General features: G+C 39.6%; 7 protein-coding genes and 1 pseudogene across 8 annotated transcripts in view; 3 read left to right on the forward strand and 5 right to left on the reverse strand.

Moving 5' to 3' along the window:
* epas1b (endothelial PAS domain protein 1b) overlaps positions 1–47,370 on the forward strand; it is a 50,553-nt gene extending 3,183 nt beyond the window's left edge. The window contains exons 2-16 of the mRNA XM_047603117.1: positions 19,811–20,001; positions 23,613–23,755; positions 24,969–25,056; positions 27,627–27,745; positions 28,183–28,376; positions 31,996–32,102; positions 37,019–37,166; positions 37,279–37,487; positions 37,639–37,877; positions 38,202–38,315; positions 38,787–39,325; positions 39,485–39,581; positions 40,489–40,576; positions 40,659–40,829; positions 41,358–47,370. Coding sequence (XP_047459073.1) covers positions 19,811–20,001; positions 23,613–23,755; positions 24,969–25,056; positions 27,627–27,745; positions 28,183–28,376; positions 31,996–32,102; positions 37,019–37,166; positions 37,279–37,487; positions 37,639–37,877; positions 38,202–38,315; positions 38,787–39,325; positions 39,485–39,581; positions 40,489–40,576; positions 40,659–40,829; positions 41,358–41,509 — 2,599 coding nt within the window. The 3' untranslated portion in view covers positions 41,510–47,370. The remainder of the gene's footprint in view (positions 1–19,810; positions 20,002–23,612; positions 23,756–24,968; positions 25,057–27,626; positions 27,746–28,182; positions 28,377–31,995; positions 32,103–37,018; positions 37,167–37,278; positions 37,488–37,638; positions 37,878–38,201; positions 38,316–38,786; positions 39,326–39,484; positions 39,582–40,488; positions 40,577–40,658; positions 40,830–41,357) is intronic.
* A 17,835-nt stretch (positions 47,371–65,205) lies between these two features.
* LOC125019091 lies at positions 65,206–66,692 on the forward strand (annotated as a pseudogene).
* Positions 66,693–97,329: 30,637 nt separating this feature from the next.
* On the reverse strand, positions 97,330–108,233 carry tk2 (thymidine kinase 2). The gene is made up of 10 exons (XM_047603826.1): positions 107,983–108,233; positions 106,257–106,294; positions 105,945–106,019; positions 105,753–105,806; positions 103,713–103,802; positions 103,488–103,561; positions 99,494–99,582; positions 98,430–98,509; positions 98,246–98,326; positions 97,330–98,018 (listed from the first exon to the last, which is right to left on the reverse strand). The coding sequence occupies exons 1-10, from the start codon at positions 108,143–108,145 to the stop codon at positions 97,920–97,922; spliced, it is 843 nt and encodes a 280-aa protein (XP_047459782.1). The 5' UTR covers positions 108,146–108,233; the 3' UTR covers positions 97,330–97,919.
* A 7,509-nt stretch (positions 108,234–115,742) lies between these two features.
* On the reverse strand, positions 115,743–194,191 carry piezo1 (piezo-type mechanosensitive ion channel component 1). 2 transcript variants are annotated; one of them, XM_047602789.1, is made up of 55 exons: positions 193,473–194,191; positions 185,302–185,397; positions 178,452–178,617; positions 176,452–176,593; positions 175,778–176,015; positions 174,399–174,612; positions 170,243–170,414; positions 169,707–169,811; positions 169,479–169,586; positions 156,141–156,213; positions 151,741–151,844; positions 151,464–151,543; positions 151,016–151,196; positions 150,598–150,703; positions 148,104–148,282; positions 147,817–147,965; positions 145,088–145,246; positions 144,452–144,558; positions 143,173–143,339; positions 142,741–142,917; positions 141,786–141,911; positions 141,038–141,238; positions 140,613–140,817; positions 139,965–140,069; positions 139,355–139,511; positions 138,601–138,844; positions 137,207–137,303; positions 136,681–136,846; positions 135,247–135,336; positions 134,425–134,507; positions 133,731–133,799; positions 133,089–133,189; positions 132,852–132,981; positions 132,263–132,307; positions 131,381–131,553; positions 131,171–131,280; positions 130,375–130,554; positions 129,917–130,175; positions 128,752–128,940; positions 127,648–127,839; positions 127,337–127,565; positions 126,515–126,650; positions 125,820–125,967; positions 125,355–125,507; positions 125,053–125,114; positions 123,862–124,020; positions 123,504–123,651; positions 122,813–123,001; positions 122,375–122,467; positions 121,928–122,100; positions 121,420–121,542; positions 121,237–121,316; positions 120,150–120,336; positions 119,438–119,579; positions 115,743–119,237 (listed from the first exon to the last, which is right to left on the reverse strand). In XM_047602789.1, exons 1-55 carry the CDS (start codon positions 193,534–193,536, stop codon positions 119,109–119,111), a joined length of 7,860 nt encoding a protein of 2,619 aa, XP_047458745.1. In that variant the 5' UTR covers positions 193,537–194,191; the 3' UTR covers positions 115,743–119,108. The 2 variants fall into 2 exon arrangements, with proteins under 2 accessions (XP_047458745.1, XP_047458744.1); XM_047602788.1 differs by having other exon boundaries at positions 169,707–169,814.
* Positions 194,192–194,743: 552 nt separating this feature from the next.
* On the forward strand, positions 194,744–201,444 carry cdt1 (chromatin licensing and DNA replication factor 1). The gene is made up of 9 exons (XM_047602222.1): positions 194,744–195,395; positions 196,343–196,608; positions 196,704–196,898; positions 197,599–197,744; positions 197,879–197,979; positions 199,130–199,318; positions 199,419–199,592; positions 199,932–200,133; positions 200,884–201,444. Exons 1-9 carry the CDS (start codon positions 194,889–194,891, stop codon positions 201,045–201,047), a joined length of 1,944 nt encoding a protein of 647 aa, XP_047458178.1. The 5' UTR covers positions 194,744–194,888; the 3' UTR covers positions 201,048–201,444.
* Positions 201,445–202,639: 1,195 nt separating this feature from the next.
* Positions 202,640–208,873, reverse strand: aprt (adenine phosphoribosyltransferase). The gene is made up of 5 exons (XM_047603951.1): positions 208,716–208,873; positions 207,804–207,907; positions 205,734–205,867; positions 204,650–204,728; positions 202,640–204,082 (listed from the first exon to the last, which is right to left on the reverse strand). The coding sequence occupies exons 1-5, from the start codon at positions 208,802–208,804 to the stop codon at positions 203,943–203,945; spliced, it is 546 nt and encodes a 181-aa protein (XP_047459907.1). The 5' UTR covers positions 208,805–208,873; the 3' UTR covers positions 202,640–203,942.
* Positions 208,874–210,986: 2,113 nt separating this feature from the next.
* pcca (propionyl-CoA carboxylase subunit alpha) lies at positions 210,987–226,474 on the reverse strand. The gene is made up of 23 exons (XM_047603598.1): positions 226,357–226,474; positions 224,424–224,501; positions 224,205–224,252; positions 223,795–223,863; positions 222,691–222,804; positions 222,435–222,488; positions 220,738–220,869; positions 220,102–220,138; positions 219,729–219,807; positions 219,104–219,206; positions 218,369–218,463; positions 217,507–217,657; positions 216,166–216,309; positions 215,517–215,591; positions 215,330–215,398; positions 215,119–215,194; positions 214,803–215,016; positions 213,471–213,573; positions 213,122–213,220; positions 212,911–212,964; positions 212,064–212,204; positions 211,870–211,947; positions 210,987–211,632 (listed from the first exon to the last, which is right to left on the reverse strand). Exons 1-23 carry the CDS (start codon positions 226,408–226,410, stop codon positions 211,564–211,566), a joined length of 2,136 nt encoding a protein of 711 aa, XP_047459554.1. The 5' UTR covers positions 226,411–226,474; the 3' UTR covers positions 210,987–211,563.
* Positions 226,475–230,538: 4,064 nt separating this feature from the next.
* On the reverse strand, positions 230,539–240,610 carry zic2b (zic family member 2 (odd-paired homolog, Drosophila) b). The gene is made up of 2 exons (XM_047603854.1): positions 239,154–240,610; positions 230,539–236,386 (listed from the first exon to the last, which is right to left on the reverse strand). The coding sequence occupies exons 1-2, from the start codon at positions 239,677–239,679 to the stop codon at positions 235,752–235,754; spliced, it is 1,161 nt and encodes a 386-aa protein (XP_047459810.1). The 5' UTR covers positions 239,680–240,610; the 3' UTR covers positions 230,539–235,751.
* Between the last annotated feature and the right edge of the window lie 3,183 nt (positions 240,611–243,793).

A 243,793-nucleotide genomic window follows, 5' to 3' on the forward strand; every position in this document is an offset into this window, starting at 1 on the left:
TGGTCTTACAACACTTAATGCGTGAAACCAGTTGCTGCTTATATTTTATAAAGCGTGAACGTGCTGTTTTAAGCACCTTATGAACAAAAGTGTGTATTTGTATTGTCTCATTATCCCAAGAAGCTAAAGCCACAGATGACGTCTTCAAGTTATTGGTGTTATCGCAAAAAAAATATTATTATTATTATTGAAGTTAAAGGAAATGCTGAAATATGTTTTTTTTTTTTTTAGATTTTTGTTTCAGCATCGTCACAGAAATATTTTTAATTAGTTAATTAGTTAATCCGTGTATTATAGAATGTGTGATATATGTATATTTTTGAATGCCCATATTTCAAACATATTTTAAAATGTGTAGTAAATGTATATATAAAATAGTAAAATTGCCTTAAGAATTAAAAATGTAGGTAAGTAAATAATAGACTTTCTGATATTACGCAATATGGGCCTTAAAAAAAGACGAAACAAACCCTGAGAGTTGAGACTGGACGTGTTCAAGGTGATTAAAGACAAAAAAAGTCAACCTTAAATTTTTTAATCTTTTTAACAGTAACTGGGATCTTTGCTGAACTACGACCAGTTGACTTTAGTTTTCGGTCCAAAAACCACTCCCCCTCAGATGCAGACTAGTGTCTGCTAAGCTCAGAATGTCCTCCCCAGCTTTCTGCTGACGTTTTGAAACTTTGTTTCTCAACTGAGAACGCCCAAACGGGTTTGTTGTGTTTCAACATTTTCTGTCTATTCAAATAATTAGATAGAGATAATATTTTTGCTGGACTCTTATTTGCTGAGATGAGAGCAGCATTCAGAAAAAGTGATCGGACAGGTTTCTTTTGCTGGAGGCTGACTGCAGTGACAGATTTCAGCAGACATTTTGTCACCTGGAGTCACCTAGGATCTCAGGTTTTGCTTGGCTACAGACATTAAAACTAATCTGACTGTTAATCTGTTTGCATCCATGACTGCTGGCTGACTTTTGGATCGGTCTAACTCTATTAAACAAACCATAGTTTGTGTTGTTGTCACAGCTTTATGACTTGCTAACCAATTACTTCCCCCTCCCCTGCATTAAATAGCTTTATTTTTACATGCAGCTCGACTGACACCACAAATAAGTTGCAGGCTTGCGAGAAACCCCTCTCACGCCTGTCACCATGTGAGTCCACTGGAAACAATGTTCAAAGGTCAGAGTCCAGTGCAGCTGCCAGGCAGATATACATTTCATGAGTGTGGAGGAGGAAGTGGGGCCTGTACAATATAAAAAGTCAAATATCTGATAGTTTGGCGTTTGACTGTTTCATTCGAATGGCCGAGCCTCTGTGTTTATTCCTCAGGTTGTTTCGGTTCCGTGCATATAGAGTAGATTTGGGTTAGTTTGGGTCAAGATATGATCATTTTAAAGCGATCTCGCTCACTTGTGAGCTGATCTTGTGAGATGTTGAGCATGAAAGCAGCCTCAGCGAGATTTCTAATGAAACGATGCAGGAAATGGCGTGTATTTAAAAAATGAAAAATTAAAATGAAACCTTGATTATTTATTTAGGTATTTATTTATGAATTTCTATATTTTTAACCCAGGCTTAAGAGCTTTGGACTGCTCCTCAGAAGAATTTTAACTCAAGGTTCAGGCGCCGATATGTTTCTAGCTACAATCTTATCATCTGGGGTCCTAAACAGCACTTCTTGCATCTCTTTTGATCCAAAAACTGAAACTTGTGTTAAAACTATGTGAGACACTCTTGTCAACAGTTGTTGTACATGTTCTAATTGAGTTGTAGTGTTCGTTTTGTTTGTTTGTTTGTTTTTTTTGTGGTGGGTTGTGGCTCCTGTTACATCTTTGTGTCCCGCTCTGTTGTGCTAACTCATGGGAGGTGAGGGGAGGGAAAGTGAGAGGAGCCCAAGTTGCCAAAAACAAGACAGAGAGCCCTGAAGGGGAGGACAGAAAGTAGTTAAACAAGAGCAAAGATACTGTAGGCTGTGCAGATGCACATAAAGCATTTCAGATTTGAAATACTGATGAGCCAAGTGCAGAAGGAGCAGCTCGGTCCCTGCGTCAGGCTGCTGTGGAGCGGTTCCCATCCTCGCACTGATCCGAGGCCTGGTTGGCACATTGCCGTCATGCCTCTTTTGTGAGCTAACCTCAGCCAACCCGGCCCCCGAGCACTACCCAAACATCACACCACTTCCAGCAGCCGATCAACCTGCCCTCTGCAACACAGAGGAATGCACGGAGAGAGGCTGAAGTAGAACCCCTGCTGTACCCCGAATATACAAGTTACTTATTGTTTTCAGAGAGGAGAAGAGATTGAGTGCATCATATTCAGTACGTGTGAAGTTCTACTTCTCAGTTTTGTTCATTGCAAATATACTGATGTATCAGCTGTACTGTACGTGGTCACAAAGCATTTCTAGTATCTTTATTTTTAGTTTACAGTTCCTTAAATACGTTTTTGGCATACTTTATTCAAGTTTTTCTGTGCCAGTCCAAATCAAATCAAAGTTGGCAAATGGTTTTTAATGATAAATCCGTGTCATTTTCCCACTGATTTTGTTATTGATTATTTAGGATTATCAGGAAATTTTCTTTCATTGTCTCAGATCATGCAGTGACATATTCAGGTGCCCTCACATCACTTTCTAATGCCATTATACAAAGACAAGTGGAAAAAATGTTTGCAACTATTTAAATTACAGAAATGTGTGTTAAATGTCAAATACACAGTAAAAAAATAAAAAAGTTTAGACCATACGATGAAGTTCTTGCTTTGCAACTTTATTGAAACAATATATACACACTAAACTCATCTACTGTTGTTGTGAGGCACTACTGCAATGGTGAAATTTGCGAGGAATCAGGAGGAATTGTTGGAATTGAAGTCACTTTGGTCTGTGGTGAGGAGATTTCTGCATTTCAACACCTTGATGTTAGGTCAGCTGCTGCGCACTCAAAACTGAAAACAAAGTGTTGGTGGTGGAGTTGCGTTGTTGTTAATGTAGGCAAGACAAACACATCCAGCAATACAAAATGAGTGCAACACAGTATAAAGACTTGAAGAAAGTAGATGAACCGTTGAGTTAGGTCTCATCTCTTCTTTGATTGTAATCTTAACTGAGAAGATGGCATGAATTTACAAATTTCCAAAAATGGCAGGATTATGACAAAGAATGAAACTGGACACTGAACAACACTAACATTGTTCTTTCGGTTTGATAAGTGAACTGAACTTTGCCATAGTACAACCTCAAGAACATTAACTCCTCTTACATAAATGTATTGGGCTCATTTTTGCCCTTTTATTTATTTATTTATTTATTGCTTCAATCTGATAACGAATGTCCGCTTTATATCAGCAGCTAAAGTCACTTCACTGTGATTGGCAGTTTAGAGTCTCTGTGGTTTAGAATCTGTATTTTGAGACTCTGTTGTTTGTGTTTTGAGGTTTAAGTCTCTTGTTCTGGGTTTTTGCTCTGTGTAAACACGTGAAGGCAGAAAAGCCCGGAAACAATAGACAGAGCAAAAGAGTTTAAAGGGCAGAGAAATAAAAGCTTTCAGTTATTATGTAAGGATGTGATACAGAAAGTGTCCCGGCTGTGTCACTCTTGTAGTTGGCTGGTTGTGACAGTGAATGAACGCCCGTGGCTGTTAGGAGGCCATGAGAGCAACTTTAACCGGGCCAGAGCTGCTGCTTGTAAACAGTTCTGGACTTTACACTTTTAGAGGCCGACAGATACATCAGAGCTCAAAGGCCTATTAAAGTCAACTTTTTTGTCAACTCTGACAAAAACTATTGGTAAAACAAATAAAAGTACTGGAAGACTACATGTATGTACAAGTAATTCACATAGGGTATGGCTTATATAAGACCTGTGCTTAAATTAAAAAAGAAGTTCCGTTCTGTGGTCTGTTTTAGTGCCAATGTCTGCTCAGTGATTACGCAAATACTACACTACAAATCAGTTATGTAAAGCCTTCACAATATATCACACCTGCTCTCATAATGGTGACGTAGAGGGCTGTGTTTACAGGCCTCCAGGTAAAACTAGCCCTCACACGGGCTAGTTTTACCTGGAGACCCACTGTAATTTGTAATAGTAGCGGAGGTTGTCTGTGATCTCAATCCTGTACGAATCGTCTGTGTCCGTAATTTGTAAAGTAAAAATTACGCGCCACATTACCTACCCTGTTTCTCCTAACACACAAATCTCTCTGTGATTTAGGAGTGAGTTTTTAGGTTTTTGAGACTTTTGTTTGAGTTGTGTCTTTTTTTTGTCTCTTGTCACTTGTTAAGAAGAATGTGCCGTAAAATCAAAGTCTACAAGACGTTAGGATGCAAACCGAGATGTCGCTAACCCATTCACCAATTTGATGGATGAAATCATTAAATCAAGCATTAACATGTTCTTCTGTAAAGGTGGGTCTGATTTAAATACTGACAGGTCGTTCATTATTTCTTCCCAGGATCAATAGTCTCATCACATCATTTTTCATTTTTTTTTTTTTTGTCAGCTTCAGTTTTTCTCTTTTATGTTATTATTAATTACAATTTGCAAAGTAACTAAAGCTTTTTTTAAACCTGTGAAATGTCCCCAGGTAAAACTTATCCGTTGCAAATAGGGCTTCAGACATGAAAGAGAACAAAAAAAAACACTTGAGTGTGAGAGTCAAATCACTGTTAAACAAACGGGTGTCAAACATGAGGGCCCTTCTCCTTTGTACGTAAGGGCCAGCATCCTACTGGGCCCTGAGGCCTCCGCGCTGTGAGGGGAAACAGCAGGGGTGGAGATGAGGTGGTCTGGGAAACCTCTCTGCATCTTTCCATTGTTATTTTTGTCTCATTCATTCTCACCCGCCCACACCGCCCTCCGCTCTTCAGCCTCATGCTTTCCATCTTTGTTTTATTTATTTATTTATTTTTAAATGATTTACATATTAGTTTTTTACCTTATTTTTTTCATGTATCTCTAATATTTATTGCGGATGCCTAGCTGTGCGGTTTGCCCCGCTCGCTTTGTTGTTGACTCCCCTGCCCTCCAGACATGAGATTGTTTGACGAGACCTATACGTTCTCCTCCTCCTCTAGAACTCTGTCTCCATGCCATTTCCTTTTCCCATCCGTCAGCTCCCCGTCTTCCTCTTCCTCCGCTACCAAATTGGCTAGCCTCCATGAACCTCTGTGTGTCACCTGGCTGAGCTCCATCTCCCTTCAGACTTCCCCTCTTTTCCATGTCAGGGTGACTATAGAAGGTTATCTCTATGGAGTTTAGTCTAGTCATTTGTGTACAACAACTTCTTCCTAACCATAAATGTTCCCTCTGAGGTTTTCTGGTAGATACTGGTATAGTGAGGTTCTTGGGGTGGATAGATGGGTCTTGAAAACATCAGTTTACAAAATAACACCGCTGTCTGCAAACTAGAAGTTTGTTTTGTTTGGCTTTTGGTCTTTGCGTGGACCTGTGGTTATTTACCAATCAACACTGTCTGGTATTATAACTATTAAGTGGTCATTTCAGCTCAAACCGACATATTTCCCTGTAGCCAAAAGAGCAGTTATTGTGCCATGAGCTAACTTAACCTTAATCACAGCAGAATACATTTACAGATTTTTATTTACGTACATAAATGATGTGTGAGTTAAGGAGAATAAATCCACCAGCAGTCTCCAGGAATACTTGAGTGTCTCATTAGTATGGCCGTTCTTGCCATTTTCATTCTAGGTCATCTAAGGTCTGTTTGTGTTGAAAGGAAGTCTAAAGAGATTACAGTTTCCCTTTCTGTTTGTCCTGTGTGTGTGTGTGTGTGAGTGTGTGTGTGTGTGTGTGTGTGTGTGTGTGTTTTAAGAGCTTTTTTCCTCCATTTTAGACAATTTCACTCCTCAAAGTGAATTTGTTGCCTTTAACAGCAAGTGAAATCAGAGCAGAGCAGAGAGGAGCTGAAAGCCAGACCCTGTGACCAGAACAGAAGATAGTATCAGGCCTCGGTCTCTGCATTTTGCTTCCAGAGAAACACTTGAAAAATGTCCCAAGAGACGGCAGATTATCTGTCGGAGAAAATAACTAAGGGTGCTCCACTCATTTGTATTAATTTAATCACAGTTACAATATTTTATATGTATCATTGAAGTTTGAAATCCAATGCCTTGTTTTACAATGCAAAAGCAAAAACTGTTAAACTAATAAAACTGGTACAAGACCGGCATTCCTTTCTCTTTTAAATCTCTGTAATCCCGTTCTGAAGACTGCCCGTAGTCATTCCAGTTTTCAGTTTGCATTTCAGGACATGCGAACTAATGAAAGATGCTATCTCCTTCTCCCCTGTTTTTACCTTTAGCGTCACATCTATTAAGCACTCCACAAAAAAGAAGCATGCAGTCAATGTTAAACCGACACTGAGTGCTTCAATGTACCTACAAACTGGATATTACAGCTATACAGGAACAAAACACCTAATATAACCAAGGATTCCTTTGAATACTGCGGATTAAAAATGTCAGGTTTATTGAACTTAAATTTTTTGCATTAACAAAATTAAAAAAAAAAAAAAAAAGACAAACAGAAACAAGTAGACGATTTAACATAAAATATATACTGTATATAGGTATAGTGCAGGCTGGGATGCAAATATTCCACGTCATATCCACAATATCTTAATAGGATCTAACTGAGTCCTCTTAACATAAATCTACTGAAACTGTCCCATTGATCATTAGCCAGCCCACAGTTGAGGGTCCCTCCCAACATAATTACTTGTGCACAAGTTATTAGGCCAGTTTTTAAAATTCTAAAATAGATTTATTTAAGTGGGGTACCATAGTTCTGTCCCCAAGGAAACATAATCTTGGTTATGTTGGAATTTCTGGGAAATTCAACAATTAAAGTGTTTCAATCTCAATCGTGCAGCTCATCTGGTATTCTGATGGAGGGATCCAGTCTGGTCAGCTGACCCCCTTCACACCACCTGTGGTCCCTCTCGCTCTCTCCCTCTCTCTCTCGTCCCCTCTGTGCCTCTCTCAATCAGCCAGTCTATCCCGACCATCAGCGTGGCGTGGGCGGGTTTGTTTGTTTGTGCCAGAATCTGTGTGTGTGTGTGTGTGTGTGTGTGTGTACCTCTCTTTCATGAACTATCAGAATCATCAGCAATCTCCTGCATCGTTCTTCCCCTGATTGAGCCCAAGTCGGGGCCCCTGTCTGGGATAGCTGTTTGTTCGTCCGTGTGTGTGTGTGTGTGTGTGTGTGTGTGTGTGTGTGTGTGTGTGTTTGGCTGTGTTTCCAGAACTCTATGTTCCTCAGGATCACAGATTAGCCAGTACTGTATTGTTGCTCTGTGTTTGTGTTCGACCAGGCGCCACAACTACAGGAAGACCCACTATAAGCAAGGAAAGGTGTGTGTGTGTGTGTCTATTGTGGGTGTGGGTAGACTGTAGAGTGTTTTTTGACGCTAAGCTGCCTTTTATAGTAAGAAGTAACTAAGTAAATTTTTTGCCATAAAAATAACCTGAATATCTGCAAAATGTTAATGGGAAATGATGTAAAGGAGCAGACCAACATTTTTGGACGGTGCATTTATTTTCTTAGATCCAGAAATATACCATTATAGCGACATATCTATTTGTTCCAATGTTACTTTTAGGAGTCCTTTACCTAACCTTTTACCTTTACCTTTTTTCCTTATGAGGAAAAATTTGAAATATAAAACTCGTTGGAAAATGTAGTTTTGTCAGCATGCCAAACTAATTTGGACCAAGACCTACCTTTCTGAGTTTCCCACACATTGTTTGACTGTAGCAAATTGAGCTCAAATGTTTGCTGTGAGCAGTTGCTACAAACCACCAAGACACCAATCTGATTACGAGCAGTTTGAAGGCTTATGTTTGACGGAGCAAGGCCAACAAGTCCTCGCTGCTTTCACCTCGGTTATAACACATTCTAGATGTCTCACTGACACGTAAGAGATACCGATCTGCAAAAGAAAGAAAGGAAGAAAGAAAGAGTACTGTTCCTTTAAGAGGGGGTGAAGGTTCGGTCAAATGTTCAGGCTTCAACCAAATCTGTGAATCTGTCCTCGGTGAGAGTGATCCAAAGAACAAGAAACTGATTAGGACATTTTTAGATACCGAGCAGAAGAGCAAATGATCCATGGAGAGCGGTTATGAAACGCTGACCCACATACACACACACACACACACACACACACACACACACACACACACACACACACACACACACACACACACTTGCACACACACAGCCTTACACCTGCTCTGGTTATAGGATCTGTTTCCTATAAGCACCATACAGCTTGTTATCACAACAGTCATGTGTACGTTAGGAGCCATGCCTTGTTTTCTGTCCATTTGCCTGCGTGTGTTTGTGTGGAACACCCTGGGTGGAAAGAGGAAAAGTTGTAGCACCACTTTTTGCTACCAACTTTCAACTCTTCTGTACAGCAGCATAATTCACTCTCTGGTGAGTATCCTTTAAGCTTCCATGTTGGTGGTGCTCATGTTGTTCATAGATTGGATAGTATTTTTTTGGATAGTGCTTTTTCAATTGGTTTCAGAAGACGACTTCTTAGATGCAGCTAGATTCATCCTAGAACTGATGTTGTTCTGCTTTAATTCATTAGCACATTTTAATGCTGATGATGAAACCTATGAGAAAAGCAACCTAAGCCAGGGATATCCTACACTCACACAAACATTGCTTGAGTAGCTCGAGGAATATCGGCAGACAACCTGCAGTCACGAATGTGGTCAAGGAATGAAGACTAAAATGGACGTAGTCATGCACATCATCTAATTAGTTTACAACAAAATGGCTCTGATTGGTTGGAGGCCTATCCAGTCGCGGGCAGAGGTATTTTTCCCCCGTTGGTTTAAAAATGACCCACTGGACAATCACTGGAAATAGTCAAACTCTTTTCAAATGCATTGACTCATTTAGACATCTGATTACATTCATCACATAAATGAATACATATAAAGATATAAAGCAAATTTTCATATAAGAGTAATGATAGATTCTCAGATATTGCTTACATTTGCATGCAGCGCTGCAGGGGAAAACTCTGTTCACAGTGTGCCAACAGTGAAAGCAACACAATCTGAGTGAAAGCAGCAGCACTGCTGTCTCTTTATTGTCTTGCGTACGTTTCAGGCTGATTAGTTTGTAACCTTGCATCTGTGTAGCATGCGAGCCCACGTGCACATGTATCCCCCTCAGCCTCCAGTCATTGTCGTTGACCTACACGTTAATCACACCCAGAGAAAAAGTGAAAGAAAATAAAGTGATTGAAAAAGCTTTAGGGTGTCTGGTAAAAATAAAATGAATGAGTGATGAGGGTGTGGAAGAAAAGGCTGGCTTACTTCTGCCAGGAGCCCTGCTTCAAGGGAAAAAAAACACATTGCACATTGTGTGGCCTGGTAACTGATTGATTGATGGTTACTGAAGCCAGCTAATAAACCTCAGTCAGCTGCACCTTATAATTAGAACCACAAAATGGTAATTCACAAAACACCAATTGAAAGTGTGTCTTTATGCAGACAAATCTGTGGAAACATTACTGTGGCAACCTCAGACAAAGCAACACAGAAATTTCCACTTTAAAATACAAATTGTCACTTGTACCAAATAATGTGTAGTTATATTTTGGTTTTTGTAAAAAGTCAACTGGTTTCTGCATTAAGGGTGTTTTGCTCAGACAGCCACCAGTCATCCTCAGCTAATGTTCCACCTTTATAATGGCCGCTCAGAGAAGGAGAACATATGATACTGGGTAATTTCCCGGCACACACCCAAAATGTCTCCAGCCTCAAATGCATGCTCCGCTTCGTGACGTCCTGACCGCTGGACTGGAGCAGGAGGCCCTGGCGTCAGCACGCAAGCATCATCAGAGATGAACATCTTCCTATCGGAGCCAGACTTTTTTTTTCTTTTTTTTTTATCGAGACAACAATAGGTCCAAGCAGTAAGGGTCTATATCTGAGCATCTACACATGTAGTGTAGACTATTTTTGGTTTCTTCTATCAGCTACTGGAATTTAATGAAGGAGTTGATAGAGAAACCATATTTCTGTTCCTTGTAGCCTACTGGAATTTATGTTGGTGATGTAATACTTGGTGTTCTGTGCACGTTTTACTTTTTTCAAGTTTTTTAAATTATATGAAACATATTTTATCTCACAGGAAAGCAGGGTAATTGAAAAAGCATATAGCATTTATTTATTGGAAGTACTGAATAGAATGGAGTCAAGAACATTTTGAAGTGGTTTCAGACAGACCCTGAGAGTGGTCACACTTCCAAGAATTGGACAGCAAAAATGCTGACTTATGCATTATATAGTTATATATAGATTATTTTTTTACTAAAATTAAAAAAATAACAGCAACTGTACTGCTGCTGAAGGATTTAGCTCTCTGTCATCTCACCACGGTTCATACCATGGCTCCACATTCACCGTGAGTCAACCCGTGGTGTGTGAATGTGTGACCTCTTGCCTGATGTGTGCATGAACGTGTGACTCGTTGAGGTTTAGAGTGACAGCTTGACTTCTAACACCCGGGTTTCAGAATGCCGGGTATGTATTTTCTACCTGCCTCACACGCTATTTATTTCTGCCTCTGTCTAATACTTGAATTTCACCATAGCATCCTCTTAGAGAGCCACAATAACAAAACAAAATCTTAGTTATGGGTCGAAACAGTCCGTGCAGGCTGCAGGTTGTCTGCAGATATCCTTTTAGGGCTGACTTAAGCAATGTTTGCGTGAGTGCAGGATGATGAAAATAGCTGGCAGCCCGCATGGCCCCGGGCTTAGGTTGCTATTCTCATAGGTTTCACGGCAGCGTCAACATGTGCCAATGAATCAAAGCAGAACAAAGAATGTTATCTCTGCTTTTACATCATTTTGTGGCGAGAACAGAAGTCAGAGCGGTGACTCTTGTGATGTTTCCCTCACAGATGCTTCGTGTTTTCCTGTTTTTGGTTTAAAGTGTGAAAAGGCTGGAGTTCACTGAGTGCTAGTTGGATTTTTATTTGAGGAAACGTTCTTTTCTTATCTGTCAAATAGTTAGGTACGATAACTCAAAGCCCTTATGAAGTAAGCTTGCTATAATTTACCTGTAGGGATTAAGTTTTTCTTATTCTGGTGTAATTTTGTGACGCGATGTCAAGCTTTTATTATTTGTCCTTAGTGCATTCGCTCGTATCTCCGGGGCAGAGAATGAAACCAGTGGCAGCTGAGTGGACACGAGGGACAACCTGACTCCTTCAGCGTGCGCAACCTTTGCAAAGTCTTTTTAATCATCACAAGACTCTGTTGTGACAGCCGCGATGTTTACTGGTCACGTATATCTAATTGGTTGCAGCTGAAATGCCGTGTCGGAGCTTGTGTGATCATTATTGGAAGTGCTATTCATGAATGTTTTTGGCTATTTCATAGCGTTACACAGTTTCCCCAATGTGCAGAAAAACAGAATGTAACACCCTAATAGTGGTTAAAAACTTTGAATATGAAAGTAATGTATTTAAAACATGCTGTTCATTTCACCCACTGTGAAATACCTTCAGTGATATTAAAGAACCAGTCGAACATTCTGGCTAGTTATTTCAAATTTGCTTTGTTATAACAGTTGGTGTCCTATCTGTTTTAAATCATTTTTTTCAGTAACTCCAACATACAACAACAGAAGCAGGTGTAGCACGGTGAAATTTTTCAGGTTAAATGTGGTAAAATATGAAGTTTTAAACAGCTATACTTACAATGATGCACCTCAGTGCAGACTGTGTTTTTCAGTCTTACGTTGGTATTTTAAAGTTTATTAAAAAATAATGGACATACACATACAGTACACATATCTAAATACCTGCTAAAGGTCGTCGTCGACAAATAAGAGATGTTGTACAATTGAAACTCCATGCAAAAGCTTCAGGCATGTTGGAAATTATTCTTATCCAGTGCATCATAACCTCTGCAGAGGTGTCTGATCTCTTCACAATTTGTTCTGCAGCAGGACAGTGAGCAAAAAACATCCAACCTGAATCATGAGCGCTGTCTTCAGCCACAAGAACAAGAAAGAGTCCCGTAGCAGAGCCCTGATCGCAAAATAATGGAATCAGTCTGGATTTCACAAAGAAACATAACACACTGAGAACTGAACAAGTTCTTTGTTGTTTAATCCGCGACCCAAAAAACTGGAGAAAAAGTTTATGAATATTGTGTTAAGTTAGATAGCAAATGCACAATATTCATTGGGTTAATTTTAAAAGCAGCTGCTTTTAAAATTGAGCAGTAATTGAGCATTGAGCATGACTTTTTTCAAAAAATGCAAATAAAAATAAAGTAGAAGTAGAATTCTTAGTTCTTAGTTTTCTCCCTTTTAAGGGTTTCTTTGCAGAAAACAATAATTAGTTATCTTATATTGTAGAACATGGTTTGATCAGTTAACATGTACTTCAATTGAACTGTTATTATAGTACAATTATAGCAGCATAATAATAGTATGAATAATAATGACATCCTTCACCGATCACTGCATCTTTTCATATCACATCATTTCTCACTTGCCTGACTCTCTGCTGCTGCCTGGAAAAAGTAAGATCCATCAAAATGCTGGGGAAAAAAAAATAAAAAAATTAAAAATATAATGTAAAAAAGCCTTCCAAGTGTTTCTCAGGATAATTGATGAGTGTCCAGCGAGTACTGGGCTGAGTGGAGTGTCTGAGCGGCTGAACTCAGAGAGTGGAGTATTTTTCACATGGTTTGATCACATGAACCCAATTCCCTCTGCAGCTGTGTTTGCAGTGCAAAGGCTGATTGATGACTTTAAAATGTCTGTATGTCTAATGTCTGTACCTAAATGCTTGTATATCTCATGCAAATTGGACTGTGTATTACTTTCTGTAATTTTTACTACCTCATTCATATTCTTATTTTATTTTTAAGATCTTTGTTATCTTAAGACGCTTGGACGAAAAAAAAAAAAAGACCTGTGGGGATCAATAAAGTGATCTTGAATCTTGAATGAAACCTGCACAAAATAGGAAAATGTGAGTGAGTAGGTTATCAACTGCTAATTTAATGAATGGATTCAATACCACAAAGATTTGGTTCCTCAATGCACTCCAATGGATTCAGAAATGTGTGGACGTTCTCCAAATCATTTTCCTCTAGTTGTCTCAGGGATGTGGATGATTATGGTTTTGTATATGGCTTTGTTTGTTTGGTCCAGCTCCTCTTTGTCATCAGCTTTCAGCCCAGACTGTGCTCTCAGTGTCAGAGCTTCTGTCACGTCTAATCTCGTTTTGAGGTCATGTGAGACTAGTCATGCGAACCCAGTCGCACCAGACTACAGTGGGTACAGTACATTTAAAAATTTAGAAATCCAAAGATTTGATGAATTAATATTGAATCAATGGAAAATAACTATTGTACAGAGAGCAATAGACTTGAGGGTGATTCATGCATCAGTTTAATTATAGATGTCCTGCTCAGAAAAATGAGGCCTATTTTATTGAAAATGCAGAAAAAGATACAAAAATGACCGCAGGAGAAATGTCCTGATGGCTTAAAAAAAAAAGAAAGAAAAAAAGAAACTGATGAGAAATCTTTTTTAATGTTATTATAATTACGCAAAATGTTTATTCTATTATCAGTGTTGCTGGATCTTCTTTGCATCGACTCGCCATGTCAGATGGTGCCTCAGTGATCTTCGCAGGATGAAACGATGCAAGTCTAGTGAACAACCCTTTGTCATGAAAAATGTCCTAGTGCATTTTAGGTTAGAATTCATCATATTTATGTCAAATTTAGCTTTTCTGGACAGTCATTCTTTAGACTTTTAATTCCTCTGGCCTGGAAAAAACCAAAAGACAATTTTATTCAAATTTAAATGATCAAACCCATTAACTATAAATCAATAGTATCTGTTCTGTGCACCACTCAATGATGGTCCATAAAGTGTCTGAAGCATCATTTAAAAAGTTATGAAGAGGAGGGAAGACTTCCAAAAGAGTGTTTCGTATTTGTTGAGGAAGGCGAGGAAAGATAAAAAAGTGTGAAAGGGAATTGATTAAAAAGAAGAGGAGTAATTTATCTGGCTAGTTTAACTAGTTTAACCCTAACCCTAGTCCTGACCGCCTAACCTTGATTAAATGTACTCGACTACCTCTGACCTTTGGTCAGTGTGTGTCTGTGTGCGCGTCCATCTGTGTAAACGTGAGCAAAGGGTCAGTGAGTACACCAGAAGGCTCAGTGCTCTGGTGAAGCGCTGTGACTCCCATTGTTCCCTGTCCTGAAACAGTCTGCTGGGACCTACAGCAACAATGGCCCCAGACAATCAAAGAGTGGCACACACACACCAGAACACACACATCCATCCAGTAGCTGGTTGAAGTTAGGTCTTCCAGTTGACTTGATTGAGTGGAAGCAGTCAGTAGTGGTCTGCTCTGCTGTCTGCTGGCTCATCAGTAATGAGGGTTTGTTTGATTGTCAGCCACGGTTAATGAGTTTAAACCTCTGAGAGACAGGCAGGGAGACGCGCTGATGGGACATAGACTTGATGAGATAAGATAATGGTGCTTCTGTGTTCTCTGCCTTTCCAGTTAATTGTACGCAATCTTCTCCTTAATGTGCGTTTGTATGTTGGATTGTCTGGGTTATGTGTTTCTGTGCAGTCCTGATTCTAGCCAGAAGGGAAAATTTTAAATAAATAAATCAGACTAATTGTGTTGATGATGCGATGAAACAGATGATTTTAGCCAGTTTCATTCAATCCCAGTAAAAACGCCGCAGCAACATTTTCTACATATATCAAGTTATTTTAATTTGTGCAGTTTTGTGGTCAAGTCAACATATGGAAGAAGAATATATGCATATGTCAAATGCAGATCAACTTGTGTGAAGTTTTCCAAAAATTAATTTTTCTTGGTTTTAGGAGTCTTGATTTTATACAATTCTGAAGGCAGATGGATTTAGCTTCTTTTATTTGTGTAACACATTTTTTTCTTGATATAAATACACTCGATACGATTTAATGATGAACAGAAGAGACATGATAATCATTTGATTTTTAGAGTCGGACGTGTTGCTGTCTGGGTTTTTCTGTGTTTTATTATAGGAACAAGGAAAAATGTTAAAAAAATGTAAGGATAGACAAGATAAGATGACATTAACACCTACATGACATACATGACAGTCCTTAAAACCTCCTCCTTGTGACACATGGTCAAAACCGTGTGTTAATTTGTTTGAACAGCAAAATGTTCAATTTGGATTTGATACATATTGTTATCTTTATGCAAATAAAATACATTCAATCATAGAACCTGGAGAGAAAGTACTTGTGTTCTGTAAACTGGAGAACACATGCACCTACTGAGGGAAATACAGAGGCCCCTCATGCTAAATAGGAAACTGGAGTAGTTTGCAAACACAAATAAATGTCTTCAACTTTAGTGGAATATTTTGTCCATGTGTAGGATCACTATGCTGCTTTATGAGTCCATTTAAACAATTCGGAGTAAAATCTCAAGTTAGATGAAAAGGCTTTGGGGCTGTGACCTGTTGAAACACATCAAATACCTGAGACAAAGATTTGTAAAGGTGAGCTAATGTTTTCAGGCATGGTGGTCGTCATTACCCCATCAGCCCAGTAGGGTTTGGCAAGGAGGTAACATGTTGACTTTTTTTCTGTGATTCTGTATCAACAACTCCAAAAGCAATCCAGCGTAATGCTGTTAAAATTGATCAAATGTACTGTTGAACTGATTGAAAACATCTGCAACATGGTCAATAGGGTATTTCCCTTCAGTTTCCTCCATGGCCCGCCAAGCCGTGATTGTTGTTCAAGTAAAAGATCTGTAAAAACCCAAAATACATATTACAAACCATCTGAAATTTCTCTGAAACAGACTTGTTTTTTAATTTGACCTTTAATTTTGTGTCATTTTTCAGCTCCATTTACTTTTTGTGTTTCATTTGCAGAATGTTTGTGCTTTTGCGCTGTTGACTTTTTGTTTCTGGCCCTGCATGTTGTAGGTCTGGCACAGATGCGATCAGGTCTGATAAAGTGCACCGTGTCACTGCTGGACGAGGATATCTAAAGTTCAGCAGGGGCCACACCTCATCTGTTGTGTTTTTTATGAGTTATCTTTGTCATAGAGCCTGCAGACAGATCAGAAGCTGAAAAGCTCTTTGTTCAGGGAGGGAGGTACATGTAACCATAACTTTTCAGCTCATGCTAAGGTGCCAACATGCTCGCTTTGGGTCTGTGGAATACAGCCCCCATTTAAACGTGGCATGGAAACTCTTATGTAAATGCTCCATGCTGGACATGGAGTCTTTATTCTGACGTTTGCATGTACCTGTCGAAGTCAAAACAATATGACTGCCACTACTCCTGAAACATCTGCATCAATGTCAGAATTTATTCACAGCTAGTATATATAATATAATATAATTTAATGAGAATCAATGAAATTGATTGAATTTATTTTTGTATGAGTAAAACCAAGTCAAGTCAGAGCTTTATAAAGATGGGACACCAAAGGAACCTTTTCAGTTTTTCTGTTGAATTATCTACCTGAAGCAGCATGGATGTCATCAAAGTGAATGCTGCACTGTAATCTGCAGCATTATTGTTGTCCCTTTACATTCAATGTTCATTACGGACATAATTGTGCTGTTGCATACAAGCTGCTGGCAGTTGACACATTTTTCAATTTGTCAGCATGAGTACACGGAGTCAGCGGTTTAAAACTCAGCACCCCTTTGTTCACTATGTTGCCTTTCTGGAGCTAGCTGACTAACTTCTCTCGGTGAATCTTAAGTCCTGAGCCCATCTTGTACCCAAGCATCTCTAGGATCACTGTTGCTGTACTGTACTACAGCATTCACATCCACTAGTAGATCTTCTGAAGGTACTTGACAACTCATCTTCGATATTCCACGGGGGTTTCAGGACTCTAGTTGGGTCACGATCTTCCTTCTCAGGTCAGCAGCTCTTGTATTAATGCCTTTTGTATTTGTTGAGGCTTGGTACCCAAACTCTGATTGTGGGGATTATGAAGGCATCTCCTCGCTGACCTGTCATCTTGACTGCCCCTTGCTGCAACATTGTTGTTGTATTTCATCAATCTCTCGTTGTGATAGTATATGACGTGGCTGATTTGGCTTCTTTTCATAGAAATCGGGAGTGAAATGAGAAGTGCAGAATATGAATATTAGAGAGGTCAGATGTAACTAAACTCCAAGAGTGATATCCTGATATGGATTGTTGTGCTGCTGTGTTGGATCAGACACTGAACTATCTGTCTGTTGTGTCTGTTTGAGTTTTCACATCTAAATCAGACTACTTTCATCAGAGAAAAAGTAAGCAGAGGCTTTGTAGATTAACAAATTTCTGACAAAATTTAGCCTTCCTCTCATAAACTGTTTGTAGAGTGACCAGTGAATATTTTTTTTTTATCATGTTCTAGCCAAAAGCTCTCTCTCTTGAAACCTCAACAACCATATTAACGCAAGGAAATTAAAATAATCACCTGGCTCCTCGGCCTCAAGCTGACGGCCACTTTTAAATTCTCGTCAGTTAAAACCCATTTCCTTCTACTGCCACCCTTGTGGCTGGACTCCAAACACGTAGCAACCTCCTCCGCTTTCCAAAGTTCAGTTTCAGTTTTGCTCAATAGGTCTTACTCAACACACACCAAATCGATCAAACTGCAGCAAACAAATACACAAAACTGGCCACAGCTGCTGGATGAGTCACCTCAGCTAGCACTGCTTTGCAAATATTATTTATACTCGATTAATAATACTACGATTATCATGTTTTGAAAGAAGGTTATTATAGAAGATTAGGAAAGTGCTTATCAGGACAAGATAATGAGGATTCTTAATCAAATCTGTGAGATACTTTTGACTGTTTTGGAAAAGGTTATTTCAAATTTAATGTCATTTTAATGACTTCAATTCACTTAAATCATCAGTTAGATTTTATGAATACATTTCCCTTTATATTTAGTTTGATGTTATTCACTGTGTAATGGCAGTATGAACAGTCTCCAGAGACTCAGCATCTTTATCCTTAAAAGTCAGCAGTTGGTGAACACCTTGTTTGACTTGGTATTTCCAGGTTTCCTTTATTTCTTCAAATCACTTGTTGTATTTTTTTTATTATATTAGGTATGCATCTTTTGACAGGCTTGGGGTTGTTTTGTATAATGTTGTATAATGATTTTTATAACATAAGTGAAAAACGACAAAATGGCTCAGGTTTTGATGTTGTAGAATGTGTTAATTCAATTGCAAGATGTACAAGAGTACAACCATGTTTGTGTTTCTAAAAGAACAATGTGTTGAAGTCCATGTGCATTAACTGCATTCTGCTGATTGAAACTCTTCTTAGAGGAAGTGGGGGAAATGGCTTCACGCCATTAAAAGGTGCTCGCTTATCTCGGTGCATCTGTGTTTCTTTCTCTTGCACTTTCCCTTTATTTAGTATGCAAATGAGTTCACTTCCATCACACTGGTACAACTTGAACCAGCCCCACCATCCCACATCAAACTCAAATGACTTCCTGCTGTGTCTCAGACAGGGAGATCCCCTTCTTCAGAGTGACGAGCAGACTTTAGAGTCACCTCCAGTGCAAAAACTGTTGATAACAGTTGCCATGCACAACATGGAACCATCATCGGGTTGACTAAGGTGTTTGTGACATCAGGGTTATCAACTGAAGCACAGCAAACAAAATAGCGTGAATTTCAGAACGCCTAAAAGCTAACTTGCAGAAAGTTTCTGCACAAGGACAGTTGTTTCGTTTATTCGCACACATACGATATAATACCAACCAACCTGCTGTAAGCCCTAAAACAATTGAAACATATCCAAAATAAAATATATATGTACAGGTATAACACCCTGAAAGCCAGTTTAAAAAAGTTGCCTCTGGAGAACTGATTCGGCTGGGCCAGTCAGAATGTTTGGACATTCTTTTTGAGGTGATGGACAGAAATGTGGACAGAAATGACAGTGACTCTGATTCTCTAAAGGACTACACAGTCACGTGAAGAAGTATTTTTTTCTCTGTATTGGTTGAAACACGCTTTGTAATTAAATCCAAATGGAGTGTTACCTTGTCTTCTCTGAAAAAAACAGCCATAGCCATGGCTATGACTTTGTGGTTCAGGTGATTCACTTGACCAGCTGCGTAGAAAACAATAACACAACTACAACAGGAATGCTACTTTGTGGAGTCATAGTCACAGAGTAATAAGTTTGACTTAAATACTTTTTGATGCACTGGAGAATATGGCAGTCTCGTGGTGGTACTTTTCACAAGAAAAAAAAACTGTAATGGTGTGACTTGCAAGCTGCAGAAGATTTATAATGAGAACAGACCATTTCCCTGTGTTTCCACTGAAGGACGCATTTGTGTCTTAGCTTGTGAGTGAACCTCTGTGAAATTAACTGTGAAACAGTTAACAGTCATATTCAACTCTTGTCGTATCACATGAGGATTTATGAGATCGGTTCTTTACAACACAGCTTGCAAGCGGCAGTATCAAATACAGAGTTTGAAAGATTCCAGACATTGAGTGCATTCATGGTGGAATAACTTCTGAACGTTAGAATAAATCTGTGAAGCATGATGATTAATGAATATCTACTGAACCACAGTGAGGTCAATCTAAGCTAACTGATTAATAGTAAAGCAAAGAAAAAAATCATAATGCCTTGCTATAGTGCATTATATATCAAGAAGAACAACTTGTTCTGAAAGTGTAACCATGTCCCTGTCTGTGTGTTTGGTGCAGGAGCAGCTCAGAGCGGCGTAAGGAGAAGTCTCGGGATGCAGCGCGTTGCAGACGCAGCAAAGAGACGGAGGTTTTCTACGAGCTGGCTCACCAGCTTCCTTTACCCCACAGCATCAGTTCCCACCTTGACAAGGCCTCCATCATGAGGCTGGCTATCAGCTTCCTGCGCACACACAAGCTGCTCGCCTCAAGTATGAACACTGCACACCACACACATGGAAATGAATGTAGGCTGCTTAATTTTAATTTGTTGCACAAAGGAAAAATGCAAATTCTACACACACCCTCACCCAGAAATTAGAAGTGATGGAACAGCTTTACGTGTCCACGACTGGGTGTGTTGGGACGCCTAATTGTACAGTATGGTAGGAAAACATTTGTTGGCCTCTTTTTTTTGCACATCTCCTCCTTCCCTTTGTGTCAGTTAAAATTAGAAGTTGAGGAAATTCAACAAAGGAGCATTGTTCTGAAATTCCTCCACCACGTCTGTCTCGAAATGAGATCAGAGAACGCCAAAATTAAACAACCTGAATGGCAGTCGGCAACAGCACAACTTGTAGACTGAAAAAAAAAAACCCAAAACATTTGTTCACTGGGTTTGCACATGTTAGATGACAGAAGTGAGAGTGCTTAAAGTATTTTTTTTTTTTAATTTTATTTTAACCTACCTTTAGCAGTACTTGTCATTATAAAATTTAACCAACAGCTACTGCGTAATGGTATTGAATGTAAATTCATACTGAATCTTATTCGTACTTTATGTTCCTGGAACTGATGTGATTCCGATCTGTAACAGATTACTTTAAAAGCAAGTTCTGTCACACTGAACAATGACTGGCAGCTTAACAACCCATTGTAACAACAACATGCCAGTGGAACAGGAAAGTATTTTGACTCATACAAGAGTTCCCCTTATCTGCAGATCTTTTTACACTGCTGGACGTCATTTCAACCCACCATAATTCTATTTTTATGTAACTTTTGATGTTCAGTTTGTTTTCTTTATTAACTGCTTTGCATTGTTCACGCGGGAAACAGCAATGCCTACAGCCGCCGCTTCCTTAAACAACAACGGTACCTGTTTCCTATTCATTTGTTGGCCATCATCAATCAGTGAATAAATCTATCACTTCTTCTTTTTTATTTATACAGCAGATCTGAGTGTTTTTTAAAATATAAAAACAGGACATTTCCCATATATAAATTGTACAAACTTATGTTTATTCTGTGTATTTCAGTTTGATAAAATGAGTTAGTGTAAAGTACTGTAGACACCTTATCTTATTTGTGTCACGTTAAAGGGCTACTTCATGAAAAAAAGAAAAAGTTATATGCAAATAGTTTCAGTTTCACATTCCTAGATCTTTAGATATCTACCTGTAAAACACAATGAGATGAGGCGGAGGATTTGTTTCCCCTTATTTTTATATATATATTTATGTGTATAAAATTTAGGTGATTTGTATTTTTTACATTCTAAAACATTTCCCGAAATTCTAGTATAGGCATCGGACATATTTCCACAGACAAATGAAAGTACATAGTGGTGAAGGAGAGGAAGAAGGAATGCAGGGTAAACGTACTTGTAAGGGATGAGAGGTAGAGGTCAGCGGGTTTGTGAGAGAGGTGAGCAGGGAGGAAAGAACACGATAAATGAGATGATGGAGAGAATGCATGAGGAGAAGGAGGAGGAGGGGAGGAGTAGAGGTAATGAGGGTAGGAAAGCAGTGGGTGAGAGGGGAGGAGAGGACGGGGAGATCTGTGAGATGCAGCATCAGATAGGGCGTTATCGGACCAGTTTGATTGCTCCGTGATGGAAGGAGAGATTGGAGAGGAAGCAAAGAGCTCTGCCCATCGTTCGGCTGGTGCTGGCGTTACCCCTGCTAGCCATAACACCCGACTGCCTTGGCGCCAAACATGCTGGCCGACACGCTCGCGCACACTCTCCAACACACAAACGTACTGTATATGCACCCAAGAGCACACATTATGCAAGTTGCTAGAGGGAACACCTCGGTTACGTAAAGCTCAGTTGGGACCTGAACAACTTTGATGTACTGATTAAGAGGTACTGAAGAAAATACTGAGTTTCTATTGTCATCACTTTGATTATTATTCAAGAGAGAGCCAAGTCGTGTTTATTGTCACTTCCACGATACGTTATATAATATATAAAAAAAAGAGGTGTGAAATACTGTTTGTTCTCATCGCACTGTTCTATACATACACCGATCAGGCATAACATTATGACCACCTTCTTAATGTTGTGTGGGTCTTCCTTGTGGAACCTTCTGATGGTGTCCTATCGTTTCTGGGAACACAGTGTCATTTGACGTAGGTCCATCTCCCATACAGTACAATACAATACAATTAACATTCAGGAAAATTTAAAGGCATTGTACCAACGGGTTTTTGCAACGAGTTTTTGCAACTTTCATGTTTTTTGAACATCCTGACTTTGTCAAGTTTGATCATTTGAAGGTTCCTGTGAGTCCCATCCCATGAAGACTGGTACTGCTATGATGAAAGCTAAATATCTAAATCAAATACTGGAGATCTCGAGTGTGTTGAAAGTAGATTAGTCCTAAGAGGTTGGTGGCTAATAATTTGATAATCCAAGTGGGATCTTCTCATATCTGCTCTGATGAGAAGAGGGTAAACATGAGTATTTTACAAAATGCTGGATAAGTATGGGTTTTAGTCTTAATTTTTCAACCTCAAATGAACAAGTGATTTAAACCCAGACTTCAGCTCATTAGGTAGATTTACTGTTTCATAACACCATTAGTGACACTGAAATGTTTCTGCAGTTTCTCGTCCTTCATCCACAAAGCCCAGATCAGAGGGCGGATGACGTTATCAGGGTTTCTTCTGACGGGCTGTGTGTGAGAACAGGCACCATAACAGTTGTCATTACACATTACAAGGAAAGGATGAAGGTCTTTCACTATAGGGGTCTCGTTTTACTTAGAGTGCTGTCACTTCATTCGGTCCAGCACGAGAAAAAAACATATCAAAAGGCAGAGGGGAAATGATTGTCTCAACAGCAGCCGTCTCTGTCAAAGTCTCTGTTCTACGCTCCATTATTCAGAAACTAGGCCAGTTACGTAACCAAAGAACAACAGAAGAAAAGTGCAGCTCGGTCCAGATGACTGGTAATCACAGCTTAGTATTTAGGCCAAAGGTGCTGCTTGTTTTTGGAATGGGCCCCGAGAGTCTCCCCAGGGCCTATGAGAAAGCTCTGGGCTCCCCTAGGGGCCAACGTTATTTGGGCCCGGCTCCAAACTCGAGCCCCAAGTCTCGCTGGGAGCCTTGAGAACTGCTCTCTCTTATCTCAGGGAAGCACACTGGAGGAATTGCAAGCTTCCCACCCTCCAACCCTCCACCCCCATCGACTACTGGGCTTTGTTCAGTGTGAAGCCAGTGTCCTCACACACACACACACACACACACACACACACACACACACACACACACACTCTCATTCCCTCTTGAGTGGCTGCCAGCGAGGTGCTAGCAGCGTTTCTTGTATCAATTAGCTCTGAAACGAGACATTGTGTACAGACTGGAGTCTCCGTGTGTAAATGTTTGGATACTGCACTGAAGCGCAGCGTGTAAGTTCTAAAAGTGGGCAGCCATTATGAACGCTTGTGCAGTTAGGGACGTAATCTGTGAGGAGCGGAGAGGAGAAAACAAGCACACATGCACAGATTCACGCCGATACCGTTTGTAGTCGGCACCCAACGGGAGGAGCCATTTGCGAGCCTAACCTTCTCCTGTTCGCCTCGTCTCTCCCCTCCAGGCAGCAGCAGTGACGACGATGGGGATGGACAGATGGACAGTCTGTACCTGAAGTCTCTGGAGGGCTTCATCACCGTGGTAACATCAGACGGCGACATGATCTTTCTGTCCGAGAACATCAACAAATTCATGGGTCTCACACAGGTACACAACCACGAAGGAACACTGGAACAAAGCAGACACGTGCAGACACTCAGCCCAACTTGGGGAGATCTGATTTTTGTACAGCATAAGAAAAGCTCAGCAGCACAGCATACAGGCTGACACATTACGAAGGCAAAGAATTCAGTACATAGATCTAGTACAATATAATCTTTATACATTAAATAACAAGGTCTTTACCATATTATTCAATTCAATTGTATTTATACAGTGTGGCAATCGTGGCAAGGAAATCTTCCTTTTAACAGGAAGAAACATTGAGCAGAACCAAGCTCATTTGGAGGGACACATCTCCCGAAGGCCAGCCGGGTAGAAACAGAAAAGAAAGAGAAGAGAGAGGATGGGACAACAAGAGAAATGTACATCTGTCATAGATACATATATATTATAGGCCATCTCATAAGCCTGTCCCTTTTAAAAATGTAACTAGAGCAATGGCCACCGAATAATCTTAACCAGTCTACCATATAAAGCATAACTGTGCTTAGGAATTTACATGGCAGTGTGCCCTTTGGATTATGGGAGATCTCATGAGCAAAGTTGACATTTTGGCCACTGAGTTGTGTTACGGAAAACTCAGGGGAAATTCATGGACATTAAGTCGCCCAGATCCCATGCCATGGATTGCCTTTTTTTTTTTTTTTTTTTTATAAATCAGTTGGACTTATTGTTTTCAGCTGTTCAGCTGAAAACAAAAGCCTGAAAATTCCAAACTTTACATATTTAACAACAGAGTCTTTTTCATATTACAAAAGCAATCAGGTCCTTCTTAAAACTAAAAGCTGAAAGCACATTATGTGTGTGGTCATATTTTCCTAAAATATTAGATTTTTTGACTGAATTGATGGGAATATGCAACGCTGAAAACTAACATACATCTATTCAAAAAAGAGAAAGATTCTACACCTGTTCAGTCGGTCGAAAAAAAAATCTCGCTGGAGCACATTAACCCGGTCAGACAGGCCAGAGACATGGGCGCAAACTGTCTCTCAGATGATCCTGTTGTATTTGTGTGAAATGCCTCTCATTCCATGGCTGTGTGTTCAATCCAGACAGTGAGATTCAACTCCAGCAAGCTCTCAAAGGAAGGGGGGGGGTTAGTGTAAATAGTGGAACTTTCTCATACTGACTGTCCACTTTTTCAGCTGTTTATCCCAAACAAACAACCTGTGTTTTTTTTTTTCTTTTTGTTCAGGTGGAGCTCACTGGTCACAGCATCTTCGACTTCACTCATCCGTGTGACCATGAGGAGATCAGAGAAAACCTGAGCCTGAAGACAGCTGGTCAGCACTAAGTCGCTCCCACACACCTGCTAAGCTTAGTCCGCATATGACGACTTGTTTTCAACCTCATTCTAACCACATCACATGCACACATATCTCTGCCATACAAATATTTGATGCTGTACAACATTCTCATTTTTACCTTGAATCTACCACCAGATGCCTGTTTCTTTTAGAAGTGTAACTAGAGCAATGGCCACAATAATCTTAGCCAGTCTACCGCATAAAATGATTGAATGAGTCTGCCCAGATGATCAGGTTCAGTTAAATCAAACTTAACACGGAAGTGAGTGAAGAAATAATGAGGGCAAAACCCTGAGATATACGTTGTCAAATACGATTTTTTCTTTAAGAAGATCACTTCTATGTTGGGATCTGGGACAGTGAAACTTCAAGTCCATCTTTACACAGAGGAAACACTAGAGGACCTTATTCATAAAGCTGCTCTCAGCTTTCGTCAGTAGACTGTGAGGAATGAGGGAAAAAAAGCTCACATCATGTTACGACTTGTAGTCACACCACATAAACAGAGGGGCATCTAAATGACCTAAATTACTCAGCGTTATTATAGAAAGCTACATTTAAACAGGACCTCACTTCTTACACGTAATAAAATTAGTATATTCTAGTACATCAGTTGATACCCCTTACTACACACACTATTTATAAAATGAATGGTGAATTAAGTCCAGGTTTCCTCTCTTTAGAACTTATGTACTTGAGTCAATACATTATGTAAGGCCTTAAAGGTAATTAGAAGGATTTAGATCTCAATCTCAAATTAATGGCCACTAAAGGAAAGTCCAGGGGTCATTAAAATTTGATCTGATTCTCCGTAGACTACGGATATCCACCATAAGCTTTGCAGCAGTCTTGTAGCCGTCGTCTTATCTCACTCTCGGCTAAAGTATTTTATGGAGCCACAGATATTTCTCTCACTTGATCCTTCTGTGCAGACGTGTTTGCAGTGTTTTCCGACAATAAAAATGCCCGCCATGTTCCACCGCAAGCACTGCACAGTCTTGAAGGTCCTGAATCAGGGGTGTCAAACATACAGCACGGAGCCCAAAACCAGCCCACCAGGGGGGCCAGTCTGACCTCACAGGTTGAATTTGCAGTGTGCGAAAATTAAATTGAAGAGATCAGCGGCAACGTTTCAATAAAACTAACTGCTATTGCTCATTTGTCCACTAGGATGAACTGCTTAGGAATCTACTCGTTCTTCTTTGCACACTAAAACTGCAGAAATTTGGACTTACTTGTACGTTATTATGTTACCATGTTATTGGTCCAGACAAATTGGCCTGTATCTGACTCCCGAACTAAAATCAGTTTGACACCCTTGCCTTAAACCATCATTCTGATCCACTAACACCCTCATTGCTGCTTGTGGGACTGAAATGAATCTATGGAAAACATGGAGTTATGTAATAATCTATATCTGATGTGTCCAGAACAAACACGAGAACAGAGTGTCAGAGGCCATACGCAGCGGAACCTAAAGAGAGATACAGTGGAGGAGTGTGTGTGTGTGTGTGTGTGTGTGTGTGTGTGTGTGTGTGTGTGTGTGCAAGCAGTTGTGAAGTGTGCATGTGGAGAGGCGAGGGAAAGATGATAAGAGCTGCTGGCTTGATGGACGAGAAGACGAGGGGAGGCGCTAAGAGAGAAAGGAGAACGGAGCAGATCAACATTTTTTTTGCAAATTTAGTTGTTGCAGAAAGTCGCACGCAATATAATTAGATGCAGATACAGAAGTGTACATAGGTACTCCTTTTCTGGCCAAGCATTGAGAATTTTTACTTGTCTAAAAATAGACATTGTTACACTGTAAAATCGCAGTAATAGTAAGTTACGCTGACTGTGGTTTCTGTGAGGGATATAATGTCCTCTCCCTCACACAGTGTCAAACAAAACACACAAACCGAACAATAATGTATATTTTGTAGACCTATTTAATTAAATTCACTCACTCGCCTACAAATTTTTTTCCTCAGCCTGGGGAGAATTTTTTCCCCCCTCCCTTGCACTGTTTGTTTTGCTCAAGTGGAACTATATAAAGATAAAGACACACTTGTGAGAGTGCAGATTGACAAAAGACACACTTCACCACTTGGCTGCGGTTCTGCGGCTGCAGTGCTGAACTCTGACCTCGTGATGTAACGACTTGGCCCTGATTTCACATCCTCTGCGACCGCTTTCCCGTCACATAGAGGAAAGGAGATAAGAGGGAGGAAGATGGGAGCCTTAACTTTAAGTTTATGGTTAATTTCGAAACTGAAATGTAATTACAAATATTAGATATTCTTATAGCTACAAACAGGAATATAGAAAAATAAGGAATATAAAAATGGTTCTTCGCATAGAATCTCCCTAGGCCGTGTGAATCTTTGGAGGCTTTATGTAGCAACATTTGGATGGTTCTAGCAAAAGGAAAGCTTTTCCCTTTAATTTCATCATTTGAAATGAAACTGGAAAACGGTGATGTTGAGTCACACAACGAGTTGAGATGCAGATGATGATGATGTGAAATATTAAGCAGAATTCCTGCTGTGTTCGTGTCCATTTTCCAGGAAGCGGGTTCAGCAAAAAAGGCAAAGAGCTGAGCACAGAGCGAGATTTCTTCATGCGGATGAAGTGCACAGTGACCAACAGAGGACGCACCGTCAACCTCAAGTCGGCCAGCTGGAAGGTAACAGCTGCTGCAGCTGCAAAGCAACACATTTGCAACATCTGCGCGTGTTCTTATACGGCCATCTCTTCCAGTTGGCTACACAACAGATAATGAAATGAAGCAATCTGCAGCCTAATTGTTGCAGGTTAAATATGTGAACAGAATGTGACGCCAAAGAGAAAGTTTTCCCTCACAGGATGATTTATCTGAGTAATTTTGAAGGCCCAAACTGGTAATATTTCACAAGGAGAGAGAGGAGACAGGAGTATATTACGTTGTCCTGTACCCCTGAACTACTCTTTAATGTGCCTCCAATCAAGTAAAAGAAAAAACAAAATGAGCACAAAATGAATTCAACTGCGTAAAAAAAACAAAAAACAAATCCAGCACATTCCTGTCCTGTGGCGTTCCGCTCTGATGTCCTTTTTTATTTCTCCCCCTGCTGCTCCGTCCAGGTGCTGCACTGCACCGGACACCTGAAGATGTACAGCAGCTGCCCTCCAAGAGTGCCTCGAGAGCCTCCGCTTACCTGCGCTGTCCTGATGTGTGAACCAATCCCACACCCATCCAACATCGACACGCCACTGGACAGCAGGACCTTCCTGAGCAGACACAGCATGGACATGAAGTTCACCTACTGCGACGACAGGTAGGCACTCACACGTACGCAGTCGGGCACGGCAATTTGGTGTTTTATCAGCTCGTATTTCAGAGAAATTAAGAAAAACACTTTCTCTTAATCTTCTTTCTCTTTTGGGTGTATTTCAGTTAGAAGTGAATTTCTTTATTTAATTTTTTGATTATTTGGACTATAATAACCCTAGAAAAGCATTGGCACAACATGAAGGTTATTATAAATCTGAAGAAAATTGAGAAAAACTGATTTCTCTGTCAACCAATTCTTCAACCAATGTAGAGAAACAAAAAAACTATTGGATAGTCCTCCAACCAATCAGAGCAGTGACCTGTGTGACACATGCTTCTCCACAGATGTCTTCATCACTGTTTACTGTTATTATCTTGCTGTTGATATCTTTTACAACACATGAGACATCAGACGGCCATTTTGTTAGAAATGAAAGGATCTGTATGGCACTCAAATGACATCTGTGATTACATTTCTCCATAAATCTGGACTTAATTGCGCTGACTGATCTTTGCCAGAGCCTAATGAATTCCATACAGAGAAACTCCAGATTGAAATTCCTAAATAATTTAATACACAAGTCAAGGACCAATGGCCTTTTTAAAACCAACCAGCTACAGAAAACTTCTTATTCTTACTTAGTACGGGATTTCCAATCATATGAAACACATGAAACCAGAAAATGCAATTGAGAACAAGGGCCATTTTTTCTGATTGAGTGTTTAGAGCAAGTCAGTAAGTTCACTGGAACATCGTCATCAAGATTTGGATGACCGCCAGTTAAAACTCAACCCTTAAAGCACTGAACAATTTACACCAACGCAAAGAAGAGAACCTTTTGACTAATTGTTATGTGTTGACTGAATAGCTTGGACTTGACAGGCACATCAGTTTAAGAAAAGAAAGCCAGAGATGAAACATGGATATAAGAAGCTGTCACATCATTGTCCAAGTGGCGCTGCTCCCAGATCAATGTGTAGACAAGCCTGTACACACACACTGTCTGTCCTCTGCCAGTCAAGATGATCAAGGTGATGTTGTGTGTGTGTGTTACCATGGCGACAGATGTCACTCTTGCAGATGATTTATGTGCATTGCATGTACAGCATGAATCTCAGAGCTTCGAAGCTAAAAAAAAACTGACACACGGCAGTCATGACCAACACATTTACACACACACACTCACAGAGTGGAGTTACACAAGCACATGCGTGCAAAATCCTGTAATCTTCATCAAGCTGCTCAGGCAGGACAAAGGCTTCTTTTGGAGAGAAGTGAAGGTGCGTTTGTGTGTTGCGTGACTGAGCCACAAACAAGGAGCCGTTTTCTTTTGTTTCATCTTTTTGGTGCAGTTTAATAGCTGCTAAATCTTCTGTCCAATTACGCGAATGAGTTTATTGCAGGTGGGTTGCCCTCCTAGCTCAGCAGGGACTCATTAGAGAAGGGACTGAAAGTTTCTTTAACTCGTGTCTGGCAGCGTGAGGGGTAAAGGAAGGGAAACAAAGAAAGAGAGGCGGGGGAAAAGAGGGAGAAAAGGAAAGAGACTTAGTAGAGAAAGAATAAAATGGGGAAACCAAGAAGAGAAATTCTACTACATAGTAAAAACTCAAAAACTCCTTTTGGTTATGGTTCATGACGGATTTACCCTAAAAGTTATTTTTTCCCTAATGTGTTGCTACATCAATACTACAGTTTTTATCATCTCTGCATCATCCCTGTATTGCTTCTTATTAAATTTCCACACATACATATTGAAGAAAATCTCACAGTAAACATGGTAGGAGTAGAAATAAGAATATTGCAAATATCCTTTTCAAAGTCAAAATGTTTGTCCTCATAACAACCCGACATTTATTCAAGTCTTTATCTCAGTCTCACTTCTATTGTTTTACTGCTGATTGGAGGCATCACTGTTTGTTACAGATTTATGACTGTAATGCAGTGATGTTGGACCAGGTAACATGTCAGAGATGATGTAGCATTTTTGTCCATATCGTGACATTGAAAGTTGTTATTGAAGATTTAGAGAGTTAGAAACGATTGACAATTATCTACTTGGAGAGATTGATTTTTTATTTTCTTTCCATCAATCATCTTCTTAATCATCGTTATTATGTGCTATTTCTGATGCTATTTTAGTGGCAACCATGTTTAGATGTGATTTTCTTTTTTTGTGTTTTTCACTACTTCTCCACCTCCCTGCCTAGTCCATACTCAGTATTTTTTTTTCCAACCATTCCTTTCTTTACCTATGTCCTTAAAGTCAATACCAGACACTCCAGGACAAAACGAATCGGCGAGATGTTACCTCTCCTCTCTTCTTTCTCGTCCTTCATTTTATATTCCCTCCCTCCACTCAGAGGCCAGCAGCTCTCAGCATTATGTAATCTGCAGGACACACAGTTTGCTCCGGACTGATCCCTCTTTCATTCTCGCACACAATAAATCCATATCAAATAGCGCCATCCATAGATTATTAATCTTCATTCAAGTTTGGCTGAAAAAAACGTCCAAATTTCTCCTCACATTTCCTCAAATATTCCCAGAATGTGCATTCAGCCCTCAATCACAGGTGAATGCAGACCTACGTATTTGTCTGGATGAAGCATGAGATTAGAAAATTAATCAAAAAGTAATCAATCACAAACAATAAATGTGGTCATGATCATTTCATCACATGCGTGAACATTAAATTAAACTGGAACTAGATTTAGAAATGTACACATGGCCATTGGCAACAAGTTTAGTATGTTTGGCTGGTATTTTATATAAACTTTAAGTACAAAATTTATCATTCTGGGAGAAGTTCACAGTTCCCAGAACTGCCATAAAGACTGATTGCTCAAGTTCATCAGGGTTTTGTTTTTTATATGTAATATCAACCCACCAGGACAGATTCCCAGTTCCAGGTAGATCTGGCACACTGTCGCTATGCCATGGTGAAAGATCTTGGTGGCAGTTGAGTTGAATAAGATTACATTCCAGCCACTTTAATTCAGGTTAAGCATTATGAACTTGTCTGCATTCCATGTCCCTGTTTACCCTCCCTGGTCTTCTCATACTAATAAAACCACGTGTTCGAGGGGTCATTTCCTGTTGTAGGTTTTATTAGGTTCTCACAGTTTGTTGGGAAGAGATATCCTCCTTGTGCCCCCTTGGCCTATTGATTTACAACCAAGTTAAAATTAAGCCAGACCTTAGATAGTGAATAAATAACTCCAAGTGTGGATGTTAACATGGCCAAGCATAGTCTATATTTATGTTCCACACTAAAAAAAAAGAAAAAAAAAAGAATCTAATTTAATTCACCTGAATGCCTTTGATTAATCAGATTATGGTATCACAAAGCTTGCTACAAAATCCTCATGAACAAAGTGAACCTGTGATGGGAGTGACAGAGAGAGATTAGGTGTTCCCAGAAGCATGGAGAGTTGGCGCAGGCAGAATGTGAACGATTCTTATTTTTGGAAGACTGTCCGGCTCTCTGTTTGATTTCTAAATCATGCGTGATGTCTTTTGAAGTGCAAGAGGATTTGTCTTTTGAATATGGGAGAATGGAATTAAAGATGAGTTCAAATTAAAAGTATGAAACCCTTTGTGTCATCGAATGTGTGTGTTGCAGGGTAACAGAGTTGATGGGTTACACTCCTGAGGATCTGTTGGGGCGTTCCGTCTACGACTTTTACTATGCCCTGGATTCGGACAGCGTCACCAAGAGCCACCACAACTGTAAGATACACACATACTGCACACTCTCATAACATGAATGTTAATGTCTAAATGGAGGAACATGTTACACAGTGCTGAGAGAAGAACAGGCTGTGTCCAGGCAAACAAGTAAAAGAAAATAGCACAAGTTTTCTTTGGGCTAAAGACTAGGGACCATATTCATTGAGCTTATGAAATGAAGTCGCTTATGGTGTGATGACACTAGCAGCAATGGAATGAAATGAGCTACAATACATACTGAATGGAAGCCGTTAGTATGAAGCAACGAGTTGATGTCCAGCACTTGTTGCTATGTGTTGGGCTAGACAGGCAACATGAAGTCCCTGAGTGCTTCAGTAACATTCCAACGGTGTCTCTGTGACCATATCAATGGCAGTGCTAATGGGGTTGTATTTTTTGTTACTTGTAGTGTGTACTAGAGGTTGAACAACTTTCGATTGTTTGAAGTCAGTAAATACATGGTGAGAGTCGATGTCAACTAGTTTAAAGTAATGCTTCGCAACAATGAAACCTATATTCTTGACCTGAATACATATTGTAGTGTCACACACAATGAAGCTACGGAGGCTTCACTGCAAGGTAACTGAAGCTTGAACACAGGCTACTTAGGGCTATAGTGCACATCAGCACCATAAATACTGTCAGTCTGACACTTCTAATATACAGCTCTCTTTCAGTTCTGCTATAACTTCGGTCTCTCGTATGATGCATTCACTAACATCAAGGACAAAAACACGCTGTACAACTACAGCAACAATGTCAACTAATAGAACACAACAGAACTAAACATAAGCACATATTTTATGAATACTGTGTGTTCCAGATATGATTAGTCTATATAAATTGGCACCTTCAATAACGTTTAATCACAGTGTGTGGTCAGAATAAAAGAAAAATGCGGTGTTTCTCCAAAGCCTATAGCAGCGGTGTACACCCTGGACCGGTTCTATCCCATCTATCCCATGGCCAGTTTCAAATCACCAACTAACGTAACATGTATTTCAAAGTTTTTCCACTACTAATATGCAGCTAAGATGAAACAAGAAATAGCATGTGGGCTATATACGCTTTGTGTACCTTTTGGAATTTCAAGTTTGGTTTAAGATTATAAATTAAAAAATAAACAAATGAAAGTAAATTATTTCTTCTAGTTAAAAAGTAAAAAAAAACAAAGAATTACCTTTAGATTTACCTTTTATCCTAAACAAGAAAACAGCTGTTATTTGATTCCTACAAAACGACAAGTTTTTGCAGGTGAAGAAAAACAAGTGGTTTACAGCCGTCACTGTTTTATATTCCTCTACAAAAAAAAAAAAAAAAACGTTTGTCTTTTAAAGCGGAGCATGGACATGACTTTGGAACGCTAGTCAGATGTAATTTTTGAATTGATGACACAAGATTTATCCCTAAATGTTTGTCTTCTGAATCTAGAGATGTCAAATTTTTAAAATGCATGTTAATAGAAAGAAAATTTTGACTTATATTAAATTTCTCTGTTTCGTTTTAGACTACAGAATAATGTATATTTATTCTACAGGATAAATGCTTCTTTTTCCATTATTTTGTTTTGAATTTAAAAATAAAAACATATTTAACAGTTTTCCTGTTTTTAAAAGCAAATTTGACATGTTACAAAATGCACTACAGAATACATTTCACATGCTGTCTGGTAAAAATGAATGGGAAGCAAATGCCATTTCACCCACAAACCATCTTAAATACATAAGCATAGATTAAATATAGTTGTGATGCAATTTTTCTTAGAAAAAAGCAAAAAAAAAAGATTTATTGTTGTATATTTTACAATCCTAGTTTTCTAGATGTCTCGACAAATCTCTTAATTCTTATGTTCGCATGTTTATGCGTTTTTAGTTTCAGCATATGTGTGGTAATACATTTGTGCCTGTATATACAGTGTGTGTCTGTGTGCATAGAGCAGGCCCATGGTATTAAGGTGTCTTTTATTATATTAAGTGTAGCATCTGAAGGCCTGATGAGGTTTGCACATCTGGTGTCGCAAACACAAACACAGCGGACAGGGCACCAGGTGGCCTCTATTACAATCTAATGACACTGTGTGTGTGTGTGTGTGTGTGTGTGCTGACAAGGCTCTGAAGTGGCATGGCTGTTCTCTACACTGACAGTACTGCATCATCAGAAGCTCTGAAGAGCAGTGACGGTACAAGAGGCAAAGTGGTAATTAAGTTCTTTAAAGCCACCACACACTTTAGGTGTGTGCGTATATGTTACAAGCATAGACTGTGTAAAGATGGAAGGTGGAACAGCTACTCTAAAGTGTAGCCAAAGCATATAGAGCTCCCCCTGGTGACTGGCAGCAGTATAGGTCACAAGCTCCACCCCCTCCATGTTAGTGGATGGGACTTGGGCCAAAATAAAACACTAAAATACATATGAAATACTTAATAGTTTCTGTCTTCTTAAGCAGTGAATATAATGTTGATGCATGTTCAAGTATCAATTGCTGGGTAAGTTTCATTTTCATTAATTGTTTGACAATAAAGAAACACAATGTGACATAATGGTGACTACCAGTTGCCATGCCAACCACTCTCATGGGACCGTGAGAGAAAAAAAAACTATATATATATATATCCAACACTTAATGCATTTCCATTGTCCCTGGAAATGCACAAAACCTAAATATCGCAATAAAAACTGGTAATGGAAACGAATACATTTCAAAAAACCTCTCAAATATCACTGAAACATTTTCAGGTGGTTTTTCAAACGTTTGTGTCACAAAAGCACAATGGAAACACTTTTCACAATTCCTTGTCATCGGAGATGATGTGGGGGTCATATGACCAATTCAATTGAAGCGTGAAGAGAAATTAAGAGAATGAGACAAGACTTTACAAGACTTACAGCTCATTCGCAAATCACCTTTCAATGGAAAAACGTACAAAGCACTTCATCGAAATTTCAGAAATATTTCTTTTATTTTGCAAATATATGTAATGGATACGCAGCTCCTGGGTGGTAACTGGGGGAGATAGAGCAGAGCGTAGTATTAAGTAACGGTAAACGCAAGTGAGTCTGGGGGAAGTGTGTGCGGGTCATCATTAACGCAGCTCCACATGATTTCACTCTCAGACTATACTGCTACATATACAAAATAAAAAAAACCTAAAAATCTAAGAAAGAAAAGTTTGATAAAACAATATTTAATCAAAGACTCAATAAATAAGACTTTTTTTAGATGTCATGCCACTAACAGAATTCTACCAGCACATGTCATGTAAATGATATTAGTTTGTTTCTAGGTTGTTATCAGGTAGGACTTATTTTTCCTAAAAAAAAAAAAGAACACGATGAAGGAAGTGACTTAAAGTAAGATTTCAGGGCTTGGATTGTGTGTTTTGTGTGAGCATGATTATTTTCCTCTGGTTGTCCTTAGTTGGCTGAAATTTGTTGAGATAAAGGGCTCTCTATCTAACTCTATGTGACACACACGCACACACAACCTGCTCTCACGGCCAACGTGACCAGCCTGCCAATCAGCACATGCTAACAGCGTTCCCTGCTACATGTAATGTTGTCCCGAACTTCCTCAACACTCTGTGTCTCACACACACACGGAGTCACTGGCCTTATGTACGCTTTCTGACCAGTCCCGCTCCTTTCCCACGCCTGGGCTGAACTTTGGACCGTGGCCAGCACATCTCCTTCTCAGCTCAAAGTCAAACATCCCACTTTGTCGTGCTGACAAATATGTGGTTGATTTTTGCAGCCTGATGCAAAATAAATAGATATGTAATGAAAAGTTAAACAATTTGAATAGATAAAAGAATAAATACATGAATAAAGCAAAACCATGCAGTACAAACAACTTCACTTCAAATTGCAAAATGGTAGATGAGGCAATTATCTCACAAACATTAACAGACCTAAATGTCCGTTTGCTTTCAGTTACAGTTCAACAAATACAAATACACTTGCCAGTCATAAGTGTACAATCGAACACTAGGAGCCTAAGATGGTGAATTTGTAATGGTTTTAAATGATATTTCATGAAAGAATTATATGTCCCGTGGAGAAGCATCTCAGAGAAAATGAGTAAAGAGAGACAGACTGAGCTCAAAAGAAATACACAATCAGCTCCGACATTAAAACCAATGACAGGAGAAGTGAATAACTTTGACCATTTTGTGACAATTTAATGTTGTTGCTGCTGGAAGCTTTTGGACCTAACATTCATGTGGCTGTTACTTAAACATGTAGCACCCACCTAGAACAGACCAGGCACCCCCACCCCCATAGTAATGACACTCCTTGATGGCAGCAGCCATCCCCAGCAGGATGCAGCATGACACACACACACAAAAACACTTTAGGAACAACTAATAAAACATGAACAGCACATGTTACAGCACAAGGTGTTGACGTGGCCTCCAACTTCACTAGATCCCCACGTCAACCCATAGGACCCAAAGGCCCCCACTAACAACATTGTGTTGAAAGACGCCACAGGACACCCTCAGAAGACCCATGTCCATTCTCTGATGAGTTGGGAGGGAGACCTACACAACATTAGTGTTACAACCCCGCTCGAGAGGCGCAACGTAAAAGTAAAGACACATAATGGAGTTATTTCATTAAAAAGAAAACAAAAAGACAACAGGTCAGACATGGTGAGCTTCTGCTGCTGAAGAGTGACCCTGCTAGCCTCTTCAACAAAGCCCTATACTGAGTCTTCTCAGGCGTAGCTGATTAAGGTGATTAAGCGCAGGCCGAACCAGTGGAAGTGTAGAGGGGCGTAACAATTAGGTCATAATGTTATGGCTGATTGGTGTAATGTGGGTGTCTGGCTTTAAATTGTATGCTGCTGTAACACTGCAAATTCCCCTGCTGTGAGACAAATGAATGGATTATCTTATGGTATCTTACTTCCACAGTGTGTACCAAGGGTCAAGCAGTGAGCGGTCAGTACCGCATGCTGGCTAAGAACGGGGGCTACGTCTGGGTGGAAACTCAGGGCACTGTTATTTATAACAGCCGCAACTCTCAGCCACAGTGCATCGTGTGTGTCAACTACGTCCTCAGGTAAGCAACGTTTTAGAAAACTGATCAAATATCTGAGAATCATCAAAATTCGGCATCTCCTCTCTTAAATAAACACGCATGCTGACTCACTTTGTCTTCTCCAATCCTGCAGTGACATCGAGGAGAAGTCCATGATTTTCTCCTTGGAGCAGACGGAGTCACTGTTCAAGCCGCAGCACATGAACAGCTTCTTCACCGCCGGAGGAGTGGGCATGACTGGAGAGCCGGGAGAAGCCCTCTTCACCAAACTCAAAGAGGAGCCAGAGGACCTCGCTCAGCTGGCTCCAACGCCCGGAGACACAATCATCTCCCTCGACTTCGGTGGGTACTGATACGTGTTGTCTTCAGACTGCACGACAGGATGTGCTGAGAAAGAAACACCTTGAAGTGGATTATTTAGCTAAACCAGGCGGTCTTTAAATAGCCCTTTTTAAAATTGTGGTTGAGACTATATTCAGATTTCCACTTGCAGGTCGCACTCAGTTCAACGAGTCCCAGCAGCCGGCAGCATACGCCCATGTGTCTGCTTCAGCCATGCCTCCTCCGGGACCTCCATCCTGGGCCAGCGAGAGCCACAAGCCTGCTCCTCCTACCACAGGTCAAACCCCAGCTGCAGTTCCAGGAGACATGGCTAACATGGCCACTACATTCACCATGCAGCAGAATCCACCACCGGGGAGCGCTACTCCGAGCCTCAGCAGCTGCTCCACGGTTAGGAACACTGAGATCGGGAGACTGATTGCTAGACTGAAAGCATTAATTAGTTCATGTTCAAGGAACTGGTTAGATGCGTTTGTTTCATGTTGTATTCTTTCTGTGCTCAGTGAAGTCATAAAAAGTGGGTAGCGTGTATGAGAATAATGGGGGTGGATATTTGGATGGAACAGCTCTTGGTCGTGAATAGCGCCTTTGTCAAACTCATCTCTTTCTTTTCTTCTTTTCTGCTCTTGTTTCATCCATTCTGCCTGTGCCCACCGGCATGTTCCCCTCCACTTTCTTCACATCCTCCCTTTTATTCATCCTCCACCTCTGCAGCCTAGCAGCCCGGGTGATTACTACAGCTCAGTAGAGAGTGACCTGAAGGTGGAGCTCACGGAGAAGCTGTTTGCTCTGGACACAGATGGAAAGAACAGCTCTGAGAACAATGAGGTGTGTGAGAGAGACCAAAGGTAGCCATAGACGGAAGTTATTGCGGTCTGTACAAGAAATATGAAAATACTCAGTCTCACCAGTTAATTATACTCTGGCAGTGGAAGGACAGCCAAAAAAACAGTGTCTATGTATTTACGACAATGGGCAATCTGCTTACAATAGCATAATAGTGTAGCATAGTATTATATGACACCATTTATCATCTGAAAGACCCCAAAAGTTATTAACTTCTAACTTCATGCATAATCAGTGAGTCGAGCTACAAATTATTGTAAAATTATAGTACCATAGATTTTTTGTCCATATTTACAGTCTATGTATACTACTAGCTCACATACTGTAAACTAAATGTCTTAAATATGAGTTGATCTTTGCCTCTCCTGAAACGACCACATGTATTTGTATAATTAGTTTTCAATAGATTTCGCATTCCTTTTTACAAACAAACCTCCGGTTTCCCTTTTCCAGAGCGACTTGAGCGACTTGGACTTGGAGACTTTGGCTCCTTACATCCCAATGGATGGTGAGGACTTCCAACTGAATCCCATCATTCCAGAGTCTGAGCCCCTGGAGGCGTCACCAGCGGGATCCATGGGGAGCAATGGCAGCCTGCACCAAACACACCAGGCCACCCATCAGAGCTTCAGCAACATCGCCAGCCTCTTCCAGCCCCTGTCATCTCGTTCTCAGCCCCAAGGCCACTACCAGCCTCAGCCATCTGCGTCCTGGGCTGCAGGGGAGAAGCGAGGCTCCAACAGTTTAGTGGACCTCCGTGCACAGGCGTACATGATGGGGCACATGCAGAATACACAGTGCCAGTCTTCAGCCAGCACCCCTCTGTCCTCCATGGGTGGCAGACAAAATCTCCAGTGGCCTCCAGACCCACTGTTAACTTACCAACAACAGCAACAGTCACGGTCCACCAAGACCTACCTGATGGACCCTTTGACAGGAGAGGAGCGCCCATCCTGCCAGCAGAATATGTCACATCTCATGCAGAAACAGAGGTGATTGAACTAACAACTTCCATGCTTCCATCTTAATTTAAACCAATATAGTACTCAGAAACATTTTTCCAAATTTTCTTTACTCTTTTCTTAATTAGTTTTATCCATTCTGATATTCTTACTGTGTGTGTGTGTGTGTGTGTGTGTGTGTGTGTGCAGATCTGTTGACAACTTTGTACAAGCTTACAGAGACATGAGTCCAGCCAGACTGGCCATGGCCAACCGTATCAAGCGCTCCTTCAACCAGATGACTGTGGTGAGTTTCTCTGATAACACTGTGTCCAAGATACCGTATTTGTAAAATACTGCAATTCTTAATCTTGCCATGGAAGTGCACACGCTTTATATTAAGCGATCTGTGAGGCATTCAACCACTTACTAATTGGATGCAAGAGCAGCTAAATGGATAATTGTCTGTACTGAAAATATATATCTGTCTAATATTGCCATGCATGCACTAATGGAAGTACACAAGTAAAATGCATCCATTATAGATGATCAGGACAAACCAGTTTAGTGGTATGGAAGCATGGCCTTAAATAAAGGGATTCAAAAGTGTAAATTTGTGATAGGGATTAAGACAATATTTTTAAGATTGAAATGATTCAGTGTGAAAATGAATGATATGATACAAGCTACCTGAACAATGAGGAAGCCTGAGTTCACAATCAGAGAATGTAATCCCTATAAGGCATTGGCAACACCAACTTCCCCACTTGTTTTGTTTGTTTATTTTCCATTGGGAGCTGATAATTCTTGAGCAAATATCTGCCGGGTAAATCAAATTTGTTGGGTTGGCTTTATATGGTAATGGACAGAAGAGTAACAGCAATGTGGTCATACATGTAATCTGAGCGAGTTGAATTCACAAAATGGCTCTGGTTGGTTGTAGGACCATCCAGTTGTGTAGAGAGGTGTTTTTTTCCTCTGTATCATTCCTCTGGATTTATTTTCTGATATAAGTGTAACTGCACAGAGGTAATGAAACCCATTAAGCATACATTCATTTTAACGCCTTTATCCTCTTGCTGCATAATTCATATTAAGATTATGACTCATTTAACTCTTTTCATCATGAATCCTCACTAACAACTTTTTTTTTTTTTTCATATTTCAATGGCACAATAGGCAGCTACTTTAATAACCGTGTGGCTATTTTTCAGGGGGAAATTAAGCCTTCAGAAAGCCTGTGGAAGAAGATGAGGGGGGACGGTGGTATGGATCGCTCCCTCAGTGCAGGATCACTGGCAGGTGAGTTTGTGAAAATAATATATGCTGTTATTATTTCTCCCACCCTGTCAGTGGTACCTAACCTCTTGCTCTCCTCTCTCAGAGTCCGGGATGGGGAGGTTGATGCCGGGCAACATGTCGCTCAGCTCTCTGCAACAACACAGGAAGTCGCTGTATACAGGAAATGGGATAAGTGGTGCAAATGAAAAACCCTTTCCCCAAAAGAGCTGCAGCTACACAGAGTATAACATGCTGCCATCTGACAAGACGGAGGGTGAGCTGCCCTATCGTTTTTAAACTCTGTTAATATCACTTGTGAAACAGTTGCAGCGTTCACACTGCACTGATTTATTTACTGTACTGTACTTGTCTTTAAATTAAAAGTAAGGTGGAGTCAGTTGTTCATGAGAAGACTTTAGATATTTAAACTCACCAGCAAAACAAACACCCCCTCCCTTTAGTGCCCTTTCAGAAGCTCCACCCTCAACCCCATTATGTCTTGGTCTTCTGGCCGGGCTGTTTGTATTGTGCCATTAGTTTCATCCAAGATATTCTGATGTAAATTATGCAAATCTTATATTTTATAGTATTAAAAAAATGAAGGCCAAGGTGAGTTGTTCTGTTTGTCCTTTGTTATTTGTAACCTTTGATTCGAGTCCTTATTATATCATGTGTAAAGTAGCCTATTCCATCACTCTTTGGCGACACTATGTCACTAAGTTTATTGGCTCCAAACCACTTGATGGACATGCACCACATTCCATAACACTACTATTTTCTTTCTGTTTCTGTCATTTTCCAGGCATAGCTAGTCGCTTGCTGGGCCCTTCTTTCGAGCCCTCCTGTTTGCCGGAATTGACCCGTTATGACTGTGAGGTCAACGTCCCGCTGCAGGGCAATCTCCACCTCCTCCAGGGCTGTGACCTGCTGAGAGCCCTGGACCAGGCCTCCTAGAGCCCCAGATTCAAACCCAGACATAAACCTGGACTTACTCCCAGCCCTGAGCCTCAACCTGCAGCCCGAGACTTAAAGCCTTTCTTTACCTTTGTACCTCCAGGCCTCCTGGGAGCCCTGAAGCTAAGCTACCTATAAGGAATGGTATTCATGACCACATCCTGCCTTATTTAGCCCCACACTCTGTTCCCCATCCCTTTAATAGTACTCTATCTATACCATTGAAGCAAGCGGAGAAATCAGGGTCAAGCCACTTATCCCCCCTCCTCCCCCCAACAAGCTCTCGACTCAAATCAGATGCAAGTTAACCTCCAGCTGATCTGTATTGAGCCAACCACAGAGATGACCCACATATTTAAGTATATCACGGGTCCCTAGGTTAAAAAGATCAATGCTGGACGTTTAACAAATTACATGATGTGATGCTCTGACTTGTGTCCTGCATTAAAGAGTCTTGACACTGGGATTTCACTTGTTACGCCGGGTTATCTATAAGAGCTTCTCATGGGTAGACAGAACTGCATTCGGAGACACAGACTTAACTTGGGTGTTGTTTTAAAACTGGTGGAGGGATTAAAACATACAACCTGCCTTAAAGGTCAGCTCTACCCAAACATCTCCCATACAAACTATCTACCAGCTGATTCCAGCTAAGCCTTAGCAAGGTAGGAATCTAAGTCCAGTACATACAGAACAGGTCTCCATCACAGACCTAAACCCTGATAAGGACTCTATGCAGCTCAAATCCCAGCCCTACCTTCTCTCTCTGCATCAGCAGAATCATTCAGCTCAGACGAGAAGATAACTACCTACACATTAGCAGAGACACTGTGTTCTTTGGCTTTGTATGTTTGACCAGCAACTAGTAAACGTAGCCCTCTTTTGTAGTTCCAGTCAAAGCCTCAAGCCAGAGCTGGGTATCACAAACTGGTTCTGAATAGTAGCCATTTTTGTTAAAATGAATAGGAACCAAGGATTCTGAGCAAAACTCTTCTTGGCATTCCCAAAGATGACTTTTTAATCACTGTGGTGCAATATGCAGGACTGGCGCACTTTAAATTGTGGCAATATGATGTATTATTAGTACTAATTTCTGAGAATTTCTGCGTTTCTTTTTATGCTAAACACAGCTGGCAATTATTGCTTAAAGCAGACTACAATTTGAGCAGCTCCTCTTAAATTGTTATTTGAATAACTGTTGAAGGCCGGAAAGAGATAAAAATATTAATTCATACATAAGGAAATTATAATTTTTTTCCCTTGTCCTTTAAATTCATTATGATAACGTATGACCATAATAAAGACATTTACCTTCAGCATGGCAATATAGAATATTTCTAGTTTTTCCTTGTATAATAAAACACATCATTGTATATAGCCTTCTTAAGATTAAAACATGTTTCTGTTATTGTCGTATTTAGGTTTGTTTCACTGTAATAAGAAAGGGTTAAGAATAAGAGTATGACGAGAATCAGAATCAGTGAAGTGATACCCAGCCCAGCTCAAGCCTTATCAACATACTGTATAAAACGTTCGTCAGCCTGCCTCCTCTTGCCTGAATCTATCCCAGCTGAGTCATGGTGTAACATTCTCTGCTCTGTTTCAGACATGTTCAGGAGTCTGACATAAACTGGTTCACAACAGCATTAGATCAGTTTGGGTCAATTTTAGTGATATGTGCATTATATTGTTATTTACTTATTCTAATTAATCTATACTTCTGTTACTGAATGGAGACATTTTAGCTTTTGTCAAACCCTTCACATTATTTAATCCAAACCAACCGGACACTATACCATATCTTTCTTTCTCTTTTATTTTTTTTTGTGTCATATCCCTCAGACACAGTACTAAAATTATATTGAATGCATATACTCTACTGTAAGTTGAATATTGTTAAGCTTTTTCTCTCTGTCCTTGATTTGTTTAACCATGTTTTCCTCACTCTCCCATCTCTGTCAGGTAAATAGCTTGTGTGACTACAGGGTTTTTTTTTTTTATTGTGAAATTATTTCTTTCAGCTCAAGCTTAGTTAGTAATCAAGCTAGCCTTTAATCACCAAATTCATAGCATGCACATGTAAGTAATGTGGCTTGCACATGGTGCAATGGCTGATTTATATTTTTAGAGCCCTCGCCGCAGCCTGAGAAGCTTGTTTTGGAGACAGCGTAACGTTGAGTAGCAGTTTCTTTCACTGAAATTCCTGCAAGGCAGCAATGAGGGAATACATCAGGGGGATGTTGTGCAACCACTGACCTGACTGAGGCGGGTGATTCGTTGCAGTTTGCGTCGCCGCGACGTGTAGCTCCATTTTGTTTCAGGCACATGATGGGCTACGACGGAGATTCTGCGTAAAAATATAAACCAGCCTTAAGACTTTATATTATTATACATATATATGCCTACACACTCTTCACGCGACACAGAAAAACGTGAAAAACCAGTGGTGTACACAGACTTCTACCAGTTAGGGGAGTGGATGAATATGGGAAACTAAGCATGTATGCAGAATTAATTTTGCCCATAAAGGCTATGTAAGTATAAATCAAGCAATGTTTGTTTCGCTGACTTTTACAGACCTTACAGTCCTACCGTTTGGTGTATGGTGTAAATTAAATATTTTCTGTAGCTGTTTTGTCCATAAAATATTGGACAATAGTGAAAAGTGCTTGTGATTTGGTTAAGACACCATCTGCTTTCCAATGGCGGGGAGGGGGAAATGGTTTGCAGAACAGATTAATATAAAGCATTGGAGAGTATTCAATTGTATGTTTCTTTATGTCAACTGGAGGGTTTTTGAGCAAATAGACTAATCAGAAGTGCCACAGGCGGGTTCAGAAGGCCAGTTTTGCTGATCGTGGTGCACCACTTGAATTGTCTTTACGGGCAGGTAAGAGGTATTTCATGTCCAGGAAAGCCCAAAATAAAGAAAGAAAAAGCAGCTTTATTAACCCAAGTTGCCTCTTTGATGTGATATCGGGGCAAAGACTCGAGAAAGATGATGGAGGCCACTCCCTCCCCGTAAGTCTGTGCACACCACTGCATATACAGTGTAAGTTTACTAGAGAGCAGCAAGCGCATAATCTTTCAGACTATCCATGTTGTACATAGCAGCAGCAGCAGCAGCAGCCGTGGTTTCAGTGCAGTACAGCAGCCTGTGAACTGACTTGAAAGTTGACTTTATGTATTAATCCTTACGATTAGGACAAGGCCAGTTTTTTCTCATAATTCACAAAACAAAGTGGCTGCCAATACCAGACGGCTTTGATACAGAATATTGTTAGTTCGCCTAATACACTATGGACTGAGTGTAGATATTTAAACTAGAAACTGTCACTTTCGCCCAAATGATGTCAGTAAAATCGCACTCAGTGAAACACCCCCTCGGCATTTTTCTCCCTTCTGTCCTCTGAAAGTATTTTTCTTACTCTATTTTTGAGGTAATTGTCTTTGTGTGGTGACCACTTTTGAGTATGAATTATAGAGGTTTGTACACATATACGTTACGTATTTAAACAGAACTAATGTTAGTTGACAGTGTTTTGAGTGTTTATGTGTCCTGGTACTTTGTCCTATCTACCCCCCACCTACCCCCTGTCCCTGTAGATGCAATTAGATCAGACCCCTAGCTGTGCCGTTTCCTCTTGTGCCGTTTCTGTGTTGTGGTGGCATTTTTGTTTCTCTCCAGAGTTTTATCCTAAACTATCTGTTGAATCTGTTGGCTGGCCAGTACTGTTGTTGTTCTTGCTTTCAAAAAATAACAGGAAAAAAACTTTTAGATTAATTTCTAAGTTTCACTTTTCAGATATGTAGCATTTTGAATATTGTAAAGAAGGTGAAGCTGCCACATAATTAATCACGTAGTTTTCCAGCTGCATATATAAAAGCAATGGTGCTTCATAGACCATGTATGTGTCATTTTTAGACCTTTTATCTCTCGGATCCACTAACACTGTATTTTGATGTCCTCTGCATTATGTTGTGCTGATGTTTTCTTTAAAGTTCACCTTAATCCATATAATGTGCCTTATTGTGACTTTTCAACATATTTAGTTCACCCTTCAAGTGCACAGTTTGTTCCTTCCAACCTGTAGATGACATCCTTCAACTCTTGGGGTTATTATCGAACAAAAACTTGACCTGACATGTTAAATGTAAATGTGATGATAGACCAAATTGATATTTTTGGTCTGCAGCTTTCATTTAATTTGCATGTTCAATTCTATTGTAATAGTGTCATTATTATAGTTCAACTATTGTATTGAACAATTGAAAAATAATCAAAAGCGGACACAAAGAATTGAATGATTTTGATAATAACCCCTCGAGTTGTTTGTAGTTATTTCTCTCATATATTCATTTAGAATGAATATCTCATTGGACCATGCTGTAGAACCGTATTAGCAAGCATTGAAGATATTCTGGTGATGATGAGTACATTTTTTTTTTGTCAGGTTTTAAAGGAAACAGATTCCCCAGCTCATCATATGACCTGACAGTCTATTTGACGATGAAGCTGTTGGTGGGCTTTTAGAATTAGTTGGAAATGATTTGCAGTAAAAGTTGAGCTCTTTTACTTTGACAGTGTAAAAAACAGTTTGCCTCCAATGAGCAATCAAAACCAACTGCTCACTTATGAGTTCAGTGATCTATGATTTGATCACTGGCATAAATAACTATTACAAGATATTAGGTCAAAGTATATATTTAAATTATACAACCAAATCATGGAGATCTTTTTTTAGTAAGGAGAGAGTTGTGATAACTTTGAATTTCAATCTGTGGTTCATTAACTGTTAGTTAGAGAATGCAGGAAAAATAATTGTCACTCAGTGTTTACTATAAACTTTGTACTGTAAAACCTCATAAGCTATATTAACTTTTCTCCTACCTAGTGAGATTAGATTTGTCCACTTCAAAAAGATTTGTCCTTTTTAAAACATATGCGCAAGTTTAGTGTAATAAATCAAATAGACTGTTTACTGCTTCCTCATCAAATTAAGTTAAATAACACAAACACATGCTTAGATATTCCTAGATGGTCCTACACATGTGCTCTTCGAAGCCAAAGATCCTTAAGGACTAGACATTTAATGTAAAAAAAAAAAAAAAAAAAAAAAAAAAAAACATGACAGAACCTCAGATTGATTTTTTAGCAACTCATGAAATAAGAAATAAATTGTGTTAATGTATGTGGAAAGGGTTGGCTAGAAGGAAGTCGATTTAAAAATAAAAATCTAGAGAAGGAAGTCCTGCCTCCATTGTTAGCAAGCGTCTGCTTCACAGCTTTGTTTGATCTTTCCTAAATGGAAGAAAAGGTTATAATGTCTCTGATAACACACTTATCACAGATTTTAGAATATGGGTTGAAAAAACACAGAGTTGAAAAGCTGACAGGTGTCAGAAGTGAATGCTGGTGAAACAGATGCTAATCCAAAAGTGGGCGGGACTTCTGTTCTCTATTGTAATTTTAGGAGGCTTTTCACCAGTGCTAGTGCTCAACATACTGTGCTGCTTGAAGGGTTTCCCCAAACCATAAGTGACAAATCATTTAGAATTCGATCCACTCACTCATTGCGCTTCCTCTTCAATATCAGCATTTTGTCTTCTGTAATAACAGGGTTTTTGTTTTTCCTTATGGGATCCATGTTCAGCTACTTGTATTCTGTTGTTTTTGTTTTGTTTTTCAGCGTTATACAGTTATTTTAGCTAATTCTTTTTTTAATATGCTAAAAATTCATATTGACATTATTATTATAATATATTGTTATCATTGTCATTACTATATGGGGAATTTAACCCAATTAAAAAGTTTGTGTTTCTGCACTGATATCTTATTAAAGCATACTGATCTTACCCTTCGTTATCTGACTCAGTGTCTTTATTGGGGCTTTTGAAAACCTGATCTGGCATGCTTTTTATTGCCCTTCATACTGCACTTCATTTATCCATGTTAAAATATTACTGTGACAGGGGTCCACCAGATCATTCAAGTTTGCACAAGTAAGCCTGCACATGAACATGTGTATTTCAGTGTTTGACTTGGTCTTCTGCCAATTTCCAGGAGTTTCAAACATTTTAATTAACGAACGTTGTGTAACAGCCTGTGTTCCGTGTGGATGTCACTCCCTCTCATTCTGTAAGAACGGTAAGGTAAATGAGTTTTTCTCCATTTTAAACAGGTTCAGATTTTGTCAGAATCTAAGACATTTTAGGGTAAATGGGAATGTTTTTTTGATACACCAATCAGCAACATCATCAAAACCTAGGACAGGTGAAGCAAATAACATGAAGAATCTTTTTGCGATGTAATGTTCTGTTGAGAAATCTGGGTCTGGTATTCACGTAAATGTTATTTAGATATTTAATTCCCACCCAAACATTTTTGCTGACCAGGCACCCCCACCCCATAGCAACAACACTCCCTAATGGCAGTAGCCATCGACAGCAGGACAATGTGGCCTGGTACATCACAAAAACGTTGCTTCCAAACTCCGAAAACTCCTCAAACTGATCGAGTACTTGTGGAATGCACTGGAAAAAGTCTGATCCACAGAGGCTCCTCCCCTCAACTAATAGGTCCCAAAGACTCCCCCACCGACGTCCTGGTGCCAGATACAATGAATAGGACACCCTCAGAAGGCCCTCAAGCCTTGTCCATTTCCCAATACACCCGAACGTTGTGGGAGGCAAAAGGGAGAACCAAGCTTAAAATATTGCTGATGAGTGATGACTGTCTATGCACAGTCCTCATGCAAAACATTCCAATACTTAATGGAGTATGATGAATTATCTGAGTGTAAATATTAGTTTAACCATACATTAGAATGGGAGATAGTAATGAAAATTTATTTTTTTCAATTAATTTTAGACACAGCTTTGCATTGCTGTACAAAAGATTTGTCATCTTCCATCTGTATCTAAAACTAAGGTGGACTAAGGACTTACAACTAAGAACATTCCAATTATTTATACACAAAAAGAGTAATCAAAATCATACATCTAATCTATGAAGCTATGGAGTATAGAAATTCTTCACAATTCTTGATGTTGTAGATGAAGCCTGTCTAGCTCATAATCTTAATCATTTTAAGACTTTGGATCATCTATTTCCCTTCTCCAGAACTGTTTATCAGTTATAAAAAAAAAAATAAAATAAAAAATTTGATGAGGTCTTGGTCAGATTCCCTGCTGCATGGAAAACATGTTTCAAAGCTCTAGCTTCACCTTTGTTGTTGGGCTTGATGTTTTCAAGTCGCATTGTGACGCACATCCTCTTTTAGCTGGAAAGACAGATCAACACAAATAGGCCAAAACTGGCACAGAAAAATGAATAACAGATTTGTTGCTGGTGGTTCTACTGCACTCAGGACATGTGAGTTTAAGGTAAATGAAAGTAACGATGAAAAATGAAAAAAACACACAAGTTTTAACAATTCCAAATAATTGGCATCCAATTCTTTCTAGGTAGGAAGAATTGAGAAACAAAAGCAACAACATCAAATAACCAGGACAAGCAAAACAAGCATATACACGCGTATATTCTGTGTTCGCATAAGAGGAAATCAGCAAGCTGTCCTTGCTCAGATTAATGAGAGAGTACGACTCTAAACTTGCATCTTGGTGTCTGCTTAAAGTGTTGCACATTAAAGAAGATCAGGACGGAGCTAGATATTAGAATAAACTGCGTGAATAATTGCCACTGGTGGAGAATCAGTCTGAGAGCTCTCTCCCTGCTCTTGGCTCTATATGTGTGACACAGTGTGGAGTAAAAACTGACTTACAGTATTTGCTTTCCCTAATAGTCACAGTTTCATGTCTGCACTGGTTTTTAGGATGAGAATAAATGTTTCTGGTGTGTTAATGCTTAGTGCTCAGTATTGGGCTGGTGGTAAACCGAAAGTAATGTGCTGTTCTCTCATATTTCAAGATACATAATCATGAGAGAAATCAAGTAAAACCTTTCATCAATCCCAGGAAAGCCCGTCATAAACTGTTGTGCCAATACATCCAGTCAGGGCCCTCTGTCTGCTTATCAGCCAAAATACATTCAGTTTTGTTGTGTTTTATGAATTTCCTTCCTCTGCACGAAGACAGGAACCCAAACTTATTGGCACACCAAAACATGCATTACGGTCATTCAGAAATAAATCCAGGTAAACAACACACACACACACACAGATCTTGCATCTCTTTGTTCCAGCTGATTCAGAGCCTTTTGTTTCCTTCAGGTAGGGAGTCAGGAAAGCATGGTGGAGGTAAAATGGGAGGAACCGGCGTCTCGGGCCGACCAACTTCCTTTTGTCGAAGACTTTCAAGGCAAGTCTTAATTCAGTGCCTGCTGCAGAGCAGTTAGTGCAGCACCAAAACTTTCCAAAGTCTCACACACCGCCAGCCTCTATGGCAACAGTCGTAGAGGATATAGTCTCAGTTGGTTTATGTTATCCAAAATGATGCCAAGCATCCTGCGTCCACACATGCACAGACACGGAAGGTCAGTCTGGCTTAACAAAGGAACCTTAAATAAACGTAAAAACAAGAAACAACATTCAAAGATGCACAGACTTAACATAAATAGACTAATAATCCACTGTATGACAATGTGCTGTAATAGACATTTTACACGCACAAAGAATTTCAAGATGCTTATCAGAAATTTTGAAGTTTAAATGGAATTTATTACCACATTTGCAGAACTAGACAATCAAGCCACGGGGATGGGTCAGAATAATTTATAAGCAGATCTATTTTAAATATGGAAGAGAAGATCAGTACAGGCAGATATAGCCAATGTAAGCTTTAGATTACAAATGAAGAGAAGAACATTTTCAGGTTGGTCTAAAAGACCTTTTTGTAAAACCCAGACTTTTTCAACATTGAGCTTTAGAAATGCACATGCATAGATTTAACTCTAACAATAATTGTCAGGTGCAGTTTGTCCTCTTTTAGTAATTGCTGATTAGTTCCAATCAAGGGAAATTTCAGCAGTAAGATCTTTCTGTATTGATGAGCATTTTAAGTTTAGGCAACTGAATCCCATCAAATTCTTTATATAAATGTATTTTGTGGTGAAATCCTTAAAAATACTTTCCATCATGATGAGCTTCCTTGAGCTTGAAGTGGGCCCATTAACACCTGCTGTGTCACTACTGAGAAATACCACACAACCAGCTGAGCATCTCAACCTTTGTGCTGTATCAAGCTGCAATCTGACCCAGCCTTTTCTCTGTCAACTCCTCCGTCTGTCTGTCCACTCATATATCTGCCTGTCCTCAGGGATCTCAGCATGTCCCAGGACAGTTGCCCAGTAAGTTGATCCAGGAACAGACTGTTTATTTTGGAGTCCAATCCCAAGACATTGAGATGTTCCAGTGGAGACTAACCCCCAGCGAAGCACAGATCTCACTGTAAACAAACACACAGTTTCCCATGTTAGAATCAGAGAGAAGTTATGTTTGGATTTTAAGATGAGAGAGGCAGGGAAGTAGATATTTTTACAGTTTTGGTATACCATGATCTTGTGTTGAAATGTTTGAACACACACTCAGACCAGAGAAAGATATCCACAATCGCCTTCGTTGACTTTTGACTTTGGGTACCTCATGTGGCCCAACGTACTACTGTTCCACTATTAATAAGATTTTTTAATTTAAATGCACATCCTTTTTTCAGATGTGCAAAGTAAGTTAACTGAGTTAAGTGAGTGTCAAAGGAAATCAAAAGAGCAATGTTTAAGATTTGGTCGTGCAGCCCTTGGAGGCAATGATAACATAGTTCAAGAGAGCAAAGCAAATACGTCAGCCCCGACAGGCGCCATTTCAGAAATTTTAGAAGTAAAGTAAGAAATCCACTAACAGGACGAAATGTTTGACTTCAAGTCTGAAAATCCTTTTCCAGGTCTTCAAACAGATAAAATATGAAATAACATGTTCAGTTTCAAGCCGTGCAGTTTTGTCAACTGCAAGCTGTGGTTGGGTGTTTGGATTCTTGATGCAGAATGAAGGTCTGGCCAATGTGATTGGTTCACGTAGGAAGTTTTAAGTCTTGATTTCTAATCACATCCTTCTGCTGCCATCAACAATCCAAACAAGTGAGACAGCTCTAGAAACCGTACTTTCCCAGGACATTATCTGAGCTCCAAGTTTCAGTAAGCTGCAGGACCACTTCCTGTCCTTCTCAACACTCATGGCTTTCAGTCATTTTTCTCATCTGTTCATAACACTTTGCCCAAACCTTTTTTGCTTGTAAAGATCTATCCAGGTTTTTGATTCATGCTGCTAAGAAGAGGTTTGCATCATGCTATCCAGGTCTTCTGCAAAGATTGTGAAACCTTCACACCAGACCTCATGAGGTTGCTGACCATTATTTTGGGATCTTCTTCAGAGCTCTTAGGATTACTGTGTCATAACCAAACTAGTTACTTGTAGTAATAGTAGTTTGTTTAGTTTTGTTATTATTATTATTATTATTATTATTATTATTACATACTCCTTTATATACTCCTATCCTCTTATTTTCTGTTTCTTACCTCGTTCTATTATGTATTTGTGCACTGTTTTGCCCTGCCACTATTATAATTAAATTTCCCCGCAAGGATCAATAAAGTCTCATCTCATTATATATACTGCTGCTGTTTTCTGGGGCAACCTGTCCAGTGTTTATTTTTAACCTCACCATTATGTTTTTCCCCCTCTACAAACTTTTCTCACTCACTTACAGATGAAAATATAAGGGAACTGAACACTCACTGCCAAACCTGTCAGTCAGTCACTAACTAACAAGTAAGGACAATGAGCATAGTTATTTATGTAAAACTTCATTAAATAACTGTGTGTTCATTTTGGAGGCTATGGCTTGTAGTACTATTGAATTATACTCTACCGACAGATCTTCCTATTGTTTTGACAATCCCATGTTAGTCATATTTTAGTCAATCCAGTTTAACAACACCACAAAATAAATCCTCCAAAATTATTTCCCAGCTGAGTTACTGAGTTAGAGTTTCTGACTCTGTTTCAAAATAAACTCAACATTACAACTGTCACGAATGGAGATTTAGTGCAGGATTAGAATGCATTGGTAGTTAATGTTTTGACAAGTGATTGATCTGTATAAACAGTCAATGCCAAGGTCCAAGCCAAGCAAGTTTGGCTCTAATGTTTCAAAAACGGAAACGTAAGGAAAGATTTGTTTAAAATTTTTTCGTGCATTTATTTTTTTGTTCTCATATTTATGTTTTCTTCATATCCAGTGAAAAACTGCTGAAAACCTTTATCCACAAAACAGGGACATTACATAGAAGTCTGAGCACAATGGAACAAACGGTACACACACTTCACGGATCATTTGGTGTCAAACAAGCTGATTGGATCCAGCTTCTTTTCTACAGACAAGATGCTTGCATGCACGCAGAAGAATAAGCCACAAGGTCAAGCATTTTTCAAGCTCTGATTCATTTGGTTTTTTCACCATCTGGGAAAATTCAAGAAATCATTAAAAAAATATTGAGATGTTGGCTACACTGGGAGTTGGTTATTTTGGCCCTTCTGTGATACAGAAACACAATGGATGGCTGATAAGTATTGACCAATTGATTGTCCAATGTGTTTTTTTCGGTCTTTGTTTTCTGTGGGAATACATACTTAAATACAATGCTTGGCCAAATTGAGCCTTTCCAGCCTAGAATAGTGTTTTCAGCAATTGTTCTGATCAGGGAAGCACAAAGACAAAGTGTTTACACAATGATTACTCAATCACTCGTCTGTTTGACCCACACACAGCCCAGTTTGGCTTTATCAGGATAGGAGCCAAAAATAAGCCTTTTGATGGAATGGGGTGGTGAAAAGGTCAGTGATTATACAGAATTGATAAACACAAAAACTCTACTTGTGGAATGGATGGAACATGCGTCACAGATAGCAAATATACAAATTCTTTCCAAGTAATGAAACTACTGGTCCGGATATACAGAGTGATTTTGTTTTTATTTTTTCTGTTCCTCAGTTATGTAGCAGGAAAACATGCACAATTGTGATTTTACCATAAAATTTAAAAATAAAATATATTTTCATGTTAATGTAATGTTCTGATGTTCTAATCTTTTTAGGCTAATGTAGTGTCTACATGCTTTTACATGGTTGTTGTATCTTAAAAAGAAATGATTAGCTAACTAGATGCCTAAAACTTTTTAGAAATTAATTTTAAATTCAGATCATTGTCATGTTTACACGTTGCCAACAAAGGCGCCCATGTGGGTCTGTCTGTAGGTGTTGTCCTTAGCTTCTTAATTTCCTGACATTGTGTTTTTTACGTCAACTAAAAAAAATCAATCTGTATTTTAACAAATACATTTAAACGTCTACGGGATTCAACATGGAAACATTATTAAAAAATGTTTTGTTACTTCTCTAACATTAAAGTGGGTTTTCAGTAGCGCTGTCAACAAATTCAAATATTAGATTGCAATTAATCACGACTGCGATACAAGGCATATTACTGCTTCAGCTACTTCCGATTTTGCTTGCCTTCCGTAACGTCATTGCTAATTTGTTCAGTTTCTGATTTTCCCTAACTATGGCACAACTACGAGCATTGACACAATGGCTGGCTGTGTAACAGGTTACATAAATGTCTGTAGGGACTACCCTGAATCACCAGCAACATCAAGGCACTCCCCAACCAGACTTTCAGGGACGGACACAGTGAGAAGCCAAGGAAATTCCAGCATGAGCTACAGTACAAGAGGAAGACCACACGAATAAAGTAGGGAGGAAGCTGGAGAACAACACCAGGGAGGTGTGGAGAGGATTGATGTCAACGTCATCATTCAACATTTAAGTACACTACAGTACGAGGTAAACAACGGAAATGGTGTAGATTATTAACGCTTTCAGTTTGTTGATGACCTGAAGAATGGACCGGTCAAGATCCCACTCTTTGAAAAGGCTGCTGATATTAGAATAAATCAGTGTCCTGAACAGAGCCCAATATCTGCAGCCCACTCTCCTCTTTTCCTTGTGGATCTCATGGTCTTGCCAGTGAGCTGCCATGATCGATCGAGTGTGTTTATATACAAGCTGTATATAAACACAGTTGTATATGCATTCCCTGATCGGTGCAATTTCCCGAACATGATGTGGGGCTACTACACCTATGCATTTCCATTGACAATCGTGTAATAACACATTTAATTAGTTTGTTTTTGAGCTGCTCGCAGCCCTGGAGTTTCTACAGTGACACAGTCTGACAGGTCGTCCAGTGACAAAATCAGAATGTGAAGGGCAGGTACATCATCATCACTGTGTAATTTAAAGGGTCGACGCGGCATTCCTGTTCACATTGAACCCGGATCAACCCTTTCACATAGCATGAAAAACCCGGGTCGCTCCTTTGTAAAAATTGTAAAATGTAAAAATGTCTGGTCAACTGTACATGGTTTGGAAACACCACCACTCAGCTCTTTTGCACTAACTGCATGTTAATACAATCGTATCTTATCTTATATATTACCAGTCTTCCATTTGCAATGTTCTTCCTGTTGCTATTACACGTGTTGTTTTTATTGTTATGTTGTGTTGATGTCTGTGTATGTTTGTATACAAGCTACTAGACACATATTTCCCCCCAGGGGATGAATAATGCATGTTTCTATTCTATCTTCTATTCAATGGTCAGGCCAAATTCATACTATTCCAATGTGCATGAATTAATCATGCTTAAGAAATTTATAATTTAATTGTGTAATTTAATTTTCCCAATGGTAGAAAAACACTTCTTTTGTTGTCTTCATGCCAAAACCTACAATATTATTATTATTAATTTATTGAATTGGGACAATGCAAAATAATCAACACTGATGTATTAGTGATATATGTACATGCACTGGACTTAGCACAAATGCTTATTTTCAGCCATAGTCCCAAGGCAGGTACACAACAGAGACAGAGAAGACTTTTAAACAATAATCATACAATAGACAATTACAAAACCAGACACAGACAGACAATGTCAAAACAAACCAAAAAGGACACACGCAGACAGTATCGAAACATCGGTATCAAATCTCATCTCGTCTTCTACAGTACTACCGTTCAATCCTAACTAGGGAAACAGACAATATTATGACAAAATATTTGACCCACAATTATGAGAAGAAAAAAAAAAACACAAACCTCAAGAGTATCCAAAACTATTCAGGCTATGTGAGTACATATGTCTGATTTGTTTTTTCAAAGTAAGTAGTTGTCTCGGATGTGTGGTGGTAACTTGTTCCAGGAATGTGTCCCTCTTACAGATAAGACCATTTGGGAGGATTTAGTTCTACGCCTTGGTATATTACAGTCACCTATAGTTAGAGCTTGTCCTTCAATGTGTTTTCTCTGGATGAATTCATTCAGTTGTGGGGGGACAAGAGCATTTATTTGAAAAGATTCGACAGCTGTCTAGATCAAGAATATTAGACTTTTTTGGACATTACAATAATGAAATCAAAGAGGTTTCCCGCCTAAAATATCAACTGCCTTTTAATTAATAGATTTATTTTGGCCATGTGCAGGTAGCAAAAGCAAGTTTTACTGAACACCTGTTACACCAGCGAAGAAATTGTCAAGTTGTGCAAAAAAAGATTTTGCACAAGAGACTTGCCTTGTCTTGAGAAAACAACGACATTTAGCTAATTTACTCTTTCAGCAGTTCCAAAGATTTGTTGTTGTGGTACATAGGCAACTTTTGCTCTTTTACTTTTGATCACCTGGGAAAGTTTTTGACCTTGTGTCTGTCTGGTTTCTCTAAACTCTCAGCAACCCCGAGAGCACTTCCTGTGTGAAAGGGAAGCACATTGAACATACTGAGCCGAGATGGCATTTCATCCTGCACTGTCTGTGTCAAAGTGAAAACCTCAGACAGTGCAGGCGGTATAGCTTCTGGAGGGTAAACATCAGCTTTCTCACGAGAATGTTTCTCTCATGCTCAGATTCTTACTTCATCTAAGTGCTCCAAATAAATTATGTAAAAAATAAAGATGGTCATCTGGATGGCCTTGGCATGTGAATTTATTTATTTATAAAGCCCTTCTGTTCTAGCCCTTCCATGTTATATGTAAATAAGTTGTCCTACTGATTCATGTGTATTCCTTTTTTAAACCAAAACCAGTTTTAAATGTTCTGAACAGCTTCCACACTCCTCATCCCAGACGCATCACTCTGCTCCTTGGTCAAACTGCCCTAACAGAGCCTGGAGGCATGTTTCGGCTCATTGCCCTGCGAACTAAAGATAGTCCCACAAAACTCAGACCAGACGGGGGGGAGTGTCTCTGTGGGGTGTTGTGGCAACCGTGATCGGTGAGTGTAATGTAAATAATGTGCTTTTGTGTTTGTTTATTCAAGAAAATGAATCATTTGTGCATATCTGTGAGGTATAAAATTAAGTGAACACTTTTCTCTTTTCAGTGTCTGGTGTGACCCCCTTGTGCAGCAATAACAGCAACTAAACTTCTCCTGTAACTGCTGATCATTCCTCTACAGCAGCTGAGAGAGATTTTAGCCCATTCCTCGGTACAGTGAAATGTTGGTGGGTTTTCTCACATGAAATGCTTGTCTCAGGTCCTTCCACAACATTTATATTGGATTAAGGTCAGGACTTTGACTTGACCATTCCAAGACATTTAGTTTGTTCTTCTTGAACCATTCTTTTGCAGGACAGCTTGTGTTTTTGCTTGTAGGTCTTGCAGCATCCCCTACTTTCCCTTAAGATTTAGCTCACAGACAGTTGTCCTGACATCATGTTTTACAACTGACTGATATAATTTCGGATTCAATGGCCCATTAATGATGGCAAGTCGTCCTGACCAAGATGCAGAAAAACAGGCTGTTCAGGGTACAGCCTGTTTTTCTGCATCTGGGTCAGGACAGTCACACCACCCTGGACACATCACGGACCCAACACACAAAGAAAAAAAAAAAAGACATTCATTTCACCATTCACACTTACGGCTAGTTTAGAATCACTAATTAAGCTAACAAGGATGTCTTTGGGCTTTGGGAGGAAACCGGAGTCCTCAAAGAGAATTCACAGAGGCAATGGAGAGAACATGCAAACTCCACAGGCAGAGGCCCCAGTCAGCTGGAGGGTTTCCCCAGAACCTTCTTGCTTCCTGCCTTCTTGCTGTGAGACATCGGTATTATCCACAAAAACCCTGCATTCCCTGAGTTGTGTTCTACACACACACACACACACACACACACAAAGGCCCTAATCAGTTTACTGTGCCTACCTACAGCTTCTGCCTCTGCCTCTTAATGGTTTCCCTTGATCAGCAATACAAAGTTTATTAAATAATGATGACTAACTTTGATTTCAGTGTGGAAAACAAGCCTTCCGACTAATCATCTATTCAACCATCTGATAAAGCTCTATTACCATCTATGGGTGAAACATGAGTACTGCAGTAGTTGTCACTCAGTACGAGAAGCTTTGATAGATCTATGAATCAGATGATAGGATTTACTGGACAATCATTGTGTGCAATCAAGGAATATAATAAATCAAAAAATACAAATGAGATACCATCTTATGAGAAAATAATGTTCACCACTGTATTCGACAGAACACAATGCAATGATGCTCTGGATTCAGTGAATTAGTTGTGAATTAAGTGAACTTTGAAACTAGTATGTCACTAAAAAATAAGAAACCAAAGTATAGCTGAATCCAGATAACAGGCACATGATGTAAATTACCTGTCAAAGATTTGGACACACCTTCTCATTTGATGTTTTTCTACTTTTTGGAATAATATTCTGGTACTGTACAGCTAATCACAAAAAACATGATCCTCCTCAACGTGGTTGGCACTCTGGTCTCTGAATCCAGCAATCTGAGTTCAAATCTCAGTTGTTCCTCCATCTGATATTTATCTCTTTAACGGAAAAGCTGGTGGATCGAGCCCACCTACAGTTTTGGGGGCAAGTGGTGGTTCATATTGCCTCTACATCAGTAGTCAAGTTTCTGCAGTACGGAATATATGCAGTCTAGAGTAGCCTACAATGTTTTTCTGCTTTGATGCAACAACATTAGTGAATGAAAAAAAATGCAATGAAAGCTGATCTGAAGGATTGAGATTCTGTAGCTGTGAGGGGGTGATGAGGTTTCCAGTGATAGCTAGTCAGGGGATAGGTTTTTCCAGTGAGCCAAGGGTAAGGGGTTCATAAGGATGGTTTTCTTGGTGACAGTCATAGGCTCATAGGTGACCGTAGTAAGAATAGTAAGTAAACGGTAGCAGAATATGATCTGCTGCTGATGATCAGCATCTTCTGCTACACACCCACACACTAATATATTAATAATCTATAATAATAACACTATAATTATACAAATATAGCACTAATAATACCATAGATTGGTTCAATACGTTCAGTTCAGTCACTAGTATCATATAAATAATTCTGCTAATTTCAATATCACTGAATTCCCAGTCATACGGTCTTCTGCATTAGGTGAATCTTAAGTAACGATGTATATCATTATGATTTTATTGATACCACTAACAGTACCGATACTCCTTATGGATACCGATATTTATCGATACTCTTATTGATGCTACAACGTAATTTAGAGTAAACAATAAATACATTACAAGTTGTTAAAAGATTCAGACAATAAGCCAGGTGCCGCTGGCCCGGCGCTGCACTCAGCAGCGTTTAGCAGATGAATTTTTGTCGCGTCTAAGCAGTCAAAGACAACGCACTCCTTCAGTTTTATACTATGAGTGCCCTGCAAGTGCTTCATGGTGTTGCTGATGTTACCTCCCTTGGATGAAACTTGGCTCAGACAAATGTTGCATCAAGACAAATCTTTGTCAACTTTGATAAAGTGGGCCCACACTTTGGATCGCCTAGACCAGAGGTATTCAATTAAGTTCAAAGAGGTCCAGTCACTAAAATTTCCTCCTAGCAAAGTTCCAAATCTGATGTCACTCGAAATATTGTACCCTGATGTAAATAAAATCAACAATGTACGGACATTTCTATAACATTTATTGTCAAAAGTGTTTTCAAAGTAATAGCCTATACTTCAAACGTACCAATAAGTCTGAACTTATAGAACTACAATCGATTTGATTGACTTGGCCATTGATGATGCCCCTCTTAACAAGATTAGCGGCACATGCACAACTGATTTATCTTTTTATTAACCACTTAAAGCCAGAAGGATCCATCATAGCACGCAGATTAAATTACCGCAACTCATAGTTGTTTCCGCTACTGACAATATTTAAAGTGTGGCTGGCATTTCTGCTGTAATGGTTCTGTATGTCACAGCTTGTAAAACTAACTAGAAGTAAGGAGATAAGCTTCCTTTGTTTATGAATAGAGGTTTTTGGGGATGAGAACCATATATAAGGAGACTGTTGGAGCTGAATAAGAGAGGGGATTCAAGAATTGGCCAGACGCTCTCTCAGATTCGGCAAGAGTTTTTGACATAATATGTTTCTAATAAAAACATCAGGGGGCAATAGCTGACTTTAACGTCAACTGTGAACCAGAAAAGAGTGCATATCAGTTATATTTGCACGTGTTGAGGGGTGAAGTGCCAGTCAGGGGCTCTGTTTTGAAATTTGCAATTTATGTATACATGTGCATTGCCACCATGGAATTTGTTATTGTGAGAGGTAGATCATTTGTGTAAATAGAAACAAGCAAAGGGCCAAGACAGCTCCCTAGTGGAACTGTTAGAAAGTAATGAGGACCTAGTTGGCACTTGGATAGGAGATGCCTGCATGATTCCACTCCACACTATTAGCTTGTGTCTCTGCAGCAGGGGCTGGATAGTGTTAAATATTTTGGAAAAGTTAAACATCCTCACAGCAGTATTCCCCTTCCAATTAAGAGAGGGTCCGATGGAGCAAGTAGGCGATGGGAGTCAAACTGGCGAGTGTACAAGTGCATGTGGTTCTCTGGTGTAATAGTTAGCACTCTGGACTTTGAATCCAGAGTTCTGCATTCTAATCTTGGTAGAACCTACATCTAAAGTTTATGTCCCCTGGATTGAGTGAAAATGGTTCTCCACAAAAGACACTCCACATACTTTGGCATAATGAAATGTTAATTGTTAAAACATACCTAACTACGGGGGCAATAGTAGCACCTCAGTCCACAATTACAAAGTTGCAGACTAGAATTTGCAACTGTACCACAGCTGTGTCATGAAGCAGTTTCAGGTATATCCAACAGGCACATAGCTGAGTTTACATGTGCTTTTAACAGGAAACCCTTGTCAAAAGAGGCAGACTACATCCTGAACTACTACTGAACACAGCAGCTTAGACCGCTCAGCCATCCTGACATATCCAAGGTTGTTCCTGTCTTTCAGCGCGTGTAGACATGTTAATTTACTTTTAGAGTCTCAATAAGGTGTCTCATCACAGAATACATGCTGAAGGGGCTCCCCCAGCTCAGAAGCACTGACCTTGAGTAATCGTGGGGACACTTAGCTGTCAGCTCACCTCAGCCTAAGTGGCAAGTGGAGGAGTGTTCATGTGGTTACATGGTGTAATGGTTAGTACTCTGGACTCTGAATCCAGCAATTTAAATTCAAATCTTGGTAGCACCTACAGCTGAAGATGATGCCCCCTTTTTCCATGAAGAAACACCTCACGTTCTTTAATCAAGAAAGAAACGTTAAAACATAGCTTACCATGAGGGCATTAGTAGCTCATCCTCAAGTCCAAAGTTGCAGACTAGAAACTGCAACTGTGACAATCTCCTTTTTGCCCAAAAGATAACCTCAGGGTCCCAAATATAATTTCTCAATTTTAAGATTTAATTTTTAAATATTGTTTACAGCTCATTTATTTTGTCTATCATTATTATTATTATTATTGGTAGTAGTAGTATTACAGTTATTATTATTATATCTGCTGATAGCAGTCTCCATTTTCACTTCTCATAAGTTTGCACCTCTATGAAAATCAACGATTAATTTGACTCACATGGTGCCTATTATTGGATGAGAATTATTGGACACCGAAACCCGATGTTGTAGTTCATAGTTAGTGTCAGGTAATATTAATGTATGCTGTCATACCTTAAGTTACTTCTTAAGTTACGTTCTGGTTTTCAGATAATTTTGGAGATATATAAATAACAATAAAACAATAAACTGAATATCACTCCTCATCATTATTTTAACTTCTCACTGAAGCTCTTAGCATTAGCATCTTTTATTTAGCTACATTTATCATAACTGAAATTAACTAAAGCTAACTTAAACTAAGTAAAACTGAGGTGAATCCATTTTTCTAAAGTCAATGGAGCTGTGTTGTGTCAAGTACCATAAGGTCATACTTTAGTATAAGTATAGTATTTCTCAGATTAGGCTCACGCCACGTAATAAGTATAGCATTTGAGAAATCATACAAACGACTGTATTTATGCATATGCATATTTATGTATAATTTCATGTCAAATTCTAGGTGATAATGATCAACTCTTCAGATGATGACTGATGGTTACACTCAATGGATTTAGGATTTTAATCAGAAGAACTACTGTTGTCAAGTTGAGACAACTTATTGCCCATTGCAACGAACAAGAGTTACAACAACTTCAACTTGAAAAAAGCGCGGAAACTCGTTAAAAACCTACAATAATCAGTTCAAGGCACTTCAGTAAGTCAAGGTGGGCATTTCAGCCAGCACGCATGCGCCCGCAATGTGATGTCACACACAGTGTTCAACTCTTAAAATCCGAGCTCACCACAGGTTTTTCTGTCAGTACATTTAAAATTATTTCACCAATGTCAGTTTATTTGATGGCAATGTGTATGATTCATCTAGAGATCTGAAAATGTGTTTGTGCTGAATTTGAAAACTATTTCGAACTATGACGCCCTCCCCTCCCCCGACGTCTCCATCTCTACTCCCCTGCCGACTGATCTGCAATGCCCCCTCCCCAATCGCTGGAGCATCCATTAAATTTACATTTGTTTCATGTTGGGAATTGTGAAATGTGCAATTTTTCTTGTAGTGATGCATAGCATTTGGGCCTTAAGTATTCTAATTTTTTTTTTTTTTGCCATTTGTCCATTGGACTATACACTAAGAGGAAAATAAATGTAGTGCCCTGGGTCACCACAGTTTTCTTTGTTTGGAGGTGGAGGAGGAGGACACAGAAGGACAAGGACGAGGAGGAGGACACAGAAGAAGGATGAGGAGGACACAGGTCCAGGCCAACACTGCATGCAGCTTTAATTTGTATTTAATGTTGTAGAGGTTTTTTCCCCCTAAAAGGAAGAAATGATAAATGATAAATCGCCGGCTAACGTTCATGGCCGTTACTTCTGTTGCTCTTAACTACCGTTAGCTTGTCTGCTAGCAGTTAGCTGTTGCTCCCATCTCTCATCTGTGTGTCTGTGTGTGGAAACTTCCCCCTTGTCTGTTAATGCTTTTAACAGCAAGAACCCCTGTGGCTACACTGGGTACCAGAACCGCTTTGTGCCTGCGCCCCACCGAACACAGGAACACAGAGATTGATCAGGTTTTTTTTTTTTTTTTTTTTGCTCTAGTCAGTCTATCTGATATACTAATCCACAAGTCCTGGTGTTGTGAAATCCCTCACAAGTGTTACACAAGCATCCCAGAGGGGGAATTAGTTGTGCACATTTGTTATGCAATTAAATATCAAGCTAAAGTGTCTTTCTCGTAATCTTTTTCATCCATCAAAGGGAACGGTCTTGACAATACAAGAATATATGTTTATCTCTTAAAAGGTTCAGAGGTGTTGTTTTCCCAGATTTGCTGGAAAAGCCTTTCAGAGAAGAAGTGTGGACTATCTCCTTCGTGAATGACACACACAGCTATCATTTCTCCCACCCGTGTATAGTGAAGCCTGCAAAGCTAAAATTAAAGACCTAACAGTAAATTATTGCTCTGATGTAATGCTTCTTGAAAAATGACTACCTTTAAAATAAAAGGATTTATATTAGTGATACTATGAGTATTAATTATTTATTGCACCAACATGTACGTTCCATTGCATTTTATAAGGTGAAGCAGATTCATTTCATGAAGAATCATGGAAAATCTTAACCAAGAATAAAGAAATCCGAATAAACACAATAAACCAAGCATGAGAAATAGTTTAGGAGGAGCATTACTAAAACATTTTCTGTGTAAAAATTTCTAGAATTCTGCCAGTTGCATGAGGACAGTCGTGGGGCTTACTTACCTTGAGTATCAAGACACAACTTCTGGTCTTTCTCATGTTTGACTGGTGGATGGCTCTCATAAACAGTCTTAGGTACTCTCTTGTTGGGCCGCCTTCATCAACTACCATTGTCAACTTCATCCACAAACACAACATCTAATTTTGCGCCGTTTGAATGCACACAGGCTACACGGTAAACATTATTCCTGCACACGTTTATTTGGTTGCTAGTGGGACAGATGCCCCCATCAACTTCACTGACCATTTTTTTCAGTATGAAAATATGTAGATCAGTCCTGTAACCAAACAATTTAATGAGTTTTATTCATATGCAAAATATGTACCATAGATATTTTGTAAGAATTTTAACCACCCGATTAAAGGTAATAGGATAAAAGCATTAAACTGACTGCGCTGACTGAAGTTGTTACTTTGTATGGTATAAAAAAGGAAGAATCTACAGAGAAAACAAAGATGAGAAAAACATATTCATCCACAGATCCTCCAGGAGATGAATTTTGGGAAACTGTACTTGTTCATCAAGTATAATGCTTGGTTTCTGGATAGATGAAGGAGGGAGTGATGGTTCATCATGAATAGTCTGGATTCCTTATGGTTTTAAGAAAAGAGTGAATGGTGGATGGAGAGTTCCAATGCAATTAACATTTACCTATACATCCCGATTTGGTAACCAAAGTACATATAGAACTGATGTTTTATACTGAACCACTGCACTGTCAAGCTGAACACACATCACCTGAATTTGCTCAGACAAGTTGAATGTCCTCATGTTGACATGTCCATTTAGATATTTAAATTTGATCTAAGGGTTCCTCATATGCAGCAATTTGCTGACATCTTCCCGCAATAGCCCAAAGATAAACTCCATTTTAACTGTGTGCAGCCTCTGTGGACTCTTGTAGTTGCTTTATGCAAGATCTTTCAGGACTCCTACGCCACGGACTGGCTCAAAGTTATTACATAAAAACAGAGAGAGAGAGTGAGTGAGTCGGTCTGATCACACCAGAGGCCTGTATCACGAAACAGGATTACAGATTTAGCAAGGTAACTTCAGGATTAACCCTAGGTTTCTAGTATCACGAAGCTGGATTCATTCTCATCGAGGTACATTACCATGGTAACTTAGTATGCAGAGCTAAAGTGCTTCGGGTCAAGGTAGCTTTCAGGACTGATCTGAATCCAATAAAAGGATTCACCCACCGGTCAATCAGCTGTTCAGGAAAGAGTGCAAGAGTGCCCTTTCATTGACGACCTGATTGAGATTGAAGCCCAAATCGTAAGAAGAGCATTACGGTGTGAACGCATCTTCCAGGATTGGTCAAATCCATTAGACCACGGTGATGATTATCTCTGTGAGAGATACGGGTTCTCACGGCCCGGTCTGGCATACCTTTGTGAGATCCTGGAGCCATATGTTGGCCGTGTGAGTGTAGCCCTCACAGTCCCACAATCCCACAGACTGTGTGTATCGCTATGCGATTTTATGCAACCAGCAGCTTCATGTACTCTTCATGTACGCGTCTCAGCAAAAACACTGTCTGTCGAGCTGTCCATCAAGTGTCCTCTGCCCCTACAAACTTGATTGATGACTTCATCGTCTTTCCGGGCCAAAAGAAGGATTTTATGCCATCGCAGGTGAGTCAAACCAAAGGGTTTCTGTTAAATTTCACATTCATTGCATTATAACATAATACCTCAGGCTGCTAAAAATACACGTCGGCCGCTGTTTTAATAAACTTTATTTTGTAAATACATTTTGATCAAAGAACCTGTTCATGACAACACTGACATAAAAGTATTTAAAATGTATTTTTACCACTCAAACACATTAAAAAAAGACTTATGGTACTGATGTGTGAATGTAAATGTTTGGCCATTTACAATAAAACCTCAGAATCTCATGATGACAGTAATACTGATGTGACACCAAAGGGGCTTAGTGATACTGACTCAGAGTCAGGTCTATTCTTCAATGTACAGACTATACTAGACTACATGTGTGGACTTGTAATGTAGCACATTGAATGCAGCTTACTCTTAATACAGGTTTCCCCAGAGTGCTTGGGTCCATTGGTGGCACTCTCATCCCCATCTCCACACCTCTGGGTGATGATGAGAGGGATAACATTGACAGACATAGTGGCCGCAGCCTCAATGTGCAGGTAAATATGAAGAATATTCTTTGCACTGCACCACTGCATTTTGAGATGCTTAATTGCAGTTGGATTCTATTGACAAATATGCATTGTTGCTGCAGTGATCAGTGCTGTGGTGATGCGAGGGGATTTCTGTTACCAAATGTCTCTGCAGATGACTTGCGATTTTAACAGCATCATTACCAGCCTTGATGCCAAGTGGCCTGGCTCTGTGCATGACTCGTATTTTTCATGAGTCCTACCAGAGACTGCAGCAGGGTATGGCAACTGTACATTGCATGATATTGTGTTACAATATGTGCTTCAAACGGATTGATCCCGTCAGTGTTCCTTTCATATACAGGAGACTTCAGTGGAGTGCTGCTTGGAGATACGGGATATGCCCTGCACCCCTTCCTAATGAATCCCTACCCAGACCCTGAACCAGGACCACAGACCCATTTTAATACAGCCCACAACAGGACAAGGGTCAAAATAGAAAATACCTTTGGCCTTCTTAAGACCCGGTTTGCCTGCCTGCGACATCTGAGGGTGGCTGTAAAATTATTGCGGCATGTTGTGTGCTCCACAACATCGCCACTATCAGAAAAGACAGAGAGCCAAGGATAAACCCCCAGCCCCCTGATACTGTGGACACAGTCGCACTCGAATATCCAACTGGCCGGGCAGTGAGGGAGGCCATCACACAAGTGTTTGAATAAAGAAAGACACCGTTTTGTTTTCCCCATGCATTTTATTTTACATATTTTCCTTTCCCTGTCCCTGTAAGAAAGAAGGAATAAAAGCTTGATGCTTGCATCTTAATGAAGGTGTTTGAATTGTGAATTGAAGAAGGTGTTGACAACCTGAACAATAGCTTCTATTAAATGGTACTGTTCACATTTATCAAAGTATGATACTGGAATGTTATGTATTCCTGTAACAGCCATTGCCCACTTACCTGCTGTGCATGGAGTCATTGAACTCATTCTTGAGCTTCTTTATTTTTAACCGAAGATATTCTATTCCTAACTCTGTCTTTTGAATCTTTAAGCCCCTGAATTTGATTTCCTGCTTCCAGCTTCTTATAAAGGGCCCTCACAGGTTCAGCTCCACTCTGAAACAAGTGAACATGGAGCATACAGATTAAAGCACAGAATGTGTATACCGTATTTTCCGGACTATAAGTTGCGTTTTTTTTCATATTATTACCGGTATATCATTTCACATGTTATTTTCACACTAAACCGCAAGAGGGCGCTCTAGGCCTGTGTTGATAATTTCAACATTGGCGGTAACTTTTAAAAACAACTGAGAAGGGCTTAACAAAAATGGCACCGAAAAGAAAATCATATTCTGCAGATTACAAGCTGCAAGTAGTAAAATATGCAGCCGAAAACGGTAATCGAGCAGCAGAAAGAAAGTTTGAAGTTAGCAAGAAACTTGTAAGGGACTGGCGAAAAGCGGAGGTTACTCTTACTGAAATGAAGAAAACAAAAAAAGCCAATCGCGGGCTAAAAGCTAGGTGGACACAGCTAGAGGAACGAGTTCGCACATGGGTGCTTGAACAACATGCTGCCGGGAGAGGCTTGTCAACAGTACAGTTGCGTCTCCAAGCCCGAGTATTTGCCAAGGAGATGAATATAAATGACTTTGCAGGAGGACCTTCTTGGTGTTATCGCTTCATGCAACGCAATTGCCTCTCTATCAGAGCAAGGACAACGATGTCCCAAAAACTGCCGGCAGACTTCCAAGTCAAGGCCGACAGTTTCCGTGAGTTCATTGAAAAGCATGTAAGTGAGCACAACGTGACATCGGATCATATTATTAACATGGACGAGGCCCCCCTCACGTTTGACATTCCCATGGGCCGAAGTGTTGCAGAGAAAGGGCAAAAGAGTGTGAATATAGTAACAACTGGTCATGAGAAATCACACTTCACAGTGGTGCTGGCATGTTGTGGAGGTGGATCAAAATTGCCACCAATGGTCATTTTCAAACGAAAAACTATGCCAAAAATCCACTCCCCCTCAGTTGCAGTCGCCGTGAATGAGAAAGGGTGGATGGATCAAGAAATGATGAACTTATGGCTTACAAAGTGCTACACTAAGCGCCCGGATGGCTTCTTTAGAGCACGCAAAGCTCTGCTTGTGATGGATAGTATGCGAGCGTACATCATGCCACAGTTCAAAAATAAATTAAAAATTTTCAACTCCATACCTGCCATCATCCCTGGAGGCTTAACCAAAATATTCCAGCCTCTTGATATCTCCGTGAATAGGAGCTTTAACGCAGTCTTGCGTAACCTGTGGGAGCAGTGGATGATGGATGGAGAGCACAGCTTCACGGCAACTGGGAGAATGCGCCGTGCAACTTTCCTGGATGTCATTGGATGGATCAACAAAGCATTCTGTCAGGATTCAGAAAGGCTGGAATAATTGGAACTGCAACTGAGGATGAGTCTGACGTAAGCGACGTAGAAGAGGAAGTGCTGCATCTTCTACCTCCGGAGTTAGCGGAGTTGTTTAAAAGTGACACCGAGGATGAAGATTTCATTGGATTTTAGTTATTTGGAGTGACACGGATGGTTTGGTAAACTTCTTAGCATGTTATTTATGCTATAGTTATCTGAATAACTCTTAATATGTTATGTTAACATACCAGGCACGTTCTCAGTTGTGTCATGTAACGTAAGCATACCGTACAATTATTCAGCCTGTTGTTGCCTCTATTCTATTTTTATTTTAAATTGCCTTTCAAGATGACATGTCTGTTCTTGGTGTTGGATTTTATGAAATAAATTTCCCCCAAAAATGCGACTCATACTCCAGTGCGACTTATATATGTTTTTTCCTTCTTTATTATGCATTTTATGGCTGGTGCGACCTGTACTCCAGAGTGACTTATACGGAAGGAGGAAAATACGGTAATCTAGGAATCTCCTATTGTGGGAGAGGAAATATCACATTGTCACATTTCTCCAGTATTAACATAGCAGTGGCAGCAATGAGTTATTAAATATTGAACACATTAGTTGTCAAACCCTGTGTAGACCACTGCAATTCAGGTACACCTAAGTCTCCATATTCACATCATCTGCTGATGTGCACAAGTTCAACTGTATGAAACATAACAAAGGTGATACCTCCACAGCTCTCTCAGAGGACACAGACAGCGTCTCCTCATGCTCTAGGTCAACCACCTGTAGAGACAGTATACAGGAGAAGCAATATATTAGCCATGTGCCAGAAGTCACAGGTCATATACTGGTGTGTGACAGGTGTGTGACATACCCCTGTTAGAGACACAGTGTGTCTCTAACATCATTGTATCTCCATCAACTGAGAGGAAAGTCGATAGACCTGTGTTAGTATGAGTGTTCTGAACTGTGTGTGGTTTAATGTGGGACTGTGACACAACACAAATTTACATGCAAACAAGTCCAATGGATCACTGCATTATGAAGAAACAACTGGAATCCAGGTACTAAATGTGTGATGTTCATTAAATAAAACAGTTCTATATTTTCGCACTGAAACAAAATGTGTCTCGCACTGAGTATTCAACGTGTACACTCAAAATGCACAAAAATGCGGCTTTCACCAGCGACCTATTGACTATAGGATAGGTCGCTGTGAAAATGTTGCCTGATAGTGTTCTGACTTGCACTTGTCATAAATCAGCTGACTTTGATGAGAAGAAACCAGCTTAACATAGAATTACAGCATAGAAGACGGTGCCGTGACATTCTTACTAAAAATATTAAAGCAAACATCAGATATAATAGAGTTCTTTTTTTCCCCTCAAGGTGCCGTGTTGAAATTTTTTGCTCATCAACCACAACAGTCCTCTACACTATTCCCTCAACAGATGCAGGCAGGAGGAAGTTATTCTAAGTTGACAGCAACTTAAGAAATAAGAATAACTTCATCGAGTGTCAGAACGTGACGTTCAAAGGTCTTTAGACACAGAAGACATAGTTGTTGGATTTGCTCAAGCCAAACTCGCAAGCAGTAGCTTTAAAATGGAAATGCACTAGGACTACAGTTGTGTGAATGTGGAAATAACACCAGGCATCTGGGACGCTCCTTAAATGCGTCACAGCGCGCCTGGTGGACACACTCACGAATTGCCGCGATCTACCGCGGACTCTCGACCGCGCCTGCGTGTTTGTTATTTAAAAAATGTAAGCCAATTTTGCTCTCTTTTCTTCTTCTTCTTTTCATGTTTTCTAGGATTAAAGATTTATATTATAAGTCATTAGAGAATAATCGGCAATCGGCCAAAAAAAGAAGAGGTTCACCGTGTGAACCCAATGTGAAAACTCCGATAGGCGTGGTAGCTACATACCAGCAGGCTAGACCTCGTTGTGGTCTTAGTGATGGAGCTTGTTGTGTAAAAATGCTTTTCATTGAGATACTCTTCTTAAACCAGTCGGAGCGACAGGAATTTTTTCTAATGTTTGAACTCATCGTGGTCCATTTCGCATCACGGTGAACCGCGACTGGCACTGCTTCTAGCTCAGGCATGACCTGTAATATGTAACGTGAGGCTAACGGTGTAGCTGGGGAAGCTAATGTGCCGCTACATAATTTATGAGAGACATAGAAACAGCATATGATGCTTATTTGTGTTGACGTGATGCCAGGTTGTTATAATTATTTTTTTTTTATATATATAATTGAGGGAGATGGTGGAGATGGTGGACCCAAGTGCAGGAGGATAGAGACGAAGTTAAGCTTCAAACAAAAAGTATTGATTGTTAATGATTAACAAAAGACACTTCAAGCATGGCAAGAAACTCTGCAACACAAAACAAACTATGAATAACATGAATGCGACATGAAGCAAAAAACATGAAAATAAGAACATGGAATCATAGCTTGGGGACAAAAACAGCACAACAGGGAGCAAAGGGAAAGACAGGGCTGGATATACACACATGGGTCTGGGGAAGACAAGACACAGGTGAAACTAATGTCGGTGGAGCACACAAGGAGAAACCAATAAGAAATCAAAGGAAACCATGAGGAGTAACACCAACCAGGAAACAAAGAAACTTAACAAAAACAGGAAACTCAAAACATGGAACATGGAGTCACATGTAGTCAAGTTGTCGACGTTCAACTTCATGTTCTCTCATTTGTCTAATTTAGGAGTCCAACTCTCTGAACCTGGAAACAGTCAGTAGTGGGTTTCTTCTAGTCAGGCTGGAGCCATAGATCCACTGAAAGTGTCTGCAGTACGTACGTGTGTCACGTTTCACCGCCTTTGTCGCCGTGCCATACCCTGCCACAGCAGACACATCTTTCAACACTGCATGATAATCAGTGTCAAGGCGCAGGTATTTAAAGAGAACAGTTGTCAAGTGTAGAATTGAGATGAATGTGTAAGAGTTAAATTTAATTTTGCTTTATTATATGAAAGTCGAGTTTAACTGTGTTGAAAACAATATATCATGCTGATGTTTCAAAGTAAAAGACTGCACATTGTATTCTCATATTTTTTCTGCCTAATTAAGGGCGTTCCCACTTTGAATGACCGGCGGCAGCATCTGACACAACCCCCCACGTCCATATTTGGAGTATTCATGTGTGGGTGACGTAAAGCTCATCCAACATAGTGACTTCGGGCTTCATTTTCGAGGTTCACAATCTAATGGGTGATGTCACGATGGGTTTGTCCATAGTATATACAGTCAGTGGTACCAGATCTGCTTGCCAATATGGGTATATATATATAGTAATGTAAGATGAGTATCCGGCACTTCCAGATGACGACAGCGTTCGGCCTGCATGTTCGGCTCCATTCAGCTTCTAGATGACGTCAACCATATGTTCGGCCTGTTTGTTCGGCTCCATTTGGCTCGGAATGTGAGGTCGGTTCATGGTTAGAAAACACGAGTTTGATTGATTTTTCACAATATGTAAGTAATAAAATTTTAAAATAATTTGAGTTCAATCCATTCATTTGTGTATTAGGCGAAAAAGGATTTAAGACCTTTTTATCCTGAAAAAAAATAAATAAATAAAATAAAAAAATAGCTTTTGAATGTGTGTTTTCAATGTATCCAAAAAATAAAAGGACAAAAGAAACCGATAAATTGCTGTGCCTCAATAACAACCACTAACTGATCACCTCCCTTCCGCTTCTCCCTATTGTCCAACCAATTCTAAGACACGGTGTCAACATCCTTACGTTGTGATGTCGTCTGGAAGCCACCTCCGCCGCCTCTGTTAAAATCATCATAACACTGAATTTTCGACAGATTTTCAATCTGTTTATTATAAATGTCAGACATATATTTATAATACAATATAGATTGGTTAAATTAAAAATGCAGACAATGTGCAACAACATTGAAAGGCTTCTAGGTATTTATTAAAATAGATTGATATATAACAGTACAAATACAACAATAACATCTATAACAATAATAACATCTTTTATTTATGCACTTGACATTTGAAGGACAAAACAACTCCTTCTGACCAACGCTGGGTTCGGCTTAGGTAGCTACAATTCAGACACATAACTTATGTTAGTAGTTAATGTACGTATGAAACTGATAGATGATTTAGGAACAACATGGCCTACTTAGTACAATTACATAACAGCGGCTGATTTCTAAATGACACTTTCACCATCTTACTGATGTCTTACTAACAACATATTATGTTTTCTTATCCTTAATAATAAGTTATGGTAGTTTATGTAAGCTTTACAAATACATCAAATACAACACATTCATAACAGTTAAGTAATATAAAACGTCTTTTCACTTGTGAAATGATATTCCCTGTTGCTTGGTTTTGATGTTTCTTTCACAGGAATATCCGTAAGCTGCACAAATGTCAGTCATTTTAGTCAGTCAGATGCACCAACAACATCTGACAGCTGGTCACAAGTAATACCCAAGATGGCGAGAGGTGGAGATGGTGGTGTAGGTACCAGATCTGCTTGCCCCGATTATCCAGCGCTTCTGGATGATGTCATGACATAGGGATGTTGATGTTGCAGCTTATAATTAGCTGGACAACAAGAAGAAGCGGAAGAGAGGTTAGCAGCTAGTGGTTGTTACTGAGACAGACAAACTTATCAGTTTTGTTTTGTCCATTTATTCTTTGGATACATTGATAAAAGCTGTATTTGTATATAATCGTTTTCAGGATTAAACTTCTTGAATCCTTTTGCGCCTAATATACATATAAATGGATTTTGTTTTGTGCCTAATATACATATAAATGGATTTTGTTTCATGCAAAATTAAAAATTGTAAATAAAAACTTTATCAAGCTATCGCTTCCAAACATAATGGGAAAAATAAATTACACTTGTGCTGTCTAACCATGAACCGTTCTTGCAGTCTGAGCTGAATGGAGCCGAACAAACAGGCCGAACCTATAGTTGACGTCATCTAGAAGCTCAATGGAGCCGAATTCATCTCCTTGAATTCCATGAATTCACCTACGTCACTGATCCTAGTTCATCTGATGAACGCTTCCTTCTCTTTTCCTTTTCAACTTTAATTCAAGATATCTGTAATTACATTGTACATAATGAAACTGGAATTGCTACTAGTCGTAATTCAGTTGTAGATATCCGTAATTCATTTTGCAGATATCTGCAACTGAATTGGAGAATCCCCGTACACATGAAAGTGACGTCTTTGTCCTAGAAAGAATGTGGATATTTCACATGACAGTTGTGGATAGCACACGACTAGTTTCACCTGGGACTTTCTGAGTGCGGTCCTTCTCCCAGTTTACATGCAGCGGAAAAAAGCAAATACCTGACAGGAACATGTCCTCCTCCTCCACACTAGGTGGCGGTATGTGTATTTTCAGTGGGTTAATGCCATATTTATACGGCTTTCCGGTTGACCTATTACGTCATTTAAAACACAAGATTTGCTCATGCAACAGACCAGCATTTCAAACAACAACCAGATGGGTAATAGTGCATTTTTTAAAATCTTGTACGTAATGTGTGTGCTACTTTTGGTGCAGATGAGATGCGCACTATCCCTCAGGTGGTTCTTCTACTGGCTCTGTTTACCCTCTTCTTCTTCCGGGACCAGCGCAGTGGTTGGGGAGCATGCACACACGCGTTATCCTGTCGTAGTTTGATTAAGCTATACATGGCGGAGAAAACCGAATTCCAATCGCATTTTCTGGGTGTCTTAGTTGGCCTTATCCGATTTTAGTTGGAGTAACATGTTTACATGCACTTAAGTTCTCCAGTTAGAGTCCAATTAAGGCAGGGGTTGGCAACCCAAAATGTTGAAAGAGCCATATTGGACCAAAAAAACAAAAAACTAATATGTCTGGAGCCGCAAAAAAATAAAAGCCTTATAGAAGCCTTATATTGAAGGCAACACATGCTGTATGTATCTATAGTAGCTATATTAGCCTACTATCGAAATGACTAAGTTAACTACAAATACATAATGAGCCTTCATGATTAAATGTTTATTTTTCCTGCAGTGCATCCTGTAGAGAATGACGCACCACGTGACTACTCTGTTGTGCGATGCCGCCTCAAGTTTAACTTCATTACAATATTAATGAATTATGTTTTATTGCTTTGATGAAATGAAAGAAATGCAATAAAGAAATATGATTTTTGATGTCGTTTTTATTTTGAGGATTCAAAAAAACAACAACAAAACGGAACGTGCATAACGTGCCCCTTATCTGGGCAAAAGAGTGCAATAAAACGCAGCCTACATTTTTAAAAATAAAACATCAGCCTTTTGAAAAGGTAAAGTATATAAAATCATATTAATACAGTTCAAGTTTGACGTCTGTGCAAATGCCAAGCAAGTCAGTGCAAGAGTAAAACGAAGCAGCATCCTCTTCTCTTTTGACACGCAACCAACGCATCTATGCTCGGACCTGAGCAACAAAACACAATAATATCCCTAAGTGTCATTCCAAATATATACTGACAAAAATCAGATATCACTTTATAATAACAGCCACTTTGTTACTAAAGATGTGCCAGGATTGTGACAGGATTGTGTTCTTACCCGTTTAATGTGACTTCTGTTTTCGGACATCACTGGTCAGCTCCTCGACATCAGGCATGTAAGATGTAACTTTAATCTTGACGCAGGACTGCAAGCTCTCATCTGTGAGGCGGGTGCGATATTTTGATTTGATGTAGTTCATGTTTGAGAATATCTGCTCGCACAGGTATGTTGATCCAAAGATGGATAATACTCCAAATGCATATGTCTTCATGTTCCTATAACTGTCAGGAAGAGCATTCCATGTGTCATAGACAAGTTTCTCGGGTGGTGGGAGGCTTTCAATTTCGCTCCATTTGTGCTTTTGTGTCCATTTGCTTTGGGCAAGCTGGGCTTTCTGGCGAGTGACGTCTTCATGCTCGGCTGTCAGACATTTCAATTTGGACACCCATAGATCTTTGTCGGCTATATCAGCCATTTCCATTTCAAGGTCAGCTTGATTTACTCCTGGAAATGTGCTCAACAAGGACGGGTCAATCTCCAGGGGTGTGACAGGGAACACACCCCTGGTGTCTTTCCCTCTCCAGGGAAAGACAGTGTCATTTTTTCCTTTCGGAACTCGCAAAATCTGCTCCCAAATGCAGTTTGCATATCAACGATCGCATTTTGCAAATAATCACCGTTGTGTGTGTGATCGTGATGGACTTCTTTGAATTCTCTCAGGGAGGGGAAGTGGGAGAGCGTGCCTCGCCGTACATCTCTGGCAAAGACAGTCAGCTTGCGCTCGAATGATAGAACAGCTTCCAGCATTTGCAGTGCAGTGTTTCCCTGCCCCTGCAGACTTTCATTCAGCTTGTTTAGGTGGCTTGTCATATCCACCATAAAGTGCAGTTTTTCGAGCCACTCGGTATCTTCAAGTTGCGGGTTGTATAGGTCTTTGCTTTTCAGAAATGTTTTCACGTGCTCTAAACAAGCGACAAAGCGGCGCAAAACCTCACCCCTGGACAGCCATCGGACTTTGTTGTGTAGCAGGAGATCGGAATATTTGCTGTCAACTTCATCAAGCAATGCATGGAACTGACGGTGGTTCAATGCTTTTGAAATTATCTTATTCACCATCTCGATCACAAGGTTCATCACCGCCATACACTCCGATGGGAATGTTTGTGCACACAGTGCCTCTTGATGCAAGATGCAGTGGAATGCAAGCAGATTTCGATCCAATGTTTTCTGTAGCAAAGTCACAAACCCCCTTTTTGATCCTCTCATGCTGGGTGCCCCATCTGTAGCCACTGAAATCAGATGGTTGGTGTTTATCCCATTGTCATTTAAACACTTCAGCACAGCCTCACATATGTCCTCCCCCCATATTTGACCTTTCAGTGGTATTAATTGGATCATTTCTTCTTGCGGCCCATCAGAGTTCACATACCTGCATAAAAGCGCAGTCTGTTCAATATCGATCACATCACAGGACTCATCACAGGCAATTGAGTATGCTGCCGCTGAATTAATGTCCTTGATTTGCTGATCTGTGATGTTGCCTGCCATTTTAATAGCCCTTTCCTTCACTGTCTTAGCGGAGAGAGGCATGTCTTTAATTTTTTGTATTATCTCGGTTTTGTTTTTTAAGTCTGCAAATAGGTGTTAAATAAATGACTCCTTCATGTAGTCACCATCTGTGAACGGTTTGCCACGTTTTATTATCTCCCGGGTTGCAACAAAACTTGCAGCAGTAGTGGAGTTTGGAGATGCAATCCACTTCTTAAATCTATTTTTGCGCTCCAATGAATTATCAATAATAATGAATTAATGTAATTACATTCACGATCTGAAGTACTGTAGGAGTTTCTATAGAAACATCTGCAGGCTCGCTCACTTTGTAAGTGCCTCTGGGCCGATAATTGAATAGGCCCGGTGTACGGCTTGTATGAGTTTGAAGTACTGTTTGCTGGCTTGTGTTGTTTCAGGATGTCCTTTGAAGATGCAATCTATGGTTGGGAGTTGGTGGGAATTGAACCCTGGTTGTCTGGACAAAAGTCCAGGTTGTGGTAGCATGCACTTTATTAAGCCATTAGTTAAAAACACATAGGAGTAAAGGAATAACATCTAAGAACAAGCCTCAAAATCAAAAAGGTTTTAAAACAATCAAAAAAAGAGTAAAAGATCTTTAGTTAGTTAGTTGCGATGGTTCGGGTTAGGGTAAGGGGCTAGGGCAGGCATGTCCAAAGTCCAGCCTGTGGGCTAAATGCGGCCCGTGTTCTAATTTCCAGCGGCCCACACCCTCTGTCATAAAATCAATCAATGCGGCCATCAGCACTGTTGACCACAGTATACAATGCACTGTACAAAGAGCTATTTTATATTGCATCAGAAGATGACAGTAGATATGTGGCCACACTCTCCCCACAAGAAACTTTGACCGTCATCACAAGGGTCAAAGGGCATTGTGTGATCTTTTCCAACCCATTTCAAAAATGGCGACTGTAACTAAAAAAAGGAAAGTTGACAATGAGGACTGGCACTTTCAAGTGGAAACCAAGTGGAATAAGTATTTTTTTCACCGAAATACGAAAAAACAGTGTTTACCTAACTTGCCAGGAGACTGTGTCTGTTTTCGAGGAGTTCAATATCAAGAGGCACTACCAGACGAATCACGCAAACTATGACAAGCTAACTGGGAACGAACATGGCGAAAAATTGAAGCAACCGGAAGCTGCTTTAATGGCGCAGCACTGCTTTTTTACAACAGCCCGCGAATCAAATGAAAATGCCTCAAAGGCAAGTTATGAGGTGACTGCAAACCCTTTTCTGAGGGTGAATTCATTAGAGACTGCGCAATGAAAATTGTGGAGAAAATTTGTCCTGAGAAGAAGCAAGAGTTTGCTCATGTTTGCCTGGCTCGTAACATTGTGGTACGGAGAATTGAAGATGTTTCATCTGACATTAAGAAACAATTAGAGGCAAAAAGAGTTTGACCTATTTTTGTTAGCCTGCGACACTGCTCAGTTACTGATTTTTGTGAGAGGAGTGGACAATGAAATGAACGTCAGTAAAGAGCTACTTGACCTCCAGGGGCTTAACCCTCTGGGGTCCAGGGTAAAATTGGCCGTTTTTGACTACTTTTGATTTTGTCATCATATTTCACCTTAACAACTGTTCACCATCCTTTGTTAGGTGTCATTTTTTTCAGCACAACCTCGTCTGTTTGAATTTACAGTAATTTTTTTATTTTCCCATACTGTATTGATACAATGGACCTAAAACCACACAAAATAAAATCCGAGTAGAAAAATGTTAGATTTTTTACTGTGAAAACCACAAACATGTGTAATGAACCATTTTTATAAATTAGAATATAAATATAAACTGTAAACTTCAAAACTTATTTACAAAATTTGCAAACAACTAAGATATTTCCAACTATTTACATTAAAATGCAGGCAATGCCTCAGGCATTTTTTTTGTACAACTATTTACAAAACAATCCGGTGTCACATAAGAGCAAAGAAATTATTTGTGCAACTCCACAAGGCAGTTCCTGTCTACCAAATGACAGAGAGGCACATCACAGGCCTGACACTTCGAGGGTGTATCGCTCCTTTTGTTTTCCACGTGGGTGCAACGTTTGCATTTCCACCTGCCTTTGGAAGCAGGCGGAAATGTGGGCACAGGAACATGAGCAACTGTCCTGCTCTGGGGAACTCCCGCCTCATCCACCTCACAAAACTGGCACATCAGCTCCACCAGAAAGTCCTGTACCAGCGAGATGTATTCCTGCGTGCGGAGTAATACTGAATGAGCTGGTCTGAAAGGTCAACACCGCCCATATTCTTGTTATATGCTGTAATTGGTGTGGGACAGGGAATGACACCCTTTTCTGTTCTCCCTGTAGGTACAACAAGCTCCAAACCTTTCACTGGCCAGGTCCATGAATAGCTTGGGACTCGTATAAAAATTGTCCATGTAAATATGGTACCCAGTCCCAAGACAGGACACCTGAACAAGGTTCATGACGACATCATAAGATAGCCCATGCTCACTTGGAGATGCAGCTTTGCCAGTGTACAGTGAACCCTCGTTTATCGCGGGGGTTACGTTCCAAAAAGAACCCGCGATAGGCGAAATCCGTGAAGTAGAAACCTTTATTTTTTTACAGTTATTATACAATGAAATACTCCATAAAACATTGAAAGCAAGGAACAAAACCTTTTTACAGGCCCAAGCATTTGTTTAACAAATAAAAGTACTGTACAAAAGTTTGTTGTTGTTTTTGTTTTTTTTTGCAAATAACTACTGTACTGTTCTGTACGTACGTTCGTATCCAGCGTGATGTTTTTTTTTCTGCAGTCATTAATCCACAAAGCTAAACCAGACTCCATCCTTACCACGGTCTTGTTGCGGACAGTTGCAACCCTTTTTGCATCCTTATTAAAACTTATTGCTGCTGTCGTCCTTATGTTATTTTCCTCCTTCTTTATGGAACGAACGGAAGATTCATTAATTCCGTAATGGCGACCTACAGCCGCATAGCTTCTACCTTCCTTTAGCATGTCCAGAAGTTTAACTTTTTCTGCGATAGTTAGCATCTTCCTCTGCCTTTTGGGCCCGACCGCAAGTGCCTTTGTCGGTGCAGAACGTTTTGTCGACATTATGGGTTTTAGAGAAACTTGAAATTGCAAGAGAATTAGCAAACTTCATTTTGGCAAGCGGTTTTACGTACGTGTACATATTAAACCATAACGTTATTGACACACAGGTAGAAAAGACGCGGAGAGACTGTTTAGCCAATCAGAACGCAGAACACAATGCATGATGCAAATCCGTGAAGCAGCGAGACCGTGAAAAGTGAACCGTGTTATAGCGAGGGTTCACTGTATATGTCAAATCTTATTGTATAGCCACTGCTTGACTCAGCCAGTACAAAAACTTTGATAACCCATTTTGTTGGCTTGTCTTTCATATATTGAGTCATGCCTGTTTTTGCTTTGGTTGCTTCCATCCTTTCATCCACTGCCAGCTCCCTCCTTGGGTGGTAATAAGCCAGACAGGCACTGCAGATTTCATCATAAAGGGGCCTAACTCTAAACAGCTTGTCATGTGCTGGGGTTCCCTTCTTTCTGTCATTACGTTCATCCTCCTCCGGGCCACTAAGGTGGATGTTCCAAAAAATGGTTCGAAACCGGTCTCTGGTCATTGCCTTGGCTGGAAAGGGCACAGACAAGACATGATTCTGTCTCCAATAGTCTCGGAGACTTGACAGGGGCACCAATGACATGTAGATCAGGAGACCGAAAAACCTGTAGAGATCTCCTGTCTCTATGTCAATCCATTTACATTTCTTTCCTAATTCTGTGTTTTTTGCAGCATTTGTGTTGGTATTTCTGCAGATTGTCCTGACTGTGTCAGTGGCAAAAAACTGTAGAAAAAGGTCTTTTGGACTCTGTGGGGAAAGTAGTTCCACTTGGACACCTGGTGTTCTTCGTGGTTGAAACCTGCTTAGTGATGGGGCAGTGTCAGCATCCTCCCCTGTCTTCCAGGGCTCAGGGCTGAGGCGTGGCTCTGCTGCCTGAGCTAGTGGAGATTGGGACCTGGTGGGCGTACCACACCGCCCCTTCCCCTTCCTCCGTGTAGATCGAGTAGAACTCGGGGGATCGCGTATCGGAGGATGCTCTTCCTCTTTCTGATCTTCCAAAACAAAAGATTGATCATTCACTAAATCAGTGATTTTCAACCTTTTTTGAGCCGTGGCACATTTTTTACACTTACAAAATCCTGGGGCACACCACCAACCAAAATAACACTCTAACACAGTACATACAATACATATAGTTAATAATATAGTTTCTAAATGTATTTATACTCACTTAGTGTGAAACCTGGGCCTGTTTCGATGAACACAAAATGGATATCCTGGCAGGAATGGTAGAAAGACACACACAAAGCTCTTCCTCAACAGCTCTCAGTCTCTCTCTGTTTTTCGTTTTTATCGCAGTCAAGCTTGAGAAGCTCAGCTCACATAGATATGTGGTTGAAAACGGGAGCAATGTCAAAATAGCTTTGTTGGCCAGAATGGGGAACTCCTTGGCCACAGATAACCAAATACTGTCCAAAGGAAGATCAGCAAAGTTTAGCTTTAAACCACGATCTTGTTTCAGTTCAATGAGTTCCTCTTGCTCCTTTAAAGTCATGTCCTTTCCAGCAACGGATGCTGAGCTGTATGGGTCCCTAACCCAGTCAAGGCATTCAGTGAAGGCTGAAGAGAAATAAAATGACAACTTCTCCTCGAGAGTTTTCAAATGGGTGCCAATCGCCTCGCACATTACAGCAGTGTTGCCATCATGACGTTTCTCGGTGAGCGGGAACATCTCAAGGTTGCCACGCTGCACATGTTGTTGCCAGAGCTGCACCTTTAAACGGAATCCGTTCATTTTATCAGTGCTTGTAAGCAGGTTTTCATTTCGGCCTTGCATCCGTGTGTTCAGTTCATTCAGATGATGAAATATATCAGCCAGGTATGCCAGCTTTGCACACCACTCATCACTTGCAAGCAGCTTTGAGTAATCGGACCTCTCGTTTGTCAGAAATACTTTAAGTTCCTCTCGCAGCTCATACACACAGGCCAGCACTTTGCCGCGCGACAGCCACCGGACCGCCGTGTGGAGCAATAAGACCTTATGTTCCGCTCCCATTTCCTCACACAAAGACGCAAATAAGCGACATTTCAAAGGTCGCGTCTTCACAAAGTTCACTATGCGCACAACATCATCCAACACAGGAGCTAGATCTGCTGGTAAGGTCTTTGCAACGAGGGCCTCACGGTGCAAAAAACAGTGCGTAACAATAACATCTGGGTTTCTTTCTTTGACCCTACTTACGAAGCCTTTGATGCGCCCGACCATGGCTGCAGCTCCATCAGTGCAGACACCTGTGCAGTTTTCCCACGTAAGCCCGCTTTTGTCAAGATATTCCGACGTGACCCGAAATATTTCCTCTCCTGATGATTTTTCTGGCAGTGCCTTGCAAAATAGGAAGTTTTCTCTAATGTTTTCTCCATCCACAAAACGCACGTTGGCCAAGAGCTGACAATGTCCACTAATATCCGTCTACTCATCAAGTTGCAAGGCAAATTTCTTACTGATGCGCATCTTTTCCAAGACAACAGTTTCGATGTCCGCAGACATGTCATCAATACGTCTGGCAATTGTGTTATCTGAGAGAGGCACTTTAGCTATCTCTTTGGCCGCGTCAGGGCCGAACATCTCATTTACAATGGCTTTACAAGCTGGCAGTATTAATGTTTCTGCCACAGTGTGGGACTTTTTTGATTTAGCTACGAGTTCAGCAACAAGGTTAACTTTGTGGTTTTTCTAAAAAAAGTTGCCTGTTTCTTATTGTTTGTACGTAAGCGTACAAAATAGTCCATCGGGTTGTTTTGAACGGAAGGGTGTTTCGTTTGGAGATGGCGTTTAAGCTTGCTTGGCACCATGGCGCTATTGGATAGCTTCTCACCACACACCAAGCACAGCGGCGTCGGTGCTGTCGCATCCCCGGTGAAAGTAATCCAAATGAAAGATAGCTTTCGCTGTATTGCCTCGAGCTCACCGTCTTGTCTTTTTTCTTTTGACCACTCATACTAGGGCCTTCATCTGTGTCAGAATTTTGTCCAGGGCCCCGTTCGGCATTTGTATTTTCCCTCGTCAAAAACTTCTCCATCACTGTCACTTGCTCGTCTTGCTGAGATAGCAAACTGTCACGTGTCGTGCAGCGCTAACTCTATTGTCTTCACAGGCATTTATCGCCCTCTGCTGCCACCCAGTGAAATAGAAGAGTATTACATTATCTGTTACACTTTATTACAGCACAGACACCCGACAATGGTTAATTAGGTGATATTAGATAATTTCCCGCGGCACACCTGACGATCTCTCACGGCACACTAGTGTGCCGCGGCACACTGGTTGAAAATCACTGCACTAAATTATCAAATTCCTCACTTTCTTACTCTGACTCTGATTCTGAGTCCGACTCCGAGTCTCCTTCGGGTTCATCCATCGTAAAAAATAGCTTCAGTGCCTGCTCTACATTCAATGATCGCCTCATTGTTTTGACAAACAAAATGTCAAAACAATTTTACTACAAACTAAATAAACAAACTATACACTAACAACACAATCCAAACACACTAAATGTCATATATCTCGAATCTAAAATATCGCTATCTTTATCTCCGACAAACTTTCCACTCCACCTCAGCAACCAAATACCCCGCGCTGCCATATATTAATTTATTAATTTGATTGGTTGGTGTAGTGCATGTTTTTTTTAACCAATAGGAATTGTTTTTGGAGTTTTGGTGTTTTTTTTTGTTTTTGTTTTTTTTTTTTTTTTACTTGCAAGCGCTTCCCGCTCGCCAGCATACTCCTTTCTACCGGATTTGCCGTTTCTTCCGGCAACAACCGTGAGGACGCAACACATGAAATGGCATGGATTACATTTTTCATCGTTAATCCGGTTTTACTTGGTCTATCAACACAATTTAAAAACTGGTATATTGTTTGAAGTATGTTTATTAAACACAAGTTGAAACGAAGATTCCGTGAGTCTGCGTCTTGTGGTGACATCATCTTGAGTCTGTCATGTGATTTGGATGCTGCGGCGCGTCCGTCGACCCCAGAGGGTTAAGGAACAAACAAGAGGAACAGATTTATTTCTGTTTGTTCCACCGTAAAGGACATGAAATGACCGTAGAATAAAGTGACAGGGATCACTACGGTGGCGCACCTGCCATGGCTGGCGAGCAAAGTGGATTATCAACCCTCGTCTGTAACAAAGTCAGAGAAGAAGGAGGCGAAGCTATCAAACTCCACTGTATTATTCACCAACAAGTCCTCTGTGCCAAACATCTGAAATATGATCATGTGATGAAACCGGTGAAAAAGGCTGTTAATTATATTCGCTCCAAAGCCCTGTGCCACCACCAGTTTCAACAGTTTCTATGCGACATCCAGGCTGAATACGGATATGTTGTGTATCACAATGACATAAGATGGCTCAGCTGGGGGTCTGCACTGCAGCGCTTCTACTTAGACTTCTCTGAAGCCCAATTTCCACCTGGGACGTAACAGCCGCGTAACGGCTGCATCGCAGTCTCTGCAGCTAATCGCTGCCACTCTAATCAATGAAACCATCCCCACCGGGAGCGCCGCGTAACGTCTCAGCAGCATCTCAGAAGCGGCTCTCCTCTCTACAGCGCTATCATTCCATAGCACTTCTATTTTTGACAGAGCCATTGCTAAACCGTGTGAAGCTCAACCGAGCAGATTGCACTAGGATAGGAAATCCGACACAGAATCAACGTAAAACACTGCCACTCCCTTTCAAAATAAAACACAATACGCCGTTCAAGTTTAATTATTTATTAATATAGGACATTACATATTTATTGCCCTGTCCTGATCAGTGCAAAGTAACTGAACATTTTGAATGACTTTAAAATATTAGTTTTCTTTAGAAGTACTTGACTGAATAACTTTTAAACATTTGCACTTCTAACCATTTGTTTTTACTTTAAACTTTCTGTAAAGAAATACATAGAAAAGATTTCACACAGCTATGATATTAAAGGTGTATATAAATATGTGATACTATTATAATTACCTATTGAAAATGTAACTACCAACTGTTTGTTGTTGTTTTTCTTTCATACACACAGTTCATCGCGGTCTCACGTACATCCAGACTTATCGCGTGATCTCCTGATATCACGTGAATACGGCCGGCTCGCAAGCCAGCGCCACACTGTCGTTACACGCCCGGTGGGCGCCGGGCAGAAGATGGAGCAAAACCGCGCTGCAGCCGTTCCGCGGCACTTACGTCCCCGGTGGAAATCCCCAGTTAGACTTAGACAGACTTTAACGATCCACCAGGGAAATTACTTTGTCACCATAGCTTTGTTGCAGATAAAAGTAAACACTCATAAAACCACAAGAAAGATCAATAAAAAAGATAAAATTAAATGAGATTAAATTAAATTAAAATAAAAATGAGCAGTGTACTCAAAAAAAATGTACAGAATTAGCATTATGAAAATATACAAAGGTAGTTGTCAAAAAAGTCCAAGGTGATGTGGATGTTTGGTCAGTTGCATAGCAACAGTGGTGTGAAACGTGTTGTCATGGTGTTTCTCGTCAATGGTGTTTCCTTATCGGCTGAGGAACGGATGTAAATTCAAATCGAGTGTGTCTGCATGTAAAGTCCTGAAGCCAGGCAGAGACTAGTAGTGTGGTCCTATGAACCAGGTCTCCAAAGCACCTCACACAACACACTCCCTCTGGGTCCCATCAAGCTGCCGAAGACCTCATGTTCCCCGTGGTTATAGATGGCACCGCCGACCCGTAACTCCTTCTCCACTCCACCACGTCAACTCCAGCCTGGCATCCAGCCTCAGGCCTCGCTCTGGGCAGTTCAGGGGACAGCAGTAGCAGCCAATAGCAGGAACACACCAATGGACACAACGGCCGATCTGCTGAACTCCACAGCCAACGACCAACGACACAACCAAAAAACAAAAAGTCCAGAAAAAGTAAAATAAAAACAGCACAAAAAGACAAAAACGACAAAGAACCATTTCATTGGTTCAAGGCACAGAAAAAACAACAAGTCAGACAAAAAAAAACAAAAAAACATTAACATGCTAAGGATAACTTAAAAAGGTTATTCTCGCTGAGCTACTGGCGACATGCAGCCACTTTTTCAGGCGCATTTTTCAAAATAAAAAATAAAAAAAGGACAATGGATGCCAGAACTATCCGATCCTGTTTGGCTTGCTGATTTGGGATTTTTAGTTGACCTAACCCAACGTGTGAACGCGCTGAACACGACCATTCACGGTCAAGATACAGTGGTGAGCCAACTGCATTATCACATGCCTTTGGGACCAAGCTGCTACTTTTCCAAAGGCCCCTGTCACATACGCAGCACAACACCACACATTTCCCATCACTGCTAGAACTAATGACCAGTTTTCCACAGAACAATATCAGCGCACAAATGAGGAGGTATGCAGCAGGTATCTCTTCTCTGACTGAGGAATTTAAACAGTGCTTTCAGGATTTTGTGGCCATTGAAAATCAGATCACCCTTTTTTCCACTCCTTTCTCCGTGGACCCTTCAAATATGAAAGGCAGAATGATTTTGGTATAAAAAAAACTTAAGATTCGTGTTCTGTGTTAAGACATGAGAAGTATGCCATTTGCAAAAAATAAAAAAAAAAATAGTTAATTTGCATTTGATTTTAATGTTAATGGTTCAAAGAATGTCAGGCTGAATGGTCGGCCCCCACACATTTTCACCTCACCAAATATGGACCTCTTTGCAACAAGTTTGGACACGCCTGGGCTAGGGAATGCATTATGCCAATGTGTGTCCTCACAAAGATGGCCATACAAGAATATGTGTATGTGAGTGTGCACGTGCATGCGAGGATCAATCACACCTCCTCAAATCTTGCAAATATTGTAAAGTTGCTTTTGTCAAGCAGTTCCTCATTTAACTTTTCATAGTCCTTCTGTTTTTTGAAATGCAAAAGTCAGCAGTTCTGCCGGAGAAGACTCATCATAATTTTCCTCCCAGCTGTTCAGTTCCTGGAGCATTTGTTGTTACCCCTCTTCATCCATGGAAAGGACAGGCAGTTTGAATGATCCCTCAAACAGCAGCCATGACATCTCTCAAAATCATGTTTTCCTGCATTAAAAATGAAAACATTTTGTGTATATACGTGTCATTCCCAATTAATACTTATTTAGAAAGTATTCTGTACACCATCATATTTTCTAAATAGGAATGCTGTCTTTAGCAACAATTGTGTCATTCTGCAACCTAAACTCAAATGTTCATTCACAGAAATTAACAATGGATATGTGACTGAATGAGCACATACCAACACTGAGTTCCATGAGGCTTTCAGTATAAAATTCCAGTTGAGCCGGATTCTCGGCTGAAACGGGTATCCGGTACGGATCAAGCACTGTTGCCGAGTACGAGTACCATACGAGCAATATGAGTCAATATCTGTGCTCGGACTGAATGAAAATCCTCATTGGTTGTGTGACTGTGTCTGCGTTCTGTGATAGGCGGCGCGGCGTGCCCCCCCCCCCCCCCCCCCCCCCCCACACACACACACACACCTCGCCTTAATCCCCCACCCACCCACTCACATACCCAGTTTGGATAAAATTAAAATAAAAAAGAAACAAAGAAAAAAAAATCACTGATAAAAAAAAAAATTAAATGTTACAAAAAGAAAGTTACGTTGAGTATGAAACTCTTGTCAGTTACATTTTACTTGATAATTGCAACAGCATGTGTTGTATTCATTCAAAACTTCTAGTTCGTTTGCTATCGTGATCAAAACTACAATTTCTGATCAACCCATATCAATTGCATGCTTAAAATGACATACCGGTTAAAGCCCCGCCCACAAACAAAACCCGATCCACTTCTGGGTTAAATCCTGCCCACTTAGGCTGCACCCACTCCAAGTACAGATACAGATATGGATATTTCGTATGGTTAACAGATACAGATACTGATACAGATAATGCTGTACTCGCTCTCCCTATATAACTTCATGGTTTGTGTCTCAGTCCTCCTTGTGTTCCCTGTTGTACGGCGTGTTCTTTTTGTACGAGTTCATTTCCTGTCTTAGTGTTAAATCTGCACCTCTGTCCAGTTTCCCAGCCTGTTGTGATTACCTTGTGTCTCCCACCTGTGTTGATTGCACCACCTGTGTATTGTTGCCTCTGTATTTAAACCCTGTGTTTTCCCTTTGCGTTTGTCAGATGGTCTGTACCTACCAGCTGTCCTATTCTGTTTTCTGTCTTCCTCTGACTTCATCTACCAGGTTTATATTTAGCTCCATTATTATTTCTTTACACGCATATGAAAGAATGAATCTGGCAAAATCCACCGATGTGTGTTTGAGATTCAAGTGACATAATTTAATATTTATGATGTTGCGCTGTTAGCAAATGTAGTGTATGGTTTCTGCTATCAGTGGGCTATGACATAAAAGCTGTGAATCAAGATTATTATGTTTTGCATTTCATACTTAGAATCTGTAGTATTTTGTGAGCGCCAATATGTACGTTAAGCTTTTTTGTGCAACAATACAACAACTTGTTACCGCTTCCGTTTTTCTCTTCCGCTCTGTAAAAGATGTAAATGAGTGGTGCACAACCACTATATGTCATGACAGCAGAATAATCATGGTTTGTGTCTCAGTCCTCCATCTTCTTGTGAGGGTCTCTGGTCTGGAGTGCTGAATATCTGACCTGTGGAGCTCCATAAACTGCATCTGCCCCAGTCATCATGGCCTCCTCCAGTTGTCCACTCCTACCTAGATGAACAATTCACCAACCTGCCCAAGATTCCTGTTATACTCCCAAACTGTCTCACAGATCATCAGCTATGTGTTATATTTCTACCCTGCCCTACATGTTTCCTTCAGTTTTTGTGAAGCTATATAAATAAAACTGAATTGAATAAAATTTTTAATGCCACACATGGGCATTTCATACACAATCTTGATCATACATTTTCAGATAATGCGATCAATGTACAGGGTTATAGTGTGCATAGGAGATAAGAACCTAGTTGGATGCTACAGGCCACAATGTGAAAACAGCTTATATCTGAATGACTTGTGCGAAATGATCGATAATGTTTGTGGCATTAGACGTGAAAGAACATAAGAATAAGAAGAAAGAATAAAGTCCCCACCCCCTCCCCCGCCGCCCCACAACACATACCGCTACTGGACAGAAACTCCATGTCATTGTCACTTGTGTAAAGCTTAAGTGAGTCGTAGATCTTAATTTATTTGACTTTGAAGTCAAACACCTATAAGAAAATCAATTTGTTGTCACCACATAACAAAACACATTAAGTGTTGGTTCTGCTGACATTAGTTTATATGTACTTCATATAAACTATACTTCACTCGATAGTTTGCAGCCTGCAATTCAGTATACTTGCTAAAAAAAAACAACTGTGAATTTGTGATAACCATAAAGGAAAAAAATATATATAAACACTTCTCTTACATTGTCAGTCAGCAAGGCCATAACCAGTGAAGACTGTCCCAACAACTCTGGTGGGCAAACACTGCAGAGGTCCCTTATAGACACTGGAAATCTCCTTGAGGCTTCACTTTCATCCTGAGACCCAGTGAATTGGTCCTCAAGTTTTGCTTTAATAAACACATAATAATAAAAAATTGGAAGTATTAATATCCATAATTTATTACTTCATAAGACCAAAGAAAGTAAAACAGAGATTCATTACCTTGTCATTATCCCCAACAGCAAATGATTGTGCTACAAATGAGGATGCCACAATGCTTCCAGATTTGGAGCCTACAGAGGCAGACTGAAGACCTTACCCTTTAAAAAGATAAATTAATAAAAATTATATATATTTTTTACACACACACAGACATATAGTGTGTACACACACACACAGTTGTACATCAACATTTTCTCACTCTGTCTACTTTTATATTATTAACGATTCCTAATTATTAAGTTAACTGATTCAAGTGATCCGGCACAGTTTAAAGAACTATGGTTCCCATCACTAATGAATCCCTCACCTCCCTCCACACATACATCGTCCCCCGGTGCTATCTGCCAGCTAGTTGTGTCATTGGCTGAAGCTTAACGAAGAGTCACGAGTCAGAGAATGCACGCGCGGGTCACGTGTGGGCCATGCGCTCGCAGCTGAGCTCTGTTCAACTGAACTGAGAAAAGAACAAAATCAGTTCATGAAGTGATTTGATACAATTCGTTCACTCAAAAGATTTGATCATTCGTCAATGACCCAACACTACAGCAGAGAAAGTAAGGCAGAGTCAGTTGAAGTTTCAAAACCCTCTAGGATGAAGTTTTAAAAAAATGCCACAATCTTATGATAAATTTCAGTGATGACATGCAGGCCCAGAGTCGACATTTCACCAACCTACTTGTCTAATCACATCAAGCATAGCACTTTGCAAGATAAATAGCATCACGCACAACAAAAAAAATAAAGATGTAACCAAGTGAACATGACCTGAAGCTCCTTGCTTAATAATAATAGTAATAATAATAGTAGTAGTAATAATAATAATAAAAGTAGACATGATGACGTAGGTAGGCTGTAGCAAGCACAAGGGAGGAAAACCTGCTGTTTGGCTTTGGAGATGAAACCGTTCACAACTTCAACATGGTGGAGGCTATTTCATGATGGCCCACCACTACTATAATTTATTTATTCAGAGTTTATTCAGTGAGTTTTAAAAGTAAGTTTCATTTTAAAATAATGAAACTTAAAGGCATTTCAATTTTGTGTTTGTGTTATTGTGTTATTTTACTAAAAGTTAAGGCCATTCTTTCAGTGTACACAAAACAAACAAACAATATACTGCATTAATTCTAATCAGTTAATAATCAGTATCAGCTTTGAAAAATCCTTATATGTCGATAACTACTGTTGATCTTCTCATTATGCAGGTCAATCAGTACTCTTGCAGTGTGTTTGAAATGTGCCTCTTTCATTTGGTACAATGAATATCTTACAGACGCAATTTCACAATTGAATTGCTCTGCAACAGAAGAGCTCTCAGTTTGTAGGGTGGGACAGATGTGGAGACTTCTCAACCTCTCTGGATGTTTTTGATTCTTCTGATGGAACTTATTGTACTAGGAGTACCTGTCGCATGTCTTCCTGCCATTCTGTCACTTTCAGGCATTCTCTGTAGTGTGCATGGGACCTCAGGTTCTTAACCCGCTGCATGTAGTTCCTTCTGGGCTGCAAGTTTGATATTGTCAGAGGTTGGGGCACACAGTCTTCTGTCATGTGGCTGGAAAAACAACTGTTTTGTGCGTAGAAAAGTGTTTGCAACTTAGCAGCCCGTCTGTGTGGTCTCTTAGCTGACTTGGCCCAAAAGAGAAAGTTCAGATAGTAAACAACACCCTGTACGCAGGAAAAATGAAGGACACCACCTTTTTGCTCTATTCTACATTTATGATAATCTAGAGTACTAAGAAGTCCAAACCTGATATGAAGCCTTCTTCTATGAATGACCTATCCAGATCCGAGCATGCCTTGACAATGTCCACATCAAGGTCTTTCTCTGATATAGTGTCTGGATCAGGGCGTTTAAATGTCCCATCTACACACAATCACAAAGGCATAACAGCCACACAACCTTTTACAAAGAAGCATATTCACTGCTACTATGTGTAGATGTGTAGTGTCCCATAGCAAAATTCAGAAGAAGTTGTCATAAATAATAAATCCTTGCCTCCCAAACTTCTTTGACATGAGTGCACGTTTGTGCATCAGTTATCACAATCAGCATAATTTCTTGATTTTTAAAATACATTAATTACATATGACAAAAATATACTTAAGTGTGACAATGAAGGCCAATTTCCAATTTGCATCTGCTACTGCCACAGCTGGGTGGTATCCACATTAGTAACAGTAGAAATTATAGTGAAAATATGTCAGGGACAAAAAATGGTGGAAGGCCCTCCTCACTAATTGATGGAGGTAGAGGTTGTCATTGAAGAATGACAGAGTGTCCAGCAGGGGTCCACTGGCTGTCTTGTTGTGTAATTAGACATATTTATTTTTTAGGATCTTTGTCAGGTGTCGTTTCCCACGGTCAGCCGCATTGGAGGATTAGCCTGGTGACGTAGGCGCCCAGGACTGGCTGCCATGGAGGGTGCGACAGTCCGTCTGCCCAGGCCCAAGTTCTGATGTGGTCTGTGTTACATGCTGTGTGGTTCTCTGTCGTTAAGTGATACCATCACATCAGCCAGGGCTGCTCTGTAAGCTCTGTAAATACTTTATTTTCAACGAAATAAGAAGGAGTAGGGATGAACTGTCATTTTATTTCAAACCCCATATTTCTCCTGTTTAATTTAGTCCTGGCAGTCAGGTTTAGAAACTGTCTTTTATTTTTTTCTTTTGAAGTTGAGGATTTATATAGTTTTCTGTGGCGTGAGAGTGCCTGTATTTTAGCGTTGCTTGCTGTTTTGGCCTTTTGTTCACCCTGAAGTCACGCTCCATTTGATATACACATTTGCAACTCGTTTCGTTTCTGTAATTAAAGAATCAACTTTGTTTCACTTTACGTTTTGCCTACTCTTTTATGTTCTGTCCTCGAACCCCTAGACCTGGGCGTAACACTCAAAATTTGATGAAGTTAGCGCTTGAGTATTTTAATCACAAGTCTCTACCATGGAGCCCCACTGCCACCCAGAGGCAAGTTAAAGAAATGTCTTTGGAATGTAATTCTACTGAGTATTACTGTAATAGCATTTTAATACGTCTAAATCGAGGCAAGACTGGTTGGCCTAGTCCGAAAATAATCTGCCTTTCCTTCGTATTGATATTAGTTAGCGTTGCTTACTATTATTATTTAGTTATATGAATTAGAATATTGAGGAAAGTCATAGAAATGAATGAATGTTTCTGATAACATGTTTTCATGCCGACATGATGTTTCATTGGAAACATCATGTCTCTCTCATCCTACTTCTGAGTTTAACATTGTGAGAAGTACAGCCGTTAGTTAATACTCTCTTATGAAAGCATTCATGTGTAAATCATCGAATGGCGCGAAGACAGAGACATCCTGCAGAGACATGGTGATAAACCAGCGCCTGGCCAGTCTCAGTCCAGTTCTTGTTCTCGTCTCTCTCACAGCGCAGTTCTCATTTCTTGCTCACATCTTTTTAGAGTCCAGTTCTCTCCTGGCTCAGATCTCTTCTCAGTTCTTTTTTTGTCTTTGTGATACTTTTTACTTTTAACTCAAAGTTTTTGTGTGTGTTTAAGTTTTATTTTTGAATCATTCTCGCCACATGTAATGCACGACTTTTTCAAAGTACAAGCTAAATTGTATTTTAATTGTTAAGACAGTTACGCATTAATAATATTTTTGTAGATATTTTCGACCGGCCATTGGAAAAAGTCTATTTTTCAATTCCATCATTGACAACCAATTTTCAACACACACCATCAGACTCTGCTACACGGCAACTTCACAATTGCCACTTTGTCTACGAAACACTGAGGAAAAGACTGTAACTGACGCTGAGGTCCGGACCTGGATGACTGTCCATCAATCTGCTCTCAACGCTTCGGTACCGCCGGTTTCCCGACGATACCGCTGTGGAAGATTGAGCTCACCAGGACAGCGTTTGGTCCCCGATCCAGTTGTTCAGAGCAGCATCCAAGAAGTTCCCATAAGCAGACTATCACCTTCATATTTTAGCAGAGTTGATCATTAATTTTAAGAAATTAGGTTCCGTTTGCGTTCTCATTTTCATTCATACTTCTCACTTTCGTTAAACTCATTACTTAGGTATTGTCATCATTTTCCATTACTCTGTTATATATTGTTTATTATTCATCATTGCCCTTTGTAAATAAACCACATATTTCATTTAAGTTGTTAAGTACTTAGGTATTGTCATCATTTTCCATTACTCTGTTATATATTGTTTATTATTCATCATTGCCCTTTGTAAATAAACCACATATTTCATTTAAGTTGTCGTCAGAAGGTCCTTGTGAAGTGGAAATAGATGATCCCTGAACTGAGAGCTGACGCCTCTGATATGATGAGATTGATTAATTACTAATAATTAATATTGATCCAATATTAATTGTTTAATTCTTACAGGATACGGTGTATGCCTGTAGGCGGTGCCCCCTTTCAACAAGTGCAGTTATTACACTTAATTGTTTAATAACTTATTTCCCCTACACCATTGTTTCATCCAACAATGTATTTCGTTATGCATATAGTTTTTGGAGCCCAGGACCGAAATCCTTATTTTGGTGTAGGTAAAATCTGTTTGACAGAATCTCTCCATTTCTCAGTTTTCCTTCCAGATCCTGTAAAAAGGATTTCATTTTTTTTTCTTTTTTTGCAATTTAGCGTAACTAGTAGCCTAGTTCTAATACTTACAACTGAAAGCTATTACAACTGATAACCATCATGCTCCATTATTCATTACTCACAATTCTGAAACTTTAGACACATTTTAACTCAGAAATTTGACCTTTATGAATGACTGCATTTTAGAAATAGGTGAGTTTTGGGGGTAGATATCACTTCATTCCTAATATATTTTTATAGTGCGTTCATACCTTGTTGGTTGTTGTTGTTGGTTGGTCAGTATGTTCTGAACTCCTCCCATGATACTCTTACAATGGTGACAATTCTTGAACTTTGTAGTATATCTGTCTATACTGTATATAACCATTACTATCATTTATGTTAGGAACCAGCATAGTAACTTAACTTACATTATTTGATTTCTTCATAGCAATGGTCTGAACATTTATGAAAAAGGTACTAGTGGTAGTGTAGTTTAGGAATACCGATCATGGTCAGATTATTTATAAGTAGATAAGATATCATTACATGGCACTTACATGTCGGACTTGGTTTGGTCTCTGTTCACTCTCCTGTTATGTATCAACTCAAAAATATATACTCTGCATCTGCAGGTGTGGGGATGTTAGGACACACACAATCAGACAAGCTTTACACAACTAACCCCAGTTAGGGGTCAAATTGACCCCAGGGGAACACCAATGCATGCAATATGGGATCAGCACACTGAAAAAATAAATATCATTTTGTACATCAGTCTTTGTACATTTGATACCATGCTTTTAAAAATGTTGAGGCTGTGAAGACTGTTGTGGCATATTTAAGTATATAGCTAGGAAATGCCCTTGAGCAGTTTTTCAAAACTTAAGAATTAACATTTATTATTGCTGCAGTTAAATAATACAATGATATGTTAATTGGCTAAAAATGAGGTTGAATTTATTTATTTATTAAAGAAACATCAACATGCACACCAAAAAACAATACTTCATTCAATGTAGTTTGTTGGTTCAGTTGGTTAAAAATAACAAAGCAATATGATGCTTAGATTTCTTTCATTGGAAAAAAAAAAGATCAACAAAAGTTAACATTTTTACAGTATTTAGGTAGAAAGTTGTTGTTCCTTACCTGCCATGGTGTGATTCTGAATCTGTATGGTATCAGGGGAATTGGTAAAGTGGCTTGCCTGTTGAGGGTGGTGCTTTTATTGAAAAAGCCATTCAGAGGTCAGCATGGGTGAACTTCAGCTCTGCATTCAATACCATTGTCCCCAAGCATCTGCGCCACAAGTTGTCCCAGCTCACTGTGCCCCCCTCCACCTGTCAGTGGATCACCAGTTTCCTGACTGACAGTAGGCAGCAGGTGAGACTGAGAAGCTTCACATCCATCACCTGGACTCTCAGCACTGGTGTCCCCAAGGGGTGTGTTCTCTCCCCACTGCTCTTCTCCCTTTACACGATTGATTGCACTTCTGAGGATCCCTCTGTGAAACTCAAAAAGTTTGCAGATGACACCACCGTCACTGGACTCATCCAGGATGCGCAGTCTACATACAGAGGGGGAGTGGAACAGCTGGTTCTGTGGTGCAGTAAGAACCACGTGGAGCTAAACCTGCTCAAGACTGTGGAGATGACTGTGGACTTTAGGAAGAGACCCCCATCTACACCTCCTCTTACCATCCTTAACAGGACTGTCCCTACTGTGGACTCATTCAGGTTTCTAGGGTCCACTATCTCACAGGACCTGAAGTGGACCTCTCACATTAACTCCATTAGACAGAAGGCCCAGCAGAGGTTGTACTTCCTGCGTCAGCTCAGGAAGTTCAACCTGCCCTAGGAGCTGCTGATCATCTTTTACACAACAATAATCCAGTCTGGACTGGACATTATCTGAGAACCCAATCATTCAAAGGAACCAGAAAAAAATAAGCTTTTGTGTTTCATTTGTTTAATTGGGGTCTATTTGGCTATTTATTAAAAAATAAAATAATAATTACTTAATTTCTGTGACTTTCAAGAGTAAGTTAGCCATTGTGTTCATTGATACCTTCTCTGCTATACATTTAAAAACAACTTAAATGATTGTTTGATACACTCAAACACTGTAGTGTTTAACTTTTCTCACCCTTGGTTTGTATTGTATAGCTAAATAAAATCAAATCCATTTACAGTTTAACAACTTTAATCAGTCAAGTACATGACATGAGACACAGTTAATTACATGTTTTAAACAGCAAGTAACTTAGTAAGCCCATGTTGTACTACATAATACATCAAGGTGTGCAGCTCTACATGCAAATGGACACTTCAGTGAAGAAAGAACACCAGCCAACTGATTGCGGTGCAAGACGTTCCACATTTCATCTGCACCTGCATATATGTGTGTTATTTCTTGTTTTGAATTCATTAAAATATTAACAACACATTTACAATTAATTATAATTAAATAAAACTCACTAATAACTTTGTACGTTCTTGCCTTTCTTTTTCTGAATTTACTTTACAGGTACAGTGAACGTGTTCTTCCAGGCCTTTTGGAAACTGGTGCGCTGGAAGTATTATCATCTATTTCCTCATGCTATTAAAAGTCTGGCTGAGGACATTCCTGGCGAGATGATTGTCCCTTATGTTGCGCAACAAAAATACACTGGGGAATATCTGTCATATTTGTTTCTGCTGCGGACATCTTCATTCAGGTTATGGCGTTGTCACCTGTTCTATTATATGATAACATGGTTTATTATATAATTGTTTATCCTTGTTCACATCTTAAAAGGGTGAACTTATTAGAGTATCTTTACCAGCAAACAGGTAAAGTTCTGCAGGATTACCAACTGGTCTTTGAACAGACCACAGAAGTTGAGCTGGACAAAGGTTTAGCTGAACTTGTGGAGACTGAAGAAATCACTGCCTCTACACCTGCAGCATTTATTGCTCTATCAGCTCCTAAATTGGAAATAGGTGGTACTCAGGCACAGATTGAGTAACATGCAGAGTTGTTCTGGGGTGAGGTTGGTTCTACTGGCCAAGGTATCAGTAATCAGTCACACACTGATCACTGCCATTGTTCACATCTCATTTTCTACTCCCGCTTAGTCCTCACTAGGGTCGCGGGGGTTGCTGGAGCCTATCCCAGCTGGCATCGGGTGAGAGGGGGGGTCCACCCTGAACAGATAACCAGCAAATAGATAAAGTTCTGCAGGATTTTCAAGTGTCTTTGAACAGACCACAGAAGTTGAGCTGGACAAAGGTTTAGCTGAACTTGTGGAGATTGAAGACCAACCACCAAACCAACTCCTGGGGTCAATTTAGAATGACCAATCAGCTTAACGAGCATGTCTTTGGAGGTGGGAGAAAACCGAAGTACCTGCAGAAAACCCACGAGGACACAGGGAGAACATGCAAACTCCACTCAGAAAGGCCCGGACCTTCTTGCTGGGAGGCATCAGCGCTAACCACCGAGCTGCTGTGCCCTCGAACATTGATCACCCAGTAAATATTTATCGTCTGGAAAGTTTCTGCTCAAAAATTCTTCAATCACAATTACAGAATTTATTCATAATGATGAAAAAACACACAAAATAAAGCAATGATTAAATCACAAAATGTAAAGCAGGGCAACTGATCTTATAGTGTTTCTTGAAGATGTTTCTTCCAAGTACATTCTTCTGCTTATATAGATGTGTTATCCATCACAAACTCACATGACCCTTTCATTAAAGTGGACATGAGCAACATTTCAATCTTACATAACCACCACATACAAAAAACAGTGAAATCCACTGATATTAGGTATACACGTATCCTCCATCTCTAGGAAATAGTTGTTACAAAATCCCAAACTCTCTACAATGTGCAAAACACAAGCTCTTGGGATAGGTTAAACAGGGACATAACAAGGCAATCAATAAATATCAACTCAGTCTAAGAAAGTTTTTCCAATCGCTTTTCTCATCTCATCCTCTACTACAGGGTCTGGACCTCCTCGCTGGGATGCATCAGTGCTAACCACTGAGCCACTGTGCTGCCCAATCCCTTTTCCCCTTTATTTAAAATAAATTTAAAAAATGTAGCTGAGAAGAAATTGGATGTTTTTCTTCATCTGAAATCAAAACTGATTCTTAAAATCATGAGGCATGATGCTGTCTGCTAACTGCTAGGATCTTGTCACGGTTTACTTCATACTGCTGCAGCATTTTCTGGAGGTCGTGGTCAGCAGGAATCACCTATCAACACACATTTTCACAAAAAAATATTTTCAGATCAGCCTTAGCAATTGCCATGTAGGCTTATAGATTTCAAAGACCACACACTTGTGTAACACTTCTACATGTAATATCACATAAAGCACATTTGGTCATTGTGCTGAGGCAGAGCAAATCTGTAAATTGTGTTATTAACTAAAACTGCTTGTGTGCTGAATGTACAGTATCTAATCAAGCAAAGACCTCACCAAAACAGGAGCAGGAAGAAAGAAGGAGGTACGCTTGATGAGCCAGTCCTCATACAGCTGATGAATGCACTCTAAATACTCCTGATGGAGACACAGATACAGGGAGGCTTGAGGTCAGAGATGACACATCGTCGACTAATTCACAACAATCAGTATTAATTTTTAGATTTGTTTGTGTACTCACCAGTGGAATGACTTTCTCCTCCTCTCTGCACCTCTGCTTTAACCTCTCATGGCAGATCTGAGGAGATGTCTGCAGGTAAACTAGAGTCAAGAGAAGAAAGTCACCTTCACATCAGCAAGTTCAAGTCAACAACTTCACATTCACTGTATGTTTGGACATCTATGGCCATCAAGTACTCTTTGGACAGAGTAAACCCAGATCAACCTGTGCCAGAAAGACAGGGAGAAATATGGAGACTCATCATCTATAATATATAGTGGAGACACCAGTAACTAGTGAATATTCATGTGGAGAGACAGAAACATCTGGATGAATTCTGAAGTTTATAGGAATATACCCTCGGATGACTTTCAGGCAAATGAAGAAAAGCTGATGGCACATGAGTTTATATTTTGTAGGTAAAAAAGCAGAATATTCTGCAATGGTCAAGCCAGCCAACAAATCAAGCATGCATTTTCCAAGACAGCAGCAGTAAAGGCCTGGCAAAGTATCAGAAAGCCATTTTTTGGTAATGTTGGCAAGGAACCTTATTTTAAAACACATTTAAATCTCTCAGTGAGGTTTAGAAGCATGTGTTTTTTACCCCCCCCCCCCCCCCCCCCCCCCCCCAAATCAGAGAAGATTAAGGAAACATTCTGAAGTCAAATGTGGTTAACTGAGCTTAACTGCATTATTAGGTACCATGAAGAAGTAATGTTCTAATGTTGTCTAATGTGATAATGTTGACAAGTGCCTGAATCATTATTTATGTGCTAATGGTCTAAATGTTGTGATCAGCAGTTACTAGAAATGTTGTGTTTTTTTTTCCCCCTGCATGATATTTCTGAAGGGTGTCCTTTGTCTAGTTTCAGGACTTTAGATATGTAGACAATTCAGAAGGGCATAACAACTTCTGAAATCTATAAAATCATGTACATATTTCTATTTAGATGTGATGCCTGTAAGCACATTGTATTTCAGATTAGTCCACTCACAAAAACATTTTCTACATGTACCACATTTGTTATTTTTTATAATGGTCTTTATTAAATGCATCTTTTTGTTTCAGCTTTGGGTATTCTCACCAATAAGATCAATTGGAAGAGAAACATTCGTTGTGATCCAATCAAACCACTCAGTGAGAACAGCATAGTCCACCTCTGGCATTTTCCCACTAAGGGAAAAAAAGAGCAACAAGAGCATTAGCATTTACCCTATTAGTACACTGAATAGGCTGAGCAGTATGACAATATATGTGAAGATCTACATTTGCAAGCCATCACAGAATTCTCTACAGTGACTGAGTTCATCTGATTGCATTAGGTTAATTTAGTGCAATGCTCCAACAAGCAGGACTATTTTATAATAACAGGTCATTATACAATGACATTTTTAAAGTATGAAAGTACTGATTTAAAATTGTTTAGCCCTGTTTGAAAAAGCAGATCCTTATCTCCACGAAAAATATACCTTGGCATCTCAGGCTATCTTACTATTATTACTGTTTTCACATCGAGCGAAAAACAAGCGAAAAATGGAGGAATGTGAAAGGGGCTAAAGTGACATGGGACTATATATACAGTGGGGGAAATAAGTATTTGATCCCCTGCTGAATTTGTAAGTTTGCCCACTTCCATAGAAATGATCAGACTCTGGTTTTTATGGTTGTTTACTGGTTATGGGTATAGACAGAATATCAATCGAAAATGCATAAAAAACACACAATCTAAAAGTTATAAATTGTTATGTATTTTATTAAGGGAAATAAGTATTTGATCCCCAACAATTCACTTAGAATTCAGGCTCCTACAGATTGGCTGGTGCGCATGTGGCACACAGCTGTGCTCAGTCAACTAATTACCAATACTCCTGATCTTAACTCGTCATGTATATAAAGCACACCTGCTCTAAGAATCGGTTTCTTACATTCCAACTTCTACAGCACCATGGGCAAGACCAAAGAGCTGTCAAAAGATGTCAGGGACAAGATTGTAGACCTGCACAAGGCTGGTATAGGTTACAAAACCATCAGCAAAAGGCTTGGTGAGAAGGTGACAACTATTGGTGCCATTATTCGCAAGTGGAAGACCCATAAAAGGACCATCAACTGTCCTCGGTCTGGAGCTCCCCGCAAAATCTCGCCTCATGGAGTGAGGATGATGATGAGAAAGGTGAGGGAGCAGCCTAAAACAACACGGCAGGAGCTTGTTAATGATCTGGAAGCAGTTGGGACCTCCGTCACCAAGAAAACAGTTGGCAACACACTGCGCCGTTATGGATTGAACTCTTGCAGTGCCCGCAAGGTCCCCCTGCTCAAGAAGGCACATGTACAGGCCCGCCTTAAGTTTGCCAGTGAACATCTAAATGACTCAGAGAAGGCTTGGGAGAAAGTGCTGTGGTCTGACGAAACCAAAGTTGAGCTATTTGGCATTAACTCGACCCGCCGTGTTTGGAGGATGAAAAAACGTGAGTATGACCCAAAGAACACCATACCCACGGTTAAGCATGGAGGTGGAAACATCATATTTTGGGGCTGTTTTTCAGCAAAGGGTACAGGGCAACTTCACCGCATTATGGGGCCAATGAATGCAGCCATGTACTGTAACATCTTGGACAAAAACCTTCTTTCCTCAGCAAGAACACTGAAGAGCCTCGTGGGTGGGTTTTCCAACATGACAATGACCCAAAACATACTGCCAGGACAACAAAGGAGTGGCTCAAGAAGAAGCATATTAAGGTCATGGAGTGGCCTAGTCAGTCTCCAGACCTTAACCCGATCGAAAACCTGTGGAGGGAGCTGAAGCTCCGAGTTTCCAAGAGGCAGCCAAGAAACTTGAAGGATTTAGAGACTGTCTGTAAAGATGAATGGGCCAAAATCCCTCCTGCGCTGTGTGCAAACCTGGTGACCAACTACAAGAAACGTCTCATCGCTGTGCTTGCCAACAAAGGTTTCTCTACAAAGTACTGACTTGTGTTGTGTTTGGGGATCAAATACTTATTTCCCTTAATAAAATACATAACAATTTATAACTTTTAGATTGTGTGTTTTTTATGCATTTTCGATTGATATTCTGTCTATACCCATAACCAGTAAACGACCATAAAAACCAGAGTCTGATCATTTCTATGGAAGTGGGCAAACTTACAAATTCAGCAGGGGATCAAATACTTATTTCCCCCACTGTATATATGTTCTGATTTAATACAGTTATACTGGATGTTTAAGTTATAGGTGCAGTTACAATGGTACATTCTTAACCCTTTATTTCAAATGACTAAATATTTACAGTGGGTAAAGTACTGAACACATCACAATTTTTATAGTGAACATATTTCTAAAGGTGCTATTGACATGAAATTTTCACCAAGTAATCCATACTTAGAAAGAAACCAAAACAAATAAGTTCAGAAGTTATGTGTTATAATGTGAAATGACACAGGGAAAAAGTATTGAACACGCTTACTTATATTTATTTAAAATCATCTTGAAGCTGTCATTACAGCTTCAAGACATTACAGCTGTGATACAGCCTCCTGTATGGAGAAACTAGTCACATGCATTGATCAGGTGTGATTTTGGCCCTTTCTTCCACACAAACAGTCTTTAAACCTTAAACTCTGATTTTTAGTTCTTTCCATAGATTTTCAGTTGTGTACCAGTCAGGTGATTGGCTGGGCCATTCTTTATTTTCTTTCTCTGAAGCCAGTTGAGAGTTTCCTTGACTCTGTGTTTGGGATCGTTGTCTTGCTGAAATGTCCACCGTTGTTTCATCTTCATTCTGGTAGATGGTAGCAGATTTTTCTCAAGAATGTCTCGGTACATTTTTCCATTCATCCAATCTTCAATTATATGAAGTTTGCCAGCACCATGTGCAGAAAAACAGCCCCACACCATGATGACTCTCTGGATGCCATAACACACACCATGTTTGGAGGACAAAGTGCACTGCACATCATCCCACAAACACCACACTGACAGTGAAGTTTCACATGGTGTGTGTTATGGCATCCAGAGAGTTCAATTTTGCTCTCATCTGACCAGACTATGTTCTCCCAGTACTTTATAAGTTTGTCCAAATGTTGTGCAGCCAACTTTAAACGAGCTTCAACATGCTTTTTCTTCAGAAATGGAGTCTTAAGTGGTGAGCGTGCATACAGGTTATGGTCACTGAGTACAATGATGTTCTTTCCACTTATGGATTATAGGCCCAAACAGGACTCACTGGAACGTTCAGAAGTTCAGAAATCCTTCAGTAACCAATGTCATCAGAATGTTTTACAACAATAAGGTTGTGAAGGTCTTGAGAGAATTCTTTGCTTTTACCCATCATGAGATGTTCCTTGCGTTACACCTTGGTAATGACACACCTTTTTGTAGGCCATCAGTTTGGACTGAACCAGCTGATATTCATTTGCACTGACAAGGGGCAGGATGGCTTTCTGATCACTGATATATTTCAGATGGTGTCTTGGCTTTCCATGCATTTTTCCAGCTCCCTTTCTGAGTGTGTTCAATACTTTTTCCCTCTGTTATTTTACATTATTACACATAACTTCATTTCTGAACTTCATGTCAATAGCTCCTTTAGAAATATGTTTACTATGAAAAATTGTGACGTGTTCAATACTTATTTTACCTGCTGTATTTACTGATTGATTTAGGAAAGAGATTTATTAAGGTGTGGAATAAAGACAAAAGTTTAGGGACAAGGGACACTGTCAAGGGACAGTGGCGAGTTTTTGTGGAATGACCTCAACATTGTTATTAAGTACCATCAGTTGTTAGATGTTACATTAAATCATAAGCCATGAAAACAGTCACTGACAATCATCATACTATCTACAGTATCTCATGTGGTTCATAAAAATGCAGTGTATTGTGATAAATATCAGAACTGTGACGTCAAATTTGTATCACACTAAAGTATCAACAACTCCAAGTTTGTTTGTTGCTAGCATAGCGTAATTTACTCACTGAGAACATCCCATCTCCAAATGGTATTAAATACAGACTTGAACAGTTACAAAACACAGTCCATCAAGTGAAACTTCATTGGTGGATTTATTTTATTACAGTACCTTCTGAAGAGATTCTCCACAAAGATGTACTTAGCACTGAAGATGGACCTCTCCATCAACCTGACATGAGATGACTGAAACCAACAAGCACATTTTAGTAAATGTCCACAGCTAGCAATGTGTTTGTCTATACTGTTAAAAATAACAATGCATCCATTTCATCGTGTAGATGTTAGTATGTAATAACCCTAGTTCAGGTCTGTCACTAACTTGTTGTGTACTTACCATGGGTGACAGGTGTCCAGCCAGCATGGTAAGTTGAACATATGTTTGCAGTGTGATTCCCCAGCGCTGGGGATCTTGGTACATGAGAGACTGCAGGGACAGAAACAAATATATAGGAGATTTACACACACCGGTCACTTTATTAGGTACACCTTGCTTTTAAAAGGTTGGACCCCTTTTGCCTTCAGAGCTGCCTTAATTCTTCGTGACATACTTTCAACAAGGTTAGAAACATTCCTCATAGACTTTGGTCCATATTAACATGACAGCATCACACAGTTGCTGCAGATTTGTCGGCTGCACATCTATGATGAGAATCTCCCGTTCCACCACATCCCAAAGGTGATGGTCTATTGGATTGAGATGTGGTGACTGTGGAGGCCATTGGAGTACAGTGAACTCATTGTCATGTTCAAGAAACCAGTTTAAGGTGATATGAGCTTGAAGAAGAAGATGGTACACTGTGGTCATGAAGGTATGAACATGGTCAGCAACAGTACACAGGTAGGCTGTGGTATATAAACCATGCTCAGTTTGTACTCAGGGTCCCAAAGTGTGAAAATATCCCCCACACCTTTACATCACCACCACCAGCCTGAACCGTTGATACAAGACAGGACGGATCCATGCTTTCATGTTGTTTAAGCAAAATTCTGACCCTGCTATCCGAATGTCGCAGCTGAAATCAAGACTTGCAGACCAGGCAACGTTTTTCCAATCTTCTATTGTCCAGTTTTAGTGAGCTTGTGCGAACTGTAGTCTCAGTTTCCTGTTCTTAGTTTAGTTTATTTTGAACATTCAGAGGGAAAGAAATGCATCAAATGCATATACAATTGAAAAGCAACAAATGACAGAAAACTAAAACTGCTTATACTACGTAACTTAAAAATACTAGTAATGTTCCTTGTCAGTATTACTATTTTGTTATTCAAACTTTTCTTCCACCTTTGCTAAATGATAATAATAATAATAATAATAATAATAGCAATAACAACAATATTTAAAGTGCCCTAAATACCTCCTCTTCATTCCTATACCCTGTGAAAACATCTCTCTTCCTAAATTGTATTTATTTTAGTGCTTTCTATTATTATTATTTTCTATTGTTTTTATTGTTATGTTTTATGCTGTATTTTATCCATGTAATGTAAAGCACTTTGTCTCGGCTGTAGCTGTTAAGTGCTATACAAATAAAGTTGAGTTGAGAGAGTTGAGTAGATCCAGGGGTTGTATACAGACAACTAAGTGCTTGTGCTGAGATTCCAGGTTGACATGATTATGCATTGCTGTCCTGAGTCAGTGTGTTGCAGTCCTGTGGTTGTGTGCTTAGAATGTCTGTTCTCCAGAAATCCGTTTATTGTCATCACTTGTATTTGTCCAGTTCAGCGATATCTCTGATTACCAGCACCTTTGCCTCCTTTGGAGCTCCTTTGAGTTTTATGAAAATTTTACAGTTAGCTGTCCACGTTGATTGGATTTTGTTTTGTTTCCTCAACAAACTAGTCTGTCTTGTGATATCAGTGTTTTTCTTTGTCAGATATTCATGTACACACTGGTTCTCTTCAGCCTTCTCCCTTTCTGGAGCAATGCAACCTTTTGCTTTCTGTTCGTGAAGCGAATTATTATGGATGGTTTCTCACTTTTATTGTCTGGCGCCAACAACCATACTATGTTCAAAGTCACTTAAAACTCCTTTCTTCTAAATTGTAATTACATCACAGGTGGTCATTAGAGGCACACATGGAGATGAATTTTAATGCGAGATGTGAACACATGTACTCAGAACAGCCCGTGTGTGTTCATATCATGTGATCATATCTAGTTTCAAACTAGAAGGCTGAACCCGAACTTTTTTGCACAGTTCTGCTAAAAGTGGAACATTTCCTTGAGGCCAGTTAACATCTCAGCAATACTGCAATACGGCAATACTTTAGCAACAAGTCTGGAGGGAAACTTAACTTTGAAAAGTGATTCTCCCAGGACCAGTTCTACAAATACTTGTCCCTGTACTGTGAATGATAACAATGCCATGTGAATTACCAGAGGGTTGTGTCCCCTGACATTCCTCCATTTAGAGACTGGTTCTGTAAGGACCTGAAATGAGAACAATGAGGAACATGTTAATGAGCAGCTCTTATGCTTAGGATGTTCAATCACTTGTATTTTTCATTTGACTTAGACTCTTTTCTGAACATTTTTGAGCTCATGTGGTTCATGTTTTCTTTGAGGTACCTCTACATTGCTGGTTTTGCTGAAAAACTCCAGACAGGTTGTCTTCCCACTAGCAATGTTGCCTTCAATACAGATCTGTGAAAGAAACAGAGAGACCACATTTCAAAGGACTGTCCACAGAAACCATGAAAAAAAAGGCAATTATGGTATCAATTTGTATTTTAGAATATTAAGTATGTGAATTCTATGTTAAGCTTATAATATCCTTAACAATGGGCAACATTTTCGGCACTATAGCCTGCTGTCAGCAGTCTTTAAGTGTGCACTGTACAGTGAATTCTCAGATTTCAAATCATAAAAAAGGAGACTCACCACTGTTTTCTTGTCTTCTCCATTCCGCACCAGTTTACCTAGGAAGGAAGACAATATTAGAGGCAAAACGGTCCTTCCCCAAACTGCTGCTAGCATCTCTCAGATCAGCATACAACAAGGTGCTAAGTGAACAATAGATACCAAATGTCCAGTTCCAACACTAGACTGAAAATGAAATCAACTACCACTTTCTGTTTGCCTCTTTTCTTCCCTCCTCAAATAAACAACATATAGCCTATAGCTAGAAAAGAGTTATTTGGTCCTTTTATGATAACCAGATAAAGAGTCGTTGAGTCCTGTTTTCTAATCTCAAAAAGATCAATTAAAAAAAATGGATTCATGTTGACAGGGAAGTTCTACAGTGTCATCTATGGCGTTATAGTTTCCTGACTCTTTATTTTTATACTTTCATAAGCATGTCTAGCACCTTTATAGAAGTAGTCTGTAAAGTGAGAAAACGTGACCAAATACAGAAACAACTACTTAATACAGAAATGCTGAAAGACTACATGGAAAAATTAGTTTTCCACTGTGATAGCACAATTCATATGGGCATAGGGTCAGAGGGTAGAGTGTGTTGTCCATGAACCAGAGGGTTAGCGGTTCAGGTCACGGTACGCGGACCACATGCTGAAGTGACCTTGAGCAAGACACTGAACACCACGCTGTCCCCAGTTTCTGGCACGGGTGTGTGATAGTAAGACCACTTCATGGCCTACGTCACTGTGACGATGTTAGCTGCAGGCAAAACAGAGGGAAGCTTAAGGTGAACACTGTCACTGTCAACTGTGAAATTGGCCTCTTGATGTATTTTGGGGGGCCAAAACCGGAGAAGCAAAAACACTAAGTTTTATCACATACCAGCCACTGCTAGTCGTAGACGACTTTGGTTGAACGCGATTAAAAGAAATGATTGGAGTGAGACAATCAACAACCATGGTGTTTGTAGCGCACACTTGATATCATAAGTTTCGGCCAGGATAACCTTATGGGTTAGACTAAATGTGACTGAAATTACGTCATTTATTTGGGGTATACTTGATTAATGCTAATGCTAACCGATAGCTAACGCAACGTTTGCTGTATGTCTCAGGGGTGTCCAAGGAGAAGTTGCATTTGCTACATTACCCTCCACCGTCTAACGATTTGTATGCACTCATTTTCTCTTTCGTGTAGACGCTGGGTTTCTCAGTCCCATCAGTCAGTCAACTTTTTAAAATAACACTCACTGTCTCGGGTAGTGAGTAGTCTATAAGTAGTGTTTGAGATGTTTTTACCTCTAAGTCTCGCCCTTAAATACACTGTTCACAATCTGTGAAGGGGGTGCTATAAAAACGTGATCGTCTGTCATGATTGTAGATATTTGTCGATTTACTGTTTCACCGCTGTTGCACTACATTTTCCTTGTTTGCTTGTGTCTGCTTGCACGTGTCCTTATGATGCAGCGCATTTGTACTCTTAAGACCACCGTAGCCTTTGGGAAACTGTACCGGAACAGAAAATGAAACCTTGTTACATCAGATAGGAGACGCAAGCTTTTGTAAGAGGTCCGCTCCAACTCTTCCCGAGAGATTGATATTCTCTGAAACTTCGACCTCAGTTAACGGGGGACTGCTAACCTAACTGCCTTGTTAACAAGTTGACACCCACTCTCAAAAATGAAAACGTACCGTGTGCATACTATATCCTAGTTACCTATCTAGAAACCCAAAGTGAATCCACTGACCTGCCGTAAAGTCCACTGTGTTGCTGTGTGCTCTGCTCTGGATGCGTCTGACACTGCCTCTTTTACATCCAACACTAAAATACGACGGAGCCAAAGCCCGATGGGCAGAAGTCAATCTGACGAACAGGGACACTAAAACGTCACGAGCAGCCGGTGCCGACATCTCACAGAAAACGATTCTTCCTCTTCTTCTGTTGGTGTTGATGCTGATGCTGCTGCTCCTTTTTTCTCTTCTTTTATTTTTAATGACAGTTGACAAAGCAGCTTAAAGATGTGTTACCGCCACCATCTGGACTGGAGTGTGCAACATGAAACAAACATTAAAGCATAAAAAAAACGGCTCGTGATTATGGAGGACCAATTCTAATACAATAAAAAATAAATACATATCTGCCATAAACAATTAACAAAAATGAATACCTAAATATATGCCAGAAATAATCAATTGAATAATAAATAACTAAAAATATGACATAAATGCTATTTATTTATTTATTGATGCACCACTTCACATGCACAGCGAAATGTTATTCAGATAGGGGGCTGTCCACACTGGCTGAACGTTCTCTGATTGGTTGATTGATGAGCGCACGCTAGATTGGACATGCCTTTTCATAGGTAGTTTGATTTGAAATGGCACAGCGATGGCAGGCTGGAGTCAAGGCACTTAGCTAATGTGGCAGAAAGTCAGTCAGGACTATTTACCTTTTGCAGTGGACTCTGTCTGATAGCCTGTTGCATTTAGCGTCATACACAGGCACAACCATCGATCTTCAGATATTTGGAGGAAGTGGTACATCGCTTGGCCGTGTCTGTCTGCCGCACAGTCGGTCGCCCAGTATCTGAGGGTCAACGCTTTTGTCGGTATACGACGCTCAGCCTTCGCCTCCTGGTTTGAAGTCGTCTGCGTTGGCTTCCATAGACATAATAAAAAGTAGACGCTGCATTGACTGCTACCACCTGTAGGAGCTGACCATATATACATATATACTGTATGAATAACTATATATGTATATATGTCTATGGAACTGCCGTCATCTTGGCAACTCACAGGATTCGCAAACAATCCTGCGGTTCTCTTAGCTAGAACGTCAGATTAATTACGTTGAGACCCAGAGGTGGGTAGAGTAGCCAAAAATTGTACTCAAGTACAGTTACTTCAGAATGACTCAAGTAAAAGTAAAAAGTAGTCATCCAAATAATTACTTGAGTAAAAGTAAAAAAGTGCTTGGTGAAAAAACTACTCAAGTACTGAGTAACTGTTGAGTAAGGTCTGATTTATTTTTTAACACAAGCATTCAATCAGACAGACAAAAATACAAAGTAATCATCTTTAGGCAAATTAGAGTTAATCCAATCAATAAAATTAATTAAAAATTAATTAAGTCATTACAAAATAGCCTAAATTAAAATAATCCAGGTAAATACAAATACTCCAATAAAAAATAAAATCAATAAAATAATAATAAAAAATAAATAAATAAATTGAGCACGAGTAACTGTACTTTTTCACCAGGCTCTGCATGTTTCCTCAAGTTAGATGTTGAGTTTTTGAATGCTGACATTTCAGTGAAATGTCATGGAAGAAGACATGGAGCAGGAGCTTAAACTCTGAGAGGCTTCTGACAAATGGACAGACACATGGATGGATGGATGGATGGATGGATGGATGGATGGATGGATGGATGGATGGGTGGGTGGATGGATGGATGGATGGATGGATGGATGGATGGATGGATTTATAGCTTTTCTGGTTGGAATTTGCATGTTCTCCCTATGTCTGTGTGGGTTTTCTCCAGGTACTCCGGTTTCCTCCCACCCCAAGATGAGATGAGATGAAAAAAAAGATAGAATAATAGGGCGGCACAGTGGTGTGGTCGTTAGCATTGATGTCTCTCAGTGAGAAGGTCCAGGCTCGAGTCCAATTTGATGGAGTTTGCATGTTCTCCCTGTGTCTGTGTGGGTTTTCTCCGGGTCCTACTACTACTAGTACTACGGTTACTACTACGGTTTTCTCCTACTCTCCAAAGACATGCTTGTTAGGCTAATTAGGGATTCTAAATTTGCTGTAGGTGTGAGTGTGAATGGTTGCTTGTCTCTGTGTTAGCCCAGCGATAGACTGGCGACCTGTCCAGGGTGTACCCTGCCTCTCCAGAAGATGGCTGGGATTGTAAACTGTGACAGAAGATTAGATGAGATGATATGTTGGAATTTGCATGTTTTTGCATCCTTTTTGCATGTTGCAAAAAGGTGGCGGTATCGCAATTTATGTTTCAGCAATTTGAAGTTTCAGTAGTTCTGTCTGAATCCATCTCTAAACAAATGGAATTTTTGGCACTGAATGTGGAAATATCGAAAAGTCTCTGTATTACTGTTGTTGGGTGCTATAGGCCTCCATCAGCCCCCAGTGAAGCATTACAGTCTTTGGAGCGTCTGTCCAAACTGAATACAAAGAAGATGTAGACAGGGAGATCCCCTATCCCCCCCGCTGTTCATTATGGCTATAGAACCACTGGCAATAGCAGTAAGAACACTCCAAAATATAACGGGCATATCAATTGGACAACAGGAACATCATCTGGCTCTTTTTGCGGATGATGTAATAATATTTCTTAAAAAATTATTAGAACTCCCTAATGTATTTGGAGATCATTTGGAGAGTAAAAGTCCTCCTAAAATTGCCACTCAGTTTAAAGTTGTGGATTGCTTTACATATCTAGGCATTCAAATTGTCCCACAAATTAAACAAATTGTAGCCAGTAATTATGAACTATTACTGCAAGAAATTTCAAAGTTACTGGAAAGGTGGACACCCATACCAATGTCACTAATAGGGAAAATAAATATCCTGCTGCTGGGGACGCTGTCCCTGGGTCTCTTCAGTCTGGCTGGTTTTCATCTGTTGGAGGTCCCTGGTCCCCTGGTGCTGGTGCCCCTTGTGGCACAGCCTGTGACTCCTCCCAGAGTGGATGGCCCCAAAGATACCACTTCCTCAATCCTCAGTGTCATGCCATGTCTCCCTTTTGTCAGTATTGAGAGTGTGCAGATGTGTGTGTGTGCGCGGTATGGAGGGTGGGGGGTGGGGGTAATTGTTTTTGATTTATGTACTTGTAATTGTTTTTGATTTTTGTGTGAAAAGCAGTTGCATATCTATGCATAAAAGGTGCTCTATAAATAAAGTTTGATTTGATTTGATGTGATTTGATTTGATTTGATCCTTAAAATGAATATACTGCCCAAACTATCTATCTATCTGTCTCAAAATCTTCCACTTCCTCCTCCAAGTAACCTGTTCACTCAACTTAAAAGACTGTTTGTTTGATTTTTGTGGAGTAACAGACATCCCAGGACACAACTGTCACTATTATACTTACCCTATGACAGACGGGGACTCAAATGTCCCAGTCCTATCTGGTACTATTGGGCTGCTCAATTAAGAACACTGTTGTTTTACTTCACAGAAAGAGATGCTCCTCCCTGGAAAGAAATGGAGGAACTCCAGCTAAGTCTGCCCCTCCCAATATACCTGTACTCAGCAAGCACAAACACCCTTAAAAATAATGCAAAAAACCCTATTGTGAAAAATATGATTGAAGTTTGGCATCAAATTAGAAAATATGTGAAAGAAACACCCTCTCTGTCTATCTACAGCCCAATATGGGAAAATAACTCCTTCCCTCTGGGTAAATCAGAGGGGGGATTCAAAACTTGACTCAACTCTCAAAAGGTGATGATGACATTTGGAGAAATAGGGGGCTGCTACCTACAGTTGAGAAATTTCATTAGAACTCACCAAAATCAAACATCACACGTCCTTGAAATGTCTACTTTAGAAAAATTAATGAACATGAATTGTTTAGGGAAGGGTTTAATATCCAAAATTTACAAATGCCTAGTAGACGGAAGTATAGAAACATCTAAAGGATGGCTGGGGGCGTGGAGAGAGGGTCTACAGGAGGTAATCGCAATAGAAGAGTGGGAGGAAGCATGCTCTAAAGCACAATCGCCTGAAGTTACTACAACTGGCTAATGCGAACATTTGCCACTCCAGAAAAAGTTACAGATTTAACAGATTGTATTATTGTATTTGGCAATGTACAGAAATACAAAAATTCTGGCAAGAAATAAAACAGTGTATTGGAAACATTTTAGAAATTCCAAAAACTCCAAATAATTTGAAGATTAAAAACATCACCAAATGTTTGTAGACCTAAGTGTGTTAACAGCGAAGAGAGTAATAGCCCTCTCATGGAAAAACATGAGAGGTGTAAGCAGGTGGTTATCCGAGCTATCTACAAAATAAAACATAAACTACATAATTTCCACCAGATCTGGGACCCCTTCATTTGCTATGTATCGAGAACAGATTTGTCACATATGATGGAAGAGCCTGGGGACATTTGTAAGGCACTTTGCAGTACCTAAAATTGCAGAAATGGGTTTGTTTTATGTTTTTCTTTTTCCTATACAATGAACTAGAATAGTCTAACTCATGGATCTGATACCCAACCTAGATTTGAAGTAAAGTGATAGGGTGAGGGGATGGGCATGTTTGTTCAAGGCATTTAGTTGTATGTATTATGTTGGTAAAAAAAAAAAAAAAAAAAAAAAAACTGAAAGAACTGAAACACAAATGTAATGTTCAGAAAAACAAGAAATCTGTTTAGAATATTTTTCTTATGGTTAAAATCACATCAACAAAACAGTGTCCCAAATGACCAAAAATGTCAGAGGAAAATAGATTTGTGTAAACCACAATACAATGGTGAGTTGCGCTTTGTAAAAATAAAATACACTTCTAATTTAAGTAGATACGAGGAAGAAATATGTCCAATGTCACATATCGAGTGTCAAACTCATTTTAGTTCAGGGGCCATATCCAGTCTATTTGATCTCCAGCAGCCTGGGCCAGTAACAGCATTATGGAAATGTTTACATTAAATGAACTATTTCACAACTACACTTGAAGAACAAAATAAGTGCAATAATGTCAAATTGCTGCCATCTGCCGTTTAGTCCTGGGGAGTAGTAGGATGCATTTCTATTGAAGATTTTCAGTTAATGTCTGTGTTGGCAACCATTCAAAAGGTGCGCTGAAGACATGGTGGAGGTGACTCACTTTAAAAAAGTAAAGCACTTGCAGAGATTCTGGATTCTTTTCTTCAACGATATTTATTTAAAAAATAAATGACAACAAAAAATCCCTGAAGTGGACCTTGCTAGACAACCAAAAAAAAAAAAGATTATATATTACTATCAAAGTGAACTCAAATACTGACCTGTGGTCATCAAACTGTTTTCGACCTCTTTCAACTTCAGACACAAAAGGCTCCACACACCTGGTTGCATCTCACCTCATTATCAAGTCAAAGAGTAGAGAGAGGAGCCGTATTCGTTCATTCCTTAATTACTTCATTTAACTATTATGGCTCCAAAGATGTCTTTGTCATTTTTCCCACTTCAGATTCATCTCAATAGCCAAATTGAACCCTCTGATGAACACATCTTTGAGACCCCTGTCATGTATTACAGTGGTGTGAAAAAGTGTTGGCTCCCTTCCTGTTTTACATGTTTGTCACACTTCAAAACAAATTTAAATATTAGTCAGAGATAACACAAGTAAACACAAAATTCAGTTTATGAATTAAGATTTTCATTGTTAAGGAAAACAAAGTCTGAACCTAGACGCCCTTGTGTGAAAAAGTGATTGCCCCCTAAACCTAATAACTGGTTGCACCCATCTGCAATCAAGCGTTTGTAATAACTTGCTATTAGTCTTTTACAGCACTATGGAGGATTTTTGCCCAATCATCTTTGCAGAATTGTTGTAATTCAGCCACACTGAAGGGTTTTCCAGAATGAACTGTCTTTTTAATTCATGCCACAGCATCTCAATAGGATCCAGGTCAGGACTTAACTAGGCTCTCCCAACATTTTCATTTAGTTTTTCTTCAGCCATTCAGAGGTCGACTTTCTGGTGTTTGTTGGATCATTGTCCTGCTGCAAAACCCAAATTCACTTCAGCTTGAGGTCACCAAAAGATGAATGGACATTCTCCCTCAGGATATTTTGGTAGACAGCAGAATTCATGGTTCCATTTATCACAGCAGGTCTTCCAGGTCCTGAAGCAGTGTTATGCCCGGCCTAGGGATACCTAAACATAACATAAAAACTCTCCCTCTTCCACACTTATAAAAAGGAAACACAGAACAAGGAGAAATGTAATCCAAAAACGAAGGGATTTATTTACCCAAACGAAAATAAAGTCTTCGGGGTGAGCATCGCCTAAAACAATAAACAAAACAAGCTGGATTGAAATCTGACTTGCCTATACCCAAAGAAAAAGGAGTCAACAGAAAAACAGGTTTCTAACCTCACTCCCTATCCAACAAAACAGGAGAAAAGATGGACCAAAATAAAAAGGCTACTCACCCCTACTAATATGGGACTGCACACTGTCAATGCTATTTACAAGTGAGATACAACATCTCATCCGCACATAAGCGAGGCAAAACTAATAACAAGAAGGCTAGATCTGGTTGGAGTCAGCAATTTGCGGGGGAGACGATCGCGATGCGGGTGATGCCAGCAAGCCAAGACGAGCCAGCGAGAAAGAGAGTGTCTGTTACCGGCTCCACTTTTGAAACCGCGGCCTCCAGGACTCTCTCCAATCGGCAGCATCCACCTGCAAGGGCACATCCTGGACACACAATGACACAGCTCCCCTCCCTGGACAGGGAGGGACAACACAACAGAGAAAACCAAAACAGAATACAAATTACGACCCCTACAGTCATAACAAGCAACAAAACAGCCCCAGACCACCACACTACCACCACCAGATTTTACTGCTGGTATGATGTTCTTTTTCTGAAATGCGCTGTTACTTTTATACCAGATGAAGGGGACACACACCTTCCAAATAGTCCTAGTCTTTGTCTTATCAGTCCACAGAGTATTTTCCCAAAGGTGTCGGGGATCATCAAGATCTTTTCTGCCTTTATGACCTCTGCCACGAGGCCATTTTAGCCCAGTCTCATTCGTATAGTGCAGTCATGAACACTGACCTTAACTGAGACAGATGAGGCCTGCAGTTCGTTGTTGTTGTTGTGGGGTCTCTTGTGACCTTTTGGATGAGTTGTCACTGCCTTCTTGGAGTAATTTTGGTCTGCTGGCCTCTCCTGGGAAGGTTCACCACTGCTCCATGTTTTCACCATTTGTGGATAATGGCTCTTACTGTGGTTCACTGGAGCCCCAAAGCTTTAGAAATGGCTTTATAACCTGTTCCTGACTGACAGATCTCCATTACTTTCTTTCTCATTTGTTCCTGAATTTCTTTGGATCTCAGCATGACCTCTAGCTTTTGAGGATTTTGATCTATTTCACTTTGTCTTTATACTTAAGTGATTTCTTGAACAGGTGAACAGGTGTGAGTAATCAGACCTGGGTCTAGAGACATTAAACTCAGGTGTGAAAAACCACAGTTAAGTTATATTTTAACAGGAGGCGTGCTGCCCTTATGGCATGCGTTTGAATATGCTTTTATTTTGACATGTGTTTATCCTGACCAGGAAGTTGTAGTTTTAGATTCAGCGTTTACTTTGTGCTAGTCGATTGATGGAGCTACCTGAATTTGGACATGAGTTTCTACACCAGCCACACTAATGCCACAGAGACAATGTCAATAATCATTTCACAGTTGGCAGCATAGGTTTATCTTAAACAAATATAATTTACATTAAAAAAAAACAAACATTTAATTTAATTTGATGTGTTTGTAAAACATTTTATTTATATCTATTTACAATGAAGAAAGATACATGTTGGAGAACAAAATTGTGATTTTTGTATTTTGGTTTTGTTACAGTTTTCACTCTGTTCTTGTAAGATGGTGTAAAGAGCCACAGTAAACGGCAACAAAAGTTTACTATGACTTAGGTCATCATTTTTTTTTTTTTAAAGTGCTTGTCTATCTACCACTGTAGATACCTTTGTTTTTACTACTGAGCATCTTGCAGTTGTAAAAAAAAAAAAGTTAAACATACAAGTGTGCAGTACTAAGCCAAACTTCATCTTGTAGTAGGACTGAAAATATGGCATAGTGTGTCTTTTACAGTTGATGTCAACTAGTACAGCAATAAACAAATGTATAGAGGAGGTTATACCTCGATATAAATATCGTTAAAATGGGAAAAACTCAATATGGTTCTATTTTACAATTCAGGTCCAAAACAAGCCACAGGAGGCTGCAAGTTGAATAGACAGATGGCAAATAAATCATTTCCCAGAAATGCCTGTTTAATTTATTTTCAAATGATCATGATTGTCCCATTGAGATCAATAAACATATCAACATATGCTACAAAATACAAAGATCCATAAAAAAACAACATCTATTACTCAAGAGGGCTATCAGAAATTATAACCACATGACTTCCTCATCATATTCCTGAAGAGATCCTTTCAGTTTATCAGTGGACAAAAAATGGCCTCATTTTACATCTTTCTGCAAATGATTCCACATGATGTCTAATGTGCATACAAAGGGGACAATGTTTTCCCCAGTTCTGTCAGAATCTGGGGTACATTAGAAAGAGGGGGATGTGATGTACGCAGCTGAGACACAACAGAAGTGGTCTGCACTTTTTGTGTGTTCCTCCTGTAGTGGCAGCCTACTCGAAGCACTTTTGTGCACCTGTCGGAAGGAGCTTAGACCAAGATCATTCACCCACTCAGATACAGAGTCTGTCTCTAAAAATCAACAGAAAATCATATCATCTCTTCAGCATATCTCAGCCACTGTTCTTCACAAATTAGCTACACACTGAAAGAAATAAGACAATTTTAAAACCTAAAAAGTAAAAATCGAAAATTCAGTTTAACTTAAAAATGTTATGATGTTAACACCACACCTGTAGTCAAGTCTCATGAAATCATTAACTTCCATGTCCTCAGGTGGAGTATGAAACGTTACAGAATTGCCATGGTTATTTTGTACACATTTCCAGGTGTCCAGTTATTGTGTTCAGGAAGTATGCCGTTTGATTCACCACTTGCTCAGCTTAAATATGGGGTTTTATAGCCTTTATCACCCAGAAAATAAAAGTATTTATGTTGAGAGGTAATAAAGCTGACTTACAGTATGAGAATTCTATTACATTACAGGTTGCATATTAAAACACCAATAAACCACCCATCTCCAGCAACACCTTGAGCCAACTATATATCCACTGACCTACTGAGCACCAGCAGAAAGAGTTGGGCACTTCCACAATCATGTTATTTGGACATTGATTGAATGGAAAGTGACATGGTGTCATGGAGTTTAACTTGATGCACTAATGAGCACCAGTACTCAGTCAGTCCAGCAAATATGGTCCAGTCTAAAAGTCCCTTTTAATCCACACTAACCGGAAACTAAATATTTTCCAATGGTTGTTAGATGAAAGATGAAAGAGAACTTGCAGCTAAGGTGGACTGAATTTAAATGTCTGATTTGAGACTTAAACATAAAATGTGTGCATTTGCATGATTCATGCATGAGCTACAGTATATTTCAGCTGTAGAAATGTGGATGGTCACACTGTAAGTGACAATACACTGGGATTTAAAGTGAACTTTGGAAGATCTCTTTTGAAGATCAATGTGGCTGTGTCCCGATTCTCAGCCAATTCAAAAACAGGCACAGGGGTGGAGTGTAACCTTCTCTAAAATATCCGGGACCTGAATTACAGTTTAAAGACTGATGTAAAATACACTCAGGTGAATGTAGTAACAGGATCATGTTGAGATGTTGTAGCTACTTGATTCTCTGTAACTGCCATGTTCAGTTGATATTTCCCTCCAATTTGTGTATGTTTGCTTAGATTAGTGTGATGATCTGTTTCTCTGTGACTAAACATAGAAAATGTCTACTAATTATTATAAGATTTGGGGAGTCAAAGCTATGCCATCTTCTCTTCGGTTACATGTCCCCCAACTCCATCGCAGAGTACCCTAATATTTCAAGTCCGGTTATGTGTCAAAAGCGGGGGTTATTGGGTTATTATGTTTAGTACCTTGAGATGACTTATGGTTTGGCACTGTTCTAAACAAAATTTAGTGTAATTGTAACCTTGTCTAAAGGTTGAACATTCACTTGCTGTCTTTACATGGCACTAATAATAAAAGCCAACTAAGAATAAAATTGGCTCAAGTAACTCCTCAGAATGGTCTGGCCACACGCGACCCGATCAGAGTAGTGATCTCTCTGGTTGCTCACGTTCTGAGGGATAAACATCCCAGAAATTGTATTAAAGCATGTCACAACAGTCTGATGAAACATGGATGTTTCGGGATATTTGAATGCACATATCTTATCGGATCATTACATTTGGCACCGATGTACAGTGTAGAGTTATGTTGGAATCCCACATTGAAAAAAGTATTTTCTCTGTTAAGCAACAGAGACAGAACCAGCACTTTTCTCAAAAAGGGTTCCAATGGCCCTGTGTGATATTTTTCCTTGCGCCTGAACATGAGATGCCAGTCTTAAACTTGGACTCATTTGTTCAACGTCAAGTCAAACAAACATGAATAGTGGACGCGTTTTACTTTTACAGAAATTTAATAATATTAGATACTTTTCATTTGTCTGATAGTGTTGCATGATTTTGGGCAGCATACCATTGCAGGGACAGCTGATTCCACCTGTAATTCCATTTAGCCACAGAGTTACTCCAGTTCTGTGGCTCAAATGCGTCTATGATGCGTCCCTTGTGTTTGACCTTTCTCCAATGACCGGTGACAAACCAATCTACTCCATGTGACAGCGGATTTTGCCTTCAATGGACGCCATGTCAAGTCCTACACAACCTATATTCAGTTCCCATCAATCTCCCACATGGAGGAAGTGCAAATTCACTGTCATTCTAATTGCCTGTATTGAGAAAAGTTGATTTGATGTAACAGCATGTCCGGAAGGAGGAGATGTTTCATAGTCTATGCCTATGGTGTACACCTCCTTTGAAGCATCAGTGGAGTGTTCTCAAGATGCCTTTGAGGTGTTGTGCCCTTCCTGTCATTGCATTGTGCCTCAAATGTCACAGTATTTCACAACAAGCAAACTTAATCTCTCAGCAATTCTGTCAATATCTGTCTTGGTCTTGACTGTGGATGTCCCGAGTCCATTTGATCATAGTCTCTGGAGATCTATAGAGGAAGATCAGCTTTGAGTAAAGTTCCTCTTCCAACTCCAGCTCTCCTGTCTCACGCACCTATGAGACACAGACAATCATTTATTTATGTGTGCAACTGCATTTAAAAGAATGATTCTTCAGGACACTGTCAGGAAAACAGAGATAAGCAGATATTTTAGGGGGTTACATCTGATGCAAATATATGCTAATAATAAAACAATAACATTCCAGATTTTTCAATTCAGAAACATTTTTATTGGTAAATACTGCATACTCACCAAGAAGATGTCTGTGCAGAGCTTCAGGATGCGGTCAACACAGGGCAGCTCCTCAAACATGATGGAGTGGGAGATCTCACTAAAGAAGCCTCGCACAAACTTCCCAATAACTAAGACAACAGACACGTACAGACCCATGATACTGAAATGAGAGATAAGAAATGACAAGAATTACACTCAGGAACTGTAGTACACAATGGTTTTGAATAGTTTACTCGCATAAAAACTAAACATATAGTTAGCATACGGAAAGAAGACTCCAGTTCTTTTTATCCAAACCCTTTTCTGTTGTACATACTTACAAGAGTGGAGTCTGTTGTGGGGACTTGCTTACCAACTGCCTGTGATTCACAACCAACACCACTACATAAACCAGGCCACTCCACTTCATTACCACACACTGCTTAGTGTGTTCTGGGTTCAGTCTTTAGTTTCCAATCTGACAACCAAATCAGACTGTCCAGTCAAGTCTTTAACTTAAATAAACCCCTTAAATTAGATGATAGTTGTTCTCATACTATCGGAAAATATTCACCTTGGTCTACTTAAAATATACACATCCCAATATTCATATATATAGCTTATCCCAGACCTTAGCATGTGCTGATGGTAGAGGACAATCAATCACCTGTCACATGTAAAGTTTTGTGTCATCAGGGTATATGGTACACCATATTGAACATATGCACATGTTTGTGGTTGTGTTTCTTACCCATATCCCGCCAGGAAACCCAGGCTGGGTGGACTGACTTTGTCATTAAATATGACCATAGGAAGAACACCACAGGAGGAGAAGCAGCTTGCGATGGCAATGTCCCACCACTCCTGGTTCCCGCTGCTGTTCAGTGACCTGTCGCTCATCAGAGACAGAGTAATGTTCAGGTACCCATCTTCATTATCTACAGGAGAAACAAGGTAAAACACAGTTTGAGACATGAATGACAAGTGCAATGTTCAGATATCCCATCTGGAATTAAGTGGAGCATTTTTGTGACCGCCGTGGAACAAGGCTGTTTCCTGTCAAGTGTGCACAGTGCTCAGCTTAGCCCAGTGCTAAATACGTGTGTGGTGGAGAGGCACTTGTGTTATGCTCTTAGATGTGGGGTGACATCAGGTAGAATATATTATCACATATTTCTTTATTATCCATTTAGCCATTAGCTATTTAGCTAACCACGAGTTCACAGCAATGTTTTGGGGGCAGCTGCGGACTAGTGGTCAGAGAAGTAACTTTGGGACCCCAGAGTGACTGGTCTGTTGGTGCTGTTAACATGGTCTTGGTCTTGTTTTTCTAAAGCGCTTTTCTACCAGTTGGTACCCAAAGTGCTTTACAGTCTTGTTGCACACACTACCCATTGCTTCAAAGCGCACTCACAGCCACACATCAGTGTAAAGCACTGATAAGTTGAGGTTCAGTGTCTTGCTGAAGGACACTTGGCTTGTACTTCACGGTAAATTTCAACCCGTTGTTTCAACATAAAATTATGCCTTAAAAATTTTGTTAGGCAAACAAATACAAAATGTAAACTAGTGACTAATTGTACAAAATCTTGCACGCTTAATCCTGATTAAAATATTAAATGAAAAAATTAAGTGTTACAGTAGTCGAAGCAAACAGTTGACATACATGTATGCCAATATCAATATCTAACATCCACCATTACATATATATAAATATATCCTCTCACTTTATCTCCTTACATGTGATTTGTGTGTTTACAAATGCATGGTTTAAATGGGGACTGGTCACAGCAGATGATCAGTCTCATATTTTTAATGGTAGCTCCATGAACTCTGACCTTTATAGAGCTGACTGACTGGTTTGGCTTCAGCTCCATTGGGGGCACGGATGTAGTTGGGAAACATATTGGGCACAAGCCTGGGGGAATAAGGTGAAATAAGATGTATTAACTTACATAAATATACAACATACATAGAATGTCACACAAATAACTTTCCAGAGTGAGAGGCAGTAAACTTACACAGGCTCGGTGCGATTGCCAACCAGTAACGCAGCCAGATCTGCTCTGACTGGGTTGCCAGGTTCCAAGTCTATAGAATGTTTATCAAAGGTGTGCTCCACTGTTCCTCCTTTACCCAGGTCCCTGTTATGAGACAGGACATTCAGAGAGAAAGACACAAAATCAGCTTTTAGATATATAAATGTAAAACGCATCCTTTGCAGTGATTTAGCAATAGAACTGAATCAGGTGAGAGGAAAATGCAATCTAGAACAACTGTCATTAACAGTTACATATTTATTGTGAAAGGTTTGCCTTGAGACTGCTGCCAGGAGGTTGTGTAGCAGAGCCTAATTCAAAGAATGCGTATATTTTAAACTGTGTTCCTTTTAGGATACATCAGGTGGATCACAACTTGTCAGGCTGAGATATATGTGCCTCATCATGCATAGTTGACTGTTACCCTGTCAGTTTGTAGAACTAGTATAACTACTATAATGCACAATATTACAAACAGCCAAGGCTTTACCTCTGGAAATTCCAGGCCAGGCGAAGAGTCAGGTCAACTGGACTTCCCAGCAGTTCTTTAATGACTTCCTGTCTGCTGGGGGGACTTATTCTCCAAACTGATCCCGAACTACCTTCAATCATGGCTGTCACAATATCCTCGTAACTGTAGAGGGTGATGAACTGCATGGCTACCTAAAAGCAAACACACACCATTTGCAAGATGGATATAAAGAGAGAACTCAACTCAAGTATTCTCTGAACTGATCAGGATACTTTATGAAATGTGACTATAAAGACCATTCTCTAGTGACGTATAGGATTTATCTCCAGAGTGACAGACTGCAAGAACTAGAAAAAACACCTTGATAACCACTATATGTTCAGTTTAACTTTCAAACTTCAAGAAACGTTGATAACACCAATACATTCAGACCAGTAATTGAGGCAAACTGATACTGGTACGCACAGCATTGTCTCCAAACTTCTGGGTGAGCTGGTCATATTCATGCTCCGTGAACGGCTGGATGGATTGCTGCTGCACGCTCATGGTGAACAGGGGCTGGAGGCACACAAGGAAAAATTACAGTAGTGGATATGTTTCATCAAGAGTACAGTATGTAGACTACAAAGATCTATTTTATTCACTCAGTCTGGAAAGCTTACTTGGCAGAGCGTTATAATATACACCTGAAGGGATTTACCACCTTTCACTTTTGAACCTACACTCTAGATCATTCTCAACAAAACCAAGTGACCAGATGGTATTAAAATGAACTGAAAAGCTATATTTAAAGAGCATTTGGCTTGTAAATTCACAAAGTGCTGATACTATATATTTTCAAAAATAACATTTACCAGCTCATTTGCCAGTACCTAAGAAAACAATAGTGGAAATGTTAAATACCTCATAACCTCCCAGCTTGACGGTCACAGTAACATCGATGGGGTGGTTGACCACACCCACCACTGATCTGACCAATGAAATGAAGAGAAGGGGAAACCAGATGATGCAGATCAAGAAGAAGATGATAAGTCCACCCATGCCATATTTCACTATCTTCTTCTTCTTCTGCCCTTTAGGTTGTGGGTATTTCTGAGGATTAAAATAAGTCATAGTAAATTATTATTTTTTCACTTACATTTTTTAACTATTGCAATTATACAATACTCTGTACTTAATTCATTTATATGCCATGCTAACCATTAGTGACTTAGTGACTCCCAAAGCAAATTGTTCCTGGGCGAGGGGCCAGATTAAGAGTGATTCACAGACCAATGATTCGGCGATAATGTTGGAACAGCATTATCTTATAGTTAAAGTGTTTTCCACGATGTTGGTGTCATCCGCAAACCTATACTCTTAATCCTGAAAACCAACCTAAATAAATGACTGGTGAAAATGTGGACTGTCTATCCCCCAATGAACAGCAGAATGAATATTTTTTATGTTTCTCAATCAAATCTTAAAACAATGTATATATACATGTCAATGCTGATGCTGAGGGGCTACTTTTTCCCTTCAGTGGAGATCTTGTGCACCCTCTGTCCCAGAGATAATCATTCAGTGAGTTATTGTGACTGTTTCTCATACCTACCTTCTCGGTCTCACGACTGCATTTAATTATGAAGATATTTGCGTAAATGTCCTCCACACACATCCAGTTTGACAGAGACAGAGTAGTGTCAGTCCAAACCCAGTCCATCACGGCCCGCAGCTCCACCAGGAACGGCACTAAACGAAACCTACACAATCACATACACATTAAAACCAGACAGTATACTGTCTCTGTCAATTACCTTTCATCTAATCTTTTCTATAACAGATTCCCCTGTATTGTATTGTGGATGTCACCCAGAGAAGAGTAAAAACAATCAAACTAAAACACAGCTTTTGATATTCTATCAGGAACATACAAAGACATCCAGTACTTAGTACTGGATGTATGTCCATACCCTTGAAACAGAAACAGGTTGAGGTGGTTGTATTTCTTGGTGAGGAAGTTGCCGAGGATACGAGTGGGGTAACCACAGCGGATCTGATAGGCTGACAAGCCAAAGTAAATACACTTGACAAAATACCAGAGCTGGGCCACAAAGTTCTGGCTGAACATCCTAAACAAAGAAAAACAAAACAAGATTAAAAACATTATATCTAATGAACGGCAGTAAGAGTAAGACCCAGTTCAGTGAAAGAATAAATACATACCGTGGAAAAGGTTGATTTTTTTTCTTGATAAGAAAACATTTGATCCTCTTTGAAACCTATTACCAAGGTTGCTACATAACATTATAGCCACCTTCCTAATATTATGTAGGCCTCCCTTGTGTCTCCAGTGTCCAATTTTACATTTTAAGATGTTATGTGTCTGCATGTTTTTGCTCTATCCCTTCTGCATTATTGTAGTTGGTAGGGTTGTCATTTAAGATAACATACTCCTTTAATTGACCCTATCCCAGTGAAATTGCACAGTTTGATGAGATGGATGAGATGTGTGGCAGCAAAATAGTTCCTAAATGTTAAAAAATGGTTTATGTTTAAAAATATATTGTTTATTATTAAGACGAATCTGCAAAGTAACTAAAACTGTAGGGGTATAAAACACAAAGTTTGCTCATCCTGTGCAAATAGGACTTTGGAATCAACTCATGACCGTTTAACTGCTCAATCGATGAATGAATCGTGTTGAAATACCTCGGAAATAAAGCTTTGAGTTTTGACATTAGCTCCAAATTCATTGTATTGATTAATGATTATGTTTGACAAACTGCTAAAGTAAATAGAACAATTTGTCAGTGTCCAAAATATATAGCTCTAACGTATACATGAATGGTAATTATTATTTGATTGAATGACAATAGCTAAAAGAAAAACATACTAAACACAATCCCAACTATCAGTGATCAAAATGGAGTGAACTGTCTACAATTACAATTTTCCTTGTGAATACACATTCACATTCATCTGTAGGCAATGTATCTAAGACGATCTAATGTTTACTTATCAAAAAAAAAAAAACAACAATTTTCTTTTTTTAATTTCTGTTTTGCTATTAGCCCAAATCTCACAAGTTACATGGAGTGAATGGGTGATGCAATGATTTGCTAGAAATATTACAATAAAAGCATAATTTATTTCAACATTACCTTTCAGTGACAGCAGGCAGGATGAAGAACATCCAGAGGTGTATCCCAAAAACAAGAATCACCTGGAGGGAAAGGATGATGGAAGGATAGGTAAGATGGAAAACCAGCAGTGGCCAAATACTTAGAAAAGCCATCAGAATGCCAAAGCTAACTTTAGCTCCCCATTTGAGAAGAAGAGTTCAGAGGAAGAGCTGTGTGAATTTATGCATTCATCTTATGAGGAAGTACATTTCCAAAGAATACTGAAGCACCCACCCACTGATGTGTGATATACAGAATGTCGATGAGTGTGTCAACTGAACCTGGAAGATGAGTTTTCCCAAGACAGCTTTGCGCAGGTATAAGGCCCTGTCAATGATCATGGTGCTGAACTGGATGAGCAGCATCACCAGGAAGGCCTCAGGTACTTGGTCCTCTGACAGACTGGAAGCTATATCTGCTGCTGCACTGTGTTTCTGAAGAAGAAAAAATAAGTGATATTAAAGTATTTTCTCTTGTAACTTGATAAAATATTATGTGCCAGCTATGAAGTGTATTTTATATTTGGTATATTTCCTGTCTGTTATCAAATATTAATGGTAGTAACTTTACAAAACTGCTGTACTTGTCTTGCCTTGTTTAGCACTCATAATCTACTTATCTACTGCTAATCGAATCTAATTAACGGTACTATACAATGGTGCTATACAACTACTAATACGACTACTACTACTACTTCTACTACCCCCTTTCTAACCATGCATTCTGTTCTTGCGTCCGTCACTCACCCCAAAAGCCCAAAAGCCAAAGACGATGATGATGAAGTCAATGACATCGGTCAGAAACATAAGCGCATAGACATCGGTGGCAGCCCGATACTCAGCGTGGAGAATATCCTTGAAGAAACCCTGAACCGGCTTGTAAACACTCTGGACACTGCAGAGGGAAATAACATGCATTAAGTAACTGCATTTCATTAATGCACTGTGCTGTTTTTAAGTCATGCTATGATTGCATTTAATTTAATTTAATCCTTTCTGACTCAATGATTAACACAGATTTCTGTAACTCCAGTGAAAATATGTCTCACTCAGAGAAACACAAATCTTGTTGAAAATAAAAAACATTGAGATTTTAAAGATCTGTTGTTTTTCCTTCTTTCTTTTTTTTAAATAATAATAGGTTTGACTGAGTTTTAGTGGACTGCAGTGGATTTTCAATAATATTCTCTATTCTCAAACTCTCACTTTAGTTTAGTTCATTGATGTGGACAATCCCTGTTAATCAGCTGTACAAAGTGCCAGTAAACAGGGCAGCTTAAGCTAATGAAACTAATTTCCAGCTGTAGTCTCTGGACAGGTAATAAAGGGCATCCTAAAAGTGAAATACAATACTAATACTAATGAGTGGATCCTTGGTGAGTTTCACTAGTGCTCTTTCAGAGCATGCTGTGACCTTATGTCTTCTACTGTACACCACTCACCCAGAGAGGAAAACATGTTTTATCTTGCGTCCTGCAGACAGTAATCTCTGACTGGCAGCCTCTCTCTTCCTGCCTTTTTTCTTCTTCTTCTCTGCTGGTTCTTTACTGGAATCTGCAGTCTCAGCTGTGGCCTTGGCTGGAAATGACAAAAGCATAAGCAAAGACCAACATTAGCCCCAGAGAAAAGGCAAAGATTGTTTCATATATTTGGTCATTGCACACAAGATGTTGACTTCAATTAACACCACAGTTGATAGCCAAGCTTAATAAAGTAAGGAATGCAGTCAGGTGTGTAGATTCATGCAGCTAACAGCTCATGGTTCATGCCGGTTGAGCAACACAGGTGCCAATAGGCAGAGGGTATGAATTGCTGGGTGATTTTTTAATTTTTTTAAACAAAAAGCTTTATAATGCTATGTATTAACACACAGGCGAAAAAGGTCCATCCTGGCACCCCCATCACGTGATGAAGAGAAATTTGTGTACTAAAGGATAAATAGAGATGTTTCTGTTACATTTATACAGAAAATATTTAAGAGGTAGCTTTTTGAAATTAAAAAAAATACTGTATTTATATGAAAAGAGTATCATTTTGACTGAGAGAATTAAGATGATGCAATATACTCAGATACACTGCAGATAGTATTTCGACATAGTAAATAAAATAACACATCTCCACCGTTTTTGAGTGTGACTGAGGATGATACACAATATGTACAGAATACTAGGTCCATGGATATGGGACAGCTTAAAGGACTACAGCCACATTTAATGTGTCGATGAGTTACACCTCTATCATCTCATAATACTGTAGCTACAAACCTTTATTACGCTGTTGTTTTGTTTTCTTTCTGAATCGGATACGACTGCTTTCCTTTGGGCCTTCTTTTGCCATCTCCACATCTTCTACCTCCACCTTGTCTCCAGAATCCGACATGTTCGTGATCACAGGCAGCATTTCCTGCTCATCTCTTGAGCCGGTGGTTTCTAGCTCTGCTGCAGGGCGGTGGAGGGCAGCAGTAGCAGAGCTGGTACTCGGTTCCTCAGTATCCTACATGGACAAACATTGGCTGTGAATAACTAATGAGAATAATAAAATGCCCCAGAAAATAATATTAAATATTCCCACTAACCTTTTCCGGCTGGTTTAGTTCAGTAGTAGTTTCTGGGATTTCCAGGGTGAATCCTGTGCTAACTTCTCCCTCTACCACTTGTCTTTCCTCCTTGCTGCTACTGTCCTCATTTCCATCTTTAGGTTTTCCGCCCGAGTCCGATGAGGGGCTTTCCTCCTCCAGAGGGCCCTCGTGGTCCCACAAACCATATTGCTGCACACGTGGCACATACATATAAATAGTCACAAGAATGTATTTACATTTATTTAAAGCTTTAAGTTGGAGCTGGCTCATGTGACCCTGGGCCATCCCTGTGCTCTACTATAACCTCTCTCTGCATCTTTGTATGATCAGCAATTTTAAATAGCTACTTATTTTAGAACCATTCTTTTATGGTGGCAAAAAAAAAGGGCAGAGTTAGAGTGGGAGTTGGACTGTGGGTTCGAAACTGACCCCATCTGTCTGACTACTTATAGCCTAGAGCAAAATGTGTCATCTAACTTTGTGTTACACATTGTTGGCCAACTTCTTTTCAACTAATTGCCTTGTACTGGTTCTTTACAGAGTCCGTGGGCAGCAGAATACATTTATATAAAATTATATATAAAAACAACAGAAATGGGTCACACTTGACTCAAGGACGAAGAGGGTTAGAAATGACTTTATGTTAAGGAGGTCTGCCGCTGATCTTCTGTAATCTCTTTCCCTGGATCATCTTGCCAAGCTTATTTCAAGTGTTTCATATTTGTTGTGCATGCACTAAATTTTTCTAAATTCACAGTGTATTTGGATACATTTTAAAACACTTTTTATTTTCGACCTAAATCCATCAGTTGTCTTTTCAAGGTTTTAATATAAAGAGTATTTTTGCAATGCACTCAATGTGCTCTGAAAACTTCCATTTTTCAAATTTGTCTTTCAGAAAACCAAAATAAATACGGTTGAAAACAAACAACAATTAAGTGAAAAGGCTGGTTGTTGTGTAGTTTTAAGATTGACTTGGGTGGTGAGCCAACTAAAACGAAAGGTGAGGACTGAGTCTACATTCAGTCAGTCACATGTATGTGGTTTAGCATCAGAAAACACTGGCTGTGAATCATCCTTGTGATTACTGTCAGCACTAACCATGAGCAGCGATCTGTGGAAGAACAGGGCCAGCAGCTGAAGAAGATCATATCTGATGTAGTTGTCAGTCTTCTCCAGGCCAAGAATTCGAGGTGTGAAGAAAGGCTTGTCTTCGTTTAGGGTCAACTCATAAACACTGTTCCAGGGAAAGAATCCAAACTGGAAAATGTATTTCACCACTACCATCACCTGGAAAGAGGAAAAGTGGAAGAGCAGTCCCATGAGTCTGACCAGGAAAGACCATGTGTGCACATCAGCAACATGGATAAGCTTGCTGTAACTCGTATTGTTAACTTTTCAAATGGGGAGCTAACTTCACTGAGTGGTAGATTGGTGACTTTGGTGTTGAGGTGTAAACACCAATTATAAAGGTATCATATAGTGTACAATAAACACTTATTTATCTTTCATTTAGTTCACATATCAGTTCCAGTACTGATATGGCCTGTGGACCAAAAGTGGCTCTAATCTGGCTCGCAGCATGTATCTGCTATCCCTAATTTGTCCACTGTTTTAGTCAGTGAAGTGGACAGAACACAACACTGAGACCCAGGAACAGCAGACAGCAATGTAGTCAAATTGCACTTATTTTTCTTAAGAAATTTCATTTTTTAAAGGACAGTTTATTAAATGTAAACATTCCCCTAATCTACTTGTTATTCTTTGCAGTTAAACAAATGGAAAAATTGTCATTATTGTGTTGTTATATTATTGATCAGGTGAGCTCAAGGTCAAATTGAATTAATCTATTAATTTCCATTCATTAAAAAAGATCACTGTATTCATTAATGTAGGTATTTTCATCTGCTCTTTGCTCTTTGCATATATGATTAGATATGCAAATGAGTTTTCCCTATAAGTGTGCCTTGGGTTCAGTTATTATCTTATTGGTTGATTGGAGTGGGACTCTCAAGTCTCAAGTTAGCTCCAGTTAGGTTATCACTAGATAAATGAAGATCAGTAGGCACATACTACCTTAAATCACTAATCTCTAAAAACCTTTCAAAGTTACTTTCCTAGGATCCTGCGGGAAGCATCTGAGGAGAGTGTCCAACGGTCCAAGCATTATTTGCAATATAGAGGACACTGACTACACAAACTGAGCTGTTTTCCACATCCTCCTGTGATGTCATGAAATTATCAATGTCTCTGTGTTTTACCATACCTCTGTATAAACAATTGCAGTCATCCAAAACCTCTTGGTAGGTCTTGGAACAGCCAACATTGCCCATAGGAAGACCAGTATGGGCAGGACCAGTGATATGGCAGATGCACTGACCATGTTGTTTAACACTATGATTAAATAGCAGAGGAGCTCAGAGTTGGCTGACAGCAGGTTGTACATGGAGAACAGCAGCTTCAGCAGGCGATTCTGGTTGTCGAAGAACTCTCTGCTCTGTTCCAGCTCCTCGATAAAGTACTGACTGCAGAGAAACCAGAAATCTGAATCAATATGGCATCGCTTTCATCGCCAGTCTGTCAAGAACTAATAAAACCACTGACCTCAAATATGGAAAACAACACAAGGTCGAAGTATTTAATTTACAAGTATTTCTGTTTAACTGCTGCTACACACAGTGGGCTTGCTGGGTTTCTTCGGTCTTTGTTGTTTGTAGTATCTACCTGTCTCCTAGAAGCTCGCTGGCAGTTCTGGAGTGTCTGTGGTATTGTTGGTCAGACAGCTGTGATATTAATTCCATGCTGCTCGATGGGTGTTCTGGACTCAGGAGATTCCCAGTGCTGTTGAGCCTTGGCCTCGGAGTGGACTGACCCGCCACACCCCTGCTATCCACTTCCAGGCAGCTGGACACACAAAGTTTATATTGATATAGAAATAATTACATTAAGTTGACATTCATACACTACCAGACAAAGTTTATAGACACCTTCTCATTCAATTCAATGAAAAGATGTGTCTAAAATTTTGAATGAAAACCAGGGTTTTCTCATTTTTTGCACCACAAATGTATGTAGAAGTTTTACTGAATAAACAAACACAAAGCAGAATATTTCTGGTTCATGTGTTTGATTGAGTTCTCTTTGCCCATTGTCAATACATCCGCTGATGTTTTGAGTCATTTTTATGCAGCAATGTTTATACACTCACACACAATAACTATTAGAGCCTTAACAGTAGCAACACATAACCTGGAAATTCTGTCCTTTGGATAGAGGACACAATCATTTAAAACAGAGAGGATTTGTCCTTTAAGAACATGTTCAGTAAGTTTCATGGCAAAAATCACCTTTAGCACAAAGACTGTTCATGTTTAAGTAAGGTGTCTTATTACTCCTCGACATCTAGCGTGTACCCATCAAAACCACACTGACATGATGATGTGTCCTAAGAGTGGTTCCTATTATTAATATTTGGTTGGTTAACAGAAGACACAACCTCAGCAAAAAAAACCACGCCAACCTGAATCTGTTGGAATTTTCTGCATCAGTCTCATCTAAACAAGTCTCCAGCGTGGAACATTCGCTGCCCTGAAACACCCAGTCATCTCTGGAGTCTGCTTTAGTTTGATTCTGCCAATAAAACAAACAAACAAAAAAAATAGAAAGAAACAAAGATAAAGCTTAAAGTGTATTATTCATATTCCAATGATCAGTTTTTACTGATATTTACCTGCTGAATCTTGTGTATTATGAAGTAGCGTTCATTGCACAGAACCGTAGACGTCTCTCTATACTGTTTAGTCAGCAGATTTTGCCATTGAGTCATTCCATCCACCATGGCCAAAACTATGGCCCACAAGAAGCGCAGGATATCCAACATCCTCTGGAACATTTCACCATGGCCTGGAACACAGACAGAGACGGGCATTAGGAAGATAAGTGGAAGAAAAAAGGAATACACTGAAGTTGTCGTTCACAGACAATAGATTTAGCAGCAGAATTACTGGCAGAGGTGTCCTTATTACCTCACATACTGTGTCATGTAAATCTACTTATAATCTATATAATCACATATATCTTTTGTATTCTCTTTTAGATGAGTATAGCATTGTGAGAACCTACAGAGACAGCGTACGCCTGGCACTGGGATGGTTCCAATACACATGCCATAACTGTCAGGATAGACTTGATTAGAGGACTTGACTAAGTGTGAGCAACAATCTCTGGTTTAAAAAAACAACATAACAAAAAAGAAAAAACACAACAACTCCTAATATGGAACTGTTGAACCTTGCCCCTGAATTGACCTCTCGTTTAGATGAACCTATAAGTGTTTGTAATTCTGTGTAAAAGCCAGAGACGCCATCTACTCTCCTACAATAAAACAGGAAAGATACTGAATGAGTTTCTCACCAGACTCTATCTCTGTACTGAAGACTTCAAGGTTCCACAACACATTGTATCACACAGCATTAGTTTTCAGACCCCTTATTAACATTATGACAATAGTGCAACTGATGATACTGAACTAAATAACAATATATGCATGTGTCCATGCATTTAGTGGCATGCTTATTGTTAAAGGAGGAGGAAGCAGAGACAGTGAACCTACCAGACGCCTTTTCTTCTGGCTCCTCCACATTACTGTCCGGACAGCCTACGCCCAAACACAAAGAGACACTATAACATTCTACTGTCTATACGAACATACTGACCTGCTCTTCTCTTCGTGGCACACATTATTATTAGTGAGAAATTTAAAGCCAGCGCAGACTGATTTCTGTTATACTCTGGCTTGCTGATACCAGTGCTGGAAGGACTGGAAGATACCAAACACATCCCTACTGTGAAAGGTGTTTGTGTGTTTATGGCACAGATCTTAGGTCAGATATTACAATGACTTAGTGGTAAGCTTTCAAAATATGATGAAAATATGCACCCTCCCTAGATGTTGAGGCTACAGTCCTCGTTGAATCCCAGTACTGAGCGGCCTCTCCTGCATGTCGCTCCTCCCTCTCTACCTCCCCATTTCCAGTCACTCCCCACTTTCCTGTCCATTAAAGGTCAAAAGCCCCCCAAAAAGTATTTTTTAAAAATTCATATGACGAGGTTTAATGTCAATAATATAATGTCTTTGTACTTAGCTCCTCCTTAGCTGCTAAAGATGTAAAGATGCTTTCCTGGATGTAACAATACATCACCTTCCGCAGTCACAGCCCTCTGCTTTGAATCTCTCTCTTGAGTCTCTGTCTTCCTTTTGAGCTGTCTCTGGTGTTTCTGTCGTTCTCTAAGAGCCGTTTTCACACTGGTCACCCATGCGTGGTAAGCCAGCTGGGAGAAAGAGTTCAGATGAGCATCATATATGTCAAGTTTTTCCCACAGTATTGTTACATTGGTCATTAACTGAACACAGGGTGTGAATCAGTTGTGTGTCTGACCTGACAGGCAGTCTGTTTCTGAGGCTTCTGTTCTTCAGTCTGCAGTTCCTCTTCATCTTCCATGTCCGATTCAAACAGGTAGTACTCTCCTGAGTGGAGCACTGTGAGCAGGAAAAATAAATATATATATTACAACTTTTTATGTGTCACTGTGTTAAAGTAGCAGAAAAGTGAACCTTTGGACTGATCTTTATTTATTTTTAAGATTTGGTCAGAGCTTCATGAGAAAAATATATCAAGTTAAAAACGTAATATGCTACTTTACTGTAACATAATACAAAATGTTCTATTGCTTGACCTTACTGAATACATAATAAAAGTTGTAACTCATTTGAATGTGATTTAAGACAGATGGTCAGTCTGGTCAAAGGTTTTATCAAACCATACAAATATAACATTCTACATATAAATGAATGAAACATAGTTTGAGGATAGAATTTATTTGACTTGCCACAAAACCCATCAACCCATATGAACCATGTCTTGCAAAATAAAGCTCTAAGAAGATCTACACGGAATAACAACACTTATCATGACACAATGTAACTTTAAGTGTTTTATGGACTGATGAAACTAAGATGGAACTACTTGTGAAGGACATGAGAGATTGTGATATGCAGCAGGTATGACAGTGTGTCATACCTGTAGCATGGTCCAACCATGGCTGGTACCACTTCTTCTTCTTGGATCTTTTCTTCCCTTTCTGGGTTTCTGGAAGGAAATAATAAAAGGTTTAGAAGAAGTGCTGTTCAGGATATTTTAGTATGAATGTTGATGAAAAACATCTACACAGTGGATTGCACAAGAGTAAAGCTCAGTGATTCATTATAATGATTGAACTGGGATATTCCGTTTCAATTCATTTAAATTCAGTTACTATTTCATGTAGTGTCAATAGCAATTTGTCAACAGCAGGAGGAATGAGATCAACAGACATCTGTCACACATGCATCTGACTAAAGCGTACATGTGTAATCTAACTGTGATTTAAAGAAGAGTACAATATATAGCTGATGCATGTTACATTACCAGGAGATATCCTATAGTTGATGGAAGAGCAAAAACACAGTACAGAAGGAACCAAACAAAAATGAAGGAGGAAGAATGGGCACAAAGAAAAGACATTGGTTATTTTATGAGCTCTTGAAAGTAAAATATTATTCTCTTTATTAACAGAGATAAACAGACTGGATAAAGCTATAAATAGACTAAAGGACAGATATCACCACTTTATATCTCAATGTCTTAACAAAGAACACCGACATAAAGATAAAACTTGATAAAAGATGTTCTGCACAGTTGGAGTTCAGTGTTTATAGTGTTTATAATGTCTTACCAGCAGCTTGGCTTTTGCTGGGACCTTCACTTGTTTTGTATCCATCTCTGTACTTCTGCTGCTTGGAGCGAATTCTCTGCATCCTGACAGAAGAAAACAAGAAGAATAAGGAGGAGAAGACTTGGTGCCCACGCTCATACTGACAATATAGTACTTTCTTCTTACTGATTTCAAAACACAAATTACTCCATATAGTCTGTATTATGAGGAGGCCATAAATCTTTGAGCGTCACCCACAGAGATGTATGTCTGGAAGCCTTTGAAGGCATTGTCTGGATTTTAGTAGGGTTTAAAAGAAACAGAACTGAGTTTGTTTTCTTGTTATGATTTATGCATTTGAAGCTGGAACTAACTTGGGACATGAAACTTTAAGTGTAACCACTGGCGGCAATGTAGTTTACATTTGAAACGTAGACAGTCTGAGGAAACAGCCAGCCAGTACAAGAGGCCTAACGACTCCAAGTTGACTAATGCGCTAAATAATAAGGGTCACCATTAAGGATTGGAAACACAGTGGATAAAGACAATAAAACGAATCTCGAATCTTGAATCTTGAATCTTAAAATACAGTGGAGGATTTCGACTGAATGTATACCACTTGTCATACACCATGGCTATACTAAGCAAAACAATTTTACTACTAATGGACAAAGATCAGTCCAAAGAAAGGCTTCCAACAATCAAAAGAGTTATACTCATGGATTCACTGTGGATTTGCAGACTGTGCAAGTATAGCATCTGGATGGTCATCATACTGTAGTTTACAACATCCAATGTTAATGTTAATTCTAAAGCAGCACTTACTGTACAATCAACACTTACGATCTCTTAAGTTGTGACAGAGATTTCTTCTCGGCTTGCTGGTGGAACTTAATGTTTTTCACAATACTGGCTCGGAAAAGCTCGAACCCTCTGGAACAAAGAACCAGGTCTCATTATATTTATCATTTCATTACAAAAAACACAGGAAGGGTCTCAGTTTAATCATAGTTGACTGATCTACTGGAATCTACTAACACCTCTCTATCAGTGGGGTCACCACGCAATTTTTGAAATGTTTAGATAAGATTCAATGAATTAATTTTCACCATATACCTGATATGATTAAGGCAAAAATCTGTCCTTTACTAATCCTGACATATCAAACATCCCCATGGTGACAGAATACGTTCCTACACTACATCCTATTGTAAATACTGATGGTTAGTTGAGCAGAGTGTGAGTAACATGAAGTGGCACTAACACCCAACAGTGGCTTTGTTTCATATTATTCAACCCCATTTTGATAGCTGACAGATTCAGTTGCAGCGTGATGACTTTGGACTCTGAGATGAAAAACCCACATAGTTTGGGCTTTGGGATTGTTTCACAGGACCACATTGTGTCACTTTATCATTGTCACAACAAAGCTCCTTCTTTGACCCCTGTGTCTATCAAGAACTTTTGCTTGTTCAGTTCAATAAAGTATACATTTTGCATTCAGAATACTGCAGGACAAATACTGATCTCAAAATACTCCAGGTCAAATAAACTGAGGGACAACCCAATGAGGATGTCCTCTAGCACAAAACGTTTTATTACTGCAACTTATAGAGCACAGTGGCCCACTTTTCAGCCCTCTCTTGCTTATTTTCAGACATGGGACATTCCTAAAGCTACCAGCAGACCATAACCGCAGCTGAGAGGCTGTGGCATCACATGATGATACTAGTGTTGCTGACATTTAATTTCTACATTTATCTTTATTCACATGGCTCGCTTGATTTGGGCCATTAACAGTTGCTGGGTGACTTGCATTGCATTGCATGACACCTCCTCCTCTACCCAGAAGTGCTCTGTCTGAGATGCGATGGCATCTGCTAAGTGTGTGAGTTCCACAGCTTCTCTGTGCATTCTACAAGAACAGTTATCTGATAGTGGTTTCAGTGACCATGATGTATGTATGTAGGTTTATCTCAGTGTATCATGATCATCATGGTCTTCAAGTTCAAGACATGCCTCCTCTTTATGTATCTAGAGCAGAAGAGGTTGTACACCACACATAAGATACTGCAGGTTCAGTCTTAAAGGGCATTAATAAATGTGTCTTCATACAGGACACATGAGGCTTGATATACTATACAATAGGAGCTGCCTCCTCCATTCACTGAAGAAGACGACTATGGTTGGTAACCCAGAACAGACTTTTCATTTATTATTGCACAGCCACTATAGAACCACACCACTGTTAAAGTCATCTAAACCTCTGGGTTGTACCTTGAGGCCTGTTTGGCAGACGCCTGCAGCTCTGCTGTCACATGCAGGAAGTAGAAACTGAGGAAGACCCTCCTCTGCAGCAACAGGCACAGAAAACAGATGCTGTCCCAGATGATCCCAGCCTCTTCTACTGGGAGGCTGCATGTCTTGTCACTCACACCTTTCGCTGTCAGAAAAAGAAAAACAATGATCAAAAAATGAAATCAGCAGAACATACTCGCCTGACACTCTTATGTGAGGAGGACAGAAGCAAGGCTCTGATCCAAAAGCAAATAAAGTAAAGACATAAATGAAATGATTATTTCAGAAACATCACTAATTCATCTAATATTGAGAGGTCTACATAGAAAAAGGAAGAATTTGCTTTGTTAATTTCTTACATTACTAAATACCATATTACTTGGTACTTGTAACTAGTGACAATTAAGGGTTTCATCATCATATTACTATTCTTTTATTAACCAAGATGTAGCTATACCCAAATAATTTACAATGGCAGTATTAATATATTATTATTGTCACTTACGGTCATAGTATCCTTTGACTGTGCAAACCAAGCTGAAAAGTTGAATTACCCAACAGAAGCCTTTCTGCATCTCAAACACAAACACACATGCTAGGATCTGCAACAGAGAGAGAGAGAGAGAGTGAGAATAGAAGCAGTCAAGGGAAACTTGACTTCACAGATCTACTACCAGCTTTGAATGGCTGTATTGTTACTGTTCATATGTAATCAGTCTTCAATGAGAGATTATAAGCGACATCAATGCATGCTCACTTACAAAGCACATAGCAGGAATAAAGGAGCAAACATTTGGGAGGTTTGTTCAAAGGAGGAAGCATAAAGTGATCTGTTGGTTTTTTGATAGGAAATAAGAGCCGAGAAAATATCACAATGGGATCCGCTTCTGTCAGTCTGCCCTCAGTCAACACTTGGAGCAAATACACAGCAATGATGGAATAATTATAAGAAATTATATCAATTACAGGTACATTAATCAAAACCGCAGGTGTACTTATGTACCTAAAGCATTGAGCCTTTTGTTGTGCTTGCCCAAATAAAACAGGACCCTATATTCCATTACTCTGGGTGTCTAAGATGGAAGAGTCAGTACCAGTTAATTATTAAGAATCATATCCTGAATTTCTACGAATGAAATCTATTAGAACATATTACTAATGTTGACAGCATAACGTGATCTTATAAAGGGGACAATCTAGTGAAAAGATCTATAAGTATTAGTGAAAAAACACTTTGTACATTAGCCTACATTAGCCTGTGTGTGTTAGTGTGTGCAATGAAATCATGAGTGAGGGAAGTTCCTTGTATTCCTAGCAAAACTCCTTGATATTTCCTCTATTTCAAGTGTGTCATAGAGACAAATCAGCTCTACTATATACCATGCAATACTGTATGTTTAAGTATCCCTCAGGCTACCTACACCAGATCTGGTGAGTGGTGTGTTGAAGGTTGGGTTTGGTTTGCTGCTCAAAGCTCTGTTAAGTCATAGCCCGTCTATTCTGTCTGTGTTTAGGTTCCCTTTTTGTCCACTTGGAGCCAGGTCGACATTATTGTTACTTATATCACTGAGACAGAGGCATGAATGGCAGAAGTGGATAGGGATATGTGAGCATAATGTAATGCCCTGTTCTCTAGGCAATGCAGTTTATTTAGGGCCATTCTGAATGACTCCGAGAACCTGACATGGAGCCTGTGATAGTACCACACACAAAAGAGTAAAATGTAAGAGTGCCAGAACTGCGTTCCAGTGATCACTTTAGCCCCTGACAGCTGAGGTTGTTGGAAGTCTCAGTGGCTGTCACCATACAGTATGTAAAATGCATTTATAACAACAATTATTACTGATTATAAAGACAGAAGGAAGCAAGGATCAAGCTGCAGATTAGCTTTATACTCACTGATAGCAGATTTTTAGATATAATGACTGCCACGGTATAGATGATGAGGCAGTCCCACAAGGTGAGGCGGATCTTGGATGGTTTGACCAATAGCTGGGTTCCAAACAACAGAAAAAAGAAACAGGCAAGCAAGTAGCCCAGCCCAAACACAGAGATCCTAGTGGCTCCTGTGACGAAGACCACTGACAGGACGAACCAGAAGAAGTAACGAAATACCAGAACTTTAGCCATGTCCAGGTAAGTCCTGGAAAAGGACAGAGAGAATAACAATAATTAGATGTTTCATGTCTGGATTTGAACAACAGAAACGCTGCTAGAGAAATGAGAAGAGAGAGTGAGACACAGTGTGAGGTCCAACTGCTTCTGTTTTATTTTTGTTCATAACAAGAACAAGCACAGCTACAGAATGACACTGAGCACATAGTTTACTGGGCCACTAAGACATACAAACTTTTTTGATATTTCTTTCTTGATGACTGTCATATTTTATGTGAATAATCCTTTATTTACAGTTCTCGTAAAAAATATTACAGCTGGTGCCAGCCCTTTGCAACTGTTTGCTTCGCTCTGGTTTCACCTATAGTGCATTTTAAGTTTACAGAATTCACACATTTTTCTGTTTTTGACCTGAACGAGTATTGGACACTGTGTATTGATAGCAATACAAACTTATAACTTAGTGTACATCAGAAAAAAGACTAGAGAGCCGAGGAAGCAGTTTTGTCAGTGGCTCGTTGACGGTTGCTGCACTCACCTGCAGTTGATGAAGTTAGATACAGGATTAAACAGTCGGCCTTCCATTGGATCAGGGTCATCTGTGTTTTCTCCTGCCAGAACCATCCACTCCTCCACGTGTTCACACTCAAACACTCTCCACTGCTGGGATACGCACATCAACAGCACAAAGTCCGCTGTGGACACACAACAACACAATCCACCATTGAGATCATCATCATCGTCCATATTACCAGGGAACACTTGTTTCTTTTTTTTGTTGTTGTTGTTTTTTGCCTCATGTTATCTACTTTGGTGATGGGACAGAATTAGACACTAGAATAAATAAGGGATTAATAACTGTGTTGAAGTTTCAGACGGTCCTGAAATTTGAACAGAGGGACAAGTGATCGGTGTCTCCCTGACTGATCAATCTAATTTAAATTCACGGTTTTCTTATGTCTTAGATGAGTGAATCACAACACAGTCGTTCCTGTCACTGGAACATGTTATTTTGTACATGAGCTGTAAGTAAGTTTCACTGAAAGTACTATGCCATTGATTCAAACTGGCAAAATGGAAATACACACTGAGGAATGAATGTCATGACGTGACAAAGCACACACAGAAACACAGGCACAAAAACTTACCTATAAGGTTTTGGGAGTTTGGTACTGTGTGGAAGTCAGGCAGATAAATCCATTTAATGAGAGAGGAGTTCATCAACAATGGAGTGTTCCAACGCCACGGGTAGTCTACAGCACAAGAGACACACAGATACACAGAAAGGTTTAAGTAGAATGGTAGAAATGGGTTAATCATTTACAGACTGGCACCAAGAGCACTGTAGCTGACTCAGCTTTTTGCAAATACGTTAATTCTTTCTATTACTCTTCATGCACTATGTCTATATTGGATTAGACATATGTCTCAGTACTATACTGTCCAACAAAATATCGCTATAGTGGGACATTATGACATACTACTCAAAAGTATGAAGTAATTGGACTTTTCCTAGTGGATGAATTGATAATGTGCAGTTTTTAATCGCTGTGAATAAAGGTAAATTAAAATTCAGTCCACCAAAATTTTGTGTATATAGCATTAATAACTGGTTTACAGAACCTAAAGCTAAGGGGGAGCCATCAGCGTGGCAAATTAGCTTTTGATTAGTTGTTTCTTTGAGAATGTGAATTATTATTAAATTTAACAGTTGAGTGTGAACCCACTAGGATGCCAGTAAGCATCTCCCTGCTACAAGTGCTCTCCATACATTTGAACTTTCAGTCAGAACTCACCTATGCAGAGAATGGGTGGTATGCCAACACAAAGAACATACTGGTAGATCATGAAGATGGATAGGAAGAGACAATATCTGGGCCAAATCTTGGCAATAGCTGCCCGCCGCCGCCTCACCAAGATTGCAACCAGCCAGCAGCCATGGATTATAACTAAAAAATTCATCCGCTGGCCGATCACATTCACTGTCATCAGGAAGCAAATCTTTTTTAAAACAGAAAGGTTTTTTTAAATGAAACATTGACACAAATGGGAATGGAAACACTGCAACAACGCAAAACAGTGATGTTGTGGAATGTCTATTGACATTTGAATAAAAAAGAGATTTTAAAAAAGATAACTGTTATTGTTAAAGATCTTTTGTCAAATATTTCTCTTTCAGTTCAATTTTAATTTCTTTTTACTTTGTTTCTCTTTTAGCTACCTCTAATCCAAACTTGTAGAAGGTGTAGTTGAGCAGGTACTTGAAGCAGGGTATGAGGCCCATGTTCAAAGTGTCCCTTGTGGCGTCGGGAAAGAGAGCAGGGATGGTGGGAGGGGATCGCTGGAGCTGGCGGTAATGGTGAGCCTGGTGACGATACACTGTTGCCTCAAACACCAGCAACATCAGCACCATTAAATGGTTCTGCAAAAAAAAATAACCGGGACATGAATGAAATTACAGACTAACTGCCCTTAATTATATGAAGCCAAAGGAATTTACTGGATCATCAGACCGAACCCACAGAGGAAAGTAAAGCTGTTTTTCGGGGCATTTTAGCCTTTAATTGAAGGTGCAGTGGAGATAGACAGGCAATGAGGTGGCAGAGAGGGGGGAATGACATGCAGGAAAGGGCGTCTAATGCGGGATTCGAACCGGGGCCACCTGCAGCGAGGACTGTAGCCTCAACTCCACCCCAAGAAAAGTAAAGCTTTTGAGGAATTTACTGCAATGATGTATACATAAGGACTGAAAATTGTAGCCATGGGTACTAATTTATTAATTATTAATTCTGTGTCTCTGTGTAAACTTTCTGCTGCTCACATATTGACAGATGGCAAATGTATTAATTAATACATTTATGTGATTGGGTGAGTGTCAGCAGCTTAGTTATATACCCTTATATGATCCACTGAAACTTATGAATCAAATAATAGGAGAGGTCCAAGCAGGAAGTGTAAATTTGCTCTACCTTGCTGTATCCCAGCGCTGTGGCATTTTTCCTAATGCCAAACCATTTGGCTGGGTCCACTGGCTCCTTATACAGAGTTGAATTCATCATTTCCTCAGGCGATAAGTTGGTTTCATTTGTTGGAGGCTGTAAAGCAAAGATAAAATAAAGAAATCAACTGAACAATAAATAACAGGAAGTATTGATAAAGGACCTTTACCAAAGGTCACACGTCCTGTTCACAGGCTATCATAGGCTATCATGATAGACTCATGTAGGCAGTTCTTGTTTTTTTGGGGGGACTTTTTGGCCTTTAATGGACAGGAAAGTGGAGAGTAATAGGAAATGGAGAGGCAGAGAGGGGGGAACGACATGCAGGAAAGGCCGCTCGGTGGGGGATTTGAACCAGGGCCGCCTGCGACGAGGTCTGTAGCCTCAACACCTGTGTCATCACTGTCCTGGCTGACTGTAGCCACGTTGATTTTAGCCCCTCCACCACGGAAAGTTTTAGGTTAATTTAGCACATTTGACTGCATCCCATACTAACATTTTTTTCTGTTTTGCCCATAATTTTTCAGCTCCACCATCTTTGTTTGGCTTCTTTCTTTCTGGTTTTATAACCCGCTTCTTGAATCAGTTATCTGCCAGTATCTGTCAGCATAGTCACTTCTTTTTGTTTCTGTTTCCAGTCCAACATTACAGTGGTGATTTAATTTTGTGGAGCTGAGCTTGTTGTTGTTAGTGTGCTGCTCTTGACGCCACAAGAAGAGACTATATAATAAAACATACAGCAGAATTAAGTGAATAGCCAACAATTATAGGTACAACCTAGCTACAACCTAGTTGGTGCGGTGTGGTTTGTTAACCTAGTATTTCTTTTTACCTCTACCTTTTCGGGACAGAAAGTTTATATTAAAAGAAACAATGCATCAGGCCTGTGTTAATGCTGCAGATACTGAATGTGTAGGTGTCTCACCATGGTACAGTTACGGGAGTACTCATCAGGGTTGACAACGCTGAGCTGGTACAGCATCTTGCACACAATGATGACACACACCCAGACTGTAGACAGACAAGAAGCCATGGTCCTGAATCGACCAAAGGGCATCGCCAGAGACCACAGTATCACCAAGACCAGATTCATCACTGATGGCTAGAGACAAACCCAGACAGAGGACAAGATTTAAGTCTTAATGTATGTACAACTACAAACAAAGGTAAATATCAAATATGTGCATCGCATTCATCTCTTTGGTATTAATAACTATCCTGCCTCACTGAACCATGTCACAGTAAGCAGTAAGCAATGTGTTATCAATAAAAATCAGATGTATCTAATGTGCTGTGCAACATTTCAATTTCTAATTTCTTTTCCACATATACCCCACACACACCCCACTACCCTTACCTCTGTAAGTGCAACCCACACTGAGAAGAAGGCCACCATCTTGAGAATGTGAAGCTCCATAAGCCTCCAGAGAAATTCTTGAACTGTGGTGAGAATGTCGGAGAACTTTCTGGACAGAACCAGCAGCCTGTCCATTACCAGACCCCATTTACTGGGCACCAACTCCGCTGAACAAGGGAAGAATGAGAATGAATGAATGAAAAGAGCAAGAGAATGAGGGATAGACAAGAGAAAGAGACAACTCAACTGAGAAGAAATCAGTCCGAGTGAGTATAAGACTGTTTTGCAATCTTGATTATACTCACATACAAACCAGTTCAAGACTCTCAAAAATCAAATAAATAGGAAATGTTTCTGCAGAAATTGCATTTACGTAAGCTTTAGTTCTTACTCAAAAGTCACAAAGTAGAGTAAAGCAAAGTTTATAATCCTCAAGACTCCATGTAAGCATTGATTGTTCAGTGGCAGAATTCTCGCCTGCCATTCCAGAGGCCCAGGTTCCCTCCATGGCCATTGCTGTGGGACTCATCTGATGCTACACAACTGGCAGCCCACTGCTGCACACACTACTGTGTGAATGAATGGATGGGTCGAATGCAGAGAAAGGATTTGCCCATGTGGCATCAATACAGTATATATCTATTATTTATTTATTTTTGTATCCATTTTAGATCATCCTTTTTGTTTCTTCCCCAGAACAGCTTTAGGTGACTTTAGAGTTGCTTGTGAATTCCAAAGATGAGGAGATGTAAGTTGAAAGACACCATCTTAGGTGATTCAGGCATCTAATGAGGATGTGTCACCAGAATTTACTGGAGGGATTACTTTTCTTTTCGGGTCCGGACCTGTCTTGGGACACCTCACACAGGGCTAGAATGTGTTGCTAGGGAGAGGGGTGTCTGGAATTGCACCTTTAGTCTGTTGCCGCTGCGACCCTACTTCAGATTAGCAGATGAAAATATAAGAACAGATGTTCAAGTCACTAGGATTTAGTGCGGCTGACTTTGCGGAATGTAACATTCTTTGATAGATTGATGAATGGATCAAAACAAGATAGAAATATCCATCCATGCTGCTAAACTTATTTAACATTATTCCCTGTATAGAGTGATCCATACAGAGAGGCGGAAAAACAGAAAGTGATTTGCTTCATTAAGTAATGAATGGACAGTAGCACAATGACCATTTAAAGACCAGTTTAGCTGTACAGTAAATAACAACTAATATATTTGTTATTTGAAATGTGTGTTAGTTGTGTTGAATGTGTCCTTTACTCTACCTTCATCTTCAGATCCGTCATCAGTGTTTGCCACCAGGTCTTCCTCTGCAGTGTTCAACCCCTCGGGACCAGGACCACTTTGCTCAGTCCTCTCACTGTTCTTCTTTCTGAAGGCAGATGTTATTAATTATTGCAAAAGCAAAAATAAAACATTTCTGAAAGAAGAGACTAGAGTAGGAAATATTCTATATATACGATAATGTCAATGTAAAGTAGTGCAATTTTAATTATGTAATTTCAGCTTGCTTTTCTAGAATGAAAAATTACTTTAAACTAATTTCTATTTCTTTCTTTCGTTCTAGGTCCCAGAAAAACATCTTGTAAAAAGTATTTATATGCTGAGATCCCAGTGTTTTCTACCTCTGTGAAATAAATATGATGACTCATCTTGGACTCAGGGGCACATACATAAATGTGTTCTGCCCAGAGCCTATACGCAACCCCATACATGAGGTCAGACCATTTATTGGAAAAAACATGTTCTCATCTCATTTGTTTTCCCAATTTACCAGAGCAAAGGCAGGGGGTTGGTGCAGTCTTCTCCATGTGTCTATGCAGATGTAGTTTCACTCAGAAATACAGTGTACAGGCATACAAATAAAAAAAAATCTTTTGTGACACAAGTGGGTATGCTACCTGTGTATAGGTGTAACGTGCTCCAGGTCAGTGATTCTCATGAAGGGTTTGTGGAAGTAGTGCAGCTGCAAAATACAGGCCAGCAGGAAGAAGCCAGGGATGAGGATACTGGTGAAGAGTTCAGACAGAGCAAACGTCTCCAGACCAATGGCTGACAACCTGAGGACAACATTCAGTTAAATTGTTAAATTCAAATGATCTATCTATCTATCTATCTATCTATCTATCTATCTATCTATCTATCTATCTATCTATCTATCTATCTATCTATCTATCTATCTATCTATCTATCTATCTATCTATCTATCTATCAGGAGTAGAGCCTCGAACCTGAATATAGTATTCGGAAAGGCACAAATAATGTGTTTTTTTTTTACAAATACTTATTTTGAACAAATATTTTTCAAATGATTTGCTTGTATTCGAGAAGAACACAGACATCCTATCAAAAGGATCCTCATGTGACCACAGTGAATATTTGTGCATCTGCCCGAACTGAGTGACGTTCAGGTTTCAGGGTGAAAAGTCGAGTTCATAATAGAGGAAGCTCTGAGTCCAGGGGGGCAGCACATAACCTTTGGAGATTATTCCATTACGTTACTATTGAGACGTCTGTAGTCAGGTTCTCTCATGTTAGCATTCCTCTTAGTTAGCATTCGTTAGCTCAGTAATTCAAACTATTGTCTATTGGTAATGGTAAATGGTCATGCTTTTATATAGTGTTTTTCTACCTATTGGTACTCAAAGCACGGTACAGTCACAGAGGTTCAGTGTCCTACTCAAGGACACTTTGGCATGTGGCATATTCCGAGGACTGAAACGTGGACAGCTCTACCTAGTGAGTCACCCCTATTGTCTCCCACAAGCACCAAATCATCATCACAGTCATGTTCTGCTCCTTTAAGTCAGTCTAAATCACCTCTATCAGCAGAATTTAATGTATAACTCAAAAAAAAAAGAAAAGATTTTTTCTTTTTTTTTTAAAGATTTTATTTTACTACTTTTACTACTTTTAATACTTTTTCCCCTCAACAAATACTGGATGCTTTGCACACCCTTACTAACTAACTAACTAACTAACTAACCAGACAGACAGACAGACAGACAGACAGACAGACAGACAGATAGATAGATAGATAGATAGATAGATAGATAGATAGATAGATAGATAGATAGATAGATAGATAGATAGATAGATAGATAGATAGATAGATAGATAGATAGATAGATAGATTACTTTATTCATCCCCGAAGGGGAAATTAGGTACTAACTAACTAACTGTTCTCCTTACTACAAGCAGAAAACTCAAAGAAAACTCAAGGGACAATATAAAATTGACAAAACACATTCAACAAAGCAATGAAAACTGACAAATGTTTGTCATTCAGTTGTTGCTGTTTCAACCTTTGTGTCCACTACCTTAATTATCTTATCGTGTAAATTTTCTATTTGTTTATTATTCAATATTCAGAGCAAGTATCCTATCCACATATCCTTTAAAGCAATGGACTTGTATCGTCAACTGTTGCTGCACTATAACGACCAGTTCACCGCTCTGTCCTGCTCGTCTAGATGTCACATCATTCTACCCAAATATGTCATAATAATGAGACGACCAGTGTTATTCTCTACTGATTGTCAGGTGTCAGTCACCTAACCATGTCATAGCTTGGTGATTACTGATGACTTTAAATGTGCGACATGACAATGTAACCAAAAACGTGTAGGGAGAAAATCAATTATAAACTGACTGCACATCCTTCTATACAATGGTTGTCAAACATGACATCCAGGGCTTGACATTAACACCCGCCAACCCTTCTCAAACGGCATCTGAAATAACAGCACTGCGTGTGCACAGTGTTTGCTCATTGGTCCATTCGTGACTGAAGTCACTGCAGTCAGGCATTCTCAGGGGAGAACATGGTTGTGAAGCGGTGGAGTGATAATGTGGAGGCATATTGAAGGTGTCAGAAAACCCAGGGAGGAGACAAACAAAAGAAAAGTTAAGATGAAGCGAAGGATGGGGAGACAAAAAAAAGAAAAAGGGCTCTCTTGAATACTTGATTCTGATTGGCGAATCACCAGTATTCAGCGTTGATTATTATTCGATGGACCTCCGTTGCCCCTGGCAACGACATAGACACCCAACTTAAACCACTTAATAACTAGGAAAATAGAGTATTTTCCAAATATAACATTATGCATAATGCAGTAACCTGCAGTGTTAAACATTTCTTGATGTGAGCGTGTACAAGGGGTCATTTACATTTAAATAGTTAGTAAATCTTTCTTGAAGATGTTTTTATGGGATTTTACACCTGTATTAGATAGGGATAGCTGACGACAGACAGGAGGGAGGTGAGAGAGAGAGGGGGAATGACATGCAGTGAAGGGCCATGAGCAGGAATCAAACCCTCACTGCATTGAGGACCATAGCCTCAGTACATGGGCTGAATGCTCAACTGACTGAGCTATATGGCAGCCCGTAAAAGGTTGTAATCTAGTTGAAGTACATTAAACATAATTTTGTTGTTTTTAACATAAAACAACAAAAATTGCAGCTACTTAAAATGCTGAGTGGCTAGTAACTAAAAAACTAGCCAGAGTGGCTGGTGAACAAAAAAGTTCATGTCAAGCCCTGATGGCATCCCAAAGGTGATCACACAGAAAACTGACCCTGAATAATGATCAGAAAAGCAAGTAGCAAAGTTTAAAAACTACATACTGTTCTTCTGTGAAGCCAGTGAAGTTTCTCCAGTATCCAGGAAAGTCTTCAAACTGGTAAGTGTAGATGGAGATCAGCACCAACATGGTGTAGGCCACAACAAGCCACCAGAAGAGCTTTAAGAGACGTCTCCATAGAGAATAGTACACCTGCAAAATAATAACAAGTTACAAGAGATAAGTGGAATGAACCTAAAAAGAGTCCACTAAACCAGTGTTAATATAATACAGCAGACATGAACTTTAAAAAAGAAACTGAATCAGGGCTTTGTTGTCGTCTGTTCGTACCTGATAGAGACACAGGCAGAGCAGGAACAGCAGCATATAGATGATCTTATAAGCAACAAGTTTTCCAGCAAAGGAGACCATGATGAACATCCCTCCACAAACGTAGATCCAGTATTTGGCGTAGCAGCTCATGACCATCCCTCCCAGAACCTTCAGCACTGATTCGTTGTCTGTCTCTTCTAAAATAGGCATGGGCAAGAGAGAGGGAAGAATGTCAATGTTAAAATGGCAGGAATATAATGTACACATTAGTCTGTAAAACAAGGATAGACTATGGTGTCATTTAATGGACGTACATAGAGGAACTCTCACACAGATCCCATACATTTTTAGAAGAAAACGTCCCGTGTTAAAAACAAATCCTAAAGGAAACATTAAAATGTGTTTTGTTTTTACAGCAGTGATGTTAATGTGTGTGTGTCTCAGTCAGATAATAATAATAATAATGGACTTGCTTTTCCATTATTTACAGAGTGGGCATGCAGCAGGCAAACTCAGCTATCGCTACTACATCCTAAAGTTCATTGTTTTTGTTTTTTTATTTGTTTTTGTTTTTTTTAAATAAAATTTGGATAAATGATTTCAGTGTGTGTATAAGTACTTTTTGTACATTTTGAGTACATTTCAACAATACCGTGATAATAACGATAACTGTGACAATTTTGGCCACACTAATCATGATACGAAACTTTCATATCGTTACATCTCCAACATACATTAAACATGTCTTTTCAGACCTCTAACGATTTAAAAATGTTTTGCCTTAGCTTGTTTACTTTCTTTTTGTTAGTCAACCTGAGTTGACAGATGCGGAGTATGGTGGCGCTGTTTTGGGGTAATAGCTAATATTTACGCTCACTGTTAGAAAATATAAAAGAAATGTATAGCTCAATAACACATGCCAGAAGTAATATAATTGGACATGTCTGACAGATTATATAATCCTATTCAATACTAAAACCTCTGGAGGTGGAGAGTTAAAGGCTACAAGTACATTATATCAGGGTCTTTAGCAGATTGCACTAGATGATCATTCACATTAAACCTGTTAATAGTTTTAATCTGCTTTAATAACAACAGAGGAATAATAATTGCCCTTTTATATAATAATACCAAGGTTATACTGTATCTTTAAATATATAGCCTGGAAATATACAGATGCGTTGGCACACACTGGTTTAAATGGATTTCAACGTGTGTGTTTTTTATTAAATAAGTGTCTGTGTATATTACATAATTATGCCCCATGTTTTCAATAAAAAACATCTTTGCCTTCAAGTTGCTTTGTTTGCTGCTTTGTTTTTTTGGTCCACTTGATATGACTCTTGATGAGAGGACCAGGACAGTACAGTCATAATGGCAGAGGTTCTCACAGTCACAATATCAGTCTTATTCCTGAACAGTCCGACAAATTAATTACTGATGATCTTTAAACTATGTATAATATTCTTGTACTGGTCTCATCATACCACATTCCAATTATTGGAATCAATAATTGGAATTCAATTTAATTCAATTCAATTCTTGAACAGCTGTCTTTCTGAGAACCAGTTTGAGTCTTAAACCCCGTAGTGAGGACGTTTGTGAAATTTGAGTGTTAAGATTGTGCTTGCAATTTAAAAATTAGTAGCACACGCAGGTGGACAGTTAATGTGTTTATTGGCAAAATTAATTTGATATTGAAAAGAAATTCAGAAACATTGTTGAACTATCTTTCGAAATGTTGCTATGTTTAAATATGCAGGGCTCTCAAGTATTAAACTTAGCTTGGACTGACATTTTATTTTAGGGGCCAAGGGTGAAGTGTGTTTGGAGAATCTCTTAGTATGTTAATCTAATGAATGACAAATTCCTTTAAAACAAATAAATTGTTTTATTTATGACTTTTAGGACAAAAAAAGACAACTAGAAAAAAGTCCAAAGGGCCAAAAGGGGCTCCTTGAACAGCACTGGTCACTGGTTGCATTCATTAGCTCATGTGTTTCTAGGACAGGGGTCTTCAACATTTTGCAGGCCAGGGACTATATGTAGACTATATGTGTTCTATATTAAACTCTGTGGTATTTATAGTGCTATTCATAAATATACATTATTATTACTATTATCTTGCATTCAGTATTTAGCTATTCAAATAATACACACATTCACATATTCCCCCATCACTGCACTGGTTCTGGCGCCAGAGAACGGAGCGTTATTTGTGGAGTCTATTGCACCATTTTATATTGCTAACATCACCCGTCAACCTTTGAGCAATGTTAGTTTCCCCTACATTTTAGAGAAGATACCAGCGCAACTCCTTCGCCTGTGTGCCACTGGAGACATATTTCTCTTTGCACTGAATGGTTTTAGTAGCAAATGTAACAAAAAGTGTCAAAATGTACAGCCCTGGGTTGGGGTTAGGGTAAGGGGCTAGCATTGAGTCATTAATTTCCTGACAAAAATAGCCATACAAATCGTGTGTGTGTGGGTGGATGTGTGGGTGTTTTCTGACCCCCTGTAGTCACTTCCTGTAGTGGCGTGGCCATTTTCCTCTTCCTGCTGAAGTTTTCCTTCACGGACTGACGTACCAACAACCAGAAGGTTAACGTAAATAAAAGCTGGAGAGACAGAGATTAAAAAAGAGGTAGATAGAGAGAGAGGATTTATTTTAAAATGTTCTCAATGGTAACCATTTTCTTTTATATTCTTTATACATTTTTTTATATTGCAGCATCAGTCTTCAACATATATTTTGTGCATGTCTGAAGAGGAATAAAGTGTTTTCTGCTAATGAACTTGGAATATTGTTTACTTCTGAGGGTATGAGGGGTAATTCTTATAAGCATCGTGTACAATATCACAGTAAGTCACACGTTTAACAAGTTATCAATCATTAACAAGCTGCCTGAGTATCTATGCTCTTATCTTACCATAGCTCCCAGTCTTAGACAAGGGTACTGGGCTCTGTCTAGTCCCAGTTGTCTGAGGCTCATGTTTCCCACAGTGGTGGGCAGTTCAGGCTGGAGCTCCATGGCCCAGACGTACTGCAGACAGCACAGAGCCAGGCCATAGAGCAGGATGAATGGAGAGCACAATGAGGCTGCATGTCGTCTGAAAAAAGGGACAGCTAACTGAATACAAGTCTGAAATGTTAGTGTGAGTTGCTGACCGTCAATCGTTCGAAACCCTGCCTTTTAAAGTTTCAAATCAGTATAAACTGTTATTGTTATGATTTTGAATGTGTTAACAAATGTTATAAATACTTTCAATTAGTTTCAAAACTGACAAACTGTCTTGATCATCATTCAGATTCAACAAGCATCAATTAACATTTGTCTATCTGATTTGTTTCATGGCAGCTACCGGTGTTAGCTGTACCTGGCACGCAGCATCCAGATGAGACAAGCCCACAGCAGAAGCACAAAAGTTAGCCAACTGTGGTATGTGATGCTCCAAACCTGAACAAGATAGAAATGTGAAGTAAGAAAAGGAAAAAAATACTACAGACAATACACGATTAAACAATAGTGGCCAAAGCACTTTGTCAACACAGCTTATTTAATGTCACGCGTTAATTGAGTAGATGAATTAAGAAAAGTATACACTGTATCTGTATTTGTAATGTTGCTGTATAAATGTATAAAATCGTGGTTACCATCATTGCTATCAGAGCACACACATAGCTCTGCTGCATGACCACCTTTCCCAGTAGAAAAAATGGACTTTCAGTCTGGTGGCCTTTAGGTGCCCCACTAAAACCTGTAAACAATTAAACTGCATTAATATTTACAACATATAAACATTAGCAAACAACACAAAGATATTCATTACAGAAGCTGCTTAAAATGTCTCATTTGAAAAACTAAATACATCCCACTGGTGTGTTTTTTTGTGACATATTTGAACAACGTCTGATCCCCTTAGTGATGTCTCTGTATATAAAGGTGTGCACTTGAACAGACAGCAAAGGAACTGGTGTTTCATATTACTGAAGAAAAATTTCAATAGATGTGATATTCTTTTGTGGAAAAAAATAAATACACCCTTGGTCTTAGAAGTAACTTCTAGCTCAGCTTCAGCTTTTGGACAAATGGCTTTAATTTATCCTCAAGCACTCAGAATTCCTAGTTGAATCAGTGTCTCCAAGCAGCCCAATCCTACACAAAACACCACTCTTCACAGTTATTTGTGAGGCTGTCTTTGAGTTGTCTTTGAGTTGTCAGAGTAAATTATCCCAACGGGACTGGTTTTGATTATATATTCATTGGCAGACTGTGTGTTTGCCCTGATTCTATTTTTTGGCGATTGTAAATGCGCATTTAACAAATTTGAGCAATGTCTTTTTGAATTGGGGCTAAATTTACTGGGGCTGCAAATCACGGGCAAATTGATAATCTACACGAGATAAGTTTCCATATGATGGAATAGGAGTTTTTTCTAAATAATTTGGGGATCTTTTGAAATTCCCAGCAAGAACCACAGACATCTACAGCTACTACTTCTTTTGACAAACTCAGCCCCAGGATCTAAAGACCTTAACATGCTGACACCGCACATATAAATAGTATAAGAAGACCAGAACCTTGTCAAAAGTTTCACAGATTACATCATTTCATCTGTCACTCTCTAAAGATTTGAAGGTGAAACAAATAAAGATGTGTACTCACTAGGGCTGTCACAATATCAGAATTTCACTTCACAATTATTGTGGACAAAAAAATGTTGCAATAATAATGTTATGACAATATCAACAAAAATGCAAATAATAATGGCAAAATCCAGGAAATGCATCTTTAACTTTGTAATTTTCTCTCTTTTGGGAGATGACTTACACTCAAAATAACAGTAGAACAGAAGAAAACTGGGGCAGATGTAAAACACAAGCAAATTCTTCCCAATGGAGGGCCAAAACTGAATCCAGGTTAAGGGTGGGCCAAAATGTTAATTTTGCAGTATATTAACTTAAATATGGGTATATATAGCATGCATGTGTAAAATAAACACTATCACAAATTAATTATGAAAAATGAATGACAGTGGTCATTGTGTTTCACATTTATGTTTATGTCTTGTTTAAATAAGAAAAATAATTGAAGCATTCTAAAATATTTGATAACAGACATGGAACATTTCACTTCGCATTTCTGCTTGCAGATGTTTTTAGCTTCTTCAAAAACAACCTTGTCTGTATAAGCGGTGAACTCTACTCAACCACTTGTCAATCTTACTTGTCATCTCCACTTAAACTGAAGGTTTGATCAATATTAAAACTAGGATTGGATCAAGTGGTCTAACCTGACTCAAAATCCTTCTTTCCTTTTTGAACAACCCATTTTCAAAATTTGATCCAATCTGATAACTGGAATCCACTCAGATTACTAAAAGATTTTAATCTGGATCAAAATGATCCGGATATGGAAATCCCATTTTCTTTCTATGCAGAATCAGGTAATCAGTCTTAGTTTTATGCCAGTTTTTCAAAGCAACATTGGATTGGATCACCTTGATCCAGAAACACAGATTGCCAGCGTTCTTAATGGGACAACATATAACAATGTGGGCTATCAGCTATGTCAAGAACAATAGGTAAAAGAGCCAACATGGGGTGACTTTGTGTTTCTTAAAACATCCATGTTGATGTTAGCAGTGACAGTCTTAGCTCTTCATTTATGTCATTATTAGATTCAATTGGCTTTTCTCAGAATGTAAATGGATCAACTCAGTGTTTTAATCACACATTACATCTTGTCCTAGCATATCGTATGGAAAATGAAGGATTGACAGTATTTACTCATAACCCTCTTTAGTCATTTCCTCATAACATTTGAATTTACAATAATAGACACTGAAATTGGAAAGACATTTTGTTTTGATAGACACTTATCTGATGATGCTGTAATTAGATATAAGTAGTTAGCTCCTTCATTGTTTCAGTGCCTTATGTTAGTGATGTGGATTCCAGCAACAATAATTTAACTCCAACATAAACAGATTATTTTGTTGATAGCACTACAGCATCCCTAAGTACAACTATAAATTTAGTTGCTCCTCTGAAAAAGAAAGTGATAAATCGGAGGAGGGTAGCTCCATGGTATAATTCACAGTTGCACAGTTCAAACTCACATAGCCTGGAAAGATAGTTTAACAACTAAACTAACAAAAAAGCCTCTACATAATATTAGAACAGCAAACAAGTCATTAATAGAAAAAAACAAGACCAACAATATCCCAGATTTCTTTTCAGCACTGTAGCCAGGTTGACAAAGAGTCACAGCTCTGTTGAGCCATCTATTCCTTCAGCCCTCAGCAGTAATGAATTTTATGAGCTTCTTTACTTGTAAAATTGTTGGCATTAGAGATAAAATTCACAGCATCCTTCAGATAGCTGTCAAAGATGTATGTACAGTGGCACTAAAAACCTCTGTAGGACCAAAGCAATATTTGGATTCTTTCTCTCTTAATTGATCTGTATGACCTCACTTGAATAATTACAGCATTTAAACCCTTAACGTGTCTTCTAGATCCTGTCCTGACTAATTTGCTCAAGGTTTTTCCATTAATTAATACCTTCATATTAAATCAGATAAACTCATCTTTATTAACAAGATGTGTGCCCCAGTCTTTTAAAACCATTGTAATTAAACCTTTACTTGTTTTAGCCAACTATAGGCCAATCTTCCTTTTATCCCTAAAGTTTTAGAAAAGGTTGTTGTCAATCAGTTGGTTGATCATTTAAACAGGAAGTTACCAATGATCTCCTCATGGCTTCAGACGATGGACTTGTCTCTATACTTGTCCTGCTAGATCTTAGTGCTGCATTTGACACTATTAATCACAGTATTCTACTGCAGAGACTTGAAAGTGTGATCAAGGTTACAGGAACTGCATTAGACTGGGTTGAATTCTATCTGTCAGACAGATTCCAGTTTGTCCATGTAAACAATGGTTCTTCTATATATGGCAAACGAAACTATGGAGTTCCTCAAGGTTCTGTGCAAGGACCAATATTATTCACATTATACATGCTTCCCTCAGGCAATATTATTAGGAAGCATGGTATAATCCTCTATCACTACGCAGAGGATACCCAGCTATATTTATACATCCCAATCATCTGGCTAAACTCCAAGCATGCCTTAAAGACAGAAATTATTGGATGACCTGTAATTTTCTTCTTTTAAACTCAGACAAAACAGAAGTAATTGTATTTGGCTCTAAACATGTCAGAGATTCATTATCTAATAATCTGGTTTCTTTGGATGGTATTACTTTTTCCCCCAGTGCTACTGTGAAAAACCTTGGTGTTATATTTGTCCAGGATATGTCCTTTAATTCTCACATAAAGCAGGTGACCAGGACTGCTTTCTTTCACCTTCGTAATGTCATCAAAATTACGAAAATCCTCTCTCAGAGTGATGCTGAAAAAGTAGTTCATGCATTTGTGTCTTCCAGTCTGGATTATTGAAACTCATTACTGTCTGGTTGTCCAAATAACTCTTTAAAAAGCCTCCAATTGATTCAAAACGCTGCTGCAAGAGCAGTGAAAGTGAAAGAGCAGTAAATTTACAATCCTCCTCCTTACATACAAGGCCCTGAAAACCCTAGCTCCATCACATCTGAAATACCTCATTGTATCACATTGTCCCAACTGATCACTACGATCTCAAAGTGCAGATCTAGCTGAAGGCTCTACCTCCCATTCTACTTTTTGTAAAATAGCCTTCAGCTATGAGGTTTTGTCCAGTGAAACCAGCTCCCAGTTTGGGTTCGGGAGGCAGACATAATCTCTACTTTTAAGGTCAGTATTAAAACGTTTGATAAATCTTATAGTTAGGTTGATGGATGAACAATTCTCCAACCTGGCCATGATTCCTCTTATACTCTCAAACTGTCACATAAGATCATCAGCTATATCTTGTTTTATTAGATTCTATGGGTTTCCTTGTCTTATGATTTCATAAGATCTCAATAGATTTTTAAGTGTGCTTTTAATATTTTTTTTAAATCACCAATCTACTTACTTTTTTCATAGGAAAAAAAATATATATTTAGTACCTAGGTCTGGAGGACTCTCTTCAGCCACAGTTTCTCCCCTGCTACTTTCTGTTGTTGCTGACAGGAGCATGAGCTGAAAAATACAAAGACACAAAACACATAGTGAGATACAGTCATTTAATTGTACCTATGTTTACAGGGCAAACTTAATTGAGTGTATGGAAATTAGCTCAGTCTAGGGAAAAATAGCCTAGAGGCAGACATGTATAAAGTACTAGACACCCAGACTTGAGTAAAAGTACAAGTACAAGTACTCAAAAAAGTGACTTGAGTAGAAGTTGAAGTCTTCTTTAAGCACCACACTTAAGTGGAAGTTCAAAAGTATTCAACATTTTTGTACCGAAGTACTCCAAGTAGTTCATTTTAATATTTACCACTCAAGTAAAGTAGAAAGTAAAGTAAAAGTGCAAGTATTGTGTTATGTAGTTATTCAAGAAAGCAGAAAGCAGAAACCTAAAGGGCACTCACAATTACTTTGACTGTAACAGCAGTACAAGGACAGGAATGTACAGATGGAGTACATGTATATGGAGTCTCTCACTATTGTAAAACCAACTAAAGCTGTCAAATGCCACACACAAGGGTCTCTTATGTAAAAACAAAATAAGTGATAAGAGCACGTTAAAACACTGGGCTTAACTCTTTAACAAAATCAGATCAAGTATTTCCCTTCAGTTGGTTCTTCCATCTCGAAACAAACTAACAAAGCTCAAGTATTCTCAATGCAGACAGGCAGCAAAGCAAAAGACAGACCCAGACCAGGAGCACATACTGCGGTCTTCTTATGACAGCTCGATCACTTGATTCAGTCAGTGATCAATTGGATTGGATTGGATTGGATTGGATTGAATTGAATTGAATTGAATTGAATTGAATTGAATTGAATTGAAGCATGAGCAGGAACGAAATTACGCACTCAGGTCCTGGGTTGTTACCCATAGTAACTATAATATATAGATACTAAGTAACTATGATATAGATACAAGTACACAGTGTGTAATACTAATACTAGTACTCTCAATACTTTGTGAGTATACCAAACACCATGTACACTCAATTCCCCAATGTGTGGAGGTCAGTACTTAAAGTTAAAATTTTACCATTAGCAGCTCTGTTCTGTTTAATACTCATTTCTGGGCCACTGTTACCTGACCTAGCCTACATTTGCCCAACGGACTGGTTAGTCTTGACCCTCAATTGTTTTTTCACACTCTTTTAAAAGTAAAATCATACTTGATATCCCAGCATGATATCAGAGACATTTTTGACATAATTTTCCATGTTGTGTTAATTGTATTTTCTTTTTCTTTCTTTTTTTTTTAACAAAAAAAAAAAAAAAAAAAAAAAGGTCTGCTGATGTTGCAGTCTGACTGATGTTGTGCATTCATACACTATTTATACACAAAGCATAGCACTGCAATTGCATGAAGGCCCGTGTCCGTTCTCTGATGAGTCAATGTTTTGGAGGCACAAGGCAGACCTACACGATATTAAGAAGGTGGTCATAATGTTATGCCTGAGATTATATATCAGATATATGGAGAGATTTAATTTTTAGCATGGCTCAATTGGTGATTGAGTTGGTGATACACTATCCCCACAGTTGGAGTATATAACTGATAGGAAAGGAAAGCTATCTAAGCTACCTTGGGATGACTGGGATGTTCCAATCAAATTCGTTTGGCCACCAATCCAATACTGATCTTTTAATATTCTGTATCGATTGATCCGAGTCCTGATAGAATCTTGTTGTCAAGTTGTCCTTTACAATCTCAAAGTAAATAAACAAAATTTCCTCCCCTGGAGATTCATAAAGGCTTTTCTTATCTTATATGGACTCTCCTAGTTTATGTTTGCACCATGTGACAGTATTAAGTCCAATAAATGGGGCTGTTGAAGTGAATTTAGAATTTGGTCAATATGTCAAACCTAAAACAACTTCAAAAAATCTGATCGTTCTAGAAATTCCTGGACTGGTATGATAGCAATCTCTTGATATCAGTCAGGACATCCTAACTGCAGGTTCTGAATTCTCTTGCATTTTACCCTAGTGGATCTTTCCAAAATACAGTCACCTCATGTTGTTACTATAAAGCAGAGGTACAGCATGCTGCACAACACCACACATTTCCTTGGCCCTTCAAAGTCGGGCTAACCAGTACATTTGTTTATCCACGTAGAACACAAACAAAGGAGATATTTGGCAGGGACTCCAACATAGCATGCCTTTTTAGCTCTATTGATGGTGCTAATGTGTGTATCCAGGCAGGGGTGATGGCTCTCTGGTATAATGCTTGATAACAGTGGCTACACCTTAGAGAAGATGCGAATGATGACTAAATATTTAAAAGAGTAAAGCTGAAAGACCAAGAGACCATGTCCATCATAGGGATACTCAAGCACAAGTGTGCTTAGACTAAATAGGAAATATATTTATCAGAGCATACATTACAATCAAACTGGTATTGGTTATAAAAATATATGTCCTGGAATGATGTGTAACTATTATATGACTTTTACTTTTTAGATTCCATTGCTTTTAGATTCCACAGTGAAATCAGGAAGTAGCTTCAAATACATAGCAGCTGTGTTGAACAGTATGTCTTTTGTTCCTCTCCCAACAGAAGGTCTGATACCACGGAGATGTGGAACATATTAGAGACATAGCTGCAGAGGATCGGGGAACATAGGACCTGGGGAATATAGGTATGCCCCCGAATCAACCTACTGCACGCGTTGGACTGTTAGTAACTTGTTGATTTGGATTACATAACAGGACAGAACCAAACTGACCTGGACTGGAATGATATTGATATTTTATTTTATTTTCAGAATATAACAATAATAATAATAATAATAATAATAATAATATTGGGATTGTTTGGATGATTGTGTTTAACTTTAATTTGATTTATTAACATGTTTTTATTTACCTGTAAAAAAAAGGGGGGGAACAAGAATTTCCTTAGAAAAAGAAAATAGTAAGAGCAAAATAGCCAAATTACTTATCAAAATAAAGTAATAAATTCTAAATTGCCTAAAACTACAGACTATTTAATTAAAATGATCTGAAATAAATGATTCCTAAATTAGGAGAAACAACAAAAGGAAAAAAAAGAAAAAGGGTGACCTGCAGGACACAGGTCTTTTTTTTTTGTATTTCTTAATGAATATTGTGTATATAATATGTTCCTGCTTTTGTATTCAAGTTTGGGCTACTTTTGTAGTGCTTTCCCACTCATTTGAGCCTAGAACTGGTCCAATACCTGTTGTGTGGACTGACACAAGTGTTACATTAATGCAAGAGAAATAATTAATGCAGGAGGAATTTCTTGTTTTTTTTTTTTTTATTTGTTTTTTTTTATTCTTTTGATATGAGTGTATGTACATAGAGTTGTAATTTTTGAACAGGGATTTTTTTTTAAAGTGCTCAGTTTATTTTTTTATGATTGCATAAATACCGTACAAATGTCATTGTTAAACAGTTAAATGACTCAGTCTGGTTATTTTCATTTTTTTATTTTATCATATTTCATCTTTTACTACCACTTACGCTCCCAGCTGTCATCAGACAGGTCACCAGTCTATCGCTGGGCTAACACAGAGACAAACAATCATTCACTCACACTCAACAAGCATGTCGTTGGAGGGTGGGAGGAAACCGGAGTACCCGGAGAAAACCCACACAAACACAAGTATGAGAGGCCGTTTAGGAAATAACTCATATTTGCTGTCACATGTTACATCATACTCTCTCACAAACACTACTATAGTCTCACACACTTACTACTATAGTTACACACACACACACTTACTATCATACTCTCACAAACACTAGTGTAGTAACACACACTTAGTATTATAGCTAAACACACTATCATACTCTCTCACAAACACTACTATAGTCACACACACTTAATATCAAACTCTCTCACAAACACTACTATGGTCATACACAAATAATACTATAGTCATGCACACATACTATCATACTCTCACAAACACTACTACAGTCACGCACACTTACTATCAAACTCTCTCGCAAATACTACTATAGTCACACACTTACTATCATACTCTCTTACACGCTATTATGGATGGAACAACATGATAGTGAATGTATGAGAGAAATTTATGCCATGTGTGCAAGTATAGTAGTTTGTGTGAGAGTTTGATTGAAACGGAAGTCAACTTGAATTTTCAGTTTCTGATTGACTCATCGTGGGTGTAGGTACCTGGATGTGTCTGCAACAGCATGGAAGAGAGGAACTTTACGTCACTGGGAAGACCACGCCCCCATTTGGGTGAAAACAAAAAACTAGCGGTAAATACAAACCTCCACGTAATCAGTGTTTATTTTGTGTTGCTAGCATTCATCAGCTGCAAAGCGGGTGAAATAGCTACCGTTAGTCAGGCAGACACATAATATCGTCGCCGAGCAATGACCGGTGACATTAAATAGAAAAAAATAAATAAATAAAATATGTTTATCTACCGACCACAAAATGGGTGAACAACCCCACTCAGTGGAATTGATGATGGCTGTATTACCCGGTGATTCAATGAGGTAACAATAAATGTCTGGTATGACACCTCCAGCCACTGAGTGGGGTCGTTCACTCATTTTTCAGGCGGCAGATGGACATACGACTCCTTTTTTTTTCTTTTTTTTTCTATTTAACATCACTGATCATTGCTCGGCAACGACATTATGTGTCTGCCTGACTAACGGTAGCTATTTCGCCCGCTTTCCAGCTGATGAATGCTAGCAACACAAAATAAACACTGATTACGTGGAGGTTTGTATTTACCGCTAGTTTTTTGTTTTCACCCAAATTTCGGCGTGGCCTTCCCAGTGACGTAAGGTTCCTCTCTTCCATGCTGTTGCAGACACATCCAGGTACCTACACCCACGATGAGCCAATCAGAAACTGAAAATTCAAGTTGACTTCTGTTTCAATCAAACTCTCACACATACTACTATACTTGCACACATCGCATATAATTCTCTCATATATTCACTATCATTGCTCCATCCATAATAGTGTATAAGAGAGTATGATAGTAAGTGTGTGACTATAGTAGTATTTGTGAGAGAGTACGATAGTAAATGTGTGCGACTATAGTAGTGTGTGTGCGTGACTATAGTAGTGTGTGTGTGTGACTATAGTAGTGTTTGTAAGAGAGTATGATGTAACGTGAGCAAATATGAATTATTTCCTAAACGGCATCTCATACACAAGGAGAACATGCAAACACCACCAACAAGGGCTCATCTCATCTTCTGCCACAATTTATAATCCCAGCCATCTTCAGGAGAGGCAGGGTACACACTGGACAGCTCGCCACTGTGCTGCCCTATTTATTTTATCATATTCTATCATTTTTTTTCTCATCTCATCTTGGGGTGGGAGGAAACCAGAGTCCCCGGAGAAAACCCAAGCAGACACAGGGAGAACATATAAACACCAACCAGAAAAGTTCTAAATCCATCCATCCATCCATCCATCCATCCATCCATCCATCCATCTGTCCGTCCACTTGTCAGAAGCCTCTCAGAGTTTAGGTTCCTGCTCCATGTCTTGCTGGAGGATGTCTTCTTCAACATTATGTCTATCTGAAACCCTCATAATGACAATATGTTACAGTGAGCAGTGCAGTTACCTCAATGATTGCTCTTCTGCTCCTGAGTCTCTCTCTTTGTGGAACAGACTTTACTGCTCCTCAGAGTGGACATTTGCTCTTTCATGCTTGTTTGTTAAATCCTTTAACTTGACTCCAGAGTGACTGGACAGGTCGCCAGTCTATCGCAGGGCTAATGCAGAGGCAAACAATCATTCACCACTGTGCCGCCCCATTTATGCTATATTTTTTTTTCATCTCATCTCATCTTGGGGTGGGAGGAAACCGGAGAAAACCCACACAGACACAGGGAGAACATGCAAACTCCATCAAGTTGGACTCAAGCCTGGACCTTCTCACTGGGGGGCATCAGTGCTAACCACCACACACTGTGCCGCCCTATTTATCATTTTTTTTTTCATCTCATCTCATCTTGGGGTGGGAGGAAACCGGAGTACCCGGAGAAAACCCACACAGACACAGGGAGAATATGCAAACTCCATCAAGTTGGACTCAAGCCTGGACCTTCTCACTGGGGGGCATCAGTGTTAACCACCACACCACTGTGCCACCCTATTTATTCTATCATTTTTTTTTTCATCTCATCTCATCTTGGGGTGGGAGGAAACCGGAGTACCCGGAGAAAACCCACACAGGTGCAGGAAAAACACGCAAATTCCAACCAGAAAAGCTATAAATCCATCCATCCATCCATCCATCTATCCATCCATCCATCCATCCATCTGTCAGAAGCCTCTCAGAGTTGAACTTCCTGCTCCATGTCTTCTAGGAGCTCCTTGGTCAAATATTTAACCTGGTTCCAGAGAGTCTTGTTTTTACTTTGCTCTGATTCTAGGTTTACATAGAGCTGAGAAATGTGTTCCTTTTGAAAAAGACTGATCTCCTCTACTCTTTGGAGTTGAGCATTCATCTCATTGGTATATTTGAGTTGGGCCTCCAGCTCTCTCGTTTGTTCAACTTGATGTTGAAATGCTATTCTCAATGTCTGCTCTTCTTCCAAATGTTTTTCTCTCTGTTTGTGGAACAGACTTTTATGCTCTTCAGAGTGGACATTTGCTCTTTCAATCTTGTTTGTTAAATCCTTTACCTTGATCCACAGTGACTGGTTTTCATTCTCCTTTGATTCCAGTTTTGCAGAAAGCTGAGAAATCCGTTCTTCCTGCAAGAAATTGGTCTCCTCTGCCCTTTGGAGTTGACCCTCAAGCTTTTTGAGCTGGGCCTCCAGTTTCTTCAGTCGTTGAACTTGTTGTTGAAGTTTGATCCGCAATGATTTCTCTTTTAAATACTTAGCCCCCTGCTCCTCTAAGTAGACCCTTACTCCATGGAGATCATTGGTCAAATAGTCTACCTGTTTCCAGAGAGTCTTGTTTTTACTTTGCTCTGATTCTAGGTTTGCATAGAGCAGAGAAATGTGTTCCTTGTCAAAGACACTGGTGTCTTCTACTCTTTGAAGTTGAGCATTTATCTCCTTTGCATCTTTGAGTTGGGACTCCAGCTCTCTCATTTGTTCACCTTGTTGTTGAAGCCTGATTCTCAATGTTTGCTCTTCTTCCAGACATTTTTCTCTCTCTTTGTGGAACAGAATTTTCTGCTCCTCAGACTGGACATTTGCACTTTCAAGCTTGTCTGTTAAATCCTCTACTTGGATACAGAGTGTCAGGATTTCATCCTCCTTTGATTCCAGTTCTGCAGAAAGCTCACAGATCTGTTCTTCCTGCAAGAAAAGGGTCTCGTCTGCCTTTCGGAGCTCAGTCTCACGCTCCTCAACATTTTTGAGTTGGGCCTCCAGTGTCTTTGTTTGTTCAACTTGTTGTTGAAGTTTGATTTGTAATGATTCCTCTTTTTCCAGATAATTTCTTCTATCTTTGTGGAACAGTTGTTTCTGCTCCTCTGAGAAGATATTTGCTTCGTGGAGTTCAATGGTCAAATATTCTACCTGGTCCCAGAGTCTTTCATTTTCACTTTGCTCTGATTGTAAGTTTGCAGAGAGCTGAGAAATGTGTTCCTTGTCAAAGACACTGGTCTCCTCTACTCTTTGAAGTTGAGCATTTATCTCCTTTGCATCTTTGAGTTGGGTCTCCAGCTCTCTCATTTGTTCACCTTGTTGTTGAAGTCTGATTCTCAGTGTTTGCTCTTCTTCCAGACATTTTTCTCTCTCTTTGTGGAACAGAATTTTCTGCTCCTCAGACTGGACATTTGCACTTTCAAGCTTGTCTGTTAAATCCTTTACTTGGATACAGAGTGTCAGGATTTCATCCTCCTTTGATTCCAGTTCTGCAGAAAGCTCACAGATCTGTTCTTCCTGCAAGAAAAGGGTCTCGTCTGCCTTTTGGAGCTCAGCCTCACGCTCCTCAACATTTTTGAGTTGGGCCTCCAATGTTTTTGTATGTTCAACTTGTAGTTTAAGTTTGATTTGCAATGATTCCTCTTTTTCCAGATAATTTCTTCTATCTTTGTAGAACAGTTGTTCCTGCTCCTCTGAGAAGATATTTGCCTCGTGGAGCTCAATGGTCAAATATTCTACCTGGTCCCAGAGTCTTTCATTTTCACTTTGCTCTGATTGTAAGTTTGCAGAGAGCTGAGAAATGTGTTCCTTGTCAAAGACACTGGTCTCCTCTACTCTTTGAAGTTGAGCATTTATCTCCTTTGCATCTTTGAGTTGGGTCTCCAGCTCTCTCATTTGTTCACCTTGTTGTTGAAGTCTGATTCTCAGTGTTTGCTCTTCTTCCAGACATTTTTCTCTCTCTTTGTGGAACAGAATTTTCTGCTCCTCAGACTGGACATTTGCTTTTTCAAGCTTGTCTGTTAAATTATCTACTTGGAGTGCCTGGTTTTCATTCTCCTTCGATTCCACTTTTGCAGAAAGCTGAGAGACCTGTTCTTCCTGCAAAGAAATGGTCTCCTCTGCTCTTTGGAGCTTAGCCTCAAGCTCCTGGATATGTTTGAGTTGGGTATCCCTTTCATTCCAACCAAAAATATTGCGAAACAGCTTCCTGGCCCAGTTGTTAGTGCCCAAGACTGATAGGAACGGTTTTAATGACATAGCTTACCTTTTCTTGAAGATACTCTCAGTAGTTATTCACTCGCTGTAAATAATATGATGCAATTGAACTCACCTGAACTCAACTGAACTGAACTCAATTGAAGTAAACTCAATTAAACAACTAAACTAAACTGATCTTAGCAGGACTTACCTATTATAAAATGATGTCAAGAAATTCTTCCTTTGATCTTTCATGAATTTTGCCTTTGATGTGCCTTTCTTGATTGTGCCTTTGATGTGCCTTTGATCTTTCATGCCACATGGCATCAAAAGTCACATGATGACATCATCATCATGTCATCATCATGATGACATTGTCGGCATGATGACATCATCATCATCATTGCATCATGGGCACAGCCAAAGCCACTACAGGTTTGTTTTATCAAGTTGATATGGTACCTGCCTGCCTGTCAATGACAGTGTCATTGGACACTCATCGGCACACCCCTTTGATGGACCACTGTGAGTGGTTGGGGAATTATTATTATAAACCATCACTGGTTTAGACTGCTGACAGTTTGGTCAGGGCTAAGGTATGGTACCACAAACTGTGATTTATGCTTACTAATATTACAAAATGCCTTTAGAAGTATTTATTTAAAGAGAACTTAGATCTCTGTCACTCTGACTAGCTTTGGTTTTTCATAGATACATTTAGGTTTGGGGTGTTGTTTTTTGATGTGTGTGATTCTACTTAAATAAAATCCTACTCAATCTGGTTTAATGTTGCTTGCCTCATTCTCTAGCAGAGCTGGGTCTTAAAATAAGTTATTTTGTTGATTTCGACTGCCTTGGTTGTGGCTCCTTCCCTCGAGCTGAGGGTGGAACATGCTTATGTTCCATGTGCAGATTTTTCATCTGAGGATTTTAGGTGTAGGTTGGTTTAATTTGTGTCGAAATAATTTGTTGATGTCTCAAATAACATTTATGGGCCGTGCATTTTCCACCTAGGCCTTCAATGCTGTACAGCTTTATTCAAAACACCTCTTAATGCAATCGTTATGCCACTGCTATAGAAACCATAATATAGATGCACAAGGAGGTAACGGTTAGGGTCTTAATCTTAGAGGAAAAGAAAGTATGAAGAATAATTTTGTTCATGAAACTGGCCCTACTGACCTTCCCTTTCCCTTTTATGATAGCCCAGCAAATATTATATTTTTAAACATTTTTCTGAACAGAGCAATATTTCTGCTTTACTTTATTTTGATCTCTGGCTTATTCCATAGGGTCACACCATAAAAGATATGCATCTGCTCCTAAAATTGGTGCGATTATAATTATAATATTATAGATTATAGATTATAATATTATTCTTTATTGGAATAATATTTACATCTGAAATTATATACTTTTATCCCTTTCAATTTATTTATTTATTTATTTTTTTCATATATATTTTCTGGAAGTACCCGTTTCTTTGCTTTGAACGACATTTGAGTAAACTGAAAGCTGTGAATGTCTGTTAGTTTCAAATCCTTTGACCTTAAAAACAATGCATTTGTGTGTTCACAGTATCCAGTCTCATTGCCTTTTTCTGGAGAATATACACTCACTGGCCACTTTCTTAGGTACACCTTACTAGTAAAAGGATGGACCCCCTTTTGCTGTCAGAACTGCCTTAATTCTTCGTGGCATACTTTCAACAAGGTGTTGAAAACATTCCGCATAGACTCTGGTCCATACTGACATGACAGAATCACACAGTTGCTGCGGATTTGTCAGCTGCACATCTATGATGTGATCATAGATCCACAGCATCACAAAGTTGCTCTATTGGATTGGGATCTGGTGACTATATGTGAACATATATGTACATTTATATTTATAAACATACCCACTTCTTTACATAAACACTGCCTTGCTTGTTGTAACATAACTTTCTTATATATTTTTGATATTTTTTATATTTATATATATGCTTGTGAAGTTGAATGTTGAATGTCTGCTGCTGTTAACAACAAGAATTTCCCCACTGTGGGATGAATAAAGGAATATCTTATCTTATCTTATCTTATCTTATCTTATCTTATCTTATCTTATCTTATCTCATCTCATCTCATCTCTGTGGGCAATGCCCCAGTAAATAATAAGCACCCATTAGTTTTGAGGCTTGTATTATGACACATTCAACTTCTACTCAGTAATTATGAGTTATGAGTTATCAGGCGAGGGTTAATTACTTTGTCATGATGTGATCAAATGTAGCCTTGTACATTTTTGTTTCTGGTGGGAAATCTGAATAGCCTGAATACAAAAAAGTTAGAGTAAAAAGGTAACTTTTTTTTTTTTTTTTTTATCTCCAAGCTGTAAATGTCCCCAGATTTCGACATCAACAGGGGGTGCTAACACAGGGCCATGCAAACCTGTTTTTATCATGGTCTGTATCGGTCTTTTATTTTGTGAGTCATGTTTTGAAGTTTCCTGTTTTATTCTGTCAAGTTTCCTAGATTCCTGTCTGTTGTTTTGTTATGTCTGTCTGTGTCATGTTGTGTTTCCTGTTTTATTTTGTTAAGTTCTGGATTTCCTGCCTGATTCCTGGTGTGTCCCTTGATTGTTCATTGGTTTCTCCTGCTTTGATTACTCTCATGCGTCTCACCTCTGTCTTGTCTTCCTTGAGCCCTCTTGTGTAATTATAGCCTTGCCTTCCATTTGTTCCTTGTTGTGTTGTTAATGTCTCCATGTCTTGTTCCATGTCATCTCGTCCATGTTCCTAGTCTTCACGCCACGCTCCTTGTTTTGTTTAGCTCCATGTCATGCTCATCATTCTTTTGATTTTTATATTTGGTATTTCCTGCCTCAATGCAGTGTTCTAAATACCTTTTGTTTGAACTTCCTGCCTCGTCATTAGTCCTGCATCTGGGTCCTCACCTCAACACCCCCTTCCCACGTGACAGTTTTACTACTTGTGTGGGATTAGTGTGTGTGGGAACCATATTTATTCAACATCACAGTAAAATATATACTTAGTCAATCAGCTTCATTGATTCCTCTCTCAACCAGTAGAAAATGTTGTGAACACCTGATTATGCATGTAAAATAAAAAAATAAATAAATACATAATACCGTGATACCGCCAGTATTTTGAAAAACGTGATATCCTTTTTTTGTCATACTGCCCAGCCCTACTCTCACACCAACAAGGCATTTTCATCCATACAACTGCTGCTCACTGGATATTTTTTCTTTTTTTGGACCATTCTCTGTAAACCCTAGAGATGGTTGTGCATGAAAATCCCAGTAGATCAGCAGTTTCTGAAATACTCAGACCAGCCTGTCTGGCACCAACAACCATACCAGGTTCAAAGTCACTTAAATGTCCTTTTTTCCCCCATTCTGATGCTTGGTTTGAACTTTAGCAAGTTGTCTTGACCACATCTACATGCCTCAATGCATTGAATTGCAGCCACGTGATTGGATGATTAGCTATTTGTTTTTAACAACATGTACCTAATAAACTGGCCAGTGAGTATATAATGGTTCTACATTATTCTTGTACACATTTCCTGATAACTCCACACAATAACTCAGTAAGACAATACAGCAATACAGAGTATCCTTTGTTCTAGAATAGTTTTTGCTCTACACAACACTGCAGACCTAAGTGGTATTACATGGATGCACCTCCACCTTGCACTAACAGTTTTAATACTTTTCTTTGTATTGTTAGGATTATTTTTTGATTTTTGTCTTGACGTGTGATACTTGAGACTTTCTGATTCTATTTACAAGTGTGTATAATAACATTACTGACACTTATATAATCAAAATAAAGAATGAGGTCCTCAGTGAGAGGGTCAAGAGCATCAACCTCATTTAAGTTTACTTGGGTTGGGTTGATACATGTGGAGAAAGAAGCAATCAGCTGACTGGGACAGAGAAGGAAGAAAACATATAGTGAGCCTGAGAGACAAAATAGAGAACAATAAGGAGCTGTTTTGCAGTGATAAAAGTTGCAAAGGAGGAAGTCACACAGCTGCAAGGGTCAGGCAGAGAAGAGGAGCGCGGGCGGGGGGCGGGGGGGGGGGGGGGGGGGGGGGGGGTGGATAAGGGCACGGTCTAGGGTGCAGTCCCCAGGGATTGGAGGACCAGTGGCAAGAGGCCCGGGACCAGACCGTCCATCAACAATGGGTGATAATTAATTTTAAATTACGACTTCCCACACCTGTATCCAACCAATTGTATTCATTGTGTTGAAACTATAACATGATAATGTTTTGAAACTTTGGAAAATCATACTTTCTGGGAGGTTAGGCAAGGTTAACAGAACAGACCAGGTCCATGTGGTCCATGTCCATGAATTTCTGTAACCCAATATATGTGGATGGATACAACAAGAGGCTATTGATCATTGGAGTTAGTACTGTCAGACCAGTCGTATGTGGGGCAGATAGAACATTTGTCTAACTGACTTCAGGCACAATGAACATCCAAGATTGCCACATAGGACAAGGGAGTGCAGAGGGTTAGCCTATATAACAAAGGCACTCAATTATATTGTGGGACAGGTTTTCATTAAACACAATGAAAGTTTGAGGAAAAGGAGAGAAAGAATGCATATGAGTATGTCAGTCTTGTACACTGGACTGTGGAAGTATATGTACTGACTGAGACCTATTTAACAGCCAACATAAAATGTGAGGGCCTACCTGTGTGTCATCTTCATAGTTATTTTTATGTTGATCCCACGATCTTAACTCCACCAACTCTTCCTGTAAATCTTCCCTTCTCTCCTGCTGCTTCTTCTCTCTCTCAACCTGACAAAAAAAAAGAAGCAAATAACTACCATGGACAAGCAATTTCCCTTGTGGATCATTAAAGTCTAAGTCTATATACTGATTCCTAATGAACAGCTGACATAAAATGTGAGGACCTACCGGTGTGTCCTCTTCATAGATATTTTTGTGTTGATCCCACGATCTTAACTCCAACTCTTCCTGTAAATCTTCCCTTCTCTCCTGCTGCTTCTGCTCTCTCTCAACCTGCTGAAAAACAGAAGCAAATATCAAAGAGGAAATCATTCTGCAACACTGATTAAAGATAATACAATAAAAGTTGTTTTTACTACTGTTAAACTTGTATTATTGTTTGGTATTAAATATAGATCACCTGTGATCCATTTGAAATCCCTGCTTTACCAATGACCAATTGTAATATGCTGCATGTTTGCATAACTATTTAGATTGTGTTCAGATGTAGCTCCTACACTGATCTGAACCTTTGTTCACACAGTGGAGTCCTGTTCTTTCCCTAGTTAGTAGCCTACATTGGGATACATTGTAGTCTCACTTAGAGTAATGTTAATCTTGAGAAGCTTCTGGATCAGGTAGATTCTATCCAATATTGGATAATTCTACAATACTCTCTGCTGGACACATTCAGGCCCAATAAAATAAAGAGAACTAGTAGATACCTGGTTAGGCGTTCCATGGCGTCCTGTTTTGAGAACAGTTGCGATAGTAATATAGAGAAGGAACAGTATTCCTGGGTTGACATAAACTGGCCAATCATGACTGGTATTTAGGCTGAGGTCATAGGGCAGGGAGCAGTTTCCTGGTATTATGATGTCCTTCAGTCCAAAGAGTCTTAACAGAAACAGAGAAAAAAAAACAGGGAAGGAACTGATCAATGGCATCAACATTATCAGACCAGTAGTATGTGTGACAGCTAGGACTTTACAGCTTCAGCAGTTTTAGTGAAATACAGTGGGTATGGAAAATATGCAGACCCCTTTAAATTTTTCACTCTTTGTTTCATTGCAGCCATTTGCTAAAATAAAAAAAAATCATTTTATTTCTCATTAATGTACACTCAGCACCCCATCTTGACAAAAAAAAAACTGAAATATAGAAATTTTTGCAAATTTATTAAAAAAGAAAAACTGAAATATCACATGGTTTCTGTATGTAAGTGGGAAGAAATAATGGTTAGCAGGGCATGCTGATTTGAAACCCCTAATTTTGGTCACCCAAGATTGCCACATTTGAGTTTGCAGTACATAATGAAACCTGTAATAAAAATTATAGTGTGGGTCAGGTTTTCAGTAACACACAATGTAAAAAACACTTTGAAACTCACAATAAGAAGTGAACATCTGCCTGAGGAAACTAAGGTATGATAAAACTGTGCCTAATGGAAAGCTGACCAGATTAAGTGCTAACAGGGCATCCAAAACATCCTTGGGAACTTTATTAAAATACATGAACGCAGTAAAAACTGAAAAAGTCCCTGAATGGGACAGACAGGGGAAACGAAATCTCACAAACGCATATCTCTAAACTAGAGTATGCTGGAATTTTTTATTTATTTTTTTTTTTTTGAAAAATGCCCCTGAAAGAGTGGTTGTATGTCGCTGGTAGCTCTGTGATGTTTAACTTTTTAGGTTAATCTCAGTGTGTTAATGGTGGTTTTTTGTCTGACTTGTTCTTGTTTTTCTGTGCCTTGAACCAGTCAAAATGGTTTTCGGTCATTTTTGTCTTTTTGTGCTGTTTTTAATTTTATTTTTCTGGACTTTTTGGCTGTCGTTGGTCGGTGACTGTGGTGTTCCGTGGAGCGGGCGTTGAGTCCGGTGGTGTGTTCCAGAGATCAACTGCCCCAGAGTGAGGCCTGAGATTCCCACTAAACTTCAGGAGAAGTGCTGGGGGTGCCAGGCTGGACTTGGAAGTGGAGCAGCAGAGAAAGAGGTTCGGGTTGGTAGCGCTGTCTGTCCTCATGGGGACCATGAGGCGCTTGATGGGACCCAGAGGGAGTGTGTCATGAGAAGTCTATGCCTGGATTCAGACCCTACGGGCGGACACATTCCGTTTGAATTTGAAACACCATGAGACGCATTCCATGCCACTGTTGCTATGCAACTGGCTAAACAAACACATCACCTTGGACACTGTTTTGCCAACTACTTTTGTACATTTGTTCTTAATACCAATTCTGTAATTTTTTTGATTACACGATTTATTTTATTTTGCTAGTTAATACTTATTTTTGTTTTACTTTAATTCAATCTCATTTTATTTTATCTTTCTTGTGTTTTTATGAGTGTTTACTTTTATGTGCAAAGAAGCTACTGTGACAAAGTTATTTCCCTCGTGGATCATTAAAGTCAGTCTAAGTCTAAGTCTATTTGCATTGAAGGTCTGAGACAATGGTTTGAGAGGCAGGATATGGGTGGTTTAATAAAAACTTTGCTTAGTGAAGAGGCTCTGGAGATTAACACAATTGAGTAGCAGCCACCAAAAGTGCTCTTAAATGTACCACTGTATAGTACAGAAACACACACCCAACTTCCTCTTCATCCACTGTATGGCTGCAATGTTTACATTCTCAGGTAGCTGCTCCTTTGGTCTACCAGGCTATTGCAGGACCAATGCACTTAGGCCGCAACTACGCCCACATAGAAGCTGAACACGCTGATGGCTGGATCATGAATGCTCAAAAGCTGGCTATCAGGGCTGCAGTCAGAAGATGTGGATTTCGCACCCTGTCATTAAACGCCTGTGCCACACTTCCATGGGCCACTCATAGCCTGTGGCAGCAGGTTTTTGACACTGTCAATGTATTTTACGACTAGAAATACCAATTGGAAATTGATGGCAGCAAAGTTCATCTGGAACATACTCAAAATATGCTTGATGGACGTGCCCCCTATGCTTCGTTAATGGCGTTGCACTGCCATACAATATCTCCCAAGGAGCACATTGACAAAGACCTGTGGATCACCATGGTGGACAGCACCAGCTGATAGTCGGAAGTACTTAGTCGTCATTGCTGTCTTTTCTGATAACTCTCTGATCAGGTCTAAGCTCTGGATTGTAGTTAGTGAGCAAGGTAGAATTGGGTTGGTACGCTAGAGACATGTCCCCACCAGTATCCAGCCACTAGTGGGTCATCACTACCAATACAATCGCTGACCGTAGTGTAATAAAAACAGAACATACAGGGTTAACAGTAGGTCTCTGCTAGAAGTCCCACTTCTAACTTAAATATCCCTCTCCAATTGGCTCTCTCAGTTTCCTGCTGATGATGTGATTGCCTGTCCCCGCTGTCACTCCATCCGCTTGTAATGCTACTTGCAACCTGCTGCTAGTTGGACAGGACATGAGGCGGCAGTGCATCTATCCGCAACTGCAAGTGTAAGTTGTCAACATGTTGTTCTGCCTGGGTCATGTCAGCTAGATCAGTGGTGTCATTTACATTTATATTTGTTCCTGTTTACGTGTGTGTGTGTGTCCTTTTTTAAAGGGTGTCAGGGAAAAGTAAATCGATATAAGACACTTCTTTTGGAGTCAAAGTGTAAGTTACTTCAAGTGTATATAACTGTAGAGGCTCAACATACAGATATTGAAGAATAGCAATAACATTTAGGCAGGAGGAGGTAGAGGAGAGGCTTGAGGAGATAGAGAAGAAGGAGATGGAGGAGGAGAAGCTGAAGTCAGTTGACACTAATCGGCTTGTTCAAGGGTTCAAATGTTATTTCATTTATACCCCCTTCATTTATTCTTCGAAGTTGCCTCCTTGTCTTTCATTAGCTGCTTTGACCTATAACACTGCAGAATGCATTAAATTCTTGTATCCTCCTTATACAGTGGTAGAAAGTTTTCAGACACCCCATGCATTTATGAAATATTGCATTAAGAATCACTCTTAGGTCTTCAAGTGCAATTTTAGTACAGTCACAGAGAAAATACTAAACAAATCCTAAATCAGTCATTAAAAAATTAAAATTGATTGGTAACATAAAAATACATAAGAACTTTTGAGTATTGGGTCATTTTGGTTTTAGTGGTCCACTAATGAAAGCTGTGCTTTTTATTAAGAGACACATTTGTCTGTTGCCATGCTTCTGTCTATATCTATATAAAGCCACTACATTTCAAAGTTCTTGAAAGACAAAAATGGCTAAAACAAGGAACATATCACAGGAAACACAGTGCAAAAAAAGATACAAATCTCAGTCAGCAATGATACAGCAAGATTGCCAGGAAATGCAAAAAAAAACGAAATCCAAATGGCAAGTTATACTCATATATGGAACTGATTCTGGATATACCTGGCAAAAGTGTTGACAGAAACTTTCAGTGTGCTGACATTATGGGATCCTCCTTATGTAAACTTCAGACATGGCTAACTGATAAACAGCTGGTTAAATGATACTGACACAGGATACCTTTCAAGGAGCCTGACATAACACAATGACGTAATAGATGTGAGAGAAACTGGCGTAAGTCCCAGTGTAATGCTCCACACATACCTGTCATTCCATACATATCTGTGCAGAGAACGCACTCTCTGCAAACTTCTCTGCTCTAATTCACATTTGCTTCTTTGTTCTACTGGTCTCCAAACTCACATATTGCCTAATGTTAACAGTCACCACAAAAAAAAAAAAAAAAAAGATGTTGTAAAGTACTGATTTCAAGTAATAGTGGCTTGGGAAAAGGTTTTGACACAGTAGAGAATGTTTTTTTTTTTTTAAATTCTAAAATATCTCTCCCAGTAAAGTAATCACTATGGACTGATTATGGATAACTGAAAAAATTCATGGCTTCATGTAACGTGTGCTGCAGCCTTACCTGGACCAAAGATAATGTGGGGGGAAGAGGGCCTGAGCCAGGACACTCTGGTACAAGTAAAGACAAATCATGTGACCAGCAGTGAAGAAGCCCACCATCACACATAATGCATTGAACCCCAGGTGGCTGATGGGAAGATGACACGCCCACCATGTGCACACGCCAATGAAAAGCAGGAAGTAGATGGCAGAGAAAGCAGAGGGCAGTATGATGCCTGGGAAGAAATGATCAGAGATATATATTCAGTATTATTCACAGGCAGCCATTCAGAAAAACAACTTGAACTTAAATGCTTGCTTCACAATCCTCAGATTTACAACTAGTAAGATAAGATAAGATAAGATAAGATAAGATAAGATAAGATAAGATAAGATAAGATAAGATAAGATAAGATAAGATAAGATAAGATGACTTAGATAATAATTTATTTTCCTGGAGTTCCACCGTCCCTGTGGAATCATGGGTGTATTGTTTGCTTTCTAGCCTGGAGATTAAACATCACACACGTGTGTGGTCACAAGCTTTCAGTTCATATCTACAGTAGGTTATTTCATTATATTATTGACAACCAGAGCAGACTATTTTCTTTCACTCATTTTCCTTACCCTTTCTGATGTAGGTATTTTATGTCTCCCTGTCTCTTGTTCATATGCTACTGTGCTATTTGTGTTGTATGTGTAACTCCTCATAACCCCCATTCAGCTAACAAAAAAAAAAAAAAATGAAAGAAGAAAAAAATAAATAATTGGCACCCAATTGGCTCCCACCAATGGGTGCCGGCTCCAGTCATTCACTTCGAAGAGCTGACTCCGGCTTGTATGCGACCAACACATCACTAATGAGAAGAAGCTACCACAACAACTGGAAATGAGGAGCACCACGGTGAAAGAAAATGTTGATAGGCTGGTGTTTCTTGCCAACAATCTCTAGGTCTAGACCTAATGTTATTGCCTTTTCTGTATAAGCTGTAATTGTTTCCATTAAGTTGCACTTTGTAATTGATTGATTGATTTTTATATTATTAAGCATTTGTTCTTATAGTTCCATTTTGCACTAAAACTATCCACATAATGTTTGTTTAAAAGTAGTGTAATAAAAATACAAATGTTTTCCCTAACATGATGGATAATCGTGGTTACAATATTGATCAAAATAATCATGATTATCATTTTGGCAATAATCGTGCAGCCCAAATGCAAGTCTTCAAAACTTAGTTTCAAGCAAAGCCCTTTTATTACGCCTTTTATTAGATTTTTTCAATTTTGAAATATGTACATAATGTTAACCAGGTATAACCAGATGGAACAAATTAGAGATAACACACCCTCAGCAATATTTAATGATGTCCTAAATGGGAAACATTGTTACACAGAACTTACCTGCCAAAGCCAGGAGGCTGATGGCCAAAACCCTCCCCAGGTCCTGAAGAACTTTCCGGGCTGAGGCCTTCAGACGCTCAGCCAGCTGCTTGGCTCTGGTTGCTGTGGAAACCACCTCATTGAGGTCACCTGCTAACGACATCTCTTCTTCGTCCTCTTCATCTCCCGATGTCTCTTCCACTTCATCTTCATCTCCCAGTTTCTCCTCTTCATCATCTTCGTCTTCATCATCATCTAACTAAAGTGGGCAAGGAATAAAAATAATTGTGCTGTCACTAAGTTAGCACTGCGTGGGTTCTACTTCAGTCAGTGCAGCTGCAGCATCTGGAGAAGAATTTCCATGTATTCATGATCACATCTTAGAACTATTACAAACTCCAAACTGATAGAACTAGTTTTTGCGCTTATGACAATAAACAGGTTAGAAATTACTGTAACAGAAAGACAAACAAAGCACTACACCTGGACAGGAAAGGAAGGTGGGGAGGGAGGAGATAAATCAGACACACATGAGTGAAAAGAAAACTCTACTAAGCATCACAAAGAAGGACAAACAGAGGAGTGAGAGAAAGAAACTAAAAGTAAATCCAGGTTTTGGACAACTATTGCCCAGCAACACAAATATACTGCCACCCCACTTCCCCTCACACACACACACGCACATAGCAACTCACAGATGTAATGTTGGCAGCAGCAACCATTTCTCTGTTCCTGACCAATTTGCTGCAGAGGATGACTGTTACCAAGGAAACCACACATACACCTAGGTCAGGACACAGAAGTCGTAACACATTCCAAGGATCATCCAAGGGAAGCCTACAACACACAAGGAAATAAGGTCAAGTAACGTTATAGGATATATATAGCCGTATATATCAGTGGCATTTAAAAGGGTTTGAACCTATCATCAGTGGATTTTCACACAGTAGACAAAAACATCAAACAAATGAAAAAAGTATGATTTGTTACTGGTTTATTCAAGGAAATTATCCTGTAGTAGCAGGATTCCCAAACTCCAGAGTGCCATGGCCCACTTTAAAATCTGAAAATCTGTCGCGGCCCACCCAACAACTCTGATCAACACACAAGACAAATTATTTCTTCTTTTTATTTCATGAACAAAGCAATACGTTACGTTCCGGCTCAAAAGTTGATCAGATAAATGAAGAATAAAACGTAAAATGTTTTTTTTTTTATTAGTTGTAAATACTTTTTTAAATTAAAATTTTTAACCATAAATATTTAATGGTTACTTAAAACAAAATAGAAAATGACCTCTCACGGCCCACCTGCAGTACCTTCGCAGCCCACCAGGGGGCCGCGGCCCACACTTTGGGAATCATTGCTGTAGTACATATCTGGGAAAGGATTACAAGTTAAGTTCAAGGTCAAATTAGAGTCCAGAAGGCCTCTCTCACATTGACTAATGTTAATGTTCATGAATCCATCATTAGGAGAACAATGAACAACCATGGTGTGATGGCAGAGTAGAAGGACAAAGCCACTGGTCTCCAAAAAGAACACTTATGCTGGTCTGCAGTTTCATAAACATCAGGTGGACAAGCCAAGAAGACTATAGGGGAAATGTTTTTCTCAGTTTAAATAAGAGGCTAATGTATGTAAGTAAACAACACTGCAGTCCAGCATTAGAACCTCATCTTCTATGAAGGGAAATGCTCTTGTTCGGACCTCTTTTGCTGCATCTGGGTGGGGAAAGCTCACCATCATTGACGGACCAATGAATTCAGAATTATACCAACAAATTCTAAAAGACAATATCAGGACTTCTGTCCATGAGCTGAATCTGAAGACTGACTGGGTCATGCAGTACAACAACGAACCCAAGCACACAAGTCGTTCTACAAAAAAAATGGTTACGTCCTGTCCTTAATCCAATAGAAATGTTGTGGAAGGACCTGAAACAAGCAGTTCATGTGAGGAAACCCACCAACATCGCAGAACTAACTCAGAACTAACTCGGAACTCAGAAATGTAGCTGTCATTGATGCACAATGGGGTCAAAGCAGATAGTGAAAACAAGGGTTCACTTAGCTTGGCACTTCACAGATATGTACAAATTATTTAATTTTACTGAATAAACAAATTAAAAAGTGCAATATGTCCATTTCATTTGTTAGTTTGGGGTTCCTTTGTCTACTTTCAAAACTTGTGTAAATATCTGCAATGTTTGGAAAAGCTGTCAGAGCTAATCTGGAGTAGAATTTCTGCAAATGGAATGTGAGATTTGGTCAGAACTGGTGAATACAAAGAGATACTGGGGGATTCATCATGCAAGCACTCAGGAGAAATGTATTATGCGGCACGACACTGTCAGCGTCAACAGAACTGCCAATATCCCAAAGAAGTCCATAGTCAACAGATTCTTTGCCCTCACGGAAGCCTGACCTCAACCTCAAATAAATTCAAATAAACTCAGATTACACAAAACGAAAGAAGACAATGAAAGAGTCTGAATTCACGGAAGAACTGTGGCAAGATCCAAATTTAGTTTGAAAAAAAATTCCTACAAAGTACCTCCAATAGTAAAAAAAAAAAATTTGCTCCACACACACACAACTGATTTTTTCTTCTAAATCTTGTCCCCAAATCAGTTCTCCTACGATCAGTGACAGTGATAGAAATAACTTGTACAACACAAAGAGAAGTTACATACCTGGACAGTCCAGTATATCTGGTGATGTTGTCCCATTTTGAACAATTATCGCCGATAGCGATGTCGAGAGGAGGATATGTGTACAGTACCGTCTGGAAACAGATATGAGCCAGTACAAATAGTAGACTGGTGGAGAATACCGTTTTGATAAACCAACCTGTGTGACCTGGAAGACAAGCAGAAAAGAAAGAAATAAGAAACGATGTTAAATATACAACATCATGAATAGAAATCACATCAATTACATAATTACAAAGAAAAACATAGTACAAGTGATTACGCATCTGTGATGAATACTGAATTGACAGACAACCTCCATCTGAAGCAGCCAAAGACTGTGATGAAAATGAGATTGGAGGTGGGGGCGGATTCAGATTACCAACCGATACTCTATAGTTCCCCTTCAAAGACCTCACAGAAGAGTTGGCAGTGACACAAATGAAGGAGACTCCAAGGGCACAAGAACAGCTGCAGTCAGAATAGAGGTCTGCATTGGCAGGAAGTGGAGTGCTTCCAGAGAAGTTATAAGACAAAGGGCTCTGGTTGGAACTGTTGCAACAGGAAGAGCACATTCCGAGCTGCCACAAGCAGAACAACGAAGGAGAGTCAACAGTCAATAGTCTCCTTCTGGAACAGGTCCATGCAGAAGCTGCATGTGCAGCAGCAGGCTGGTGAGAGCCTGGACAAGGCGAGAGAACTTGGACAAGGTGAGATAACCTGATAAGACTTTGGACAGTCTGACTTCAACTGTATGAGATTCCTGGACCAGGCAATTTATGATACAGTGCTGAGGCCCATTACTCTTCACACATGGTGAAAGGCTGAGTCTGCTTCCTGGCCCCAGTGTAATGGGAGAGGAACCCTAGCACCTTCTCAGCAAAAGTCGTGAAGTCGGTAGTATTAGCACCATTACCTGGTGACCCAGGCATATGGGTAAATGGTCAACAAAGCCATCAGATTGAGGAAATTCCACCAAAGATGTCAGGCATCCCCAACACTAGACCTCACAGTGGCCAAGGCTGGCAGGCTCGCAAATTTGGAATTTACAAATCCACATGATTCTGTGTCCTTTTCCAGCAGTAACAGCTAGCTACTGTTTTTCCAAAGTCTCCTGAGACATTGTAGTCATCATAGACCTCCACAAACATGTTGACACTGAACGAAGCCTGAGTCGCATTACATTGATTAGAAACACATCTTAAGAGATGGACTCTAATTTGGCCTTGAAATTAATTCAGTAATCCTGGAGGTGCACTTACTGTTGCAACTCACAAATATGTAATATTGGCCCATTTTCACAAGTAAACAAATACAGAAGTATAACATTTCTGCTTAATTTATTTTGTCTGGGTTCTTATTGTTTAGTTTCAGGACTTCTGAAAAACAAAATACTGTTTTGAATCATTTTTAAGCAGAAAGGTAGAAAACTGGGGTTGCTAAGGGTTTCAAAAACATTTAAGCAGCACTGTATATACAGTAGCATCAACAATAATCAGGATGCTCTCTTGATTTCTTTACATAACCCAGGGCTTAAAACCCCCAGAGCAAGCACTTAATTGACAGTGGCAAGAAGAAACTCCCTATTAACAAGGAGAAACATTGAGCAAAATCCAAATCATATGAGGGGGACCCATCTGCTTGAGGCCTGCCAGGTAGAGACAGGAAGAGAGACGAGAGGAGAGAGAAGAGGAGAAGAGAGCAGCAGATAGAAGTAGATTCATATATGCATCTGGATAAAGCATATAACATGATACAAACCAGAGTACATGCTACTACAGTAGCTGATGCATGTAACACAGGAGAATTAAATGAATAGAGCAAGCATTTAATGCAGTTAAGAATAATCAAGAGCACATATGAACTGGGGGGATAAAAGGTAGTTTGTTTGATTTTTCATTAAGAATTATTTACTTGTATGGTACTTGTTAATTTACTTATATAATGTATGGTACAATGACACAAAAAATCACTGTGTAAGTTCTAGATTGTATGTCTATGTGAAAAACTGAAACCGGACCCAAAACCAGAAACAGATATAATCTTACAGAAGGTATGCATATATATGTATATATGTATGGATAGGGTATGCATGTGACATCACAACCAGTGAAGTCTCGCTGGTTACAGCCACTGAGTGGCAAAAGGTGACAGTTGGGCTTGGAGATATACTGCATTAGTTTGAATCATAGGCTTTAATAGTGTCTAAATTGTAAAAATAATAATAAAAAAAAAAAAAGGCGAAGAACTGTTGTGCGATTGATCGTACCAACAGATTTGAGAAGCAGTTAGTTTTTACAGATATTAATTTATGTTTTATTTTTCTGATGAAGTAATACCTTTAGCCACTTCTTAAGTTACTTCCTGGAGGGCTGTCAAATAAGTTTGTGGATGTTGTTGTTTTGGTGCAGTTTTGGCCAACAGTAACCATTTCAGTTCCAACACTAAATAACAATAAATGGAATATTTCATCCTTTTAACATCCGGTCTACAGTATTGTATGGCTAAAGCTCTTAGCGTTAGCATCTTTTATTAAGTTACATTTATAATATAATTGAAATGACCTCAAACTGAGGCTAATCCACTTTTCAAAGTCATATTAGTTAGTATGGATCATTGTGGAGTCCAATTGTACTTAATTTGATCTGGAAATCCACATTTTCCCCGGCCTCACATTCACACCTAGGGTCAATTTAGAGTCACCAATCAATTGTTTTAAATTGAAATCTGTGGCTGATTTTTATTAGGTCAGCTATTGGGACCCAGATACTCAAACGTATATAAAGTACTAGAGACTGTGAGTTGAGTAAAAGTAAAAATACTTAACAAAAATGTGATTTGAGTACAAGTTGAAGTGTTCTTTAAGCACCACACATAAGTGAAAGTACTAAACACTCAACATTTTTTACTTAAGTATTGCAAGTAATTTTTTTTTTAATATTTACTACTCAAGTACTGAAAGTAAAAGTACTGTGTAAGTATTGTGTTATGTAGTTATTAAAGAATGTGGCCAAAAGTTTGAATATCATTGTTGATATTATTTTAAATATTAAGCATACAGGACATTCATGATTCCTTTGGCTGTAACAGCAGTACAAGGATGGGTAATCGCCTGTTGGGACACTATGTTCAACTTTGATGTAAACTGATGAAACATAACGTTACCGAGAACTCGCAGTATTGAGACCCAACGCTAAAGTTGGCTAGTGAACATGAACTTGCTAGCGAGCCAGCTAACCTTGTGTCCGACTATTCACTGTATATGGTCTAATCCGACCACACCGCTTCCCCATTTTGCCTGTTTGCCGAGGTGGGCAGCTTGACGACCTTGTTTACATAGTAACGGTTGCTAGGATGTATGATTGGACAACGACCGTTTGGGGGTGGGGTTTTGCGAAAGGTCAATTGTAACGAGTAACAATGCAGACCATAAAAAAATGTAAATATATCTTTTTATACCCTTATTTTTATTCTTTAGTCCATCCATATCTTATATCTTATCACATCTAACATTATTTTAGTACTTAAATACAGTAGGGAAGTAGTTCATATTCGTCACTGTTCATCTCTGCAGATATCCTACAGCACACTTCAGAGTAAAGCCAGTAGACTGACCAGCTCCGAAGTTGCAGCATGGACTTTCAATGGCAACATCTAGACCAAAACAATGATGCTGTTCCGGGATATCCTGAAGGGTGGCTTTAATATTTACTATTTATTCAACTGACTTTGATTTCACTGATGTGAATTATTAACATTTACTATAATAAAATAATACTCTAACATCCAAGTTGTTTGGTTGAGTGTTTGGTTGTTTGAGAAAATTGAAATTAGTTTTATTGTTTGATATACAGCATAAAAACAGCAAATAAATCAAAACCACTCTAATACAATAAAATGCATTATACAGATCTTTGAATGTCAAATATATATACATTAATTTTTCATCATTTTTAAATGAAAAGGAAAGACGGTTGTGTTTTTCAACTGCTGTCCAAGATGAGTTGAAATTGTCATCAAATACAGTGCTGTTCCTGTTAAAGAATGACTTAATTAATTCTTTCATTCATAATTTTGTTGTTGTGTACACCCCGACATGGGGAGATGATACAAATTCTAGAACATAATGAGCTGAGTTTCTCACTCACTGAAAGCACACAGTTGTTGTTAATTTATATTTTATCTGGTTATCTGGTTAGTTATTTTAAACAACCACATGAATATAATATTATAAATCACACCCTCAAAGTCTTCATACATTCCTCCAGCCTGCAGGGGCGGAGAGTGTTGTTAATTCATCAGCAAATCAGTGCAGACTTAAGTTCAATGACACACTGAGGATGTGATGGCGAGGAGGTCAGCACCTTACAAAAATAGGGCATTCACGACCAACTCATCAATTCACAAGAATAGGTGAAAGAGATACGTGGAATTTGCTGCCCAGCACTAATCCTTAATCAAGTCAATCAAATCAAGCCTTAATCAAATCATCATCTCCACTAGTACATTCAGATATAAAAAGTTATTCCTTTCTTTGTATACAAACCACAGTCAAAAACATAACATGCTCTGTACGGATTAGAACAACGTAATGTTCTAAATGTCTGTTCAAGTTTTGTTAAGCTGGCGTTTATGTTTTAAGTTAACAGTACAGACATCTGAAAAAATGGTGGATAAACGTGTTGTAGCCAGACCAGTACACCTGAAAGCAGTAAACCACCTCAGCTTCTATATCAGTGCTCCTCTTGGCTAAATGAAGCATTGCAACACACACTGTATGAGAGGCGTTACCAGTCAGGCCTGTACTTACTACATCCCTCTGGGGAAAATCTTTCCAGGTAATAATTTAATAATTATTTTGCCCTTCATTGATCCCCCATGGCTAAATTATTTCTCTGCATTTATCTCTATCTCAAAGCTGCTCACTGTCACAGATCAGTCTGAAATTAGTAGTTCTAAAACCACACAACTAAGCTCGCTTTGCAAGTCAATTTGTTCGATTTTACAGTGCAGCATATCTCTGTATCCTGATTATCAGGCTCAAGACATAAAATATTGTCAAGTTGAAGGAGGTGAGGACCTAAATGTAGGACAAAAAGTGTGATGAGCCTATGGTTCCAAATAAACGTGTCTTTATTAAACACAAGACGTTGCCAAAGGCAGGATATCCAAAAGAAAAAGAAAAACACAAGAATGTAGAAAACCTGGCACAGCATGAAAACACAGGAGACCAAAAACAAAACACAGAAGCTGAAACATGACGACAAAAGCCATGAAGACACAAACTACAACGACACAACAGAGAACAAAGCGAAAGACAGGGCTATGTATACACACAAGGGGGCTGAGGGATGACAAGACACAGGTGAAACTAATGAGAGCGATCACACATGGAGAAACCAATAAGCAATCAAGGGAAAACATGAGGAGGCACAGCAGGAAACCAAGAAAAATTAACAAAATAAAACAGGAAACTCAAAACACGTTCACAAATAAAAGCAAAAGGACACCGAATCATGACAAATATACAAGATTGGACTTCAGCAAAGAGTGAGTAAGGCTGAGATCAAATGGACCTGCCTTCAAGACAAAATGTTTGTTTCATAGTTTCAAGCCAGACCAATAAAAATGAGAAAAAAATAGAGAAAATGCTGACAGCGGTGAAAACATTGCACAACCTTCAGTGAGATTCAAACTGAAGAAATCCAACATAAGCTCTACAGCAGGATGTTGCTTTTAATGTCTACTGTGTTTGCAAAAGCTCAGCTGCACAGTAATCAGGAAACAAAATGTTGGGGAAGAATATGAGCATAAGGAGAACAAAAAATACTAGTTGCACAATACTAATTGCTGCATCACTCTGACTAGATGGTTGTGGCCACAGCACTTCCATAGCACCATAGGTAATACCTTCCTGGCTAAACATCAGGGGAGGAAGTGCCTGCAGCGTCATATCCAGGCCTGGATGTCACACACAACAATATAATGGCATACCTTTTCCATTGCCTACAGGAAAAGCATCATAAAGAGCCAATCACCAGGCAAACATAGATGTTTGCATGATCATTTCCAACATTCTCTGTTCCTTTCCGTGTTTTTTAAAACCTTATAAAACTTCTAATCATAATCAAAATATATCAGCGTCGATGTGGCCAGAGTATTCACTGTATTCCAAAATATAGCAGAACACTAGAAAGACTGAAGCCATTAGAGCAAACGTGGGGAAAAAGTTTTTCTACTTAAACTGTATTGATCACACAGGGGGAAACAATTTTTGTGCATCTCTAACCACTAATCCACATCTCCTCAAAATGTATGTCAAAAGCAGGATTCGCCTCCCACACTACAACATCTTCATCATCTACCCAACTTCTGACCCTAGTTAAATGCTGTGAGTGACGTGAATTGTGACGTTAAATGTAAATACATAGTCTGTGTTGTGTGGAACGAGGTTGGAATGAGTGAAGAACATTCTGAACGCTTGTCAAATCCATTATTTGGTATCCATTATCAATATCTCATACAACATGCATCAACTAGATCCTGCACTGTTGTTGGGGTGTTTAAATGTTTAGATGCTGCGTGAAAGTTTTAGTCAGATATATGCATTACCTTGTACCTTCTCAGGTGGTACAGTGGATAACATTTTGATGGAAATAATTGCAAAAACACAACAGTACTAAATACATGCCATATATTATTCACACAGAGCACAAAGCCAGTCATTGACAAGAACAAATACCTGTTGTATGCAAGAGAGAACAGGCAAACTAAAGTCTGTTACAATGACAAAAATGTCTGAGGTAAAATAAGGAGGAGTAAAACGCTGACTCACAAACATACATGGCCTTACCTCTGATTGTGTGTTTGTTGGGCCACAGGAACCATGGTAGCAACAGTAGGTAGAGGAAGTAAACCAGCGACAGGAGGTTGTAGCGAAAAAGGCAAGCTACAAAGACAGAAACAGTACAGTCAGAAAACAAACACACGTTTTAAGTTGCAGTTGAACTCTGACATTAAACATGTGCCTGAACAGACACAACATTCCAAAATGTATCCTTTAACAGACAAATGTACAAAAATATAAAATGTGCTGTTCATTAGCATTGTCAACTTGGCAATCTTTCCATCTGTGAGTTGTTACACATGGACCTGTATATACAGCTTCTTTTTACCGGAGTTGCGTTGACATTTGAACATTGAACATGTTCAGTATAAAGTCTTCCCATCTGTTTTTAAGTTCAAAGTTAGGAAAGTCTGACTGCACACCGTCAGTATTAATAACTTAATAACATCTATCGCAAACGGACTCTGTCAACAGTTTTAAAATTTGGTAAGACACTTTTCCAGGTTTTATGTTTTTGTTTGTTTTTGCCGCACCCAGGACATTTTCTGCGACAGGAGGGTGGTATGACTAATGGGAATAACTACTTAGACAACATTTTATTGTGCTACATGTGGAACATTTTGGATCTGTAGTTGGTCAGTGTCTTGTCTCTTACACAGTACCATCATGAACAAAGACATTAAACAGCAGGAGAATAAGTCCAAACATTCAGCCAGCCATAAAGGATTGCTGATTGATGGCACTACAAGGTTCTTCCAGTTGGTAGTTTCAAAACGACCCAGTAGTCTGTCAATGCTGCAGTTTTGACAACCCTCTCTGTCCTCCTTACAACCAGTTAAGTATGGATTGAAGGGATGTAACCAGAATGTCAATATCTGTGCTGCACAGCTTCTTCCTATTGGCAGAGGTGGACCAATGGCATTTGTTTGCAAACCACCAACAATCGCCACCAAGCTGATTGGGAGATTTGCATCTCTGTCAAGAGAGAGGCAGGTCCAGATCTATGGGAAGAGAGTTGCTATGTTTTAGTACCCCTCTTTTTTCCCCTATCGAAGTCACTTTGTTAATGTTGGGGAACCTGCAGCGCATCAAAGAATGCTTGCGTAATAACCTGTCAGTAGCAAGGGATTGGCACACATTGTCGTCATTGCAGGAAGTGAAAGGAAACTCGGTAGACAGGCCTATTTCTCAATATCCTTGTTCTCCCTCTGATACAGTGCCACAGAGTGGGTGTGTCTTTTGCAGCCGTCTTGCCTACTTGGCCAGACAAGATGCTGGGAGGGGATTTATCATAATTGGGACATTTTGAACATTTACTGCATGTTCTCCAAATATGTGAAGACAGTGATGAGTCTGCTCAGAAAGTGAGAAGCGGAGATCTTGACCTACATAAAGGCAGAGAGTCTTATTATGGCAGATGGAAAGTTCTCAGTGTTGCCTTGTAGTGTGTTTGTTAAGCTGCCCAGAATTAGAATGGCACACTAACCAGTACACATGCCCCAACCCTCAACCTCCACCCAACTTCTGACCCAATAATTTGATTCTTCATCTTTGCAGGTCCACTCAGGAGGAAGGAAGCCCTTCTTCATTTTCAGTAATCTAATCAGGTTCTTGGAGTTCTAACTCCAAAGTGTCACTAAACGGAGTGACCCAGTGAGCCCTGAAATCCAACATACATTTCATATAACTACTAAAGGGTGTAAAGAGACCACAAACAGGATGAGCTATGTAATCTGGGTATTTCTATAGATTTTATATGAAACATTATTTGTCACCAAAAACTCAAAGAATAATATGCACATTCAAGCAATGTAACTTTTTCAAAACCAGGGTGAATTGTGTTACTTCAGAAATACATGATAAAATAAATCACTGCAGGGCCATAATTTAGCCATTCCCCTTCACCCCTTATTTTGGTGGGTTCTCCTGTTCACCATTTTCAACTTCAATATCTTCAAATAAAAGTTCACTTTTGCTCTACCTGGATATTCTTCCAATGAAAGAATTTAGTTGCGAAGCCTAATAAAAATCCAAAGACTAGAGTAGGGTTACAGAACTGTTTGTGCTTGAACTTCTAACAAAAACTATATATTATTATTAACCTATTGTAGATGAAGAACGAATTCAGTTCTAACACTTCATAACTTGGACACCTTATAAGAAGAGTAAGTTAAGGACTGGTATAGGAAGCGGTTTTGTATAAAACATACTGAGCCATCAAGAATGTCTGGATCAATCCAGATACTTATTAAGCAGATGAATGATTCTCAGAGAAGACCATAACTGCCCCCAACCATAGAATCAGTTTCCATACACAAAGAAAGTACAGATGAGTTCCTCCCTGCTGTCCAGTTAATCATCAAACACACCCAAAAAGATGTCTATGGACCAATGTGATAACAAGCCACAGGACCTATCTCTTACCAGCACCCTGTCCTCTATGCCTGTTATGTTATCTTTGAATGTTTATATTCCTTTCTTTTTGGGTAGTTCCCAATGGACCAGCAGTCCTGACTTGATGTGTCTCTCTGTCTGTTTATTGGAAGACATTACGGTACTGAAATAAAACATTTCTAATAAAAAAAATAAAAAAGGTTAAAGGGTAAACGACCTTTGTTGTTTACCCTTTTTTTCAGAATCTCCTTTCCTGCCAACTAACAAGAACAAAGGTACTGTGATAATTGGTCTGGTGTCCAACGGAACATTAAAATGAGCAACAAACATTTTGACATAAAAGAAAACCGTCAGTAAAATGTATCTTGTGTTGCCGGCCTTTCCACGCCTCATGTTGAACTTAAATACAGGTCTTCAAAACTCTTAAATTTTGGTTCCTGAATAAAGCGGAGAAGATTAGAGAGAGGTGAAGCCAGGATATGCTGTGAAGCTGGAAAACGTGGGCTTCACATTCTTCTTCTCCTTTCTTTCCTTTTATGATGATCTTCAGGGCAGTGCCCAGGCATGTCGAAATCTACTTTGAACCTATTTCTCCACGGCTGGCAAAATGACAGCGATCATATCAGAGACTCTGTCATATCCAACCAGTGCTAACAGCAGCTATTTTACACTACAGCCAGTTCTTTTCGTGTATTTTATTCCACATCTCACATAAGAAGAGGGGAAACCAAAGAGCCTGCTGCAGAACTCATCAACACTTAGGGCAGCAAAGCTATACACGATGAAGGGAACGTGTTGCCCAATGGTTTTTTGGAACATTCTCTGTCTCTCTGTCTCTCTCTCTCTCTCTCTCTGTCTCTCTCTCTCGCTCTCTCTCTCTCTTTCTGTGTAGCTGAATCCTGGCTGACCAACTTTCCTGTTTTTGTGGAAAGAACACAGGCACGCACACATACAATTGGACACTATGTTTTAGTGGTGCTAAGGCAAATAATGGACAGATGATGTTAAAACCTTTGGGCTCCGTGTGTAACTACTTTCCAAGGCAGGCACATGTTTAACGGGGTCCCTGTCATGGCTTACTTGACAGTAAAAGTGAATATACCACATAACAGAAGGATTAGCCCATTGGCTGCGATCCGTCCGAAACTTGACACCAAGAAAGAAAATTCTGAGTGTATAAAGGGAAAAAAGCTAGTTTTGTCACTAAAGGACCGAATATATACAGTTCTTATTTATTCATTTAGTTGTTTATTCGTAAAAGACAGGTCTAACACCTTGTTGAAAAGTTGAATCCCACTCAGTCCATCCACTTGTACACACACATATACACACACAAGTCAATGGGAAGCTTGAAGCAAATGATGTCCATGGACTGTACAGAAAGATGGAGAGAGCCCCTCTGTTGTCACAACATTTAGGAATTTCTGACTCCAAAGGTCACGAAAAGCTATTAACAGATTAGTAAGTAAAACACATGATGTAAACGAATGAAGTTCAGCAAAAGTCCAAACAGAGAGACTATCTTTAACCACATTCATTTAAAACTCTCACTCTCTTCATTCTTCTTCTTATCAGATGACTATGGAAGTTTCCAACCTTGTGTTGTTACACATGTACATCTGTTGGATCTGTTTTCTTTGGTAAAATGGGTTAGATAAAGCATACCAGCAGCAGTTCATTATCCTCTGGATTTGATCTACCCAGTGGCACACTTGGTTTTAAGCTGTCCTGGAGTGAACACTAGGAATCAGTGTTTCTTTAATCAACTTATAAAATAAATTTCCTTTAAATTCTGGGTTATGAAAACGTCATACTAGAAACAAAGAAAATCAGACAAAGTCAAATTTGGAATTAGACTATTAATCTGTTAAGTTTCAGAGGCCCTTTAATTTCCTGATGGCGACCTTATGATGTCCAGATAAAAGCCAAACTCCAGATACTGATGATGAGATCCCTGTTTTCATTAGTTCCTCTCTGCCTCCCTCCTATACAGCCCACAGCTCACACACCTTCTGGGTATTTCTCACCAAGCTATGAAGATTTCCAGAAAAGCTATGACTCTCTTGTTTTGGAACACTCCTCCGAGTTCAGTCTGCTTGATGTGAGGGATGGAGATCTATTCAAAGTCTGACACAAACCTACAAAACCCAAGTGCTATGTCAGCACCATTGCGTACATTTCATTGTGATCATTTGGAAATATCATGTATACAGTCAACTGAAGACGTACAGTAACTACACTTCTTAACTTCTAGTGGAAATGTTCATATACTAACAGTCTCCTAAAGCTTGTGCAATTTGGGCATCTTTAATTAGGTTCTTCTACATGCCTTATTTAACTACTAAACAAAGACTAAATGCTGAATAAAAGGGCAACAGGATTTGCTTGCCCTCTCATCTGAGAGGCCAGTGAAGCGTTTAAAATTTTGTGGTGTCATTACATGAGGAGTTGACTCTTCTCTCTTATGCCATGGGCTTGTGATGTGTTAAGCATTACTGACTTCCTGAGTTTGCATATTTTTTTCCCTCCTTCCCTGTTGCTGCCTCTGTATTGTTTTCTTTCTGGTCATTCACACATCTTGATCAGTGGTTGGAAGCTGTTCAGGGCTCTGCTGTCTATACCAGTTATAAGGAGATTGGCCACTATCAGTGACAGTGATGAGCCAGTGACCTGGCCGTGTATCTGTCAGTAGAAGCCATCAGCATGATGGAAATTAGCAGTAGTTACACAGAGATAAAGCTGGACAGAACTTTCCTGTATGAATTGTATCCTAAGCATCCTTACTGCATCTGTTGAAATATACCATAGATTCATGTAACAATAAGAAGAATTGTAAGGCTCAGATCTTTGCACCAGGCAGCTACAAATATTCCACCAGTGTGATTTTATTTTTGGTGGTGTGCTGAAGAAGAGGCATCGCAACTTGTGGTGCCAACAAACAGAACGAACTGGAGAGGAAGGCTAAGTAGTAGTGATACGCATAGTAGTGATGGAAATGAAAAAAGTGGAGCCAGTGATGGGGTAGAGGACTAGAGGGAAGCTGAAGGCCATCATAAACAACCCCTCTAATCCTCTCTATGTAGTACTGATACAGCCCAGGAGCATGTCTAGCCACAAACACATCTAGCTATGTGCCTCAGAGTAGGCCTTTTCTTGCCAGCAGCCATCAGGATGTACAATGCCACATCATTTAGCAATTCCAGCTGCAATTAAGAGGCAGGTTCTGTCAAGAAACCAGCTCTCTTTCACTCGGCCTGGTCCGATCTCAGCTGAATGCTCTGCACGTAAATAAACAGAGAATGGGGCGCAGTGGAATATTTTAACAGCAGCTGTCTCTAATGGATACCTACACCCTTTTCAGAACCAAGAACAGCGCTGTTTTGTGTGAGTGTGAATCATGACTTGGAAAAACACGTTAAGTTATTGTTTAGTAAACCTGCACAAAATTAGAACTCCAACCCTGGAAGCTCCACGTCCAAATGTGGTCAGAGATCTTCCTATGACCACCACTAATATGCAACCTACTGTAGGATTGTGTGTGTGTGTATATGTGTGTACACATGTGTGCAGTTCTCCACTTCTACCTGAATGTATAAATCCCCCACCTGCCTATGATGCCTCGTTTGTTCAGCTATTGTAGCAGCTAACTCACCTGTGATAGAACAACTACTGTCAACAGCTTTATTTGGATTCATCATCAGTCTCTTACGTGACATCATCCACTATATCTTGTACTTGTATCATGACTAGATTCTACATGTACACGTTAGCCAGATGTATGTATGACGTATGTTCTTCCTGCTGCTTTCTCCTCTGTCTTTTTTTCCTGTCTCTACCCAGCTGGTCTTAGTCAGATGGGTCCCTCCATATGAGCTGGGTTCTGCGCAAGGTTTCTTCCTGTTAAAAGGGAGTTTCCGTCAGCTTAGTTCACCCTGGGGGGTGCAGAGAGAGTTTCACACCGGATTGTTCTCTTAATATATGAAGTCGATCCATTTTACTATAAAGATACAGTTATTAGCCACAACATTATGACTACTGACAGGAGAAGTACATAACATTACTCATCTTGCGACAATTCAGTGTTCTGTTGGGAAACTTTTGGACCTGGAATTCATGTGAACTTGATGCATGACACTCCTTGATGGCAGCAGCCATCCCCAGCACACACACACAGAAACAGTTTAGGAACAACTCAAAAAACATGAGGAACAGGACAAGGTGTTGACCTGGCCTCCAAATTCGCTAGATGCCAAACTGATCAAGAATCTGTGGACACAATATTAGGAAGGTGGACATAAGGCTCTAAAGGTGCTTTTATACTAGTCTAAGTGTGTTTATTTCTGCTGTTAAGCTGGCATTTAAACATGGGGGGTCTGTGGGGACTGGCTCACTTTCGGAGCCAACCTCAAGTGGCCATTTGAGAAACAGCTGCTTTAATGTGCTGCTATCATTTTTCAGGCTCGAGCAACGCCTGACTCCACCTGAGGTCGTTTGCTTTTGCCGTCTGAAAGAATGCCAAACGCAGTTCTAATGATTTATATGTGCTGCTAGATATGAGAGCACTCTGCTACGTGAATTATTTGAAATAAGAGCAGTTCAGCAGTTATTTTTATCACTAGAACAAAAACTGATCAAATATGGCAGCACTGACAAGCTTCCATACTGACAATACCATATACAGCAGCATAGAGGTGAAGAGAAAAGCTCCCAACAATCTCTACGACTTCTGTGCTGGGTGTGTCAATACTTGCAACCACAGCGATCACGGCTTTATGGCAAAGGGTGTAAATAAACAGCCCGCTACGTCCCTTTTCTTGGTCTTCGTGACGGTAGAGAGAATAGGAATACAGAGGAAATTCCAGAAGGCGTAAATAAAACCTTATCTCGGGCAGAAACATGTCCGAAGACAAACGGTGAATTGAAAATTTCCTTGTCTACTTCTTCTTTGTTAGCTTGTGACAAATCACTGCTGACAACTTTATGCATGATGTTTTTTCAACTTTTGGCTTCCCCTTTTCTGTAGGCACTTTTCCGTGCTCCTTGAGAAAGTACTTCTTGCCTCATCTCAGTAAGTGAATCTAAAAGCATACATTTAGGATCAAGTAGAACAAAATTTCCTTTTAGACTGTGGTAACTGAAGGATGGACAGGAAATGTCAGTCACACCGTATTATGTGTCCTAACTCTTCAACTAGTTTCTATTTCTCACTGGAAATCTATTTGTCAACTGGCTCCAGCTGTCAGTTCTGAATTAACACTATAACACTACCCTGGGACAAAGGAGACAGGGTAGGCTATTTATAAATTCTAAAACATATATATCTTAATAGATGATATTGCTGTATGAAAGTATATATGTTAATGCTATAAAAATATCTTCCTGAGTTGTAATGTTTTTTTTTCTGATGAACCACCATAGAAATATACAGAGGACACATCAAACACACCATGTCTTACACTTTCAAATGGACGGGGACAGCAATTCAGTGTGTCTGCAATCATTCAAACTGACAACATTCAGCTGGGAATATAAAAACAGAATCAGACACTGACGTGTGCAAATGAAATGACAAGTGTGACCTCCACTCCTCGCTGCTTTAGTGTGCTCTATAAAGAGTCACATAAAACATGCTGGAAAAGTGTACACGTAATTCCATTTCTTTCTCCAGCTGCTTCAGCAGTTCCCACCCAGTAAGTCCCAGTAGCGCTGGTGAGTGTCGAGAAGCACTGGGACACATTTAATCATAAGCGCGCCCTTTGTTTGAAAGAAAATTACTTAATTACCTGATAACAATGCGCAGGGTAGCAGAAAGCAGTAGAACAGCCAGACGACCACCTGAAGATCCATGTCAACGCACCGCAACACTCCACCGATAATCAACAGCCTTGACAACTACCAGAGAATGGGCCAGAAACACACCTCAAATAGCTCCATCGGCGTTTGATTAAATCTGACAGAGGAGTGAAAGGCCATCATTCCGAGATTCTGAGCACACGGTCTCCTCGGGTAAAAAAAAAAAAAAACAACTTCAAGAGAGTTTCCCCAAATCGACCTAAACTTTTCGATTAACCGAGTTGATCGTCCATGTGCGCTGAGGGCGCAGCGGCGGCACCAGATTGCGCGATAGTTTGAGTGAGATGAAACTATTCGAGGAGAAAAGAAGAGCTGTTGTTGCGACGCGGGCCCAGTCTGAACTAGCACTTCTCTAGGTGGAAAATGTGATTCACGAGCAAGTCAGTCTGAGGGGCGTTTACAGAGGAGCTTTTCTCCGCTGCCGTTTGCGCTGGTCACCTCCCTGCTGTAAATATGAGTCAAACTTCCAGCTCAGCCAACACCGCACAGAACGAGACTCCGCCGAGGAGCCGTACGCTGTGTTTCACCACAAAACTTTGGTGGGATCAGAGGGGACTGTTACAAAAGTTGTCGGTGCTGCCAAAGCAAAGTGTTCCAACGTGTGTACTTCTCACATGACCGTGTCAATTAGCACTGGAGCTCGAAATAGCTCATTCCTTGAAGCCTCTGTGCACATTCTCCACCTGATGTCAAAATCACTGGTTAATATAAATGGCACTTTGTGCACGTGTGTCAACAGCGCCCCCTGCTGTCCAAATACGCAACGTGAAAACAGCCAATGAAACAAATGTTATTGAAAGATTTTAAATATTTCAATGCAGTTACTATTTATGTTTTTTGAGAATAGAATCAAGTCTATCTGTCTATCTGGGCTGTGTTCCTGTTGATATTTTTTGTATGAACAAATGGTTACATATTTCACATGTTCGAAATAAAATGTATTCATTCCTGAATGTTATGATTGTCAAGATAAAATAAATGTATAGGCTTCTTTAAGTTAATTAAAGAAGATAAGTAAGAGCTTTAACGTTTAATCATAAAGCCAGAGTGTCGGAATGCAACCAAAACTCGCTTTTAATCTTGTACTGTGCCTGTAAGTAACTGTCCTATTGTATTACGTTGCAACTACTCAACACGCCCGAATACGCCCCGCCTTCGCGTGACGTACACTGGAGGAGGCGTGCCTCTGCTGCTTTAGCGCGAAAATTGTCTGTGTGCTTCCTGTGAAGTGCGTGTGGACGCTTCCGGAGATCTTGTTGATCGCGAGTATTTATGTTGTCCTCGTCTTTTTCTGACCTCGGATGATATAAGACTTTATTTGCAACATTTCCACGTCGCGGCATTGTATGCAAGCAGCAGTAGCAGCAGCAGCAGCAGAAGCGGGCAGGATGTCTCAGGCCAGGGTTACTGACTTCTTTTCACAGAGGAAGAAAAACGCCACCGGTCCAGCGAGAGCAGCCAAGCAGCGCGTCGGCGCCGCGGTGGGCCATGGCTCTTCTAGGACAAACACGAGGTCAGTACGGTCTAAAAACAAAGACGACTTGCGTTGCACGGCCTCTGTCCGCGAAGAATTTGTCAGAGTTATCGACGAAGCGGCGGGGTTTAACGACGGCGAGTCCGGCGCCCACAGCTCCCCGGAAGGTAAGCTCTCCAGTCCGCGGACGCCGAAGCGGAGCTCGGCAGACGCAGAGTTCGACCTCGGGGCGGCCGTATTTTCAGCCACCTTGGACCACAGCACAGCCAAGAAGAAACGGCAGGCGGAATCCGTTAACGAAGTGAAGGTCGACATTCCAGTCAAACCAACGAGGAAGTCTGCCAGGAAGAAACTCGTCCTCCAAGACGAGACACAACAGGTAATGATGGTGTAGTCCTGCTCTGGAAGTCAATTTCTAAATCCATTAAAATAAAAGACGAAAAAAATCCTTTTTGTTACCGCGCGGAACTCGGGAATTGGACTGAAACCGAGCCAGTTTTTAACTTCAGACTGGGGGTTCGTGGTACATGCTACAATCCAGGGCTTTATTGGGAGTTTGAGTATTTAAACAGTTTATCACGCACGGGTGTCAAACATAGGGCCCGCGGGCAGCATGGATTTGCAAAGTGTGTAAACATAATGATAGCATTACATAGAAGACTGCACATGTCAGTGAAAATAACTGCTAGCCCCAATCTGCCCACCGTTTTAGTCAGAGAAATTCACAACACCCAGGACTAAACGGCAGACGGCGACGTGCCCAAATTTCCCTTATTTTTCTTTCTTACTTTTTTGATGGAAACTACACATCAAACGTGAACATTCTCCTAAATTCCTTGCTCTTGTGTGCACTAAAACAAATGGAAAAAAACTGGAGTTGTTGTTATCGTTTATTTGATAAGGACAGTGCACATTAATGACCCAGTCAGCGATAGACGTAAATATGCCGGATTATAGCAACAATGCTAATTTGCATCCATAGTCCCTAGGCAGGTAACAAAAATATGACATAGAACAGGGAAATGGATCAATAAGAGCCTATTAGCAGACCACACATTACTAAGAAGATAAAAGACTGGTCTGACATGGAAGGTGGGACAAGTCCATGTGACAAACTTATAGTATATGGTGTTATGTTACTGGTCCGACCTGTTTGGCATCAAACTGGGCTGTATGTGGCCCCCATGTAACATTTTAAAGGTCTGACTACTTTAAAAGTTTGAGATTGATGTGTGATTGATTGTTTCCCATTACTGTCATCCATCTCTGTGAAAGTGTAATACAATGGGAAATCATTCTGATACTAACCCTTAATCCATATTACAGGCTCTGCGTAAAGAAGACATTGCTTCTCTGGAGTCACGCGTCCAGGAGACGGAGAGGCACGCAGAGGAAAGCACCAGTGCAGCCTCTTCAGCTCCAATCCAGACATCCTCCTCTCCAGCTGCTCGAGCCGCACCCCACACCTCTCATCCGAAGGCTTTGGTCTTCAGCATATCACGGGCCAAAGAGCTGGCAGCTAAAGCACAGAGGAGGAAGGAAGAGAGGGAAGCTGCCGAGAGAAAGCAGACTGAGACACAAACTGAGGACAGGTGAGCTCAGGGCATGTACACAGATCCACATGCACTTTATTCACAGTGAATTTTCTAATATTATGTTCTGCTTTGCCCTCCCCCATGTTGTCCAGTACTGAGCAGCCAGCATACCAGCGGTACCACAACCTTGCCCAGGCAACCCCCCCAGGGCTTTCACTGCCATACCAGTACAAGGTGCTGGCTGAGAAGTTCAGGAGTATGGACACCGTGGTAGCTATGCTGTACAACCGATGCGAGACGGCAACCTTTACCAAGATCAAACGGGGAGTTCAGGACATGATGCACAAGTAAGTGGTAGGATGGATACATATTTTCAGGTTTGATGTGTAAGCTTAGTACATGACCGAGTCACATGAAACCAGCTGACAACAACAGGGCATGCTCCTAATGAGAAGACGGATGTTGTCATGGAGTCTCCTCCTTGTCAAGCCTATAGAGGTCTGTGCGTCCCTCCATGGATATACCTCCCTAGACCATCACTGACCCACCACCAAACCGGTCACACCAAACAATGTCACAGGCAGCATAACGTTCTCCACAGCCTCTCCAGACTCTTTCGCCTCTTCGTGCTCAGGCTGAACCTGCTCTCATCTGTGAAGAGCACATGGTGCTTGGTGTTGGTGAACACCAGACTTGGTGTTCTGTGGCAAATGCCAATTGAGGAGCTCATTTTATAGAGTTCTGGCAGTGCTCACCCTGTTCCTGATTGCACAAAAGAGCAGGTAACGGTCCTATTAAGGACATTTTAGGGCCCTGTCCATCTCTCAGAGTAACTGACTTGTCTCCTGTCACCATGTGCAACCTCTAGGCAGCGCCTCATGCTACCAAAAACTAGTCGGAAAAGATGACTCTCCACCCAAGAGTTTGAAATCCACAGTCACACTGTGACCAAATGGATATTTAAGGCAACTGTTACCCTCCACAGGTGTTGGGGCTGTTAGCTGCAGAAACCAACTCTCTTTCTCCTTGATTGATTGTCTTTTTCAGGCAGTTTGAGGAGAAGTGCGTGGGTCAGATAAAGACGGTGTTTCCTGAGGCATACATCTTCAGACAGGAGAAAAACATCCCAACATTCAACTCCAGCATTAAGAAGGGCAGCTACCAGCTCACCGTGGACCCCATCATTCCCTGTGGTTAGGACACACTCAATGCAAACTCGGCTTCTTCTGTTAAAGCTATTAGCTTTAACAGAATAGCTAATAGCTTTAGCTTGTTTTAACAAACTAAGGAATACCATAGTGTTTATTTGTGTGCTTGTCGTCCTCAGACCAGAATGAAGCCCGGCCTGTAATGTCTGCCTCTCGTCTACTGGAGAGAAGACACACCTTCCACTCAAATCTTATTTCCATTGTCAAAAGACACCATAAGGTCAGTATGTTCTTCAATATATGCTATTAATTTCCCATATTGAAATCATTCATCTGTTCACTTTTGCCTTTTCCTTACATATATGAGCTCTGATTGGCTCTTACAGTAGTTCACCTTACAGTGTGCTCTTTGGCATTTGAATTAGGGAAGCATTAAATGTATTATGGCGACCTAGTCGAGTGCTAACTCAGAACCAAAATGTCAGATGACAAACTGTAATCTTAATTCTGCAAAAGCTAAAGCTCGGGTTTGCTGGTGTGCTTTAGTAACTGGTGTGTCTGTCTTTAGCCCTGTTTTGGTCACATTATAGATCCATCCCTCCCTCCCTCCCTGAAGGTTAGGTTTATGTGATTAGGTTATGTGAAAGAACATATTGACAAGTTAAGCTGCAGGTGGGGAGAAAGTATTGTTGTGGTGTGAGGTTTTGACCCTGATGGACCACAGCCTCCTGTTCAAAGACAGTGACTCAAACAGTTTGTGTGTAGGGTGAGATGGATCAGCTGTTATCTCTCCTGCCCGCTGGACAGTAGTTCAAACCATACACTGATGTGATAAAGGTTAGACCCCAGTAATCGGTTAGAACTAAAGAGGCCAAGTGGGTAATTGGTGAAATGTCTTCAAGAAACCTCGAAGTCCACCCACCTTTGTTGTTATTTTGTTGTGACGTATTGTATACTCTATTATTATTGGAAGTTTTGGATTTGAATGGACTATTTCACCGGATTTAAAGGCTACAGGCGTGAAACAAGGAGGACACTGGACTTATTGTGAAATACTTTACATAATCTGAAGCTGAAGCCATGGTGCCACAGTGTGACCAGTTAGTAAGACCTCCATGCTGCCTACCTGCCTGCTTTTAGCTACAAATAAGCTTCAGATTCTTGACAGCTTTAATCTTTAAGCCGCTGCTGGCAGCTGCTGCTGTAAACTTTTCACAACTACAAGGCGTTTTATAAGCGTGTGCAGTTTCCATTTGGTTTTATTTAATAATAGTACTTAAACAGTAGTAAATGCTGAGATTTAAAAGTGGCACACTTCCAACTAAACCCCATGAGCTGAGACTGCGGTCTACACATACGAGTGGAAAATATTCGGACGATTCTTTTTTTTTTCCTCCCCCCTCCAACCATCTCTCTCTCTCTGTGTGCAGGTCTTCCTGTCCTTGTTGGATCCTCCGGTATCTGTTCCTGAAGACAAACTGACCCGCTGGCACCCTCGCTTTAATGTGGACACGGTGCCAGCTGTCGAGCCAAGCTCACTGCCTCAGGCTCCTCATACTGACAAACTGGCCACAGCTCAGGAGGTGCTAGACAAGGCTCGTTCACTCATCACGCCCAAGGTACACTGTCACTTTCTAAGCGGTGAAACATTTTCCAGAAAACCTCAATTATCCAGTGCAGTAGTTCTCTTTAATCAAATTTAATTTCTCCCGTTCTCAGATGGAGAAGGCACTGGTTGCACTGGCTCAGAAAACTGAATCCAAGGCTACAGAGAGTGAAGGACCAACATCTCCCCAGAATCCAGCAGCCCCCCAGACATCAGCTCCAGCAGCTCCCCCCGTAACCCAGGTCCCAACCGCCTTAAAAGGGGTGCCCCAGTCCCTGCTGGATAGGGTAGGTACACCAGGGAGGAGGTTCTTCCAGAGCATGGAGGTCAAACTCATTTTAGTTCAGAGGCCCAGCCCAGTCTGCAGGGTGGACCAGTAACATAACAGCATAATAATCTATAAATAATGACACATGTGACAACTGCAAACGAGTAAAAGTGCATAAATACAGATGTTTTAGAAAACATCAAGAAAAACCTAAAATGACGTGCTTTGCAAATGCAACCTGCGGGCCTATGCTGGACACCCCTGTTCTAGAGGTTGAATTACCATGGTTAAGTTTAGCCACAGACCATTTGTGATGGCACTGTTTTTAAAATTGTTGTGCTGGATGCCCCTCTTCCAGATTCGGTCAAAGGAAGCACAGAAGCTCCAGGCAGCCATGACTCGAAACCCCGCCCAGGACGAGCGGCTGCTGATGATGTCACGGCTCGGGGAGCTGGCGAGGATTCTCCGCAGTGTGTTTGTTGCAGAGAAAAAACCTGCTTTAATAATGGAAGTGGCCTGTAACCGGATGGTGGCGAGCTACAGATCTGCTCTCAGCACAGGTTGGTTCAAATCAGCTGAGCTGGATGGGAACTTAGTGTGAATTACTGAGAATCATCCATACAATCTGTCAGCCTAGATTTCTACGTGGTGAAGTAGGAAATGAACATTCCAAACTAGAGTCTTCCAGGATATGCAAACTGAAAAAAAAAAGAGGCAAATGAAATTGATTCATAATTATTAAATGCATTGTAGAATAATGTGAAAAAGCAAGCAAGGCAATAAAAAATGTGCATTTTGGATACGTCATAGTAGTTTAGATACTTTTTTTTAATCTTACACTCTTGGTATTCTCTCCATCAGCTTCACAAGGTAGTCACTTGGAATGCTTTTAAATTTAAATTTGTGAAGGATTTCTTTCTAAATGTGTTGGACACCAGAGATTGAGTAATGCAGAGTTAGGGTTGGTACACTGCCCTCTACACTGAGCTGTTCAACTGCTGTTCTGATCCATATTACGGCAAGAAACAGTTAAGAAATATGGCAGGCAATATATTTGGCATACAGGTCAGTTAATCCAGTCGGGGCCGCGAATAGATTTTAAATACTGGAATGGGTCATTGGCCAGATGTGGATATCACCTTGAAGCTGTTTGAAGTGACTGGACCATGGTACATGGGTCAGGTCCCAGGACCGTTAGAGATAATTGCACCAGACAGTTCTGGTATTGAGCTTTGGTGGGTGTCGTTTGAAAAACCTTTTAGATGCTTTTAGAAAGGAACTGATCAGCTGTTTGTCTTTTCTGTGAATAGGTGAAATGGAGAAACACATCCATCTGCTGGCAGAAGTAGCTGCTGATTGGCTGACTATTCACCCAATAAGGAAGGACATGTACCTGAAGTTGAACAAGAACATGGAGCTCAGCACAGTTCTCAACAAACTGAGTCACAGACTCCGTGAAGAGGAAAGACTCTGAGTAACTTTTCCTTCAGACCTGAAGGACAGAACGATGACTACACTGTGAACCCCCCCACCAGACTCCATGCCGTATGAACTGCTAGCACAGTGAAGGTTACTTGTTGGAGTTTATATTTTTTTGTGAATTTTACTACTTTGTATGGTATTGTTTTGTGGTTTGCTACTTGTGTAAAAATGACCAGATTGATAAGAACAGCTGAGGGGTGGTCCCTAGATTCTCCCGGGACTGACCAGTCCTAGGCTTTTTATTTCTTCTCCTGTGTTGTAAACAGGTTGTTAAGCTGTTCTCACTGACTTCCAGTCTGTAGGTGTCATTCTACAATGTAGAACTGATATATTTTTACATTTTATAGGTCATGTATGATATTGTTGAACAAATACAATGTTTGCCAGAGCTTCGTTGACTCCATTTTGTTTGTGGATGAGAATTGTGAAAAAGGGTACGCTTTGATTTCCATGAGAGTTTAAGGTCTCACTAATTCCATGTTTTTACATTAAAATTTAGAATATATACATTTTCCACTTCTGGTATGCTGTCAGTTCAAAATAAAACTAAAATAAATGGAGCATAGGAACAAAACATTCCCTAACAGAAAATAGTTTAAACTTGAACTCAATTCTGGAGGCATTAACCAAGGTACTCAAGATAAATATGCCATGTTATTCAATCCACGCTGGTTTGAAGTATATAGTTCGTCCAGCATCCTGTATCTCCAGGGGTTGTCATTTGTGCCAGGGTTCTGAAACAATTCAAGGTTTTTTCATCCATATTCTGTCTATGATGACGAGCAAGTTGTTGTCTGGTTTGTCCCCCTTCAACACATCAGAAGCATCTTTCCCCAACTCTTGCATATCCCGCATCTAGCCATTTTATTTTTTTTTCCTTATTTCTATCCCTTCAGAGCTGTATTTCAAGTTTCAAGTCCTGATTGTTTAATCCATCTTGGTATTTTGAATTACTGACACATTCCTAATATTATGTAGGTCTCTCTTGTGCCTCCAAAACCGTTGACTCATCACAGAATGGACATGGGTCTTCTGAGGGTGTCCTGTGGTGTCTGACAACAGAATGTTGTTATTGGGGGTCTTGGTTGAGGGGAGGGGCCTCTGTGGATCATCCCACAGATACTTTTGGGATCTAGTGAATTTGGGGGCCAGCTCAACACTTTGTGCCATTCATGTTTTTTTGTTTTTGGAGTTGTTCCTGAAGTGTTTGTGTGTCTGTCAGGCTGTATCCTGCTGGGGATGTCTGCTGCCATCTAGGAGTGTCATCACTGTGGTGTCTGGTCTGGTGTAGGTGGGTGGTACGTGTCTAAGTAGCATCCACATGAATCTTCATAGACGTTTGGACAGTGTGAGTAGGAAATTTTTAGCCACCATCATCAGCTTTTTTTTAAAATTATTTTTGGGTAGCAGTTATGTTTTGCTGCTGAGCATTTCCAAAGATTTTGCTCCACCAAACTACGGGTGTGACGATGCTCGTTCACTGACTGAATATGTGCCTCATACAAACCCACTTCAAAGAAACCACGCTTCTTATGTTGAGACAAATTAAAACACTGAAAAGGACCCAGACGTGGGACTAGGGAGTTCAAGCACAAAAACAGGAGTTTTATTAATGAAAGTTTACAAGAGCTGAAGCACAGTTCCAAAAGGAAACAAAAGCAAAGGAAAGAAGCTGGCTGGTGAATACTAGAGCTCAAGCTGCACCTGGAGCAAAGAGGAAGTGCAGGTGCATTAGGAACTGCACTTCCAAGACTGACAAAAGGTAAAGTGAAGAAGAGGTGATGAGCGGGAGAGTTGGAAGTTTTTTTAAATACAGTTTGAGGCTTGACTGGAAGATGAGAAGCAGGTGAGTTAGAAGCCCAGCAGCAGCTATAGTTCACACACCTGAGGTAGAGAGGAAACCCAGACAGACACCACAGAGCAGGCCAGCACAGGGCCACCATTCGCCTCCCAACCAGACTACTGAGCTAGAGGAGGAGCCAGGTTCTGCTGGAAGTGAGTATGGTAAATGCTAAAATGAAGAACATGCAAGACGAATACAGGAGTATAGCATAAATGGAATGCTACTGTTGCCACCATACTAGATCCGCCTGAAGTTACTGTGTGGAATTAAGAGGGAGGAGAGAGCAGAGACTATTTCTTCTTGAGTTCTTCGACATTTTCAGTTCTGTTTATTTTATATCCATCACAATAGCATAACAACTAGTCAGTCAGTCAGTCCGATACTTGATACCATAACGGCACTGTTTATAGTAGATTAAGTAATATATATTATTACTCTGATATAATTATCATAGTAATTGTAATGAATTTGATATTGTTTAGTTTTCTTCTTAGTTGCATTAATATAATTTAATTAATATTCTGAACTTCAACTTGCAAATATGCCTTAAAATTAAAAAGGCACATTTTTGGACAAAGTTTGCATATTTTCAATTCTTTAAGCACTGGCACCATTTCAAATGTACCAGTTTGACACCGTCATCGGATAAAACCTTACCGGTACCCATCCTTAATAACAGCATAAGATTTTAACCTTTAAGACACAAGCAGTAGGGACACATTCAGTCCATTTTTTAATGTTCCATTCATCTTCATCCTTTTTACTCATTAAAAGATTCTGATCCTTAACCGCTGAAGCTCACTCCCTCCCTGTCATAATCACAAAACCTCTGTGGATGGACTCCACCCTGCAATACCAGCTTTAACACATTATGGATGAAGACCAAACATTATTTTGAAATTAAATGAAACAGTAAGAACAAAAAAAAAATCCCAGCATATATGGCTTGTATTGGACAAGTCCATCAGTGTAGCATCTGATTGAAATGTTTAAAATCGATGTTTAACTTGTTCCCAGTGTCTAGTGCGTCGACTGCAGTGCTCCTCAGTACTGAACCAGGGAGAACACACTGTGTGGTTTCAGTTTGTCGCTGCCATTCAGCTCTTTGAGCTCAATCACCACCAAGCATCCCAGAATCGTGGCCTGCTGCTTCTCCATCAGCTCACAGGCTGCACACAGCGTTCCTGTGAACACACACAATTCAGTCAGTCAATGATCACACGTACGTAAGGCATAACCTTACCTAAGTCGCTGAGTGAATGGGTACATGTGTCACTGTGACTGTAAAGAGCTTTTAGTACTATATAAACACAATACCATTTACCAAGACCAGACTATGATTGTTTGAAAACCACAAGTTAAACAAGTACATTACAAAGTCAGTCTATCCTACAAATCTTGTCTGCCTCTACACAGGTCCCACGTCCCCACTGGGCAGTAGCTCCAGGTGACATCAGCAGCTCCCGGTACCCACCAAAAACGGCGTGGGTGAGTTGCCGCCCACCGACCCTGAGGCGCTGGATGGTTTGCCAGAACCTTTTCGCAGTGGTCTGATTTATGATGTCTTTTATAGTATGTAGTGCAAAAAAAGAGACTGTGTGTATATTTAGTATTAAAAATCCTGGATCCTGCTACTTTACACCACATGCTGTGTTAATCTCGTACTCCAAAGCTGGGAAGGAATAGTCAACATTCAGAATCAGTCCAGTGAACACGGAGGTTATAAAGAACATCTGACCACAGCATCTCACCTCCAGTGGCAAGGAGGTCATCAATGAGGAGAACCTTCTGTCCTGAAGCCACGGCATCCTCCTGGATCTCTACTTCTGCCTGGAGGAACACATGTTGGAAAAAGAATTTATTTGTATTTAAAGAAATACAGTTAAAAGCAGAGAGAAAACAACCAAAAATTAGTGTCCGAAAAGGAGTATGTAGAAGTAAAACTTATGTACACCTACCCACTGTTCATGTACTTGGACATAAATAAAGATAAATAAATAAAGACAAAAGCTAATACAGCCTCAAATGAGTCAGATGAAAACATAAGATCAATCATCAGCATATGTTGTATTATTAGATCCTACATGTTTCCTTCAGTCCGATATGTGTATCTATGACAGAAGTTTATCTTGATTCTCCTGCTCTTCTCAGGAAGGTTTCTTCCTGTTAAAAAAAAAGTTTTTTTCTTGCCACCATCGCCCTCAGGCTGCTCTGGAGGTTGCAGGCTGTTTTTTGTAAAACACCTTGAGGTGACTTGTATTGTTATTGGAGGTATATTAATAAAATTGAATTGAAAACAGAGAAAAATTCAATTATAACCAAATCTAAGTGTTCACACTGTATACCTACCCTGTCCCGCACTATAGTTACAGCCCCAGTATTTAAGACAACTTGTCTTCTACCATGTATCTCCTGAGGATCTCTTTTTCATCTCTGACATAAACAGACTCTTTTTGGTTGTACAAACACAATGTTCTCTAAAATGAAGTTACCCTCTTAAATTATAACCCTCTTCCCTGTCATTGAACCTTTTTGAATGTTACCAGGAAGTGAACTGTTTCTTGCTTTACACGTAACTACTGCAGTGGTAAATTTTACCAGATCACTTCATGTCAGTGCATGGGACTTTCTTTGGTATAATTGTTGTTTGTTGTTTCTGTAATTATCTCCCCAGAATTCAACACAATAATTAGATGTGGTAATACAATGTGTAGTGATTTTTTTGTCCAGTATGCGTCTTGTTTTCCCCAGAACAGCAACTCTTAAGAGTAAAATACTCTTAAGAGTAAATGAAGAGTAAAGAATCCTGACAGCGTGTGTGTTTGTGTTGTGTACCTTGCCATACTCCAAATCATAAGTCACAGACAACGTGGCTCCAGGCAGCTTCCCTTTTTTTCTCACCAAGACAAAGCCAATACCCAGCCTCTGGGCAAGCATGGGCCCGAACAGGAACCCCCGAGCATCTAAACCTGCACACACACAACAGTATTCAGTCAGTCAACAGTGAAATAATTATAAATAAAGAAGGGTAGTCTGTTAGTTTGGTGTACTTGAGTGAAATAAAAAAGGGGACAATGGTTGGCTGAAGTGTCTGCTTTTATTTCCTATGGCATCAAACGATAAAGCTAATTTTCTCAATTTTTTCTTCTGCACCAGTGATGCAATAAAACACAACAACAACAAGCAACACAACAAATACGCCAGTTCGCTCATCATTATCCTGAATTTGCAGTGGAGAAAATTACCAACTTTACCACTACTGTTCCCAAGCCTGCAATAGTCAACTTACAGATAGAAAAGATTTCAGTGTGATATAGTTGTATTCTTGATTTAAACATAATTTAAGTTGTCCGATTCAGTGGACTGCACAGAATCCACATTTATACATTTTACTAATCAGAAATACTGATTTTTGAATCATGAATAACTGAATGAACAATGTATCGCTGAAACTAGGCATGTCATTGGTATCAGGGCCGATCCAGGCATTTTTAAAGTGATCAGATCAGATCGCCACCAAGCTTTTATTTACCTTTTTACTATTTACTTGTTCTAAAAGCTGATAAAACAAAACTTATGTTTTTCACTAATTCCAAATCAGCAAGATCGAGTCAGTCTGTCATTGTCACCAGTAATGCTCAACAAATTGAACTTGTATCTACTTTTAAATATCTGGGGTTCTTGATTGATGACCACTTGTCTTTTAAGGCACATATTCAATATACTGTGAAGAAGCTGAAGCTTTTACTTGGACTTTATTTTAGAAATAAGTCTTGCTTTTCTTTTAGGGTGAAACAGAGACTAATGGAGTCAAGCTTTCTTCCGATTATTGATTACGGTGATGTGTTATATATGAATGCCTCCGCTCAATGCCTCTACATGCTGGATAGTGTGTATCATGGTGCTCTGAGGTTTATTACAAACTGTGGAGCTCTAACTCATCATTGTGTCTTATGCAGTAAAGTAAATTGGCCATCTTTATATGTGCGCCAGCTCGGCCATTGGTACGAGTTGATTTATAAGGCTATTCTTCAGATGACTGCATCTTATTTATCATCCCTTCTAATCTTGAATAATAGGGCCTACAGTCTCCGCTCCCAGGACATTTATCATTTTACTGTTCCTAAGGTCAGAACAGAAATGGGGAAGAAAGCTTTTAGATTTTCTGCTCCGCTTATATGGAACATCTTCAGGAGTGTAATCTTGCAAAATCTTTTAACAAATTTTGAAAATTCAATTGTTATTTGTATATGTATGCATTTGATCAATGTGACTATGTGTTGAAACTTTATGTGCTGCCATTCTTGGCCAGGCCTCTCTTGCAAAAGAGATCTTGGATATCAATGGGATAAACCTGGTTAAATAAATAAGTCTAGTTATTTATTTTGGGTCTACCATACAGCAAAACCACGTCCCTATACCATCAAAACTCCATCTTCCTATTCCGTCTGCTGTGTGGAACTACTTTACTCTGGAAAATGAAGTCAGTAAGACAGAAATGTGCAGATACGGTGTGGATTTTTCACAAGGTTGTAGTAGGAGATCATCATTCAATACCACAAAAAACAAAACAAAAACATGTAGTTGACTCAGACAGTCGCACGGTGAAAACACGATCTAGGAGAATACCAGGAAGATAAGAAAGGTCTTGATGAATCTTCGGGGGAGGACATTTAGTTTATTTAAAATGAGATCTGAATGTGGATCAGTCCAAATGCAATACTGAGGGATAAGTATCACATCAGGGGGCAAAGAAACCTTGTCTGGGACATCCCTCACGGCAACGTACAATCGTATTGTATTGTGCGTTATTTTTGGTTATTGTCAACTCTTACACTGTTCCTGTATAGCTCATAGCATAAAGAACAACAGTTCCCTCTTTCATTTTTGGCTTAGGTTTCTTACCTACGATCAGCTCAACCTGCTTGTAATTGTTCCTCACGTGGTCTTCAAACAGGTCGATGACGGCTGAGAGAGCAGCTGCATCCTTCAGGATCGGACAGATGTCTCTGCAGGATTCACACAGGTTCCATTAGTAGTGTTCAGTCCATTAAAATGTATCTCAATGTGAAATGCATTCACTATAATAAGTACACTGTATAATCATAGAGTCTCCAACTAAACATTATGACCACTGACAGTAGAAGTAAATAACATTTGAACCATCTTGTGACAGTTCAGTGTTCTACTGGGAAACTTTTGGAACTGACATCCATTCATGTGGATGTTACTTAGACATGTAGCACCCACCTAGACCAGACCAGACCCCCCACCCCATAGCAAAGACAGTCCTTCATGGCAGCAGCTCCATTCCCAGCAGGACAGCAGTTAAAATACCAATATAGATTCAATCGTGACTTCTTGAAATACACCTTTGAAGGGATAAAGGTAGGAAATTTAAATAAAATGAGAAGATTCAGGATATGCATGAGTGAGGGCAAGACGGTTCTGCTGTGACATAATGTTGTGTCTGATTGGTGTAGAGAGGAGGTGAGAACAAGGTGTGACATAAGGGAGGAGATAATAGACAGAAATAGACCAAGGAGACCTAGGAGCCCTTTGATCATTTGAAATATCCATTCATTCATCCATTCATTAATTCATTCATTCATTCCTCCGTGATCTAAGGTCTATAAAGGGTTTTTTCAGAACACGGATGTACTCGGGCTCTCTACACGTAACTTGGTTACAAGACCTCATGTTGATCCCTCCTTGCACAGTTCAGCTGACACTGTGTCAGAGATTTTTACTAGGAGTAAGCTAAGCTTTAAATGGGACCTTTGAGACCCAGACATGGTAGATGTGAATAAATATTACCTGAACAGAATGCCCTTCTTCGGGAAGTCCGGGAAGGCTCTTATATGCCGCTGAACCAGCTGTAGTTTGGATTCTGAGCTTTGAGCCATTTGTCACGCTCTCTATTGATCTTGTGTGGCTCATTGCACATTCTTCCGCCCCCTCTTCTTCCCGTTTGTTTTTTTAATGGCGTTTTGCAAAGAAGCTCAAAGGTGCATTACCGCCACCTACCGGCCTGGAGATGTGTCAAGTCTCCATTAGTGAGAGATGGTTTAATGTGTCAAATAAATGATTCTCCCTTACACACAGCAAGTAACCAGGACTGATTTATTTCCCCTAATATATTCGAAATTAGGAACGCCCTGTCTCAGAGTGAGGCTGAAAAACAAGTTTATGAATTTGTGTCTTCCAGGCTGGATTACTGTCTGGTCCAAATAGCTTAAATTGGCCATATTACTCCAGTTTTCATCTGTGAAGGCTCTCAGTCATCCAGGTCATGGTAATACAAAAGACATTTTAAAAAGCAAGTGGACATGTAGAGTTTTGAGAAGATGTTTCTCATCTGAGTAGCTTCTTTAGTTCTAAGGGACTGGTGGGGAGTCGAGGTTTAAACTGGAGTCTCTGTGGCCCATCTGAAATTTGTTAGACTTGTTCCTGTAAGAACCAGAAATGGTGCAACTCATTTCCATAAACAGTTGGATATTTACCTGTCGCTGAGGAGGGAATGTTTGTCCCTAAACCACTTTCCCGTTGAATAGTTTTAGCTTCTCTTCACTGGCTCCCTTTACAATGTAGAATTAAATTTAAAACACTCCTCCTTGCATACAAGTCAATTAAATACCTCATAGTACCACACAATGCCAACAGCTCACTTCAGTCTCAAAGTGCAGGACTACTTGTGGTTCCTAGAATTTCAAAAAAGTAGAATGGGAGGTAGAGCTAACAACAGTTCATATATGGAAAAGAAGTGGAATGGAAATGTAATATTTTATGCTACCAATAATCACCCAAATCATCAATATTCACAGGATACATTCCAGCAGTTCTTGACCCTTAAATGCAACAGCTCAGATTCTTCTTTCTTCTTTCACTCGAAGAAAATGATCATGGCCATCCGTGTTACGGCAAGAGGTTATTCCTATGATTTGTCCAATATCATCCAGTGTTTGGATCTTCTATCTGACCTGTACAGTACAAAGAATTCAAGCTCATTTCTCTACAATCACTGGGCTTGACAAGTAGAAGGAATGATTAAGAGTCACTGGTATGTAGGCCTATTTCAAACTGAATCCTCCTTAAATGAGTTCTGTCTCCTATTTTTCTGTTTAGGAGAGCAACCCCAATGTAGAAAAAAACAAAACAAAATAATATATGACTGGTAACAACTGACGTGGGAAATGCTCCTGCTGTATACAACAATTGTTCAGTTGCCCTGAACTGGAAATACATGGACAAATCAAATGTTCCCTCAAAATACAAACATCATAGCCCAAAACTGAAATCCATACAGGCAACGGATTATGTCTGACTGTCTGACATGATTGTTTCACATAGTTGCTGCAAATTTGTTGGCTTCACATAACTCATGGTGTGAATCTTTCACGCCAAAGGTGTTGTGGGGATTAACATCTGGTGACTGAAGGCCAATCGACTACAATGAACTCGCTGAAACCAGTCTGCCATGATTTTAGCTTTCTGAGATGGAACAACACCTTGCTGGAAGTAACCATCAAGTGGTGGGTACACTGTGGTCGATACGATAACGACACTCAGTAAGTAGCAAGGAGACCCAAAGAGGGCTACGAAAGTATCTCTCAGGATATACTGAGACGAATTGATGAATCCATGCTTTCATGCTGTTAAAATGTCTTGGCAAATACAGTCATCAGACCAGGAAACATTTTTTCCATTTCCTGTACCTAGCTGCAGTAGTGGTACTTGACGTGGTCTTCTGCTGCTGTAAACTGTTTTTCTAGGTCCAATGTGGTGTTCTGCGTACTTTGGTTTAACAAGAGGTTATTTGAGTTACCACTGCCTTCTTGTCACCTCAACCCAGTCTGCCCATTCCTCTCTAACCTCTGGCATCAACAAGGAATTTTCACACATAGAGCTTCTGGGGCATAGTGAGGAAAGGTTCATTACAAACTTATTGGTTATCATCCTGTCGCAGTCAAGGAATGACATAGAATTAGAGTTCTGAATTTAAGTAGGAATTCTGGACATGATTCATATAACCTAACTATATTGACAACTTCATTCTTATGTAGCCAGGGAGAAGTGCATTTGAAGTTATTCTATGTGGAAAAGTGGTACTTTAATGGTTGTATACAGTATATTTTGAAGTTGGTTGGAGTTGTTCCGACACTTCTGACATTTTTGCCTTGACTCAAATACAACAGATCCAAATTGAATTTTCTTTTGGTCACTCAAATCACAGATCAAATTATGTTATGATATATTCAACTTGTGACATTTTAAACTTGCCAGCAGAATACAAACATACAGTACATGTTATCCCATTGTATTAGTGTTGCAAAGGACCATTCCTATCTATCTTCAAAATCTTGGCACATATATCAAAACTATGCCTTTAACAAAAACTAACAACCAGATTTACAGTGGTCAGCTGTGTTTTACAAAGCGGGAAGGATTCACACAAAGGAGTCTTGACATGTGGAGAAGACAGTAACTACTACTACAGCAGAAACAAAACTCTACTGGTGGTCTGCCGCAGCGACTGACCACTGACGAGACAAATCAGGTATCTGATCCATTATTGTCCAGATTGTTGGTCAATGTGAATCTTCCTCTGTAGACATCAGGCTCACTGAGGTGCTGAGCTCACACATAAAAGGCCACAAATGGTGTTTTACTCCAGTTCGACAAGAAGATCTCCCTCTCCAACCGTCTCCCCTGGTTTACAGTGGACACTCTTGACCTGAAAGACAAGAAGATCCACATACACACTTAAACCTAGGTCCATTAGAGTATCAATTTACACTTAATTAAAGGAAACCTGCTGAAAGATTGTGCTAGGCTATATTATTTTTTTCAGTTGCATTAATGTGTCTAATCTAGCTCTGTGTCTTGAGGTCTGAGTGCTGTTTCATGTGCATCGATATTCATTTGCATTTGCTGATTCAGAAAGCCAGCCTGTAATATTTCATATTGTTACCTTTGCTGCCTTGGCAGCGGTCAAACTGTTTTGCATCTTCATGGCTTCAATCACACATATCTCCTGACCCTCTGCGACCTGCAACAACACACACAGATGAAAACAGTCCTTTGCTGTTTAAGTTCATCTTAAATGTCTGCACCGTGGGAATGAACTAAACATGTTGTAAACCTCTGCCCACTGGAATACATCACCTTATCTCCTGGTTTGACGGACACAGCCACAACGGTCCCTGGCATCGGTGACCGTAGGATGCTGCTGGTGTCTTCTGGAACTTTTTCTGGCATGTAGGAGTTCAACTCTGAAGCCAACTTGGACAGGATGCGAACCTTAAACTGTATTAACATACACAGTATAGGGATATATTTTATACAGGAACTATTTTTGATACGAATTAAGTCCCACACTTAATGGCCTCAATGGACATAGAACAGAAATCAGGTAAAAATAAATGTCCAAATAGCAGTAGTGTAGACACACACAGACATGTCTGCAGTTAAGTTTGAAACACTGCCACAGTATTGCCTGTCAAAGCACGGGAGCCTGTCTGGTCTTGATTCAACCCGAGCAATGCATTGTTATATACTCAACATTTTCTCATAGGTGTAGAGTTGTAGTTGGTGTCTACTGAGACATTACGTGTCATCCAAACCAGCTAGTAATGTGCCACTATAATACAGGTATGGCTGAGCGAAACATGTTATGCTGGCATCAGCTGGTATTGCAGAGCTACTGATCGAGTGCTTGATGTGGGCTGTTTTTATCTATATCTGTAGTGAGGAGAGGAGAAGTGTGGTCACAAGTGCACATCACAAAATCCTGTGCAAAAGGCAGGAAGTACATCCGTAGCACCCATGAAGAAGGCACATTGTGTGCTGCTTACAAGACACTGAAATGTGCTATTTTTGACCTAATTTACACTTTGTTATTTTCCTGTTGTTTTGTGCATGCTCTGTAATTCAATTGTTGTTGATAATATTTTAAATGTGAAAAAAAAAAAAAATAATTAAAGCTGATGATAGTGCAAACACGGAGTCTTACCATTGTGCCCAGGTACTGCAGCACTATCATTCCTGAAGCATCTCTGGACAGACACTAAAATGAAAGACAAAGCATCATCAGCACTACAAGAACTTCTGTAAGCACTGGTGGGTATTTTAATTTTCACTAAATAGTATAGTACATATATTAAAATAATGTGCAGTTAACATGATGTTTTATTTAACAAGCTGAACGCCTGTGTGGCTCGTACCTGCAGCATTCTCTGAGTGCCATTGATGTTGAGTGGCAGGAGAGGTGAGGCCAGGTTCCACTTCCCCTCGACTTCCACCTTCTCTCCATCCACATCCACCTGCAGATGCAAATAGATTCTTTTCTTTGGTGTCCCCATGGCTCACACACTCAAGACACAGTAGCATCCTGTTGTGTGTCCATACAGAAATATGTCATGCTATTCCCTGCTGACTGATTTATCCTCTTATTTATCTTTTCAACTGACTGACTTCATATGACATGAGCTAGCGTCACTGCTTTAATGATAGCTCTGTAACCTTTCCAGCAGAGTAGGCAATAATCCTCCTGGATGCACATTAAATACTCACAGTATAAATATTTCCTGATTTGGTAATCTCCATAGCATGACGTCCCTCCCCCAGCTGTGCACACAGCTCCCACTGGCGACAATCCACAGGAGAGGATGTCACCCTGCAATACAGACAAGATTAAAGATGCATCAAAACTAATATATTTATATTTTAAAACAGCATCCATGTCCAGATGACAAAGACTGTGCACTCTAACATAACAGAGAAAGCACACAGGCTGGTACCTTAGTTAGCTGCAAACAGTAAAGGTAAAGCAGCAATAGGGTTTATTAGGAATTTCTATATCAGGTATTTGACTGAATGATCAAAGACCAACTGTGAGGATAAAAATAAATTAGAAAGGTCTGCTGAACGGGGTTACTGTTTCTCATCAACTCGGTTTGCAGTCTTCACAGAAGCCCTGGAACATGCAATCAGGCAGAGACTTAAAGGGATAAAGGTTGGGAATGGAGAACATACCGTAGGGGCTGTTTGCTGACAATGTCATTTGCTATTTAGAGGAGCCAAACTCATGTCTGGATTAATCAGCCTGAGATGTTTGAGTTTAATTCTGGATATAGGTTGAATTTGACTGAAACCGACTCTGAGGCCAACTACACCAAACTGGATAAAGACAGATGGCTCTGCTTCCAATGGATTTTAGCTCAAATAAGTACTCTTTCACAACTGCTCCACTTATTCAAGTCTCTACCCACAGAGAAACCTGAGAAACTGTTTGGAACACAGGAAAAACTTGTCTCAAGGTTTATACGGAACAGCCAAACGACCTAGAGTCAAATTCTGAATTCTCCACCTGAATGAATATGGTACATAAATATAAATTAGAGGAAGGACTCCAATTGCTTGGGGGGATCTTACAACTAGATGTAATATCCACAATACATCAAATGATAGTGAAACAAATGATAGAAGTAAAACAACCTGAGACAATGGCCGTTGCCCCAGAGGCTACAGAAAGCTGCCAGACAGTAGCTGAACCACAGCAAACATTACCTACCCATCCTCATGCCTTTCAACTCTGAGGCCTCCACAGCATTGTAAAGCCACACTGATGTTGCCCCTTTTCATTTTTTCACCTCACTGCAGCAATTAGTCTGTGTCAGACTGCTGCTCCCACTGCTCACTTCACACCTCAACTCCTCTAAATGAACTTGTCTAGTGATTTCTGAATTCAATATTTGGGAAAGCGCCTGTGAAGATAGGGCTCTCCGCTCTCAGAGCTAGTCTTAATTCAATGTACCTGATGGCATGCCTTTCACAATAAAATGAGTTCATTGTTATTAAACTTTCAAGGTGTGAATAACGACATGAAGCTCGGTAGGGCTTTACCTCCGGTTGTCGTGGACCTTCTGTGAACGGAGTTGAACGCTGACGTAGAGTGCTGCTGCTGAGGCCAACAACTCCCTGCAACTGTGTGCATCCAGCTGATGACCCTTGAAGCCATCAGGGTAAACCTCTGGCAGGAAGTTAGTGCTGATGTCACCGGAGATGAAGCGAGGATGGGTGATGATTTCACGCAGGAGGGGAATGTTGTGGGTCACTCCTGGAGAGAAGATGACAAAAGTTTTTGAAGAAAAGAAAACCAAGCTGCTTGTCCTTTAAAATGCAAAGCATCCCCATTCAACGTGAAATCTGATATGAGTACCTCTGATTACGTAGTTATCCAAAGCGTCCTCCATCCTGGCAAGGGCTTCAGCTCGTGTTGCTCCATAGGTAACCAACTAAAATTGGATGCCATAAGAGATGATTGCAGATACACAAGCCCTTGGGGAATGGTGGCATTTGTAATCTTTCTTATTGTCACCACATGTTGTAAACAGAATTACAAATCATTCCATAATAAACATATTACTGACCTTAGAGATCATGGGATCATAGTAGATGCTGATGTCACTTCCTTCCTGGATGCCACTGTCCACACGAACCTGACGATGTGAAGAGAAGGCAAGAAAAGGTTCATTTTGTCAAGATAGCAGCAAGTCACAAGATTGTACTGTATGTGAGGAGAAAAGCAGAGAGGCTTTCAGATATACAGACTCTTACGTTTTTGAGGTTGAGTGGCTCCTGATATTGAGACAGCCGTCCAATGGAGGGGAGACCAAAGGACTTGTAAGGATCCTAAAAGAGAAAAGGAACAAAGAAACAAAGAAACACTCACAACCGTAGTTTAAGCTGATTTAATATTTATGTGCGTTCATGTAATTCTGCATATCATTATGACATATTTTTCTAGCCCTCTTCTAACAGTGACTGGCTGATCACACTGTATGTTGACTTCACATTATTCAGAGCAGCAGCATGTGATTGTGTCTGGGGAGGAAAGACCTTTGTCCTTTTTAAGCTGGACACAGTTGGAGCAAAACCACTCGTTTTATGTACTACTGCCTTTTGTTGTCACAAACAGCAAATTATATTTAAATTAGGGTTCATGTGATCTGTATTTGATTTCATTTAGACTTTCCACCAACATTACAGATCAACACAACAGACACCCTTCAAAAATTCTTTCTTAAAATGACTGTAGCTTGCTTTTTAGAGAGGTTTGTTCTGGGCTGCCTTAGCTCAAGTATCATGCCTTTTGAACACATGCTTTGTGTCTTGTGTTTGTGTGCAGTATGTTACTACTGAAAAAAAAAAAAAAAAAAAACAACACAGTTGTATACTTTGAAGAACATCACACAAACACACAAACCTCAGCATAGACGCGACTCTCGATGGCCCAGCCATTTATGGGGATATCTTCTTGTTTGTGCTGCAGCTTGTAACCCTTGGCCACCCTGATCATCTGTTCCACTAGGTCCAAGCCAGTAATACACTCTGTAATTGGATGCTCCACCTGGACTCAGAATTTAAAAACGGAAAAAAAAAAAACATGTTAATGCAAGTAATCTACAAAAATAGTACTGCGCTTGTTGGCCATGAATCTCAATCACATCTGAGGCTCGTCATCAGCAGGTCGGCTTTGCTGACGGTTGTGGCTGAAGGTTCTCAGTCAGTCTCAGATGGTTGACTTTATATTTTATTGCCACTATTGCCTAAGTGTTTGCTCTGTGAATTTAATTTTTCCTGGTGTACCCTGTCCACTGTCTCTCCCGTCTCTATGATCAAGGCACAAAATGTAACCTATACAACCAGGGGTTTATTTTTATTTGATCATTTTCTACATTATATAAGGATACTGGAGACCACAAAGCATCGCAGTAACAAATGACGTATGTAAAAAATATTATACCAACTGTTTCTCTTGATGACAGCTTATGAGTCACTACTTTCGGTTGTTAAAAACTTTCATCAGCAGCTGACTTCTATCAACCTTTGTGTTGTTAGTGCACTTGAGACCTGTTACTTCTGTTAGCACTGCTAAACTAAACAGAGAATTAAGACAATCCATTAGTCTAGAAAAATAACTTGAGGGTACTTAATACAAGTTTATACAAGTGCTAATGGTAAAACCATCAATCACTGTGATGACAAACATGGCCCATCATGCTCAGAGGGCTTTTGACCTAGAAAAAAAGTGATGCAAATGCCCTGGCCTCAACAATCAGCTCAGCTCAAATTGCGTATGGGATAAATTAAACCACAGCCACCAAGCGATGGGACATGGACAACCAAATTTAGATTACTGAGAAACTGAAGCAAGTGAGTACAACCCATGTGTAAAAAGTGGGACAAAAGACACAACCAGTACCACCAGCCCATTCAGTGATCAGGACTACTAGTGTCTAAGTGTTGCCGAGCTCTGTGGCCTTACTCTCACTGGTGAAGGTAGACTGTCATTTTATTTCAGCCTTTAACTTGCAGTTGGCAATTTGAATTAGTTTTTTGTTTTCTTTGGAGTTGTTATTTGAGCATCTACCATTTAAAACATGTACACTCTTTTAGCTTCTGTTGATAATGTACATGGGCTCAAACTTTTGACTGGTTCTCTACATAAGAAGATTACTGAATGATTCATTAATGAAGTGATTGGCAGAGTGTAGGAATAAGGGGACTGGCCACAAATACTTTTTACCATGGCACATACACACACCTGTAGTCGCGTGTTCATCTCGAGGAAGTAAAAGTTCTTCTTAGAGTCCACCAGGAACTCCACAGTGCCAGCAGAAGAGTACTTCACAGCTTTGGCCAGCTGCACTGCCTGCTCACCCATCGCCCGACGTGTTTCTGGGTCCAGGAAAGTACTGGACAGAGCACAACAGATGCTCAATACTCAAAATCTCAGTGGTGTAAATGACATGAGTCAAATAGTTTAATTCAAATTATAAAACAATAATCGCACAAAGTGAGATTTAACAAACAATCAATCATTCTACCATTTTAAAGCTTTGCTTTAGTACTAATATTTATACAGGTGGCTAGGCTGCTGTGACATCTGGCTGTTGAATGAGAACGTGAACGAGGTAAATGCAGTCATCATATTATTGTGATATCAGCCTATTACAACACAATGTATTCCAAAGTTAATTCGGTTTCATCATGTGACAAAACAAAGACATTAAGGAAGCATTTTTCCAAAACTAATAGTTTGGTGGTGGAAAGACACTTAAGGAGGATAATTAGGAGTTAATTAACTGTAAAGGTTAGTAATAAACCTATTTTAATAACTCAGCCATAAATATAAATGAGATGTTGGCAGTTGCCTGAAATTTCTATCAATTATTCTCAAACAGCACAGTGAAAACAAACTCTTAACAGGATCAAACTGAATTTATTTTCACACTGTCTATGTTGTCATGCCCTCTGACACAGTGAAAAGATGCATGGCCTCTTTCCCCTACCTATGTTTTTTTTTTTTTTTTTTTTTTTTTGGCTTTTTCTGGTGCAAAATTCAAGTTTGTTGCCCATATTTTATTTAAAACAAATAGTTATAAACTGCAGTCTGTTTCACTGACCTGGGAGCCTCCTCCACCACCTTTTGGTTCCTCCTCTGGATAGAGCACTCCCTCTCATTAAGCCACAGAGCATTTCCATGTTTATCAGCCAAGACCTACAACAGGCACATCAGCCAGATGTTGATTATGTGTCAACTTTGTATTACAAAAACAGAACCTCCATATTTTTCTCTCCTCCGAAAGCTTTTTCAGTGAACATGTTCAGTGGGGCCTGATAGTGTACGACCAAACTGGAAACATGTCATATATTCAGACCATGACCGTAAAAAACATACTTAAATCTCCACCATTGTTGGCAAAATTTATGTTTAATTGTACAAAATCTGAATCTACTGCTGGCAGCTTCAGCCAAAGTTCATGAATCATGAGACTACCTTGTCCAGTCTTTATCTGTCTAGTTTTGGTAATCCCATGCTCACATCCAGCCTCAGACTTGTGTTCTTGGCTGACAGGAGTTGCACAATCCCCTCAAGTTGTGCATTCTGAAATACTCTTCTGGTATTATCTGACTGGCCTAGACACAATCATGTGACCTCATCTCGTTGGCAAGATATTTCTATGAACTGCTGCTTACGTGATATTTCTTTGCTCCATTCTAAGCAAACTCCAGTGACAAGATGAGCAGAAACATTCAGTCTGTCCATGTGGTACCAACAATCATGCCCTGGTCAAAATACTGGACGGCTCTATGAACATAATTCAATATTACATCCGACCTGTGTGCACGGGTTATACCTGAATCTCTATATGTCTGGGGTTGTCTATGTACTTCTCAATGAGCAGCCTGTCATCTCCAAAGCTGGATGCTGCCTCCTGAGAGGAGAACCGGAAACCTTCCCTGTGACAGCGCAAAGATACAATGATTACAGCACATTAAAACATGGCAAATACTAGCATCATTCTTTCCAGTGGGCTGGAAGTAGTGGGAAAAGCAGCGGTTAGAATAAAGAGTAGAATAAAAAGCTGATTTGTAAATCTGAAGTATTCTTGTGTTTCTAAAACACAATTGGTGTAGACAAACCTCTAACCACATTTCATAATCAATGATGCCTTTTCTTACCAGTTTAGCTTTACAGTTAGTAGCTGCTTCAGTGATATGTTCAGCCATAGTGGAAGTTCTAATAGTAGTCTCAGCATTCAGTAGTAGTGATTGTACTTATATTTGTAATAGATGACTTTGCAGTAGTACAGTTTACATCATTTAAGTAGTGCAAGCAACAATAATAAAATCAGTCCCCTTTTCTACATTTTGTTTTACCTATGATTTATTATGTTTTTTTTTTCTCTTTCCATTTGGTTACCCTTGGTGAACTGTAAGGCCTAATGTACATTAGGTATGTAACACAGAGAAAAGGAATACCTCGTCTCCTCGTCATTCCAGGCAATCCTCATTCCTTTCCCTCCTCCCCCAGCAGATGCTTTGATCATCACTGGGTAGCCTTGTAACACAATGGCAAAGGTGCTTTTGTAAAAGGTGCAGGTCACACAAGCAGAGTTTTGCAAGAAAATGTGTTTCATGCATTTGTAAGGAATATGCATGGCATATTATTTTATCTTATCTTAAACACACACTATCGCTGCAACTGTCTGTCAAAGACAGTAAACAAATTAGAAACTGTAATAATGATTATTTGGGTCAGAGAATTAGAGGAGTGACAGGGTCAGATGGAAATGGCAGTAATAGGAGTAAGGGTGACTGGACATTTTCAGCTTTTAGAAAAGCAATGACTTACCAATGTCTTGTGCAATCTTCACAGCATCTTCAGCAGTCTGACACAGAGGAGTTATGTTATAGTTACCATGATGAGCCAAAACAAAGTCTTAACTAATACAGTAGACTACCTGACTCAATGCTTTGAGCAACATTGAGCAGTTTTCATCCTAATCACTTTTTCTTTTGTAAAACCAAAAAATAAAGCTTTAAGACAATAAGATGAAGTAACTATGTCCTGTAAACATGAATAGCTGCATGTCTCTCTTAGTTCATTCATTTAGACATGAGCTTTCCTAGTTGAAACGGTACAGGTATTAGTCAAAGTGCAAGCTGACAGAGTTGCATGCATGTCTAAGTTCAAATTGTGTTGCAGCTGTTTCCAGTAGTACTAGAAAACAACCAGTGTTTATGAACACTACAGTCAGTGTCTCCTGTGATGTGGTGTCATGGTGATGAGCTCTAATCCAGACTGAAGATGTTCAACACAGGTCCACACATTTCTGAACACTGACACAATTTTCATTTTTCACAATTCACTATCACTATTACACTTAATGAATAATTGATATGGGTTTTCAATGCACCCACCTCCCACCACCACCTCACATTTAGCTGTTAGCTACACACATCTATCGCTGTGTATGTGTGCTCATACCTTGACAACTCCATCAAATCCTGGGATAGTGTTGACCTTGGCAGCCTTAGCAATCAGCTTGCTCTCAATTTTATCCCCCATTGCCTGGATGGCATGAGTGTCCGGGCCAATGAATGCCACGCCATCTGCTGCCTAGTAACAAAATAATACCACGAGACAATCCAGTGTATTATAATTATAGCACAGAACAAATAGCATACACTCTGCCCCATCACAGAGCTAGTCCTTCTGAGCTTACAAAACACAATGTGTATACATTACACACTTTAGTAAGAGCAGAAAATACAGTAGTTTATTGTTTAGTTAACATTGTAATTGGCAGCAAATGTACAATGCAGGTCTCACTGTTATTTGTTTGTATGTTTAATTCTATTAAGAATATTAAGCTGAGTTTTGGAATTCATCTCTACAGCAAGTCTGGGACTAATAAGGGTCTGCCGAGATGACCACTTCCCACCATAAAGGACTCTTGCGTGTAAGTCCCTATTCCCCAAGAGAGATATTGCACATCCCTCTAAAACAAAGACTGAGAGGAGGACCCCAGGCTGGAGGCAAAGGCCTGGTTTCCTCCACCCACAATAACTCCAAGGACCTCACGAAATAAAAGGGACTTCCTTCCTTTGTCCACTGCTCTGAGCTGATGTTTTTACCATTTTTAATTGAAAATCTTTGATTTTTTTCTACATTACAAAAATGTTTTCTAACCATTCAGCAAGTTGTTCTATGCATCCTTTTCTTCTTCCATATGGAGTAGTTTTGATGATTATGCTGAAAGCACAGGTTATAGCCAGTAATAAAAATCAAGAAGCCAAGGTTTCATTTCCGTTTTGATACTTGTACTACAACAAGTCTTGTGGGAACAGTAGTCTGAAGTCTCTTGTCCGGTCAGCAGGATTTTTTTCAAGCCTAATAGAGAAATGTGTGCTTTGTATAGCTATCCGACTTCAAATACAGCGGAACTAGAGCATTATTTCACATCTGCCTGCTCCACTAACATTGTTCAGGTTTGCTAATGTTCACCTTCGTTTACTACGCTGAGAGCTGTTGTCAGATAACATTTTAAACCCACAGCTCTACACCAGAGACAGCTAATTAAGAAAGATTGGATCCTTTTTGTTGTTTTTCCTTCAACAGTCACTTCACCATTTTATTCTCTAATAAATGGCCTTATTTATCCAGTACTGTATAGCAATAAATTATTTTTTCACTATTTATGACTAGACGGTGGTATTATGCAATTATTTGAGGCAGGAGACTGAGGCCAATTTACAATTACTGTTTATGAGATTGACTGAATTATTTCTATCAATCAAATGTCCAAGGCATATATGGATCGAGTTCTAAATATTCCAGTGAGTGCAAATATGAATAACCAAAGTGTAGAGAACTTCTTCAGAGAGCCCAGAGATCTTGGGCTTAAATATTTAAGTCTCCATGAATGTAATCCACACAAGTATGAGATGCCCTTTTTACTTTACGCATTCTCTAAAGGGAGACCAGAATTTTAAGGGTATTTAAGGGCTATTTATTTTTTAACAAGATAACTCAGACTGCTCAGACTCAGACCCTAACCCTAACCCAAATCAGCAACAACTGCATTTCTTAACTGAACAAAAACTAATTTCACTCGACAGCACTTTACATTTACCGCTTTGTAGCTTCATGGTAAAGTATAAACTACTGTATGCATTACTCACCAGTCGCTTTGCAAACTCTTTATTTTCAGAGAGGAAGCCATAACCAGGATGAACCTATGACGAGAAAAAAGATCAATTGTTTATTTCTAGGTATTGTTTTTGTATCTTTTAATAGCAGCATCTTACTACATTAATACTTTAATGTTTATTATTTTAACTTATTAAATTTTAACTTATTAATTATTACTTTAACTACAGATTATTCTATTTACAGCTCTGTGTATTTAAACATAGTAAGAGCTTTCTGAACCCTTACTGCTTGTGCTCCAGTAGCTCTGATGGCATCCATGATGGCATCCATATTCAGATAGCTCTTACTGGTGGGGGCGGGGCCAACACAGATTGCCTCATCAGCCATCTTTACATGAACCTAGACACACACGTAAACATGGATATTCAGCTCACCAACACAGTAGCAACTGAGACACAGACTCACACAGTTACTGCCCATCCCAACTGTCTGTGTCCTGACAACATGCACAAAAGAATAAAAAATGTAATTATTAAATTTCTTAAAGTCACCAGACATATGATGATATCAAGCAAAACATTCTGTTGCTTTTGTATATTTCAGCAAGTTGCCAACATTCATTAAGGTTTTCACCAAGGTCATATATGTTTTCCCACTGTCAAAGAAAAGGGAAACTGTGGTACACTGATCCAGTGTTACACTCTCCTGAACAGATGTCCTATTTCCAAAGGGAAATACGAAAACAAAAAGAGAAGAGAACATGCAAATTATAAATAAACTATTCATTTAAAATGATTTCAAAGCTCAGTAACATTCATTAATGGTAGCATTTTCTTGTTTGTAGTAACATATTATTATGGTACTTATCTCTACATTGGATGTGTGATCACACATAAATACTAGTAGTACTGGTAGAACAATAGCCCTGATCTTTTCAACTGCTTTGGGGTTTGCTGGGTGCTCTCCTCTCCGAGGAACTATGCAACACTACTTAGGGGTCATGACCAACAAGGTATTAAGGACCCCTGCTTCCATAATTCATTCTTTTTTGATTTAGTGTATCTAGCAGAGCATTGAAGTGATTTCGTAAAAGTTACAATTCTTCAACATAACTCCAACATAACCCTCTCAGTTCCAGTCGATACTGTGTGAAGTACTCAACACAACTGACTACAGTCCACCTAGTATTTTAGTGGTCTAATTACATAACCAACAGCGCACAAGAATAAATGCTTTCAGATACATGGCTGTTATGACATAGGCTACGCACAGATCCATTGTGGGAGTATTAACCAAGCTGTGGCCACAGTTTCACAGTAGATAGAAAAAAATGGAACTTCTTCCTGAAAACAGGACCAGTTTCCTGTATGAACATAGAGGATGACTCACAGCACAGGAGTCCACATCACTGTGAACAGCTACGGTCTGGATGCCCATCATCTTACAAGTCTTCATCACCTGAAGGGAAAGCACACACATTTAATAGGGATCCAATCCTTTTTTGCTCTACAGTCAGTCTAAACTCACTGATGCGAAATGCAAGAACGTTTGTGGCCTAGTTGATGACTTTTGTAACAAGTCTCAGTTTTTTCTTTACAAGCTCCTCTATATATTTTTTAACAGACTCAAAAGTAGTGACAGGACAACTCACAGATTTGGACATAGACTTGGTATCAAAGGCCATTTTACATTCCTAGTCTGAGGTCAAACTCCAGTTAGTTAATGTGTTCAACTGTGCCCAACCACAGATTCAGTTGAATAGGCACTACAGTGTACAACTGTACATTAGTCAATCTTACCCGGCAGGCAATCTCTCCTCTGTTGGCAATGAGAATCTTATCAAAGGTCTGTGTATGGAAAAATAAACACTATTAGCACTGGCTATCATCGAAACAGTGAGGACTTTTAATCAGAGCTGCAACTCAGAGACTTTATTCTCATTCTCTTGAGCAAGGCATTTAGTTTCAGACATCACACTGTCTCACAGACAACATTTTCAACAATAAGCTATACATTACCTTTTCACTGGGATTATGAACGGTGGAATAGTGAACCCTGCAATGTGCTGTACAGCATCTGGAGTGAAGTGAGGCATTCTGCAAAATGCACACAGACACACCACGTGATCATTAATTTGATTTATATTAATTAGTGTTACTGTAACTCACTCAAGATCTGAAACTGATTATTGATGTATGTGTGTTGTAACCAAAAAATTAAATATGCAACACAAACTGCCTGTATTATCAAGAGTAATAAACTAGTAATATTGCAGTATTTTTCTTATGCTTCATCCAAATTAGAAATACAGGGACAACAACAACAACAGTTATTATGTTTTAGTTTAAAAATTGGCTGTTCTTTCAGGAACCAGTGTCATCAGAAGACCTACAAGCTATTTCTTGGATTTCTCCTCTCAGGCGAGGTTCTCTGGACACTGCTCATAATGTGCAGTGTTTATGTTCATCCACATCCATGTTGATCCCCATGACAAACATGCTGACAGTAGTACAATGTACAGCAGGGGTGTCAAACCCATTTTAGTTTGGGGTTCACATCCAGCCCAATTTGATCTCCAGAGGGCCAGACCAGTAACATAACAGAATAAAAACCTGTAAGAGTCATTTGTTTTAGTGCAAAAAGAGCAAGTAAACTATTAGAATATTTATATTTATCTTTAAAACAATGAAATTAAAAATAAGTGCAATTTGGGCTCAATGCGGTCTGTGATTTAGTCGAGGGTCTCAGTGTTGTGTTCTGTCCACTTCTCTGACTAAAACAGTGGATAAATTGGGGGTGTTAATATTGCACTTCAAAAAAAATCATGCCGTGGACCAGATTAGACCCTCTGATAGACTTGCAGAATTGGTGGACTCAAGCATTCTGGTCTAACACACAACAAGAAGACACAATGAGTCTCATGGAAGAATCAGATTCACTGTAACAGTCCAAATACAATGACCGATGCCTCTGCATTTTGAGGTCTTCTCAGCTGCCTCAGCTGCTGTGTTTTTCATATCACTGGTGTCAGCCCTGAGGGAGCCAATAAGGTATAATGTATGAACTCCTAACTTATGAAGAGTTGTCCTGGAGAACTTCCTCAAGTACTGTTATATGAGAGACAAAAAAAATCCAGTCATCCACCACTTTCCATTCTGCTTCTGTTCATTCAACTGTTAAAACTGTTGAGCACTACTTCCATGGCTTCTAGTTATCCTTTACTTTTAGACGGCCACCCCAGGGAGCTTGACTTGGTATCGCGCGCAGTGCATCATGGTACATGTAGGCAGTGCAATAACCGCTGTGCAACCGGGACAACTCCAAAAACTCAGCTTTCACCGCCAGTATACCACACACGGAGGAGTTTCTAGTGTCTAATCAGCTGATACTATCGTCATCTATTACATCGATGGTGACTGGGAAGCAACACGAAAATTTGGGGACTTTAATTGTTAAGCCCTGCAGGGGTGCATGCCTGGACTAGTGTTATTGATAGCCGTTGCTGCAACTTCACGTTCCTTTTCCCCTTCTAGTCTTCAGATATAATAAGTGAAGTAACTGAAGAAAGAACGAGTTAGTTGTGGGAACAAAATAAGTTTCCGGTGGGTTGCTAAATTATTTAATGACATAGCAGATGCTCTATGCACTCGTTTGGAGGACAGGCTGTCGCTCTAGATAACGTCAAAGTTGCACTCGGAATACTCCGACTAAGGACAAGACACACAGTATCATTTACAGTTTAACAATTTCCACTACGTTGTTACATTTTTCCATATATGATGAGAAACCCATGTTTAACCTATCTTGCGTCTTGTCCTGTGAAAAACTTTCAGTACCGCCTGACTTGTACACAGCAACAGTAACTGTCACGGCTTCTGAGTGATGTTAGTAAATGCACAGCAGGCGTGTTTATCGAACTCGCCCTCACTCTGTGGTCAGCTCACTGCTCACCTTCACTGCCAACAGCAGCCTCCTCAGGGCTGGAGCGAGGCTGGGCGCCGCCATGTTGCTGCTAAACGGTCATCCACTGGTACGTCATGACGTACCCTGGTGGTAAAATAGGCGTCAACTATGACGTCTTTTTTTTTTTTTCTTTTTTTTCTTTATTGACAAGTAGAAACAGAGGGACATGAGTTAGGTAGCATGTCCCAAACACGATAAGGCGTTTTTACAAAAGATAATAAAAACGGGGTACATGCTATACGTTCAAAATTGATCTTGTAGTTAAATTGTTAAAGATTAAAAATATATTACCATTTTATTTATGCTTAAGGTAACTAAACACAGACGAGAAAAATTATACTGATGAACTAACGAACCTTCACAAAAGGACTGGCTTTCATCATACTGCACACCTGAGAAAATTTTGTACAATGTCAGGAGAAAATGTGAAACACACAATGGAATTTGGGGCTCATTTTTAGCAATATCAGCTTGGTTTCATTTGGCTTTTTCTTTATCTCTAACAAGGACTGAGTGATGTACCAATCCATGGCCAGGATTTTGTTCTTCTTCTTCCTCTTCTATATGTCTCAAATATTATCATGAAATATTTTTGGAAAAATATTTTTTGTGTGTTTCAAACGGTGTGGGAGCATTAGACAGACGCAAACAAATACAAATTATATTCATCTTATTTATTGTTTACAAGTTCCTGACAGTTTCAATATGTTAGTTCTCAACATTGTCAGTATCAAAGTTTGGACCTCAACAGGACAGTGCATGTGCAGAGGGGAGCATGTGGGTTTGGAGAACGGCTCAATATTTGGCAGAGTTCAATGTGTCATCACAGACAGTGAGATGATCAACACCAGCAGCACTCATGCATCCACCATTTTAGACAGTAGATACTGTACATGGAGATAATGCTTCTCCTGGTCTTCTGTGTACCCTCACATTAGCAGGAGGAAGATTAAGCTGGAGGCTGGACTCATCTGACAAACAGAATCTTCTTCCAGTTCCTGACTGTCCAGTTCTTTTATACTTGGGCCCAACGATGCCAGGCTAACCTCTGTCTCTCATTGATCAGGGGCTCTTGACAGCCTTGTAGGACCTAAAGTCATGATCTCCCTGCACATGTGGATCAGGATGCAGTCATTTCTTGCTGAAGAAACCCTTGGACATTCAGATCTTGGTTTGTCTTCCAAGCTGTTAGTTCGTCTGTATTTCTGCACAGTGGATCCAACTGCTGAAGGACTGCATCTGGACTTCCTGGCAGCCTTGTGACAGTTGGACCCTTCCTGACTCAGAGCCATTTCTGTCTCTGTACTGGCTTAATATAGACACGAAGCACAGGCACAGAAAAACGTGTTTTTTAACAAAAAGCACAGCCTTCATTAGTGGATCAATACTAATTTTTTTTTATTATTATTTATTTATTTTTTTTGTATTTTTATGGAACCAATCAATTTTAAGATTTTATGGCTGTTTTAGGATATGTTTAAGATTTTGTCTGTGACTGTACTAAAAGAAATTACCCATGAAGACCTAAGAGTGATTCATAATACAATATTTCGTGTGCATGGGATGTCTGAAAACTTTTGGCACAGTGGCTTTATGGTTAGCACTGCCTCCTAGCAAGAAGATCTGGGTTCAAGTCCAGCTCATCCAGTTTGCATGTACTCCCTGTGTCTGTGTGGGTCATGCTGGTTGGGATAAGCTCCAGCAACTCCTGTGACCCCAGTGAGGATAACAGGTAGTAAAAGATGAGATAGAGAGAGACTCCCATTTTATTCTTAAACTACTTCCTTTCAGCCTATGTGCATTTAGAAATGTAAAACTTTCCAAATAAAATAACCGTATCATAACCTCCCATTCCTGTTGGTTAATCTTAACCTCTCAAACATAATTTGAGGTGTGTTATCCACATTTTTCTTCTCAACTTCATTGACACTGAAAGTGTAGTCAGGACACCTCTAAAACACAGTTTTATTTATTTATTTATGGGGGAGTATGCCATACCACCACAGGTCACTTATGTCAAACATAGAAATTCCTAGTATTTTGGTAGAAAATGCTCAAAATGTTTGTGTCATAAATCATAGGCTGTAGATTTATGGTATGCGAATGGCTCTGTACTCTAGTCCTTCTGTGCATTTGACTTTTTTTTAGTTTCCTTGTACAGTAACTCTTTTGACCTCTAGTGGGGCAAAATTCTGTGGAGTCAGAATTGTTGGAAGGCTCTGAAATAGGACGAGGGTCTGAGAGTGGGACACAGATGATGGTGCTCTTTGGCAGGTTACTGCCTAGGTAATGTATCATTGTTTTTGGACAATTCCTGTACTCTATGAGGAGGGACAGACACTCCTTTTACATTGAAACACTGGATCCTGTACAATAAATAAATAAAACATTTGAATTATGATGAAAGACATTAGTTATAAAAGGCACTTTTCTACCTATTAATTGAAGCTCTTTACAGTCACAGTGACACATCTACCCATTCAGTTATAGTGTCTTGCTCAAGGACACTTTGATCTGGAGTTTCAATCTATTGAATCAATTCTGTTGACTTGAATCTATATATTCACCCCACCCATTTTTTGCACTATTCAACTCAGGGTTGTATCAGCCACTTTATGTATATTGTCATGCGTTATTTCATGTTTGTCTTTTTAGTCTACTTTGTACATACAGGATATATTTTTATATTTTATATATTCTCAACGTTTACCCATTTTGTTTACATTTTTTTGTTTTGTTTAGTTGCTGCACTGTAGGCCTGTGAGGATGTCAGAATTGACAATAAAGTTGACTTGACTACTGATAAAAAGAATCACCTACCAAGTCACAGTGGACCAATGCTGGTTTTGTTATTATAAAAAGTGGAACTTTCAACATGCCATTGATTGTTGTTGATTGTTGTTATTATTGTTGATTGAAAACTTCCTGAACCTTGCAAGGCCATGAGTGATATTTCTGTCATTTCCAGCTTTCTCTCCGAGTGGTCATTTTACATGCAACAAGCTATAGCTGCACACTGTCTAGTAGATACACCACACTCATTGTGGCAAGTGTAACTTGGGCATGATGACTTTGATTATGCTATGGTTCTAAAATGTGCCCAGTGGGCAGCAACTAGTTAATTTGGCTCCAGGTTTATGTGTTTAAACACCACACAGTGTCTGAATGAGCCCTGAGGAACAGGTTTTTGAAATGACAGAAGTACCTCACTCCTCAAGATGAACATTTCAGTCTTCATACACCTGTCTTTCTCTTGTGACTATTTTAGCGTGCACTAACTGTAAGATAATGTTTAAGGAGAGACTCTACAGCAGCTAAATTAGCTTCCACAGTGTTCCTGCATATGCAGAGAAGGAGTCTGATATTTATTTTCTCACTACATGTTTAATATTGCTCGGATGAGTTGTGCAAATAAATCTAAAAAAAAAAAAAATCCCTTATTTTATTATTTCTGTGTGAATAACTATCGTCTCATCTTAGTCATACTGCAGGGCTACATACAAGACTACTTCCAATTGCAGCAGTACGTTACTCGAATGAGAAATGTTTCATCATAAATTAATAGACTTTATATGATCCGATTATTTCTTTCCAGGAGTGTAACAGGTTGGCATCTCTGCATGGCTCAGGTGGCTGAGGGACTTTGAGCAAGCCCCAAGAGACAGCCCACTGAGAACAAATGCATGGATCAAGTGGAAAGAAAGACTTCTTCCCATGAGGGGTCAATAGAGGGGGTACTTTATTCTATTCTTTTCTAAAATACATAAAACCTTTGATATTATAGGATTATTGGGACCCACTGTATATGGAGCTGACTGAGCAGAGAGCATGGAGAGAACCATGAGACCAAAAGGGGATTCTCTGTACAGAAAGTTTTGAACAATGATAGAATTATAGCTGATTTATTGTGAAGTACCTGCAGGAGGTTTCTGACAGCAGCAATGACAGCAGTTTCATTTCAGTTCATCTTAAAGCAGTGGTCAAATTGGTAATCTGAGGGGAAAAAAAGGAGATTGATCATTTCTATGGTGAAAAAAAGCCAACTGCATTTCTTGGACACGTGGAACTAAGATCAGTCTTTACCAGAATGAACAAAGGAAGGAAAAAAGTGAAAAAACATGAACAAAAACTACACCGTAAATAAAATAAAATGAATACAAATTTAAGATATTTTTGAAGGAAAATACTGTTTTAATTTGAATACAGAAATGTTTTTGTTTAGGACATCCGTCACAGAAATGATTAGCAAGCAACCTTACAGTGGAGGTGAAAACTGTAACTGCAATGAAAACAATGTATGACCAATTTACTAAAGACAATAAAATTAAAAGAGCATAATTGCCATTCAGGAAAAAAACATGGATGCTGATGACTGTGTATGGCTTTCATTGCTCAAATATGTGTACGTGTGTTGCTGTTGAACGTCCACTGCTACTTAATTGGTTCTCTTTGGCCTGAACGATCATGTCATTTTATATCTGTCTGCCATATATTTATTTGAGGTCAAAGGAGAACAAGAGCTAGAGTATGGACTCAGAGCTAGGGTCAGAAAGGATGTGTTTAATAAGCTAATTATATTAGTAAATGAATAGACTCAATAATGTTAGGTATATAAAAAGCATTTAATTCAAATTCTTTGTTCAGCATGGATTAAACAATGCTCAGATGCTTGAAATGCAAATTGTCCGGTTACTGTACATGTTAAAGTAGCTTAGTTAACAAGGAGGACGGAGTTTTTATTCTACAGTTTCTTTTAAAAACCTCTGAATGTCCTCCCCTTTTATTCTTTTAACTTCTGCGACAAAATTGTAAACTCTGCAAAATAGTGTCAATTAATTAAAAATATATAATGTAAAATTGTGTTAGCATTTGTCTTGCAAAATAAAGCAAATTTAATATTTGACTGCAATAACTGAATCATTTTCTTGACATTTTACTTTTCATTTTATGTAAACTGTTTGGAGTATGCAGAGAAGAGAGAAGATGTATCGATGATTTCACTCCTGACAGAAGCAATGACATTAACACACAGGAACACAGCATAACTGTGCTCACATTCAGCAAATGCATTCATTGGACAGCATTTCACCATCATTCAGCAAGATAGCTAAATAAATATCCTTGAGTGGTCGATGACCTGATCACAATCTCACCCATCTGCATTCCAGTTGGCAAAGAATAAAAGGTTTCTTCTACGTGGAAGTAGCGTAGAAGCATGGAAACATTGGTGGTATGAAAGATTTTTTGAATTTTATCGATCACATAATCTGGGAGACATCTGTCCAAAATTCATTACACATCAGGACAACCGTACACCCAATGGTAAAAAAAAAAAAAAGTCTTTAGCTACAAGAAGAGTCTTGTAACAGATGCAAAGAGACCTTATCTCAACATCATGGGGTCTGGTTTTACATGCAGGAAGAAGCAGAAAGAAAAAAAAAAGAACAAAAAAAAACTGGACAAAGGAGAAGTGGTCCTGTATTAAAGACAACCTCAGCAAAATATTGATCTGATTTAGTTTTTCTAATCCAAATTGTGTCTGATATTTATAAATGAAAACATCCTGCCTTTACTTTTGCCGATATGTTCTACTACTGTAAGCGTTCATCCATGGCACTGTTGTGAACCTAAATTCCTTTTATTTTTCTTGCGCTGACAATTCAAAACTCAAAACTCAAAACTCGATTCCCAAACCTTTGCTGGAGCAGTTCAAGAATAGTTTAAATGGCAAAACAAATACATTCTACTCCACCCTACGCTCCTACACTAAATGATATAGTGGCCCTCCATGTCTGAAAAAAAAAACAAAATGCACTTCTCAAATCTGGTTGTAGTCAAACACAGAATTAAGCCAGATACCATACATGCTATTTTAACTTTATAAGGTCCCTGAAAATGCCAGAGGTCAAATGCTTCACTGGCAACAAGAGGAAAAATCATTTCCAGGATAATGAGTACGTCGGCTTTATTAAGCTTTAAGCATTAAGTTTTGGGACTGATATGGGTCAGTCCTGTGTTGGAAAAGTCAGACTAAAGACAGACTGTTGGTGAACTGTGTACATCCAAATATATGCACATAAGCCTGTATAAATGTTGCTCAGAAATCTGAGTGAGCATTTGATTAATTGTATTTTTCATCAAATCTCAACATCTCACCAATCTATAGACTGTTTTTCTTGTGTATGTCCTAAGGTTGATAAATCTGTTAGTTATAAGGATAAAAGAACACAGCAGTTGTAAGAATGTCCAAAGCCATTTAGAAAAACCGGTATACAATATTCAGTACAGTCGACATAAACGCTTCATAAAAACATCATCGGTGAAGTCAAATTACTTGTTTTAATGCCTTTTTTTGATAACTGTGACTTAGTGTTGGTTAATCAGAGGATTTGTGTTTTGTATGGTGGACCATCAAGGCATACAGGTTCATCGGGAGTTACAGCATGTGAGCTACAGTGACTGTATGTTGGTGTGAGTTAATAAACATTTTACAAAGACGGATTGGATGAACGTTGTCTGGACTGAAACACTGGAACAAACTTAGATCTGGCAACACAACTTTAAAAAGATGTTTTCCCTAAAGCAAAAAGAACACAAACATGCTCCATGACCATCTAACAGCGGCTTGGAAGTGCTGACCACTGTTCCAACATTTCAACCGTGTGAAATTGCTTTCTCAGATGTAGGGCCTATTAAAACTTTGCTGCCCCAATTCTGTCTCTGTCTAAAACTTGTTTTACGCTTATTAAGGTCCATGTGCCCCCCTCTGTTCTTGACTTCTCATAGCATTTATGAGTCCATTCAACTTGGGTTCATTCCACTTTCATTATTATCAGAAACAGTATTATATTGACAAAGTTAATACATTTGGAACTCTGTCACTCCAGAGGTAAATATAATTTGGCTTTTGTAACTAAATATTGTCAAAGTAGGTATCAGATTTCTATAGACTAATGTCAAATAATAAAAAATATATGCTGTGAAATAAGTGGCTGCATAAGTATTCACCACTTCAAGTTCAAATACTTTGTAGATGCAGCTCTGGCACCAACCACATTGACTCTGTGAGGCTAGGTCTAAAGAGGAAGAAACCTTAATTAGGTCTTAAAACCATCCCCCTTGTTGTCTTTAAGCCATGTCTGTGCAGACTTCGGTGTATGCTTCAGATCATCGTCACCATGGAAAATGGACCAAAGACAGAAGGTCCTCCAGGCTTTCCCTACATTTGGCTGCATGCATGTTACCCACTAGCTTCTCATGCAGTCCAGGGCCAGCTGCAGAATTATTCCTACAGCATGATGTTGGGTTTGTGGTGATGTGCAGTGTTTGGGGTCTAGTGTCTAATCTGAAGGCCAGAAAACTCCATTTCGGTCTCCTAAGACCAAAGAACCTTCCTCCCTTGCACAACCTCTCATTTATCCAGTGCAGAAGCTTTTAACTTCTTCAGAGTAGTCATAGATCTCCCTCTCTAGGTTCCTTTCTATACCATCACTCAGTTTGAAACGGCAGTTGGGTCTAGGCAGATTCACCCTTGTGCCACAGTCTGTCATTTCCTAACGATGGATTTAATCCCGGGGTATGTAGAATGACTTGGTTATTTTCTTTTTTAATTATACCCTTAAAGGATTATTGACACAATGACTGCACTCAGCTGATCTCCAGTTCGCTAACCATGAGTCTATCGCAACAAGTCTATCGTTGGACCTCCACTGAATACTTATGCAATAACTCATTTAACATTATACTGTATATGTTTAATTAGTTGACATTACTTTGTAGAAATGAAATTTGTTTTCATTTGCACAGTATAAGTTTTTGTAGTTTTTGGTAGGAAAAAAAGAAAAAGCCAAAGTATATTGCTCATAATTCCATTTATAAAAACAATAAAAGGGGGAAGCATTGAAGGGGATTAATACTTTTTATAGGCACTGTAAATCCTCTCCAAAGCCAAACATCTATAGAAGAGAAACAAAGCTCCACCCATTAGCTAGACATACTCATAGGTTTGGGGAGGCAGGGAACACTGGCTATACCAGCTGACAGTGGATGAGAGGCGAGGAACAACGTGAACACGTCACCAATCAATCACAAACATCTGACACTTAGAAACAGGTAACCGTTTGTCTTCGCAGTTTTGAGATGCCAGTCAACCTAACCTGCATGTGTTGAGAACGGTGAGAAGAAGCGGAATCCCCTGCAGAAAAACATTGCTCCCTTACGCCCATGGTTCAAATCCTGCTTGAAAGGACTTCCTGTACTCGTGGATGGACAGTATGGGTATCACTTCAAACATTAAACACTTTTCCAAACTGTACAACAATCACAACTGTGTACACCTGTACACAACTCTTTGTTCGTTGATTCACTGATACTGGATGCTTAGATTCAGTCAATATTCAGATCCACCTTTCACTGGTACATCATTTGATCTAAGTAAAATAGCAGAGGTCTTGCGTATTATTTTGGACACATTTCAATATGACAGCGACGTGTGTATGATGTGTAGCAATTCTGGAAACCTTGTCTGGACTAAATTGTAACGGGAGACTAAAGAGATGCTGACAATAACCCACTGATAGTAGAAACATGATCAGTATAAAGAAGGATGTGTTTCAGTACACCAATCACATAAACACTTTTCAACTGCTCACTGTCAACTGTTTGTTATCCTAGGCATCACTTTGCAGTCCTTGTCCAATCCAATAGCAGTATGCTGTGTAGGACCTCCATTCTAACAGCAGAATTACAACTTTCTAACAAAGTACAAATTCATTTGTTTAAAGCATACATAGATCTGAACTGGTCCATACTCCACGCTATGTGCTGGCTGCTTTGGAACTGCAGTGTTACCATGCGCACATTGATGCAGTGGGATTAGGTTAACTTCTAACAATAACTCCTTTCGATCAGTATCAATTTAGCCCTTGAATTTGCTTCACCTAGATGGAGCCCTTAAATAATCTCTGGAGTCTCTCGCTAGAGAGGTCATCATGTACACACACGCCTTATTAATATTTTTTTTTTATCATCAAGCAAAGCAGTTCCCAACATCATCTGGTCCACGTGTACAAACTCCTCTGTTGGTACAGGTTAGTCATCTAAAAACTGACAACTTTAGCTTTTTTTTCATTTAGTTTCATGTCCATAATGATGGAATACTTCTTGTCCTTCCTGACATCATTTCAGATGTTATTTTATATTTTGGTCCACGCGTAGTGACAATCTCTGAGTTTTTCATGTGAGATGCGGTAAAAATCCTCAATGATCGCAGACCATGCCAAGAATGACTGATGTTGAACCATACAACTGCTCTTTCTAGGCCTCATCGGGGTCCGACAGTTTAATGCTTGATCCTCATGTCCAGATTCACAAGTTCCTCAATATTACGTGACATACTCCTCATCATCACTAGGTTCTGATTTGATGTGTTCAGGCTGAAGTAGAGGAAAGTTTGGAGCTGTAGTCCTGGTACAGACATACCACTCCTTAATATTAGACAGCTGAGGTAAGGCTGGGTTGACAGAGCGCTGGCTCCTCCGTGGGGTCCGGCCACTCTGCTGCTTCTGAGTCAGTTGACTCTTCAGGCCCGACAGAGAAAGATCAAGAGGCATTGCTACTGGAGATGAACTCCGCAGCAGCAGCTTATGGTCTACTTCACTGGCTGAGCTAATCTCCAATTCATGGTTGGACAGAAGAGGAAAACTTGAGTTTTTGTTGGCAAGCGATGGAGAGAGGCGGTTTATTTTAAGGTCAAGGGGCTCGAAGACAACCTGATGATGTTGCTGGAGTTGGTGATGAGGGATGGAGTCGTACAGGTCCTGGGTTTCAGATGTGGGTGACAGCTTGATGTGAACCTTCATGTGTTTGCGCAAGGAGCTGGGGTGGGTGTAAGACTTGGTGCATCCCAGTGCCTTGCAGTCGTAGGGCTTCGAGGCTGTGTGGACTTGAGAGTGCTTCTTCCGGTCGCTGCTGTTGGCGAAGCGCCGCTCGCAAAACTCACACTGGAATGGCTTCTCACCTGTAAAACAAACAACCTCAGCTTCATCACATTCAAACAGAATAACATGACAACATGTTTTTAAGTATGCTGTATGTGATTAGTAAAGGTTTTGCCATTTGTTGTAAAACTAGGTAAACTAGATGTCTAGGCTGGCTGACTATATTTTATAAAAAATACACTTTGATTGATATTGAGAATCCACTCGTGCATATAGAACTATTGAAATAAAACCTCAATACTATGCCTTGCAAAAAATGAGAAGAAGACTTATTTGTTCAGCAACTTAAATGACGTATATATTTGTTTTTATCCAAAAAAAAGCTAAAGAAAGGAAACTGGACTTTCTTGACAGGGTTTCTCAAAGGTGAAACATTTGGGTCAAAACCTAAGTGGTTCCTATAATCTGCAGGTTTCCTCTATGTCCTCTCATACTCCCGCACTAGTCAAAGGGTGCTAGTCCAAAAGTGCGTGGCAGACCCCAGGTCAGGGTACATCTGAAAACGCCAAAGAAAAGCATCTGTCTGAGAACCTTAACCTTTTAATATATTCATGTCAAATGTGGGCAACTCTATAAATAGGTGGAAAACCAAAAATGGCCATTAAATAGTTTCCGCAATTTCCTGTTTATGTTTAACATAGAATGGTCTAGAAGTCAGAGAACACATCTGCCACATTTTCAAGTTAAACCTTTAAGGTTTATAAAGGCAAAGTATTTCAGTTTTAAGGTGGGTGTTGGTAGGAGTTTACTATGCTGGAGAATTTGACTTGTTAGGGCATTTCAGGTGAAAATATCCTTTGGAAATACCGTGATTTCAACTTCCCAGTTCAAATGGATTGCACCATAAGCCCAAACACACCCTAACAATTTGAAGAAATACTTGCACTCTGAAAAGGATCAAGGAATGCTTACTGTCATGGACTTTCCTCCCCAGTCACCTGACCTCAACCACACAGGGTCACTTGAAGACTGTCAAAGGAAAGCACTGACATCTCAAGCTCTTTGTAACGTTGTCAGACCGTACTGGGAGATCATGGGTTGCCAGATTTAATGCGGACTTATGAGGCCCATGCTGTCATTAAAGCAGAAGGGGGATAAACTCAAAACTAAGACGTACTGAGATTCATTTTTCTGAGAACAAACTTTTTACTTAAATTGACGTTTGTATTAAGACAATTTGTTGTAAAATTGCAAAAATTGCAAATATCTTTGTATCTTATATTAGTATTATTTTATTATGACACAACTGAATGTGTTGGGAGATAACAGGCATGCAGATTATGTTTGAAAATCATAACCATAATTTTTGGCAACCAGAGACATGAGTTTAGCTATAAATAGTTCCCTGAAAAGCTTCACTACTATCGTTTGGGATTCTCCCTTGTGGTTAACACAGGGTAGTAATTACTAGATGAACAACAATTTCGTCTTTGTTTTAAAAGATCTACAGAGAAAAGGTTACGAAAGGAACAATTTCAGTTTGAAAGCAACAGCAAGACGAAATTGCACCCACCTATTTTAGAATTTTAGAGTGATAAAAGGAGGGGTTGCATCTTAAAATAAACAAACTATTAAGTAGGAATATTCTGTATCAACCGATCTGACTCCAAATCTGATTTTAAATAAACAAAATGTCCTCCCCTGGAGATTCATCAAGATTTTTATCTTCTTAGTATTCTTCTAGATCATATGTACACTGTGCGACTGTAGCGAGTGCAGTAAATAGTGCTGTCAAAGCTAATGTAGCGAGGAGAGGAGAGGAGAGGAGAGGAGAGGAGAGGAGAGGAGAGGAGAGGAGAGGAGAGGAGAGGGTAGTTTGTACCATGGCTCCAGAAAACCTGTGTTCTCTACTCCAGAACTGTTCTAATCATCCAACGCCATTAACTCTGTAACTCTCTCTGGAATATTCTTTCCTTGACGCTGTCTCTAAGAGACCTTCCTCTTCTTTTAAATGTTCAGTTTGTTGTTGTTTCGGTGCAGCCTTTGCCTCAGTGGACAGTGGACTAGTCTAAATGTATTTTTTTTATTTGTGGCATTGAATGATGATCTGCTACTACTGCCGTGTGAAAAAGCCACGGCACATCTGCACATTTCTGTCTTATTGACTTCATTTGCCAGAGTGAAGTAGTTCCACACAGCAGACATGTTTTGTCACATGATTTTGGGTCATCTTCTTTGAGCTTTGACAGCCGGCCATCGTTAAGATGGAATAAGAAGTTTTGATGGCACAGTGTATGTGGTTTTGTTTTGTGGCGGATGTAAAATAAATAATTAGAACAGATATGGCTTGGTTGAAGCCTGATACTGATCCAACATCCCTGCTGTGAAGTAAAACCGCTGAGCTGCATCCAATCCAGTCAATGACAATAAGAGATAAGAGATGAATTAGTTTAATTAAATAAGTAGCGCGTCTCAGCTGGAATGGGACACTGAACTACTAGTAGGTGACCCCCAGCCTGAACCTATCCTTCCCTCTCCCTCATAAACCAGTTGAATCCTGTCACCTTGCATGACTCCTGAGCTGCAGCTCAGATTCGTGCCTCCCGTAGGAAACAAGGGAGCACCAAGGATGAGAATGGGAACTGAGCCTATATGTAAACACTAGGCAGGGGAGGGGAGGGGAGGGGAGGGAAGGGGATGCCTAGCAGACTGAAAGCTATCCCCTATTCTCCTCTACATTGTCAGCCTCTGTCAGAAATCGTCTGTCTTTACTGGAGACACTGGTCTGTAGATCCTAACGACAGTAGGTCTCGCCCTGCCTGAAGTCGCAGAACCATGAAAGCCTACCAGTGTGCGTGCGAGTGTGAATCTTGAGGTTCTCGGAGCGGGCGAACATCTTGCCGCAGTTGGGGAATGCGCACGAAAAAGGCTTCTCCCCGGTGTGCACGCGAATGTGGTTGATGAGTTTGTATTTGGCTTTGAACGCCTTCCCGCCGCGCATACACTCGTCCCACATGCAGACATGACTGAGGGTCTCCAGCCCCGCCGCTACATGCTCGGTGGTGACGTGGTCCACCAGCTCGGGCATGGAGCTGAAAGTTTGGTCGCAGACGGACGTCGTCGCCGTCCGCCCCAGCCGCTGCCTCGGAGAAGTTCGCTCAGTCCATTTGCACACCAGCTCGGTTTTAACAACGGGGCCTTTGGAGAAATCCAGCAGGCCGTCCATCCCGCCGCCAGGACCGGCGTCGGCAACAGCGTAGATGTTAGTGGCTCTCGGCTGGGGTGGCGAGACGATGCTCGAAGCCCCGGAGTTGTTGTTCCGCAACGGAGAGACGAGGCCATTATGCCTGGCCACCACAGCCGTCCGCTTCATGCTCGGCGCAGCGGGTCGACCCGCTCCCACCGCCGACCACAGTCCCCGCTACCTTGTAAAATGAGTTAAATCAAACTGGCAACGTGTTCGCCGCCGTCCCGCTTCCTTCCTGTGTGTTTTGGCGAAAGCGAGAGCGCATGCGGCGGTGTCTGTACCCCCCGCTGTTCGACGTTAGATCCCGAGAGTCACAGCCTCCATGCTTTTATTTACTGTGAATGGAGGTGAATGGAGTCGAAGGAATACAGCGGGCCGCGACCCAACACGCTCTAGCGGTGTCCTTGTCTCCTTTCCTTCCTCCCTTCCTTCCTCCCTTCAGCCTCCCCACAAACATTTGCAACCAGGGAACATAGATTAGGAGACCCCACTGATTTATTTGTCACGTTTACATGGGCAACATAACGGCAGCCACATTGGAATGATTCTGAATAGATATGCCAGCCATTTGTGTATATGGATGCTAAATAAAAAGATAGATCAGTGTTGGTGGCAACACTGTTAGTTTGTTGCCACCATATATCTGCCTCTCCAGGAAACTCACTTGTCTCCTGATAATTATCCAGCATGGGGCAAATATGCACAGATGGAATGCAGTCCTGAAATACAGCTCTCTATACCGGGACTAGCACCCTGCAGCTGGTTCATACTTGTCCATTGTTGTACATGTTTGTTGTGGGAATGTTTGGTGATTTTCTTGGCCATCGGTACATTTTTTGAACATCTACCCTTTATGCACTACACCATATGTCCAGCACTGTTGATGATTTCATGAAAATACCATGATATGTCTTAAATATCTACAATATTTCATACAGTATTTATAGAATCTATTTTTTTTCATGCATATGCTCATATACGTATTTTAACTGATTTATTGTACATGATATTATACAAATTATATTATTACTCATATCCATATTTATTGCATTATACAGTATATATATTCTAGTACACTGCATATGTTTGTATGTCATATATGCTCTGTATATTTGTACTATATAGCCTACAGTATTAAATTAGTATTAAATATACTTTGTATATATGTATGTATTTGTACATTTTATATATAACTTCATACATTCTAGCTCACTGTACTTTTATTTTGAAATATCTATTTGTACAGTTTGAACACATTTATTTTTTTAGGGTCCTGCATCTGTTCAACTTTATAAAACTACACATGCAATCAATTTTCTTTTCTTTTCCATGATGTGTATCCCAAAATGTCTATCTCACAGTAAGTCTGCAATTTCCATTTGCTTTTTGGATGTGAAACCTGCAAAGAACCAAAGAGATAATTCCTTCAGCATTCCTGCTGAATATGTGGTGGAATATGTCTCCTTTGTAAAGACAGGCCACTGCTCGGGCCCCTGGGGCCAGTAGGGGACCCCCAAAGGCTGGCAAACCTTGAACTACAACAGTGACAGTGTGCAAGGAGCCATCTGGTGTCCAATTCATTATGAAAATAAGTTGTTCCTTTGATAGCTAGAAATAGGAAGAACAGAAAAGAAAGATGGTAGTAAATGATGATTAACAATAACACTAAACAGCTATCAACAGAATACTGCTAGCATAGCCTTTACTATAGGGAATAGAGAATTGGGGAAAATAACTTCCCCTAGCATCACATTATTTCATGTGTTCTTTCTCTGGCAGCTCATGTTAGCAAGTAAATTAAAACTGATAATATGGACAATATTTATATTCTTCTGCAATGTTAAAATGTTGAAAGGTGTGTCCAATCAGACTGCCAAGCTTGCAATGCTAAATAATACATGAAGCTGGCATGCAAATACATGTGGTCTTAAATAACTGGTGAATTTTTGTAAAATGTTGCAGTGTGTGTATTTTACTATTTGTGCACTATTATGTTTTCATGGTCCCACATTAGTTAGTTGGATCTAAAGCTAAATGTCTCTACATTGTCTCTGTTTAATGAACTTTAAATATTTAACAATGGTGAAAGCAACGGTTAAAGGAAAACAATCAATAGTTAAATTCTACGATGTGAAAACATTTTAAATTGACTTTATTAACATGTAGTATCACAAGTATCACAATATCTTTCCTCAGAAACATTGTTTGACACCAACTGAAGAGCTCTAAGGATTTCCTTTGACACAATATGCTACACTTCTCCATATCATCATATCGGTTCAGAGGTCCACCTGCAGCAGACAGAACTGCAGATGGACTCCCTCCCTCTCAGAACCATCTGAGAGGGAGGGAGGCCCCTGGAAATATTTGCCTAGGGCCCAAATAGACTTTGAAATCACTTCTGCTGTGGCAGTTGTACAATTCCCAGCCAGTGGGCAAGTCTTTTTTTTTATTATTATTATTATTTGCCATGCAACAGTGTTTGGCTAGTTGTCGGTGAATGTCAGAGTTTTAAACAGTTTCTGAATATTGTCCAATCAGCATAAAGCTGTGCTTCACGGCTTACTGTGGGTTCACTCCTTAGGGCAATTTCAATTTGGCTCCAAATTATCCAGATTGTGCTTTTACACTGCAGTACAATCTGTCTTCCAGAAGGGCTTTTCCTAACTGTTATATAAGCAGTTGATTTCTTTTCCTTCAGTTGCAGCAACAGCCAGTTAGCTTGTTATAAAGACAATCCAGTTAAATACAGGAGAACCGGCCATATTTTCCGTGAAGAGGCAACTACTCAACTATCGCAACTAAATGTCTGATTTTTTAATCATATAAGTACAATCATATTGAAATTTAAATATAAACTTACTGCATTTTTCTTTCATATTATGTGCAGTGGTTTAATTGTAAATGTTCCTTGCGCATTGTTAACCTTCACATTATCTCCTCTTTACTCGGGACATCTATAATGAAATGGGATGAACTGAATCAGATAGTTGTTTATTTTTCATGAATACTATAGTAGTTTACGTTTCATCCTCCTCACCCACTCATTTATGTAATTGGACAAAAGTCTGTTTGACCATTACCAGAATCCCTGCTCCTTTCAAAATACACTTAGGAAAGATGTGTTAGAGCCACTCAGATTTACCCACTAATGAAGTCTTAACTTAAACGTATTGAAGGCATAAAAGGATGTCTCCCATTTCAATAATCAGTGCTTATTTCAATGGAGCTGTGAAGTTTTGGAATGTGCTGCAGCAGAGTCTCAATTTTGCAGCACAGCCGTAGACAGAGCCTCAGACAGTACAAATTTTAATCATTGCTTGATACATTAAATGTATAAAGTTTTCTGCTCTGGCCTCTTATCACATCTAGTCATACCCTGCACTACAGTTTGTAATTTGTTGTCCGAACTACCAATGTTTCTGTTTTAATGAAACACTTTTTGTATATCTTGGTCTTTCTGCAACTGACTCCACTGTTGTCTATTTCTAGTCCACAACACCCCTTACTTAATCTATCTATCTATCTATCTATCTATCTATCTATCTATCTATCTATCTATCTATCTATCTATCTATCTATCTATCTATCTATCTATCTATCTATCTATCTATCTATCTATCTATCTATCTATCTATCTATCAGCAGGACTTTCAACTGTCATCCTTCTAAATTCCCTTCTAAAACTATTCCACTAATCCCCAATTTCAGAATGGTCCCAAAATATATGGGTACAAACTGCCACCGCAGCAGTTGCTTCAGCACATAGATATAACATGGGTGTATTAATATATTTTGAGGTGATAAGATGATGCACACCTTTCCATTTGTTTCCTTCACAACATTCTGCTAGTTGATCCAAATGTTCAAAGTTAAAAAGTGATGATGGACTATATCGTCTCACTAAGTACCTGAACACATCCAGTAAAACCTTCTCAGGTATGATGTAAGAGAATGAAGGAATTTACATTATCTCACCACTCTTCTCACACAAATACCCATAACTTCAGCAGCTTTAACTCATGTCTCAAGTTCTTACCCAGCTTCTTGAGTGGATATCAATAGTGGAACATAGTTCTCATTTTGGCAACTGCACGTGGAACATGTGACTTAGCTTTTTCTCCTCTAATCATCTGTGTTTACAGTCACTTTCAAACATTAAATTATGGTGAAGAAGGGTTGGAGCAAACCAATGAAAAACAAGTAGAATAATCTAATGGGCATTTCTGTTACATAAGTG

This window comes from Mugil cephalus, chromosome 13, assembly GCF_022458985.1.
Source record: "Mugil cephalus isolate CIBA_MC_2020 chromosome 13, CIBA_Mcephalus_1.1, whole genome shotgun sequence".
Lineage (NCBI taxonomy): Eukaryota > Metazoa > Chordata > Actinopteri > Mugiliformes > Mugilidae > Mugil > Mugil cephalus.

Bases quoted from the DNA above. Each gene is read 5' to 3' on its own strand.
- tk2 (XM_047603826.1), bottom strand. From the start codon at position 108,145: ATGTCGGCACCGGCTGCTCGTGACGTTTTAGTGTCCCTGTTCGTCAGA. The intron at 106,295-107,982 runs GTCAGTGGATTC...CTTCCTTCCTAG, and splicing joins CACAGTGGACTTTACGGCAG to GTAAACTGGTGCGGAATGGA. The intron at 106,020-106,256 runs GTGAGTCTCCTT...TTTCTTTCACAG, and splicing joins GAGAAGACAAGAAAACAGTG to ATCTGTATTGAAGGCAACAT.
- piezo1 (XM_047602788.1), bottom strand. From the start codon at position 193,536: ATGGATCTTCAGGTGGTCGTCTGGCTGTTCTACTGCTTTCTGCTACCC. The intron at 156,214-169,478 runs GTAGGCCCTCAC...TGTATTTTTCAG, and splicing joins ACTATGAAGATGACACACAG to CTCATGCTCCTGTCAGCAAC. The intron at 151,845-156,140 runs GTACTAAATATA...AATTGTTTACAG, and splicing joins AGAGAGTCCTCCAGACCTAG to GTTTTAGTGGGGCACCTAAA.
- cdt1 (XM_047602222.1), top strand. From the start codon at position 194,889: ATGCAAGCAGCAGTAGCAGCAGCAGCAGCAGAAGCGGGCAGGATGTCT. The intron at 197,980-199,129 runs GTCAGTATGTTC...CTCTGTGTGCAG, and splicing joins TTGTCAAAAGACACCATAAG to GTCTTCCTGTCCTTGTTGGA. The intron at 200,134-200,883 runs GTTGGTTCAAAT...TTCTGTGAATAG, and splicing joins CAGATCTGCTCTCAGCACAG to GTGAAATGGAGAAACACATC.
- aprt (XM_047603951.1), bottom strand. From the start codon at position 208,804: ATGGCTCAAAGCTCAGAATCCAAACTACAGCTGGTTCAGCGGCATATA. The intron at 205,868-207,803 runs GTAAGAAACCTA...GTGTGTGTGCAG, and splicing joins GCAGGTTGAGCTGATCGTAG to GTTTAGATGCTCGGGGGTTC. The intron at 204,083-204,649 runs GTGAGATGCTGT...GTGTGTTCACAG, and splicing joins TGACCTCCTTGCCACTGGAG to GAACGCTGTGTGCAGCCTGT.
- pcca (XM_047603598.1), bottom strand. From the start codon at position 226,410: ATGGCGGCGCCCAGCCTCGCTCCAGCCCTGAGGAGGCTGCTGTTGGCA. The intron at 218,464-219,103 runs GTATAACCCGTG...TGCCTGTTGTAG, and splicing joins CCAGACATATAGAGATTCAG to GTCTTGGCTGATAAACATGG. The intron at 211,633-211,869 runs GTAACAATATGA...CTTGTCTTTCAG, and splicing joins CCGCTGCCAAGGCAGCAAAG to GTCAAGAGTGTCCACTGTAA.
- zic2b (XM_047603854.1), bottom strand. From the start codon at position 239,679: ATGAAGCGGACGGCTGTGGTGGCCAGGCATAATGGCCTCGTCTCTCCG. The intron at 236,387-239,153 runs GTAGGCTTTCAT...TTTGTTTTACAG, and splicing joins TCACACTCGCACGCACACTG to GTGAGAAGCCATTCCAGTGT.